Source organism: Mus musculus, chromosome 13 (genome assembly GCF_000001635.26).
Source record: "Mus musculus strain C57BL/6J chromosome 13, GRCm38.p6 C57BL/6J".
NCBI classification, from domain to species: Eukaryota; Metazoa; Chordata; class Mammalia; order Rodentia; family Muridae; genus Mus; species Mus musculus.
Genome location: NC_000079.6, coordinates 46,417,207 through 46,659,642, shown reverse-complemented (window position 1 = coordinate 46,659,642; position 242,436 = coordinate 46,417,207). Strand labels below are relative to the sequence as shown.

Genomic DNA, 242,436 nt, shown 5'->3' with positions numbered 1-242,436 from the left:
GGTAGAAGGAGTTTCCATTGCTATTAAATTGGAATTGTGGTCAGGTTTTCTTCTTTGGATAATTATTTAAAAGATGAACTAAACTTCTACACAGTGTGCTGGAGAAATAGCTCAGTGGTTAACGGCACGTGCTGCTCTTGCAGAGGATTGGAGTTCAGTTCCCAGCATCCTTGTTCGGTGTCTCATGATCACCTGTAATTCAAGCTCTAAGGGGAACCTGGTGCCCTCTACTGGTTTCCACAGAGACCTACACATATGTGCACATATGTATGTGCACACACGCACATAAAAATTTTCAAAATATTTAATTAACATGTATGAATGCTGTATCTCCAAGTACACCAGCATGCCAGAAGAGGGCGTCAGATCCCATTACAGATGGTTGTGAGTCACCATGTGGCTGCTGGGATTTGAACTCAGGACTTCTAGAAGAGCAGTCAGTGCCCTTAACCACTGAGCCATCTCTCCAGCCCCCACATAACAATTTTTAAAAGGCTACATTACTGAGATTATTTTGGCTAATCTTTTCTTTCCTGCTTTGTTGTCCTTCAGGAAGAGCCCAAGGCCTGTGTGCTATTTGCAAACTGCAATTTTACATCACTTTGGGTGTAGAGTTTTAGCTCTGTAAGATACTAAAAATCTAGGTTCATTGAAATGGTTATGCTTGCTTGTCACCTTTACAGCTGGATTAGCTAAAACCCAAGTGACTGGACACATCTGTGAGGGACTTTTTTCTGAGTTAAATCATCTGACATAGGGAGTCCTACTTCTAATCCTGGTCTTTGAGTTGGGAAGATCGCAACTCACCCGCAGCTTGCAGTCTGTATAAAGGGCATGGGAGGAGGAAGCTTGCTTTCTTTGCCTGCTTGCTCTGGCTCTCACTAGCATGTTCCCTGCTTCCCTGGGGTTAGAGACTACTTCTACGGGATTCCAGTGTATACTGAAGAATGGCTGAGACATCCAGCCTTGTGGACTGAACAACTGCTGGATGCTTGGACTTTCCTCTGGTAGACAGTCATTGTTGAACTAGCTGGACCTTCTTCTGTTCCTCTAGAGAACCCTAACTAATATATTCATTCTCTAGACTTTCAGCATTTCTTTCAAACAATCTTGTTAAGGGCACCATTTCAATTTAATATGTAAAGTATATATAAGACATAAAAATATTTAATATTTTGTGCATATTAATTCTGTCCTATTTTAAAGAATGCTTTTTTTTTGCATTTCCAAGCAGTGTTGCTTAATATGTTTTTATGGAAAAGAGGAATTCAATACCGTGGTAGTTAAGAGCCCAAGATGGTCTCTAACTCCTGATGCTAGAAATGTATGGTGTGTATGATCCTCTCTCCTTCCTGGAGTGTGATGGGCACTTCTGTGATCAGGTTCTATTGTATGGCACAGGTAAAAGGACCTACATAGACTACTAAGTGCCCAAATCCACCTACTTTACATCAATCAAAAGATGAATTATCCTGCGTGACCCTGACCAGATTGGGTAAAACATTTACAAGAGAATTTAATGCAATCACCATAAATGTTGTTTCCCTGTATGTTTGAGTCTGTGACTCTTGCCTTCTTATGATTCATATCTACTACCTCTTTACTCATTCTGTTTGTCTGTTTGTTTGTTTGTTTGATGTTTAATTGTGAGCCAGGGTCTCTGTTATATAGGCCCTGCTGTCCTGGAACTCACTACATAGACCAGGCTGGCCTTGAACTTGTAGAGATCCACCTGCCTCTGGTAGGATTGAAGGCCTGTGCCACCACATAGTGCTCTTTCTCTAGACTCATTCTTTCAACACTGAGATACTTTGTTTTAAGGGTTTTGTTGTGTTTTGAGAAAAGCTCAAATTGGTCTTATTTCCCATCACTGTGTAGCTGAGATGGCTTAGAACTCCCCCCCCCTTTTTTAAATCTTTTCTTCTTCTTTTTTTCTTTTGTAATTATTTTATTTATTTACATTTAAAATGTTGTTCCCCTTCCTGGTCCCCTCTCCACTAAACCCCCACCTCCTCCGCCCTCCCTTTTGCCTCTAAGAGGGTGTTCTCCAACCTACCCACCCACCCACGCACTCCCTCCCACCTCACCCCTCTAGCATCCCCCTTCTCTGGGGCATCAAGCCTCCACAGGACCAAGGGCCCCCTTCACACTGATGCCAGACATATGTAGCATGTGGGGTGGGGGAGAGTGTACAGACTGACCCATGCATGCTCTTTGCTTGGTGGCTTAGTCCCAGGGAGCTCTGAGGGGTCCGGATTAGTTGATGCTGTTGTTCTTCCTGTGGGGTTGCAGTCCCCTTCGGCTCCTTCTGTCCTTCTCCTAACTCTTCCATTGGGGTCCCTGGGCTCAGTCCAATGGTTGGCTAGAAGTATCTGCATCTATCTCAGTCAGGTGCTGGCAGAGCCTCTCAAAGGACAGCTCCTGTCTGCACACACAATATGGCTTTCGCAATAGTGTCTGCATGGGATGGATCCCAAGGTAGATGCCCCCATCTCTTGAGCCCTAGGATTGTGTGCATGGCCCACCCATGCCCAGCCAATACTTTGTTTAACCTGAGGCACTTAAAAACAAAATGTGTGTATTGTTGACTCAAGATTTTTTTGTGTGATATAATTTATTATATTTATACTTACTGTTGTATCATAACAATTTTTCATCTTGTTCTATGATTTATGTGTATTCTTTATCTTGTATTTTACATTGATATATATTTTAAATTTCATTATAAAAAATTGTAAAAATATTGCACACTAAAATTAATCAGACCCAAAGACTATGCAAATCAATGAACTTCTGTACAATGAGAGAACCATTCAGTCGGATGCTGCAGAGCCTCACACTGCGTTTTTATGTGATGCCTCAGTGTTTCATATACATATATATATTTTGTAATATATATATTGTATTTTGATATTACAATATAATTACAACATCTCTTTCCTTATCTACCCTTTAAAACCAACTGTGTGTGTGTATCCATATCCCCACTCTCCTTTAAGTCCATGGTCTTTTTTTCATTGTTATTGTATGCATATATTTATATACATATATATTCATAAACACAACCTGCTCGTTCTGTATAATGTTGCTTGTATGTATGTTTTCAGGGTTGACCATATGGTACTGGAGAGTCAATTGGCTTTGTTCTCTGGGGAAAGGCTATCTCTCCATTTCCCAGTATTCCTCAGTTGCCTATGGTGTGTGTGTGTGTGTGTGTGTGTGTGTGTGTGTGTGTGTGTGTATGTCTGTGTGTGTGTATGTGTGTGTGTGTGTGTGTATGTGCATGTGTATATGTGTATTGTGTATGTATATGTGTGTGTATGTGGCTTGAAGGTCTTTCCCTGTCCATGTTGGCACATCCATTAGTATCATTCTTGGTCTCAGAAAACATTATGGAAAGGCAGAATGACTTTAAGAGCTAGAGGATCAGGGAGTTTGCTGTGAAGTCATGTATCTTAGTACCATCAGAAGCTACACCCATAAACAGCCGTGTAGTCTCACCACCATGACTACACATTAGATCATATACCTTCACTACTGAATATAATTTCTATGTCCTTATCTACTACTAAGACCACAGAATCTATGAAAGAGTTAAAGCTGGAGAAACAATTGCTTTATCTCCTCTTTTTTAGGGATATGAAAGATATGTCTTTTTGTTTTATCTCTTCTGATGTTTTAGAAAGTATGCATCTAAAATATTTTTAGAATTTAAAAATTTGTCTTCCTAAAGATTTTTTTGGGTGTGGTTGTGTTGTGTGGTTGGTGAACATGCATGTGTTTATGTGTGTCTCATGGGGACAACATCTCTCATGCATGTAGAGGCAAGAGGCTGACATTGGTTGTCTTCTTCCGATTTTATTTATCAAGGCAGGGTCTCTTACTGAACCTGGAACTCATGGAGTCTAGCTGGCCAAAGAAGCCATCTTACCCTCTGGACCCCTTGTCTCTGTCTCCAGAGTTCTGGGATTATAGGCAGGCCACCACTCCCACCTGACTTTTATCTGGTTGCTGGGATCTGAACTACTAATTGTCTGTAAGTCTACGTCTAGGGGCAGGGCCACCTTGGCCTGTCACCTGGTGTCACTGTGCTGCTGTTGTTTAGATGGCCATACTGTTGAGAGTTCATGGATGCAGCTTCCCCGCCATATCCAGGAAACTCTCTCAGCAGACATCTTGGTCCTCTGGCTCTTACTCTCTTCCCATCCCTTCTTCTCTGATGTTCCCTGAGTCTTGGGTATAGGGGTTGTGTTACACATGTGACAGTTGTAGTTGGGCACTCTGGGGTGTTATCATTAGTTGAGACCATTTCTCTCAAGCAATGTGGAGCTCACTGATTGGCTAGTTTGGCTGGCTTGTGCTCTTCCAGTCTTTTGCTTCCCCAGGGATTATGGGCCTGTCCTGTCACATCCAGACTTTAAAAAAAAATTATTTATTTATTTATTTATTTATTTATTTATTTAATGTAGGTTTTGGGGGAGCTGAACTCTGGTCCTCATGCTTGCATAGTAAGCGCTTTATTCATTGGGTCACCTCCCAGTGCTGATTTGTTTTAAAGGGTTACATCTTTCTTGGAAGTTGCTACAGGCATTAGTTAGATGGACTTACCTCTGGCAGCTCCCATATGAAAATGAGGTCCCATGACCTTTGTGGCATCTTCTCTCCAATGAACACAAGAATTGTGCTTACTTTCTTAATGGATTAATGAGCTGTGAGCCTACTTCTTAATTGATGTCAAGCTATTGGAACTGTCTCTGTCTCGCAGGACACTGAATCCTTTCTGAGGAAAGTAGACACACACTTCTGTGAACTGTAGAGGAGGTTAATTTAATTAGAGGAAGTAGCTGTCTAGCCAGTTGGTAAAAGCAGCATGCAGAATGTAGGCCATATTGCTGGCATAATTATTTCAGATGCTACCAAGTGAGAGAGCCTTTTTGATAACTCGTGAACGAGACTTTAGTTGCCAACAACAGGAGCTCATTCCTTTTGCATTCACCAGATGCAGTGCCCATCACATTTGGTCTTCATTTCTTCCCATGGCTGCAACACGGACGGAGCTCAAGAAAAAGCTGACCCTGACCTAGAGCCTCAGCAGGTGTATGGGTTACTTAGCTTTTCAAGTATGGCTTCCTGTAGATCTATATGTGTAGCTTCCTTCTGACCCAATGTATCAAATAAGTACTAGCATTTATCTATCCCTGCACTATGGATTTTATTCTCCTTCCTCTTTCCCTTCTTCCTCTTGTCTGACATTATGTCTGTCTGTATATGCATGTGTGTGTGTGTGTACACAGAAACATGTGTAAGACAGAGGACAGCTTTCAGAAATTTATGGATTATTTTTCCCCTTCCCACTGTGGGTTCCAAAGATTAAACGTGGATCCTTAGGTCTGTGCAAGTGTTTTCCCCCTCCAAATTATGCAGCCCGCCCTTTCTCTGCTATTTTGAGGCAAGATCTGCCATTGTAGCCCAGGCTGGCCTCAACCTCAGCATTTTCCTACCTCAACACCTTAGTGCAGGGGTGTTTTCTCTGAAGTCTTTGTTCTGCAGCTGTTGTAAATAGTTCTTACAATGCCTCTCATTCCTGCAGTGATGCCACGGAGAGAGGCCTTTAACCTCTCCGCAAAAGAAGACCGATTTATTGAAACTTGACTGCAGAAAGCAGTCATGTTCCTGGTACTGAGAGTCTGCATCTCTGCCCCACCCCCATCCCCATTCTGGCTTTGTGTCACAACTTTGAAACTTGCTCAAAATGTGGGAGGCAGGACAGCTGCAGGCAGGATGGGCTGCAAGAGGGCACATGTTGTTAGTGTCAGCCCTGCAGGGTGAGGCACTTTGCTTATTGTGTGTGCACATGGCTGTGCCCCATTGGAACAACGAGCAAGAAAGGGCCATCAGTCTTTGCAAGCAAATCTTGAGCTTCCTAATCAACTCTACACAATTGTTATATTCATAGACAGACTTCCCTAGCAGGCTTATTGACTTTCCAGTAAAACTCATCAATTGTAAGGTTATCATTAAAAACATTTTAAAAAGACATGGTTTCTGCTTAGTTGCCAGAATGAATTATTGCTGTCAGGGAATTACCATCTGATTTTATTTATCATTCATTCATTCATTCATTCATTCATTCATTCATAGATGAGGTCTCATGTGTCCAGGCTAGCTGCAAACTTGCTAAGTAGCCAAGGATAGCTTTGAACTTGATCCTCCTAGCCTTTGCTCCTAAGCTCAGCCGCCTTGTCTGTTTGATGTTCTTTGAACCCAGGGCTTCATGCCCAGGAGTCAAGCACTCTATCAACAGAGCTACCTTCCCAGCATCAGCTGATTTTCTTTAAAGATTTTTTTTCTGTAATGTTGGCAAATGGAATCTAAAAATTGGCATTATGCTTTAATAAGGGATGCATCTTTCATTTGGTTCTGTCAAAATGAGACATCACTTTTAAAATGATTGCTGATGGTCCTAAAAGATGTTTTTTGCTTGATTGTTGTTTCGAGACTTGGTCTTCTGTAGCCCTGGATGGCCTTGAACTCGCTTTGGAGATGGTCGTGACCTTGAAAGCCTGATTCTCCTGCTTCCACCTTCCAAGTGCTGGGATTCTAGGCTTGTGTCACTATACCCTGCTTCTAAAATGCAACGTACTAGAAGAAAGAAAGTGGACTTAGACCCCAAACATCTAAAGTTGCAGCTTTAGGCAAAAACTTATCTTTGACTATGAAACCAGACTTTGTGCTAGAGCGAAACCTGAACACAAACTCTTTGCGGCAAACATTACCCTTTGTTCTCTGCATATTCTGCGCCAGGTTACTAAACAAACAGAGGAACAAAAACCATCTGGGGCAATCGGGGTGAACATCGGTGGGGTGATTCGAGCTGGTTTCTCATCTACAGGCAGAGCAGACTGCAGCTGCCTTACACACAGAAATACTGAAATGTGCTCAATAGGGCTGACATAAAACCAGCCTGTCTCCATTGCAGGAATAAAAGCCCTTAAAATGGCTGTCAAAACTGCCTCTGTACCTACAGTGGTACAGACAGTACCCACATTTTAAAATAAGTTCTTTGTAATGAGCAGGTTTAATGAGGTTCTATTTAGCTCAAGAAATAATTCCTAGGGCGTTGGTGTCAGAGAGGACACCAGATCTGCATATCTGTTAGCTGACATTTCCAATTCTACCCACAAAGACATCCTGAAAACACGTGTCTAAGATGGAACCCTGAGCCAGCCACGACGGCACATGCCTGTAACATCAGCATCCCCGAGGCTGTGGTGAGAGATTTATGGTGATTTAAAGGCTAGCATGGGCTACCTAGCAAGTTACAGTTCATCATGGGCTACAAAGACCATCTTAAAAAAGAAAACTGAACTATGGTCTCCTCCATTTTCTCTTTCTATCCAAATGTCCTATCACGGGAAACAGGTAACTATAAATCTATGCCAGGAAGTCCAAGAGGCCCGTTGTGGCTTCAGTGTGCAATGCCCCTGACAGATTCATATGTTTGAACGCTTGGTCTCTGGCAGCAGATGCTGCTTTTGAAGGTTATGGAATCTCTTTAGGAGGTGGAGCCTTGCTAGGGGATGTGGGTCGCTGGCCTTGAGATTTGACAGCCAGGCTCCACTTCCTGTCTCGCCCTCTGCAATGTGCCCAGCTACTGTCAGGGGGTTGGTCCGGTGTTGCTAATGTATTCAAATGCTAAATTCTGTATCCCCAAGACTTGGCTGCCCCAAGACCAGTGAATTCCCTTGTACATCAGCCATTGTTGAGTAAATTTCGCTCCCCAATTTAAAATTATTGGTTAAATATAACTGGTGATAGCCAATTACTGAGGAGGACAGAGGTAGGCAGGGCTTGGGTGACCAGGCTGGGGGGTCACAGGTAGGGATCTCAAGAAGAAAGGGGGAGAGGGAGGCTCTTGGGAGGAGGAAGGAGAGAAGAGGCAGTCTGCATTAGATATGATGGGACAGTAGCAAATGCTCGAGTGAAATGGATCCTAAGGACAGGTTGGTAGAGCAGAAATAACTCAGGAAGACACAAAAAGCAAGTATTGGGGGGGGGGGGACGACACGGCACAGCTGGGGAAGTAGACAGTTTAGCATAAAAAAAGACAGATTAGGGGTAACTCCCCCCAGTAATTGCGTAAAGCTACATAAGTCATAGTCTGAGACGTATTCATTTGAAAGCTAAGACAGGGATAGGTATAAATTTATTTTACAAGCTACCTCATGTTCCTGCTACCATGCCTTCCCCACTGAGGTGGACTGTATCCCTTAAAACTGTAAGCCAAAATAAATCCATCCTTTTTTGCAATTGCTCTTATTAGGTATTTAAACAGAGCAAGTGACTGAGACAGGGCCTTAAGCTTGGCAGGTAGCTGAAGAACACCGGATTTCGTGTGGGAAATGTGTGTGACTTCAGCCATACTGAGAAGTTGGGAAAAGTGGCTGGAAAATAACCTATAGACAACGAGAATCAGGAACTGGGGAGATGGGTTCAGATGCGGGTAGGTTTGAGTGTCACCATGCAGACAATGAACTGAAGGGAGACAAATGATCACCGAGGAACTAAAGAGGAGGAGTGGCAGGTAGAGGATGCAGAGGTACTTGTTACACACCAAGGGAGTTTAACCAGGAAAAGGCCGTGTCTGGAGCTTCACTGATGATCGGGAAGGAACCAGTGGAATGTGATGCCAGTCAGGTGTCAGGTACTTCACAGAGATGCCAGACTAAGGGAACTACAGTCGTTACAGCGAGCTGCTGCAGCCTTTGCCTGACCTGCTGTTGCTTCTCTCTGTACAAGGGGCTGATGTCCCTGGACCCCAGCATCTGCCTCGTTGAAAATGGGTGAGGCAGAGTCATGGTTTCTAAGAAGCTGATGTAAACATTTCCAATCAATGAAGGGGATAAATAAGCCACATGGTCTGTATTCCCTGCCATTCCCACAGGCATTCGTAAGGGAAGACTCTGAGAAGGGATTGAGGTGGCTGCGGGCAGTGTTATCTAGGAGAGGATTTACAGCAAAGACTGCCTTTGGGATTTCATTTTCATCCAAAAATACTAAAGAGACATGGGAGCCCGTGGCACTTGACTTTCTGCAGCTTATTTTCTTTCCTTCTAGTTCTATTTTTTATTTTATTTTATTTTAAAAAAAGATTTATTTATTTTATTTATGTGAGTACACTGTTGCTGTCTTCAGACACACCAGAAGAGGGTGTCAGATCCCATTACAGATGGTTGTGAGCCACCATGTGTTTGCTGGGAATTGAACTCAGGACCTCTGGAAGAGCAGTCAGTGCTTTTAACCGCTGAGCCACCTCTCCAGCCCCCTTACCAGGTTTTTAATATTGACAACAAAAAAAAGCTCTAGTTTTATTTTTTAATTAAAAAAAAAAAAAAAAACAACCCTGGTTACATAAGGCCACTATAATGCAAATATGTAATATAATGTGATGGCAATTTTCATTTTGACTATTAAAGTACAACTGAATGTGTATGTGCGTGATCGAGTGCGCAGGTGCACCACATGCATGCAGGTACCCAGGAGGATGTTAGATTCCTTGGAACTGGAGTTACAGGAGGTTATGAGCTGTCAGGTGGGTGATGGACTTGAACATGGGTGGGTTCTCTACAAGAACGGCCGAGCTCCTAACTGCTGCCATGTCTCCAGCTCCATTTTGACTTTTATTTTTTTTAAATTTAAAGTTTTTAAAAAAAACTTGTGTGTGTGTGTGTGTGTGTGTGTGTGTGTGCGCGTGTGCGCACTGGCATGTGCATTCATGATGTGATGATGTGTATGTACAGGTCAGAGGACGTCTTGTGTAGGTCACTTCTCTCCTTCCACCACGTGGTTCCTGGAGATCACACTCAAGTTGTCAGGCTCGGCATTAAGTACCTCCAATAGTGTCTCACTTTGTATCTCTGGCTGACCGCAAACAAATCAACAAGTAGCAAGCGAAAGATAAAACAGGGCAAAACAAATGCAAAACCAAAATGAGAATTCATCTCAGTATTTAAACAATTTGGTTTTACTTAGTATAACTTTACTGTTCAAAAAATTATACTTACTAAAGCCACCACATAGTTCATAAGGACAGAACTTTTATAGCAAAACTTTGATACACAAACATCAGTGATATGAAGACTGTATGGATATAGAAGCTATTAGAAAACTGAAAAAATGATAGCCAGCGGGGTCTTCGTAGGCACAATCTAGATGCTCCCACTGGTTCCAAAAGCTTAGCGCTATGCTTCGTTACACAGGACCCAAAAAGCTGCAGAGTTCTCGGCCACGTGCAGAGAAGAGACACGAAGAGTGTTGTTGCTTGCCTGGAAGTCTGTGTACTATCAAGACTAGAAAACCCAACCAGAGCCAAACAACTGATTCCAGAAGCAATAGTCAGGCTCTTGGGCATTTTTGTCTTTGAGGCTGGTTAGCACTGGTTAGCCTGGCCAGTGGAAAAGGGACTCATCTCTAATAAGCATTAGAGACCTGTATGGGGTTGTCTGATACTATGGGTGACTTCAAAACTGCAACGCAAAGGCCGAGCTATCCTTCAAACCAGACCATGAGGTATTACAAAGCAAAAACTGAGGACTGAGTCCCTACCACACCCCACCCCTCCCTGCCACCACCCTTTGTCTTAGGATATGCAGGCAAATTAGAACTTTTAAAGTGACTCACGAGAAAGATGGAGTTAGGATTTCTTTTGTTTTTCAGTAACTATAAAGGGTATATTGTGTTTCCTTAGATGTTTTCTCTTTGTGTATATGTGTGTGTAAAAGCATGGATTGAAGAATTCATTCATGCTGACAGGATGTCCACGCTGATAAAGGGGAGCACGTAAAAATTAAAAAATAGAGCCTTATTCTTTAGGGCACAAGACTATTTTAAAGTTGTCTAAAAGGTAAAAACATACATAGGTTCTCTAAGGCTTCATTTTTTTTTTTCAACTAGCAATTAAACTGAAAGGAAGAAATAGGCAGGGCTTTTCCTTATCAGTTACGGAGTTGGTGGTGTGATGGGAACAGAATTCTTTTCCCTTTAACTGCCGTGTTTACTAGTTATCACGTGGAAGTAAAATCACACACAAATCATGATCAAATGTTAAATATTTCAAAACGCCCATAAAAGCCTGCCAGAAAAGATACTGTTTTCCATGGCACAGAACTGCAGGATTCGGACACGGACACGGGCGTCGGGGCTATGGTAAAATCTAGCTCCTATTAGCTGCTTGCTTCTGTTCGCTAGAGGAGACTCAGGGAAGGCTATTTCTTGGATGTCAGGCCATGATCTCTGCAGGTTCGGTGACCAGCTTGGAGCCATCCCATATTGTCTTGAACTGCTCGGGAATGGGGAATTCTCTCTGGAAGAAGTTGAGAAAGACAGTTAATTACATGGTACACTCCTGCAGACACATTGAAGGATCATGTGTGTCATGCAATGGGCGAAAGAAATTGTATCAGATCCCAATCTGCATCATAGAGAGGGCAGAGTCACAGGTGGACAGACATGGTCTGTGACTTCACGATGGGATCATCCGATCATTGGTATTTATGAAGAACCAGGCTTGCTTTTTGAGACAGACCTCAAGTACCCAGGCTAGCTTTGAACTCATTTTGTACTTGACCGACACTGATCTCAAACCTCCGATCCTTCTGCCTCTACCTTCTGAGTTTTGGGATTATACACACAACCTGTCTGCTGACTGCAACCTGTAGAGAGCTGGTAAGCAACCTGCCAAGCTGATGTGGCCATTCTCTTGAAAGCGACTTGCTGAGTCTCATTTGCTGCCTCTTCCTGCCCTGCTCGGCCCAGTTAGACTTAGAATTCTCCATGTGTTAGTTTCCATGTAATAACGATGAGCAGATCTCCTGTACTTCAGAATCTCAAAAAGGAGATTTCTCAATCTTACTCAACACTGACACGCATGGACATCTAATGTGGTTCCTCCAGAAACTGCTCCACTTGGGGGAGGATGTAAAGGAAGCGCCAGATGAATTCCTCGGGCTAGGATTTCTAAATGGAGGATTCAATGGGCTGATGGTATGAGGACTTACTTGGGAGCCTGCTAAGAATCAAGATTCTGGGGCTGGGGAGCTAGATGGATGGCTCAGTAGACAAGGTGCTTGTCTGTCCAAGCAGGAGGGCCTGAGTTTGAATCCCCCAAACCCATACATAAACCATGCCTGCAATTTCAGCCCTTCTATGATAAAATGGAGGGATGAGAGAATAACCCCTAGAAGCTTAGGCAGTGGTGAACAAGAAACCTTGTCTCAAATAAGGTGGAGGATGGCTAGGACTGACACCAGAGGTTTTCCTCAGAACTCCATGTGTGTCACGGCATGAATGTACTCCCCCATAGCATATACAAAGAACCTGGATTCTGGGCCCCATTGTGAGGCTCCTCAATCCAACCCTAGGTTATTATTATTATTTTTTTAGAGTTTTGAGCTCTTTCTATTGAGCTTCTTAGTAGACCCTTATGTTAAAAGGAGCATTATAGGGCTGGCGAGATGGCTCAGCGGTTAAGAACACTGACTGTTCTTCTGAAGGTCCTGAGTTCAAATCCCAGCAACCACATGGTGGCTCACAACCATCTGTAATGAGATCTGATGCCCTCTTCTGGTGTGTCTGAAGTCAGCTACAGTGTACTTAGATATAATAAATAAATTTCTAGGCTGAAGTGGGTGGGACGGACCGGAACGAGAAACCTTTATTCCCACATGATGGCTCACAACCATCAGTACAGCTACAGTGCATTCATATACATAAAAATAAATAAATAAATAAATAAATAAATAAATAATTTTTTTTTTAAAAAAAGAGGAGCATTCTATTTTGGCTCCCTCCCTTGCCTGCCTGTTACGTTGTCTTCAAATGAAGCTCCCGAGATGGCAGCTGATGGGCACCTCTCTAAGAATGCTAACATGAATACACCACAAAGCCTTTTCTGGGCAGGCTTTTGGGAGGTACTCACATAATCGTCATCCTGAGGGACCAGGACATTCATCTCGGACGACTTCGCGCTCACGATCTCACAGTCTAGTGCATCTTCACTGAGGTACAGGTGGCATCCTTCTGTCTTATTAATGGAGATTGTTGGTACTCTCCCCATTACCTAAGGGGAAAAAATGGGACTGAAGCAAAGAACTAAAAATGGCCATGTTCCCAAGCAGGTACTTCTGGAGTTACTCCTGAGTTTAGCTTTGGACTTATGGGGTAGCATGCTCTCTGTGTCTGTCTGTCTTCCTTTCTCTCCCCCACTCCCCTCTCTGTGTGTATCTCTGTGTCTACGTGCAGGGCAAGTGTCATCTGAGGACACAGTGAAAGGACTATACAAGGGGGGTGGGGAATCCTAAGTAGGCAGGATTTCCCTTTCTTGAGATGAAATTAAGGGATTAATTTGGAGGCAGCAGCTAAAATGTTCAGAAAAGCCCTGCAACCCGTTAGTGAATCTGAAGCGCCTCTCTGATTTCACGATAAGAGAAACAGGATTCATTTGCTTAAAATTTAAGTTTTGACAGTTATCTCTGAGACTGGGGCTAGAACAAATATCCATACAGACACTGAACAATAAGATTAATTTCGAAGAGAAGCCAAGTAGATTGTTCCCAAACTTCAGAGCGAACAAGAAACTCTCCAATTCTTCTCATGGAAGCCATTTGCCGGGTAAGAGGCAGAAGGTGAAGTTCAGATGAGATGGGTGTCTGGGTGTTTCAGAACGTACTCATTTCAGGAGCTCAGACTCAGGATGCTGACCCAGATAATCGGAACCCTTGAGCAAGAGGAGGCAGCGCTTTGTACTGCTTACAAGTATCTAAGTCCCGTAAAAACTCAGATCAGTTTTAAGTTTCTCTTCTAACAATCAGTTTTCAACCCTTCCCACAATGTCCACAGGGATCTAGCATTCTCCCAAAGACTTCATAACTACTCTAGAAGTTTCCTTCTTGTAATGGTAATTAAAGCAATAAAGACATCTCTCCTTTCAACCTGAAGAAAAGGCTTAGTTTGCAAACCAAAGGAACACTTTCTGTCTGGGGTGCAGGTGCCCAAAAGAATTCCTTGTGGGGCGTCTAGCCGGTCACTGGGCTTCTCCCCGCTTTGCTCCATAGAAACTGGAGACTGAGTTGGAATTGAAGCCCAGAGCAAGAGAAAGGTCCAGCTGAGTCGTTCAAGGTCAGGCAGGTACAGGCAGGGCTCTGCCTGAGTTAAATAGTATATATACAGAAGAGAGAGAGAGAGAGAGAGAGAGAGAGAGAGAATGTGTGTCTGTGTCTCTGTGTGTACATGCATGTATGTGCTTGTTTTAAAAATGTGCTTAGACATGTTTTCATGACTTCTAAATTTCTTTATGTTGTAATGATGAAAAGAGTTTACATGCCGGCCTGAAGCCCACAGATACCACCAGCCTAGCTAAGGAAAGCGAGATGCTGCCAGCGACTCCTAGAGGCTTGGTTTATGGATATTATTTCTCAGTAATAATTTGAAAAATTTCCACTGATGATGGTTGTCTGTCTTCCCCAATCTTTATGTATACACGAACCACCCATTTTTGAGAGTACAGTTGGATGCCATTTCACAAACGTACAGAGATGTGCAATCAGGACCACAAGCTGCTTCTAGAATAGTTCCACTATTCTAAAAATATCACTAATGGCCACTTACAGTCGGTCCCCATCTCAGCCCCAGGCAGGTAAGTGATTTCTGCTTCAGTTGTGCCCTGGCCCCTTTCAGACAATTTACTAGGCACTTTAACTAGGTAATGGCACTCTCTTGGTTTGAGCACTCAGAAATTCACTAAGTGTTCCATCAAACGTTTCTCTTGTCTCCGAATTGGTCCTTGTAGCTCCTTCCACAGGCAACCAGTAGTTCACCCTTCCTGAGGTAACTGTTCACAGTGCACAGTTCACATCCTTAAAAATGTAACAAGATACTTCAGGCATGGAAACATACAAAGAATAATAGATACATACACTTTCTACAACAACTTTATTAGTGTGGCATTCCAGCTAATTCCCTTTTGGTTTGTTTGAAAGTTCCCTTCCTTCCTTCCTTCCTTCCTTCCTTCCTTCCTTCCTTCCTTCCTTCCTTCCTTCCTCCCTCCCTCCCTCCCTCCCTCCCTCCCTCCCTCCCTCCCTTCCCTTCTAATAGGGTCTCAGGTAACCTAGGTTGGCCTTGAACTCACTTTGGGACCAAAGATGGCTTTGAACTGCTGATCCTTCTCCTGTCTCTACCGCCCCAGGGCTTTGGTCACAGGTGTACACGGTTACACCCAGCTTTACTGTGCTTGTTTGTTTTTGAGACTTGGTTTCACTTTGCAGCCCTGACTAGCCTGGAACTTGCTGTACAGAGCAAGCTGGCCTCTAAGCGCACAGAGTCCTCCTGAGTGCTGCGATTATAGGTGTGTAGCACACACTCAACCGCTGTTTCCCCAACTCCTGAGAACTAAGATCTCACTGTCACGGAAGTCCCCTGGGTACTTCCACCCCACTGTCCCTCACTTCCCCCTTCTTCCCTCCTCCTTGTAAGTAACGACTCTCCTGGCTTTTGTTGTTTGTCCTTGTTTTTAAGACTTGTTTGGAGAGGCTGGAGAGATGGCTCAGCAGTTAAGAGCACTGACTGCTCTTCCTGAGTTCAAATCCCAGCAACCACATGGTGGCTCACAACCATCTGTAATGAGATCTGATCCCCTCTTCTGGAGTGTCTGAAGACAGTTACAGTGTATTTATATATAATAAACAAATCTTAAAAACAATTTTGTTTGTTTGTTGCTTATGATCTATCTATTAGGTGAAGTGCCCAAGAGAACGCCTTGGCATGTCATAAGTGGACTTCACATATGAATTGGTTTGCACACTCTATATTTTTTAATAAATGGATCTATTACATAGCATGATCCTATAACTTAGCCTTTCAGCTCAATGCCCTTTAAACAAAATTTACCTGTTTTTAAAAATCCACCTCTTTTAAAAAAATGCTGGTAACAATAGCTTGTTCTTTTTAACTGTTGAATAGTGTTGTAGTTGGTGGACACTTATAGTCCAGTTGGTGGACACTTACATATTTTTTTCTCTCTCTTGCTACTACCATGCCACCACGATACATGCGTTCTATGTTTCCCTATCTGTGACCAGAGCTTTACCATACGCACAGAAGCGCATACTGGCTCAGACTGTGGATGTGGCATATATACTTGGTGCCTATTGTCCTGAAGTGAGTGTACCAAGTTCACGCTGTCACTCGGGCGTAGCAGGGAGCCCAGTGTGGTACTTCCATGACCGCTTGCACACCTGACATTAGCACGCACTCAGCCCTGCCCTTATAGATCCTTTACAGGTCAGATTCGGTGGATGCGGCTCTGCACAGATCAAGGACATTCTGAATGCAAAAGAGATGAGCCTGGACAAGAATCTGAGACTGTGGTATTCATTTACACCCCTCCTTCTGTCACGCTATCATATCTTCCTATGTGTGTGCCAGCCAGTTCACTCTTTTATGTCTCTGAAGTGTTAATATTCTCTCTGGCTTTTCTATTAGAGCATGGGTCTCAGTTTTCAGTCTGTGTTAGCTAGTGTCTTTACATATTCTAGATGCAAATCCTTTTTATTATCTACATTGCAAGTATCTTTCCTTAATCCATATCTGGTCTTTCAGCTTTGCATATCATATCTTCTGTTGAATATATATTATGAAAGTTGTGGTATGTGTGTGTGTGTGTGTGTGTGTGTGTGTGTTCAGGCACAGTACTGGGGGTTACACCTTGGACCTCACCCATGCTATGTGAACACTTCACCACTGAACTCAATCCCCAGTCTAGAATTTTAACTTTAATGGGGTTAGATTAACCACTAGTTTTCTTTATGGTTTGAGGTTTTGAATCACATGAACCATGAAACTGAAGGCTCCCCACCCCCCACCCCACCCCGTATGTTGTTCTAAATGTTTGAAAGTATTTAATTTGGAACCTTACTTTTAAGTATGGCATGAAGTGGGGATTCATTGGTTGTTTTATTTTTAATTTTTTCCTTTAACTAAAAATTTTAATTTGTATTGGTGTTTTTGGCCTGCATGTGTGTTGTAGACCATGTGTGTGCGCTACCTGTGGTGGCCACAAGAGGGCGGCAGATCCTGAGACTAGACTTAGAGATGGTTGGGAAATAAAACCAGAACGCTGGGAACCACACCTAGGTCCTCTGCAAGAGCAGCCAGTGCACCTAACTGCCGAGCCATCCTCTCCAGCTCCTTGGTGTTGTTTTCCCACATAAATAACCAACTGTTCTCAAATCCATTTCAGTGTATACACCCATCTACATCATGGTTGCTACTCTGCTTTTTCGGTTTGTTTGTTTTTATGGTTTTTTTTTTTGGGGGGGGCGTCTTTTTCAAATATCTCCAACCATGTGTCACCTTAGGATGACCCAATTCACCTTGTTCATCTACTTTCAAATGATTTTGTCTAGTCTTTCAAAGACTTTATTTTTTGAGTTCAGTGTATCACCTGTGTCTGGGTGTGGGTTAGTGCACGTGAGTCACGGACCAGGTAGAGTTTACAAGAGCATGCCAGATGCTTGGGAGCTGGAGTTACAGAGCTGGGGACAGCTTAGTTTGGTGCTTAGGAGGAGCCAAATTCAGATCCTCCTAATCACTCTCTTGGCTTCAAAGTGAATTTCAAGCTACTCTTCTTCCTCCTCTTCTTCCTTCTTCTTCAATAAAAAATGCTGAAATATTTGAGTTTTGCTGGACTTACTTACAGACTAAAGAGACAGAAATGGTACTGGTGTCTCTTTTGTGCATTAATTCACAACTATTCTGTGTGCTTTATAAATACCTTTCATCTGTTTTGTTGATTTATTACTTGGTCTCCTTCATTTTGTTTCTATTCTGAATCTTATCCTGTGTTACATTTCCTAACACGTATTTGTGGTGTCAGGCGATGATGAATTTTTTCTGTTGATAGTATACCTATCTAGCTGTCTTGCTGTATAGTTTATTGGCCTTTATATAAAACAGTCATTTTGCCATCATATAAAGACACTTTTATCTCTTCCTTTTCAATTTTATTTATTTTAGTTATTTTTCTTATCTTATTGCAGGACTTAGGATCTTTAATACATGACATTATTGAATAGAAATAAGGACAGGAAGAAACCTCTTGCTTTGGTGTCAATGGCAGTTCTTCTAAATGACATGTGCCATTTGCGGTAGGATTTCCAAGAGATATTCTTTATTTGGTTATAGCATTACCTCCCCTTTCCTGGGAATATCAGATATGTATGTGTAGAGCTGGCATTCCTATCCAGGATTCAGGATCCCCAATCAGGGCTGTTTCCACACAGTGGGCATAAACAGAAACCAACGTCTTAAAATGACAAGGTAAATAGACAAATGTAATATATACAATTAAGTGAGTTCTAATTAAACGTGTGAATGGAGAGAAACCCAGGAAAGAGAAAGATTTACATAACTGAAGTCTAATTTTGTCAATTACCACACAGAAACACCAGATTGTAAAGGGTAATTAACACTCGGCAAATAGCAGAACAAATGAGAGGAGTTGGACTTGGCCCAAAGTCAGAAGTCCTTTGGATCTTTGTATGTTGTAAAAGCCGACTTGACAAAATCAAAATGACAGACTTTTTCTTGTTTCTGAAAATTCAATTCTGATCCTACTTAGTCTCTGGCCTTTTTTTTTTTTTCTTCTTTTTTTCTGATAATCTCATTGATTCTGTCTACCACCCCCCTTCTCCCTCAGAGCCATTCTTCTCCATGGGGGGGGGGGATTCGCTTTAGCATGGGGGATGTTACTCTCCTAGGACAGCCTCTCAACAGACTTTTTTTCCCCATGTAGTAGCTGATTCATCTACTCGTGTGCTCAGCAACATTTACCAGGCGCCTACAGTGTTCAACGTAGGTCTTTAGAACTGTGAACAGTGAATAGCTGGCTTTGCTTTCCTTTTTAGTGCTGGACAGAACCCAGAGTCTTATGAGTGCCTGCACTGGGCCACTGAGCTGTGTCCTTAGCTCGGTAGCTGTCCTTGAGATCAAGAGGTTAAGGGTGGTGGTGGCACACGCCTTTAATCCCAGCACTTGGGAGGCAGAGGCAAGAGGATTTCTGAGTTCGAGGCCAGCCTGGTCTACAAAGTGAGTTCCAGGACAGCCAGGGCTACACAGAGAAACCTTGTCTCGAAAAAAAAAAAAAAAAAAACAAAACCAAAACCAAAAAAAAAAAAAAAAAAAGAAGAAGAAGACAAGAGATCAAGAGAGTAAGACAGTGCAGTACAAAATGGTGGGGGTGGGGAGGGGGAGAAAAAAAAAAAAACAAGACCAACTAACGGTGACTGAGACTAAAGACTGGGCTTCCCCAGAGAGGCGATGATGAAGTTGTGTTTAGAAAGATCAGGAATGTGATGTTTTCTGGGTGGACATAAGGAACGAGTCCCTTCCTCTGTCCCCTGCAGGAAGATGAACAGTTCATGCAGAGCCACGGCCAGGGCAGAGCATGGTCCCTAGAGGCTGCTCACCTGGATCTGAATGTCCTTGGAGTTGATCACTTCCACAATGCCCACCACATGATCAAACACCAGGCCAAACTTCTTGCAGTTATCTAAAAGAGGAGAACGAAGCTCTGGTAAACGCACGGGGCAGGTTTCTGCATCACAGCTCAGCGCAGCAAGCACACAGCCTAAGCTTTGCCTACCGACAGTGATGGAGTTCACTTTTCCCTTTATCTGAAGAGTGGATTTGTCACATTTGAAAATGTAAGCCACTTGTTTCAGCTCGGTCTCGGAGATGACAAGGTCATTCCTGTCCTCTTGGTATTCCTAAAGGTAAAACAGACATGGGCATTAAACATGAATAGAAAGATGGGTCGAACCAACTGACTGCTGACCTTGCTAGGGGCTTCAACAGAATTGTTGCCATTCAGTAGGTTGTCTTCTGGAACATTCTCCTTACGGAGAAACCTCCAGGCCTTAATGTCGATTGTAATCAGAGGACTGTGAGTGAACCACTTGGAAGTGGACATCAGTTTGCTGAGTGTCAATGTTAACAGCCCTGCTAGAGGGCAGGGCTGGAGCAGGGATGTGGTTGCTATGTATGCTTGGTTGCTATGTGGATGCTGGCAGTCCATTTGATGCTGCATCAGGCCCTGCTGTGGTCATCAGGAGATGGGGCTGCTCCAGTGTCTTCTCAGGCTTTGGCAGCTTTTCCAGGGACTTTGCTCCTTAATCTTTAAGAGAGCTCCCTGATTCAGTAGAGGACTCCATCTACCATCCATATCCAAAGCACGCCTGGCATGCTTATATAATTAACCCTTAGAATGCTGGGTGGCAGTGGTGGCTTCAGGCTATGAACTATCAGCCCAGAGTCCCAGGAGTACTGGTTGAGGGCTTCTTCCTCACCCTGATCCCCAGTCCTCCCTTAAAAGTTTGCAAATCAGTAGTCACGCTCACAGGAAGGAAACACGCTGGCAGTGGCTAGGGGCTGGAGGGCTGGAGGAAATGGAGCCACTGTCTAACAGGTTGAGTTCTGCAAGATAAAGAATATCCTGCAGTGAATGCCAGGGATGGAAACCCAACAGTATAAACACCCAGCAGCACCACAGGGATGTGCACTTAAAGATGCTTTCTTGAGATTTGGTCTTTTGCTATGTGCTGTAAGCTAAATACAAGGCCTGGTTGCCCAGGGATGAGAAAAGCCACACATAGACCCAAGTGATACTATGTAACCTTGTCCAACCCCCCCCCCCCCCCACCCCAAGTTATCCCTCATTGGTGAACAAAGATGTGTACAGCCTATAGCCGGACAGGAGATAGGCAGGGTTTTTGGTTCCAGGGCTTGGGGTCTGAGGAAGCAGATCACACCAGGGAGAGAGAAGTAGGTGGAGAGAGGAGAAGTCGCCATGGGTAAGTGAGTTATGAAAACATGGTCATGAGGCCTGGCCAGCTGGAGTTGAGAGCAGCCCACGGGGAACACAGCAAGTTTTCACTCTGGGTCTTCTGTGGGAAGTAGACACGATAGCATAGAGGGTGGATATCTGCCCAGCTCCCGTGCTGAATAAGGCTTATTATAAATATAAAGGTTGTGTATCTTTTATCTGGTGACCGAATGATCCAAGGCATGGTAGAAACCCCAATTTGAGATGAAATAGTTACCGAAACAGTAGTTACTGGTGAATGTTATGTGCATTTTTACCACAGTTAAAAAATAGTTTTAAACAAGGTGGTGGTGGTTCACACCTTTATTCCCAGCACTCGGGAGGCAGAGTCAGACAGATCTTTGAGGACAGCCTGATCTATGGAACAAGTTCAAGGACATCCAGGGTGACACAGAGAAACACTGTCTCAAAAAAACCTAACCAAACCAAACCAAAAGTAGTTCTACAAAGTAGAAGGAAAGACTCCATAGCAGCTACTTTAAAAAAAAAAAAAAAAAAAAAAAAAAAAAGAATGCAAGACTGTAGACGTGCCTGGTTTCTCATTTTGGCATCTTTTTTTTTTTTTTTTTTTTTTTTTTTTTTGCATCTTACGTTTCACTTGGAAGTTCCCATGTCTTTTGGAAGAGGTCTGAGGTGTTTAGAAGATGGTTTTAGTGAGGCGAATCATGTCACAGGATTATACTTACCACTCTCCACTTCTTCCCTTCCAGCTCCAACACTGGAGTATGTTTCTGAGGAGAATTCGATTTTGGAGATGTGGGGCTCGGCGTGTGAGTTTTGGTTGGAGAGCGAATCTGTCCTTGAGCCCTCAGGCTGGGATTCTTGTATGTCTTCTTGTCATCTGTGACATGCCGGAGCCCTAGGAAGGCAGGGCAGTTTTAATTGTCAACTTACCCTAAGGAAGGATGCTCTGGGGAGAGAATCTCAATAAGAAAGTGTCTAAGTCAGGTTGGCCTGTGGCCATGTCTGTGGGGGATTGTCTTGACTGGTATGAGAACAGCTTGAAAATGGGCGGCACCCTTCCCTGGTTGTGGGCCTTGGAGTATATAAGAGTAGGGAAAGCTAGCTGAACACTATGCATGCGTGTGTTCACCTTCTCTCTGCTCTTGACTGTGATGTGACTAGTTGCTTCGGGTGCCTGCCTTGACTTCCCCACAAGGATGGACTGTAACCTGGGATTGGAAGCCCTTCTCCCTTGAAGTCACTGTTGTCACAGCAACAGAGAAGAAACTAAAACAGATGGTGGCACAGCGTAGGTACAATCATCCCATCTTATGAAGAAGGAAATAAGTGCCCACCATATAAAGTACAGGAGAACTTTTGGTGAGGTGTGTAAGAACTATTGTTTCAGGTCCATATACGGAGACTGAATCCTGTGTAAGTTTAGACTGAAAGAAACGCCGTGTGTGTGTGTGTGTGTGTGTGTGTGTGTGTGTGTGTGTGTGTGTGTGTTTAAAGAGCATTATTTTTAGGATATAAATGTCCCTCTAGGCCCATGGAAAACTTGGTCTCTAGATCAAGACACTCCTCTGCGGGGTTGGAGAACCTTTAGATTCGATCACAAGTTTAAGGTGAATCCTCGCTGGAAGAAGTTAAGTCACTGGTTGCAGGTCCTGAAATACCATAGCCTGGCCAACACTTCCTGTCCACTTCCTGTCTGCTTCCTGTTTTACCAAGAAGTGAGAAGATGAAGGGTCAACTCAGCTGGGTTTGCAACCACCTAGGAGACACAACTCTGGGCGTGTCTGTGAGAGAATTTGCGTAGATTCATCACTGAGCAGAGAAGCCTCTCCCCAAATAGGGATGACCCATGCAATGGGCTGAGGCCTCAGCCTGAAGTAAAGGGAGAGCATGAACTGGGTACCAGTGTTCATGCCCCCTGCTTCTTGACCCACTATGATAGGAGCAAGCAGTCCTGTGCTGCCGGCCACCACCATGACTTTCCCTATCGATGGATGGACAGTGTCCTCTCAAACTGTGAGCCAAGACAGATCATTCCTTGAGTTGCTTTTATGAGGAATTTTGTCACAGTCATAAGAAAAATAATGAACACGGCAAAGAACCCTGTTTTTAAAGAGATGACACCCCTACTGTGCAAAAAGCAATCAAAAAAACCCCTACAATTCCTCAAGCCATCTAAGCCCCTAAAGACTGCCTGGTTGACACACAGCTAAATCATTAATTAAGTATGGTTTAGAATGCTATGCCACCCCCAGAAAGTATTTTTTTTTCCAGAGTTTGAAATCAGCTTTAGAGTTAGAAGCCCATCCCTTTACTTCGAAAGTGAGTTTCAGAGCGATGAGCAGCACAGGTCTGAGCCAGGAATAAATGTGAAGGTTTGAGTTCTTAGCTTCCAGCCCCATGTGGAGCAACCTCTATAGCCTCAATCTTACTAAATGTGCAAAACAAAAATACCCACAATAGACCTTTTTGGCCACATGACTATATTGTCTAGCATGAGTATACTTTTGATCCTGATAAATGTTAAACATTTGTATTCAAATAACCAACTACTTGCCATATGAAGATAAAGGTAGTCCAATGGTAGACCTTCCAAGAGGTAGGATAGGTACTATTTGCCATTTTTATGTCATTTGCCCTTGATGACTTGGTTTTGGAGATTGGTGGGGAAGCCCTGGGGCCAAGGAGGCACCAACCATTGGTCAGCTGAGCACCTGGAATCTCAGAGTTCTTACTGGTCTGTGTTGCAGCCCAATGAAGCCTATGTTCCTGGAGCTGGAGAGCACCCGGGCTCTCACCTCAAGAGGCAGCTCCTTCTCCCTGTATCCTAAGGATGGTGGTGGAATGGCATACATTTCCCTGAGGCTGTGGAGAATCCATATGCCTAGAGTCAAAGGGAGAGGGAGTCGGTTGGTTTCCAGGATTTGTTTTCTTACCTTTAGTGATGGCTTCTCCTTGATTGAGCTGGGCAAATAAAGCTGAGCGAGAAGGGGAGGGCTCCTCCTTTTTATCCTCATTCTCAAAGGGTGGAGGTGGCCCAGGAGGAGGTGGTGGTGGAGGTGGTGGCGGGAGACCAGGCCCAGAGGAGAGGATGGAAAACGCTGACGCTGTGGATGCCACAGGACCCTGTGGGAGACAGAAGATGGGAGCTTTGCTGAGACCAGAGCTCTGGCTGGGATTGTCAGGGGTTCAAGACTCTCCAACAGGGTCCCGGAGGCATAGCCATGCATCGAGAGCCTTTTGGAAGGTCCTGGATCAGGGGGTGTGTTCTTGGGAACACACAGTCTGTTGGGTGGGTCCTGCATGTTTAGAAATCTCACTGCAAAGTCATCAGCATACAAATATCCACAGGCCCATGTTCATGTCCAAGGCTCTGGATAAGAATGAAACCCAGGGCTGGAGAGATGGCTCAGTGGGTAAGAGCACTGACTGCTCTTTCAGCTTCTGTCAGCTAATGTAAGTAAGTTTCCTTGAATCTGGAGTTGTAGTCAATTGTGAACTGCTTGACATGGGCGATAGGAATCAAACTCAGGTCCTCTGGGAGAGCAGGGAGTCTCTCTTAAGCATTGAGACCTCTCTTCTTCATATTAATATTTATAAGCACCGACATATAGCTATATACCTATGAAAAGGAATTAAAAGCCAATTAAATTTTAAAGCGGCAGACCTAAGGGGAGTGGGACATTCCAGGCATTTTGCTACTGAGAGTCTGCGGCAGGGGAATGACTAGTTTCAGACAATCCTGGGCTTTTCATATCGAGGTAAGTTTGGTCTGCCCAGTAAGACCCTGTCTCAAAATATGATGTAATAGGAAACTAAGAAACTGGGGGAGATAGAGTAGTTTGTGTGTTTTCCGTACCAAACACAAGGATTGAAACCTTATATAAGTGCCAAATGCTAATGAGCACAGCATAATCTTATTTTCATAAACAACTCGGTATGATGAGATGTCAAAGTCAGGAAGTTTTAATCTGCAGTTGTCTTTTAAAACAGCTATTTTCAAGCACTTACATAATCTCTATTCAGCACAGAATCGCTGTGAATAGAAAAGACTCTTCTCTTATTCAGAATGTGTATCTCTGAGCCTCTGAGAGGCGGAAGTCTCCTCTCCCGGAGCTACAGTTTACTGCACTTTTGTTCTTTGTTTTTTGTTTTTGTTTTTGTTTTTCCTAAGGAGGAGCATCCTGACTCCTTCAGGATTCTGGGGTCAAGCAGAAATGGTTTCATAGTTCTTGAGACTAATCAATTTTTTTTTTCTCCCCGGGATCCTAAATGATTTCTGTCATGTTACTGAGATGAAATTTGGGGGACCTGCTCAAACTCATAGAGGACACACAGCATAAGCTTTGCATGTCAGGCCGTATCCCAGGCCTCAGTGACAGACACACTGAGAGCCACAGAATACTAGGCTTCCTCATAACCACATCATTATCCACACAGCCACAGAGGGGCAGTCCCCTCCCCCATCATCCGAGACACTTCTGCTTTGCAGGCACTCTGTTTTGTGGCTTCCGTATTTTAGGAACAGGCTGGGAGATGTCGCAGCAATGGACAAACCATATCCCATCTTCTGGGGACTTTGACATATTCAGTAGGTGACAGCCGACAGAGAGGGTTTACAGAGATAAATGTGGAAAATAAAATCTCCCACACAAAGGCGCCTGGAGCCTGTGAAATGCTGCCCTGGACGTGCCCTTCGGAGGTCCAGCCACATTTGTACAACATTCGCTGGGTACCAGGCTCCGGTTTCCAAGGTTACTTTCCAATTAGCATTCCGGGGCTTTTGCCGAACAGTGGACTTGAAACCAAACTGATTAGACCTTCCCTGAATTGAATCTCTTCGGGCTGCCCCCGCACGCAGCGGAGGAGCTAAGCTTTCCTGCCTTCTTTTTTTCTGTACCTGTTACAGACCTCTGTGGCTTGGCACCTAGTGGGCAGCAGCCAGCAAGATGGATCCCACCCGAAACCCAGTGAAAGAGGGAGGAAGGCCCTGGGATGGGGGTGGGGGTGGGGGTTGAGGAAGGATTCTCTGGTGCCAAATGTTTTCATTGGTTTAGTACTGACGGACTGCTCAGGCAGGATTTAGCTCTAGATTTATTGGAACACATGAAATACCTACGAATCTGTTAAAATTTCCCAAGTCGAGGCTTTGTGGCAGAAATACTAACTGGAGAATGCAAGCAGGGTGGGCTGCATACTCCTCTGTGTGTGTGTGTGTGTGTGTGTGTATTTTGCCCACACACCCCCACTTGGCGCTTGCAGTGTGGGCATAAGTGTGGGAATAGTCGTCCTGTCCTGTGGGCTGAGATGAACCTTTAAATAGGATGATGTCACTTGGGCTGTACGGAAATTCCTCTGAGAGAAAAGAAAGAGACCCCAGAAAAGCTGTTTGCATTTAGCAAGAAGTCAGCAGCCAATGCCAGGGGCACAGTTCTAGCCTGTATCTGCTGATTTTAAAGCTGCCTTTGCAGAAATCCATTATCTATATTCAGATTTTTATTTTTTCAGAGACCCGTCATCTGACTTAATATATTTGTATTAATTCTTTGAGAATTTTATACATGCTTACAAAGTATTTTGATCATATTTATTTCCCCCTACCCCCAACTCCTTTTCCTAACTCCCTCTAGGTTCACCATTTTCCTTTCCACCCCACCCCCAACTCCCTGTGTACCACATCGGCTTGGAAATCACAATCTAGCCAAAGATGACCTTGAACTCCTGACCTATCTGCCTCCACCTTCCGTGATCTGGGATTGCAGGTGTTTACTACCAGGCTCAGATACATTAACAAAAGAAGTTGTGATTGTTCATTTATGCAGGTGCCCATGCATCTCATGAGGCTTGTGCAGGGGTCAGAGGACAACTTACAGGAGTCGTCTCTTTCCTTCTTCCCTGGGAATGGAACCCTGGTTGATCAGGCTTGGTGTTGAGCCATCTTACTTACCCGATCTGGGTTTTGTTTATTTAAAGTCACTGGTACACAGGAAGTTGGGGGTGGGGTGGAAAGGAAAATGGTGAATCTAGAGGGAGTTAGGAAAAGGAGTTGGGGGTAGGGGGAAATAAATATGATCAAAATACTTTGTAAGCATATATGAAATTCTCAAAGAATTAATACAAATATTATATTAAGTCAGATGACGGGTCAAATGAAAGACTAGATGGATTACCTTGTTAAATAGCAGTTTCCCTGGATCTCCACTTAGAATACATGTGATGGAAGCACGGAGAGAAATATAACATCTTTGACTTTTTTCCCTTTTTGAGACACAGTCTTGCTAATGTAGCTCAGGCTAGCCCCATGCACCTGTTCCTATCTCAGTCCTCCCTGTGCAAGGATCATTAATGTGCGTCATTATGCCTGGCTTGATTTAGTTTTAGTCTCTGCTGCTCCACATTGGCCTCTCACACCCGAACCTGGTTGTTGTTGTATGAATGTCTGGAATGGTCTTCGTGTGGTGGGGAGATTGGGCCTCTTGGCTTTGGTACTGGAGCCCTCAGCATCAACTCGGCCTTCACAATGGCTCTGCCATGCCTTGGTTCTCCATTGTAGAATCTGGCCTCTTGCTCAGTTACTTCTGTACTCACCGACTACAGGAGCAACTCACGTGTGCCCAGATCCTGGTTCCTGACGGAATGAGTGCTCAAGTGTCCTGGGAGGGGGTGTGTGTCTCAGTGTCCTAGGGACTAGAGACTGGAAGTCAGTGATCCTCAGCAAGCTACCTTTGAAAGGTAGACATATCAGGAGAGGTAGCTGATATGTTGGGGTATCCAGACTGAGTGGGAACTGTCACCAGGGCCCGGTGCCTTGGGTGCCCATTGACAACAGTAGGACCTGAGGCTGTAGGCAATGCAGGGCAGTAGAGTTCAGAGGACAGGGCGCTAGAGCAAAGTGGATTTTGCCTTCTTCAGGATTTGAGTTGGGCCTGTGCAGACACATGGCAGAGCTTGCCACAGGGCGAGTTTGTCTGGAGGGATCTCTAAAGAGGTAAGTCCTGCCTTGGGAAGCTGGGGGTGGGGGGGTTGGCACTGAAGAGGGTTCCCTTCTCTGCTGGGTGCTGCTTCGGTCTTGAGAAACTGCCAGACCGGCACAAGGACTCCCCTCATTCCGTGAGTGGAAGCTTTGGGATTAGATCTGTGTGAAGCACCAGGCTGATGAGAGGTAGGGTCTACTTGCAAACTTGGGGTCTTTTTCAAATGTTCTTCCTTCCTCCCTCGCTTCCTCTACACCCATCTCTCGTGTGTCTGTGAGTGGACAGATGCAGGCTCTGTTCTTCAGGAGCCTCCATTAGGCCAAAGAACAACTTTTCGGGAGTCAGTTCTGTCCTTCCATAGAGTGGGTCACAGAGGTGAAACTCAGGTCATCTGGGTGGGTGGCAGGTGCCTTCACTCACTGAGCAGGTTTGCCAACCCTACCCTCTCATGGCTTTTAAAAAACAAAATAACAAAACAAAATAAAATAAAACCAAACCATGGGCCCTGCGTGCTGAAGCTCAGATTTACCAGCCGAATCACTGCCCCAGCACAAAGAAAGCTTTTCTTAATAAATTCTTTTATAATATGTGTGACTTGAACAATATCTTTCATTTTATAGCCATGGGGCGTAGAATCAGACATCTCAGCACTCAGCACCCAGGGAGGTGAGGTCATGTGACTGGGATGAGGTCACCTAGCCCGGGGACGCTGAGAGCTGAAGGTGGCCATCTCAGTGCAGGAGCTCTGTGGGAGGCAGACTTCACCTTACCAAAGCAGCAGTGACCGGTCCAGCCAGATATAAACACTTAAGCCTTTCTGAGGCTGGGGAGATGAGTCTCTGAAGTGTCTTAGAGTCTTCAAGCTGGGCACAGTTAAAGAAGAGCATCTATAAAAGTCGTGTAACAATGGCTCGCCACTTAAACAATTAAAAAGAAAAGCAGAACACTTGTGATTTCCAATGGCTCTGTTCCCGGTGCAAAAGTTCACTTGTGTTGCAAGAACACGGCACAAAAATCCCAAATGAGGCTTTTAAGGCCTATTAAGATTAATTCTGAGAGCAGATGTTTGATTATGGACTTTTTTCTTTTCTTTTCTTTTTCTTTTTTTTTTTTCCTGGCAAAAAGACGTCTAAAAGAAAGTTAATGTTCTACAAATCTCTCTAAATTAATGTCACTGTCCCAGGAACAGCTGTCTCTCCCATTTTTAAAGCCGTGAACTGTAGGCAGAAAACCAAGAGACATTCTCAGTGGCACATGGGCATTTGCAAGTTTGGGGTAATCTTCAGTTACGTGCACTACGTCACATACGCCACAGCCTACATTACGCACACCACAGGTCCAGCTGTACCCGTTGGTTTGTTTTGTTTGATGGCCGCTCCCCAGAACAGTTAGGACTCATTTCTTCAGAAGTCAGACTTTAGTTTTTGGTGTTTCTGAGACAGGGTCTTGAATTTACTATGTAGCCCAGGCTGGCCTCAATACTCCCAGTGATCTTCCCTCAGCCTCCTGGGTGCTGTGATTACAGGTATGAGCCACCAGGATAGCCTCTTAGAATTTAGAGTTTTACTAGAGAGGGAAATTACTGAAGATATTAAGTGGAGTCTTACTATTTTTCAATGGTGGCCATTCTATATAATTAATTGCATGTTTCTTCCTCCTAACGCTACTTCTTAAGTAGCCAAGTCATTCCGATATAGTGTAAACTTACTTCTAAATATGCCATAAAAATGATTTCAGTTATCTAGATTTTTGTGTTTGTAGAAAGAAAAGCCAGGAGGACTAGCCAGTGTGGGGCCATGGAGCCAGACATAGGGTTGCAGTGACTTAAGAGCACACCACTGGGGGGCTTTGCAAGTTTCCTAGTCCTGAAAAGAAGAGATCGAGGGGATTTAAGCAAAGAAGAAATATATACAGACAGCATTAACCTCCAGCTTTGAGGATAGGTCAGGCGACCAGTATCTTGGTTGGTATTTTTACCATCATTTAAAGAGCAGGGACCAAGAACACAAAATTATCATGTGATTCTTTCTTGGAACAGGTGGATTATGTTGCTTACACCAGGGCCTTTGCCGAGACTTCTCTTCTATAAAACTAGCTTAGCGACGGTAATATTTTGAGCCACCTGTCCTTAAAGTATTTGTGGAGATGGGAGATAAGGCCACAGGAATGGAGCAGCTGACACTCAGCAGTATTTATGGGTCTTGTTCCTCTCCTCCCTCCTTCAGGGACACACACACACAGTTGGTTCCCTTGTTTCTGGGCAGAATCTCTCTGGTTGTCCTTTGTTGAACCGTCTTGACCTGTTAATCACTAATAAAGCCCGCCACTAACCAGTCTCCAGGTAGCAGTGACAGCTCATGCGTGCCTGGTCATACCCTCAGATGGTCACAAGTTCCCAGGCCCTGTCACTCACAGTTTGGATACCACAGGAACTCATGATGTTTTACAGCTAACATTTTATATAAAGCACTGTCCATTACCTTTTCAGAAGACAAAGAACCCCCGAATGGCCTGGTATGATATAATACATGAAACATAAGAGCAATAAATGTCATTTCCATAATAGGAGACACTGACTAAAGAAAGAGCAAAAGCCTCTCTCCTCTCTTCTCTCTCTCTCTCTCTCTCTCTCCCCTGCACCCCACCCCCGTCTCTCTCTTCCCATAGGTCCATGAAGATCAGCTGGCCTCGAACTCACTATGTAGCCAAGGATGACTAGATTTCGATCCTCCTGTTCCTAGCGCCCAAGTGCTGGGATCACTGCCGGGGATTGGCATAGGCTTCGAGCATACTGGGCCAGCACTCTACCACCCCAGCCCTTAACCAGTCTTTCAACCTCAAATTAATGTAGGGTTCTTTTGTTTGTTTGTTTGTTTGTTTGTTTGTTTGAAACAGGGACGGATGTAGTCTAGGCTGACCTGAAATTCACTGTACACCTTAAATGTCAGATCCCCCTGCTTGTGGCTCTGTGGTACTGGGTTCACAGATGTACACCACCACTCCCGGAAGTTCACCCCTCCTGAGACATGTTCTTGTTGTGTGGCTGGCTGGCCATGAGACTCGATGTAGAACTGGCTGTCAGTGACCCTTCTGCCTCTGTCTCTCAACTGCTAGGATCTCAGGTGTGTGCCACTGTGATTGGCTACACACACACACACACACACACACACATACACACACACAATTTCTGCATCTTGATCAATGGCAGTCAGATCAACATGTTTCCAAACATAAAGAACATCCTTGTGAACCGGCAGATTTTACATCGACACTAATGTCACAGTTCCATTACAATTATAACAAAGAAAGATGATTGTGGAGATTTGGCTCAGTGGGTAAGCGTGCTTTTTCTTCGAGACACGAGGACCTGTGTTTGGATTTCCAGCACCCACATAAAAGATGGGTTATTGTTATGTGTGCCTGTAACCCCAGCACTGGGGAGCAGAGACAGGCTAGTCAGCCTAGCTAAGATGGTGAGCCTGGTCCAGTGAAAGAGAGCCAGGTGGAATAGAGACCCCTGTCTCAAGGCAATGAAGAAAGAGTTGTGGTGGGGGGTGGCGGGGACACTGGACGTTCTGCTTAGGCCTCCACATATTTGCAGGCAGGTGCACACCCCCATACACTCAGATGCATGCACACCACACACACAGATAAGAAAATAATGAAATAAAACAGATACATCTCTGCATAGCAACGGAAGGATGCACATCCTAGCAACGCAAGTGCAAGCCGGCTCGGACTCATGGCTCCGGGCTGAATTCTTTCTACCACTTGTTAGGATTTTGAGACTTCTGCCAAGGAAAAGAAAGCTCCCGGGACCCGTTCCAAGAAAACAGAATTGTTAATAATACCACAGAGAAGTGCTACATAATATTTTAAGGACATGCTTATTAATAACGTTTGGAAAGCCAATTTAAAGGCTGTTTTCTCTTTATTAAGGGATATTGAACACGATGGAGGTTTCTGATTCCCACAAAGTCCTATAATACTTATATGCAGTTGCTATAAAAAGGTGGGTGCACAGCTATGACATGACATGGGGCCTCGTTTGGATTAGTTCTTTTCAAAGTCACGGCTCCGAACAGTCTTATCTCAAGATGTGAAAGGGAAGGTCATTGAGAACCCAAATCTTGGGGTGAGGATGTGGCTCGATCTGAAGAATGCCTACTTGACAAAAAGAAGCCCTGGTTTGATCCCCAGCACTGCACTGGCATTTGGGAGTTGGAGGCTGGAAGATCGGAAGTTCAAGGCCATCACTTGGCTACAAAGGGAGTTTGAATCCAGCTTAGGCTACATGAGACCATGCCTCAGAAATAAAACAGAACCATAAAGATGACCATAGCCCCGCACCCATATCTCAGTGCTTCACCCTAGCCTCTGAGTTTGCTCTTCTCTATCTCAGGATGGTTATCCGCTGGTGGATCTTGTATAGTGCCCCTTTGGTGACGTAGACAAATCAGGGAGTTGCAACTGATGAGAATAAACAAAACCAAGTCACTTCAGAGACAGAGTAAATGCCTCACACCGGCCGGTAAAATTAGATCTGTGCTTCACGTCTTAATTCGAGTGTCTAGATGAGTCCTTCCAAAATTGATTTTTATTCGACATGCCCAAGGTAGGATTTTTTGATAAAAGTGGACCAGGGCATCCCAGCAGAGACAGTAAGTGGGGCACGGTCTCGTTCACGGGTGCGGGCTAGGCATTTGAGAGAAACCATCTTGTTAAGTGGCTGTGGTTATGAGGCTGACCTTGCTCTGCAGCTGAAACCTACACCAAATCTGGACTCTCCAAGTCGTCTTTTCTTCTTGACTGCCGGCATCAGCAACACGAAAATACAGTTTCTCATAAAAGAAGGGAAAATAAAATTTCCGTGGGAAAGCTTCCCAGAGTTAAAGATAGCCACATCTACTCATCAAAGAGAGCACGCTGGAGAGCCAACGGCTGTATAAATAAATGCCAAGAGCGACTCACGCTTTGACTCAGCTGGACAGTGACTTCATTGGGCTGGTTGAGGCTTACTTTGTCACGGAACTCAAGGTTTTTTGTTTTTCAGTTGGATTTTAGGATCCTAAAGAGATGACTGTGCTGCCTTGAAAGACCAGCACTTTGGAAACAACAGTCATGAAGACAAAGGCAAGCTAAGGGCTGCTAGAGAGATCACTAATGTTGTATAGGTATTTTTACATTTTAAATGAAAATACCCAACAGTGTCATCTTTTGAGCTTAAGAGTTGAGGTGTTGGTAATGCAGAGTAATATGTGCTGATACAGGGTAACCTGGGCTAACACAGGGTAACCTGGGCAAACACAGGGCAACATGGACTTCAATTCCAACCACTGAGCCGATCCCCAGGGGTTGCAATTCACTTAGTTTGAATGACAGGTTTGGTAGACAGGGGCCAGGGATCAGCTCTGTGCATTATTTCATGAAGTGTTGTATCACATGTACAGGATAACCCATATCTTCCCTCTTTTCTTAAGAAAACCCTTTTTTTTTTCTTAACATGATATCAGACTCAATATCAGTTCATGTCATCTAAAGATGAGAGGCAGCAGGTGGCCAGGGCAGGACAGGGGACTGTCACTGAGCAGTGTAAAAATGCGTTGTCCACTCTCATCACTGTCTTGGCATAGAAATAAAGACATACATTCACAGGGCCCATTGATACTGGACACAACCTATAGTTAATGACTGTAGCTGGTCAGGTGGAAGTGGGCAGGGGCATCATCTATGTCTAAAGCCCTGGGGGCAATCGCTGGGGACCCTTGGGTGCCTCTTCTGTGAGCTCATAGCCTCAGGGCAGAAAAGACACTTCTGTGCCTCCAGACAGGCCTCTACCTCTCCACCCTGCCTCTCCATGGCTTAGTTTAGAAGGCTTCACTTCTGTGAACTGGAAGACTCTTCCAGATCCCTCAGGGTTCAGCTCCAATCTTTTCATAGGTTTTTTTTGGAGTAGAGCATGTGCGTGTGTGTTACATGTTCACATGGGTGTACAAGCATGTGTTTGTGCATGCACATGGGTGTATGTGCTAGAGGAGCCAGCGGTCAGCTTCAGCTGATATTCCTTAGGGGTCATTTACCTTAGTGTTTTGAGACAGGGTCTCTCACTGGGGCTTGGGGCTTCCAATTACACTAGGCTGGCCAGCGAGCCCCAGGGGTCTGCTTGTTCCCCTCTCCTCAGAGCTGTCATTATAAGTGTCACACCTGGCTTTTCACATGGGTGCAAGTCCTTATGCTTATAGAGCATGCCCTTTAGCGACAACCATCCTGCAGCCCCTTCTGGAGCTCTTCTGGGAGGACAGTTCCTGTTCCCCTGGACAGAGACTCCCCAGAACACTGGTACAATAATTCGCATCACACCACAGATATTTGCTGGTGAATCTGGGTTTGGCTTGGCCAATTCCAGAACTCAGGGGGTACTTTCTTATTCATCTTACTGCTGTCTGCCAGTCACGGGGCCCAGGACCTGGGATCCAGAAGGTGTCTCATCAACTGATATCATTTACTGATATAAACATAAGTATCACGGCGGAAGTACAGATCTTTAGATGCTTCTGCAGAGAGGTTGGGACACGGCATGGTGGCCCATGGAGTAGAATTATTTATTTACTTTAAGTATATGAACACACTATAGCTGTCTTCAGACACACCAGAAGAGGGTGTCAGATCCCATTACAGATGGTTGTAAGCCACCATGTGATTGCTGGGAATTGTACTCAGGACCTCTGGAAGAGCAGCCAGTGCTCTCAACCGCTGAGCCATCTCTCCACTCTCATGGAGAAGTCCCCCACCCCCCAAGTCCAAATAGATAGAGCTTTCCAATCTCGGACTTCCAGTCTCCAAAACTCTGAACTAAAGAATATGTTTTATTTATAAAGGACCCAACGTGGAGTGTTTTGTTATAGCAACAGAAAAGGAGCCCACAAGTATGCTCATATCTCCTGTGGAGAACACTTTTGCCCGGCCACACCCTTAAATCACAACTGTCTCATAGTCTTGTCCTGTGTGAAAGAATAAATGACAAGAATCCTCAATTACACTGTGTCTGTCGATGCTATAAATGAAGGAAACAAAGTAACAATAATGAAATCATCTGGGGATGGAGAGAGAGCTCAGCAATCAGGAGCACTGGCTGCTCTCCCAGAGGACCCAGCACCTACACAGCAGCTTACGGCTGTCTGTAGCTCCAGTTTCAGGAGGTCTGACACTGACTGTCACACAGACACACGAGCAGGCAAAACAGCAGTGCACATAGATAAAAATGAATTTACTTTTGAGACAGGGTCTGGCTATGTTGCTTAGGATGGTCTCATGCTTGTAACAATCCTCTGGGTTTAGCCTCCTGAGTGTCCAGATTACAGGTATGTGCTACTCTGCCCACCTCAAACATGGGATTCTAACTGAATATGTTATTAAAGTAGTCCCCAGGATGTAGTTTAAATAAGTTAGGAATGAGAATTAACTCCTGACTCCTCAAACTTCAGAGACTTTGAGTTCTTGGTTGTAAAAATTTTCAAGTAAACAGAATAATCTCAACTATTAAATCAGACAGTTTTAAAAGCTACTACTATTTTGATTTATGGAGAGAGACAAATACTCTAAAATATTTATACTTTCTTATCAACAAACACCAAAGCCCAAAGGTATTTATGAGACAATAGAAACAGTTATAAACACACATCTCAAAGTGCCATAGTTTTGTTAATTCTACATGAGGCTATCCTACTGTTCTGGATGTACGTACAGTCTACTGAAGATACATCATGGGTTAAAATAGATCTATACTGACATTGACCTTAAAACCTTCAGGCAGACCCTGAATCTCTGAGCAGTCATCTGTTGGTTTAGACAATTGGTTTGCAGATAATCAGGAGGAGCTCATTATGCGAAAACCCGATTCCTTAGTTCTTCAAGGTTGTGTCTACTCTTCCCCCCTCACTTTGTGAAGCCCCTCCCCGAAAGTCACTAGTAACAAGTGATGTGTTACACTAGCAGTTCTGGATGCTGTAACAAGTGATGTGTTACACTAGCAGTTCTGGATGCCGTAACAAGTGATGTGTTATACTAGCAGTTCTGGATGCCGTAACAAGTGACACTAGCAGTTCTGGATGCTGTTACTTACCTTAGCATCCCCAGCGATAAAGTGCCTGGCTAACAGAACTTAAGGGAGAAAAGCTTTCCTTTGTCACTCAGTTTAAAGGGATCACAGTCCATTGTGGCCAGAAGATATGGCTGTGGGATTGGTTTGAAACTGTGCTAGGTGAGAGCTAGCTTACATGCAGGTGGATCAGGAAGTAGAGCGAGGGAGATGCCTATGTTCGGTTCAGGTTCTCCTCTCCCCCTTTTTATTCAGTTCTGAGACTCCAGCCCACTGGATAGATTTGTCTACATCCAGGCAGGGTTAGCCTCCTCACTTAATCTTCCCTGGGAAAGATCGGATGGACACAACAGAGGTGTGCCTCACCGATGCCCTAGCCTTTCTTTCTTTAATCGAATTAACAAATGGAAGCCACAGTCTATGGACCATACTAGCCAGAACCTCCTAATCTCATTGGAAATTAACCAATATTCTGGACGCTGACAGCCTTTTCAAGGTCTTTCCCAGGCCACCACTCACATTGGTGGCCAGGCCATCCTTCTTACAGCTGTAAGACACCTCTCCCCACTCTATCTTTTCATTGTCTCCTTGATAGATCCTTTAAGGAATGGCGGGCCTCGGGTTTTTATCCCTGCCATGCTTTGTCTATCTCTTCCTCTCTTGAGACGATTTATAGCATGTGTGCCAGGCTTTCCCTTCTTTCTGAGATGCCTCACGGGCTCCTCAAACACAGTCGAGCAGCAGGCATTTTCCTCCTTTCCTGCTTCTTCCTAGGCTGCTCCTAGCAATGATACCCTGGTTCTATTGCTTTCCCTAAAAATCTAGGTTGGAAATTTTGTGACTAGACTTGAGTTCTCCTCTACCTTCCCTCCCCAAACCATCACCACCTTTGCCCCCATTTATGCCTCCTCTGCTCTGTTTCTTCTTTAGGTCACACATTGATCACGAGCCTCCTAAGCTGTACTGGGTTCCCTGGGCTCTTCCCTCTCTCATGTATCAAATACAATTCAAAGCACTTTCTCCAGCTTGTAACTTTCTGCTTAGCAACCTATAGTGAAAGTAACAAGCCTTGTGGCTACCTATGACCCAACCTTCTGAGCATAACTACAAAGTTGCCTTCACCAGCTCTGCAAAACTACTAGCCTTTACAGTTTGCCTGGAAAAGCTGTGTAGGCAAACGGGATGTACACACACTGAACTCTTTGCCTGGAATCACCCTTTCCTTCCTTCCTTCCTTCCTTCCTTCCTTCCTTCCTTCCTTCCTTCCTTTCCTCTTCTTTTCTTTTCTTTCCTCTTCTTTTCTTTTCTTTTCTCCTCCTCCTCCCCCTCCTCCTCCTCCTCCTCCCCCTCCTCTCTGTCTCTGTCTCTCTCTCTGTCTCTCTCTCTGAGGGAGAGTTTCTCTGTGTATCCCTGGCTGCCATGAAACTTACTCTATAGACCATGATGGCTTCAAACTCACATAGATTCACCTGCCTCTGCCTCCTGAGTGCTGGGGGTTAAAGGCATGCACCACCTCTTATTCACATCCTTCCAAGTGTCAGCCTCGTGGCCTTTCCTGACCATCCAGGAGTCTAATTATTTTCCAGTATGGCCTACATTACTGCATTCATTTGTGTACCATAATGATCTTGGGGGTGGGGAGGTTGCTCAGTTGGTAGAGCGCTTGCCCAGCAGTTACAAAGTGAATGGTTCAATTGCAGTTTTGCATAAACGGGGTGGAACAGTGCATGGCTGTAATCCCAGCACTCAAGAGGTGGAGGCAAGACGATTAGAAACTCAAGGTCATCCTTGATTTTACAGGGGCTCCAAGGACAGTCTGGAATACAGGAAACCCTGTCTCAGAAACGAACAACCAAACTACTACACTAACAAAAAACTATCTCCCTATAATAACTTCTTTTGGTCAGTGGAAACATACGAGGGCTTGGCCTTTGAATCTGCAGCACACAGAGAAACCATCTAGGGAGTCCTGTTAACTGGAGGTTGTGTTTCAGGAGGGTATAGGTGGGACCAGGGATTCTGAGGTTTCTGTTTAGCAAGGGTTTGGGTTGCTGTTGGCACAAAATCACACTGCCTATTGGATGCCAGGCACCTCTCTGTCTTCCTTGTTTACATAAGCCTTGCTCTCTGGACTTATCCCTCAAAGGGCTCTCACCCTGGCCCAGCATTCTGTGTTGCTTTGCATGATCTTGCTGGAGAGGAGTTTCCACTGAATTTAAGCATTCCCTCCAGAGGGAAAGGGAGATCAGGGAGACTCTGGGCACAAGCAAGAGATCACAAGTCTGAGAATGTGGAGACTTGCAAGATCCTAGAAGGCTCATCCTGTGGGACCGTGAAAGGCAGCCTGTGTTCTGGTTGAGCGAAGCTCACTCCGGAGATCCAGTAGAAAACTCTACAAGGGACAGAACAGTGAGCCACGCTCCCAGACACAGGCACCTGACACCACAGAGGCCCCAGCTCCATAATCCTGTGACTATCAGTCATGTAGACTGTCCCAAGCTCCTGGTATTCTGGCTAGACTCCACCCCCACAATTAACCTGGCAATAGCCGGCTATGCTCCTCCCCACAGCTACCTTGCAACAACCAGGTAGCCCAGCCCACTGTAAAAGGGGCTGCTTGGCTCCTTCTCTCTTTCTTAAGCTCTTGTTCTCCTACTTTCACCTTTCGCTCCCCTTCTCCCCCTCCTTTCCCCTTCTCTCCATGTAGCCATGGCCTGCTTCTCCTTCTCTACCTTCTCTCTGTCTCTGTCTCTCTCTGCCTTTCTACAATAAGGCTCTAAAACCATGGACCGTCTCTGCTTATCAAGACCCACCTTGCTTGAATGATGGAATAGGCCTTCCCCTGAAGAGCTGAGTCAAGAAGGTCTCCCAGTGTTTTCAGCCACTAGACTGGACTAAGGGCTCTCACCCGTGAGGAAACCAGCCAGGTCCCCCTCTCCCCCTGCCACCTTTCTCCCTTCGGCTCTGGGGTTGAGAGAGCTGCTCCTGGGGCCTCTACCCATTCTCAGCTCTTCTGCAGTGTCCAGCGACATCCTGTGATGCCCAAGTGCTGGAACCTGTCATCCCTGGCCTTCGTGAGGCCCAGGGACCCTGGACTGCTCCCCCCGCCTCCCTGCAGACTGGACTTCAGTGGCTTCCCACAGCCAGACGCCCACCCAGGCTGCGTGGAGAGTGCATGGCAGTCCCCCACATCTGCCCACCCAGAGCCTTGGAGCTTCTACTTTACAGATAGCCGCAGTCACTTTCTGAAGCTATAGTAAGCACAACTGCACAAAAAAGCAGGGATGTGTCTACAAGTTCCACACCAGAGTGTGTTCAAGCTCAGCCTCTTAATCGATCTTTTTCGTGGAATTCCTGGAAAAATCTGCACAGTTCACAGGGAAAGTTTAGTTCCTGTGTCATTACGAGATGAGGACCAGGCTTCGGTCTCCCAGCAGCAGGCATCTGGTTTGAGGTTTTTTGCTTGTGGTTCTTACAAATCTGTGTAACTGCAGGGTGGGCAGATCACTGGTGCTTCTCCCAGGCTTGTGCCAAAAGATCAATTTAATTAGCAAAGTGTCTCTGGACCTTAGCCCGGAAGAAACAACATCCGTCAATATGAAAAAGACTCCGGAAGAAAGGAACTAACTGAAAACTCAAGTCCTTTCTGGTTTGGACTGCTGCTAGGTCCATGCTGGCTTCAAGTTGAAGAAGAGCCCAGAGAAATGACAAGACTCTGTGGACCGAAGTCAGTGTAATAAGAGACACAGACAGACGACTTCACAGCTGCACGCTCCGAAGCGCCAAACACTTCCGCCCCCACCCACCCCAGCACATTGTACACACACTCACTGCCTCCCCTGTTGCTGTCTCAAACAATCCCTGCCCTCAGAGTTCCGCATTTGTTGGTGACAAGTGGACAGGCGGGGCAGCAGCTGCCGGCACAGCTGCGCTAGGAAGACCAAGGTTAGGAGGCAGCAACTGGAAGATAGAGTCGCAGCTGCTCTCTTGGAGGTGGGGTGGGTATTTGTTAGCACAAGGCACCACTGGAGGCCTCTAGGGTCCTTAGTAATGTGCTAAAAGACCCAGAGTGGAAAATGTCAAAATCCAACTTGGAAATGGGGGAAAAAAACCAACAATTACTCAAGACCCTTGAGGTGTTGCCTATCCGTAGCTTTATAAAGTCTAGGCAGCACTGCAGTGGACTGTCTGCAAAGATGCAATGGGCTGGTGGGATGGCTCAGTGGGTAAAGGAACTTGCCATGCAAATCTGATGACTTGTGTTGAATCCCTGAACCCATGGTGGCAGAGAACTGACTTCCCAGAGTTGTCCTCTGACCTCCATACCTCCCTCCCTCTCTCCCTCCCTCCTTCTCTCTCTCTCTCTCTCTCTCTCTCTCTCTCTCTCTCTCTCTCACACACACACACACACACACACACAGATTTGTTTTTGCATACTTGTGATCAGTAGATAAACAGACAAAGGGATTGTGTGTGGTTTTTTTTTTTTTGTTTGTTTGTTTCCAAGGGCCATTTTGATCAGATGATTCTAATTGTCCCTCTTTTCAAGAATTGCGATTCTGCCTTATCTACGAACATTCATTTTGTTGGTATGTCACTAGAAGAGCAATCTGGGAGAAATTAGTTTGGCTTGGACAATAGATTGTACTTGGGATCTTAAATAGTTTTTAGAAATGTAAAGTTGGAATTGAATTTTCAAATTCAAAACTACAACTTTCATACTATGTTTTATTGTATATGTATGAGAGTTTCGCTCTCATAGATGTCTGTGCACCGTATGAATATGTGTTGCCCGAGGAGTCAGAAGAGGGTGGCAGACCCTTCTGGATCTGCAGTTGTGGACAGTTGAGAGCCGTCCATAGACAAGAAACTTCATGCATTTCTAAATGGTTTTAAGAAGGAGGGTGACTGTGGATGGGTGAATGTCTTGTAGACTGATCGGAATTCTTTTACATCTGCTTCAAATGAAGGGCTGTTTTGTTATAAATTATGGAGATGTGGGTGATGGGAATTGAACCTGGGTCATCTATGAGAACACTAAGTGCTCTTAATCACTGACCAATCTCTCTAGCCTTATAATGTACTTTTTAACCCTTCTCCTTCAAATTTTAGACAAGGAGGACAAAAATCAGGAAAAACTATGGGTTTAAGCATACGTCTGGCCACTTTTCAAAAGACTGTACATGTGTGGTGCAGAATAAAAACTTTCCTATTGTAACTACTTCATATTTTTAGTACCGGTCACAGCTGGGTCACAACTATCCTTTCGTTGACTGAAGAAGGAGCATTGGGTGGGGTGTGGCTGGGCGCTAGAGCACGTGTGCACTTACTGTTTCCAATAGGACTTTCCCATGACTTAAACCATGTGCTCAGTAAACAATAGCTGTTATTAATATGACAATATGTGAGGCCCAATTTGCTCCAGGGATGGCTTGTACTTCATGTAAATGTATAACACGTGTTTTATGTCATTACTTCTTAAAATGTGGGACATGATGTAGTTGTAGATTGTGAAACTGATTTTGTGAGTTTCATTGAGAGCTGTATATCAAAAGTGTCGTGAAGGAAAAGCTATTGGAACACATCGTGTATGGAGAGAAAAACGACGTTTGTGAGACTTGGTTGTATGCTTTAGTGTGTGTCTGTAAAATATATGTCCTCTTGAGTTGCAATAAAAAGTTACTGGCACAAAGCGAACATTCTCCTCTACCCCTTGATATGAGGGAATGAGCCCAGACTTCATACATGCTAGGCAAGTGCGTCTCCGCCCAGCTACACCTCCAGGTTCTAGAAGCACTTATTTTGAAATGAACTCAATAAAGTGAGCATTCACTCTAGAACAAAGAAAAGCACTTACGTATTTTTCTATCATTAATAATCAGATCTTCTCTTTTACATTCATAGAAATGATCGCCAAACTTTATATATGTCAGTAAGGGTATTCAAACTATTTAGAAGAATTTTTTTTATCCATTTTTTTTAAATGAGCCTCATTTGATAATTAGCATCTGTTGACATTGTTTTCCACAAGTGGATTGCCGTCCCTCTTATATTAGTCCGTCAGAAAACAATAATGGCTCTGAGGATTCCTAACCCTCGTCTTACTGTTCGCCAGTGGTGGCTTATCCCTATGGCCAAGATGTGACACTCGCCCTTTGGGATACACAAATTTATAACATAACGGTCCTTCATTTGAAACAGATGTGGATGAGTTCTAATCAGTCCACAAGATATTCACCCCATCCACACCCCCCCTTCTTAAAACCATTTAGACAAGCATGAAATTTCTTGCCTACATCATTATGCTGTGCAGCGTAAGAGTCGAAGTAGAAAATGTAAAGAAATGTCAGGCTGGAGGGGGGTCATTGCTAACATTTCGTCCCTGATGGGAAACGCTTGGAGGAACCCCACGCGTTGTTCAAAACTCAAAAATCACAATCACCACAGCACAGAGCCGGCTGCCCTCAGCCCTTGCCCATCGATCCCCGAGTGCTGGAACACAGCAGGCAGTGGGACGTTGACCTTTGGACAGAATTCACAAAGGTCTCACTTCAGTTTTTCCCCAGTTAAACAGATGGCTATTTAAAGGTAATATTCATTTCTAATGGAAGGGACTTCCCACCAGAAGCCAGTACAGAGACTCCAGGAGGTAAGGAAGGTCCCAAGAGTCCTAGAATACACACTATGTATACTTGATACCATCGGCTGAGCATGAGCTCCGAGCTCTAAGTCAGGAACCTGGCGGAACACAGAGGAGTCTTTCTAAGCGCCTGTGAACACAGAAACCACAACAGCACCTGCTAAGGACAAAACAAGCACAGCGGAGAATCCCCACCCTGGGGGCGGGGCTGGTGAAGGGCAACAGATGTCTTGCAAAGCTGCCGCTTGAGTTGAGGTGAGGGGAAGATGTGGGGTGCCTACCTCTGGAAAACTAAGGTTATAAGCACAATATCCATCCAGGACGTTGCGACAGAGGCAAAAGCAGTATGTGTACATCCAATTCAGAAACAGCTATTTCTTGTGGCTTTTATCTAAGCTAGTGGTTGTACCCCTTAATACAGTCCTTCATATAGTGATGACCCCAACCTTGAAATTATTTTTGTTGCTACTTCATAACTGTAATTTTGCTACAGCTATGAGTTTTGGTGTATCTGATGTGCAGATGGTCTTAAGCAACCCCCCGTGAAAGCGTTGGAGAAGCACTGGTCTAAGTGTCCTGTGTGCTCAGGATGGTTCAGGATGGTTCAGGCAGCCAATGACTGCTGCAGTCTTCAGTGGGTCTGGAAGGAGCTGAAGCAAGGCTGAAGAGGTCAGGGCTATTGTAGTCTCCCATATGGAAGTTACACTGGGAACGCACACAAGTGGAGGTTTACTCCATTGCTAAGGCACAGCCAAAGCACTAGGATTGGGCTGGAGATGCGGCTTGGTGGGTGCAGCGCTTGTCCAACACCCATGAGACCATGAACTCGGCTCCCAGTGTCATATGAACGGGGAGTTGTGGCAAATGCCTGCAATTCAAGCACTTGGAAAGTAGGGGCAGGTAAAAGTTTAAGGTCATTTAAGGTTACCCAGGCCAGCCTGGAAGGTAGGAGATACTGTCTCAACCCTCCCCTGACTACAGGCAAACATACCACATCCAAACAAGGCAAACACACCACGATAAGAGAGATTGTTCATTAAACTTTGCTATATCAAAAGGAAATATTCTGAACTTTAAGTTGGTATTTTATTTACAACTCTACCCCCAAACCTTGTGTTCCCTCTAATTCCCATCCCTTAACGCCATCTTGGTGCCTGTAAACCCTTGAGCCTGAGTTGAGCCCTCTATGGTCAGCAGTGGGCTGCTGTCCATGTGGTCACCACCTGGGCAAATCTTAGCAGCTGTGGGATCTGCTGTGACAGCTTTCCATTCATTTTCTTATGAGCATACCATTAATTATATAAAATAATAGGTTTCGTTATGACATTTTCCTAAGTTTAGATGTTTATCACACAGTTCAAAAATAGGAGGGAGTTGTATTTGTGGGACTAGCTTATTTCCTTTAACATGGTGACCTATGGTTCCATCTATTTTTCCTTCAAATGATATGATCTCGTCCTTTATGGCTGAATAAAAAGTACTCCCTTTGCATCCTTATTGTAGGTAGGCTAACCATTTCCTGCTCTGCAGGCGGTCAACAGAGTCTCCTAAAGGAAAGGCTGTTTCCACAAAGCTTTTAGTCCTATCTTGCGAAACTTTCTATGGCCACCCGGGATACACATCTTCACAAGTGTCCTTGTGGCCTCTGATACGCAGGTCAGAGAGGGCGTGGTACTTACTGTTTTGCTCCAAGTGAGGCCTGTGGTGTGGTGTTCCCTGATGTAGGCTTGCAGCTCGCTCCAGATGTTGAGGTAGGACCTCACCCAATCCACGTGGCGCAGATCGCTTCGTCACAGAGAGCGGAGGAGAGGAGAGTTAGGATGGAAACTACAGTTTTTATACTTTGTTATCTGGCAGCCAGAGCTCCGGAGGAGTCCTGGAGCCAAAGGGGAGCACTGAGAATGTGGGTAACCCTGAGTGCTCCCGAGGGAGGAGGGGGGATGGCCAGTGCTCCCAACTTTGGGTCTAGACAGACAGACACACAGAGAAGGGGACCTGGCCACGTGGTGCTGACAGAGGGAGTGTGCCATACCTAGTGATGGTGACTACAGAGAACAGACCATTCCTTCTGACCTCCTTCTCATACAAAAATAAAGAACAGCATATTTCTAGGAGCGAGAATGGCATAGAAAAAGAAGAATAAAAGGGAATAAAATCATTTAGCCTGTTTCCTAGTAATCCAGCAGGTATTTGGTTTAAGAAGTATGGTTGGCCGGAGACCTCTACTCATAGAGACGGTCACGAATGACAGGGAAGTTGGTATTGGGAGAAAAATGTTTTCTTGTTAGCAGCTAAGATCCCATATTTCTAAGGTGACTCTCGATGAGGTAATAATCAGATGCTCTTGACAATGTGGACTTTGATCATGAGGTTTTGTTTTACTGAATGAAGAGATCACGGAAAGTTTTTTTTTTTTTTTTTTTTTTTTTTTTTGGTTTTTCAAGACAGGGTTTCTCTGTGTAGCCCTGGCTGTCCTGGAACTCACTCTGTAGACCAGGCTGGCCTCAAACTCAGAAATCCACCTGCCTCTGCCTCCGGAGTGCTGGGATTAAAGGCGTGTGCCACCACGCCCGGCAAGGTTTTCTTAATAGGATTAACACCAGTGATCTCGAGAGACGTTAGAACAGGCAAATGGCTGCATTTCTTTCCTAAAATATACTGTTATTATTATTATTATTATTCTTTGAGAATTTTATATTTAGTTATTCATCCCCCTTTGCTGCACTTCTTTGGGCAATTTCTGTCCCCATAATTTTCCTTTTCCCCATTCTGAAGGAAGCAGCAGTAGTCAGAAAATGAGAAAACACTGAGTCTTGAGTTGACAAAAGCCTAATGATCTACTTAGGCCATCTGAAGAGAACCACAGGAGGAAAGCTGTGACTGAGCCTGTTGACAGCCGTGGCTTTTCTGCATACCTACTGCTTTCCTCGCAATGTTCTGAGTGTCAGTGCCATGCCCAGAGCCTGCTGTAGTAAGCCACACCCAGCCATGGAGAAAGGGAGCAGGCAGATGGCCGTGGTTTGGCTGGGACATGACCCTCAGAGTCAGATGTTTGCAGACTTGGTCCCAAGCCCCCGACGTTGTTTTGGGAGGTTGTGCAACCTTTGAGAGGAGGAGACCTTTTGTAGGATGTTGGTCACTGTAGGGTGGGCCTTCTAGTGTATATAGCCTAGCCCTTCCTGTCCTGTCTTTGCTTCCTGACCTGCCCAAGTGTGAGCAATCTTTCACTGTCTCAGTGGCCAAGCCAGCCCTAGGGTCATGCTGCTGTATTTCCTGAGCCACGAGCTAAAATGGACCTCTCCTCTAGGTTCTACCTCTGTCAGGTCCTTGTCCTATCAGTGAGGAAGGAACTCATGCAGGGATTGGACTCTGATCACTCTGTCGTCTTGATCCATTGGCTCGATGACTGGAATCTATGAGGTTGTGCTTCACTCTCATAACTAAAATCCCCCAAGTAAGTGTCGCTTCCTGGATCTGCCTCATTAATGCCTTGTACCATAGTGTTTTGTGAGGCTCTCTGCGTGTGTCCTGGACACAGGAGACAGCCATCAAAGAGGGAGGCTCACTTCAAAAGAAATTAGTGCTTGTGTTTACATACATGCTCTACCTATGCAGATGTGTCTCATCTATGTCTCTCTCTCTCTCTCTCTCTCTCTGTGTGTGTGTACTTACACAACACACAGACATGGCAACTCACACACACTAGAGGTATTAGATTGTGCACTTGACATCGCTTCTGAAAATTCTAGCAACCAATGAGGGCCAGTTCTCTATAGGCAAATGTGGGTTTTTCTTTTAGCCTATTATTTTGAAGTATTATTTTGATCCGGAGAAAGTTCCAGGGGGAAACTGTAGGAAGGAATAACGCATGGTGTCCTTTACTTGGAGTTAGTCTCTAGGAGAATAGCTGAGCAGGATCCAAACAAATCGGCGCTGAGAACCTCCCTCCACTTCCATTAGCTCTGGAAGCTGTGACATCACACCTTGGGCAAAGCAAAGACAACCAGCTCACTCTGTACGTCTAGAAAAGGAGCCACCGCCAGCAAAGCTAGCTGTCAGGGAAGCAGAGGAGCAGAGTCCTTGGCCTACAGCCCTTCTGTCCCAACCACAGGCAGACTGCTTTCAGCTCTTTCTCCTACGTATCTGCCACATGGGTAAAACAGAGGAGGCTCGGTGGGAAACTTGGGGGACCTACCTACAGATGGAAGTTGGGGTGTGAGGCTCCCTATGATTATCAGCTCACCAGAATAGGATGTTCAAGGGGGGCTGGGACCCAGGTGAGCCCACCTACACCTCTCGTGACATTTCTCTGGCTTATTATATATTTTTTAGGCACTCTGATGAGGAAGTGCATGGTGATGCTGACTGGCATTTTATATTTAACATTGATAGTTGAGGGCAAGTGGCAAAGGCTGGGCTGGGCTGGTTGGCATGATCTTGTAATTACAGCTGGAAAAGGAGGCTGAGGCTGAGGCTGGAGAATCACACTGAAGACCTGCCCAGACTACAGAGTAAGTGCAAGGCCAGCCTGGGCAACTTGGTGAGGATGTCTCAAAATGAAGGAAAGTGAAAAGAGGGCTGGGATGCAGTTTAGTGGGGATGTGTTTGTCTAGCACACGGTTCAACTCCTAGCTCTGTAACAAACAACCTCCAAGTGGGCAAAGACTGGACTTGTTCTGTATAGATGCAAGGAAGAGGGGAAGCCCAAACCCTTTGGTGATGACAGCACCTTAGGAGACTACACAGACAGTGAGTAGATACTTAGGGCTGGACAGACAAGGAGCAGCAACAGGTGAGTGAGTGTAGGTCTCATCAGGGGAGGAGGTGAAAGATTGTAAAATTAATTGTTGGGATAAATATGTGAAATAATAACATACTACAATTCCCTATACCTCACATGTAGTGTATATAAGTATATATGTATGTATGTATATATATTAAATATGGATTCAAAAAATAGCTTGGTGTAGTGGCATATGCTTGCATTTCAGTGGGCTGAGGCAGGAGGATCATGAGTTTGAGGTTGGCCACTGGGCTCCATAGCGAGATCTTGTCTCAAAACAGACAGACAGACAGACAGACAGACAGACAGACAGACAAGAAAAAGAAAAAAAGTCCCCTGGGAGACACCCCCCTCAAAAATCCCACTTGAAGAAAAGCAATGCAAATTTTGTATGCTACCCTCTTAGTCAATAGGCTAGATCATGGAAGGTATTGGTATATGCTATACCTTTTTTCTCTACATTCTATGTAAAGTGTATCTTCTGGTTCTGATATTCAGATCTGCATCAGTAAAGTCACTGAGATGATAATTTAGAAAATCCAGGTCCTCTGATTTCCTTCCATGTGAGCAGTCTGGAATAAGGAAGAAATGTCCCTAGGAGGCCTTGCGGGCTTGTCAACTGATGGCTACTTCTGCTGGTTCCACTTGAGAGCTCAGAGGGGGACTTATTAGAGGTCAGAGCCAGACAGTGGAAGACCACTGCTCATATTTTTGTCCCAATCCTTCTAGTTACCAGGGATTGGCCACATCACACTTAGCCAGCTGTGATCCCACTGGAGGGTGAGGGCTCGTGGGACAATCTATAAATAGCTTAAGAGACATTTTTCTAGATCCCTTCTCAGCCTGGCTATCTCCATTTGATTGTATTTTCCTTCTAACCTCAGATCAGTCTCTCTAGGATCCATTATCTGGGCTGCAGGACACCAGATCTTTCCAGGCTGGTCCTCCAAACAAAAGTCTGCCCTTTCAACAGCTGCTGAGGGTTATTGAGACGACAGCTGTCTGTCCTCCAGCTTCTGTTTCAGCTCAGTTTCTGGTTTCGTGCCCCCTTTGCCTATCTCATGGTCTCCTCAGTCTTGGTGTTGGCCTCCTCCATTCCCTCTGTCCAGTCTCTCACTACCTCTACTTTGATCAGTGGAAATTCCCACTGGGTTTGGAGGCACTTGGGAGAATAACCATGAGTTCGAGGCCAGCCCAGAATACATCAAGAGACTCTGTCTCAAAACATGAAACAAAAAAACCAACCAAACAAAACAAGTTCCATCATATTGGTTCAGTCTTTAAGTACAGGAATTCAAAATGTAGTGATGTGGTTGTGTGGGGACAGCTTATTCACTGAAAGAAAACTGGGGCAGCTTTCTTTATAAAATGTGTGTGTCCGCCAGGAGTCTGTGTCCCCTTCTCCATGTGGCTTTCCCTATAAAAGTAGGATTTTAAAACTTATTTTTTTTAAAAAATGTATTAAAAAAATGAAAAAGTTTTTATTTATGCTTGTATGTGTGTCCCCCTATGTGACTATGTGTGGGGGCCTGTAGGTGTCTGCAGAGGACAGATGAAGGTGTTGGCTCCCCTGGAGCTGAAGTTGTGACTTGCATGGTACCCCAAATCTGGCGCTCTGGAAGAGCAAAAACCAGTGAGCAATGTCTCCACTCCCTTATTTTTGGTTGTCTTATTGCATTTATTCATTTAATTTGTGTGCGTATATGCATTGGTATGCACTCTGAGGTGTGCTTGTGGAAGTCACAGGACACCTTCAGAGGCCATTCTCTCCTCATCTATGCGAGCTGAAGGAATTCTAACCAGGCCATCGAGGTGTGGTGGCAAGAAGATAGCTGAGCCATCTCAACAGCCTTTTTATTTTTTTCAAGACAAGGTCTCATGTGGCCCCGGGCAGATCTTAAATTTTCTATGGAACAAAAATGACCTTGAATTCCTGATCTTCATCCTCCTGACTCCCAAGTGCCGGGTCCACAGGCTCTCAGCTCAAAGATGGATTTCTAATCTCAAGGTTACTCGGTGTACCATCGAAGAGTCTAGTGACTAAGTCTATTAAGCCTCAGGAGCAAATGTCTGGGAACCCAGCTGGGAGAGGGAATACATACCTGTGCTTGTAGTCTTTCAGGACCCTGTTTGTGTAAAAGGTGGCAGCGTCGTTCATCTCCTTGACATAAGGACCAGGTTTGGGGGACTGAGAAAACAGGCCCATCACCCAAGCATAGAAGGAAAAAAAATTAGGATAAGAAAGAGAACACCTCGAAGAAGCCGAAGAAAAGCAACAGAGGGATGGGCGAGAGTCGGACGGAGGCGGTGGGTGTTTTTTAAAGGCTGCAGGAACACTTTCCCGACTCAGAGTAGAAAGCATGGGGCTTACACAGGATAAGAAAAAGCTGAAGCATCCACCCTGGAAGGAGCCTTCCTTCAGTGGACCGAACTACGGAGGGAGGAACGTGATGGTGGCCCCAGAAGCCCCTGAAACTGGCGAGGGGGTGCGCGGCATTCGGTCGTAACTCACCACGGCTATCCAGCCCAGGGCGGCGATGCTTTCACTGACTGCCGAGAGGTGGTTGAACATGTTGCTTCCCCGGTTTCTCTCTCGGAAAGTCTGTATTTCTTGAATCTTCTCCGATATGGGCTTCAGAAGGACAGCAACTTCATTCTGCGGGCAAACGTTGGATCGGTTACTGTGAGCAGACAGAAGCCTCTGGGCACTGGGCACGCTGGCCTGAGAGGGCCACCCAGGGATTGCCACGGTCAGGGGTCTGAAAGGAACACGTGCCCCATCTTGCAGGATGGTTTTCTTTTCTTTTTTTTTTTTTTTTTAAAGATTTATTTATTTTGTATGTTAGTGTGAGTACACTCGGTGTCTTCAGACACATCAGAGGAGGGCATCAGACTACATTATGGATGGTTGCGAACCACCATGTGGTTGCTGGGAATTGAACTCAGGACCTCTGAAAGAGCAGTTAGTTCTCTTAACTGCTGAGCCATCTCTCCAGCCCCCTGGTTTTCTTTATTATATTAATGAAAGATTTCCTTCCTTCCCTCCATCTTTTCCTTTCTCTTGCTCTTTTTCTTGTATTCATTCCCCCATTCTCTGTCTCCCCCCCCTTCTCTTGTTCTTTCTTTCTTGGCACTATAAGGGATTGAATTTAAATCTTCATGGCGTGCTAAGCAAGTATGCTTGTGTAAAAGTGACTTTAATTTTCCTATTGTTAATTGTGGTCTCCTGAGATTACTGCCTCAGTCTCTAACCTACACCTAGTCCTGGAAGCTTCTAGCCTTCGTACGATCTTATCTAGGTGTAGAATGTTTTCAGCCTCTGAGACTTACTGCTGAGAAAGCTCACCCATTCCTAGTTCTTTCTGAGCTCTGACTAGTTGGTTCAATTCAGCTGTTGTGGCTCAAACGCCTCTCCAGGCTGACTGACTCAATCTGGCTTCTCTGGGTCTCTCCTGAATTGCTCTACTTGACAATATGTTCTAACCTTTTTGGCTCCTTCTCATTCTCTGGCTTGTTCTATCTTCATTTGTGTCTAGCTTGTTCTCTCTTCAACAAAGAGTCTTTGTAAAGGTGCCTCCTCTTCTCTCTTTCCCGCTGCTGCTCTCTCTTAAGTAGCTTCCTTTTCCTCTCTCTTCTCCTGAGAGTTGAGCGTATCTCATTCTGTCAAATCTTTCTCTGATTCGTCACTTTGTCTGCCTATCAGTTAAGACACCACTTTCAAGCATGGGTGCTTCCTTTTACAAACTAACTTTACCTTCACTGTTTGGGCTAAAGGTATGTGCTAAGGGTGAGCTGCACCACAACTAGAATCAGGTTTTTCTTAGTAAACAACATAATCTTGGGGTTCCCAGTGTGATCAAATATCCCGCAACACTAGTGAGCTAAGCCCCAGCCCCTATGTTATGTTGATACAGTCTTCTGTATCTCTGGGTACTACTGTTGTGGGTTCAACCAACTGTGGACTGAAAACACTATGATAAACAGTTTGGGTGACAGAAAGACCTGGCTTAAAGCAAGAAAAGCAGTAGCAACAATAACAACCAAGCTGGACATGGCAGATCATTCTTGTAACCCCAGGGGCAGCAGACCATTGGAGATGAAATTATTCTCAGCCAGAGAGGCTCCTGCGGTCTACTTTTGTTTATAAACCCTTTGCTATATCTAAGTGAGATGCTATATGTAGGGGCTTTGGAGTTAGAAAGACCTTGTTTAACATCTGTTCTCTGCCACTTAGCATCCATGGGGCCTTAAGCAAACCATCTTGGGTTTCATTTGGCACAAATAAAAGGTACCCCCCCCCCCCCAGCCTCTGGGTTATAGGAGATGCTACATTTTAAACCTCTGGTCCTTGGAAGCTACACAATCATTTCGAGTGATGGTTATGATAGTCATGTACCAGTTCATACCAGAGTGATGGTAGTTATGTTCCGTGTTGCTGTGATTAAATACTTGTCAAGAAGCAAATTAGGGGAGGAAGGTGCACTGGACCTACCATAGGCAAGACTAGCCTCAAACTTTTAGAAATTCTCCTGCCTCTGTCTCTTGATGACTGGGATTGCAGGTGTGCACCGTCATCACAGGGTTGGAACTTTAATCCTTAGAAAGAAATATTTCTCTTCAGGGACTCTTCTCAGTCCAGAATCAATGACCAGATCAAAGGGGCGATTCTGGTTTTCCCAAAAGCCAGTGATCTTCAGTTGGGGCAAAGTCATACAAAAGCCCCCTGCTTAGCTCTCAGCACTTGGCTAAATTATAATATGTTTGATGAAATGACATCTTTGAGAAAGGCCAGGATATCTAAATTGCTGGTGGGATCTGGCCTCTTGCTCCAAAAAGAGAAAGGACCAGAAACTGCATATTTACAACATTGGAGAGATTTATTAAGACCAGCTTTGTTTATCTCTAGCATCCCAAGAACAAACTCTGAAGTCGGAGGAGATGCAGAATTCTGGAAGATATTTTATATTGGTTATCTGATGGGACCATCATAAATATTAGGAAAGTTGCCGTTTGCCTTAATTTGGCAATTGTGTGAAGAATTTTCATCAGTTAAAAGAGTTGGGAGAAGAAATAACAACTCCTATTTCTACTAATGCTAACAAACACTTCGGCCTTCCTTCTGTGCCAATAGATTCGAGTGCACTGTAAAGTGTTTTATTACCTCCACTTCATCCTGAACTTCCACAGCTGAAGGAATACCAGAGTGGACAGTGTGATTTCCACCAAGGCTTAGTGTACAGATGTCAGTGGAAGGGCAGGGTGGGAGGACCTTGGCCATCCTTCTACCTATCCTTCTATCTGCTTAGGTATTAAGTATCTGTTAGGAATATTCAGTAAACACAGGTTGAGTTGCATTGATGTCAGTTAAGCTTACAAAAGTGCTTCCCACTAGAGAAAGGAATTGTGAGTGTGTATGCATGTGCGCATGCATGTATGCTGATAGGAACTGAACACAGAGCCTTGCACAAACTAGGCAACTAGCCTACCACCTGAGCTGAATCTTCAGAAAGGAGATGTTTTAAAAGGTATCCTATGTTGTTGTTATTGTTGTTGTTGTTATTATTATTATTATTGCTGTGTGTTTACATGGGTGTTATGTATGCATGTATATGCATGTTGGAGTATGTGTGGGAATTCTTGTGTAGGTACATGTGTGTATGTATGTATAAAGGCCTGGAATCACTATATCTTCCTTGATTGCGCCCCCACTTTATTGATTAATGCAGGCTCTCTCACGGAACTCAGAGCTCACCAGTTTTGGCAAGTGTAGGCCTGCCTTGTCCCAGAGCCCCTGGTCTTGGCTTTGTGAGTGTTGAGACCACAGGCAGTCCTTCAGCCTGCCCAGATTTTGATGTGGGTCTTGGGGGTCCAAACTCGGGTCCTCACCTCTCATCCACTGCACCATCTCCTGAGCCCTGTGTCCTCCCCCCCCCCCCACTCCCGTGTTTGCTTTCTTAGAGTATTACGGTGATGGTCTCAAGACACAGCTGTAGGGGGTGGAGGGATACCTCCATAAAGTGCTGCACAGGCTTGGGGCTGATGGGTTGGGACTCCAGCATCCATATTTTTAACAAGCTGTGTGTGGCTGCACCTGCCTGTCATTGTGGTGCTGGATGGCAGCGGGAAGAGGATGGGAGAGAAAGAGGATGGAGCTTACCCATTGCTTAACCAGTCTCAGCCATCAGTGAGCTCCGGGCCCACTGAGAGACCTTGCCTCAACCAGTAATCGAGGAAGACACTCTTTGTTACACATGTACCCACACACACATACACACATGCACCCACACATGTAAATACACACATGCACCCACACATGCACACACATGCACACACACTCTCACAGCAGCTAGTGTACTTTGGAATGACTTCATTTTTTTTTTTTTTTTCTGAAACAAAACAACCAAACCCCACGTTTCCTTTGGGTTTCAGTTTTCTAAGACTATTTCCCAAAAGGAAATACATTTTCAAGTTGTGAAGACAAGCCCCCAAATCTCTTTTGCCACAGGTATCTGTGGAGATGACAGCCACACATGCTCCTATGGAGAGGGAAGAGGCACGTCGCGTTTTCTGCAAACGTTTCCCAGGCTGTCTTAGCCGGACTGTGCTCGGGAGAATAACTCAGGGTGTCTTGACGGCCCTTGCAACTGTTCTGAACTTGAAGAACGGAGTTCTGCTATCAGCTCTATCTCCATTTAGCTCCAGAAGGAACTGGATTGTTTTGAAGAAAGTCAAATGGAAGAGTTTCATCTGTAAGCTTTGGAGAAACTTTACCCAAAAAGGCAAAGTGGATTCTCTCTCGGGCAGATCAGAGATGAGACAAACTTTGACCTGGAAGACAGGCACAGAGCAGCAATGGAACTGGCCAGTTATTTCTAGAATCAGGGGTTCTTTTTTTAAGAAAAATTAAAAGTGCATTTTTTAATTTACTAATTTTGTGTGAACTTCAAAAGACAGTTTGTGGGAGTTGATTTGGTACTGGAGATCAAACACAGGTCATCAGACTCGGTGGTAGGGTCCTTTCCCTCTGAGCCATCTTGCCAGCCTTCAGAACACAGGGTTCTTTGTAAACATTATTTATCTCTTATTTTTAGTGTGTATGTGTGTGAGGTTATATGCTCATGTACATGCAGAATTCTGCAGGGCAGAAGAGGGCATCAGATTCTCTGGAGTTACAGACAGTTATGGGCCACCATGTAGGTGCTGGGAATTGAACCCAGGTCCTCTGGAAGAACAGCCAGTGTGTTTAAGCTATCTCTCCAGATCCTAGAATGCAGCATTCCTGTGTAGTTTTATGTCACCTAGAAAATGGTTAAGTCATTTTGCAAAAAGATTTCTTTTTCTGATCCTGAAATTAATATTTGCTTATAAGAATCACTGGGAAATATGGAGGAGAAACACAAATAAACACAGAATATTCTAATTCCACCATGGAGAAAAATCTCTGTATGTGGAAGCATTATAAATATGTTCAAAAATAAAAATAATTGTCTTTAAACAATGGCTGCTCAGTTTGCTAGGATTCCTTGCCTTGGAGAATAAAGAATGTCTTCACCCCATGTCTGCAAGGGTGTCACTAACTGTTTTTAGTGATTATAGAAACAAGGCAAAATAAAAAGAAGTTGGGAGGTGGATGTATTGGGAAAATATGGGGTGAGTTGGAGGAGTAAGATGGAGATGAGTTTATTTCATTGCACACATGCATACAATTCTCAAGAATAAAGAAAAAGTTTTAAAAAGATTGTAAGAGCCAGAGGACCAGGGAGCTTGCTGTGAGATTGTCTCCTGGTAACATCAGACACTCCACCCATAAAGTCTCACCCACATAGCCAAACATTGCACAAACATAAGCTGGCAAGGATGACACCAATGGACATGCCACACTGAACAGGGAAGAACCCTCCAGGCCTCAAGCCTACACGAAGAACCACAGGCAACTGAGGAAACCTGGGAAGGGAGAGGTAGTTCTCCCCAGTGAAGGAAGAGGTGGTCCTCCCCAGTGAAGGGAGAGGTGGTCCTCCCCAGGGAAGGGAGAGGTGGTCCTCCCCAGTGAAGGGAGAGGTGGTCCTCCCCAGGGAAGGGAGAGGTGGTCCTCCCCAGTGAAGGGAGAGGTGGTCCTCCCCAGGGATGGGAGAGGTGGTCCTCCCCAGGTATGGGAGAGGTGGTCCTCCCCAGGAAAGGGAAAGGTGATCCTCTCCAGGAAGGGAGAGGTGATCTTCCCCAGGGAAGGGAGAGGTGGTCCTCCCCAGGGAAGGGAGAGGTGGTCCTCCCCAGGGAAGGGAGAGGTGGACTTTCCCAGGGAAGGGAGAGGTGATCCTCCCCAGGGAAGGGAGAGGTGGTCCTCTCCAGGAAAGGGAGAAGTGGTCCTCCCCAGGGAAGGGAGAGGTGGTTCTCCCCAGGGAAGGAAGAAGTGATCCTCCCAAGGGAAGGGCACAGCAATTATTTGTCCAGTGTTAAAAGGTCAGCCCTGAAAACACACATAAGTAACATAAGGTCTGAATGGGTTATATTTAGGAATATATACATATATACATATATGTATATGCATGCAATGATAGTGAAAAATAGAGGCCATGGATTTGAAGGGGGTGAGTAGTAGTATTTGGGAGGGTTTGGAGGGAAGGAAGAGAAAGAAGAAATGTAATTATATTATATTCTCAAAAAATTTAAAAAATTTTTTGATTTTAAGAGTTCAAGCCATTCAATCAAACCATCATGTATATTAACAAACAAAACCCCACCAATGAATATACTTTTGGTTTAATTGTATTGGGCAACTTTCCCTTGCTCTGACAAAATGCCCGAGGGAAAACAGCTTAAAAAGAAGGAAGTCTTATTTGGCTCAGAATTTCAGAGGTTTAAGTCCACAGCTAGCTGGTTGTACCACCTCTGATGCAAGTCAGAACTTCACTGGGGAGGCTGGGCGGGAAGACATATTAGAACGAACACCTTAGGGCACTGGGGAAGATTTAACCCTGAAAAATCACAAGGGAAAGACCGGTTTCACAATTTTGAGCCAAATTTGAAGCAAGCTTTAATTCAATACTGTCCAGGATGATGACCTCTGAACAGGTTCATTTTTGGGTTCCTAGAACATGGAGGTGAGTTACATTTTGCAGAGGCTTAAAAAGGCAAAACCATTCAGGCCACTGTATTTCCAATCAGGTCCAATCAGAGGCAAGCAAGCATCCCGACATATTTCCTGCCTGAGTACATCCTCCCTACACGTCATCAAGCATATCCGTACAGCCGGGTCAAACAAACGTGACTAGGTGAGTGAAAACATACACAATTGCCTTGAGCATTTCAGGAAGTATCTGTCCTTGGGCAAGTGGGGCTACAGAAGTTTGGTGAGCAGGGAGCGAGGCAACATCGCATGCAATACACTCTTCATTGGCATGCTTTCAAAGACCTACTTCCTGTAACTACGCCCCGCTTCAGAAGGTTTCTATCACTTCCCTCAAGTACCACCAGCCAGGGATCAAGTGTTTAACACAAGAACCTTTCTCGAGATATGCTAGAACAAATTGTAACATAGGTACTGTGAGAACTCCATTGTTGTAGAAACGATGGTTTCAGACAAAGGTAGCGCTGTTACGGCTTAGGAATTGAAGCAAAATTTGGAGGCTGGGGATGTAGTTTGGTTGAATGGAGTGCTTGCTTGTATGCATGTTCCTCTGGGCATGGTAGCATGTAGCTCTGGGCATGGTAGCATGTAGCTCCGGGCATGGTGGCGGGTACCTGTAATCCCAGTATTCTGGAGGAAGACGCAGAAGGATAAGAAGTTCAAGATTGCACTGGAGTTAAGAGTTAAGTTCAGCAGTTAAGAGTGTATTCTGCTCTTGCAGAGGACCTGAGTTCAGCTTCCAGCACACATGTCAAGTGTCTCACAACCTCCTATGACTCCTGGGAATCTGACATCTCTAGTGCCTATGAGCACCTACATTCAAAGGGCTTGTGTGGCAAGCTACCTCCCCAAACCTGTGGATCTTTTAGTGATTGGATCCAACTGCACTTAAACATCTAAAAATTATTTTATAGCAAGCAAATAGGACCAAGTATGAACCACTATTGCTTTGACTTTGTACTAATGTTTAGTTCTTATTTTCTGAGTACCACAACTGTACCTGATATTATAATTGTCATTATATCAAACAAGAACATATTTCTTAGAATTTAAAAGATACAGGTTGCATAGATAACTGTTGTAGAATCACTAAGTACTGAAGGGGACTGGGTGCTACTCTGCCCATGGAGCTAAGTCAGCATTGGTCATGCCCTGGGCTCGGTCCCAGCACTGCATAAACAGGTGTGGTACACATTTCACAATCCTAGCACTGGGTTAGGTGGAGGTAGAGCCATAGGTTCAGGGTTATCATCAGCTACATAGTTGGAGGCCAGCCTGAGCACTTGTCTCAAAATAGCAAAACCAAAGCAAACCAAACCACTGAAGAATCCCAAAGACTCCCCCCACTAGGGCAGTCTCTGCTGGTGGCCAAGAGGCTCTGTAGGGTCTGCCCACCGGTCAGACTCAGAATGCTTTAACTTTTCTGCTTTCTTTTGGATGCTAGTCTGAGCCTGAGTTCTGAGGTACTCTGGGTTTCTCCACTCTTTCTCAGTTGCTCCCTCCCTCCCTCCCTTCCTCCCTCCCTCCCTCCCTCTTGGCTGACCGCCATGATGATTAACTGAAATGCCTTGCCTATCCCCACTTTCTTCTCTATTCTCCCCACTTGCTGGCAGCTGCCAAGATTTAGTTTTCCTTCTTTGGGATTTTTCTTTTCAACTCTATTAGGATTATCCTCCAGTTTCTCTTTGAAAAACAAAAGGTTAAAGGTTTAAATTTAATGACTTAAGTCTACCAGGAGTGCTATATGTAGTTGTATCATCCTGATGTCTGGAGAGATTTTCTTCTTCTTTTTTTAGTTTTTAAAAAGCTGTAATATTTTAAATGTATGTGTGTGTGTGTGCCTACATGTGTTTATGTGCATGCATCATGCGTGTGCAGCCAGAGGGTGTTGTACCCTCTGGAATTGAAGTTATAGGCAGTTGTGACCCCCTGATGTAGCTGCTGAGAATTGAACCTAAGTCCTCTGCACAAGCAGCGAGCACTCTGCTGAGACATCTCTCCAGCTCCCAGGGAGAAGCTTGTAACACCCACACTCTTGTACCTAATTGTTCCATGAAAAGCTTTAGTGGTCCATTCTATTCATCAGCATATTTTATTTCAGTAACAGCTTTTGCTTTGGTTTATAAAGCAACTTTCCTAGCCACCAGAAATAAAAAGCATACAGAACGATGGTGATGGGGTCACATGAAGTCATTCCTCACTGGCTTTTGCTGCAGAGCCCCTGGAAATGAGAGGTCAGGAGCCAGCGACAAAGCACCATTAAGATACAAGACCTCGGGGCTGGCATTGAAATTTGATGTTAACTTGTTCCATTTTTCGTACCATGATTGAACCTTTGGTTACAAATTGGCATTTTCAATGTGAAGTATTTTCTATGAAAATGTTCTGCAGTTTCTCTGTCAACCTTCCGAGGTTTGGTGGCTCATTACTGTCATCTCAGTGATTAGAAGACAGAGAGAGACAGGAGGATCAGAAGTTGAAGACTAGCCTTAGCTATGTAGCTATTTTAGGGCTGGCCTTAGTTACTCAGTGAGTTCGAAGCCAGTCTAGGTACATGAGATCCTGACTTAAAAACAAACAAACAAACAAACAAACAACTACAAAAACCAAAAATGAAATGAAACAAACAAACAAAACAACAACTACAAAAACCAAAAATGAAACAAACAAACAAACAAACAACTACAAAAACCAAAAATGAAATGAAACAAACAAAACAACAACTACAAAAACAAAAAATGAAACAAACAAAAAACCAAAATAACCAACAGAACCAAACAAATTGAAGCAAACGACCAGAAAGCACAGTTCTACTGACATGACAGGAGGGCCATATTTTTTTCTAAGTGCTCAATGCCAGAAAATTTTCAGATAGGTAGCTATCTGATAGAAACAGGCGAGCTCAATGGCTACATAAACATTAAACACAGTCACCTACAGTGGTTTGAGTCCCCACTCTATCTCCTGAGTCTTGAAACGACACTGAGGGTCAGAGGTCAATCAATACCTCCCCCAAGCCCCCCCAAACCAAAAACCAACCAACCAAACAAACAAACAAATAAACAAAACAACCAACACAGAGCCTTTACACTAACTGCTTCTTCAGATTAAGACAAATACTTTCTGAGATGTGGTTGCTTATATTTCCGTCAGAATCTGTATAGTTCATATCAGAGCAGAATCCTAGGGCTCTCAGATCTTGGACTGTTCTGGTAGGCACTGTGAGAGCAGTGTGTACATAAAGGTGACTAGAGTCAAGGGGAGCAGGTCTTTTCCATCCCCACCCCAGGGTGCTGGCTAACAAGAGCATAAGACGCACATGAAATCTGGTGACTCCTTCCCACACTGGGACTTGACAAAATGGGTTCCTGGCAAAGGCTGGGTTCATGGCAGAGACACGGGGTGAGTAGATTATTTGGGTTCCAAGAAGAAAGCAGGGAGCTCGCACTTAGCAATGACAAATGAGGCTATTTGGATTCAGTGTTGTGAGAACACAGGAGGGGATGAGCTTAAAAAAAAAAAAACAACGCAAACTTAACCTGGTTATGCATCATGAACCCAAAAGAGACGGGAGGCCAAGAAGATGCTCACCCTCCATCTCCCTGTTTTTTCGATTTATTGGATTGGTCGAGCTGAGAGAGCATCAATTGCTATGCTCTCCGGGACATACCATCTGGCTGCCGACAGGGATGGATTTTATAATCACCTATACTTTTACTTTATGAGGTTGCGCACACTGGAGCTGAGAGGCACCAGGGCTTTCCACAGGACTTTGCCAAGTGGAGAAAAGTGCTAAAGCAATTTCAGTTCAATCAGTTTTATAAAACCAAAGGAAGCCTACAGCAACCGCAAATGAGTTCTTCCAATGAGGAGACATATAAGACTTTGGACAGGAGTCTAGTTTTTTTTTTTGCCAACATCTGATGAGTTCTGGCTGAATGCCATACATCAAGTGATGGCTTGCCCACCAGTTGCCTTGACTTTCTAATGCTACATCTCAGGGTCCCATCTGCAAGATCACCTGCATCTGCAAGAAGCTGCTTTTCTCTCCCTCTGATTAAGTGACTGTGATGAAAATATGGGCAGATCTCTCCTTAGAGACTCATTCAGAGTGAAGCTGAGATCACAGCAAGCTGTGATAACCCAAGCAGTGCAAGGCATTTCAGCAATGTCTTAGTTTAGGAGTCTCAGAACACCCCAAGGGCCAGATTAACCATCAATCTAGCCATCAATCTCTAGTGTCAATCATCCTTCATCACAAATCCACTTTCACTGTGAGGGTTAGCAGGTCATCACACGGCTCCATTGTTTTTCTCGAGGGTAGAACACACCAGCCTTATAAACACTGACTGTGTTTATATATAACTATAAGGCTGGGCATCCTGGTCCATGGAGCCGGAAGGAGGGTCGCTGGGTATGATGTCTGTCTCTTGACTCTCAGTCCATCTCATGTAGGGCTGCTAAAGCTTATCACTCTGCTCCACTTGTGTCTTTGCCCATGGAATTTACTTCATCCCCCTGCTTCCCTCCAGGGTTTCTATGGAACAGAGCTACAGGAGCCTGTGGATGGCTACAGGAGCCACAGAGATCTGTCGGTTGCTCACCCTGTTTTTGCTCATCCGCCTCCTCTCTGGGAATTTTCTGTCATTACCATGGAGACGCCTTTAGGGAACTGAATGGGGTTAAAGAAGCCTCCCCACTCTCTAACACCCTCCCCTACACACAGAGTGGACGCAGGGTTATTTTCTTTGAATTGTTATGTTTTTAACCACACACACAAGCAAAATAGTTTCAGTGATTTTTGACTTAAGAACACTAATCAGAATTTATTTAAAAGGAAAAACACCATCAATTCCAAATGTCTGCATATTTCCCATCTGGCATATGTTTATAGTTTTATATGAAATTATGGTAATTGAAGTGGTTGTATCACATTTGAGTATTTGCTTTGAATGATATCTATCTCATTCTTTGGCGACTGTTTTCAAGATCTCTCTTCATGTGGGAGTATAGGCAGAGCCTTTTTCCTTGTGTTATGAGTCTGTCCCCTACTCCCATCTCTGCTGCTATTATTTGGGAAAACCTTCCTGTGCCAATTCCAACCATCCCATCAATGGCAGTACCATTATGAAGCAACAGCATTCTCTGTACCTATAGAGCAAACTGAGAACCAATGGCTGTAGCAGTCCGAGGCTGGGAAGCTGTGATGATTAATTGTAGTTATCTACTTGATGAGATCTAGAATCACTTGGGAGACATGCCTCTGGGCATCTCTGTGGGGATTATCTTTATTAGGTTAGTTGGGGTACAAAGACCTGCCCACAGTGGGCAGTACCATTCCCTAGGATAGGATCTCTGACTGTGTGAAAAGGAGAAAGTGAGTTGAGCAGTGTATCCACTTATTGCTCTCTGCTACATAACTGTGGGTGGAATATGACCAGGGGCTTCAAACCCCGCTGCTGTGGCTTCCTTGCTGTGATGGACTGTAACCTCCAACTGTGAGCCAGAATAAACTCTCCATCTCTTAAGTTGTTTTTGCCAGGGCATTTTTTTTTTTTTATCACAGCAAAAGAAAAGTTTTTTTTTTCAGGATATTTTATTACAGCAAAAGAAAAAAAAATAAAGACAGGTCTCCTTGGAAAAATCCAAGGAGATCTGGCTAACTAAAATCCTGTGTTTTTCTTAATTTATCATTACCTTATTCCATAGGTCACATGACTCTAAATCTTGTGTGTGTGTGTGTGTGTTTAAGATCTCCCTCTGTCTCTGTCTCTCTTTCTCTCTGTGTGTTGTATATGAATGTACATGTTTGTGTGTGTGTATACATGTGCTCATGTACACATAGAGGCCAGGGTTTGTTGTTCATCATCCTACATTGAGCTCCACCTTGTATTTTGATACAGAGCCCATCACTGAGCCTGGAGTTCATAGATTCAATTAGACTGGCTGGCGAGTGGGCTCCTGAAAGCTGCCTTCCTCCACCTCCCCAGTGATGGGGTTACAGGCATGGGCCATCACTCCTAGCCTTAGATACTGGTGCTGGGGTTAGGGAAAGCCCAGGTGCTCATGCTTATACAATAGGCACTTGATAAATTGGGTCATCTGTACTGGCTGGTTCTTTGTGTCAACTTGACACAAGTCGGCGTTATCACAGAGAAAGGAGCCTCTCTTGAGGAAATGCCTCCATGAGATCCAGCTGTAAGGCATTTTCTCAGTTTAGTGATCAAGGGGGGAAGGCCCATTGTGGGTGGTGCCATCTCTGGAATGGTAGTCTTGGGTTCTATAAGAGAGCAAGCCGAGCAAGCTAGGGGAAGCAATAAGTAACATCCCTCCATGGCCTCTGCATCAGCTCCTGCTTCCTGACCTGCTTGAGTTCCAATCCTGACTTCCTTTGATGATGAACAGCAGTGTGGAAAGTGTAAGCTGAATAAACCCTTTCCTCTCCAACTTGCTTCTTGGTCATGATGTTTGTGCAGGAATAGAAACCCTAAGACAGTCATCTCTACATTCTGCCTTTTAAAGTTTTTATTAGCATGTTCTGATTATGCATGATAGGTCTCGTTATGACATCATATATATGGTATACTTTGATCATACTCTTCCCCCATTACCCTTTCTCATCCCCTTCCTGCTGCTGCCCCTTTATCTGACTAAATAATGGACTCTGTTTTAATTAGCTTTAACTGTCACCTTGACATAGTTTAGAGTCACGTGAGGGACTGCCCAGAACAGATTGTTCTGTGGGCATACCTGTGAGGGATTTCTTTTATTGTTGATTGATGTAGGTGGGCCTAGCTCACTATAGGTGGCACCATTCCCTTGGAAGGTAGTTTTGGACTGTAGGAGAAAGCCAGCTAAGCATGGGCCTGGACACTAAGCAACATTTTGCCATGGCTTCTGTGTCAAGTTTCTGCCATGACATCTCTCAATGACGGATTATAACCTGGAAATGTGAGCCAAATAACAGACTGTTACCTCCCCCAGGTTGCTTTTGGTCAGAGTGTTTTATCACAGCAACAGAATGAAAGCAGGGCAGACTGCCCCATCCCTGAGGCAGGTAACTTGGTGTGGTCCACCCATACACATCTAGAAAGTTCTGTCATTTTTTACTATTTGTCTCTTATCTTACTCAGTAAGTAGACAGGGAGCCCCCGTGTGTGTGGCCTCTGCCCAGTTAAATTGACTTACAGTATTAGCCATCACAGAGGGAGACAAAGAGCCGCAGTCATAATAACTCAATTATATACAGCACCTTAGGTATTAAAAGCCACAGGAGTCAGAAGTGGTGCAGTGGTAAGTTCAGAAATATACATGGGATGGGGGTGGGAGTGGGGTGAGTGTAGCTCAGTTTCTAGAGTGCTGGCCTAGCATGTGCAAAGCCCCTGGTTTCCATACTCAGCACTAGGGTGTAATGATGCTGAAATTCCAGCACTCGGGAGGTGGAGGCAGAAGGATCAGAAGTTCAAGGTCATTCTCAGTTATATAATGAACTAGAAGGAAGAAAGCCTGGAGAGGCCTGGAGAGGAGAGGAGGGGAAGAGAGGAGATGGAAGGGGAGGGTAAGGAATGGGAGTGAATGGGGGGGGGAGAGAAGGTGAGAACATCAGAAGGGAGGGAAGGGAGGAGGAGAGTAGAGGGGAAAGGGAGGCAGGGAGGGAGACAGAGAGAGGGAAGGGGGAGAGGAAAGTGGTGGTGGTGGTGGGATTCAATTGTTTAAAATAGGGTGGATTTCAGCTTACACCAAGGATGTAGAACTGACCACGTGGGTGCCTGTGGGAGGAGCTACCGGTCAGAGGAACTAGCCACTGTGGAGAATCTAAGGCTGGAGGTAATGTTTTCTTCTGTTCCAGGAATAGTAAGCAAGTAGTGTGTCTGGCATGAAAGTGGGGGAAAGTGGCAGTGGGGGAGTGTAAGGTCCGAGACACAGGCAGGGAGCAGAGGGGAATCTGCGGACTGTTGAAAGAACACCCGGAACAAAAGGGAATCGCCAGGGTTTGCAGCCGAACGACATGGATGACTTTCTTTCCCAAGAATTCTGCACGCTGTCTGAAGACTAGATTGTGGGGGGCAAGGGAAGCAGAAAGACTGTCTCGGAGATCACTGCAATTCTTGGGGCCAGAGTGAGCGCAGTGAAGAGCTGAGCAGCAGGGTCCGGTTCGGATAGGAAACCAGAATAAATGAGTAGAGAGCGACTCCCCATCTCTCTGACCAAGCAACGAAGAAGAGGGTACTGTCACCACTGACCGGGAAGACAGAGTTTTTGCAGATGGATGAGATAGAGACACGCCATCTACCCTAACCAGAATCATATTTGACAAAATATCTGGTTACCCTGTGGACCAGTCAAGTTGAGATGCAAAGTTCACCCCAGCAAAAGGGCAAAATACATAAGTAAGCCATTTATTGCATTAAGATGTTAGGCACAGAGGCACAATTCACTAACAACATTTGCAATGGCTGTTAGTATCGTCCATGTCTCCTCCATCCCAGCTTACTCTACTCAGTCCCCTTCTGGTCTTTGCTGTTATTATTGTATTTTTATGTTTATATATCTCCTTTTTATGTTTGAGAATACACTCCCACCACTTTCCCCTCCCAACCTCATGTGCCCATTTTTTCCCCATTTTTTTTTTTAATCTACAGAGTCCACTTAGAGTTAGCTGTATGTGCATGGGTGTAAGACCCGGGCAGGATCCTGGACAAGGACTCACATCAGTGAGGAAAATTGACATCCCCTCCCCCAGCAACCTTAGCCTGGGGTGGGACTCCATGAGCCCCTCCTCAGTCAGGCCTGGCATCATTTTGGTGGCTTGATCCTGTGCAAGTTCTATGTACACAGCTGTGAGTTCATCACTTGTGCCGCTGAGCTGTCTGGCAAACGCTGTTTAGCTGTAGATGTTCCCTTCCTCTGGCTCATACAGTCTTTGCCCCCTCTCTTCTGTGATGATCCCTGTGCCTTGCGGTGGGGAAGGGATGCGGTACAGATGTCCACGTCTAGAGCTGGACACTCTACAGTCTCTTGTTTTCTGCATGAGACCATTAGTAGGGCTCAGTATTTGCCACCAGATGCTGCACAGAGAAGTGTCTCCGATGAGGTCCTTTGCTTGGGCTCTGTGATGGTTTGTATATGCTTGGCCAAGGGAGTGGCACTATTAGAAGGCATGGCCCTGTTGGAGTAGGTGTGTCACTGTGGGTATAGGCTATAAGACCCTCATTCTAGCTGCCTGGAAGCCAGTCTTCTCCTAGCAGCCTTCAGATGAAGATGTAGAACTCTCAGCTCCTCCAGCACCATGCTTACCTGGATGCTGCCATGCTCCCACCTTGATGATAATGGACTGAACCTCTGAACCTGTAAGCCAGCCCTAATTAAATGTTGTCCTTTATAAGACTTGTCATGGTCTTGGTGTCTGTTTACAGCAGTAAAACCCTAACTAAGATAGAAGTTGGTACCAGGGACTGGGTTATTGCTGTGATAGCCAAGCATATACAAACCATCACAGGCACAACTAGAATTTTTAATTCAGTACACACAAGGCATAAATTGTTCTATGTTCCTCCCTCTATTCAACAGAGTTCCACTGTTATTCAGTTCCGTGTATCTATGTATTAACTATTCCAGTGCTTACTACAATTCAGGTCCATGTTAGTCCAATAGACGTAGAAGTGGCTCTGTGTTCCTGTGGTCAGTGTAATTTAGCTCCAATCCCGGAGTGTATAAACTTCCTGTTCCTCACATGCAAGGGTGGCAATTTTGGGCACCATCCATCATGGGTAGGCTCTGTGACACTTCTCTCCTGGCTCTGGATTGTGCTCAGTCACCCCGTCTGGCCAGCAGCAAAACTTGGTGGGATCAATAGCCCGAGTTTATGGGTACAATGTGTGGCTGGTGGTAAATTTGTTTTTATTAAATTCCCAGGTCAGTTATTCATTATCTCCTGAAACTAGCCCGCTGACACAGAGATTAAATCTTTGAACTTGGCTTCAGCTGCACTGTATTTTAAGTACTTGACAGAGGTGCAGTACTTAAGATGGTTGGCTTGTTGGGCCAGCCTTGTTATTTGAGCAGCGGCTTGGGACACAGCTTACATTTTTTAATAGTAAACACAGCGTCCTGTAGCAAATGACAGAATGGACGGATGAATGAGCAGAAACTAATGCCTTTGTGATGAATATAAATGAAGCTCCTAGAAAGTCAGATATGATCTAGGGAGCAGAGATAAAACAGCCATTGTAAGAAAACCAAGTTTCCTTTCCCAGCAGACTAATCAGGCGCACGTTGCTTCTTGGGAAGGGTGGGACTTTGTGCTCATTTCTCCTTGTCAGTGATGTGGAGGAGTTTGGAGAGGAGAAAAATGATTGAAATATACTGTATGAAAAAAATTAAATAAAAATAAACAAGCCATCTAAAGAAGGCAACACTTTTTACTTCATTTCTATGTACATTTTTAAGCATTCACGAGTGTTTTGGTTTCATTTCTACAGCTGTGATAAAATACCCCAAAGGACCTGTAACGTGGCAGGTCATAGGCTCGAGAGGATAACCTATTACTATAACTCCACTAAATGGTATTTAACCAACTCCCAATGGCTCATTATTCTACCCACAGAGGAGCACCTCTCTCGGCCCTCATCAGAGAAGTTTCTTTTTGCAGTAGATGGTGATTAACACAGAGACCCATGGTTGCTAAAGGTACATAGAACAGGAGACCAGAGAGTTGCTTCACCCTCTTCCTCCCTGGACATTTAGAGGCACCATCAGAGGCCAAGAGTGCTAGCTCATCATGCAAACTGTAAACAGAACTAAGGCAAATCGGGGCTATCTAGAGATGTCCCACCACAATCAACACCGCTTCCCTCACAGAAAGGTATTCAGTCTCAAAGCGGCTTTGTAGTTGACTACTGCTTTCACTCTTTCTCAGCAGGGGAAACTGAGGTTTAGGTAGATTTACCATTTCCTTTCCTTCCCTTCCTCTCTCCTACCCGTCTTCCTTCCATCTCCTGGGATCAAATCTAGGGTCTTGCCCATGCTGGGCAAAAGCGTTTCATTTTAAAGATGGACTGTTGCCTGCAATATGCATATTTTTCTTAAACAGAGCATAAAACTCATCAAAGCACTATGCATCATCACATCGACTACAACTCTCATAATCCTGCCTCTGAGCTCCACACAGAGGAACGTGACAGTCACCATGGTGCTCTAGTCTTGAGCCATAGAGTGTGGGGGACTGTGTGTGTTGGGGGGCGGATAAGGACACTGGTCTAGAGGGAGAGTCAGGCAGGACAACCCAAATGGGCACCATGTGTTTATTCTTAAGGATGAGAAGGAATCCGAGGGTGGGAAAGGTTCTCCAGGCTGAGAGGACCACAGAAGCTTCCTAAATGGCCAGGGTTGAGAAGCCCCTGGGGCCCGAGGGACGAGGCTGTTAAACTAGACAGGAATGTGATCTTGGGGATCCCTGATTGTGTCACCAGGAACTATGGCGTCACCCAGGAGCCCTATGTGGGTGGGGTAGAAGTTTAGGGTAACCCAAGTGAACAGGAAGGGGACATTCAGGGACAGCTCCAAGTCAGAGGCAAAGACCAGTCAAAGAGGTTTGACTGAGGCAAGCAACGAAAGCAATGGCAAGGATAAGGAGGAGAAGGGACGGACCCAGGGGCATGTAAGGGACAAGGGACAGCATCCTGTATGCATGGCAGTGATGGACTCTGTTCCTTTTCTGCTGTGTCTTCAGCATACAGAGAAGAATCCTAAGCACATATACAAAAGGGCAACAGGAAATGGATTCAGCAGGTTATGTATATCCATAAGTACAGTGTGTGTGTGTGTGTGTGAGCCATAATAAAGAAAAACAGGCCGATAATTTGATAGGGAGTTGGGGGGACCTGGGAGGAACTGGAAGGGGAAAAGGGATGGATGGAAATGATGTAAATAAATACTGTGCTCATGTATGAAATTCTCAAAACAAGTTTAAGTAAAAAAAGAGACTATGAGAAAAAGAATGGTATGTGGCAGCTGAAGAGACGACTCAGCAGTTAAGAGTGCTTACTAAGCAGTAATGAGGACTAGCTTTCAGATTCTAGCAAGCAGGCATCTGGCCCATGCCTCTCACCCAGCTCTGAGGGGCCTCTGAGGTGGGAGAATCTCTGGGGTTTCCTGGCTTTCAGCATGTCAGAGAGAATAGGTTCAGAGAGAGACCCAGCCTCAGAGGGATAGGCAGACAGTGTTAGATCGACACCCTCGAGGTCCTTCCTGCTCTCCACACTTGCACAGGTAAGCACGTACATATATGCATGTGTGCATGCGCGCGCACACACACACACACACACACACACACACACACACACACACACACACTCAAATTAATGTAGAAGATGCAAGAATACTATAAAAATGGGAACGGAACACCAGGCTAACGCGTACAGCACAGTAGAGAATTCCAAGGCACCTTGTTTGGAGGCTGCTATCGAACATGGCAACAGCCATTTGCTGCTGCTGCCAGGAGCCAAAGAGAGATTGTGTGCATACTCATCGGCAACAGCTCAGAGACCTGTAGTTACCATCATATAGCATGAGAACACAAAGCATGCTGGGAAGTCCACAGGAGTGTAATGCAGTTTGGGGGGCACCTTTTCTCAGTCTTTTGTATTCAGACAAATGTATCACCATGCTTTGTTCTTATTCCTCCCCTCCCCCACTACCCTCCCTCAGTCCCCCCCTGCTTTCTCCTTTCTCCCTCCCTCCAGATAGTCCTCCCTCTTCTGCTTTGTGTGTGTTGGGGGGAAGAAACATATGTGTGTATGCGTACATATGTGTCTGTGCCCATTTGTCAGCCAGAGACTGGTGCAGGCTGCCTTAGTCATTCCCTGCCTTGTCTATTCATTTTTATGAGTGTGTACATGTGGTATAGGTGTATGCATGTTTCCATAGGTGGGTACACTGGTGTGGGGAACATGTGCATATGTGTGGAGACCAGAGGTTAGGGTATGAACCGGAAACAGTGTAGCTGGATTCTGTGGCAGTTCTTTTTCATTTTTGGAGACATATTGGTTCCATTGTGGCTGTAACAGTTGACACAACCCACCAGCATCAACTTCCATTTCTTCGAACTGCTATCTCAGACCTGGGTCTTAAGGAGTGTGGTGGGGCTTGAGGAGAGTTTTAGCTCCTCCGACTCTCAGGTCTCAGGCAATGGTTTTTGGTTGCTTGGTAAGGAACAAGAGGAGTGTTTTTATGATGTCTTTCATCATACTTAAATATAAAAATGTTACCGACTTGATCCCTGAAAATATTCAAATTGAACTGTTCAACTGGAGCTTAAAGGACAAAAGGTTTTAAGGTTCCATGTCCTGTTGCTTTGTGCAGTTCTTCTAGCTTCTTGGCTTTTAGAATATGTTTGGCTACACACATAGGAAATTGTGTATGAGGGCTTTTAGGGTTTAGAACTTGAATGCCAAGTGTCCTCTTGCTCACACATTGAACGCAGCTTATCTTTCCCCACGCCCTTACCCCTGGGGGTGTTACCATGCCATGGACTTCGCCCCCCTTCTTCTCCCCTTCGCACCCTTCCTCAGACCCTGCCTGAGATATGAAGGCTCTTTGAAGTATCTGTTTTCTGACCATGAAGGGAAAGAACATTCAGAATACAGAAAGGGGGTCGGTGGGGAAGCCTGGCGGACATTTCCATGGTCTTTTTTAGATGACTTTACTCATAATTACTAAACCCTTTCATCATCAACGAGCCCTTCCTTATCCAGTATCTGAGAGCAAGAGGGGGTTACAGGGGAGCAAGATGCGTGGGTGAGAGGCTGGCACTCATACCACAGCCAAGGGTTCCATCATGGGTCCCAGGACGGTGAGGCTAGGTCATTGTACCTACTGTGTTCCTGGCCCTCAGAGCCAGGTCTCTTGTGCCGGTGTGCCATCAGCGTTAGTGACTTTTCTCATCCTTTGTGACCAAATACTTGAGAAGAATCAATGTAATGGAGAAAGAAGCTATTTTGGGTTCAGTTTGAGGCAATATAGCTCCTCCCGGGAGGGAAAGCACAGTTGTAAGAGGGGGTGGAAGCTGGCTAATCAGTCCACAGTCAGGAAGCAGAGAGAGGACAGAAGGGGAGTAAAGCTGAGCTATAGGGCCTCAAGGCCTACCCCGAGGTTGCTCAGGTACCCCAGCAAGGCTCTCCCTCCTAAAGTTCCACAACAAACCAAAACAGTTCAAGGGCATGTGCCTGTGGGGGACAGTTTTATATTCAAACCCCCACAGTCACCAAGGCTGCCCAGGGAAAGTGGGTGGCATTTGTAACCAGATGCCCATGTTCTAAGCTAGAAAAAGCCCTCTGGATCCCTGTCAGTCTCTGGGCACTTCTGTAATTAACTATCTGTGGACTGTGACCTCATCTGTCTGGGAAGTATAACATCACTACCTAGCATGATGCTACGTCATGGCGATAAGAGAATTTTGCGATCTCTGTTCCTCTTAAATATTCACATAAGATGCCTCCGCCTCCCCCCTGCATTTCTATCAGGACTGGAGTAGGGGTTGGGGAGGCAAAAACAACAACAACAAAAAGCCCTGTCCCCAGGACTGAGAATCTGTTACTATTTCTATTTTCTGATCTGCTCTCTTGGACAGGTATAGAGAGAAATTGGACAATACCATCTGAGTTTTGCATTTTGGATTCATTTCAGCGCCTGCCCATAGTATACTCATAAAGAATGATTTCCAACGACAGAAGGGGAAAATGACATCTTCAGTTGGGGACAGTTTGTGGTCAAAGAAGCAACGGGACGTGAATCCTAAGACAATGCACCCACCATCTGTAACCAAAATTGCTCCAGGTGTCCCAGGCATGTGCTGACCGCTCTAGAAGTTATTTTCTCAATGGGGTTCTTATGATAGACACTCCCCCCCCCACCCTCAGTCCTGTGTTCTTTACTTGCACGGACTCAATTCCACACCAACACTGCCTCCAGGATCCACCCCACAACACGGAAGCTCGGGCCCTTTTGTATTCCACCGGAACGTTCAGTTTGTAAGCTATCCAGGGAACCTATTAGGTAGGGATGAAACGGGAGGTGTTTACAAACTGGCAGCGAAACACGATATTTATCCTGTCAGTTGAAATGAGCCTGGCAGATGTAGGTTTTTTTTTTTGTTGTTGTTGTTAAAATTAAAATTGTAAGGCATATCATATTACTCTGGGCGATACCGCCAGATGTACGGCGTTGCTTCTGACAAAGAAACAGCCTGTGGTCCCTTGAGCCAGGCTGTGGCTTCTAACAATTCGGCACAGGCGCACGAGTTACTAGCATTACCTGAGAAGACGCCCCTCCTAGGTCAGACACACAGAACCAGAATTGTCAGGTTTGTGAAACTGACAAGGGTAGAAATTATTGTTATTTTATCTTTCCTTGGCAACAAACATCTTCACTACCAGGGAAGAGCTCTAGGGAACAAAAGTGACATGAGGCAGTCAGCCTTGGGGTGGAAATGACCCCAAACTCACAATCTTCCTGCCTCTCAAGGGCGGGGCCTGGACCACCGCTCCAGGCTAATTTTTTTTAATCTGGATCTGCAACAGTGGCTCTTGTCTTAGACCACTGGACGACGATCCAAACACACAGTCTGGGTACACACCCTCTTTTCCTCCGTGTTCTTTACAGTTTCTCACTGGATGGTCACAACTCCCGGGAGGAGACGGAGGACAGAATCTGTGCGGCTGTTTTCCTGAGCAAGTGCCTTTATTTCTTCCGTTTTCAGGATGCTCTTGTATAAAGGTTAAGACTATGAACCTTTTCCATATTATTGATCAGAGAGTTGGCAGCCCTCGCTCTGAAGTTAATATTGCCAATAAGCCTCTAAGAGACTTTTCTGGTGGAACTTCCTGAGGGCTTTGTGGTCCAAGGGGCTGGAAGGGACGTATGAATGAATGCATTATATCAGAGGGTCCTGAGTTCCATGATGGTATGGGTACACATTCTCTCATAGTCCCCTTTTGCATGGGTTCGTGGCTCTTTTGCACAGGGCCTAAGCCCAATGCTGTCTGGCTATCGTAGCCAATCCCTATCCAGCTGTATCCCCTGTCATTACCTTGTCTGTACCCTGTAGAACTCAGTATATTTCCAGCTGCTCATCAGCAACCTTCACTCTGCATTTACGTGTTCGCTTGTGTGTGATGCATCTTGGCGGGGCGGTGTTGATTATGTTCATGGGGCTGTCAGTCAATACAGGAGGGGAATCAATGCCGAGACAAAGAAAGGGATTAGAAGTAAGCACAGGATCCTATTTGTCCTGGACTGTTGAGAAAGAATGAAACTTGTCAGGGGTAATACTTTCCTGGGTCATCCGCTACAAGATGACGGAAAGACAGAATAGCAACCCGTAACTCACACACCACGACAAGTTTCATTAACAGTAAACCAGTCCCACAAATAAAATGCCATCGTATGACATTTACAGGGAGATGAACAAGTGGCTCCAGGCTACCCACCTGAATGAACAGCGAGTGTCAACAGCTTCCAGACAGATCTGTCACTATGGGGGAATATGTGGTAAGATGATCATGGACACTCTAGAGCAACCGGCACAAATCAGGGTAGCTACACCCACAGACAATAGTGTGGAAATGTTCCCTGATATACTAGTATTGTGGGTTGAATTACTCCTCTGTCCCCAGCTTTATATGTTGGCACCTTCACTGCAGGCATCCCAGGATGTGACCTTGGAAACACAGAGCACTGATATCATCAGTCTGGAGGTGGACTTGCTGGAGGACAGTGGGCCGATGTGCCTATGTGGCTGTGGCTATGGTTTCAATGTTGCCTCTTCTGTAATTCCCACCGAAATGGAACAACATCATGACAGTATTAAAGGTGGGACCTCATCAAAGTTATTAACATAAAGTTATCATGTTCTGTCTTTCCATTAATGCTACTATTCTGGGAGAGGAATCCTTACAGACGGACAAGTTAGGCCTCTGGTACCTTTCTCTTGCCTAAGTAATGCCTTCTACTATGTTATAACCTAGTCAGGAGGCCTGGACATCCCAGTGTTCAGACTCGTGCAGATAGATTGATAGACTATGTTCACTATTCACCCATTCTCAGGCATTTTGCTATAGCAGTACAAATAGATGAAGACCAACTCTACCCTTCCGAAAGGGGAGGTTTGAATCCAGGTGGTGATGTCACACACCTTTAAACCTAGCACTTGGGAGGCAGAGACAGGCAGATCTCTGTGAGTTCAAGGCTAGCTTGGTCTACAGAGTGATTTCCAGGACACTCAGGGCTACATAGAGAAACTCCATCTTGAAAAACCAAAAGGAAAAAAAAGGGACACACATGCGCATGCGTTCAGGGCTACATAGAGAAACTCCATCTTGAAAAACCAAAAGGAAAAAAAAGGGACACACATGCGCGCGCACACACACACACACACACACACACACACACACACACACACACACTAAATAACTTAAAGTCCATACGAACAGCCCCAATTTAATTATAAAAAAGACAGGAAATCCACCGAATACAAAAAAGTCAACAATCTGTTGTTCAAAAGAAGTAAATTCGTACCAAGTCATTTTCGGTAGATGGTTGGGAAAGGTTTGAGGCTTAAATCATGTGTGTGATAACAGAGCAAGGATACTCCAGGTCCTTCCATCTGTAGTTCCCCCTGGTGAATTCTGCCAGGCTTTCGAGGCCAGGCTTAAGAGAAGAGGCCCCTTCCCTGTGACCTGTTCTCCAGCTCCCCTGGCCCCTGCCCCCCTTGGGTCCCTACCAGCTCAGCATTTATGACAAAGCACTCACACACAGAGTACATGGTTTGTTGAGCTCTCCGAGCAGAGGTTTATACACACACACACACACACACACACACACACACACAAAGATGTCATTGACCAAGAGGAGAAAGATGGGTGTTCCTCCCATCCTCCCTTCACACAGCAAAGTGTATGTGTTCAGAGGATTTAGGTTGCCCGGAGAGGGCGGCACGCTAGGCCGGCTGCAAACAGTCAAAGGCAAAGCATTGCCAACATCCCCCTCTGCAATCTGGAAGCTTCTTCCCACAGGCTGTGGGAATCGGCAGCAGGATTAGGGATCAGTGGAGTTTTCTGCTTGTTTGCTTTGTTTTGCGATAGCTGGATAGCTGCTGGGAGCACTGGGGGACGATTGGAGGAGAGGGAGCATGGTGGAGGCTGAGAGCAGACAAAGACCACTCCATGCTGTTTGCCAATGGGAGGGGAGTGCTTTCTGCTCATGTGCTTTATTTCAGTATTGAAATGAACAAGTTCGCCATCGCGGTCATCTCAAGCAACAGAGGAGGCGCCTCATTGTTTTCCTCCTTTGCTCCAGTGCCCTTTCTCTTCTTTTCCCCTCTCTCTACTCTACGCTTTTCTTCTTTTACTTTCTGACTTCCTTTTTCTTTTCTTCGTTCTTTTCTTTCTTCCTACTTTATTTTCTCCTTCCTTTCAGAAAGAGGATCAAAGAATAAATGAAGGGAAAGTTTGGGATGCCAAAGGGCTCCAGGCTGGCACACCATCAGGACACAGGGACTTAATGGCGGAATGGAGGAGAAAGGAGTCAAGGGGTCCTGGGTGTGCTAATACAAGTGGCAGGGAGCTTGGGGTTTCATAACTAGGGAGAGTGAAGGAAGATGAAAACAGAGAGTGGTTGAGGGCTGTATGTGCTTCCAGACCAACAGCATATGAGATGTACATGGGGCACCAGAACTACCGTGGGCACCATCAGCAGGTGGGCAACTAGCCTTGTGGAAACGGATGGAAGGGATCAGGGAGAGACCAGGTTCGCTAGGGCCTTCTCTGATGGTAAGGAAAGAGAGCCTAAAGGGATGTGTGCTCTAAGGAGGACGGGAGATGAAGAAAGAGACTGCTTGGAATAGACCATTTAGAATTGTTTTATTATATAAAGGAAGAAAAAAACTTAAAGAAGTTAGTAGTTCGCTAGAGAAATTCTTCAAGGGGGCTGTAGATATAATTTGACCAGGGGCCCCAACCTCCTGTCCCTATAGCTTTCCTACCACAACAGACATGACTTCCAAACTGTTAGCCCAAGTAAGTCTTTTCTCCCTTAAGTTGCTTTTGCTGAGTATTTTGTCAGAGCAACGAGAAAGGTAAGTAACCCATGTGTTTTGGGCCAGGCTGTAAGCACACTGATCACCGGGCAGACATTCACTGCTCCGGAGTACCAAACCATCGCATTCTCTCACATGGATCCCTCCCTGAGGCTTCAGGGTTTCTGCCCACAGTTACTCATCGTATATGACAACGACTACATTGGTTGAATGTCAGGGAAAACATGTGGGCCAGAAGAGTCAGTGTTGGAGAAACAAAGTTTAGGATAACCTGACTCAAAACACTTAAAAAAAAGAAGAAAAGAAAAGAAAAGAAAACCGTGAAGGCGATGAAGGCGGCTGGCTGACATGTTCCAAGAGTGTGGGCAGCCCTTCAACACTGCTCTCTTAATGATTAACTCCTACACGTCACTCTTCCCGCCTTGGAGGCTGATGGACAAGGACACAAAGAAGCAAACAGGAGCAGAATGGTTCTGAGGTGGATGCAATTGGCTCAAAAAGCCCCCCTCCTTTATGTCTTTCTACACACCATGGCGGTAGACCCAATGTTTGCATGCTTGCCACTACCCTGGCCTGACTCTTTTCCTGTTTAAGCCTTGAGCTATAGAAAATTAGGAAGTCCTGAGTTCAGAGAACCTTCCCAGGGGCTGTCCTAGGAAAGACACCTCAATATTGGAATTCTGTAGTCCCTTTAGAGAAGGCTAATTCCATCTTAGGGACAGCATCAGAGAATTCAGGATGATCTTTTAAAAATGTCTCCCTTTAGGCCAGGAGATGCTGGCCAGAGACAGAAAATAAGTATAAGTGGTCAGCCACAGGGTTGCACACGTGTCGTGCTCATTACTGGTAGGCTGAGGCAGGAGGATCATTTGAGCTCAGGAGTTTGAGATCATCCTGGATAACAGGGTGATCTCAAAAACAGGCCCTTCTTCCCCTCAAAAAGAAAACACGAGAGTTCTAACTTTTGAAGAAAGTTAATTTTAAAGATGCTGATGATCAATGGAATGTTTACAGAAAGTCCTTTGGGAGTGTGTGTGTGTATGTGTGTGTGTTGTGCATGCATGCACATAAATATGATGGTCAGGAGAAGACTTCAGATCCCTCATATCTGAAGTTACAGGTATTTGTGGAACACTTAGCTTGTTATGTGGGTACTGGGTTTGAACTTAGGATCTCATGATTGTGAAGCCAAGCAATATTGACCCTGGAGTCCTCTCTTACCTCCTGAATTGTTACTCATATGTTTCAGATGGGAAACTTCTGATACAGACTTTTTTTCTCTCCTTTTTCAATTGTCGCCGTATGGGCTTTATTCAGCCTGCTCTAGGGCTGAATCAACTGACACCAGGGATTACAGAATGCTCTTGATGAACTCATACGCCTGACCAAGGGAAAGAGAACAAGAAAGGTCTCAGAGATGGGACCTCTGGAGGTCACTGACATGTGACAAGTGGGGAAAGGCAAGAATGACCCTAGAGACCTGGAGGTAGAAATACTGCAGCTTGTGCACATGCATGGAGGAATGGTCCAGAAAGAGTATCCTAACCTCACATTTTTTTTTCCATTTTTATTAGGTATTTAGCTCATTTACATTTCCAATGCTATACCAAAAGTCCCCCATATCCACCCACCCCCACTCCCCTGCCCACCCACTCCCCCTTTTTGGCCCTGGTGTTCCCCTGTACTGGGGCATATAAAGTTTGCAAGTCCAATGGGCCTCTCTTTCCAGTGATGGCCGACTAGGCCATCTTTTGATATATATGCAGCTAGAGTCAAGAGCTCCGGGGTACTGGTTAGTTCATAATGTTGTTCCACCTATAGGGTTGCAGATCCCTTTAGCTCCTTGGCTACTTTCTCTAGCTCCTCCATTGGGAGCCCTATGATCCATCCATTAGCTGATTGTGAGCATCCACTTCTGTGTTTGCTAGGCCCCGGCATAGTCTCACAAGAGACAGCTACATCTGGGTCCTTTCGATAAAATCTTTCTAGTGTATGCAATGGTGTCAGCGTTTGGATGCTGATTATGGGGTGGATCCCTGGATATGGCAGTCTCTACATGGTCCATCCTTTCATCTCAGCTCCAAACTTTGTCTCTGTAACTCCTTCCATGGGTGTTTTGTTCCCAAATCTAAGGAGGGGCATAGTGTCCACACTTCAGTCTTCATTCTTCTTGAGTTTCATGTGTTTAGCAAATTATATCTTATATCTTGGGTATCCTAGGTTTGGGGCTAATATCCACTTATCAGTGAGTACATATTGTGTGAGTTTCTTTGTGAATGTGTTACCTCACTCAGGATGATGCCCTCCAGGTCCATCCATTTGGCTAGGAATTTCATAAATTCATTCTTTTTAATAGCTGAGTAGTACTCCATTGTGTAGATGTACCACATTTTCTGTATCCATTCCTCTGTTGAGGGGCATCTAGGTTCTTTCCAGCTTCTGGCTATTATAAATAAGGCTGCTATGAACATAGTGGAGCATGTGTCCTTCTTACCAGTTGGGGCATCTTCTGGATATATGCCCAGGAGAGGTATTGTTGGATCCTCCGGTAGTACTATGTCCAATTTTCTGAGGAACCGCCAGACTGATTTCCAGAGTGGTTGTACAAGCCTGCACTCCCACCAACAATGGAGGAGTGTTCCTCTTTCTCCACATCCACGCCAGCATCTGCTGTCACCTGAATTTTTGATCTTAGCCATTCTGACTGGTGTGAGGTGGAATCTCAGGGTTGTTTTGATTTGCATTTCCCTGATGATTAAGGATGTTGAACATTTTTTCAGGTGCTTCTCTGCCATTCGGTATTCCTCAGGTGAGAATTCTTTGTTCAGTTCTGAGCCCCATTTTTTAATGGTGTTATTTGATTTTCTGAAGTCCACCTTCTTGAGTTCTTTATATATGTTGGATATTAGTCCCCTATCTGATTTAGGATAGGTAAAGATCCTTTCCCAATCTGTTGGTGGTCTTTTTGTCTTATTGACGGTGTCTTTTGCCTTGCAGAAACTTTGGAGTTTCATTAGGTCCCATTTGTCAATTCTCGATCTTACAGCACAAGCCATTGCTGTTCTGTTCAGGAATTTTTCCCCTGTGCCCATATCTTCAAGGCTTTTCCCCACTTTCTCCTCTATAAGTTTCAGTGTCTCTGGTTTTATGTGAAGTTCCTTGATCTACTTAGATTTGACCTTAGTACAAGGAGATAAGTATGGATCGATTCGCATTCTTCTACATGATAACAACCAGCTGTGCCAGCACCAATTGTTGAAAATGCTGTCTTTCTTCCACTGGATGGTTTTAGCTCCCTTGTCGAAGATCAAGTGACCATAGGTGTGTGGGTTCATTTCTGGGTCTTCAATTCTATTCCATTGGTCTACTTGTCTGTCTCTATACCAGTACCATGCAGTTTTTATCACAATTGCTCTGTAGTAAAGCTTTAGGTCTGGCATGGTGATTCCGCCAGAAGTTCTTTTATCCTTGAGAAGACTTTTTGCTATCCTAGGTTTTTTGTTATTCCAGACAAATTTGCAAATTGCTCCTTCCAATTCGTTGAAGAATTGAGTTGGAATTTTGATGGGGATTGCATTGAATCTGTAGATTGCTTTTGGCAAGATAGCCATTTTTACAATGTTGATCCTGCCAATCCATGAGCATGGGAGATCTTTCCATCTTCTGAGATCTTTCTTAATTTCTTTCTTCAGAGATTTGAAGTTTTTATCATACAGATCTTTCACTTCCTTAGTTAGAGTCACGCCAAGATATTTTATATTATTTGTGACTATTGAGAAGGGTGTTGTTTCCCTAATTTCTTTCTCAGCCTGTTTATTCTTTGTATAGAGAAAGGCCATTGACTTGTTTGAGTTTATTTTATATCCAGCTACTTCACCGAAGCTGTTTATCAGGTTTAGGAGTTCTCTGGTAGAATTTTTAGGGTCACTTATATATACTATCATATCATCTGCAAAAAGTGATATTTTGACTTCCTCTTTTCCAATTTGTATCCCCTTGATCTCCTTTTGTTGTCGAATTGCTCTGGCTAATACTTCAAGTACTATGTTGAAAAGGTAGGGAGAAAGTGGGCAGCCTTGTCTAGTCCCTGATTTTAGTGGGATTGCTTCTAGCTTCTCTCCATTTACTTTGATGTTGGCTACTGGTTTGCTGTAGATTGCTTTTATTATGTTTAGGTATGGGCCTTGAATTCCTGATTTTTCCAAAACTTTTATCATGAATGGGTGTTGGATCTTGTCAAATGCTTTTTCTGCATCTAACGAGATGATCATGTGGTTTTTGTCTTTGAGTTTGTTTATATAATGGATTACATTGATGGATTTTCGTATATTAAACCATCCCTGCATCCCTGGAATAAAACCTACTTGGTCAGGATGGATGATTGCTTTAATGTGTTCTTGGATTCGGTTAGCGAGAATTTTATTGAGGATTTTTGCATCGATATTCATAAGAGAAATTGGTCTGAAGTTCTCTATCTTTGTTGGGTCTTTCTGTGGTTTAGGTATCAGAGTAATAGTGGCTTCATAAAATGAGTTGGGTAGAGTACCTTCTACTTCTATTTTGTGAAATAGTTTGTGCAGAACTGGAATTAGATCTTCTTTGAAGGTCTGATAGAACTCTGCACTAAACCCATCTGGTCCTGGGCTTTTTTTGGTTGGGAGACTATTAATAACTGCTTCTATTTCTTTAGGTGATATGGGACTGTTTAGATGATCAACTTGATCCTGATTCAACTTTGGTACCTGGTATCTGTCCAGAAATCTGTCCATTTCGTCCAGGTTTTCCAGTTTTGTTGAGTATAGCCTTTTGTAGAAGGATCTGATGGTGTTTTGGATTTCTTCAGGATCTGTTGTTATGTCTCCCTTTTCATTTCTGATTTTGTTAATTAGGATTTTGTCCCTGTGCCCTTTAGTGAGTCTAGCTAAGGGTTTATCTATCTTGTTGATTTTCTCAAAGAACCAACTCCTCGTTTGGTTAATTCTTTGAATAGTTCTTCTTGTTTCCACTTGGTTGATTTCACCCCTGAGTTTGATTATTTCCTGCCGTCTACTCCTCTTGGGTGAATTTGCTTCCTTATTTTCTAGGGCTTTTAGATGTGTTGTCAAGCTGCTAGTATGTGCTGTCTCCCGTTTCTTCTTGGAGGCACTCAGAGCTATGAGTTTCCCTCTTAGAAATGCTTTCATTGTGTCCCATAGGTTTGGGTACGTTGTGGCTTCATTTTCATTAAACTCTAAAAAGTCTTTAATTTTTTTCTTTATTCCTTCCTTGACCAAGCTATCATTGAGAAGAGTGTTATTCAGTTTCCACGTGAATGTTGGCTTTCCATTATTTATGTTGTTATTGAAGATCAGTCTTAGGCCATGGTGGTCTGATAGGATACATGGGACAATTTCAATATTTTTGTATTTATTGAGGCCTGTTTTGTGACCAATTATATGGTCAATTTTGGAGAAGGTCCCGTGAGGTGCTGAGAAGAAGATATATCCTTTTGTTTTAGGATAAAATGTTCTGTAGATATCTGTCAGGTCCATTTGTTTCATAACTTCTGTTAGTTTCACTGTGTCCCTGTTTAGTTTCTGTTTCCACGATCTGTCCTTTGAAGAAAGTGGTGTGTTGAAGTCTCCCACTATTATTGTGTGAGGTGCAATGTATGCTTTGAGCTTTACTAAAGTGTCTCTAATGAATGTGGCTGCCCTTGCATTTGGTGCGTAGATATTCAGAATTGAGAGTTCCTCTTGGAGGATTTTACCTTTGATGAGTATGAAGTGTCCCTCCTTGTCTTTTTTGATAACTTTGGGTTGGAAGTCGATTTTATCCGATATTAAAATGGCTACTCCAGCTTGTTTCTTCAGTCCATTTGCTTGGAAAATTGTTTTCCAGCCTTTCACTCTGAGGTAGTGTCTGTCTTTTTCCCTGAGATGGGTTTCCTGTAAGCAGCAGAATGTTGGGTCCTGTTTGTGTAGCCAGTCTGTTAGTCTATGTCTTTTTATTGGGGAATTGAGTCCATTGATATTAAGAGATATTAAGGAAAAGTAATTGTTGCTTCCTTTTATTTTTGTTGTTAGAGTTGGCATTCTGTTCTTGTGGCTGTCTTCTTTTTGGTTTGTTGAATGATTACTTTCTTGGTTGTTCTAGGGCGTGATTTCCGTCCTTGTATTGCTTCTTTTCTGTTATTATCCTTTGAAGGGCTGGATTCGTGGAGAGATATTGTGTGAATTTGTTTTTGTCGTGGAATACTTTGGTTTCTCCATCTATGGTAATTGAGAGTTTGGCCGGGTATAGTAGCCTGGGCTGGCATTTGTGTTCTCTTAGTGTCTGTATAACATCTGTCCAGGCTCTTCTGGCTTTCATAGTCTCTGGTGAAAAGTCTGGTGTAATTCTGATAGGCCTTCCTTTATATGTTACTTGACCTTTCTCCCTTACTGCTTTTAATATTCTATCTTTATTTAGTGCATTTGTTGTTCTGATTATTATGTGTCGGGAGGAATTTCTTTTCTGGTCCAGTCTATTTGGAGTTCTGTAGGCTTCTTGTATGATCATGGGCATCTCTTTTTTTATGTTTGGGAAGTTTTCTTCTATTATTTTGTTGAAGATATTAGCTGGCCCTTTAAGTTGAAAATCTTCATTCTCATCAATTCCTATTATCCGTAGGTTTGGTCTTCTCATTGTGTCCTGGATTACCTGGATGTTTTGAGTTAGGATCCTTTTGCATTTTGTATTTTCTTTGATTGTTGTGTCGATGTTCTCTAAGGAATCTTCTGCACCTGAGATTCTCTCTTCCATTTCTTGTATTCTGTTGCTGATGCTCGCATCTATGGTTCCAGATCTCTTTCCTAGGGTTTCTATCTCCAGCGTTGCCTCGCTTTGGGTTTTCTTTATTGTGTCTACTTCCCCTTTTAGTTCTAGTATGGTTTTGTTCATTTCCATCACCTGTTTGGATGTGTTTTCCTGTTTTTCTTTAATGATTTCTACCTGTTTGGCTGTGTTTTCCTGCTTTTCTTTAAGGGCCTGTAACTCTTTAGCAGTGCTCTCCTGTAATTCTTTAAGTGACTTATGAAAGTCCTTCTTGATGTCCTCTATCATCATCATGAGAAATGTTTTTAAATCTGGGTCTAGATTTTCGGTTGTGTTGGGGTGCCCAGGACTAGGTGGGGTGGGAGTGCTGCGTTCTGATGATGGTGAGTGGTCTTGATTTCTGTTAGTAGGATTCTTACGTTTGCCTTTCGCCATCTGGTAATCTCTGAAGCTAGCTGTTTTAGTTGTCACTGTTAAGAGCTTGTTCTTCAGGTGACTCTGTTAGCCTCTATAAGCAGACCTGGAGGGTAGCACTCTCCTTAGTTTCAGTGGGCAGAGTATTCTCTGCAGGCAAGCTCTCTTCTTGCAGGGCAGGTACCCAGATATCTGGTGTTCGAACCAGACTCCTGGCAGAAGTTGTGTTCCACTCACTAGAGGTCTTAGGATCTCGTGTGGAATCCTGTGTGGGCCCTTGCGGGTGTCAGGCGACTCCGCTGGCAAGGTAGCCCGGGGCTCGAGTGGGGCGGAAGGGGTTTGTGCCCCAGATCAAGCCCGGGTAGCGGGATTCCCTATGTACCGCAGTCTCAGGTTCCGCGCGATTGGATTGGGGCAGGCGCTGTGTTCCACTCACCAGAGGTCTTAGGATCCCGTGGGGAGTCCCGTGTGGGCCCTTGCGGGTGTTGGGCAAGACTCTGCTGGCAAGGTAGCCCGGGGCTCGAGTCGAGCGGAAGGGACTTGTGCCCCAGATCAGGCCCAGGTAGCCTGCTTCCCTATGTACCGCAGTCTCAGGTTCCGCGCGATTGGATTGGGGCAGGCGCTGTGTTCCACTCACCAGAGGTCTTAGGATCCCGTGGGGAGTCCCGTGTGGGCCCTTGTGGGTGTTGGGCAAGACTCTGCTGGCAAGGTAGCCCGGGGCTCGAGTCGAGCGGAAGGGACTTGTGCCCCAGATCAGGCCCGGGTAGCCTGCTTCCCTATGTACAGCAGTCTCAGGTTCCGCGCGATTGGATTGGGGCAGGCGCTGTGTTCCACTCACCAGAGGTCTTAGGATCCCGTGGGGAGTCCCGTGTCTAACCTCACATTTTATGCCAAAGAAAATTAGCACCGGAGCGACAGCAAGGGTCCCATAGCTCCTTAGAAATGACTAAGTTACATGTCCTCATTTAGGGATGGCTCAGACTTTTGTATATGTGTGTGGGAGAGAGTACAAATGAGAGAGTGATCGAGAGACCAGCTCCACACGCCTGGGGGCATGTGCAGTGGTCAGAAGACAACCTCAAGTGTCAGTCCTCAATGGCTACCCTGTTTGAGACGGTGTCTTTCTGTTGTTCTCCTCTGTATACACCTGATTAGCTGGCTCACAAGTTTCTAGGTGTTCTCCTGACTCTACCTTCTATCCTCCGTGGGATTACCAGAGTTATGGATGTTTGCTGCTGTGCCTGGCTTTATGAAGGGTCTTGGGGTTCAACCTAAGATCTTCGACCTTGCTGAGCAAGTCGTTTATCCTTGAAGCCATCTCCCCAGCCCACGACTTTCCATGTGAGAATATGCAGCTACGATATATTAGAACCTCCAAATAGCCAACTTGATTAGTATATTTATAACCATGTCTAGGACTCAGAGCAATCTTCCCTCATTGCAAAGGTTTGATTGTATCTTAGGTTTTATGATGTGGAGTTGGGCTGCTCTGTGCTTTATTTCCAGCTGGTAAAATATAAAGTTTCAAATTATAGCCCTTTCCCAGCGGGCAAAGATAATCCAATTTATGACTTTCCAAGAAGAATCCTGTCCAAATTCAACTCTAGGATACTCGGCCAAAGAAAATGATGGAACCCCCCGTTGTTTGACTCGTTTAAATCCAATTTGTGCGATGTGCTGGCCATTATTCCATATAGAGAGCCCATCTGCACAGCAATGGAATAAACACTGAAGTTCTCTGATGCCATTTCTGTAGTTCAAACTGCACCATTGCCTGCTCGGGAGGTCAGAGATGGGACACTTACAACAATTTCACTGCCACAAGAAAAGCACCATCTTTCACAATTTACATGAAGACTCCTCACAGGGAAGAAACCCCTTAATTGGCACCTTTTCCCCCCTATAGCATTTAAATATCAGGCCAGCTGGATCCCCACAGCCCTTGTGAATTTAATCAGCAATGTGCTTCCCAGAATGTATAGTCTATAATCACCCAGTGCTTGAGCTACATCTGTCACCCAAATCTGCTTGCGATCATTTGTCATCCTTAGCGCTCTTCCTCTAGAAGAGTCATTCCACGGCACCCTCAGAGGCTCTCATTTCATAAGAGGGGACAGTATCGTCATCTTGGAGTTTAAGGGCCTTCCAAACATCACAGGATTGTCCTTCTTATTCTCCCTTACCTAAATTCCTGTGAGCAACATTCTTTCAAGGCTCAAATTATGTGACTATTATGTGGCTACAATTTCGCCAGTTGTACCCCAACTTGTATTTCAAGCCTTACCAAATAAACCTCCAGACATCACTTTTCCTTTGTGTGCGCACGTGTGTGTGTGAGTGTGTGTGTGTGTGTGTGTGTGTGTGTGTTAATGGGCAACTGGATGATACTAAATAAAAATGTCACTTTGCTCCGCTTCCCTGCCTGAGCCACTGTGGCTCATTAACCCAGCTTTTATTCTTTAAACCAATCTAATGTGACCAGGAGCCTGAGTCATCTTTGTATTAAACTCGAACATTGCTAAGACCACAGTGTGTCATAACAACAAAGACACATTAGCTTGAAAGGTACTTGAAGCTCCTAGCATGTCTTGTGGAGGAGAGAAAAAAAATGTGCACAGAACACTTAACTGGGAGATGTTTCCCAAACGACACATGAACAAGTCACTAGTGTGGACACAGGAAGTGTTAACTACCAACCTAGCTGCCCAGGAAGTTCAAGCTACCATAACAGAGCATCAAAAGGCAGATAAGGGGCTGGGGATGTGACTTAGTCCATAAAATGTTTATAGCACCAGAGAACTTGAGTTTGTGTTTTGTAGCTTCTACATAAAGGTGAGGTGTGGATACATAGTATACTATCATCTGTAGCCCTGGGACTGGAGGCAGGGAAGTCAGATTAGCAGAATCAAGGAGCACAAGGGCAATGAGAAACACTGTTTTGAAAAATAAGGTGGAGGGCTAGGGAGATGGCACCATGGATAAAATCCTGCCAGCATGAAGACAGGAGGTGGGATTGCCACTAAGCACATGAGAGTGGCTGGATATGTCCGTGTGTCTGCAATCCTAGTACTCAGAGGGCAGTGATAGGGATAGCCGGACAGCTGGATTCCAAAGTTCAGGTTCAGCAAGAGACCCTGTCTCAGAAAGGAGAGACACGGCAGAGGACATCTGATATCAAACTAGCCTTTGGGGCTTCATGTGCATTTACGCACACATGCTCCCTTATACATGCTAACACACACACACACACACACACACACACACACACACACACACACACACAAACACACAGCACACTCAGTCCATACACAGACTAAATAAGGTGGAGAGGAACTGGGGACGAGAGTTTATGGTAACCTCTGGTTCCCACATGCATGTAAACAAACACATGCATCAACATAAACATACACACAAAGGGCACTAATATGTTCCTTAGTGAATGAGGGTGCTGGTGATGGGGTGTGCACATATGTGTGCACAGGCATGTGCACATGTGCTCTAAGTTTTCAGAGGACAGCTTGCTTGAGTCAGTTCTCTCCTTCCAGGAACAGACCTCAGGTCATCAGGTCCCACAGCAAGCGCCTTTCCTGGCTAAGCTATCTCACCAGTCCAAAACACGGGACTGAATGGACCGTGAAAATCACACTACCAACATCCCTTTCTCACAGAGAACAATAATCGCACAAATGAAATAATAAATGATGTACAAGTGCCAAGGGCACTGACTCTGTCAGAGCAAGCATCCAATAGCTGTTTGTTTAAAAAAAAAAGCTTAGAGAAGAAATTTGCTGGGTTGAAGATTAAAGAGGGCTGGAGTCTGAACAGAGACTTGCAGAGATGGAGAGGAACTGCTTACGGGAGCATCTATCTCAGAAGTGATTCCAGACACCGAGGCATGACTCCCACCGCAAGTAATTCATAAGATCTGTCAAAAGACATTTTTTTCCTCTATTGTTTACAAAAGGGAATAAGTATCAAATCTGGGGGACATTCTCGAGGCATTTGTCACCAGAAACTAAATATTAAGCTATGCTGGGAGAAAAGCCGTGCAGAACAGAAAGGGAAAGAATTAATTAATAGGCTCTCTCTCTCTCTCTCTCTCTCTCTCTCTCTCTCTCTCGCCCCTGTCCACGGTCAAAAATTCTCTCTCAACCGGTTTGAGATGTTCTCTCTCTCTCTCTCTCTCTCTCTCTCTCTCTCTCTCTCTCTCTCTCTCTTCCCCAAACAAATGGGTATGAGGAGCCTCTAGCATCCAAGTCAGGAAATAAGTTAAAAAAAACATGTAAAAGGAATTTTGGTCTCCATTCTCCTGGCACCGTTGAGAACGTATCTGTGAAACTCTCTGGAAGGCAGAGTGCATCTCAATGAGCTTGCTGCATGTACAGCAGTCTGTCTCATTGGGAAGACAATTATATAAAGTTTATTCAGGATGATTTTTTTTTTTTAACTTTAGTACTCAAAGGAGCTGCATTTTCCATTGAGAGCTGACGAAAAGCATGGTATGGGGAAAACTCCGGTGAGACCCTCCCTGGCTGGTATACGTCAACACCGATAGCAAATGGTGGTCTGGTCATGTGATTCATCCCCCAGCACATACAAATATAGAACATGACCATAAATAGTAACGGACTGTGCCCTGGCTAGCTAATTTATGACGGCGGATCCAGATCGGAATGCCAGCTGGAACTCCCTTCTCCTCGTTGGCAGGGTTCACAGACACAGGGTTGTAAGAAGATGGAAGCTCTGTCCAGAGAGGACCACTTCAGTTATGGCTTGCTGAAGCAGGAGCCAAGAAGCAGATCTGAAGAAATGGCTCTTCCAGGGCAGCTAAGCTTTGGTGAATGAGTCAGCAACTTCTTTTTAAAATCTGATTTTTTTGATTCAGGTCTTAAGAGAGTGGTCTTGTAACCTTCCCGATTTATTTATTTATTTATTTATTTATTTATTTTTAAATCGGGTCTACGATGGCCCGCAAGAGGCCATTTCTTTTTTTTTTTTTCTTCTTCTTCTTCTTCTTCAGTAAAGAATGGTAAATAGCTGATAATTATTTTATAAAGAATTCAAAGTTATCTTGACATCAAACAAACAAAAAGGGTAACGAAAAATCATCTTAGTCAAATAAATGCAGTTTTATCCCTTGGTTGGCCTTTATCACCAACTGCGGTCTGAAATTCTAACAAACTTGGAGTGAGATAGTTGAAACAAAGGAAAACCTCTTTCTCCCTGAACCCTTCACCCCTCAGATAATCGCCCAGATCCGCAGTTTGTGCTAATCACCTCACTTCCTTTGGACAGCCGTTCTTTATCTGATTCAGGTCTTACACAAAGGCAGATGAGCTCATGCCGCCTTATCAGATCGAAAACAACAACAAAGCCACCCTGAGTGACAGTTCAGCAGGACAGGATCTTAGCAAATCCTCTCTGCCTCCACAGCCCTGAGCTTCCAAATAGCTATAAAGCTACCAGTCCCAGTCAGCGCTCACAGCTCGTCACCACTTTATGCTGCTAAAGCAAACAGTCTGGGTAGAGACTGTCAGCACCTGCTCGCTTTTGGATCAGCCTCCTCCCCGCATCCTGATAAGCCAGCGATTAGCTTTCCTGTTGGGATTCAGTCCTGCCTGCTTAGCTTCGGGCTGTCAACTCCAGCAGACCCTGATGCTATCACACAACCGACATGTCTCTTTTCCTTCTAGGGCGTTTTAGTCTTCGTTCGCCCGCATCTCTAGCCAATGTGGGCGGCAGCCTTCAATCATGAGCCCCTGTGCAATTGTTTAGGTCCTTTTCACGCCGTGTGCAGCAAAACTAATAGGAAAAGCAAAGTCAACCTTTCCTTTCCTTATTTCTCTGTCTACAACATGGAACACTACCCATAAGGCTATTGGTTACAAAACCCAAGCTGCTAAGCCAGGCACAGTGATGCATGCCTGTAATCCCAGCACTGGGGAGGCCGAGGCAGGAGAATTGCCATGACTTAGAAGTTAAGCTGGTATATATAGTGAGTACCAGGGCAGCCGAGAATACACTGCAAGAAACTTGGTTCAAACGAAACCAAAACCAAATATTACCCAGCCTTCTATCAGGAAGACAAATTTTTGACCTGTTGTATATATATATATTATTTAGCTTTAGTTTGCATGTTTCTACAGAAATTAAAGCATGCGTTACTGCCCTCGGGTGCCTTTGAGTTGGTCACACAGGGAATGCATTCATGAAGTGAGCATCTTGTGTCAATTTGAAAAGGAGCCACTGGTTAGATTCTGAGTAGCTACACCTCAGAGTGGTCCATCCAGGCCACACTATGAAATGAAGACAATTGAGCAGGATAGCGCAGAGAAGATACGGACAGGGTTTTACATTTAAAATTTTTTTCTTACAGTTTTTCTTTTCTTTTTTTTTTTTAAAAAATGTTTTCAAAATAAATGTAAAAATTATGTATTTAGAAGTCCATTAAAATATGGGCTGACAGACAGCTAATTTGGTTAAGTGCCTGACATGTACTACTTCGGCATTATGAAATATTGAGCAATTATGTGACTTCTCATGGCCCCGGTGAACCACGGGCAAATGAGGCTGGACTCAACTACATGGTGTGAAAGGAGCTAGGAAGTGTTTGTATAGAAACAGCTCTACAAGAGTAGCTGGTCTCAGACACACACCCAGGCCCCCTAGCACCCCACCCCTTACCCCCTAACCCCCCAGCCCCCCATTTCCCCACACCCCCATCACCCCACTCCCCTACCCCCTCCCAGCACTCAGGAAGCAGTCAGCTATGGTGCTGTGTACCTGTTGTCACAGTGTTGGGGGCTAGACAGCCTGCCTAGCATGATCACTGAGACATGCCCCCTGTCCCCCCTTCTCCCTTCTCCCCACACACACCAAAAATTATCCTAATTTTATTTACTGTCTGGTCATGGGCCCTGACAGCAGAACTTAATGAAGCTAATCATGGCTAAGTCCTTCAAGAAGACTCAGCAGCTACGCCATGACGCTTTCTGGGCATGAACTTCAGACACACTGCAGAGTTTGGCCTTGTTCAGTCATTTGCTTTTTCCCTTACAATTTCCAGACCTGCCACTAACACCAAGTAATTTACCCCAGACACGCTCTGAGATCAAAGCCACATGACTACTTCGGCATTATGAAATATTGGGCAATTATGTGACTTCTCATGGCCCCGGTGAACCACGGGCAAATGAGGCTGGACTCAACTACATGGTGTGAAAGGAGCTAGGAAGTGTTTGCATCGAAACAGCTCTACGCATGTGCAAATGCAGCAAACACATCCAACTGTTGGATTTTTTTTTAAAAGCTGAGATGGTTAATTTTCATTGTCATCTGGATTTGGAGTCACCTAGGAGCCGCCATGTTAGGAGTATAGGTGAAGGTATTGAAGGATTTAACTGAGAAGGGGAGACCCAGCCTGGCTATGGGTAGCTCTCTCACCCCACATGCCCACTGGCTGACATCCCTTCCTCATCCCACCCCCCACATGACGAACTGCACTCTTAGACTGGGGGCCAAACAAATCCTTCAATCTGTCTTTAAGTTGCTTTTGTTGGGTATTTTGTTAGAAATGAGAAAAGCAACGAAGAGTAAAGCCTTTTTTTTTTCTCCCCCCAAGATGGCTGGGGAAATGCCCTTTTAGCCTAGAAAATTCTTGTAAGTCTTAAAAAAAAAACTGCACTTGTGCTCTGAGAAAGATTTCTCTATAGCCAGATGAAGAGATCTACTCTGGTAGTCTTAGATGCCGGGAAAAGCCGTTAATTCCTCCTTCTATGCATCCCAGTGGATTGAATTTTCTGACTTTGTTTTGCAACTAGGAATAGCCAGTCTAAATGAAGATGACCTAAGATGCTTCCAGCCCAGCCCAGCCCATTAAAATACTCTAGGAAGTAATCCTGTAATCGTCTCACCTAAGTCAGAGCTAAGGATCTAACAGTGGTGGAGGACTCAAGAGAGAAGATGCCCACTCCTTGAATGACCAAAGAATGAACCATAACAAACGCCAGAGTAGACCTTCTCTGAGAAGGAAAGGGTTACTCCGGTAAGCTTTTGAGATATGGTGACTGCTTGCTGAAACGGTTGGACTATACTGACTAACCCTGGGCTCTCTCTAAGTCACCTGACCCTTTCCTGCTTTTTCTCATCGAATCCTCATAACTCTAGGGATTACTCTTCATACCTCAAAGATGAAAAAGCACAGCTTAGAAGCTTTAATTGGCCGTATTGCAGGTGGACTACTTGACAAGTTAGTTTGGCTACAGTGGCTCAGTGGAAACATCTGGTGGATTTAGCCAGGTCAATTCTCCAGTAGCTACTTAGAAAAAGACAGAAGATCCTTACAGCTGAAGAGATGAGAGAGTTTATTATTCTCATATTTGGATTAGTGGAGCTAATGTGTACAAGACCTGGAAGTCAAGTCAGGGTGGGCCAAGTCCAAAGTTTCTGGTCTTGAATACTCTTTCAGATTTTGAGCTGGGATTGGTATTATTTAGGACACCCAGCACCAGAGAAGTGGAGGCAGGAGAATTAAGAGTTCAAGGCAAATGTTGACTACATAGCAAACTCAGAATTAATCTGGCTTCTATGAAACTGTATCAAGAAAATGGACACCCAAGTATAAACACAAGCACACACACACACACACACACACACACACACACACACACACACTCATTTCCTTAATTGATATATAAGAACATAAATATTATACCTAATTTTGGGTAAAATATGATATTTCAACACATATATACATATACACATATACTATATAATGTTTAAATGAAGCAGAATAGATCTACCTCTGCATGCATTTGTCATTGGTTATTAAGTATTTTCAATCCTGGAGATCTGTACCTCTCATGATCCCAAATAATTAGCTGAATCCCCAAGGCTACTGCCTGCAAGGCTTTCTTGCTCTGCTTAAAATGGATGAATATTAACAAATTTGAAGAGTGCTCCAGGCATTGGGAATCTTTATGAAAGGTGAGCTGAGCAGAGGGGGCTCTGAGCCTCCTTTCTCTTCTCAGTTTTCAGTCTGTGCATGCAATGAGATGGAAAGAAGAAATCCTAAATCTCTGTCTATGCAGACGAAGGCACTATTTCAGCTTAACACACAAGTCCAAGGGATGGGGACACAGCTCCATGGTAGAGTGTTTGCCTGGTATGTGCGAGGCCTGTGATCAGTCCTCAGTGCTGGTGATGAGTCCAAGTTCAAGGAAAGACAAGGAGAGAGAAAGTTCAAGGGCTTGACTTTCCTTCTACCCTCCCCCTGGCCCCCGGTCTTTGACAGGACCTCACTACGTAGCTTGTGGTTGGCCTGGAACTCTATGTAGATCATGCTGGCCTCAAACTCACAGAGATCCACCTGCCTCTGCCTCCTGAGTACTGGGATTAAAGGTGTGCCACTCCTGGCCTGGAAGGATCATCTTGGTAGAGTAAAATCTAAAAGGCAGACCTACAGTTTGGCTATAGGTTGTGCACTCCAGAGGTCCTTAGGAAAAGCTCCGTCCCCAGGATGGCAATATTGGGACATGCCATAGACAGTTAGGTGCTCAGGCTTTAGGAGAGGGCCTTAGATCATTGGAAGTATGCCCCGAGAGGGCCTGTGGAACTCTCATTCTCTCAGATTCCCAGTTCAGGATATGGGTGGCTTGCTCAACACATACTCCCATTCGGTACCCTCACTTCAGGTCTGAATCAAGGAGGCCAACCAACCTTGCACTAGAAACTCCCAAATCATGGTCCAAAGTATACAATCTCTTCATTTCTTGAGTTTACTGTAGGATACAGTGTTCACTTCAGAGATGCAAAACTGTCTCTTGGCATTCAGTGACCAGGAATCAACTTTTGTGAAGCTGAAAACTTTAGTTCTCACCCTGTTTATCCATGCACATTAACTCACCCACCCACCCACACACCATTATTGGCAGGTTTTCAGAGCACATGAATACAGGAACTGCTCTGAGGAACATGTGCAATAGCATAGGAACATGTGTGTATGGCACCCACAATGGCTGTGGTCTCTATATTCAAGTTCTTCCCACGCATTCCTGCAGATTAATCAAGGCTAGATGGAGGGGCCTTGGTGGGAGATCTCCCCCACCCCTGCTGCAGAGTTCCCCTAGTGATGTTATTCCAGGGTGGGGGTATGGCACCCTTCCAGGGCACTAGCCGCAATGGTCCACTGCATTGTTAGCTCAGGTTGAAACTCTGTGGTCTCATGTTGGAGGTCATTAAAAATGGTATTTCTTATCTATCCCAGGCAAAAAGAGATGGTGCAAGGTCCCAGATAAAAACATCACTTTCTCCTATTCAACTAACCATTATCTCCAGTTATATTTTGACAGGAAACTATATACATTTGTGCAGTGTATCTTGTGTGTGTGTGCGTGCGCGCGTGCGTGCGTGCGTGCGTGTGTGTGTGTGTGTGTGTGTGTGTGTGTGTGTGTGTGTGAGAAGGGCTTTGGGTGGTGGTATGATTTGGATACAGTTTGAGTGTGTGTGTGTGTGTGTGTGTGTGTGTGTGTGTGTGTGTGTGAGAAGGGCTTTGGGTGGTGGTATGATTTGGATACAGTTTGAGTGTGGCCCCCAAGAGTTCGTGTGTTGGGAGTTTCACACTCAGGGCGAGGGTTGTGGGACTGGTGAGACGTGAGTAGAGGGAAGTAATTGGGTCAACTGGGAGGCTGTCCTCAGAGGGGATTAAGGCAGTTCTCAGGGGATCCTGGTTAATTCTTGCAAGATGACTGCTATAGGGCTGGTAAAGTGCTTGCATTAAGACCTGAACTTTATCCCCAGAGCCCATGTAAGAAGACGCTAGTGGCATGTGCCTTATAATCCCAGCTCTAAAGAGTTGGAGGCAGGTAGATCTTCGGAGCTCACTGCCCAGCCAGTCTAGCCTATTGATGAGTTCTAGGCCAATGAGAGACCCTGTCTAAAAAAAGAGACAAATGAAAAAAAAAAAAAAAAAAAGGAGGGCAGCACCTGAAGAATAATGTATGAGATTGACCTCTGGCTTCCACATGTGCATACACATGCATGTGGTCTCAAACATACATACACACATGCATGTGTATTCAAACACACACATGTGCATATGTACTCAAACACACACACACATGTGCATATGTACTCAAACACACACACATGTGTATATGTATTCAAACATACACACACATGTGCATATGTATTCAAATATACACATGCATATATCTGTACATACACCCAGAATTTATAAAGGAGAAAGCATGGTGTCTCTTGGTCTCGGCCCATTGACTAACCTTGTCAACTCTCCCTTTCAAGCATGTTGTCACCATGATGTCACCTGCCATGATGTGACATTAGCAGTGCCATACTGTTTGGACCTCCAGACTACAAGGTAAATAACCTTGTTTCTTTAGACAGTTCCTTCCTCAGGTATTTTTTTACGTCGCAGAAGACAAAGTCATGGAGCAGAGGAATGACCGGGCCATGTTTAGATCCTGCAGCCCGCCCACTCCTGTTCCACATCAGATTGTTTTTCCAGGTTTATGAAAAACAACAGAAGTAATGTAACATTTGTAGACAAAGCCACCTGTTACAAGGAAGAGTTAAGTGTTCCAATGTGAGGGCTTCTTAGAAAACTTCCCTTGCAAAAAAAATTCCTTCCATCAGGATATCTTTTTACATGAATCGTCACACAAGTTTCTGGATTATGACACTGTCTAGGCCAGGCCATTCTTTTGGACAAAGCTATGTTTTACAAATTATAACCAAGGAAACAAGAACAGCACGTGGTGCTTTATAAGTGCCCTGCAATGCAATCAGTTTTCTGTCACAGGTAGATCAACCAGACAGGTGCTTTTGAGTTTTTAAGGGGGTCATCCTGAAATGGATTCAGCGTGTCAGGGTCAGTCTTGAAAACAAAATGACAGCAATGAAAGCTCAGAGCCAATGGGATGAGCCAAGAGAAAATGATCAGAGCGCTGTGCACACAGGAAGAATCACTGGTATTTTGTGAAGGTGGCTAGTTGTGCCTGCCAGTCTTATGCCTACTTGAAAGGAAAGGATCCATAAGATTCTTAAAGCATTTTCTTAATCTGTGATTGATGCAGGGCCCAGTTCATTGTGTGTGGTGCCACCCCTGAGCTGGTGTTCTGGGTTCTATAAGAAAGCAGGCTTAACAAGCCATGGGGAGCAAGCCAGTAAGCAGCACCCTCCACGGTCTTGGCATGAGCTCCTGCCTCCAGGTTCCTTCCCTGTTTGATTTCCTGTCCTGACTTTCTTAGATGAACGGTGATATGTAAGCCTAATCTAAATAAACCCTTTCCTCCCTAACTTGCTTGCTGGCCATGGTATTTCGTTGTAGCATCAGAAACCCTAACTAAGACAATGGTGAAGTCAAGTTTTATTTTCTATGGGCCATGGTTGAAAAAAAAAAGAAAACTTTAAGATTAGAGAATGTGAGAGAGCTGCTAACACATTTATAAAATGAGAAAAAGAAACTGGAAACTGAGCATCATCTTGCCAATCAGGGCTCTAGAAGAGCCCACTCTCCTGTTTACTCCAATACAGATAGAGGGGGTTGGTGGAATAAGGAGGTACATTTTGGTCTGTGCAAAAGCCTGTTTTAGAGTCTAGCATGAAGGAAATTAGATCAGCCTGAATTCGTTTTTATTGCTGCAGGACAAATCCCCACAAGCTCAGTGGCTTGTCTGGGGCCGCTGCTACCTTTGCAGAGCACGTACCCAGCATACACTAGGCTCTGGGTTCTGTGTCCAACGCCACACACAAAATACTATTACAGCTTCCGAAGGTCTGAGATTGTGGGTGAGGTGTCTCAGGGAGGGGTAAACTTAGTTCCCTGCTCAGAGACTCAAGTGAGCCTCTCACGCTAGGTCATGGGCACTCAGCTTTGCTTTGTGCAGTGGTTGCCTCTGCTAGCAGAATCAGCATACACTCCGAGAGCGTCTCCTGCCCTAAAATACATTCTCCTTCCATGTCCAGAACTCAAACTAAAAAAAAAAAAAAAATCATTTCTGGCTTGGGGAGACGGCTCAGTAAGCGAAGTCCTTGCTATGCACACAAGGACCCTAGGATCTCTGGGACCCGTGTTTAAAAATTAATAAAGACAAAACAAGGTAATTCAGGTGTGGTGATGTGGGAGGCAGAGACAGAACCCTGAGGATCACTAGCTAGCCAGCCTGGATGAACTGGTGAGCCCTAAGCTGATGAGAGACTATATCTTAAAAAACAAAACAAAACAAAACAAAACAAAACAAAACAAAACAAAACAAAACAAAAAACCAGAATCGGTGGCTCATGAGGAATCACACATCATGTTGGCCTTTGGCTCTACACATGTGTCATAGGCACCTAGGCTTCGTAAGAAGCAGACCTCTACTCCTCTAAGTTCCTAAGACTTAGCCTAACAACCTAACTGTGGCTGCATCACTGGGGACCTGGCACATACTTGAGTCCCACGGCGGAGCCTAATCATTCAGGCAGTATCTTCCACCATTAGGTCTCAGAAACCTGGGACAAATGTCTGTGGTGCCTATTCATTTATCAAAGTGGACCTTGGCCAGTTCTCCCAGCATCCTTCAGTGCCTGTGGCTCCTCCAAGCTGTTCTAATCTCGCCTCCTACCCTAAACCTCTCCTTCTCAGGGTTTAGGCTTCCATTCCCCTTCCCGCTAGCCTTGATCCATCTATGTATCCAGCCATTTTGACTTTGCTGGTTTCTTGGCCTCGTGGCCCTGGGTGGACCCTCTTAGTAGGAGGCTTCTCTCTTGCTCTCCCTCCCCATCTGTTCTCTCGTGGCCGGTTTAGTCTGTAGCCATGGTCAGCTTGGACTCTTCGCTCTGCCTGCTTTCTCCCTATCTACATTAAAAATCTCCATATTTTAGGAGTAGTCATGTCTACTATCTTTTATTTCATTTTTTTTTTCACCCACCAGCAAGTTCTCTGGGTGATTAAAAGCAGCTGAAAGTGACAAGCTAAAGGCCCTTAAATGAATTCGGGCTTGAGAGTGCGCTACACACCACAAGTCAGCCTGGACCAGCAGACTCCCCATTAAAATTTGGGACACTTTGGAACTGTGGGTTCCTGGTAAACGCTCCAGACTTAGTGACCTGAAAACACTGTAAGTGTGGCCCAGCTGTGACCTAACAATCCTTTAGGGGATTCTCAGGCACACCAAAGCTTTGAGAAGCCCTGCTGGATGTTGGCAAGAGGGGAAATTATAGCATTATTCTCTCCCCCTTGGAACAAGGAACAAATCATAACACAGAGGGACGGAGAGGCCACAGTTCCTGTGCCATTTTTATGGTGCCTCCTGCCGAGGAGCAACACCTGGCAACACACTGTTTTCCCTGTTGTGACGGTGACCTCCTCAATCTGCCTTTCTGTCAGAGGAAGTTCTGCAATAGTGCATTGGGTTAGGAGAAAAGGGAGTAGAAGAAGGAGTCTGACAGAGAGGCGGGTACCAAAAACCAACCAACCAACCACCCTGTCAATCCTGTTGGGTATCACTGTACCAGGAGTTCAAAGCTCATGGGACATTTCCATGCCTGTCTCCCTTAAAAACCATCTTTCTGCCTTTTTACCAAGAAAGCAACAGAGCAGGAAGGGGAACTGTAGACGCCATACCCAATACACTAGGCCAGTATCCTTGAACACGGATCGTCTTGGAATGCCAAAACCCCGGTGCTTCAGTTTATGTGGGCATATCCCTTGTGCCCTCATCTCTTGTGCTAGAGAGCCATGCCAGGGCTTCACGTATGCTGAATATAAGTTCTACCACCAAGCCACACCCACGCCCTATCCCTTTGCTCCGTAGTTCTGGTCATCATCTGATATTGACAGAGTGAGTTTTTTCCAGTGCGAAGTAGCAAGGCCAATGGGCAAGATTCTTGTTCCAGGCTTAGAGCATCCACAGAGTGCAGCACCGGTCAAAAAAAGTCAGTTCTTCTCCACCTCGGACTCAATGGAAACTACTTTTCAAGGTTAAGGTAAGAGTCCAGAAGCATCAGGCTGTCACTGCCCGGTTTTATCTTTTGCAAGGCTACACCTGAGGAGGAAAGATTGGAGCATGGAATATTTCCAGCTCGCCCAGGTTTTGTGGTAGTTTCTTCTTTTACACAGGAGGGAGAGGCATATTCATATCAGGAGGGGTTCATAGCTCTATTGACAATTTAGAATCACCAGGGGAGCCCTACTACTCAAAGGCAAGGCCATTCTCGGACCAATTAAATAGGAGCTCCTTGGGATATGATCCACACACTGGGACTTGGGGATGGTTCCTCTTCAAGGTCAACTTGATTACATTTGGAATTACCTAGGTGACGCATCTCTGGGTGTGGCTGTGAGAGTGTTTCTAGAGAGATTTAACTGAGGAGGAAGACACTGAATGTGGGCAACACTGTCCTATGGGCTGGGATTCCAGAGAGAATGGAAAAAGAACAAAGGAGAAAGCTAAGTGGCCACCAGTATCCAATTTCTCTTTCTCATCTGGATCCACATGACCATCCGTCCCATGCTCTTACCGCCAAGGCTTCCCTGCCATGATGGGCTGTGAGCCCAAATCAATCCTCCTTAAGTAGCCTCTGTCAACTTTGGTGACAGCAACAAGGAAAGTAAGTAATTACAGGATTTCCAGGTGGCATGAGACCTTCACAAGTTCAAATCAGACAAAAATCCCTGCGTTGAGAAAGGGAGGAGGACACAGCCCTACCCCTCGCCAAGAAGCTACTTGTAACTGTTACCAGTCTGATAATAAATCAACCCAAAGTTGGATCTGAAAAATCAGCGCAAGCATTTTCTTTATCATGAAAATAGGCAAGAACAAGATGCGGCTAGGCATGTGTAAGTTGACCTCTAAAGTGGTGGCATCCATTGTCAAACCATAATATATCAGTAATAAGATACATTACAGGGGCTTTTTGTCATTCAAACAGGTGTGATACACACACACACACACACACACACACACACACACGTGTGCATGTGTGAGTGATATATATGTGTGCATACACACATATGCATGTGTTCATGTACACACACACACACACACACACACACACACACACACACACACTTGTCAGTATATATATTACATTTTGTCACCAAGGCTATCAAGATAGAAGAAATGCCACACCGTACTCTAGATCGAGATGTTTCTAGAAGGAAAGGACTCTTCTGGCTTCTTGTTTGATGCCCCACTCTGCCCACTCCGTGGCCAGGCCTGTTTATTACAAGCTGCTCTTACCTCTTGGGGTTGTTGGTACTGCGAGACCATGAGAAGAAAAGCACGCTGGGCTTGGAAAGCACCGTGCACCATTTCTGCCTGCGGACAGAAAAGAAGGCAGCAGTTTCAATGTTTGGGCTCTGTTTGGAACAAGTATCAAACGTATCGCTCATCCACCCATCCCACCCCAGCTGTGACTATAACCATGAGCATGCGAACATATGTTCACAGGGGAACTTGTAATGTCCAATCACTCTGACATTACTCATACTAGCCAAAATGTGTAGAAACAACCAACTGTCCATCAACCGACTAAGGTTTTTTTTTTTGTTTTGTTTTGTTTTGTTTTTTGTTTTGGTTTTTTTTTTTTTTTTTTTTTTTTTTTTATAAAAACAACTTAGCCACGAGACGGTGCTTTGTGCACCTCTGAAAACAAAGTGCTGTCACAGGCTGCGACACAGGCAAGGCTTCAAAACATTATGCTGAGCGACCAGAGCCAGTTACAAAAGAGCAGGCCGGTGTGATCTCATTTATGAGAAATGCCCAGAATAGGCAGATCTATAGAGTTAGAAAGTAGAATGATGGGTGGGAGGGGCCGAAGGGAGGAGAAGCGGGAGGAAATTGCTGATGGACCACAGAGGGTTGCTTTTGGGGGCTAAGGAAATGTTTTGCAGAGAGGGCTGGGGTTGGGTGGGGTGGGGTGGGGTGGCTCAGTGGGTAAAGAGCTTTCTGTGCAAGCCAGAGAACCTGAGTCAGGCACTCAAAACCCGAGTGAAAAAGCTGGGCATGGGAGGGGATACTTGAAATTCCAGAGGTGGGGAGGCAGAGACAGGCAGATCTCCGAGGCTCACCACCCTGCCTAGCCTACCTGGTGAGCTCCAGGCCAGTGAGAGATCTTGTCTCAAGAAACAAGGTGGATGGCTCTGAGAAACCATACCTGAAATTGACTTCTGGTCTCCATAGGCACCTGCATTATATGAATATCCAACCACATGCTTCCAAGTAATCGTGAGCCCTCCCCCATCCCACCCACCCCACTCCCACACAGGGGTTATTCTCCAATTAGACACAGTTGAAGAGTTTCACATCTTACTGACTATATTAAAACCCACAGAATCCCACTCACTAAAAGTGTGAATCTTAGGATATATGACTTGTATCTCAAGCTGACTACAAGGTTTGACTCATGGGTCTACAGAGCAAGTCAGTTTCAAGATGAGATGCTGCCCCCCCCTTCCTGCCCAAACATTTGGCCATTAAAATTTCCAGACTGCATCTTCCCTCTGTTTCTTTTCTAGGTGTGCCCCAAATCTTTTTCACATGTTCTAGTGGAAGAGACAGTCTTAAGCCATCCGTATGAAGCCAGTAGTTGTGGGTGATGATGAAGATGGATTTGGAAGAGTTTTCAGTGCCATTGGGACCTGGTAAGAGTGGGTTCCCATGTGGGTCCATCCCCAACTAGCAACAAAAAGGCCTGGTATAAGTGGGACTGTCTAGAACATAGTCTTTTTTTTTTTAAATCCTCTATTCATAATTAAATAAATTTAATTAAGAATAGCAAAAATTTTTTAAAATATCTATAGCATCTATAATTAACCTTAGCTACTTAGCATATTATTTCTATTTTAAGAAAAGCCACATCACTGTTTTAGTAAGTTAAAACGGCTAACGTGTGGTGTTGTGTGTGTGTGTGTGTATGTGTGTGCGTGTGCGGTGTATGTGTGTGTGTGGTGTATGTGTGTGCACATGCACATACATGCATGTGTGTGTGAAGGCTGGAGGTCAATGGTGGCAGCCTTTCTCTATTGCTCTCTAGCTCTACTTTTTGAGACAGGATCTCTCACTGAACTTGGTGCAACACCAAATAGGCTGGCTGGCCAAGAGTCTTCAAGGACTTGCCCCTCAGCTTCTAACGTGCACGTCTCCCCTAACAAGGCTAGGGTGCAGGCATGAGCTGCCATCTCTAGCTTTTTAAGTGGTTTCTGGGGACCCAAACCTAGGTCCTGACATTTGCAGGGCAGGCACTTTACTGACCGAACCATCTCCTTTGCCTTAGACCATTTTTCTTTCCTTTTTAAAAATGCAAGACGTTTCAAAGATTGATGTTTTACAAAAATACCAGACAACCTTTACCACCTGGGCTGTCTCCAAGGCCCATTTTCTGAGAGCGTTGCTTTGGATCTGAGCTGAGCTGGGTGATTTTCTTCCTTGAAGGAAATTCGCTTATTCTGGTTTGAAGAGTGACTTATTTCATTGCTGGGGTTTAACAGCTTAACTGAGCCACGTTTGCATTTTGAATTTCCTATATTACATTTCTTAGGATAGATTTGCTTGGTTTTTTTTTCTTTTCTTTTCTAGGAGTTTTCTTACAGTAATATGGCAAGTCTTCTCTTCCATGGGTAAGAGTCTGTACCCAGGGACTCTGACAGCAGTCCTTAGGGATTATACTTGAGTGTCTCTATAGCTTCTGGGTTCTCTCTGTCTTTTTATTTCCTGATCTGTGATCTGAGATCACTGGGATCATATGAATAATTTTTTTTTCTATTGATAATAGATACAGGTTTCGGCGTCTCTCATATGCATGCCATTTCCAGCACATATCCCATCTCTACATTCTTTTTGCCTTTTTGATTTCTTTAACTCAACCCTGCCTTTTCTTTCCTTCTCATGGCTTTGTCAGCAAGTTCTTAAAAGTTCTCAAAAATTTGTTTGATATCTGTCTTAGTTAGGGTTTTTTATTGCTGTGAAGAGACACCGTGACCAAGGCAACTCTTATAAAGAACAACATTTAATTGAGGCTGGCTTACAATTCAGAAATGCAGTCCATTATCATTATGCTGGGAAGCATGGCAGCGTGTAGGTAGATGTGGGGCTGTGATTTGAAGGCAGCCAGGAGGAGAGTCTTGCTCACACTGGCCAGACTTGAGCGCGCGCGCACACACACACACACACAAGACCTCAAAGTCTACCTCCACCATGCCACTCTTCCTCTAACAAGGCTACCCCTCCTCCAATAAGGCCACATCTAATAGTGCCACTTCCCATGGGCCAAGCACATTCAAACCACCACAGTATCTCTGTCAGTGTTTTAGGGCATGTTACCTTTTGATCAAGTCACCATGGGGCATTTGTTTCTGTGCCCTAAATTCATTTTCTTCAAGAGTGCTATAGTTTGGATCTGGGCTGCCTCCCCTCTGCCCATGTGGGAAGGACTGGCTCCTAGTTTGAGGGGATACTGCACAGGAAGCGGGACTTAATGAGAAGCTTTTAGGTGCCTGGTGTCCTCGAAGAGGATTCTGGTACCTCAGTCTCTTATAGCTCCGATTCTATTAGACACACCAGCTAACAGCAATGAAGTCAACTGATTGAGGCCTGTTCAAACCTTTCTCCTATTTAATTTTATGTACTGGGTATCTCCTTAGAGCACCAGACTTTAACATAAAGTGTGAGCCTGTGCCCTTTACTTTGCACATTATGTTTTGTTCTGACACTGTCTGCAGCCACCAAGCTGATTCTTCTGATCTTGCTCATTTCTTTTTGGTATACACTGATACTTAATTTTTTTTTTCATAAAACATAGATGACTGACTCCTTGAGCCTCTGGCAGCCACACTGGAGATAAGTGTTTTCCTTTCTGAGCCACAGTCTGAAAGCAGAATGCTTTAATCCCTGCCTCTTCTTGGAGGTGTGTTATGGCTTAGAAGTGAATTCCTCTCACAGGGGCATGTGTTTGAACACGTGATTCCCAGCTGGTGGTGCTGTCTTTGTGAGGTGGGGATTAGCCAGAAGAAGCGGTTCTTTGTAGGTTGGGCCCTGAGGCTGATAGTTTGTTGAAGCATGGCTTCCTAGTCTGCAGAGATGTGAGCAAGCAGCCTCCTATTCCTACTGCCACAGCTGTGAGCTGTTCCTCTTCCCATGATTTCCCCAGCACAACGGGCTACATCTTCAAACTGCTCGCCAAAATCAACCCCGCTTCTTTACATTGCTTCTTCACTGTATTCTTGGTCACAGCTGTGAGAAAAATAATGCCCAAGTAATGTCTAGGGGCCATGGGAAGGAGATGCCCAGTGGAGGTAGTTGTTAGAGGTTTGCAGTGCTGCTTGTCCTGGGAATTTAGTCCATAATGTAGACTGAGACTCTATCTACTTGGAACATATGCCATTCATATGGAGTGTCCCCCTCAGGTTTTAGGTAATTTTTTTCAGAGCAGACATGAATAAGACACAAAGCTTTTAAAGCTACAGAGTGAAGTAGCCTATGCTTTTTTTTTTCCATTTCATACTATTCTTCCCTGATTTCATTTCTTCTAAGGCAAGTCTTTAAGGGATGGAAAAAGTTAGGACTCAAACTGTTCACTTGTTAATTACTGATATTGTTTTAGATTACGGACGTTTTGATTTGGTTACTATAGAGAGATGTTTTTATTGACAGGGTCTACAACAGCATGGTTTGGAACTCCCTATAGCCCAGGCTAGCCTTAAACTTGCAGCAATCCTCTCTTCCTAAGGGTTGGGATGACAGGTGACTATCGTTGTGTCTGACCTTAGATTTTTTTAAAGTAATTTTATATTCACAATGAAATTAAATACAGATTAGAATTTCCCATCCACTCACCACCCTGCCCCCTGTGTGTGTTTAGTCTCTCCCACTTGAGAGTTCCCTCCCATTTAAAAGATTTCTACCCATCCCCCCATTCCTTTTGGCTTTTTGCTCATTTGTGGAACGGAAGAATACTTTGCCTGAAGGAAACTTCCCTGAAAAGTGCAATTCAGTTTTATGTGGTCTTGAGTCAATACTAATATAAATATTCTTGTTTACTAATTTCCTGTTAGCTTTCTGTCTGTTCAGGGCAGTTTCTATCTCTGCTGAATTGGATTTGACTTCTTGATGTGTAAGGAGGGGCTGGATTTCATACATTAAAAAAAAAACACATCGCTAGGCTAGAAATAGGAAGACTAGGTTAATTTCACTCTAGTGTCAACACGAGGCTCTTTTCTAAGCTAGAAGGGTAAATGCATTAACCAAACTGGTGAGTGGCTGTTACTCTAGCCATTATTTTGACTTCTGATAATTTTTACAGAATACTTTTGGGTTATTATTATTATTATTATTATTATTATTATTATTATTATTATTTCATGACTACTCTCAAGTAAGGTTTTTCTTCCACTAGGAAAATGTTTGAATTCAAATCAATATTAATAGGCCACTTACTTCAAAAAAAAATCACAAATCCCATCTATTGTTAACACAACAGACCACAACTTGTGAATGTTCAATGAAGCCATATTTTCTTAAAGCTATTTTGAAGTTCACCACTGTTCCTTTTCTTTGTCCTGGTCATCTCATTGCTGAGACTAAGTGATTTAAAAATCCCTTCTGTCAGATCTTTCTCAGCAAAGAGTAGAGAATTAAAATTTCACTGGCCTTGAAGCCATTACGAATCGGGAACCCAAAGCTTTGAGCTGAGCTGCTTTTCAAAGTGTATTCGCAGTGCTTCAGAAAGACTTCTGTTGTTGTCCGGTGACCACACGTCTCAAAAGGACTATCGAACGCAACCCTCCTCAGCCTGGGTATAAATAAAATACTTGCACTTGCCTCAGCAATGCTAACACAGAGGTTCTCTCCCCATCTATGACTGGCGGTATACTGACTTCCAGTTGCCATGGGAACAGTGATTCAGGATGGCCCGACTTCAACAGTTGAAATGGCAGCTCAGAGGTGGCATTAACGATATTTCTTGTAGTCATGCCATTAGCCTTGTCCCTAGTAACGAAGACTACAAACCTGTCTGCTGCTAATGAAGCACTTTGACCAGGGAAGATGGGCAATTTCATTAATTAGTCCCTTTCTGCAAAGGGCCTTTTACTCCTCAACGGGGGGGAGGGGGGAGGGGGTGTGTGGTTGGGGTGAGTTTCTGTTTCAGATCTTTGACTTACATGGAAAATGCCTTCCTGGGGAGCTGCATCCTTCTCTCAGCTCCTTGGGCCTTTGAGCATAGTTAGCAAACTCAGATGCAGATTCATCCGGAACTCCATCAGTCTATACATATCTACAAGTTGGGGGTGTTCTGACCCATTTGCTTCCTTCTTCTGGAAAGTTCTACGAGTTCCCCCCACTGTACAGCAGTTTTTCTGAACCTGCTGAGTCTGGAAAGGGGAGCATTTGGCACACTTAGGGTGTTGAACATTTTATGAAAGAGAAAAGCCAATGGTAGGGACTTTGGGGGAATGACAAATCACCATCTGTTTAAAGGTTTTTGCTGACTTTTTGCCTGTTGCATTTGTGAGGGTCATTGGGAGTCCTTGAGGGACCTTTAAAGGAGACAGGCTCTGTGATATTTGATCAGGGGGAACATGTGTATCTATCTGTCTACTCGTATGCATGTGCAGAAAGGGTATGGGCCATTCTGCTCAGGCCAAAGCTGGAAATCTTATTTGAACTCTATACTCATGCGCACTTTGGCATCTGGGGCTCTCAAGACAGGCTAGCAGGACCTTGTTCTGTGATTGCAGAGAGAAGTACAGGAAAATGCATTCCTGTGATCAGTTGAAAGCAAGCCTTGGGGACCGGCAAGCAGACACCAGCTAAACATGACTTATTTTCATCTAATCCTCTTGGGAGAGAGCTGGCACCCTGGGGAAGCCCAGCTGATCTCCAGAGTACTCATCAGAGCTTTGTCGAATTTCTCTGGAAAAGCCCTGGGCTGCAGAGTTCCATGCACATAGCCACAAAACAAAACAAAACAAAACAAAACAAAACAAAACAAAACAAATCCAATCCAAACCAAACCAAACCAAACCAAACCAAACCAAACCAAACCAAACCAAACCAAACCAAACCAAACAAAACCAGGCAAAGCTCAGGGAAAAAGGGAGGGGCAAATCTTGGAAGATGGAAAGCATTTAGCAGGATACTGTGCTGAAGGCATTTCTAGATCCTTCTTTGTCAGGACCAGAAAGGAAAGAAAAGGACTCTCTGACCTCCTTGATCCAGGATGAGTTTCCAGGGTTGTGATGAGATGCTGGGCAGGTCACTGCCATCCCACTGGCCTCCCTAACTCATCTGCCAGTGTTTGGGATACATAATTAGAGATACTGAATCTCAGGGCTACACATGCTTCAGTTCCTTCTACTCTACCCCGAAGACGTCCCTTGCGTTTTAGCCAGTGAAGAGGTAAAGAAGGATCTGACAGATGGATGAGAAATAAGAAAAATGTTGGGGGAGGAGGCAAGGACAAATCCCACCCGTTTCATGATTTTGTTGGACGCAAGCCTTGCAGTCGTGAACTCGAACCCCAGCTCACAAAGCCCCATGACGGGAGACACCGGGTTTGATATGTTGCCAGCCTTGGGAAAGGCTTAAGCCAGTGGTTCCTCGTCTCCAGAGACCACAGAGAGTCAGTCAGTAAGTCTTAGTGCTTAGACTCACTCACAGAGTTCTTAAAAGCAACCAGCAGGTTGCCCCCTGGAGCCAGGTTCTTCCAGTCAAGATACACAGGAAAACCTCTAGCTTCAGTGGCACCCGAAGTATTCTTTCCTGCACATCTGTATTACTTTCATCAGTAGCTGAGCTGGCAAAAGAACTCAGAGGGCATCCACTTTGGAGCTGTGTACTTTATCCCATCCAAGGGGTTCATTTCACTCAGCTCCCGAGGAAGGATAAAGGTGTTTGCCCAGAGTCAGTAGACAATCAGCAACAAAGTTAGAACAAGAATCCCTTCCTCCATCCCTTTCTTCCTTTAAAAGAAAACTTAAAAGATTTATTTATATGAGTACACTGTAGCTGTGTTCAGACACACCAGAAGAAGGCATTGGATCCTATTACAGATTCCTTGTGGTTGCTGGGAATTAAGCTCCTGACTTCTGAAAGAGCAGTTAAAGCTCTTAACCACTGAGCCATCTCTCCAGCCCTGCATCCTTCCTTTTTAATGACAGGGTCTCGCTGTGTTGCCCTGGATGGCCTGGAACTCACTACGTAGACCAGGCTGGCCTCGAACTCACAGAGCTCTGCCTGCCTCTGCTTCCTGAGTACTAGGATTAAAAGTGTGTGCACTACCACATCTGGCTAATGTGAGTAGGTGTGTGTGTGTGTGATGCTTGGGAGCCTAAATCATGCTTTCTCCATGCTTGCGGCACGCACAGAGCATCCCCACACTGAGTCTCTCATAGCCACACCGAAGGTTCTTGTCTCTAAAAAGTTTGGATAGAGCCCAGAATGTTTTCTGCCTCCAATGCCTTGCATAGACACACCTGCATTGACACTAGGACCATAACTCCTTGTCAAATGCTCTCTGTCCCCAGTTCATGAATTGCTTTAAAAAAAAAAAGAGTTTGGGACAAGAAATATGCTCATATGCTCGAAGCCTGCCTTCCACAATGTTTTCATCTCTTAGGGAGAGGGAGAGGGGGAGGGATAGGAAGAAGAAAAGAGAGGGGGAGGGTGAAGAGGGAGAAGAAGGAGGGAGGGGGGAAGAGGGAGAAAGAGGGAGAAGGAGAAAGGGAAGGAGAGGGGGGGAGAGAGAAAGAGAGACACAGACAGACAGACAGACAGACAGACAGACACACACACACACACACACACACACACACACACACACACACACACACACATACACACACACACACACAGATCCAGGGAGGCTAGTGGAGCTCCTAACTTTGTTAGCAAGCGTCAGAGCTAAGTCAAGTCTCTGGACAGTGCTACTGTCCTCTCTTTGGCCTGGTACTAGTTTTTATTGTAACTTTATGTGGACATATCTTCACTGCTTCCTCAATGACAGATGTCCCTAAAGGGTCAAGAACTCTTTCATTTAGGTTTTTTTCCTGCCTTCTTCAGTGAGCCACAGGGACTTGGATACAACAGATGACTTACAGCTACTTTCTGTCATGCTGTGGTTGAGGCTAGTTCATAGAAAATCAAGTCTGGAAGCCAACTTAATGGTGAAGGCTCAAAGAGCAATGGGTGGGGATTATGTCCATCCTCAAAATCAGGGCAGAAATGGACTCCGACATTGTCTTTGGCACCCTGATAACGCTGACATATCAATAACTCGGTAAACTAAGAAGCACTTCCTGTCTGACCTATGAATACACACATTCTTCAAGATGCCCAGAGTGCTTCACACCCTGCATGGATGCTGTCTTGGCTGCTTCTCTCAGCCTGCCAAGTGGCCCCTCCCTCCAGAGGCCCACTACCCTTTTTGAATCTCCAGCCCTAGCCCACTTATCATCAGACACATGATGGTTACTGAAGAACTGACTGGTAAGCAGATGCCCAAAGGAATGGATTGGCATGGGCAGGATGTGAACTGAATAAATTATTAAGTGTTATAACCAGTGGTGCTGACTTACAAAAAGCTGATGGAAAACCTAACAGGTCTCTCTTGTCCTCCCAACTACCGTGACTACTGACAGTTAACATATTTGCCTCCCCTCTCCACTCCTCCTCCTCTTCTTTTATTTGGCGGTGGGAGCAGGGTCTCATGAGGCCCAGAGTGGCTTAAACTCATCACTAGAGGATGCTCTTGAACATCCGATCTTTCTCCTTCCACCTCCTAACTGTGGGATGGAAATCTACCAACTTGGGCCATATCCCCAGCTGCTTTTTAGAACCCGGACAGAACTTATTGGATCTTGTTTTCAGGTGACACTGTGGAACATCCACGCTGACTTCATCTTCTTGGCGTCGGAACATCTGTTTGTGGTAGGTGGAAGGGGGACAGGAGACTGTGAGCGAGATGTGGAGTGTGGTGAACTTGGCGCAGAAGTTATCCAGCAGAAAGATGTGGGTGCCTGTGATGCAGGAGGCTCATGGAGCCTTAGCTAGCGATAAGAAGCACGGTTTTCACTTGGGTTGTTAAAAATAGCCAAGTTCCCTAACGATGTGTTTACCTTCACTACATAAGGTTTTGATTCTCCCTGCTTATTGTTGTCGTATGTATCTGGAGGTAGCTGGAGGTGCTTACAGGGACTGGGCAGAGACTAAGGCAGCACCCTAAATGACCCCTCTACAGCATCACAGCAAAAGATAAACTTAGCAGCACAGAATGTTTCTTCATTGTGACTTTCGGTTCTCATGGACTTTTGCCTACTTCGCATGATAAGCCATCTCTCTTGTCCCCCTGCCAGTAGGAAAGGGCACAACGAAGCCAGAATTACCATCCTCAAAGGAAAAAATACATATTTGCTGCTTCTGGACGTTGCTTAGGGAAAAGTCAGAAGCTAAGACTTAAGAAACCAGATGGGTTTCAGATGGCCAAACCTGCCGTAGTCAAAGAGTGTGCTTGGCCCGATCACATCTATGGCATCTTCACACCTAACTGGATACCTGGGCCCTGCAGTGCGTGGCATGTGTCAGTTCTTCCTACACAATCAGCAGTGAGAATAGTGTGGTTTTATCTTTGAAATGATGTATTTATTTTGTTTTGAATTATGTGTCTATACTTGTGCCTGGGTGTGGGTAAGTGTGCACGAGAGCAGGTACCCGGGGAGGGCAGAAGAAGGCGTGGGCTCTCTTGCAGCTTTACTTACAGGCATTGTGAACTTCCTGACATGGGTGCGGGGGTGGGGGACGGGGGTGGGGCGGCAGCACGTAGATGCTTGCAAGAGCCGTATCAGCACTTACCTGATCTCTCTCTCTCTCTCTCTCTCTCTCTTTCTCTCTCTCTCTCTCCTGTGTGATTATGCCTTATGAGGAGAAAACAGGGTTGCCCAATGAGTGTTTTGTTTGTTTGGTTTTGAGAGAAGGGCTCACGATGTAATTCTGACTGGCCTAGCATTCACTGTGTAGACTAGACCAGGCTGGTCTCAAACCCATAGAGATGTGCCTGCCTGACCCCCAAACGTTGGCATTAAAGGCATACACCACCATGTCCAGAATAATGAATGGTTTTTAAGATTTTGGAAAACTATCCTTGTGAAACCAATAACCCTGAGACTCATGCAAGCTATCTTCAGGTGCTGGGATTGACAAGTGACTCCTTTTCTTCCTATATTCGTTGTCATGCTTTCCCATCTCGGACTGTTGAAAAAGCTATTAGGAAAAGATATAACTGAATAAAATAGAGACTATCTAACTTCACCATCAAAACTAGTTTTTGTGGCTAGGTGTTGTGACATGACACACACCTTTAATCCCAGCACTCAGTACCAGGAAGCACTGTGTGTGGTTCTCGGCCCTAGCTCTCCTACAGCTCACTCTGTAGACCAGGATGGCCTTGAACTCACAGAGATCTGCCTGCTTCTGCCTCCTGAGTGCTGGAACTAAGGGACTGTGCTACCACCACCTGGCTCTAAATCATTTTCTAACTCTTTAGAACAACAAGACCTATATCTCAGCCACGGGCGCCTTTCTGAATTATCCTGTATGTTCATAAAATGGAGCTGAAATTTACAGCCTGACTGGGGAGTTGAGGCGTTAATGTCACACTTTCCACTTACTTAAAAAAGATATTTGGCTATGAGCCATTAAATCATAAAGATGAGTTAATTTAAAGATCCGGCCTGCTCAGATACAACGGAGTCACAGTCATTTGTAGGCTCTGCCTCTGCCAAGCTATATATCAGGAGAGCAATTACTTTCTATTAGGTAATTGTTATAAATGAATATTCTACTGCCTTTACAGTTTGCTGAGTTCCTTCCTTCCAGTTCTGCTCCCAATGGCAGAGAGAGGAGGCACATCTACTGAGAGGGACTGAAGAGTTTTGCTGTCTAGACAGGAAAGCAGAGTAGGTAGAGCGAGAGTGCCAGTGTAAGAATACTGGAGACACTTTATTGAGGAAAAAAAAATAATTCAGGCACTGATAATAAATGTGGGTTATTCTTCATTAATGGGACTGTTGCCTTGGCAACGTCTAGATCACAGAACTGTTCAGATCAGCCCAGGGAACATTTCTAAATGTCTTTTTCTGTATTCATGCCTGAACATTTTCTCTTATCATATCTCAGCTGCATTTCTGGTCTCAGCCTGGGTGACCTCAATATCCTGCCGACCCCACCCCAAATATATCCCATCCAACCCCAAAGGGGCAATTTAAACAGACTTCTTGGTACATGGAATAGATCAAAGGTAGTGCTGATAAAATGGCTTTCTTTTGCAGAAGTGTGATTTACATGAGTGGTTTCTCATTTTCCTCATTATTCAGCAAAATTCGGCAACATATATTTAGGCGACCAACCCCATGAATATTAATGCTCATTCAAATCATGCATTGTTTCCCTAAAATGTTTATTTTCCTAATGCCTAATTATCGCCAAGCAGCCTAGTGCACTTTGAGTCACGTGACAGCATGGGTCAGTTACAACAGTGTGTGGGAGGCGGGGAGAATCTGGCGACCGTGGTAGGGAACATTTGGCATTGGCTTATTATTTCCAGTGACAGGAATGGTCCTTGAGAGGACAAGTATACAATTTTAAAGTCATCTTTGTGAACGGGTACCCATTGCAATTTTGTCAAATGTCACAAAAGCACAGGGCCACAGTGGGGTTGGCAAGGAGCAAAGGGTGTGTAGTTTAAGAGGGTCCCTATCCCTCAGGTCATATCTTAGGCATGGTGCACATGTCTCAACCTCGTTAGGGCTTTGCACTCTTAAACACACGTTAATGTGCCCATACAGGATTGTGACTCTTCAAATCACTTGCGGCATAATCATGCAACAAAATATTATAATGTTATATAACAAATGATAGTATAGGCATGCACTGATATGTCCATATGACTCGTCTCCATGTACTGACATGGAAAGCGGTTTGGCCTATGTTAAATAAGCATAGAAAAGTCTGAACCGGCAACAGAAACCAGCAAAGAAAGAGTTAAAATCGGTTGATTGTTTCCTGGGAACAGCTAAAGAAAGAAAACACCATTATGTTTCAAGCCATTAGCTTTCTTGACAGCCAGGAATATTGTTACCAGTTTGTGTTCCAAACAGAACCAGGTTCCCAAATTGACATCATTTTCAAATTCAATTGTTGTGTAGTTTGGACCCTCTCCAAATTCTCTCCCTTGTTTTCCTAACACTTAAGGAATCCAGATACTTTATCAACATCTTAAAACCAATCCTTTTGACATAGGAAGTAACCAACAGTTTCATGGTTGATGGCTCTTGGGGCCACACAAGTAAGAGACAGCAGCTAGGCTGCTTTAAGACCACAAAGGAAAGTCAGGGGCAATAAAACACTTCGTCTAGAATGCCCTATGGCTCTAAGCATTATCCTTTCACTTTGTGTTGTTTAAACCATATTATCTGGCTGTCTCTTTCTGCCTGTCTATCTATCCATCCATCTGTCTATATCTGTCTCCCTCCCTCCCTCCCTCCCTCCCTCCCTCCCTCCCTCTCCCTCCCTCTCCCTCTCTCTCTCTCTCTCTCTCTCTCTCTCTCTCTCTCTCTCTCTCTCTCTCTCTTTCTGTGCATGCACATATGTTTACGCAGGTGCATATGCATATGTGTGCACACATGGAAGCCGAAGGTCATCTTCAGGTGTCATTTCTCAGCCTCTGCCCAGTTTGCATTTTGAGACAAGGTCTCTCACTATGACTCAGGACTCTGATTAGGCTAGGCTGTCTGGCCAGCAAGCCCCAGGGACCTGCCTGTCTCCACTTCCCCTGCTCTAGGATTACAAGTGCCTATCACAGTACTTGGCTTTTTATATGTGTGTGTGTGTGTGGAGGGGGGGGGGATGAGGGGTATCAAAATCATGCTTGCTAGATGAGCATTCAACCAACCGAGCCATCGCCCTAGCCCCCCTTAAGTCACATTCTTACCCACCATCTCATAGATGTCCTTAAATAGCAAATAAGTTATGAAGGATTAAGCCTGTGGCTGCTTATAGAGAAGGGGAAGGGCCTTTATGATGACCGAAGAGCTCAGTAGGAAGATGTGGGTGGGAAACCACGAACTTCAGATTCACACAGCCTGAGCCCCATGGTCACAGCAGGGTACCCAACCTCCTGAGAGTCCTTGGTTTATCTTAAAAGCCACCTACCCTAGGAGATCCTTCCTCCCAAGGATCTCGTTAAATAATGTTTGTCAATCGCACTGCACAGTGACCAGACACACTTCAGGACTCAACAAAAGCTAGATCCCTTTACAGTCATCTGTCTTACTAACACAGAAAAGCAAATGCAAGACAGGGAGATAAAGTTGATATCCAGTGGCTAGAACATGTAGGGAGGCACCTGATACTATTCACTCACCAACCAGGTCCACCAGCATTGGATTTCAGATCCCACCATACATACTTGACTGTGAAAAGCCCCTTGTGGGGCTAGAGAGATGGCTCAGAGGGTGTATGATGTCAATGTACAGGTGTGCCTGGTGGGTGATGGCACTGTACCTGTGTACATCTGTTCCTGATGTGTGGTGCTATAGCACATGCGTACATGTGTGCCTGGTATGTGCTGCTGCTCAACATGTGTGTCTGGTGTTTGATGCTGCTGCACATGTGTACCTGTGTGCCTGGTGTGTGATGCTGGTGCACATGTGTACATGTTAAGAGCACTGGCTATTCTTCCAGAGAGGCCAGGTTCAATTCCCAGCAATCATGTGGCAGATCTCAGCTATTTGTAACTCCAGTTCTAGGGAATCCGACGCCGTTTTACAGATAAACAACATGCAGGCAAAACACCAAGGCACATGAAATAGAAATAAATAAAAAATGTTTAAAATTGAATAAGAGAGAAAAAAAACAATACTGGGGGAAAAAAAGAAAGAAAGGAAGGAAAAAGAAAAGTCCTTTGCCATAAAGACAGCTGGCCAGTTCCACAGATAACCCAGGCACAGGGCAGTCTGCAGCCCAGCAATGTGTGCTGGGTGAGGAAACCTTCCTGGTGCAAAGTAAAGTTTCTCTTTACTTTGTATTGCTGTTGGTGGCCTTAGTAAATAGCCCCTCAAGTGGTATACTGACTCCAGTTTTTTTTTTTCAATCCAGTTTGAAAACTAACTAGTCCTTTCTTCCTCTAGTGATAGCAGTCCCGAAGGTTTGTTATAAAATGTCTTTGTAAAGACATGGACATTCAGAAAGCAAAGGATTTTGGGAATCCTACCTCCAAAGAATGCTTACTGTTGGCGGGCCAGAGTCTAGCCTCCTGGACTTTATTCTTAATGAGGTAAATCTTTCTTCGAGCATAGATCACCTCCCACCCATACTCTTTTTAATCCCACTCTCAAAATCTCGTCCCTTGTCTCTCTTGTCCCTCTTGGGAGTTCCAAGATTCCCCTTACAATGGTTGCCAGGCATCAGAGATGGCGACTCTGCCCTCACAAAGAGAAGGGAGAGCCCAGTCTGGTAGTGAAAGCCGGAGAGAGCCTAGGCTCGCATTCAGCAGAAAGCAGTCAGACTCTCCACAGAACACTACCCCGCCCCCCCCCCCCCCCCCGCATCTTTGCCTTTCTCTAATTAAGTGAATAATCCCCTGGGTATCAGCATTCATAACAAATGGCCATTTTTCACTCAATGTTATTGTCGTTTAACCGAAAACACCGTAGGAGATTTCTTCCTAGCATTTTGTCATACCCAAAGTGCTGTTGGAAAATGGGGTTTTTCCTTTTAATCACCCATCACAGGAGCATTTGTAAAACTTAAAATATCTCATCAGAAGAAAAAAAAAAACTTAAGAAGACCAGACAAATAAAATCTCAGTTTTTTGTTTGTTTTGTTTTGTTTTGTTTTGTTTTCCTATTACTAAATCCAGGACACTTCAAATCACCCCATTTGGTTGCTGTAGAAGTCTTCAGCATCCTCCAGCTCTGGTACCCACCTAAAAGCTCAACGCCATCTGCACAATGCTTACAGGGTAGCCCCGCCTCTGGCCTGGCACACACCATCCGTGGCTTCCATGAGGGAGTGTGACAAATGACTCCTGAGTTGTCTAAGACATCCGTATTTGGATGTGTTGAGACAATCTACTGGGTTTTTCCATTCTCTCCTAGATGTTTACCATGATAGAAATACACACGCAGCGATGGTCTCATGAAGCCAGGGAGATTTGATTATTGGAAATACACAGGGAACCCCTAGCTAAAAATTTAATTTTGTAACATTTGCTTCCGGGCTCCAGTGTTTGCTTTTGTCTAATAGCTATGCTTTTGAACACTGATTGCGTGTGTGTGTATCTGTATGTGCGTGTGTGATTATCATGCCAAACCCCAGGCCAAACCGAGAAACCAAACAAAATTTGATTTCTTTTTATAACTCTGACCTTCAGTTGGAAATACTTACAGTCAGGGTCACAGAAGTATCTTGTCTCCGACTGAGCTCAGCTGGTTGCCAGTGATTACCTCCCAAAACTGGCAGTAAATTGGTGGATTTACTCCTTCCTTAAGAATTCTTGTCTTGCTTTCTTAAGCTGCCTAAGAGCCAGTTTTTCAACTGTTCCCTATCTACAGCCACAAAACAAAACAGGAGCAAAGAGATAGAGGGAGCTAGCTAAAAGATTGTCAGAGTGTTGATAAATTCAGTGTGTGTGTACGTGTGTATATGTGTGTGTGCCTGTGTAGAGTATAGGTGTGTGTGTGTATGTTAAACTTCTACAGAGATACAAAAATCTAACTCTCTCTCTTTCTCTTTCTCTGTTTCTCTCTCTCTCTCAATACTTTATTGCTAATTTATGCCTTAAAAATCTGGCCTTGGTCATTTATTTCTGACTGCTAGTCTAGACTCGGCTTAATTCAAATCATCAGCTCCAGCAAATCAACTCATCCGCTGATTAAATTACATATCAATAATTTGATTCATTCACCTAGATATTAATTTTTATGCTATTGTTTGGCAAACGCTTGTTACTCATTTCTTGTGGCCATAGTTCTGGAAACTGAGAGGTTGGGAGAAAACTATTTGTTTCTTGAATCTTGCAATAACCCCTAGCATTCAGCCAGTGGGCCTGAACAATCTCTAACTAAAGTAGCTAAAACTCAAGTATTCGTCAAGAGGCCTAATGGCTCCGGTCTGCACTCCCAGCGCTTAGGGGGCCAAGGCAGGAGATTTGTCATGAGTTTAAGGCCAGCCTGTGTTACAGAGTAAGGCCCATCCTCAAAGAGTTTAGTGAAAGGGAACACATTTACCCATGGACCACACATGAGAGAGAAATTCTTAGTTCATTGAACATCCTGTTCAATGAGTAAGGTATTATATATGTGATGTTTTAAAAGGATTTGACTTACACTATGTTAAAAACATATTTATACATAAAACGTATTTATGAATACACATGTGAACTGTCAGGTTTTAAAAACAATCCAATTTTTTGTTAACCTACTATTTAATTACAACTAGAAAGGGAAAAATATAGTGAAGATGAGAGGCAAAGTTTGTCATTGCTATGTGCACGGTAACAGATCGGCAGACACTTCTCTTAAAATCAAAGATTCATGGACTGGGCACCCACGTGTTTGACAGACACTGTGTGTCTTGTAGGTACCAAATATGGCATTATGAGGAATTTTTTTGAGAACGGTGTGTATATTTCATGTAGACATAACAAGATCGTCTAAATAAAATTAGAATATAAAGAACTCTGCATTTTAGGACAGAGCATGAAGCCATAATGTCCTCCCGTGATTGTATCATTCTGAAATCCAGACAGAACAAAGCAGGGACTCTGGCTTGGCAGAACTCTGTAGAGTGCGTGCCCAGCATACACAAAGCCGGGTTCAATGCCCAGCACTCAATAAACCAGGGAGGGGCATACACCCACAATCCCAGCACTCAGGAGGTGGAGGCAGGGGGTTAAAATGTTTGAGATTAAAGAATAAAAAGGTTCAAGGCAACCCTCGGCTGTCAACTGAGTCTCAGGCTAAGTTAGGGAACGTGAAACCTGGTTTCACACACAAAAGAAGCCAACCCAAAATAAACCAAAAACACACACACACACACAAACAAACAAACAAAAAAACCCAAACAAAACCCCCAAAGCAAATGTTCCCATTATTGGCATTGTTGTAGAAATATGGGGAAAGAGAAGAGAGGAGGATGAGACATAAAAGGGACAGCAAGGGACAGGACACTTAGTTTGTGGTATTTGGCAGTGTGACTTAACTTCTGATAGAAAATAACCCAGGGAGAGGCTATGTTTGAGGAGAAAATTCTAGGAAAATGATGTGGCCGGGCAGTGGTAGCTCACACCTTTGATCCCAGTACTCAGGAGGCAGGGGCAGCTGGAGCTCTGTGAGTTCAAGGCTAGCCTGGTCTACAGAGCTAGTTCCAGGGTAGCCAAGGCTCACAGAGAGGCTTTTTTGTTTTGTTTTTTTAAGATTTTTTTTTTCCATTTGTGTGTGTATGGGTACACTGTAGCTGTCTTCAGACATACCAGAAGAGGGCCTCAGATCCCATTACAGATGGTTGTGAGCCACCATGTGGTTGCTGAAAATTGAACTCAGGACATCTGGAAGAACAGTCAGTGCTCTTAACCACTAAGCCATCTCTCCAGCCTAGGACTTTCTTTTTATAAAGATGTTAAAAATTCATTGTGAGGTCTCACTGTGTAAATAAGGACATCTGCTTCTAATGTACACTGTACATTGTGTATACTCTCTCTACACTCTCTCCCTCTTCTGCCCCTGCGCTGTCCCTCCCCCTCCCACTAGTTCCTTTTATTCTCCCAGACAGTTCAGCTTCTACACATATGCACGCATGATTTTATGTATCTCCATAAAGCTAGGGACCACAAATGTGAGAAAACACATTCATTTTTCACAAAACTGCCTTGATTTATCAATTATGTTTACAGTTGCATCCATTTTCTTGCCAATTACTTCCTTCTTTATGACTGCAATAAATCTACCCCACCCCCCTCTGTTTCCATCCGCTACATTTTCTTGTCCATTCCTCCGTTCTTGTACACCCTTGTTGCTTCCCTAGCTCAACCACTGCAGATAATGTTGCGATAAACTTCCGACCTGGACTGAACTATGCATACATGCTGTTCTTTTACATAGTGATTCCATTTATCCAGGACTCATTCATTAGTCTACTTTCTTCCCAGATTCAACTCAAGAGGTATCAACTCTCTCTCTCCTCTCTCTTTCTCTCTCTCTCTCTCAGACACACACACACACACACACACACACACACACACACACACACACACACACACACACCCCGCCTGGACCTGTTCTGAATCCATCCCTGTATATGCTGGCTGCTCTGTTTGCTTAAGCCAATGAACTCAAAGAGGATTGGGAAAGCCAGGGCCATAACTCTCTCCTAGGACTCCTAGTGGCATCCATCATTATATGAGGGCCCAAAGCTGCAGAGATTTCAGAACCTGATCTAAGCACCTCACCCCATTCCCCAACCCGCTGTGAAAAAGACACATGGCCAGTTTGGAAGTGCAACCTGTTTCCGACCCTCCCTCCCTGCCCGTGACTTTCCACCTACTGAATTGCCAGCTCTGCAGAGAGCAGATTTCCCCTCAGATTCTGCAGTTCTGGTGAGGACTCAGCTTGGCTTGGTTTACTCAACCAAAGAATTCAATTGCACCCAAACAATCCTTTACTAACAGCAGTCCTGCCTGCCGGGCTGAGTTCATTGTGAAGGCTCTTCCTCTCCCAACATAGTTCAGCAGAATAGGCCAAAAGGGTTGTGAATGGAGTAAAAGAACCAGGGCTCACCACAGTCCCTACACATTAGTACGACTTTTTAGTTTGAAAATCAGAAAATTTAGTTAAGACGTAAAATAGAAAAAAAAAATGTTATTGCTACTTTAAAGTTAATTTGAAGACATCTCCTCCCAAAATGACAATTTACCAGGCAGTAGTTGCTCATGCCTTTAATTCCTGAACTTGGAAGGCAGAGGCAGGTGGATCTCTGAGTTCAAGGCCAGCCTGGTCTACACAGAGAATTCCAGAACAGCCAGGGCTACCCAGAGAAATCCGGACTCAAACAAACAAACAAACAAACAAACAAACAAACGGAAGTAACACAGTTCAAATCTGTAGGCTACACCTTAACTCAATGCTAAAAAATACCATTTTTTATTTGAACAGGAGATTTGATGTAAGAATAAATGGTATGTTTAAACTGCCCTGAACATAAAGAAGGGATTTAAAATGACTTAAGTATTTAATACTATGGTAATGGTAAAGCTCCAAAGTCTACATCTTCCCAGCCCCTTTCCAGGTCTTGCTAGTTAGCCCAGTCCAGCATTGAATTCTGGACCTTCCTGCCTCAGTATCCCAAGCTCTTCGAGTCCCACTTGGCTGCAATCTTCAGGCTGGGTACAATGTGGAAGCCCAGACTGCATACTTTATGATAAACAAGGTAGCTCTCCTATGATTCCCAAAGCTTCCTGTATCCCTTTGTCAAACATTTGGAAGGCAACACAGAGCAATTAGTCCCCTGAAATACAAGACTGGCTCAGAATTAGGAGCTATGTAAATATCAACCATCATGTTAAACATCTACAGAGAAAAGTCATATGCTTGTCTCCATCCAGGGATGCTCAAGCCAACCTTTGACCCGATTTTAATACTATTGTCGCTTAGACAGAGAAGGCATGGATTTGGACACTAACAATGATTATACTGGGTCTTGGCGAGATGGTTCAGTGGGCAAAGGGGTCTGCTGCTAAGACAGATGGCCTGAACTCGATCCCTGGAACTCAGGTGGTGGAAGGAAGAAAAACCTACACTGTAAGTTGTCCTCTGACCTCCTCACTCTTGCACGCCCCCACCCGCATAAATAAACAAGTCCATGTTAAAAAGTGATTATTCAGAGGTGAGGACTTACCTAACATGCATGAGCCCTGCCCAGACTCAACATCCAGCATTAAAGATAAGCCGGCATCACAAATGCACACACAGCCTCCTTACACGTACACAGTTTTTGGAAGAGCCAAATCGATAAAAAAACAAACCGCAGCAACTGCCAGGGAGGAAATGAAGGGAGAAGATATTTTTATGTCTCAGGAGAGAGGCTGGTGCGAATGGGAACCAGTCTATTCCAGCCATTGTAGAGATCAGTATGGCGGATCTTCCTCAGAAGATTAACAGTGGAGCTCCGTATAAGGCAGCTATCCGCCCCCTGCATAGGTGAGCGGCCCCAAAGAAACCCACCGCAGAGATAATTGGGATGGGTCACAAGAGCCAAGCCAGAACTGGCCTGGGTGCTCATCAGCAGATGAAAGGCTAAGAAAACATGACGTCATGCACACAGTAGGACTTCATTCAGCCATCATGAAGGACGAAATTACTCTGTTTGCAGGAAGATGAATGTAACTGGAACTCATACTAAATAAGTCAAAATCAGGAAGGGCAAATATTGTGTGTTTTCTCTCTATTTGTGGGTCTTAGATTATTCTAGAAGATAAAATCATTCATACACAAGTCATCAAAGTAGAAGCAAAATTGGGGGAATGGAGAGGATAAACAGGAAGTGGGGGGAAGGGGAATGACTGAGTGGATGTGGTCAAAGCATACTCCACGTGTGAATAAAATACCTTACGAAATGCATTACTGTGTACAATTAATACATGTCATTAAGAAGATAAGCCAATATCAACATCTATTACCACTATGTCAAAGTTCTGGGAAAGAAAACTGCATGGAAGGCATAAAACTAAGGCTGGAGAGATGGCTCTGTGCCGTTCCAAACCTCACGGCCCGAGTTTGATCCTCCCCTGAACCCACATGGCAGAAAGAGAGAGCTGCCCCACAAGCTATCTTCTCATTCTACGTGTGTACTCTGGTACCTGGACACCCCAACCCCCAGACGGGACACTCTTTCCCACTAGACTAGACCCTCCCCTCAGATACTTTCTGCTGCTTCAGTTGGCATCAAAGATCACAAGGGCAGGGCGACACAGAAGAGCCAAGGTCAAGGACACTCAGTGCTATCCTAGCCTGCTTCTCAGCTAGAACTGGGAACGAAGCCTTGATTTATTCTCCAGGGCTCTGACCCCTCTGCTCAAGCCTCTGCCCTGGAATATACCCCCGCTCCCAACATGGAGGAGTTTAGTTTCCCTTACAAGAACTTTTAGGAGACTCACTCAGACCTTTGTAGCAGGGCAGAAATGTGCCTTAACACATAGCTTTTCCTAAAATTATATTAATTTAATGTATTATTCATTTCTTCAGTGTGTGTGTGCATGTGTGTGCGCACGCGCGCGCGCATGTGTGTGTGCATGTGTGCTCATGTGCTTGTACTACACAAGTGTGGAACTCAGTGGACCGTTAAGAGTCAGTTCTTCCTTTCCACATGCGGGTCCCGGGGATTGAACTCAGGCCCTTAAGCTTGTCTGCAAATGCTTTTGCTCACGGCCCCATCATCTCACGGCCCCTCCCACATAGAAGCTTTTGCTGACGGAATAATAAATACATTATTTATTCAAAAAGCTAAATTAAACTCGATTACTAAAAATGAAGAAGAAAAGCACTCAGGGGATAGTTTAGCAAAAACCCCATTGCCCACGCTCCTGTAAACAATGCTAATTAAATTAACTGCCACCAAAGCGAGAGGGGGAGGGAGGGAGAAAAGGGGGGTGGTGCACTAGTTGAGAAGAAATGGACTCAGCAGGAGTGGGAGAAGCCGAGAGAGCCAGGGATGGATATGGTGAAGACACTCTCAGTGTTAGCATTTCTTCTAGGCTCTGCCCCACAGTTACCTGGCAACAGCCAGGTATGCCTGACTCACTATAAAGGGGGCTGCTTGCCCTCTCCTCTCTCTTTAGCTCTCTTACTCTCTTACCCTCTCTGCTCCTTCTCTCCCCATTCCCCCCTTCCACCTATTCAAGGCCAGCCTCCTCTCCTCGTTCTGTGTCTCTGTCTCTACTACCTCCTCAACTCCCCTTCCATGTCCTAAATTAACTATTCAATACTATACTGTCATGTGTGGCTGGTACCTCGGGGGAAGGAATGCCTCAGGATGGGCCTGTAGAGACATGCCCTTCTGCACCATACCGTCCCTGTATCAAACACATCCCTGACTTTTTTCTTTTTTCTTCTGTAAAACACAACAATATGCACACGTGTAAAATGTCATATTGTAACCTATTGCGTGTACCCGAAAGTTACCACAGTACACCTTTTCTTTACCAGGACCTGATTTGCTATTCCAGCAGGGTATCTAATGGCAGCTTACTTTTCATAGACAGACAAGTTGGTCCTGGTGGTTAGGATGCCTGCTGGCACTTCCAGGGTGTTTTGGTTCTAAGTCCAGTTTCTTATTGGTCAGCCCCTGGACTCTAAGTGTAATCTAAAACCCGCACTCTCAACAAGACATGGAAAGAATTTGTCTAAAAACTTCCTTAAGTGAAAAATCTGCCCACTGTATTTGTAACTTTTGCTAAGAACAACTTCAGGAAGGAAGGACTGGTTTCATCTCACGTTTTCCGAGGATGCTGCCCATCAGAGCAGGGAGCCATGATGGCCCGTGTGTGAAGTGGCTGCTCACACGGTGTCTGCAGTCAGGAGATGGGGGTGCGGGGAGATTAAGGCTGGTGCTTAGCTAACCCTTTTAAAACTCAGTCTAGAACTTCAGTCCCTGGGACGATGCTGCTTCCCTGTCCAAGTGAACTTTCCTCTAAACTCTGTCAGAGATGATGCAAAATATGTGTCTTTATGGTGATCCTACATCCAGCCGATGTGACAACAAGAATTAGCCACCACACTACCTAAGGCTAGCAAGTCAACGGAACATGGGCTGCATGGCAAAGCTTGTGACTGGAGGCCAAGTACGTCCTCAGCGAAGAGTTAAAAAGTCTTTCTCCGTATTTTTGGGAAGAAATGATAATGGATAGGTGTGAGAGTGCCTGAATTCTGTATCTCAGGAGCCCGCAGCATGATAATGACTGTGTTGGACTGGATTGTGTGACAGAGACAAAGTGGGGGAACCCAGAGGTCTTCATTCCCTCAGTCATTTCTGCTCTGAGGTGATGCATAAAAGCCATAACGCAGGAGGACTTCTGCCCCTCCACCACCCTGCACCCTCCCTGTAGTCTCCCACCTTGTTCCTCGTGAGGAGAAAGGTCATGGGAGCCACAGCTGCCCAAAAAGTCAAAGCAGGTATCAGCTAAGGTGACAGATGGGCACTCGGGGGGCGGGGAGGGCATTAAGATTCCCAGCTGTGAAACCCAGTCTTTGCTGTCCTTTAACACACCCCATGTTACTTATTTTCACTAGGGTAGAGAGTCTTCTCTATAGAAAATAGATGGAAGGGAGGAAAAGAGAGAGAGAGAGAGAGAGAGAGAGAGAGAGAGAGAGAGAGAGAGAGACACAGAGAGACAGAGAGAGACAGAGAGAGGGAGAGGGAGAGGGAGAAGAGAAAGAGGGGCAGAGAGAAAGAGAGGGTAATGGGGGAGAGGAAGAGGGGGAGAGAGAGAGAGAGGGAAGAGAGATGTATAGGGGGTAGGAGGAAAAGGGAAAGGTGGGAGGGAGAAGGAAACTCAGAATAAGGGAGAAAGAAAGACAGGAAAGAAGGAGGGAAAGGCAAAAATAACAGTAAAAGCGATGGATGGATGGAGGGCAAAGGAAGAGGGAGAGAGAAAGGGAAAGAGACGGACAAGGGAAAGAGGGATAAAAGAAGATATAACTGGAATGATATCAAAATGTTTTCTTATCTGAAAGTTAGAGCTGTCATTAGCAACAGTAGGAACAAAGAGGCTGGCTTCACAGACTGTGGGAACCCCCGAGTCAGAATTCCTGACCAGATCACGTTTTGATATTTGCCATTTGGTCAAACTGATTTATGACTGCTAAAACACTCTGTGTGTGGTAACCTTACTAAAGTCAAGTGCTTCAGTTAATTACAACAACAGGCAGGAAACTGGGAAAACCGGAAGTCAACTAGAAGGCCAACATGGCTGAAGGAGATGGTGAAGGTGAGGGATGCCACTCTGCCAGGATCGCCACTACTCAGAATGGCTTGAAAGGAGCAACCACTGTAGAGTTGACTTAACTCTACAGTTAAGTCTTAGGGACTCTCAGGGTGTGGTTGTAGTCAGGAGAGACATCAAAAGTGAGGCCTGTGGGTATGTACCTGTAATCCTAGCACTTGGGAGGTAGAGGTGGGGTGGAAAGTTCAAGGTCAGGATCAACCACAAAGTAAATTTGAGGCCAACCTGGGCCACATGACACTCTGTCTCAACCCCTCCCCCCAACCAACAAGTGAGGGTGTCTATTAATTGCCTAAGTGTGCCTATCTGTTATGAGGTCAGGGAAGACAAAGACGTAGCTCAGATTTGTATCCACAGCATATGTAGCCTAGTTCTAATTTTAGTGTCTTTTCGTTTAAATTGTGATTCCCTTATGAAACAATGAATAGGAGTGCTTTCTTTTAAATCCACTCTAATCAAGATAAGGAAATGAACATTCCCCACCCCAAGAAATGTTCAGGAAGAACTCGGGATTTCCAGCTGCTACTGGCAGCTGCTTTGGGACTGTCAAGTCACTCAGCAACTGGCCAGAGACTAGTTCCTGTAAACTGGGGGTTTGTTTGCTTGATGAGACAAGGTCACAAGGTCTCAAGTAGCCCATGCTGTCCTCAAGCACTCACCTCTGCTATACCTCCCACCCACTCCACCCCCACTCTTGTGTAGAACCTCTGGCCTCCACCTCCAAAGTGCTGGGGACTGTAGGCATGTATAACCACATTAGGTTTGTTTATACGGTGCTTGCTAGACAAGCACTCTACCAACTGAGCTATGTTTCTGGCTTTTCATTTAGAAAAACAACACAACACACAACAAGTATCACACCAGTCCATTGTTAATGGGCCATGGCTTCCAAGACCTTGTTGATGATATATGAGAACCGTTTTTAGAGAGCCTTTTCCTTCCAGGGCAACCGCCATGTTTACCCTAAAGATCTATTGTAAAATTACGCATTGTTTATTCTTCTAAAGGAGGCACAGGCTGTGTCATTGTTCTTGGGTTGGAGAGTAATTTAAATAAGCCCCCTGGTTTCTGTTGCCTACAAGGAGGCTTAGCCAGATCTAATCTTTTCTAAACCTGTTCTGTTCTTGGGCTCAGCAGAACGTCCTAATTGTCAACATTAATCCCCCCTCCCTTTTGTGGTCTACTCTGTCAATAGACTATTGAGTGTTCGGGTAAATTACAGCCCGCCCAGCAGCCAGCAAGAGGACACAGAAGTTAAATCGTTGGCCTGCCTGTGCCTACTCATTCTTAATATCTGTGAAATAGCTGTTAAGCTGGGAGGGAGGGGGGTGAAATGATGCGTGTGGTATATCCGTCTCAGATTTCTGTACTGTACAATCAGGTATGTGGGGGTTTCTTTTTCTAGGCAACAGGTGTGTTTTTGGAACAAAGTTCGACACCCTTCCCTCCCTCCTCTCCCCCCCAACCCCCACTTTTTGGCTTGCAACAGAGGTGGCAGCTGCAGGCTTAACTCCAATGACACAGGGCTCTGGGAGGGCACAGACCTAAACTGCTTGTTCACTTTATTAAAGCGACAGGCAGATGGATGCTGGGTGTCTGTGCTTTTCTTTGTGTTACAGAGTCAGGGACTGCGTTTTCAGATGGCGAGCCTCTCTCTCTTTTATTGCTCTCTTTCCCTATATTTTCTTGTCTTTCCTCTCCTCCTTTCTTTTCTCTCTCTTGCTTTCTCCCTTCCTCTTTTTTTTTTCTTTTCCCTCTGGATCCCTCCTCCTCTTTTGTTCCGTTTCAGATTTCAGTTTTCCTTCTCTTAACACAAACACGACACGTGTAAATCATTCCGTATTCGTTATCGAGAACATATTTTCATTAGAGTCGCACTGCTTATAAGCTGACAAGTGAGGAGGGAAAAGCATTTCATTTAAATCCAAATACATCTATACCTCTCTTTATTCTAAAAGGAATGTAAAGGAGCTCTTTACTATGCAAACAGAAGGCTCTGCACTAGGGTGTACATTTTTGGAAAAACTCTAAGCTCCCATACTTATTTCTAAGCCTTGTTGTTCTCTGGTTAGAGCTTCTATCTAGGGTTTTGTGAGATGTTAGTAGTCAGAGTTCTGTCCTACCCCAGAAACGTACTGTCAACATCAACTGAAGGTCACAGATCTGGAATCACTGTGAGAGCATCATGCAAGAATGTCTTCTTCACATTGGGGTACCACTCCTTTATGTATTTAGCTTTCAGGTAAACTGTGTATGGTAAATATGAGAAATTCAACACGAGTTTGCTGTATGTGAACTTTCAGAGAGAAAAAGACAACCAGAACTAAAAGGGTCAGTGAGTGTTTCAAGAGAAGTATTTAATAACAGTGGAGGACATCTTTGGCAGACGAGTACCCTGTGATGTGATTGGTTGACCAGTTATTTAATTGCAGTCTTGGATCCACTGGGATGGAAAGTCACCAGATCCCTTTGTGAGACCACTGCTGGGTGTCGAATATGCTATCAACAGAGACGGAGCAAAGATGGAACCCTTTCCAATTATCTTCTAACCTCAAACAACTTTATCCAAGCATCAGATTTTCTGTAAACCTACGCTGAAACTGTCTTTTCCAGGATGTAAATAATGACTAACTGCCGGGGTAGAAATCTGTCGGTAGCTAGCAGACCAGAGTACACATCCTTCAAGATCTATTTCAATCCAGAAATTCCCAGATTCTATACTTTTCCCTTTCTCCCAGATTTAACGGAAAAGAAGTTATGAGAAGATAAGACATAAGAAAATTTGCATCTCTCTCATTCTCTCTCTCTCTCTCTCTGTCTGTTGGTCAGTCTTGAATCGAGAATGGGGATCACGAGGGATAGAAGAGATATTAAGATTGAGAAGAGATGGCAATGTAATATTTGTGACACGAAAGAAGAAAGTAGGGACGGTCGGAGGAAGGGAGCCAGCCAGAGAGGACAGGGGTCATGGAGGAGGACATCAGGGAAGGGGGACAAAGAAGAACACAGTCTAGTGGTGCAGGGGGATAGAAATGTCACCATGAGGAATGTACTCTGCATGATTATGTAAAATCACATGAAGAAAATGGGTCGTCGAGATTGCTCAGCCAGGAAAGAGTTGGCCCCACCAAGGGCATGTTTGATCCTTAGCACCCGTGTAAGAAGCCAGCCATGGTACACAGCTGTGATCCCAGTGCTGGGGAAGGTAGAGACAGGATGATCTCTGAGGCTCACTAGCTGGCCATCCATCCTAGCCACTCAGTGAGTATCAGGCCCCGGTGAGGGACCCTGCTTTACACACACGGTGGATTTCACCCAAAGAAAGACATCTGGGGTCGACTCTTACATGCTTGCACACACACACCTTCATGTGTAGCCACACACTTACAAACATCCACACACACAGTAATATACCAGCAAAAACCACACTACCATCTTAACCATCTTTATGTAAACACTCGTGTTGTCGTGAGACTTCTGGGTTTTGTTGTCGTAGAGCTGAGGCTTCACAGATACTCAACGAGATTTCTCATTGCCTCCCACTCCTGCCTCTGGTGATTGCTATTCTCGGTCTCTATGAATTTTGCATCTTTAGATGTGTCACATAGGAGAAGTCACAAAATGCACGCACCCCTGTCCGTGTCAGTTTTATTTTCCTTAGCACAGTGTCAGACAACACATTTCCTCGATGCATTTGTCTGTCTGTAGATGCTCCAGTTGCTTCTACCTCTTGGCTGCCGAGACTCATGCTGTTCAGAATACCACTCTGAAAGTCTGTCCTCATTGCTTTTGGGTGCATGTTGGGGTGTGTGACCTCATGTTTACAATGCTGTCATTGTTCCTGTACCTGCCAAGCCATTTTCTCTTACAGATGCACCATTTTACATGCCTGCCAACAGAATGCCACGCCCAAGCCAACACTCTCCATTTTCTGGGGTTTTCTGATGATATTTGCATCCTAACCGGTGTTCAGTAATAGCCTCAGTCTCACCCTGAGGAAGAATGGTGCTGCCTGGTGCCAGAGTCAATTCTGTTGGAGGGTCTTCCTTAGAGTGAAGGGAATTGACCCTAATCCCTCTGTTGGGTGCCCTGGTAGCTTCCTGACACACCAAGGACACAATCAAGTCCTCTGCAGTGACCAGCGGGTCCTATCCAGCTCTAGTTCCAAGCTACCGCACTTCCTAACTCACCTCTCCAGTGGCCTTCTGCTCTGCTGAGAACAGCTGGTTCACAACCTCTGGGCCTTTGCTCTAACCCTGCCTGTCTCTCTCATCTCTGAGGCAACCAGGTCTTGAGGAACCAGTATTAGCATTGGAATACAAACAGTACCAGGCAGACCCATTAGGAAGATCTCTGCTCAAAAGTCACCTCCTGCGCTACAGCTCCTACACCAACAGCCCTGATTCTAGCACTCTCCACATCACTGTCTATTTCCTTATTTTTTGGTAGTACCTATAATACTGCAGTTGGTTATGTAGTTATGTATATCTTTTATTTCCCCAAAATAAAGATAAAGGTAAAATTCTGAGGCAGGGGTGGGGCAGAACTCTCTTGTCTCACTCATCTCTGAATTCCTGGTACCTTCTGATGCTTTAATTAGTAGACACTTGAAGGACAGATAAATACATGTATAAATGAAAGGAGAAATAAATAACATCATGAAGCCATTAGGGTTGCCCGAGGGACAAGAAGCACTCACGTGAGTCTCTACGTCACCAGCAAGGACTCGGCTGTTCTTTAAGAACTCGGCCACCATACTGTTTATCAGTTTGTCAAAAGCTTCCACGGACGGTGCCACACCTGTGGAAGAGAACGGCTTGGTTACTCCCCAGTGGTTTTTGTGGAAAGCCGAGGCTGGCTTGCCACAGGTCACATGGAGGCTGGATACCATCACTGTTACCTCTCACTTATCCAGTCACTCATTCCTCCGCTCACCCCACATTTACGATGGCTCCGGAAAATCCCCTTGGCCCAGTCTCCTTCCTTGTCTGTAAAGACTTTGATCAGCACCATTCGTTCTATTCTCTCCACCCTGATGGTTCTCTTGCTTATCAGCTCAACTGGATTTGGAACTACCGAATGGACACACCTCTATGTACATAGTTCACAGGGACTTTGGTTGGAGTTTTAATAAACTGCAAGAATAGATTTCTCAATATTGGGGGGGGTCACGGTTTTAGTAACGGAGTTACAGAGAGGTTTAATCTTGGAGGAATGTGGGGGGTTGGGGTGGTGGTGGGGGGCAGCAGCTTACGAGCAGGAGTCCTGGGCTGAATGGGGAGACAGTAAGCCGGAGTGCCAGCATTTATCTCTGCTTGCTGTCTGAGGCTGCCAGTGACCCACTGCCTCCTGCAGTGGGAGTTTCTCAGTAAGACTTTCTGGCTTAATGGCCCATGTGTCTCAAACTATGAGCTCCCCCCCACCAAGCCCTTCCCCTCCTTTAAGTTGGTTGTTATCAGGCATTTTGTGACACCTCTGAGAAAAGTAACAAATGCCTTCCAAGCCCATCAGTGAAGCACCTCACCACGGTACAGAGCAGGGACCAGAAGTGCAGATAGAGCAGGCGAGAGCCTGAACTACAGAGCAAACCACAGGCAGATCTCAACTAGAACTGACCCAGGCTCCCCAGAGTCGCTGCCTCTTCCTCTGTAGCTCTTCCAGGTACAACAGCAACCTATAGAGTTGCCCAGAGTCCCCAGGAATTCAGAGGACAGCGAACTCTGAGCAAGAAGGGGTTTCAGGGCAAACCCATTTTCTTCCTCCTTCATTTCCAAGGGAGAGGACGGATGGGCAGGAAGAGAACGAGCATCATTCTGGATCGATCTCTACAGGGCTTGAGCAGCAGCCAATGTGCTGTGCACGTGGAGGGCGCATCCGACGCAGCCGTCCAACTAGCGCACTCTGTTCCCTAATCTGCATTTTAATTTGCTAACTAAAAACAAACAGACAAACAACAACAAAACAAAACAAACCCAAAACCTAAAACCTTAGCTTTCCTCCCCTAATATTAAGAAATTTGTCCTTGCAGTTTTTTTTTAAACTCAAACCAAAGCTCCTTTCTTTCATCAAATACTTCATCCCTGCTCACAAAACTGAGAGAGAAGACTTCCTTCTCTTTTTATTCCAATTATCCATTTCTACAGCCCCAAGGAGGGGTCAGAGTGTGTTGAGGGCAGTGATTGACAGCTCCCCACACTTGAGGCCAAACACCTCAGCAGCCTGTCGAAGGGAGTTATCCTGTATCAGCTAGAGTAGAGCTTCACCTTCTATGATACAACAGGGCACAAGCCCCGAGATTCTGTGTACGTTCATCTGAGAACGGACAGACCTGAGGGAGGTGTGAGAGGTTTCTGTTGAGCATTTAAAGTGAAAAAAAAAAAAAAAAGAGTCCAGAAACGTGATGGAAGCTGCTGCCTAGCGAAAGGCAAAAATGATGAAAGAGAATATTTTTTCCCAGTTCCCTTTCATCCCGGACTCTGTTCACACCTCCTCCGGGCAGCCTTTAATGATCTACTCTTCCCTTAGACTGTATCCTTTGAGCGTCTCTTAATCAAAGCATCCTCCACTCTGAATGGTAACGTAGGCAGAGCCAAGATGCTGGAGGAATCGGACTGTGTATAATTCATCTGAGGTCTCCTGCACCCAGGACCATGTTCATCACGGGGCAGGGCTGCAAGATTCCTTCCGCTGTGGAGCTGAACTTGCCCGAGATTGTCAGGAAAGCAAGATAGAAAAACAAAGCAAAGCAAAACAAAACAAAACAACCCTCAAAACTTATAGAGAGGTTCTTGATTTCTAGATGATATGTATTTGTAATGGCCTGTGTTCTTTCTCAAATTTCCCTTTCAAGTATAAAAGACATAGCTTTATTTAATACAGAATACAATATAGTAATGTAGTATTTAGCTATCTAGTCTATAGTACTATATTTAGTATATATATAAATATATACATATAGTACTATTACTATATATAGTATTAGTGTGTATATTTAGGGGGTACTCAATTGGCTAATTAGTAAGTATTTCACACACACCTCGTGCCTCAGTCTCCCACGTGCTGGGATTATGGGTGAATACTACCACATCTGGCTAAGAAGCTGCTCTGGGATTTAGAATCATCAAAGCTGACTGCGAAGAGAAAATGGCATTTCTCCAGATTAAATGAAATGTTTTAAGAATGGGGACCTTCCTGGTATCTCCCTAATTATCCCACTTGCTAATAATTCCACTTCAATTCAAATGAATTGCGGGCTAATCTTTTCAGGAGACCTTCGCTTTAGTGAGTGACTGGAAACAATTAGAAAACATTTGTTTAAATATCAAATAATAAAATTTTTGTGTCCTCCAGTTTTATTTAGCCTTCCCCCCCCTCATGGCACGTCTTTCTTTTTGTGTGTATATGTACATGTCCCATATGTGCATGCGTGTGAACAGCTTTGCTCATATGTGGGTGTGCACGCCTGTGCTTTTGCACTTAGAGGTCTGAGGATGGTGTGAGGGAGCTTCCCTGGCCACTGTCCACCTTAGGTATTGAGGCAAGATCTCGCGCTGAACCCAAAGCTCAGATTCCCTGCCTCTGTGCACAGTGCTGGGGTTACAGGCCTGGCTTCTAAATGCGTTCTCAGGGACCAAACCCCATCTTTCAGCCTTCATGGCAAGCTCTTTACCCATTGAGCCATCTTTCCAACTCTCTCTCTCTAAGTAAAGAAAACATTTGGTTTTGTCTGCTACCTTTTTGACTGTGTGAGGTTTAAATAATTGGCTTTTCCTGTTCATTTAGATACCTATTATCTCCTGGAATTTAACTTTAATTTATGCATTTATAGGCTTCTTACTGGAGGACAGAGACCTTAAGGAAATGTCTGCAGCCACTTACTGTCCAGCACATAATGAGACCAAGTTGCTGGAGACAGAGGAAAGACATTGCCATAGAAATGAGGTTTATGAGGTCCAGGCACCAATGGAAGGGCTTAAGAAGGAACCGCGGGTGCATCTTAGATTGTCTGTAAGAGAGACTCTGGCCCATCTTTGTTTTTATCATGTTCAGAGGGAAGACAGAGCCAGTACATTTCAAGTTCACACAGTATTTTCTGTTCTGTGGCGTGTAATAGGGCACACAGGTCCCCAAACACCCCATGTTCCAGAAGCAGCAAGGCACATCTTTCCTGGGGAAAGAGGTGTTGATGTGGTCTCTTGCCCAAGGCTTTTCCCAGCTCCCCAAAGCCTGGCAGCATTTAAAACAGGTCAGAGAGGCTGTGCGTGTGCACACAGGTCAGGAATAGAACTGCATAGTCAACACAGATCACCATGTGAAATTTTAATTTTAGATGAGCAACGAATAGATGTTTAAGGCAATTACGTACCATGCAGCACAGCTCATGCAAAAGTTGGGAAATTCGGAATTTCCATTTTGGAAGTTCTTTGTAGATAGCTTAAAATAGCTTAAAGTTTGCCATATGGATCACCTGCTATTTACTGTTGGATTTCTTTTGTCTTTTCTTTTCTTTTCTTTTCTTTTCTTTTCTTTTCTTTTCTTTTCTTTTCTTTTCTTTTCTTTCTCCCCTCCCTTCTTCCTCTCCTCCTCTCCTCTCCTCTCCTCTCCTCTCCTCTCCTCTCCTCTCCTCTCCTCTCCTCTCCTCTCCTCTCCTCTCCTCCCCTCCCCTCCCCTCCCCTCCCCTCCTCCCCTCCCCTCCCCTCCCCTTCCCTCCCCTCTCCTCTCCTTTCCTTTCCTTTCCTTTTCTGTCAGAGTTTTTTGTTTTGTTTTTTGTTTTGTTTTTTTTATTTTAATCTCATGTAACCCAGGCTGACCTCAAGTTAGATATTGTGGTCGTTTGAATAGGTATGGACCCCATAGATTCGTGTGTTTGAAAGCTTAGCCAAAAGGAGTGGCACTATTAGGAGCTGTGGTCTTATTGGAGGCGGTGTGGTTTTGTTGGAGGAAGTGTGTCACTGTGTAGGCTTTGAGGTCTCCTATGCTCAGGTTCTACCCAATGTGGAATCTGGTCTCCTCTTGGCTGCCTTCAAATCAAGAAGTAGAACTCTTGGCTCCTCCAGCACCATGTCTGTCTGGACACTTTGATGTTCCTTGCTTCCTTCCATGATGATAATGAACTAAACCTCTGAAACTCTAAGCCAGCCCCCAATTAAATGCTTTCCTTTTTAAGAGTTGTCTTGGTCATGGTGTTTCTTCACACACACACAAAAAAAAAAAAACCAAAAAGAAAAAAAAAAAACGAACAAACAAACAAACAAAAAATCCAAACTAAGACAGATCTGTACTTGAAGCTAGCCTTGAACTCCTGATTGCCATCTCTATCTTCTGAGTGTTGGGATTAAGGCATGCATCAGCCACTCCTGGCTTAAAAGAAAATTATTAGCTTTTAATTTTTGATCCTACAAATTTTGAAAAAAAAAAATCTTTTTTTAAAAATGTATGCGTGTGTGTGTGTGTGTGTGCATAATGTGTGTGTAGGATACCTATGCAACAGTACACAGACGGCAATCCGAGGGTGACTCTGTGGAGCCGGGTCTCCCTTTCCACCTTTACGTGGGTTCTGGGGATCAAACTCAGGTCACCAGGTTTGTGTGGCAGGCACCTTTACCCACAGAGTCATCTCTCCAACCCAAAAGCTCTTTTCAAAAAAGCACCCTGGGTTCCGCCCTCAGCACTTGTACACCCCGCCCCCCACCAGAGGCCTACTAGTTAGGGATGCTCAGAGGTCAGATTACATGCTCTGGTCATGACTGTGCTCCCTCACTGGCTTAACCTGGGACAAGCTTCAGTTCAAGTTGCAGTGGTCAAATGCAGTGACTCAGCCTTGGAGTGAAAACCTACATAATCCCTTTCAGTGCCTTCTAATGGAGCACACTTGTCCTGGCTTTGATAATTCCTTCAACGATACGGTTACACATTAAAACAGAACAACACCTCTTTGGTTGTGGACTGCATTCTTGGGAGGCACAGATGCCGATCGTTTTTTGTGGACTATGGCTTGCAGCTTCTAAAATTTGCTTTCGGAAGCTGGTTCATAAAACCTGCCTGTCTTTGTGGGAGAAAGAAAACGAATCCCTTCATGTTCTTTCCCCAAGGCTGCTTGCCTCTGGTTAAGGTGGTGCTCACACCCAGAGGAAGGAGAAGGGGTTTGAAGGAAGTGGGAGTCAGATTTTGGAAAACCTGTTGAAGGCAGGGCTAAGTGAACTGCACAAAGACCAGTAATGACATCAGGTGGTGGCCCTACCTCCATTGACACCATTCACTTCCCCGCAGCCTCTGGGAGGTCCGTCTAACCCTGCAGACAGCTGCTCCAGCCGGATGACTGCACGTTCCAGCCTCTCCATCAGTCCCGCCATGTCTGTCATTCTAGAAAGACACAGACGGAGATTATGTGAGCATCCCGGAGAGGCAGCAAACTGACACCATCCCACTGAATGGTAGGTAGACGAGAAGATAAACATCACAGGAAGAGACTCCATCACCTCCCGCCATGAGAATGCCTGAAACGGAACATTCTCAGTTCAGGGTTTGGTTTGTGATTTGCTTTCTTTGCTTGTTTGTTGAGCGAAGACCTCTCTATGTAGCCCTGGATGTTCTGGAACTCACTATGTAGAGCAAATTGACCTCAAACTCACAGAGATCCACCTGCCTCTGTCTCCTCAGTGTTAGGACTAAAGGCATACGCTTTTTATTACACCATACCTGGAATGACTTTTTAAAAAAAATATATACTACAAAATCTTGGATGCAAACATTACCTAGTTTTCCATTATTCTCTGCTTTGGGGAATAATTCCCATTACTCCAATGTTGCTGCCTGATGCCGATTTTGTTCAGCACTCACCTAAAGGCCACAAACACATAACCCCAAATTAATATCACCAAGGCATATGAGGCTAAGTGGTGGGAACACGTTTCAATTAGTTATAGTCACCATGTTAAAGCATGATTACCCAGGGCAACTCTAAACCCACTGGAAATCCTTGTTCACCTCACTGTATGAAATTGTGAGTTTCTAGAATTGTGTATTGTCCAGCAGGCAGGGAGATACCATCCCCTCTGGGTATTATTTATTACCAGTTTGCTATCAGTGTTTCTGTGGTGAAATTATCTTCCGTTATAATGATTCTGAGTTACGGAGGTTTTCATTTAAAATATTAAAGGTGGTTACTCTCCTTGTGGAGGCTGCTGGTTACATCTAGGCACATGTTAGTATTGGCCCGGCTGGCTTTTGGAGGCTGGGTCTTAAGTTATCCATTACTCAGGCTGGAATAGAGATGGAAGCTGATCGAGGCATTGGGGATGAAGAAGGGAATCACACCCCCATCATTTTCTGTTTCCAAACACATATTTAACCAAGTGTGTAGGTCCCGTGACTAGTCCTGGACCTTACACAGTCCTCTGTGAACTGAATTCAGTTAACTTATTACTATCTGAGAGCTGTATCTCACTTATTTATGACTACCTTCGGTGGAAATCAGTCTGCGACCACAGAGAGAATAAAGCATGCCGGCTTTAGCCAGAGCCTATGGTTTCTTCCACTCTTAGGAACTTTCCCAAGCATCGTTGTGAGCAAGGGAGGGATGGCATGCTTCCGAAAATCATGGACACAGCTGCCCTGGAGCAAGGATGAGCTGTGTCACCTTGGGATGTGTGAATATTTCAAGAGTTTCCCTGGAAGCCAGGAGAATGTGCGTCTCTGCATTTCTCAGTTTAAATACGATGATCAGGTCACCACAGTTTCCAAACGCAAGCTTAACATCATCTAACCACACGCCTGGCTTTGTACTTCAGCAACTAAATATCAGTAGTCAGAGATGGACGCAGAACTCGTGGTCTATTTTGGAAACCCATCGCTCTGGAAGCTGCCGCCGGCAGCGCTCTCAAAATATGGAACAGGACTCTCTGCACGGCTGAATCCAGCATCTAATCCCAAGGGGTTGCAAAATTAGAAGTTGCTCAGCTATTCTTTTCCTCTTCACGTCAGAGCTTCTGATTCCACTGCAGTTGAAGGGGGTGGGGGTGGGGTGGGAAGGAGGGAAGGATTTAATTGAATCCTTTACATAATCTTCTTTCAGGGGAACTGGGTATCTCTTAGGTGGGCGAGGGCCGTTTGAGAAATGATGAAAGACCCTCCGATCTTTTATTAGCGGTCCATCTGTTCACTTATCTAGGTTCCCTGTTGGTCAACTTGCCAAACATTACTGCCACGGACCAAGTCTCTGATAGCAGGGATATGTATCTGTTTTGTTAGCCAGCTTCCCAAACCACCTCTGGCTCTCCTCCATCAGGACAAGCTGTTTTGGGAGAGCCTGTTAAATTTCACACTTGGGATTGCCTTCCCAGCCTGGGGCTTTTAATCAGACTCCTCAACTGGTTCCAATCTCAAGCTATCTAACAGTGAGTGTCACACACGTTGAGAGACAGCAGGACTCAGCCTATCAATCTGCGGGGCGAGGCAGATTGCTGTGGAATGCCACTCAGATGCCACTTCATGTAAAGTCAGAAAGTCTTGTCACAGCTTCAAATGAGACCAAAACAGGTCACTTAGAGGAGGCTGGAAGGATACCTATAGGTTGAAAATTTAGGAGCACTCTGTAAGAGACAAAAGAAGGGAGACACTGGGATCCACATTAGCTTGTCCAGGGTGACTGATGGGGTCTGAGGTAGCCATGTATGTCTACTCAAACTTTCTAAGTCTTTCCACATTTGACCTCAGCTGCTGTGCAGACTTTCAAGACTAAGCACAGCCAGAGATTCTCCGCATTCCAGCCCATTTGCCTTGGCATTTCAAAACACACTTAGCCAACTTTTGACAGGAGCTGGGCATGAAGAAGGAGGCTGAGGAGAGGCAGAGGGTTGCCACGGCAGATGGGAACACGAGGGTCTGGTGAGGAATGGGTCTGAGCAAAGGAGACAGATGGAAGCGTTTGGACAGGAGGCCAGTGGAACAGGGTGAGGGGGCAAGTTAGCTGTGACAGATAGTCTAAGAATCAGAGAGTTAGCTGTGACAGAGAGTCTAAGAATCAGAGGTAGAACAGGAGGCCAGATTAACAACTGAAGACTCAAGAGTCTGGGTCAGATGGTGTAGCTCAAACATGGCTCTCCAAAATTCTAGCCGCCCTGTCCCTGTGGAGGGCACCCTATAGGTGAGTCCCTACTGCCTATTGCTCATCAGACCGGAGGAAAATGTGGTCACATTCTTATATTTTACACCTTTAAAGTTTTAAAAATTAAATTAATTACTATTTATGGTTGTTTTGCCTGCGTGCATGTTTATGTACCATGTGCATGCCTGATGCCCACAGAGGCTGGAAGAGGACACTGAATCCCCTAGAACCGGAGTTACAGACAATCGTGAGTTGCCATGGAAGTGCTGAGACTCGGACTCAAGCCCTCTGGAGCGGCAGCCAGTGCTCTTAACCATTGAGCTGACTTTCCATCCTCTTGAAGGTTTGTTTTAAGAAACTGTGTTTGAGGGTAATTTATTTCTTAAAACCAAACCAAACAAATAAAACGAAGCCTCAATAGGTAGGCCTGGTTGGCCTGGGAGTCCTCATGTAGACCGGGCTGGTCTTCAATTAGCCTTGTAGCCAAGGCTAGCTTTGATCAGCTGATGCTCCACCTCCTGAAGTTATTACAAATACACACCACTTTGCCCATACTTGATATTGATCTTCATTCCTTGTCTATAAATGAAGTTTTAGAGACTCTATTGAGTATCTTTTATAATGGGAAACTCATCTTAATGCATTATTGCTTTTCTTATTTAAAACTCCCCCTTTGTTGTTTATTTTTTCCATTCCATATGGTTTTTTTTTTCTCTTTTAGATGATATAGCTAGCACACATATCATCTAAAAGACACGGTATGGGAACTCAGTATTAAGTCATGATTGAGTCAGGATGGTTAGCATTTCTATCCCCTTGTACACAGTAATGGTGTGTGTGTGTGTGTGTAGTGTGTGTGTGTGTGTGTGTGTGTGTGTGTGTGTGTGTGTGTGTACGTGTTTGTGTCTTCAAGCTTCCTTCTTGGTTCTTTATGAATTGCATAACAGGTTGTGGTACTGTACAGTTCCTGAATTACAGAACATTGGCCCTTACTGTTCCTCATTCATGTCCATACCCATTATGCCAGCACTTCCTTTCCCTCCCCCACACTCTCTAGCTTCTAATCACCAACACTCAGCTCTCTCCTTCTTGGAGGTTAATATTTTTAACTCCCACAAGGGTCTGGGAGCATGGGGGTTCATCTTGGGGTATCTGGATGACTTCACTTGATATTTCTTCCTATTTCATCCATTTAGGCACAGGCGATGGGACTTTATTCCTTTAATAGCTGAGTGATATTCTTAGAGTGCATGCCTACTCCTTACGTCCTTTACTCAGTCACCTGTAAATATGTGTCTCTGCTGACTCCATATGTCGCCACGTTTTTCCTTTTGTAGAGTTTAACTTTTGCCTTTATCAGAAGGGTATCTTGTGATGTATATACTGATCTTGTGATGTATATACTGCATATTGTTCAGAGCATGTTAGACTTATCCACGTCTTCAAATACTCATTTCATCATGGCAGAAACACTATTTTTTTTCTTCCACCTTTCTGCAAAACTTAGTATGCAATTCTTAGAAAACCACAACAGTTTCCTGTTTATATCTTTTCATCTGGAGGGATGATCATTTTCAATCACCCTTGCCAATTTTTTTTTTTTTTTGGACAATTACCTCTTCATCTCCAAGTAATATGATTTCATTTACGTCTTGTCTGTTTTTTTCCATTTTAAGGCGTGATCCATTGAGTCCCACCAGGGCACACCTGTATGTTAAATGGTCTCATTATTTAATCCAGGCTTGCCTCACACTCAAACGTAGTCCAAGATGGCTTTGGATTCTCAATCTTCTTGTCTCTCTGCTTCCCCAGTTCTGGGATTACAGGTGTGTATTAGCCGTTCAAGCCTACACAGTTCCCTGTATCTTGTCTTTTTAATGTCGCGCTGCCACAGTTCTCGGAGAGTCACATTTGGCTCCTCAGGGCCACTCTGATTCTCTGCTGGCCCTTCTGGTTTCCTAACGCTACTGTTAACAGCGTCTTGGTTTTTCTTTTTCTTTTTCCCCCTCTTTTATTTTCTCACCCTATCCTTTTCTTCCCTTTCCTTTTTTGTCTCTTTGTCTTTTGAGACAAGAGTCTTGTTATATAGCCCAGGCTAGCCTCAAACTTCCAGTTCTCCTTCTTAGTTTCCTGAGAACTGAGTTTATAGGTGTGCCACCACACCTGGTCTAGCTCTTGGCTTTGTAGGAGCTGTAAAATGACCCATCTTTCCCCTTCTCTTCTAGTGATGTGAGTCTCCACTCAGCAGAGCCCAGAACAATAGACAGTTTCCTTGTTTTTCTTCCACTGTGGGTCCTTCTCTCATCTGAACAGTTGTTCTGTAGCCAGGCTGTTTGTCTGTAACCTGGCATCTGGTGTCACCTTCTATGATGTTCCCTCCTATCTTCCTATGCCCTGTCGTATCTTTGTCTCTGAGTTTATAAATAATAAATTAAAAAAAGACCTGGGGTTCAAATATTTCCCATAATCCATGTGTGCTCTCCCGTAGACTTTATTCCAACAATAAAGAGACCTAGAATAAAGACATACTTCCTATAACCAGTGTGTGCTCTCCTTTCGACCGTATTGTAACAACAAAGAGACCCAGAATAAAGAACTATTTCCTGCAGCCAGTATGTGCTCTCCCATAGACTGTATGGCAACAACAGAGACCCAGAATAAAGAAACATTTTCTTAGGAGAAAAGATCAGAACAGCTGTTTTCTCTCACTAATCCGTGTGAAAAACCCATTCCCAAAGTACTGATACCCTGTTCCTCACATGGTCGGATTTTATGCCCACAGTGCAGTCTATGTGTAAAACACCTAAAGAGAATGCATTTCTGTGGTTTTTCCATTTCAAATTCCCATAAAAGGAGAGGTCTACACACTTATGGGCATTTCACAAAGTTTGTGTTCATGTTCAGCTGGGAAACACAGAGGGATCTTTAGCTTCGAGTCACGGACCACTTTTGGTCCTCTGGCTCTTGTTAGCTGGGGCACTGTGATGGTTAATCTTTACAGTGACTTGGATGGATTTGGAATCATCTAGAAGATACAAGTCTTGCTGTGTCTGAGCAGTGAAGGCTCACTCTCACATGGCTGAGTCTTGAACTGAATAAAAAGGAAAAAGTACGCTGAACATCAGAGGTCCTCTGCCCCTGCTTCCTGACCCATCCACATGTGAGCAGCTGCCTCCCACTCCTGCTGCCACGCCTCCCCGACCATGGTGAACTGTCCTCGCTCAAACCGAGAGCCAAAATAAGGCCTTCTACCTAAGCGCTTTCTACCAGTTATTTTATAGCAGCAGTGAGGAAAGTAACTAAAAAAGGAGCCCTGGGGAATGTGCTTAACTTTGCTTTACTATGTCACTACCCAATTATAGGCATGATAGAGACACCCAGACCGTGAAACACAGACAGATGAACAGGCTAACCAAGGGTAGTGGGACAGTCCATAGCTTAGCACTAAGAGTTACAATATGTGTTACAATGTGTTACAAGAGTTACAATGTGTGTTACAATGTGTTACAAGAGTTACAATATGTGTTACAATGTGTTACAAGAGTTACAATGTGTGTTACAATGTGTTACAAGAGTTACAATATGTGTTACAATGTGTTACAAGAGTTACAATGTGTGTTACAATGTGTTACAAGAGTTACAATGTGTGTTACAATGTGTTACAAGAGTTACAATATGTGTTACAATGTGTTACAAGAGTTACAATGTGTGTTACAATGTGTTACAAGAGTTACAATGTGTGTTACAATGTGTTACAAGAGTTACAATATGTGTTACAATGTGTTACAAGAGTTACAATGTGGGGGGTGTTAAGGGATCACTGAGAACCTATGGTGAATAGAAGAGATTTAAAAAAATATTTTATTTTTTCCTGTCTCTTTACCTATTCTTTTAATATTTCTCCCATACAAGTCTAAACAAGATCCGATCCTGCTTAGCTCTGAGAGCACACAAGATCAGGCATCTTCAAAATGGTATGGCTGTAGACTTCTTCCAATATTAAAAAAAAGCTTCAGATTTATTTCCTTTATTTTATATAGATAAACCTTTGGTCTGCATGTATGTATGGGCACTGTGTGCACCCAATGCCCACGTGAGTGAGAAGAGGGCATCAGACTTTCTGAAACTGGAGTTACAGATGGCTGTCAACCATCATGTGGGTGCTGGGAATTGAACTCGTGATCTCTAGAAAAGCAGCAATTTCTCTAAACTGCTGAGCCATCTTTCTAGCCCCTTCTTCCGACATTTCTATCCAAGATTTTCTCTAATGAGTATTGATTACTATAAAGTGAGAGGCTGGCCATGTAATTAGATTTTTAATCATATTTTCCTCCTAAATTCTTTTTTACAGTGACTCTTTAACATTTAAGTAGTCCCTCATAGGCGCTAGGGATATGGCTCTGTAGGTAAAACACTGAATTAACTCCTCAGAGCCTACGTAAAAAAATCCAGGTGTGTTGGGTGGTATGCACGTGTAATCTCAGTTCTAGCGAGTTGGGGCCAGGCTGATACCTGGGATTCACTGGCTAAATAGTCCTATGTGGAAAGTTCCAGGCCAATGAGAGACTTTGTCTCAACAACAACAACAACAAAATTAGTGTGTGACATCTGAGGAATGGCACCAGAGATTGTCCCCTGACATCCAAATGTTCCTGCACAAGTGTGTATCTAGACACAGGAACACACACACACACACACACACACACAGAGGAACACACACACACACACACAGAGAGAGGAACACACACACACAGGAACACACAGAGGAACTCACACATAGACATAATCACACGTAGGACCACACACAGACATACATACACACACACACACAGGAACACACACACAGGAGCACACACAAACATACACACACATACACATAGGAACACACACACAGGAACACACACAAACACACAGCACAAAGAATTCAAGCAAGGATAATCTTGGATAAGAACCCTCCATCTTCCCCACAGTTCACCCAAACCTTCTCCTGCTCAGTGGAGGAGAGCCTGCTGAGCCTTCTCCTCACTAATTCCCCCCGTGCTAAGGACAGCTGTCACAGTTGCTCTGAACACTGGTACCCCACAGCAACATGCAAATGGTGTGAGCCCAGAATAACAGCCTATGTGTCCAGTTCACTTCCTTAGCATCTGTAAGACACCCTGTCCAGTGAACACAGTCCTTATGCTGTCTTTCCCCTTGGCACATGTCCACCCTGCCTCCCAAGGGCCTGGGAAGCATGCTTTGCCCGAGCTGAAGCTGAGCTCATTTTCCTCCATCCCACGGAGTCCAGCACGGTGCCATACACCTAGAGAAGTCTATAAATATTTTTGATTGACTAATGAATTGGCTTCCACTCACTGCTCTGTGCTTGCTGCCTACTCTCTGGCACCATCCCACATCAGGCTGTAGGCCAGATTTTTCACAGGAGAAATTTCCATTTAAAAGTGGGTGCTAGATTAGTCTTTCCTGTGTGGAACCACAGTGGCTTCCATGAAGAAACACGTATGTTTGCTCTCACCGAAGGCAAGCCCTGCATCTTCCATGGCTCTTTTTTTCCCCTTTAGGGTATCAACAACAACAACAACAGCAACAAAATACATATATTTCATGTTGTTCAAAGAGTTTTGTAAAATTGTCACAGCAAGTTCATAAAAAGAGTAAAGAAGAAAGTGACTTTGGTAGTGTTTTCGTGTTCATAGAAGAGAGTGAGGTCTTTAGGGTCTCCTGAAAGCCAGTTCAATGTTCCTATTCCTAGGTCAAAGATGGAGAAGCAACCGTGGTGAGTCTTTAGTGATTCTCTCTCACACACACACCCTGTGTGTGTATGTGTGTGTGAATGACCAGGTGTGTGTGTGTGTGTATGACCAGGGGTGTGTGTGTGTGTGTGTGTGTGTGTGTGTGTGTGTGTGTGTGTGTATGTGTATATGACTAGGTGTGTGTGTGTGTATGTGTGTGTGTATAATCAGGTATGTAGGTGTGTGTGTGTGTGTGTATGACCAGGTGTGTGTGTGTGTCTATGTGTGTGTGTATAATCAGGTGTGTAGGTGTGTATGTGTGTGTGTGAATGTGGGAGCCAGGGGTCAACCTCAGGTGCCACTCCTCAGGAAATGTACCCCTGACACCTTTGGGCGTGTTGCATGTGTGTGTGTGTGGTTGTGAACACTGGTCGTTTAGGAAGGCAGAGGAAGTGGCCGGGTGGCCTGCTCTATCGCTCTTATTCCCTTGAGACAGGTTATCTCATTGAAGCTGGGGCTAGGCTGGAAGCCAGCAAGTTGCAGGAATGCCTGTCTCCGCCCTCCCCAGTGCTGAGGCTATAGATGTGCACGGCCACGCCCATCTTTCAACACCAGTGCTTGGGATTTGAAGAAAGTCCTTGAAGTGTGCACAGCAAGCACTCTGGCTCAACAAGCCACTCTCACAGCCTCCACACTAAATTTTTGAGACAGGGTCTCTAGCTGTAGCTCATGGGTCCCATCTGCCTTCACCTCCCCAGCACCGGGGTAGATTACGAACACGTGCCACCCAGCCCAGCTCTTCCTCCTGGGATCTGAGAATTGAAGTTGGGGCTTACACCTGCACAGCAAGCACCTTACAGGCTGTGTCCTCTCCCCAGCCCCTTGGTGATTCCTCGAAGCACATTCAAACCCATGGATTTCTGTGCTCACGAACCTAAGATTAAACAGGAAATAGACACAAAGCCGTAGGAAGATGAAGACTTCCTCTGCATATATAAAATCCCACTTGACTAGTTTCTCTACAAGTATACCAAAATTTAAAAACAGCTGGTCAACCATCAGGCCATTCTGTCTTAGCTTAATTCTCTTAGGCAAGGGTGCATTAACACATTTCTTTCCTTCCAATCACCGAGGGACGTAATCTTGTGATTCATTGTTAATTCGTCGTTGGTTGTATTTACTCATTCATGCTTGATGGGCCCATTAAACACGTTAGCTTGGTTTGGTTTGTTTCCAGTCCCCTGCTAGGCACTGTGGTCATATCCAGAAAGCCAAGTCTGAAATATTTTCTGTGGTGAGCAGTATTAAGAGGGGACAAAAGTCATGTTCGGGAAGGCAGGGGTCACCAAGAGACGACGGTCATGCTAGCAAGGAGCTCGCTCACCTTTGCATTTTTCCCTTCCTCGTCTATGGAGTGTCTGGAAACTGCTTTTCACCAAACAGCAAACGTCAGTCACCACTTAGCCTGGGTCTCAAATGTCATGTAAAAATTTACATAGGAGGCTTGGTTCCCCAGCCCACAGTCCGACTGGGAGGTGGAAATTTCAAGAGGCGGGGCTGAGTGGAAGGAAGTTGAAGGGATACGGGTCACCACCCGTTCTTGTCTCTTTTCTTGTTGGTATCTACCACTTGTTCCTGCATTGAGCATCATTTTATCACATTCTGGAAGCAGGAGAGTCAAATGATCACATGATCCAAAACAAGCCTTTCTTCTTAAAAGCCACAGGCATTTTAAGACAGTGACGTAAAACTGACGCACAATGACGTAAAGCTAACGCACAAAGCTGCCCTTTTCTGTCTTCAAAGAAGTTTCAGGTGTTATAAGCAAAATAACAAAGATTAGAGAGTTATGTGAGTGGGGGAGAGGGCACTCTAAAGCTTTTATAAAACTATAGAAAAGATTCCTGAGATCTTGAGTAACCTAGGAATCCATCTGCTGCCTCTGCTAAGGTCCCATTGGTGAGGGAGAGGTAGACTTTTCAGTGAGACTTTTCCAATGCTACACCTGTCTCCTATAGTATCCCCTCAAGGTCTAGAGAGATTCCCCCACCCCCAGCACCACGGAGATAGCTCGGCCCTATTTGGGTGCGAGTCATCCTATTCTCCATCCTTCTTGTACTGCTGCTGCCATGCTCCGAGGGTCCTGTCCTGGCACCGCTGGTCTCATCTCCCAACCAAGTCTCCCAGGGCCCTTTATCCCCCTTAGGGTACGGACTTCCTGTTTTCACCACCAATGCTGAGCAGAGCACAGGAAGGCAGGGCACCTACGGAGATTATCTCGCCAGTTCACATTTCTTCCTTGAGACAGGTTCAGTCCCCCAAACCAACGCCCATTGGCTTTACAAAGTAAGCCATTCTTTGAACTGGGACCTCTGGCTCTAAGACGCTAAGTTCTGTCATGTGATATTGAGTGGGGTTGGGGGTGGGGGAAGCATCACAGGGGTCAGAGAATCCTTGAGATATGGCCACTTCAGCGGCAACCCACCTACCTATGGGAATCTGGTGGACAATTAACTTGAGTCTCAATTTCCCAATTTCCAGTGAACGAATCTAACTCTTCACCACTCACTGCCTGAGAACATGGCATGGGAATGCATTTTGAGCTGTCTTCTGCACTGGCAATTACGTTCATCTCACTGCTCTGTCCTGAGGATAGCCCAGACTTGGGAAACTATACTGCAGCAGGATGAACGGATAAAACTTCCAAGAGAAATCCAGTATTTCTGGCAGAAGAACAAGAGATTACAGGGAAGAGCCACATAGAGTAGAGAGATGAAGGGAATACCCTGATTCTGGAACATTCCAGCCTCTCCCTTGAGTTGTATATGTGTGGGGCAAACCCAAAGACCCTGAGTACTGAACTATTACCAACCTCTGTCAGAGTCCAAGACTAACTCCCAAATAGTGCACACATGGGATACAGGGATTTGAAACTAGAAGTAATGTTAGGACCACGACACACTGCATGCAACACAGAACTAAGCTGGTTGGCTGGTGGCGCCAAGCAAAACCAATGAGGCAGCATTTTCCAAGGGACCCAGGGTCTCACAAAGCAAAGCCCAAATGTCCAAGATTCAAATCAAAACAGTTTGGCATGCAAAGGACTAGAGAAACACAACCAGCCCTGAGAAAGGACAACCTGCAAATGTCCACCAGCCATGAGTGACAGAGGTGACACAGACATTGGAATTCCCAGAGACCTTTGTAGAAGCTGCTTTAACTGTGCTTGAGATGAAGCTAATATCCCTGAAATAGCTGGAAACCAGGAGTTCTTAATAGAGTAATGAGAACTAAAAGGAAAATCTAGAACTATAAACATACACACACACACACACACACACAAACCTACAATAACAAAAGACAGAAGTCCATTGGGTAAGCTTCAAGGCAGGATGGAGATGGCTGAGGAAGGTACCTTTAACTTGAAGATACAGATCCTGTTTAATCTGAAGAACAGAAGGAACAAAACATGGAGTTTGAGAGGTCTGTTGGATGACACTAAGGGTCTAATACTAGTGTTAATGGAACCCCATGAGAGGAGAAAGAGGCTGAAGTAGAAAGCCTAGTTTTTGAAACAATAGCATCCAGGCCTGGTGGCTCACACATGTAATTATAGAGTTGGAAGGCAAGCTGAAGCAGGAGGATAGCCATTATTATGAGGCTACTTTAGATTACATAGTGAGTTCCAACCCAGCCTGGACTGCAGAGTCTCAAGAGGGAAAAAAAAAAAGAAGAAGAAAGAAAAGAGGAGAAAGATACAATCACTAAATATATCACAAAGTTAGAATGAGAGACATAAATTTATAGTTACACACACACACACACACACACACAGGAGTCCCTCCAGAGATAAGAAAAATAAAGATAAGTGAGAATAAACAATTGCAGAGGGAGTAAAGGTAGGAGGGAAGGAAGGAAGGAAGAAAAGAAGGAAGGAAGGAAGGAAGGAAAGAAGGAAGGAAGGAAGGAAGGAAGGAAGAAAAGGAAGGAAGGAAGAAGGAAGGAAGGAAGGAAAGAAGGAAGAAAAGAAGGAAGGAAGGAAGAAAAGAAGGAAGGAAGGAAGGAAGAAAAGAAGGAAGGAAGGAAGGAAGGAAGAAAAGAAGGAAGGAAGGAAGGAAGAAGAGAAGGAAGGAAGGAAGGAAGAAAAGAAGGAAGGAAGGAAGAAGAGAAGGAAGGAAGGAAGGAAGGAAGAAAAGAAGGAAGGAAGGAAGGAAGAAAAGAAGGAAGGAAGGAAGGAAGGAAGGAAGGAAGGGTGGGTGGGTGACTATGATAACCTCTCTTTGAGAGGCGTAAGAAGCACCAAGACTGTCAGTTGTTACACATCTCCCTTAAATCAGCGGTTCAAGGAGTTAATCAGCACAAGGTCCAGCCACAGTGAAAAGTGTTCTCATAGTAACACAGCTGACGGAACCACTATTAATGAACAACACATGAACAAGCTCCTCTCCAGCCGTCACAAACTTCCATTTGTGACCACAAAACTTCATCTTTCTCCTCAAACTTAGGTTTCAGTTCTGTTTGTCCTACCGGGGATTCTTTACATTTTATATATGTTCTGTTTTAATGTCTCCTACTGGGTACCCAACCATGATTTGCTGTATCAAAAATAATGGCATGAAGAAAGGAGAGATGGCTTAGTGGTTCAGAGCACTGGATGCTCTTCTGGAGGACCGGGGTTCGAGTCCCAGCACCACATAGCAGCTCACAAACATTTGCAACTCCAATCCCAGAGGATCTACTGCTCTCTTCTGGCCTCTCTGGACACTGCATGCAGATGGAGCAGGCAAAATACCCACACACGTAAAGTGAAATAATAATATTTAAAAAAGCTATGTAAGCTTAAATGCTTACTAAATGGTCAAATTATTTTTAAAAACTTCTTCTGACATCATTGTTGCTATTTGTGTGATATCATTGTCCCTAGTATGTGATATCACTGTTGCTGTTATATGACATCATTGTCCCTAGTATGTGATATCACTGTTGCTATTATATGACATCATTGTTCCTAGTATGTGACATCATTGTTGCTATTATATGACATCATTGCCCCTAATATGTGACATTTTTATAATTCCTATAATCAAACTTCTCAAAAAAAAAAAAAAAACAAACCAAAACAAAACAAAACCCACAAACACTACAGATTTTGGCACATGTTTGGTAAATATAATCCAAAAGTATTTCTTTTTGGAAATCCACCTCTTTTGATCAGCTTTATTATCTAATTATTTTATGACTGTGTATAAGTACACCTATTATTAAAGTGAGGAACTCAGAGCAGCAATTTTGGTTGTTTGTTTTTCCATCAATGTAATACTTAAGTAAAGAGGTGGGAACAGATGAGAAATGCTGTTACGGAAATGTCACTCAAAACCTCCCAGGAGACAAGCAAAGCATGGCAGGGTGGTAAAACATTAAAAGGATTTGAATCATCAGTGTCAGGATAAATAGGGACGTATACATCTAGTGAGTACTGTCACTATTCTTCCTTCTGGGTTTTTTCAGCTGCTTCTTATTTTTTTTAACATTAGGTTATTTTATATCTTTGTAGATGCAGAAATCAAACTTGCAAAAGAAAAGCTAGTAGAACAATTGCAACAATATAATTATTGATTGGTTGATTATTATTGGCCAAAACCAAATCCAGCACTTTTCCCCTGGGGAGTTCCAGTGGCCTCCCCTGCCTATGGAAGATGGGAGTTTTACATTATGAAATACATACACTCTTGTATTATAAATCACATCTTTTAAGATCTGGAAGATCTTTCTGGGTATTTAATAAGCCTAGAAGTGTTCAGTATTATTTGTGTGATAGTCCCTATTCTATTCTTCTCCAATTCACCCTTTGGCATCACTGTACAACTGGCTAGGTTGAAGATTTGCATCTGTCTTACTTAACTGGTTTCCTTTTTTACACCAGCCGATCAGGTGTGCAAGCCACAGCATATTTGTGGGACACAGGACAACTTGAGGGAGTTGGTTCTCCCTTGCCACGTGGATTCCAAATGTGAAACTGAGGTCCTCAGACTTGGCGGTAAACACCTTTATTCACCAGTGAGCCACCCTGTCTACATTGTTTTTGGAGAAAGACCGAGAGCACACATGATGCATCCGAGGACCCCCATCTCAGACTGAGAATCACTCCATGTCCCCATCCATAAACCTAAGCAAACGTCCCCAAATGCAGCTCCTGTCCTCTTCCCGCCTACTAGGTTTCCACATCCCCAAACAGAAATAGTTACTAAAATGACTCAGAAATAGAACTCCTACTAAGAGGAGAAGAGGATTATGGGAAATAAGATGAGCCGGTGCAACTGTCTCCATCACAGGCCCACCAGCACGAAGATTCATCTTGGGAAAAAGTACATATGGACGATGATGAGAATTCTGATGTTTATTCTCTTAGAACACCCATGCTTGGGAGCTTAAGGAAGGTTGCTCTGCATGTGGTCCAGGTGCACAGTTTGAGGACTGCTAAAATAAGAAGCATAAAGACCAGTTTCCCTCTACAGTGTTGACATGATTTGTACTTATAAAGTCCAAACTGAAAGAAACTGAATTTCTCACTAGAGCTCCGTCAGGATGCAGGGCCTTTGGGAGGTGATTATGTTGCAAGGTGTGTGCATTGCAGGGATGGCGGGGGGCACACTCATCACCAAAGGGTGTAGGGGGATCCTCATGACCAGAGGGTAGGGGCATGCTCATGATGGATGGATATTTTTATGAGTTTGGTTTCAGTCTTGGGGGATGAAGTCTTACAAGGCTAGTCACCATGGGAGTAGGCTGTTAGGAAACCAGGCTACCTCATATGCTTAGCCACAGCTCTGACCACTTCTATATTATTCACTGACACAGCATGAAGTCCTTTCGAGCTGTGACCACCTGTTCTCAAAGTTCCCTGCAACAAGGTCTAGGAGCCAAAACAATTTCTTTTCTTCATTACTTTCTCAGCCTCAGGTATTTTGTAACAGTGGCAACAAAATGCACTAAGAAACACTTCCAAATCTACACTATCTGAGGGTCTTTCGCTTTCGCAAACCTCTTTAAACATTTTTAATTACTAAAGAAGTTTAACTAGCTCATCACTCTCTCTCCCTTTAGAAAGACAGTGGAGGAATCTGAGTCCTATTGAAGAGGTCATTCTGAAGTTAGAAAGTGAAGAGATGTCCACAGCAGAAACTCTGGGAAGCCCTCAGGTATCTGTCACTTCCCAAAGGCTCCATTCCAAATACTAGCAACTGTAGGATAAGCAACTCAGCATATGAATTTTCCAGGACAAAGACAATGGCTTCCAAACTGATGCTGCAATGGAGCCTGGTGCAGAGAAGATGCCCATTCAACTCAGTTTTGGAGCATCCGCTTGGCCTGCTCAGTGGCGACTACTGAGTGCGTCAGTCTGATGGGGTGTGGTGGCATCATCTAGAAGACAAATCTCCTGATATGTCTCTGAGGGAGTTTTCTAGATTGGGTTAACTGAGGAAGAAAGGCTCACCCTCAGTGTGCTTGGTACCACCGAGGAGGCTGGGGTCTTAGAGTGACTAAAAGAACGCCTGCTGAGCACACACATTAATCTCTCCCTGCTCCCTAGTTGTGCGAGCAGTGTGTCCATCTCTTCCCAAGATCCTGTCTTCACCACACTAGGCTGAGCCCTTAAACTGGGATCCAAGTAAAACCCTTTCTTAAGTTGTGTTATTTGGTTAATTTGTTGCAGAGGTTTACAACTACCGGAGTCTTGTGTTTGTATTTGGAAGTAGAGAAAAAAATACCACCCCCCCCAAAAAAAACCCAACCAACCAAAAAAACCAACAGCTAATTTTCTTGAAGTGGCCCAGCCTGACTGATTCTTGTTGCTAAATTGTGAAAAGGAGTTTATCTCATAAGAACCAGAGACTCTACTGTGAATAGAAACCAAACAGAAAACAAGATAGGGAATTGGGACGCCATCCCAAGTATAGATCCTTTGCAAGGAGCTCACGAAGCTGAGATAACAGCTTCTATGCAGTGGGTGTTCCCTCTTGACCTGGTGACAGCCTACCCTGTCAGTCACAGCGGAGAAAGTAAATCTCCAGTGAATCCCAGAATTTCTCTGGATTCCCACATGTTATCACACAAAGCAATGTTTTTTTTTTGTTTGTTTGTTTGTTTGTTTTTTCTCCTCATTAAAAGATAATCCCATAGTTTGCTTACAGTGTGGATTTTAAATTCTGAGCAGCTGGAGGCCGACAGGAGCCTCAATATTTCCTTGACTTATCCAGCCACCAGGCAGGGGTGAAAATTTAAAAACCAAGGCCACCCCCTCTTTCTCCACTTGTTTGAGAGGTCAGCATGAAGCCAGGACTGTTAGACAGACCTCTAGTTTGTAGCTAGCATAGCTGAACACTGTTCATAAGAAGCAAAGGCTCTTCTAGGCTCTGCAAAGCCCATGTCTCTTCTTATGCAAGGCTGAATATTAAAAGGTGTGTGTGTGTGTGTGTGTGTGTGTGTGTGTGTGTGTGTGTGTGTGTGTATAGGGGGGAAAAACCCTGTCAAATAATTTCTTAATGAAAGAAGCCATGCTTTTCCCAAGTAAGAAATCGATTTATAGAGAAAAATGTAAAGCAAGACTCCCCTAGGCATAAACCTCACACAACGAAAGGCCAGGCTCATGGGACTGCACTCACTTGGTGCACTTTATGTGCTGAGATGTCTCCTCACCACCGTTTGTGAGCCGCAGTGTTTAATGCTTCCGTACTTCAGAAAACAGGTCTTACGACTAGCCTTTAAATAGATTGAAAGTCAGGATCTTGGAACTCAGGGTATTAGCTTGGGCTGGAGGAATGAATGAGCTGAGCACACGTGTCAGTGGTACGTCACTAAAATTTATAGCACAGGGATGGCTGGGGAGATCACTTGGTTCACAAAGTGCACATCTTGGAAACATGAGAAGCCAACCCAAGCATGTCCAGAACCTATGTCAAAATCCCAAACACTTTTTATCTCAGAGTTGGCAAGACAGAGCCAGGTGGGTCCCTGAGGCCATCTGACCAGTCACCCTAGCCTAGTGGCCAGTGAGAGACCAAACAATAGAGGAATGTCTCAAACAATAGAGGAATGCTGTTTAAAAACACTATCTCAGTCTTCTGTTTGTCTTCCATATTTGCACACATATGTGAATGTTGGGGGTTAGTCTGGTGCTGTGTATACAAATGCTAACTTCTGAACCCCAAGATCTGGTTGCCTCCAGACAAGCAAATTCCCACATATATTGGCCTTTGTTGAGTAAACCTTGCTCTCCTATTTGAAGCTATTTGCTGGATAAAAGTGGCTACAGCCAATTACTAGGGAGAATAGAGTAGACGGGACTTTGGTTATTGGGCTAGGAGTCATAGGTGGGGACCACAAGAAGGAGAGAGAGGAGGAAGAAGAATGAAGAAGACAGAGAGAACAGGAGGTTTCCATTAGACACAATGGACCAGGAGCATGTGGCCAAGTGAAATGGCCCCAAGGACAGACTGACAGAGCAAAAATAACCCGGATGAAACTCAGACTGCAAGTACTTGGAGCTCAGCTGGGAAGTAGCCAGTCTAGCATTGGAAAAATAGATTAGGGGTAATTCACCCAGGACTTGTGCTAAAGCTGAATAAATAAATCTTAGTCCCATTCATTCATTTGGAAGCTAGCTGGGGATAGAGATAAATATTTTACACTACATTTGAACATGTACCTCTTATACACATGCACACACACACACTCACACACACGTATACTGTCACTCTTAAGACACATGGAAACGGTCTCCAAAACAGCATTCTTGGTAAAGGGAAACCATGGGAAACAGCCTGTGGACTGGAGAAAGACCATAGGGATTTAAAAACATTTGTCAAAGATCCTAATGTGACTTCATGTGACAATACAGGTTGTTCTTAAAGTTGTAATGGTGAGTTTTAAGAAAAGGAGATTTAGTGGGCTATGGCAGGCAGCACATACCTGCAAAGCCAGTACCTGAGAGACAGAGGCAGGAGGACCACAAGTTCGAGGCCAGTCTCAACTGCATAGGGAGTGCAAGGCTACCCTAGGGTACGTGAGATGCTGTCTCAAAACCAAACAAACAAGAACAAAACAACCAGCCAACCAATGAACAAACAAAAAGCGATGCAGAAGAAAAATATGAGACTATGTATAAAGACTCAAAAGATCTATACAAGAGTTGTTTAGGATCTCATGCATGCTGTAAAATTATTTTATGCTTAGATCAGGCGATGATTAACCCAAAATTCAAGGTTGTGGGGGAAACTGGGTAGCAAACTAGGACAGAGAATGAGCTAGAGCAACTCAGCTATTTGATAGCACTTATAGATGTGTGCAACTATCACCAATCTTAGAACCTTTCATCAGCTCATAAAGAATTCAGGGGCCGTGGAGGAAAAACCTGTTAGGAACAAATATCCCTGGGGTTGTCGGAGCTGCTGTGAAACAGAGTCCTCTGGAGGTGACAAGATGGCTCTACTCATGTCCTCCTAGCAGCCGTGGATGTAGAACAAGTTCAAAGCAGTCTTCATTCTAGCATGGTGGGGGCTGGGCACTCAGGAGCCCCTATTCCTCACTGAGAAGCCATTGACAGTGGATGGCTCCGAGGGGGAGGGAAAGAAAGTCGGTTTCCTTAAGACAGGAATGAAAGGTGAATGTGGTAAAAAAAATACTTTGTAAACATATATGAAAAATTTTAAAAGTAATAAAAATATTGTATTTAAAAATACACTAAAAGCCGGTGGTGATGGCCCACAGTTTTTATCCCAGCATGGGAGGCAGAGGTAGGTGGGTCTCTGAGTACAAGGCTAGCCTGGTCTACAGAGCAAGTTCTGGGACAGCCAGGGCTACACAGAGAAACCTTGTTTCAAAGAAACTAATCAAGTAGAAGAAAGACACTCCAGAGTCTTTTCGCAGCCCCCCTGCCCCATCCTAGCCAATAATAACTGATCTGTTCATAAAGATTTCTTAGAAACAGTGCTCCAGGAGTGGTTTCCTGCATTATGTGGTCTTTTTCATTACGTGGCTTCTTTCACTTAGCAGGATGCTCTCAAGGTTCATAGTATGGCACCCCTTTCTGTAGACACACCTATGTGCACACAGAGGTCAGAGGTCAATGTCAGATGTCTTCCTCAGTCACTCTCCTGTATCTGCTTCCCCACTGCTGGGAACCCATGCACAAGCCACTGCACAGGGTTTGTAGGTGGGTGCTGAGGCTCAGACTCAGGTTTTCATGACTGAGCCACAAGCACTGAGCCAGCTCTGCCTTCCTTTTTAATAATACACCATTGCACAGATGGACCACATTTTCCTACCCATCAGTAGATGGGTTTCCTCCCCTACCTCCCTAGTGTTTCCATCTCTTAGCTGTTAGCATTGTTAGCACCAGCGAGGCTCGGTGTATATAGTTTTTATGGTCCCTCTTTAAATTTCATTTTTGGAGGCAGGACTGAGATTTGAACCCCAGGCCTTGTGCACGGTGCACAAATGCTCTTCCGATGAGCTACACTGCCAGTCCCGTGGATAGGTGTCTTTTTGCCATGGTTGTCTTCACCTTTCTCTTGAATGTAGACTTAAACAGTGGAATTGCGAGGTCACTGAAGGAACCGGGATTTTTTCAAATTAAACACATCATTTTATATCCCCATCGGCAGCGTTTGAGGGCTGCAATTCCTCCACATGCTCACCAGCACTTGGGATGATCTGATTTTTTAATTACAGTCACACTAGTCAGTCTGGCATGAGATCTCACTGTGGTTTTGATTTGCAATTACCTGATGGAATAAGGATGTCGGGCATTAGCCAGGCAGTGGTGGCACACGCCTTTAATCCCAGCACTTGGGAGGCAGCCTGGTCTACACAGAGAAACCCTGTCTTGAAAAACAAAAAACAAAAAAGCAAAAAAGGATGTTGGGCATTTTTTTTTTTTTTTTGAGACAGGGTTTCTCTGCCCTGGCTGTCCTAGAACTCACTTTGTAGACCAAGGTGGCCTCGAACTCAGAAATCCGCCTGCCTCTGCCTCCCGAGTGCTGGGATTAAAGGTGTGCGCCACCACGCCCAGCATGGCATTTTTTCTTTTCCACAGCTTTAATGGCCATTCATCTGTCCTCCTTGGCACACTTTGATATTAGACCATCTTTTATTAACAAATTAGAAAGGCTGTTTATATATTGTGGACCTGAATCTCTTATCATATATTTGATCTTATGTATATACATGTGTGTGTGTGTGTGTGTGTGTGTGTATACACATTATATTTTGAGAGTTACCTATTTACAACTCTTTTGTTCTCATGCCCGCATCTACACTTGGCAGTAAGTTCATGGTCGCTCCCTTAAATCTGATGCTCATAACTTATCTAGGCTCAGCATATTCTGATGTATAATACAAAATTGATGAATCAAGACTAAAACTAAACCTTGGGATAAAGATATATGTTAGGAGATATTCAAAAGGAAATAAAACACCACTGTGTCAAAAGTAAGTTAATGTTGTTCTTGTGAGTATTTAATTTCTGGGCATAATTCAAGCAGTTGGAGAATCTAGCCGTCTGAGACTCTAGCCCAAGGTGGGAAGATGCTCTCTACTTTCAGGAGGAAAAAAAAAATCAAACAAACAAACCCCTAAACTACTTCTCTTCTGTTTCCTTCAACCTTCTTCCTGTAAACTAAGTGTGTATGTGCACATATGCCTGTGTTTGTATGTGTATGTGTGTGCTTGTATGCATGTATGTGTTTGTGGTGTGTGTATGTCTGTATGGTGTGTGAGTGGATATGCTCGCATGTATGTGAGTGCAAGTGTGTGTGTGAGTGTGTGTGATAGAGGAGAAAAATTGCTACTGGTGAAAATCAACTAAATTTCAAATTTCATATCTGTTAACACAATGAAACTCGCCGGTACAGTCCTCTCCATATTCTCCTCGTCCTCGTTCGATTTACAATAGCCAAGCTGAGTAGTTACTAAGTCGACCTTGAGGGCTGCAGAGCCCCTATTTACCATCTAGCTCTTTAGCCAGGAAGTTAGGGAACCCCACACTCCCGTCATTCCAACAAGCTAAACAATGTCTTGTGGAAAACCCCACTTCCGGCTTGCAGAACTGGTTGGTCACTATCATTTCTCACAGTCAGCTTCTTTTTTTTCCTCTTTGTCTTTGAGTCTCACTTGAGCCTAACTTTATTAAGGATTTTCAGATTCGAGGATCCGTGGAGAAATAAGTCTTTTCTTAAGAAAAAAAAAAAAAAGGTACAGTCTTGTCAAGATACCGTGCTCTGACTGCAAGTGATCGAATTAATTCTTTCCACCAGCTTTCTGTACCAGCTTTCAGTCCCTAACCACGCAGAACCACCCCGAACCCCTCCCTGCCCTCAGCAGGCTTGTATTCTAACAAAACCCCAGCAAATCGAAGTCACTCCAAAGGTGAGACAGACACCACTGTTACTTTCCACAAAGTGGTCCCAGCTACGTCAGCAAGACTTCTGAGACACCTTCGTTAGGTGTGGCAGTGCCTACCAGTAATCCAGCACTCAGAAGCCGGAAGCAGGAGGATTGTGAGTTTGAAGTCAACCTGGGCTAATGGCGAGTTCCTGGCTAGTCTGGGTACAGAGTAAGTCCGCCTCTCGGAAGCAGAGGAGCACACCTGTAATCTCAGCTCGGAAGCAGAATGATTGCTAACAGTTTGAGGTCAGCCTGGGGTTCCATGGCAAAGCTCTGTCTACCAACAAACCAAGCAGCCAAACGAACAGGCAGTGCTCTCTCTGCAAGCAATTCTGATAAACTCCCCCCCCCCTTTTTTTCTTTTTTCTTTTTCTTTTTCTTTTTCTTTTTTTTTTTTTTTTCCGTTTGTTTCTGCCTTCTCCTGATTACTCAGGCCAAGACGCAAGTCTTGGCTGTACAAAGTTCACCTCCACTTGGTAAACTTTTTAGACCTAATTCTAAATACAAGTCCTAAAAGCACAAACTCACATAAAGAACGCCTGGATTCCGACATGACTTAATGCACAGCCTCTGTGGTGTTGATGAGAATAAATAGTCTCATGTGCATGGCGGGCCATCCGCCTAAAGATGACGACAAGATTGCTGATGTCACAAACAACCCCCTATGGGACAGTCAGAGAGCTGCTGAGGGGTACCATTTTCAGAGCGGTCCCTTCAAAGCATCAGTTGCGTGTGCATTTTTTAGAAGTGACTCATGGCCTCAAGTCAGATTCTGCAGAGAAGCCAGGTCCCTTCCTTTCCTTCCAGCACCTTCGGATTGAGGTGGCACTGGCGAGGTCTAATTCAATGACACCCACCCGGGAACCCTCAGAAAGCTCAAAGCAGAGCAGTGGAGACCCCTTGAAGTTAGACCGGCCTAGGGTGCGGTGGTTGTCGGCGGGCAGGCCATAGGTGGCCCTCCAGCCCGAAACTCGCGGTCCTCAGCGCCAGGCGAGCAGCTGGAGCGCTGGGCTGAGCTGACCCAGATGAGGACTGCCCCAGTGTCAGATCCCCGCATCACAGATCCTCACATCTCCGGTCCTCACTTCCCTTGTCCTCACATCTGGGTGGCCTCAGATCCCTGAGTCTGCTTCGCCTTTCTTCCCCGCGCCCTGGCCATCTCCCACCCTACCAGGGGCGCGCAACTTGAGAGCGCCGGCCTTGGGTGCCGGGTGTCCAGGCAAGCCCCCCATTCTCCTCGCCGCCCCCCCCCCCCCCGTCCCCCTCCGCGTTCCAGCCTGACCTGCTGTAGAGCTCAGGTCCTGGCTTCGGTGATGCAAAGCCGGCTCCGGCCACTTGCGCCCTCCTCCCGCAGGCCCGGTGCTGCCTCCGCCTCCCCCCTGCACGGGAGCCCGAGTCGGTCACGCTGCTCTCGGGGAGAGTCGCCCGCAGCTTCCGGCAGCTCCAAATACAGACGGGCGCGGGAGGGGCCGGGAGCACCCAGCCGAGGGCGGGGGTGGCAAGGAAGGGAGCAGAGAGGAGACACAGATGGGCCGTGGGAGAAGAGAGATAGGAGGGCAGAGGCGATCGCCGGTGCAAGCAGGAAATGCCTTCGCCTCCTCCTGCGGGTTTGCAAAGAGCTCTGAAAAGGTCTGGCGGTCCCTGAAGGGGGTTGGGGGTGGGTAGGGCTGCATAGTGACCCGCACAAAGAGAGGGAGAATGGAGCACCTCGAATATCCTCCAACTCAAAGAAAAGGATAAAGGAGAGCAAATGCATGTATCTCTTCAGATAGATTGTAGATCTGGGGCAAGTAACTTATATACAGAAACTTTAAAAAGTCATCTGATTATTTAGAAACGAGTAGAATCCTTGGCCGGCCTACTCCAGCAACTGTTTTACTTGTAGACACTGCCCCTTATTTTATATATGTATGGTCTATGCTGACGAAACTGGAAGCGTTTCTCTCTGGTTAGCATAATTAGACAGAGAGGATCGATTTTCGATTTTCATCTGAGTCTGGAATACTGGACACAAAGCTCTTCACTGAATGAATGATTGTCAAGGGGAAAAGCTGCAGACGAAGGGAGGGGGAGAGAGAAATGTAATAGCTTATGTTCTTTTGTTTAAAATTTGAGAAAGTGTCTCCCTACAAAGCCCTAGCTGCCCTGGGACTTGCTGTAGAACAGGTTGTTCTTGAACTCACAGACATCCTCCTGCCTCTGCTTCCAGAGTGCTGGGATTAATGGACAGATCCACTATGCCTGGCCCTACAGATATTCAAAAAGCAAACTCTCAAAATTGTGTAGTAAAGGGGATTCTGGTAAAGCCAATGTTCCCTGTTGTCTTAGGGTTTTATTGCAGAGAACAGACACCATGACCACAGCAACTCTTTTTTTTTTCTTTTTCTTTTTCTTTTTCTTTTTCTTTTTCTTTTTCTTTTTCTTTTTCTCTTTCTTTTTCTTTTTCTTTTCTTTCGTTTTTTTTTTTTCCCTTCGATACAGGGTTTCTCTGTGTAGCCCTGGCTGTCCTGGAACTCACTCTGCAGACCAGGCTGGCCTCGAACTCAGAAATCCACCTGCCTCTGCCTCCCAAGTGCTGGGATTAAAGGCGTGTGCCACCACGGCCCAGCGACCACAGCAACTCTTATAAAATAAAATATTTAGTTGGGGTTGGGTATTAGTCAGAAGTTCAGTCCATTATCATCATAGCATGAAGCCTGTGGCACGCAGGTAGACATGGTGCTGGAGAAGCAGCTGAAAGTTCTACATCTTGATCTCCAGACAGCAAGAGGAGACTGCATACCACACTGGATATAGCCTGAGCATATAACACCTGAAAGCCAACCTCCACAGTGACTCCATCAGCAAGGCCACACCCACTCTAAGAAAGCCACACCTCCTAATCATGCCACTCCCTTATGGGCCTAATGGAGCCAGTTACATACAAACTACCACAACTGTCGATGTTAAAAATCACATTTAACTCAGCTCTTGGTGTTGTCAAAAGCCCACAACTGTGGAGCCATGCCTAGCAGGCACCTCTTGACTCTCTTTTGTCTGGAGTAAATGGAGACCTGCTTATTATTTGTGCTGACACATGTGCTTTGAATGAACACATATACTGGGCTTTTGAGACAAGGATACAGGCCAGGCTGGCGTAAAACTCTAAGTCCCTAAACTCACAGCAATCCTTCTGCTTCCACCTCCTAAATGCTGAGACTACAGGCATGCATCATACCTTCGATGCACCAGCGTCCACAGTTATCCACAACTTAATCCAACACTTCTTGCTACTTAACCCAGCTGTCCTTCTGTGTCTGGGGAACGGGTCCCAGGGCCTGCTGCAGATATCAAGATATGAAGATGTGTAAGACTGCTCTATAAAAGGCCATGGCATGTGTGGTCACAAACTTCTGCAACCTTCTTGCACTCTGATCGCATCCAGATGGCTTTACAGTTTTTACAATATTACATATTGGGATATGTTATAAATGCCATGTAAATGGTGCATTGCAATGTCTTGTTTGTGTGTGGTGGTCAAAGAGAAGAACGAATGAAGCATGTTCAGTGTGTTCAGCCCTATTCTAACGTCTGTTCTTCTTTACATAGGACAAAAGTTTTGAATGAACTTTTTTTCTGTGAATCTCAACGTAGTAGCTGACTCCAGCACCTTGAAACTCAGCCTGGAGGAGGGAAGATGTCTCAGTTGGCAAAGTGCTAACCTTGCAAGCTTGGTGAACCAAGCATGCTCTTCAGACCCCATATACAATGTGCACACTTCTAATATGGTTCTAATCCCAGGGCTGGGAAGGCAGAGACATGCAGATCCCTGGAGTCTGCTGGCCCACCAGACTAGCCTACTTGTACAACCTCGGACCAGTGAGAGATGCCTTGTCTCAGAGCATGAATAGCTCCTGAGGAACAAAGCTCATGGGTGTCCTCTGACCTCCATAGCAACCATATGCACAAACATCTGCTCTCTCTCTCTCTCTCTCTCTCTCTCTCTCTCTCTCTCTCTCTCTCTCACACACACACACACACACACACACACACACACACACACACACACATCTAGGCTTCTGTAGTTTCTAGGGTCTCCTGAGGTCTTGTCTTAGTCTTCTGTGTGCTGTAAAGGAGCGCCTGAAACCGGGTGCTTTGACAACATGCCCATTTGATGGTTTATAAACGATAGAAATGTATTTCTTGTGGTTCTGGAGGTGGGGGACTGTAAGACCCAGCAGACTAGTATTTGGCTTCCAGGCTGGCAGGCACCCTTGCTCACATAGTGGAGAGCAGATAGGGCAGGCAAAAAGGGGATAGATAAATGGTGTGCCCTCTCATGGTTGAGGAGCAAAAGAGATGAGTGTTCCTCATAGACTGTTATTGTTGTTGTTTTTAATAAAAATGTTACTACTAGATTTATTTATTTATTTTGTGCGGTATGTACTTGCATGCATGTGTCATAGCACATATATGGAGGTCAGAAGACAACTGTAGGAGGTTTTTTTTTTTTTTAATTCATCACACGGGGCCTAGGGATAGAGAGGGTGACAGATTCAGCACCAAGCACCTTTGTGTATTGAGCTACACACCTCCTGCCAATCTCTTTGTGAGAGCACTGATCCCAGCCCAGAGGGCCAAGGCACTCAGGATTCCCCCTCTTCAATGTCTCTGATGCTTTAATAGTCTGGCCTCTGGTATTTTGGAAGGTATGAGCATTTGACTCTGGCGGGTTACGTGTGTAGGGCTGGTTTGTAGGTTGCTAACCACTGTTGAACTTGCTTGGTGAGAATTTCTCCCCTCCTAGGGGTGTGTTAAATGGAGAGCAAGTGAGTCTTTTTAAATACTCTCAGCTAAGGAGCAGTCGTGATGGCCCATGGAGACAGAGAGGGCCCCTGGATTCCAGAGTGTTCCTTCAGAAGAATCTATTCTAGGTGACCAGGTCTCTCTGTGATTCCTGTCCCATCTTCATGGCTACTAAGACCACTGAGACTGGACCACTGGCCATAAGTGTTTGATCACAATCTCTTTTGCTTCACTGGCAGGGGCTCTCCCTGGCAAATAAAAACATGCAACGAACACGGTGTTCTTCCCCATGGCTTTTCCTGGTCCTCAAGGAGGCCAAGAAAATGACGTTGTCTCTCCAGTAACATGCCTGCCTTTTCTAGAGCCGAAAGACCGAAAGAGCATGTTGCCAATGTACTGCAGGGCTTCATGGTGTTATTTTAACAAATTCCCAGTGGAAAATTACCAGTAGGCATTTATACCAGCAGATGCCTTGAGAACATTTGTTCTACAAATAGTTGATTTGTACTGGGTACTCCTCACGTCTCGGGTACCCAGAATGCAGCATTGTAAGCAAGATAAACACCAGTGCCATTGACTTCCATCTCTACAGCTTCCACATCCCAGAATCCAACCAACCTCAGATTTACAATATCTGAAAATAAAAAGAATATAGGGGACATATACAATTTTTATTCTTGTCATTAATCTTTAAGCAGCCCATTAGGGCTATTTCTGTGATTTTTTTTCATTAACTAGGTACAAGAAGCAATCAAATCACAATAGAGGACAGTCTAAGTTATAAGCAAACATGACATCATTTTATAGTTAGGAATTGAACATCAAGGGCGAGGGTGTGTGCAAAGGCCCTGGGATACCAAGAGAGAACTGTAATTGGTAAGATGTATTAAGCCATTAATGAATAGTTAGACAATCTCCTATTCTAAGTATTTTATATTCATCAACTCAGCAACCTCATGACTTGGGTTCTGTTATTATCCTTGATTTATAAGTGAAGAACTCATTACAAAGATTTAGCTCTTTGCTCAAGATCACAGAACATTATTGCCTGTGATTTGGACCTAGGAGCCTGGCTGGAATTTCTTCTAATCATTCTGTTTACAGGAATAAGAAAGAATGAAAGCTACAGTTTATCATGTCTCCAATGGTCACTACAAAATTAGATACCTCAGCAGCTATGACTAATTTTGCATCTGTGTCATCAGTGAGTTAGGGTGGGGAAGACAGCCTTGTTGATAAAATGCTTGGCTTGCAAGCTTGATGATCTGAAGTGAAGCCTTGGAATCCACGTAAAAGGGTTAGGTGTAGTGACTCTGCTTGCAATTCCAGGCTGTGGAGGCAGAGACAGGCAGATCCTTGGGGGCTTGCTGGCCAGCCAGCTTAGCCTATTTATTAAGATCCAGGCCAATGAGAGACTTAATCTCAAAAAGAAAGAAAGGAAGAGAGAATAAGAAAAGGAAAAGAAAGGAAAAGGAAGGAAGAAAGGAAGAAAGGAAGAAATAAAGAAAGAAAGAAAGAAAGAAAGAAAGGAAGGAAGGAAGAAAGAAAAAGGAAGGAAGGAAGGAAGGAAGGAAGGAAGGGAAAGAGAAAGAAAGAGAGAAAGAAAGATAGAAAGGAAGAAGGAGGAAGGAAGGAAAGAAGGAAAGAATAAACTGGAAAATATCTCTTAAGGAATGAGTTTGTCCTCTGGCCTTCACACCCACACACACACACATAGACATTTGAAAGCACACACACACACACACACACACACACACACACACACACACACACACACCACCTTTCCAACACTTTAAAATCTAGAACTAAAATTGCCACATCTCTCTTTTATTGAGCTGATGTAGCATCCATGTGAGATTAGTTCTAAGACTCTGGACAATACTCAGATCCTTGAGTATATAAAACCACATCATATTTGCATGTTAATTACCCCTCTTGTATACTTTAGTGATCTCTAGATTACTTCATACAGTAACGAAAGCTGTAAAAATTTCTATACTATGTTGTTTATAGTAAAATGCTGGAAGGGGGACATGTCTGCTCCTACTCAGTACAGATGAATTTAAACTATAATTTTGAAACACAAAACTATAGTTTTCACGCAAAAATAAAGTGGTGGTTTGAATGAGAGTGGCCCTCATATGCTCTTATGTTTGAATACTTGGCCCCACCCCCACCAGTTGGTGGAATTGTTTGGGAAGGATTAGAGGTGTGGCCTTGTTGGAGAAGGTGTGTCACTGTGGGTGGGTTTTGAGATTTCATAAGCCCATGTCAGGTTCTCTCTCTCTCTCTCTCTCTCTCTCTCTCTCTCTCTCTCTCTCTCTCTCTTTCTTGCTGCTGCTGCTGCTTGTAATCAGGATGTAAGTTCTTAACTACTGCTCCAGTGCTGTGTCTGCCTGCCTGCTCCCATGCTTCCAGGCGTGTTGGTTATAGACTCACCCATTGAACTATAAGTAAGCCCTCAGTTAAGTGCTTTGCTTTTTCAGTTACCTTGATCATGGTGTCTTTTCACAGCAATTGAACAATAACTAGGACAGAAGTAGAACAGAAGGATGCAGATACAGAGGGGTCAACTCTATACATGAGGATCAGCAACACAGAGGAAATGGTAGTGAAGGTAGGGAGAGTCCCCTGGAATTCATGAGTATAGACAGGAGGTACTGAGCAAGGGGGAACGAAGTCTCACCTTACTGGTATAAAACCCACGTTCCCTCAGCAAATGTTAACAGCTCTGATGGTGGAGAATTCTTCTCAAGGAGGGAAACTGGGTAGCTCAGCTTTTGCATCCTGGTCCTTTTCCTGCCTGATGAAAGAGGGGTATTGGGAATCTATGATAAAGAAATTGTGTGTGTGTGTGTGTATGTGTGAGTGAGTGTGTGTGTATGTGTGTATGTGTGTGTGTTTGTATGTGTGTTTGTATGAGAGAGAGAGAGAGAGAGAGAGAGAGAGAGAGAGAGAGAGAGAGAGAGTCTTTTAAAGATGACCAGATTTTCCTTAACCTCTTGACCTAAAGGAATGCCCCACCTCAGTCTCCCAGCTAGTGGCTGTGGTCCACGGTATGATGCTAGGTGTAGGCTGAGACCTCACTCAACAGAGCAGCTATGATGTACAGCGGAGCTTGCTGAAGTCATGTCATTTGCACGTCACATCTCACACCCAGTGTCCTTCACCACCATCTGCATATGCACTCTCCTTGGCTCCAGACCACTCACTGACTAGATATGTCACATGAAATGCTTGGGTGCCACAGGACGCCATCCTCCATTTCCAGTGTGACAATTCTGTGTCATCACATTGATGGTTCTATCCACCCACAAATAATTGGAGTCCGGGAAGGTGAGGGTGGGGAAGAGAGATGGATGGACTAGAAACAGAAGTCATTGGGGGTAGACTTCCTCAGGTTCCATGTATGCTAAAATGACAGTTTCCATTTATCTTGGGGGCAGGGATTCTGAGCATGGGACCTCTGGCTAGGTTTCAAAGAATACTATTTAGAAACCAGGCATGGAGCTGCATACTCATAGAACCAGAATTCAGGATGCAGAGATATGGGGGATTATCACAAGTTACAGGCCAAGAAGGACTCCAAAGTAAGATCTTATCTCAAAAAAAAAAAAAAAAAAAAGGAAAGGAAAGGAAGTTTTAAACATGTACGTAGTCATTATAAATGCATGCACAGTGTAATTGTCAGTCATATTAGAATGACTGGTAGATGTGTCAGCACAGACATGACTTTTTTTTTAAATGTTGGAAACATTCAAAATTATTTTCACTAGCTATTTTGGAGTAGTACTTCAAGTAATTGCTGCCCATAATTGTGTCTCTAAACTGTGGACAGTTAGAAAATATCATCCCTATTCCAGTGTATTTGTCTGTCTCTAGCCATCCTCTTCCTGCTCTGTCTCTGTCTGTCTGTCTGTCTGTCTGTCTGTCTGTCCGTCTATCATTTCATCCATTCATCTATGAAATCAACATACCTAATTTTGAGTCAAGGTCTTGCTATATTGGGCAGAGCAGCCTTGTACTCACAATCTTCATTCCTTGGCCTCCTGTGTGCTGAGATTTAAGGCCCCAGCCCCCAAGCTCAGCTTGTGAATCGGTTTTAACAGACTGTGAACTCCATACACTCCATGTTCTAGACATACACACGACAGCCCTTCTTTACAAACCCATAGCTGTCTTTTGGATTCCAGGGACTCATTAGAGCCCCACCTAAACAATTTTAGTTCATGGCTATCTCTTCTTTCTTTGGACGCCTTTGAAATGTACAGTCTATTCATCCAATTAAAAAGAAATGACTCTCAATTAAAAAAAATATTTTCCCTTTTGAAGTTCCTAATGTTGATATTAAAAAGCTGGAATCCATATGTCAGATTCATTTTATGTCATCACTCAATGGGAAGGAAAGGATGGTGCCAGCCATGTGATGATTTTTTTCTTCTTCTTGTAATATGTTCATGAATATTCTCCATCCACCCATTAGCCTTGTGCCTGGGTACTAGGGACACTGCCCTGGGATACTGGGACAGACATTGCAAGGCACTAAACCTTCAGTAAATGTTTTCAGGAGTCGCTTAATGAAACGAATCCAGCTTTAAAGTCAGGGCTTAGAGAAGTGAACAAGTCTTTGGTTTTTGCTTCTTTCTAAAACCACACAAGAAATAAGTTATTGCTTAGTTACTATAAACCCAATTTCTGAAGAAGCAATATGGTGATTGCTCTTTTTGTGGTGGCTTGGATAAGAATGGCTCTCATAGGCTCATAGATTTGAATACATGGTCACCAGGAAGCTATACTATTAGGAGGTGTGGCCTTGTGGGAGGAAGTGTGTCACTGGGGATGGGCTTTGAGGTTTCAAATGCTCAAGCCAGGCCCAGTGTCTTTCTTCCTGCTTCCTGCTGATCCCGATGTACAACTCTGAGCTACTTCTCCAGCACCATGTCTGCTTGAGTGCTACTATGCTTCTCGCCATGATGATACTGAACTAAACTTCTGAATGCAAGCCAGCCCCAGTCAAATGCTTTCTTTTTATAGGAGTTGTCATGGTCATGGCATCTCTTCACCACAATAGAACACTGACTAAGATACTCTTCAAAAGAGAATTCTTCAGAGCTGATGTGATGGCTCAGTGGAAAAGAATTCTTGGCTTGCCCAAGCTTGATGGCTCAAGTTTGGTTCCTGGAACCCATAGTGTGAGGAGAGAACCGTTCCTACAACTCCTCCTCTGATTTCTACTTGTGCACCACGGCAGGATCATGCCCACATTTAAACACACACACTACATCCATACAGTCACATACACTAACATAGGAAATTCTAAAAATCCACCCAAGAAAAACGTATTTTAAAACTGTATTTTATCTAACAGGATGCAAGAGAGCTGTAAGCCAACGGAATGTAGAATGAGAGCAGAAAATCCACCATTATGATACTTGATCCTGTATTCTCAGTGTAGATAGACCTAAGAAAGTGAATGTCACCAAGAGTAGTGGTTAGACATGAGGTTGTTAGTCAGATGGCTAGATTATTTATTTTTAATTTGAATGTGATATGATAAGAGTAGTGGCAATATAGATTACATCCATCTTCCATCCTAATCAAACATACAAAAAAAAGTCCCTGTGTACTTGATATGGTTTGAATGTGAAATGGCCCCACCCATGCTTGTGTGCTTGACCATATGATCTGCAACGTGTGGTGCTGTTTGGAAGAAGTCGTGGAACCATTGGGAAGTGCATCTGCCTGGAAGGAATGGATCTCTGGGGAGCAGGCCTTGAGGTTTGCATTGCAGGCCCACTTTCTGTCCCATCTACACTTGCAGAGCTGTGAGTAAGCAATCCTCTCGTCGCATAGTCATGGCTATATCCATTGTCATGCTGCCATATGGTCCCCACCACGATGGACTGCATATCCTCAAACCACGAGCTGGATGGACTAAACGTCTCCACCTCTCTATTGGTTTTTGCCAGGTATGTGGTCATACATCACAAGAACAGTAATGAATACAGTGTTTTTATGTCTTTTCTGTGAGTATTTTTATATGTATTATTTTCATGTACATTAAAAGCAAGATGAGAATGTATAGTTTAAATGGGGGGATTATGTCTCAGTTTTTGAAATTGTGTAGGGCTGGGGAGATGACCCAGTGGTTAAGAGCATGTATTGCTCTTCCAGACCACCCAGATGGGCTTTCCAGCACCAATGTGGTAGCTCACAACCACTTGTTAATTTTAGTTTCAGGGCCTCTGACACCCTCTCCTGGCTGATACGGACACTGTACACACATGGTACACATTTATACATGCAGGCAAGATAACCATATGCACAAAGACCCCCTCAGAGCTTCCAAAGGCCAGACCAACAACCAAAGAGTACACGTGGAGGGACCCATGGCTCCAGCTGCATAAATAGCAAAGGATGGCCTTGTAGGGCATCAATGGGAGGAGAGACCCTTGGCCCTGTGAAGGCTCAAGGCCACAGTGTAGGGGAATGCTAGGGCAGTGAGGAGGGAGTGGATGGATGGGTGGGTGGATGAGCACCCTCATAGAAGCAGGGGGAGGGGTGATAGGATAGGGGCTTTGTGGAGAGGGAACTGGGAAGGGGGATAACATTTGAAATGTAAATAAATAAAATAACCAATAAAAAAGTACTTTAAAGATTATGCTTATAAAGTGGAGTCTTCTTGTTGATATCAGTTAGCTGTGGAAGAGGTAAATATTTATACTGCAGCTGCAGCAGCTAGAGATGGAGAAGAAAGACTATGTAGGAACCCAGAGAGGCATGGCTATGGCTTAGCCAATACAAACACCCCCTTTTGAAGTGAAATGAATTCCACAGAATCCACCTATGTGTAACATAGAAGGCTTATGTGTATCATAGTTGCAGTCAATGCTGGCTAGCTGGGCTACTGTGACACAGACTAGCCAGAGAACACTCTGGATAATATGTATTGTTTAACAGGTGTGTCTGTCCAGGCTCCTGACACTACAATTCGATGTTGCCACCTCCAAACTCATGCTTGAGACCTACACAATGAAGTTATGAAAACATTCATGAAATAGCTTATAAGGTCTTAAGTTTTAGGATTTTGCCTTGAACCACATTCGTAGCATGTGGCCCCGAGAGCTGAGGTCAGACAAGTCCGGTAGAAGAAATTACAGTTGTTTCCCCAACTACTTTAAACAAATAGATCATAGGTCAGTGGTTAACTATGAAACAAATATTATATTGATGTATTTTTTCTTCACATATACTAAGCACAGGTATACTTATGTGTATGTACTTACTTTGATATGCATAATTATAAAACAATTAACTTCCTGGAAGTTCTTAGATGGTCATCTTTAGAATGGAAAATTCCCAGGTCATCCCTCCATCCATCGGGTATTTTCCTAGTCAGGACACTTGCAGACCTTGTTACAAAGAACACCTCTAGCTATCCACATTTCTTTCTGACTTAGTTCAACAGTCATGAACAAGAGGGGGGGGGGGGGTTAACGTCATTCTCCTGGCCAGACCTCAGACCTGCAAAACAGTGCTCTAGGTTTTTATGGATTTCCCAGTTTCTAGAAACAGTGCCATCCCAATTAAGTACTTTGTAATGATCCCTAAAACCAACAATAAGGCTGATTTAAAACCTGATCCTTTCTAACACCCCCCAGGGGCTGGTGATTGGATCCAGCTGTGTCCCACCAACTGCGAGGACTCTCTGGCTTGCTCTGTTGGCTTTTCATCTACAGAAAAGGAAGGGTTCTGAGGCAGCCACCTTGCCCATTTCTGGTCAGAGCAGACAGCGTTTGTCCCTCCCCCTCTCCCCCACATTTCCCATCCAGATTAACTTCATCATCCTGTGTATAAAGGAGAAAATAACTTGCCAGCTGTCTCTGGCTTCCTTAGCTGCCAACACAAGAACCTGATCGCACAGGGGGATGGAGATTCCTGAGTTAAGGACAGCTTTAACTGTAGGAGTGATCTGACATACAGCACACAGACTTTCGTGGTGGTGGTCAGGGGGTCCCTTGGTTTTTCTCTCTAAGGTACCCCAAATATGTCCAAAGTGACACTGAAGATTCTGCTTGTAGACGCTAAAACTGCTGAACTTACAGACACAGAAGGGAGAATGGCAGATGCAGGGGGCAGAGAGCAGGAATGAGCGCATGGAGAGAGGGATACTGGGAAGGAGCAGAGTTATTAGGAGCTAGGCATGGAGGCACACACCTGTAATCTCAGCAATCTGGAGTTCGGAGGCAGGAGGATTGCAAGCTCAGAGCCAGCATGGGTCACATAATTAGACCCTGTCTGAATCAAGCAAATAAAAAGGCTTCTGTTAGATTGGAAGTGCTAGTTCAGGGGCTGGATTAAGTAGGATGGCAATGAGAGAGTGTAATAATATGCTACTTGAAAATCACTGAGGGAGTATGTCTGCATATTCTCACCATAGATTATCATGAGAGTGTGAGGTGATGGGTATATTAATGAACTCAATTCAACCACGGCACAATGGAAAGATCTATCCATCTACGTATCTATGTATCTATCTATCCATCTATGTATCTATCTACCTACCTACCTATCTATCATCTGTCTATCTATCTATCTATCTATCTATCTATCTATCTATCTATCTACCTACCTACCTATATATCATCTGTCTATCATCTATCATTGATATCTATCTATCATATCTGTCAATCATCTAATCTAACTATATCTATCATCTATTCATCATCTAATCTATCTATATCTACCACCCATCTATCTTCTCTTATCATCTTACATTTTATTTGTTTTCCAGTGATCTATTTAAAAGTATCATTTCACACTCTAATTACATAATTTTTTGTAAAGAAACTGTATCTTAATAAAGATGAGAGAGGAAAAGAGAAAAGTTTTATTGCTTTGACATCTGCACTCCTGTACTTTTGACTGATATTTCAGTGGCACTAGGCCAGCAGCACTCGGGGTTTATATGCTGGAGAGCATGTGTGCTTCCTTGTGTACCACTGCAGAAGTCCTGTGGATGTTTCTGGTACGGTAATAGTAGAATGAATGTAGGGGAAGGTGCAGTTCCAGTGGAATCTGGAACCTTGATTTGCACTGAAGTTCTGCCAGTGCTTGTAATTTGGGGGTGGGGGTGATGTGGGGAGATGATCAGGGTTTTACGTAGCTCAGCCTGGCCTTGAACTTTCTGTATAGCTGAAGATGATCTTGGCCTTCTGATGATTCTGCTTCCAGCTCTTACAAGTATGTAAGGTTACACAGTGGGTAAGGTTACTCAGTGGGTAAAGTGCTTGCTAAATGTGGTGGTTTGAATATGCTTGGCCCAAGGAATAGCACTCTTAGGAGGTGTGGCCTTGTTGGAGGAAGTGTGTCATCGTGGGGGCTCAGCTTTGAGACCATCCTTCTAGCTGCCTGGAAGGCAGTCTTCTCTTGACTACCCTTGGATCAAGATGTAGAACTCTAGCTCCTTCTCTAGTACTGTGTCTGTCTGGACGCTGCCAGGCTTCCTTCCATGATGATAATGGACTGAACCTTTGACACTGTAAGCCAGCTCCAATTAAATGTTGTTCCTTATAAGAGTTGCCTTGGACATGGTGCCTGTTCACAGCAGTGGAAACCCCAACTCAGACACAGAATAAGCACAAGGACTTGAGTTTAGATTGAGGGGTGGCACACACCTTCAACCCCAATGCTAAAAGGAGGAAGGGAGACAGGAGGACTCATTGGCCAACGAGTTCAGCAGAAATGACAAGTTCTAGGTTTAGTGAGAGACCCTGTCTCAAAAAATAAGGTGGAAACCAACACAGGACACCTGAAGTCTCCTGCTGGCTTCCCACAGGCACATATACACATGTATACAACCCCACAAGTTCATCCATGTACATTCATGTATGCAAACCACACAAATAATAACAGCAAAAGATATTTCTTGAAAACCCATATCTTGAAATACAATGTCTGATGTTTTTCATTCATACTTCCATAATGGAGGAAGGATCCTAGCACCCCATGTCTTCTCTGTGCAGGTATTTTGCATGCATTCTGATAGAGAGCTGATAAAGATTGCAGTGGCAAGTAACTGTAATTCTAGAAGCAACCAGTGTCAGGAAGTAGCTGTCATGCAGAATGCTTTGTCACTCTCTTGCTTTCTTCACCCAGTGTGCTAAAAATAGCATCACAGGCCCTTCATTTATTTTGATTCTATTCCAGATCTTCATTGAGAGATTTTCATCCCCTCCCACCCACTCACTCACCCACCCACCCACCCAAAGACAGAAAGCTGGCCACAAATGAGAGCAAATTCTGACACAGATTTGAATTTCCAGGACTCTTCACAACACAAGCAAGGGCTTTGTGGACTCCCACGGAGTGGCCCCAAAATAGACAATTTTCCACGGTCCACTGGAAAACTGGCATTTATCAGCGAGGGGAGTTTATCTGTTACATAAGGGTACATTCTGGAAACAGTTCTTCAACAATCTGCCCAAATACAGCATTAGTGCCTCAGACCCCAGCTTGTTCCTTTTCGCTGGAGGAGGGGCAGTCAGTCTGTGTGCCGGAACCTGCGTGGTCACAGGTGAGACACCAAGGTTTGGTTGATGTGTCTGAAGACCTGTACCAGGCACAGACCACCCACTCTCCCAGTTCTCGGCTTTGGAAGCAAGCAGAAGGCAAATTTCATTTTGTGTGTGTGTGTGTAAGCCAATCTTGTTTAACCATTTTTAGCCACGCCATGTAGAGAGGTCCAAGAGAATGGGGGCTTCTAGCTGTCTCATGGCCTTTCTGTTGCATGGTAATAGATGCCATGACAGAAAGCATTTAGGAGAGGGACAGGTTATATTCACAAGTCATAGTCTATTATCGGGGAAGTCAGGGCAGGAACTCAAGTAGAAACATGAAAGCAGGAACCACTGAAGCATGCTGCTGGCTGGCTCTTCTCTTCCTTGCTCACTCATAGCCTCATGCTCAGTTGGTTTTCTTATGCAGCCCAGAAGCACCTGATGGTGCTGCCCACAGTGGCCCTCCTGCCTCAATTAATTCTCCAGGTAACTTCCTATTGATATGCCCACAGTAGGCATTTCCTCAGTTGAGGCTTTTCATCTCAGGATTCTAAGCTGTGTTGAGTCAACAAAGCTAACAAGGACACTATCCAAATTGACTAGAAAGGTTCAGGCACTGTCCCCAGTATCATTCCACAATCTGTCCCTTAGAGCAGAAGCCCTCTGCATGTAGTCTCATGTAGTGAAGACAAAAGAAGGTAGCAATCTGAAGGGAAAAGGATGACCTCGGGGCACTTTTCTGACAGCGAGTTCTAGAACTGGTTTTGTAGGATTCCATTCATACGAAGTGTGAAGAGTAGTCTAATCTATAAAGGCAGATGGTTAAGTTGGTGCTTGCTGGGGTCTGGGGAAAGAAGGCAACTGTGAGTGCTTAGTTACAGGTACTGTGATGCCTCGTCTCCATTGCCAACCTGACTAGGTTTGGAACCACATAGGTGACATTCCTCTGGGTGGATCTGTGAGAGTATTCTCTGAGGAGATTTCTGATACACCCTGAAGATGGGTGATGCCATTTCATGGACTGGAACCTATGTCTGGATAAATAGGGGGAAAGAGGAAGCCAGATGAACACTAACGATCCATCTCTCACTCTTTCCCAAGGGCTGACTTGATCTATGTTGCTCCTGCCAACTCAAACTACTGCAGAAACCCTGTGGCTCCCCAGCCATGGTGAACTAACTCTAAAATTGTGAGCCAAAAGAAATCCTTTATCCTTTAAGCTGATTTTTGTCAGCCTTTGATCTGAGTCAGGAAAAGTAAGTCACACGGGGTCTGGGGTCTCTTTGGGGGCTGAGAAGATGTTCTAGCGTTAAAAGTGGTGGTGCTTGAATGATGGCGGGTATACTGAAGGCAATTGAGTTGTTTCTTTTTCCTGTGTGCACTCATATTCATGTACATGTTGTGTCTCTGTGTGTGCACATACGTGTGGGTGTTTGTGCACATGTGGGCGGAAGCCAGAGATTGATGTCATGTGTCTTCCTAAATCACACTCTACCTTATTTTTTAAAGACAGGGCATCTTACTGAACCTCGAGCTCACTGGTTTGGCTAGACTAGCCCCAGAGAACCTCCTGTCTCTGCCTCCCCAAGACTGGGATTGCAGGCTGCCACCATGGCACCCAGCTTTTTGCATGGGTACTGAGGATGGAATTTAACTGGCACTGGTGAAATGATTGAGCTGGTAAGGTTGCTTGCTACCAGGCCTGATAATCCCAGTGCATTTCAAAGTGGAAGGAGAAACATACATGCACACCACACACACACACACACACACACACACACACACACACACAAGCAACACACATACACATACACCCCACACATAACACATAACACACACACACACATACAACACACACACACCCCACACATACATACACCCCCCACATACCACATACCACACACACACACATACACCACACATACACCCCCCACATACACATACACCACACATATACACGCCCCACAAACATATACACACATACATACCACACCCCACACACACACCACACATAGACCACACACACATACATCCACCACATACAACACCTCCATGAGTCACACAAACCACATATACTCACCATACACACAGACCACACACACACACACAAATAAGTAAATGCCAATTTTAGGTTCATCTGAAGGAAACAACAACAACAACAACATGGTATGAAAAAAATTCTATCCCTTCTGAGCCAGTGGACATTTAATCTGTTTTTTTTTTTTTAAGTTTATTATATTTTCCAGTTTCTACAAATGCCTGTGCTGGGAGTTACTAAGAATATGTCCATGTGGTGTTCAGTTAAGTATCTGACATGACCGGGTATGGCATGTATATGCTAGTCATGTGACTCATGGTTATTGCACAGACAAAAGGAAACTTCTTTTCTGTGGTGCCTGACCAACGACTTCCACTCCCCACCTGAGGACTTCACTCTAAGAGTGGAAATGGCCGTCAAGGCTGGCTTTGGTTTTCTTTCTTTCTTTCTTTCTTTCTTTCTTTCTTTCTTTCTTTCTTTCTTTCTTTCTTTCTTTCTTTCTTTCTTTCTTCCTTCCTTCCTTCCTTTCTTCCTTTCTTTCTTTCTTTCTTTCTTTCTTTCTTTCTTTCTTTCTTTCTTTCTGTAAAGAAGCAACTGGCAACATTGCTGGTGTCTAGGATACAGTTTTTAAAAACTGAAGTTAAAACCAGTGCTTTGATCTCACTGGTGTATATACAGCTTCACAGAACTTTATAACGAAAGCAATTAGAATTTCTTATGTTTTGATGTACACACCATTAACTCTGGTTTTAATCATCTGATGTGAGTAGCTGAGTGTGTTCTTGTGGGACCATCGCTACTAAGGGGCTGTGTACAGTACTTGTCCTTGTGTGCCTGGTTTCTTTCACTTAGCACAATGCCTGGTTTAGTCCACACTGGAGCACGCGTCAGTTCTCTTTCCATCCTTCAGTGCCTGGTGTGTTTCACTTGTGTGTTTTCTTGAAAATGACTCAATTTATTGTTTATGCTGGAATAATACTCAAGTGGCTACGTATTTTCTTATTAGTACTTATAGTGCTTGGCTCGCAGGCGGATTCATCTCTTGGTGACTGTTGAGAGTGCTTTAATAAACATGGCTACAAATATATCCTTTGTATACTGACCTCATTTCCTTCCAATAAATATCCAGCAGTGGTATATCTTAATCATAAGATAGGTCCAATTTTAGTTCTATTTGTGTGTATATGTGTGTGCTTGCTCATGTATGTGTGTGTGTGTGCTTGCGCACGTGTGCATATGCCTATATGCATTTGCACGCAAGTGGAAGTAGAAGGTAACTTTAGATGTCATTTTCACACCTGTTCCCCATCTGAGACAGGCTCTCTCACCAGAGCTCACTGACTTGGCTAGTCTGGCTGGCCGAGGAGCCCCAAGAAGCTGCCTGTCTCTGCCTCTCTGGCACTGGGATGACAAGTGTTTGCTGCCACACCAGGCTTCTTTTGTGGGTGCTGAGTCTTAGAGCTCAGTCCCTCGTGTTTTTAGGACAAGCACTGCTCCAATAAATGAGCTCCCTCCCCGGGCTCCCTGCTTTTACTTTTCTTGAATAGTTACCTTACTGCTTTCCAGAATGGCTATAATAATTCATGTGTAAGGGTTCTTTCTCCACAGCAATGGTTGTTTATTTAATACACATTGTGACCTGAGCAAGGTGGGACCTCAGGGTAACTTTGGTTGGCATTTTCCTGAAGATGAAGATATGGAGCCTTTTCCATCTATTTATTGGCCACTTAGACTGTGTGTGTGTGTGTGTGTGTGTGACAAGTTTGAGCTCAGGTTATTCGACAGTATTTAGTTGGCTTGTTTTCTGCTTCATCTTCTTCTTGTTCTTGTTTTTTAAATTTTTGAGGTTTGTTTTTTTTTTTTTTCCTATATCCTTGACATTAGTGCCCGATGAGCCGCAGGACTTGCTTCTGTTCCATGGGTTGTCTGTTTGCTGGTTCACTTGGCTGTATGATGAAGCCTTTTCTAACATTGCGAAGTATCGTTCGTTAGTCCTTGCTTTTGTGTCTCTGGCTACTAGAATCCTGTCTAGTAGAGCGTCGCCTGCCAGTGACTGGAAGTGTCCCTTCTATGGTTTTTCCTAGCAGCCCTTACATCTTGGATCTCACGCATCAAGGTGTCTGAGCCATTTTGGATTGCTCTGTGTACAGCCTGAGAGACAGGTCTAGTTTCACTCTCTATGAACATTTTCCCAGAACTCTGTCTGACCACTTGTTAAAGAGCACGTCTTTTCTCCAACATGCGTTTTGAAACCTTTGCAAGAAAATAGCAGGTGTCTGTGGCTGCATCCTTTATTCCACACCACTGATTTGCACACCAGCTTCTATGCCCACACCATATTGACACAATGACTTTGTCATTTTGAACAAGGGCATGCCAACGCTCCCAGCATTTCTCTTCCGCTTAGAATCACTTTCCCAACTTGAAGCTTCTGTGGATTCATGTGGATTTTAGGTTGACTTTCCCATCTCTGCTAAGAACGGCATTGGTCTTTTTATGGGGAATTCTTGCAAGTCACCCTTGGTAGTGTGTCCATTTTAATCATTTTCTCCTCCAACTCCATGAAGATGAGATGTCTTCCCATTTCTAATGCCCTTACCAATTTTTTTTGGCCAGTGTTTCACAAATTTCGCTGTACAGGTCTTTGACTTCCTTGGTTAGGTTCGCTCTAGTGAATTTTATCTCATGGCGCATTCATTGATGAGAGACACCAAAGGTACTGCGTCTTGTGTCTTGCTACGTTGCTGCCTTGATCGGTTCTAAGATTCTTTTGTTGGAGTCTTGGGTTTTCTAGGTATAAAAATCACATCGTGTGCAAACAGGGATCAGTTAACTTCCTCTTCCTCTGTTTGTATTCCTTTCATTTATTTACTCTTCTTTCCCTCAATGCTCTGTCATCAACACGCTCTGTTGAATAAGAGTGGTCAGAAGCAGCCCCCCTGACTTGTTCCTGACTTTAGAGCAGGTATCTTTCGCTCCCCCACCACCCTGTTATGCTCTTCTGTGTGGGCCTGTCATATATAGTTTTAATTATGATGGCATGGGATCTTCCCATACCTGAATAACTCTGGATCATGGGATTCTTCATATAATGGGATGTTAAGAATTTTATCCAAAGCTTTTTAATCTCTTGATCTTGATCTATTCAGTCATTTTGGTTCAATCACTGCATTAACATTTATTGACTTGCATTTATTGAGCCATTTTTTGTATCCTTGGATCCCTCCATTCTGTTAATCTCTGGAACAAAAACAATTTGGTCATAGTGTAAGATTGTTTTTCAACGTATTGTTGGCTTCAATTTGTATGTATTTTATTGAAGACTTGTGTATACCAAGGATGTTAGCCTGTAATTGTCTTTTATTCTTATCTCCCTGTCAGGGTTTTGTACAGTGATGCCGGCTTCATATAATGGCCTTGGAAGGATCCCCCACTGTCTATTTTATAGACAAGATTGCAGAGCACCACCATCACTCAGAGCTTCTCAGACGCCTGTGGGAATCCAGCAATGGGTTTCTCCCATCCTGGGCGTTTTCCTCCTCCTCCTCCTTTCCCTTCCTTTTAAAGGAGGTGCTTTATTATTGGCTCAGTTTTATTGCCTTGCTATTGGTCTACTTAGGGCTTATAAATTCCTGTTGGCTCATTGTAGGCCATTTATGCCCAGAAGTCGGTTCATTTCCTGGCAGGTTTTCCTGTAAAGTAGCACATGTTTTTCAAAATATTCCCTAATAATATGGATTTTGGTGATATCTTTTGTAATATCTCACACTTTCTTCTCTAATTTTACTTTTTTGGGGGTTTCTTTTTCTCTGGGGTAGTTAAGGTGTCTCAGTTTTGTTTATCTTTTCAAAAATGAACTCTGTCTCTTTGATGCTTTGAGATGATCATTCTAGCCTATCAGGGGTGTGCATGACCAACACTGCTTTTCAATTATAACTATGTATAATTATATATACAAATAATGGATTTTTTATATATAATATATATTATTTTACTGTATATATAGTGTAGTAGACAATATATATGTGTGTGTGTATATATACACACACACACTGCTTGACTATATATAAAAATATATAGTATATATAACTATGCATAATTGTAACTATATATAATTTCAATAAAATTATGTAAGTTTTTGAATTGTAGACTTACAAATGCTGAAAGACAAGTCAGTAAAATATTTACTGTAGTAAATAACTTTGAACACTTATAAAAAACATTTGGTTTTTAAATGTCTTTTTCCTTGGTTTTACATTTTCCTTATAAGATTACTTAAAATGTTATGGAAGCCTACTCTTCCAATTTCATATGATTTAAAATATTTTAGAGAGGCAGAAAGGAGAGAAACAATTTGGAGAATGTATACATTACTTTAAAGAAATTCCTGAGTTGATTTCAAATTCGTGGAACAATGTAATTACATAACGCTTTAATAGCGTGATCCAGTGTAGTGATGGATACGTCATTTTCTCCTTCTGGGAGACTTTGAAGCTCTTAGTATTTTAAAATTTAACTCTGTCTTGGAGAAGTGAGTGAGCTATCGCATGTGTGCCAAAGAATATCCTCAGTAATTTTACAAACTAGAAAAAGGGAAGTGAGCCCTCAGCAAAACACTGTTCAGCTATGCTACAGTGCAAACCATTCACATTGTGGGTACTGGGAAAGCGTCAGGCTTGGTGGCAAGCTGTTTGCCTGCTGAGCCATGTCCCAAGTTCAGGGGCCAGCTATATTTCAAGTGCTCAGCAGATATGTGGCTAAGGGTATAAAGCAACTTTAGAATTCTATACTTCTTGCACTTATGATAGCAGAACATTTGTATCCATGAAATTACATTGTGTGCTGCTTAGATACATTTCAGCATAATAGTTGTCAAGGTCCTCCAGGTGGGTACAGACTGAACGGCAGTGAACAATGGAGTGGCCATCTATCTCAGTGTCTATTATTGGAAGTCTGACAGCCCTAGAGTTGTTAAATATGTTGTAATGTCAATTCCCTGAACCCCCAGCCCTTGGCAAGACTAACTGTTATTCACTTAACAATAAACATTGTTGCCACCATATCCAAAGGAGGTACTTGAGGTTTACCGTACATAGAAGAAAATGTCTAACTCCCATCCTGTCTTTTCCTTTTCCAAACTTATGGTGCAAGTCGTGATTATTAATTTCTCCCGTATCCGTTAGCTGAGGAGACACAACATGAGGATGTTGCACTGATCGAGGTCCCGTGAAGTGCCATGGCTGGCATTCAAGACAACATGGCTTACAAGGATGGATTTCTGTAAAATTCACAGGAATCAAACGGCTGTCTCCTTCAATTCTCCTCTGTGATAAAATGGTCTCTGTCTGAGAGGTGATATAAGGTGTTTGTATCCAGTTTTCAGTTAGAGTCAAAGGAAGTTGATTTAGGGAGACATTAGATTTATGCTTAGAAGGATTTAATTACAGCATTTATGGTATTTTCTGCTTAAGTGGATTATTGGTGGGTGTTCTGACATGGGAATAGATCCCAGGAACACTCCCTCTGTCCACTGTGGAGAGTCACCTACCTCACGACACAGGTGAGGTGTAGGGCCATCAGTTGTGTCACTAAGTGGATGTGACACATTTTACATGTCACTAGAGAAACATATATAACAGAGGATAAATAAAGGTTTAAGTAGATAAAGTCAAATATAGTTTGGAAAACTATTCCATGTCTCAATAATGTAAACTTGTAAATGGAGAACTGAGCCTTGCTGACTTCGGATTAAAAGTAAAATTTCCTTCTAATATCAACATGTTCAATGACATAGTAAACAGAACTATAATGTTATTTTTGTAAGGAACTGTAAACAATAATGATATTCACTAAGAATTTCTGTCTTACGGAAAACAAACCAGCAACAATGTCAATGAGAACAATATACCCTGTACAACATTTGAAGACTTGAACTGTTTTATCTTGCCTTGACTATGTTATACAGATTGTGACTACTGGGAAATTTTCTTGTATGGACCAATTATCCAACAACATTTCCATCTTTGTACTTCAATAAATTGTCTTGTTTCGCAGCTCCTCATCTGGAGTTCCTATTATCTGTCTTTTTTCTTGGGTTTCGCTCACCTGGTTGTTTTGCTAGAGATGCCTCAAAGTTGACTCTAAAACCCAGGTGTCTTGTATAAAGTCTTAGAGATGCTGAAGATGGTATTATCTCCCAGAAAAGACAAATCTTTAATTTTCATGGCATATATCACCTTTGACTTCACAGGAAAGATCCAGAAAGTACATAGTTTAGCAAGAGGATGTAACACACACACACACACGTGCGAACAATACATCAAAGACTGTTTCTCATGAATGTTAACTGATGATTTTGCTCAGAACTCAACTGGTCTACTGGCTGGTTTTGTGTGTCAGCTTGACACAAGCTGGAGTTACCAGGAGAAAGGAGCTTCAGGTGAGGAAATGCCTCCATGAGATCCAGCTGTGGGGCATTTTCTCAATTAGTGATCAAGGCGGGGAGGGCCCATTGCGGGTGGTGCCATCCTTGGGCTGGTAGACCCGGGTTCTATAAGAGAGCAGGCTGAGCAAGCCAGGGGAAACAAGCCAGTAAGTAACATCCCTCCATGGCCTCTGCATCAGCTCCTGGTTCCTGACCTGCTTAGTCACAGTTCTGACTTCCTTTGGTGATGAACAGCAGTGTGGAAGTATAAGCTGAATAAACCCTTTCCTGCCCAACTTGCTTCTCAGTCATGATGTTTATGCAGGAACAGAAGTGCTGACTAAGACAACTGGTATTCTAGACAGAGAAGTTCTTTGAAGATACACATATTGTTTATGTTTCTAAAGACAAACTGTTTATTTTCATTTTACAATAAAGTAGAATGTAAAAATACATACAAACAAATTAAGAGAAGTGAAAATTTATTTTTCACCTTTTTCACAGTTATAATATTATGTTATAAATATTGCAAATACTGGGAAATTTTCTTGTGTGGACCAATTATCCAATATATGTTGTTGAATATATTGCTATTAGAAGAAAATTTTACTTTTAATCAGAAATCAGCAAGACTCAGTTTTCCATTTACAAATGAATTAGTTCATAGACAGATCAGTATGCAGAAAATAGTTGTGATTCACATACGTGCAATAAAAATTCCAAAATGAAGAAGACAATAATTTATAATATGAATAATGATCTACTTAAAAGTACATTTATTATAAAAAATCAAACTCTTATCACTGAAGGGGGGAAACATTGAAGAAAAACTGAAGTTTTAAATAAATGGAGAGATGTCATAGTCTCAGACAGAAAAGGCCACAGTTTCTAGGATGATGATTCTCCTCAAATGGATCTGTAGACTTACCACAACTCCTACCTTATCCTAGGATAGTATTTTACAGAAGTTAATGAGTCATTCCTAAAATGTATATGGGAGCACCAAGTCCTGAGTTCTATGAAGTTCTATGAAGGATTTATTTCAGCTGACGTCATGACTAATTCTAAAGCGCAGTATATAATCAGGACACTGTGGTATTGACTTAGGATAACCTTATAGATTAGAGTCATTGAAATGTTTACTCTTCAATGTCAGCTTGGTGGGATTTAGACTGCCTTAGAGACACATGTCTTGGTGTGTCTGTGATGACATTTGCAGAGAGGTTTAACTGGGCGAAGTCAGCCTAGACCCCTGTGCCACTATTGCATGGGCAGGGGTCCCAGCCTTAAACGAAGGGAAAGGAGAGCCCTTGTAGAAATCTTTAGGTTTCCTGATCCACTCGCATATAAACAGACCACCTTGTGCTTCTGCCATAGCTCAGGCTGCTCCTCCCATCATGCCTTCTCACCTTGACAGACTGTTCCCTCAAAGCACAAATTAAGAGAAATCCTCCCTCCATTAGCTTGCTTCTTGGGGTACAGTGATGGACAAAGTATACCCCCAGCTAGTGAACATTTGAGAGGTTGAGGTACTTTGCTGCAGTTGGCCGCTCTACCACCACAGGCAAATGCGGCCAGGACAACATATAAACACAAGGCTGTGTTTAATTAAACTTTATTTACAAGAAATGCACTAAGCTGAATTTGGCTGGGGGAGCATACACGAGCCCAACTATAGATCAAAGAAAAAGAGTTGAAACTCCACAGACCCTCACATTTACAGTATATCCATTTTCAACAAAAGTGTCAAGGCATGCAGAGGGAACTTTTTCAAATAAGAATAATCAAGCCAATGGATAATGAATAAGGAAACAAACTTGGTATTTTTCCTTTGCTCTGGAAAGAGAGTGCAAAAGGGACCATGGATTACAAAAAACCAAAACCCAGCAAAACTCTAAAAAAAAAAGTGTGAGTGAATGTTCTCATCTATGTTTTAGTGAGGGACTTTGTGAGACACACCACCAGAAGCACACACAACAGGACTAAAACTGTTTGCTAAGTGGAACTTAATCAAAATTTATAATTTGTACGAAAATTGAGATCCAGAAAACAAAAGCTAAATTAGAGACCAAGAGCAATATTTTGAAATCATTTCTTTCTACTTACGGGCATGTATATGGACTCTTCAAAGAATGCTTAGTAAAAAAAAATAATAATAAGATCCGTTAATTTAAATTGGACAAGACGCAAATAGATATTTTTCTAAAGAAAATATGAATGACTAAAAATTATTTGTGAAAGGACTCAATGTTAGCTATCAAGGAGATGTAAATTAGAGCCTTAATAAGATCTAGTGTACACTTTCTAAGTATGGTTATGATAAGATTTTAAAAATACCTGTGGCAAGGGAGTGGAAAAGATAACATTCACACCCTCCTAGTGGGATTGTAAAGTGGCCCGGTCCCTTTGGAAAATGGTTTGTCAATTTTTGTAAAAGCCAGATGTAATTCAAGCACGTGATCTTTCTATGCTTCTAGATGCCAAGCTAAGAGAAACAAAAGGCGGCTCGCATCAGGACAGATAAATAAATGGTTGTGTCAATATTCTTTGCAAAAGCTTTGGCCTTTGTGGTATTATTGACAAGCAAGACCACAGTATTCGGCTTTAATTCGTGCTCTACAGCATAGATAAACCTCAAAAGTCAGGTGCAAACGAGTTTATATTGTGTGGTTGCTCTTATGGGGGAACGGTTCGCTGTGACTGTCAGTTGGGTTGAGGTCAGGAAGGCTTAGCAAATCAGTAAAGGACACTCTCTGGGTGTGTCTGTGAGGGTGACTTTGGAGGTGACTGGCATGTAGGACAGTAACTACAGGGGACACATTCATCCTGAATGTGGGGGCACCAGCATGGGGTGGCAGCCCAGATGGAACATGAGCCCATATCAAAACAGAGCTTTCGAGGATGTGCCAGCTTCAGCCTTCTCAAGTGGACATGTCAGTTACTACCACTGTCCCCTGTAGATCTCAGCCTCTGGCTTCCTCAGCTTCTCAGTGTGAACTCACGTCATCCTTCTCCAGGGAGCTTTCAGGCCCTGGGCCTCAGACTGCTGCTGAGCCATGGCTTCCTTTGTTTGAGGCTTCCAGTTTCTTCAATTGAGCAGCTACATAGCTGTCTGTCCAACCTGCAGACCACAACTGTGGAACTGTGTTGCCTTTGATCATGGGAACCAATCTTTCAAATTTCCTCTTGTAATAATCCTGGTGGTTCTGTTTCTCTAGAGCGCTCTGGCTGGTATAGATGATACATCCAGAAAGGGCATGCATGTTCAGAGAAAGAGTGCTGACAGACAGCTGATCAGGGTCAGGCGTGGGGACAAGGTGGGGACAGAAAATTCAACTAAAGGGAAAAGTGATCACAGAGTACAATAAATGTACTACAAGTCAGGGTGTTGTCTATTCAGTGCTAGGTAGATCTTATACACTACATGCCAACTATTAATAGGCTGGTTGTTTTTCTATGTGAGAGGGTCGGAGATACAAGCAGTAGTCAGTGGTCTGACGTGTATTTGGGATTCACTCAATTTCTTCCACTTTCCAGTTTCTCCTTCTAACAGTGCCGACCCTCATCTCCAAGTGACTTGTTCTGTGATCTAGCCCAGCATTGACCAAGTCATGAATGTCACATTCAACTCACAGAAAAGTGCAGAAGTAGCAAGAGGCAGGAAAACACCTCTTGTAAGCCCTGCATTAAGCTACAACTTATGTCGAATGGGATAGACTTTTAAACATGAGCTTTTCCAGGCCACCCAGGAGAGAGGTGATTAATTTCCAGGAAGAGAAGAAAGGGTGCCAGGAATGTGTACTTGGAGGGCTCTGTGTGGGTGCTGGGATACCCAACAAGAGCTCTTCTGGTTTTTTCCTCTGAAGGATGAACAGGTGCCATTCTGTGAAATATCAGCTTACATGCATCAATAGTTTACGGAAAGAAAGGTATTTCTGAAGTTTGAATGATTCTAAAGATTCAAAATTACCTTTTGTTTTTACAGTCACATAGTTTTGTCATTCAAATTTCTTCATAATAGGGAAAGAAACCAGATTAAGTTTCATAATGATGAGGACACATCTGTAGTTCCAGCACACAGGTAGAGGCAGAAGACTCACGAGTTTGAGGCCAGCCCAGGTTGTTTACTGAGACCCTGTCTCAATAAGGCAAATATACAAATATTCATCCCAAAGAAGTTGGTGCCGGGGATATGTGGGAATCTTGTGCAAGAAGGCTGTCATGGGTAACAACAAAGTAGCTGTCACAAAACAAAATACGGTCCTCCACTGGGGCCTGGAGCAGAGACAAGTGTCTATAGCTGTGTTGTCTGTTGCCTAGAAGTGGGTGTCAGGGTGGCTGAGTGGTCTAATGTGCCAGACTCAGTAGGTGCACCTATTTGTCGCTTAGTGGTGAGGATTGTGTTTCTGGAACATCATCAAAACCTACTGCCTGTGTATGCAGAAATTGTAGAGAACATTCTAGACCTGAAATGGTAGCCACCCAATCGCTGTGCTAGGGGCCCTGCAATAAATAACAAGGGCAGACATAGGAAGAAGTGTGAGGCATTCTCTTCACCTCTACTAGCGTGAGAGTCTGTAGAAGATCCCATCTACTGCAGACCCGCAATTCAATGTCATCTTCAACTAGTGAGCTCGAGGAACCATGCCTTACAAGGCAGGGGAAGGGGGAAATGTCTATTGTCTATTTTTGCCTATAATGGAAAGATACTGTTGTTCTTTGTAAGATTAATCAGATGAATGAAACTATTTCTTAAAGAAATATTATCTTACCTAGCTTTTCAAACATTAAAAAATCACAAGCAAATGTATGTGTTTCAGGGTCCTTGAACGGCTCTCTAAAACCTCACCTCTGATGTTCTCCTACTTCATGTCGCAACAGGTAGATACGCAGTTGTTGAGAATTCATAGTCTCACAAAAGGTACAATATTAGCCTGACTAGGCAAGATGCTCCCACTGGTATAATACTGGCATGCCTGTTATTGGGACCACTTTCTGATTGGATTGAGGGCTACTTCATGAGGAGGGAACGCAAGTCTGATATTGGAAACCTGTGGCTGGAAGGATCATTGCACCTAAAAGGGAACTTACCACTGCTGTTTTGTTGATATTGCAGATAGAACAACCTATTTGATTGCTAGATGAGCTTAGCTTCTTTCCCTGTAATTTGCTCCTGTGAAACTGCTCCTACTTTATATCTTGAGGCCTCTTCTTTCAACTGGTGCCCAACCTTCCTCCCCTGCATTTTCCCCTGTGATTCAATAATTAAAAGATGCTTCCTTAAAGACGTGTAAATGACACAGTTTTAAATAGTCCTCCCACATGTCAGTTGCACTGTTGCGAATGATTGATATTGGTTAAAATTACTTTATTCTGTACAGAACACAAGGAAGTGCTAATTAGCTAAAGTCCCTGTCTCATCAATGAGATTTTTATTAAATCACACTTTTTTTTTTAACATCTTCCAATTGTATAGCTGGAGTTTCTAACTTAAAGGATCCAACTGGCACTTATTCTAAGTGATTTTCATTGTGGCTTCGGTCCAGTGTTCCCCGTAGCTAGGAATTTTTCTGAATGCACCATTTTTGTCATCCAAATAATTAGCTATTTTTCATATTATTTGAAAATTTAATACATTGTCTTTTTTTTTTTTTTTAAGGAGAGACCTGAACAGAGCCCTTCTGCACTCCACGAAACACCTGCCTTCCTTTTCAGGACTTCCATTTCGGTACAGCTGGAAATAGCCTTGCTGAATTAAGAGGCACACGATTTTAAAATCCAAGGACATTTTCTTCAATTTGTACTTCACAAGTATGTGGGATAATTCTCTAGAGCCCCTGCTCTTCAAACAAACAGAACTGGCATCTTCTGTGAACTCGAAAGGGCGGAACGGTCCCAGGCTCCATCTAGACTCATTGAATGAGACTTTGCTGTTGAATCAGCTTCCCCAGTGACACATAATTCTTAAATTTGATAAACAGCCTTCTCTATAGTTCTTTGCCTGCTCAAATGGGGGCATTCGTAAACTTTAAATATTGTGTTGTTTATTTCTCTTTATTTAAAGAGCATCGGTACACTATTACTTTAATACCATTTTTCCAGAATATTTCCTTAATCACCCTTAAGTGCAGAGGGTGATAATTTATAGCATTTACCTTTATGAATGTGAAAATATTTTTCACTGTACTAATATTTATCATATCTTTCATTTTCCAAGATTCCTTTGAGGCATCTGAAGGTGTTTTGGAAAGTTCCTGCGCTGGTCCTTCTGTTTCCTGGGACATAAGTTATCTGGGCTGGGAGATATATATTTATTGAACAGACCTCTAGGTGATCCTGCAGACCCGTGGTTCTCATCCTCTGGGTCATGACCTCCTTGGTGTGTGGGGGGAGTGGAATGACCCTTTCCCTGGGGGCTCTTAAGACCATCGGGAAACACAGACATTTAAATTAAAGTTCATAACAGTAGCAAAATTACAGTTATGAAATTGCAATGAAGATAACTTTGTGGTTGGGGGTCACCACCACACTAGGAACTGGCTTAAAGGGCTGCAGCATTAGGAAGGTTGAGAACTACTCCTGTAGACCAAAAGGATATTTGAGATGTCCATATTCTACTTTTGTACACAGCTGCTTGCAGGGAGAATCTAGCAGATGACTATAGATCCCACACTTTAATTTTGTTGGTTGTTTCCTCCGTTGAGGCTGCCCCTTCTGTCTTGTGCTGAGATCCATGTATCAAAGCAAAGAGCCTTCCTGTTCTGGCTGGAGGTGTAGGGAGGAACCCAGAGCTGTGATTGCTCCCCGCTTAGTGCCTATCTGACCCTGAATATGCCATCTTTTGAGTCAATCTTTGATGTTTTGTGCCACTTATGAATGTTTATTCATCACCCCTCAGAGATTACATTTTCCATAGGTCAGTTTGCTTACCCCTCAGAGCATCTCTCTCCTGTGCTTACATGGCCATTTTCCAGAATGGAAATTTGAGAATCAAATAAACAATGGAAAATGGTGAAAAATGCCTCAACTCTCTTTTTTTGTTGTTATTGAATTTGAAATTATGAGGGAATTTTACCTGAGAGATTTAGAAGTTGAGCGGGGCTCGGGGGAATAACCACATTTCCATATGCCGTCCCTGCAGAGAGCCTACGGGCTTTTTATGATCACAAAAGAAAGTAATGGCTTGAGTAGTTTTATAAATTACTTGAATTGGAATGTTTAATAGCACTTGGATAAATTGTTAAAGGTAATGTAATAAAAAGCGTGGTACTGGCTGGTTTTGTATGTCAACTTGACACAAGCTAGAGTTATCACAGAGAAAGGAGCCTCCCTTGAGGAAATGCCTCCATGAGATCCACCTGTAAGGCATTTTCTCAATTAGTGATCAAGGGTGGGAGGGCCCCTTGTGGGTGGTGCTATGCATGGCTGGGTTCTATAAGAAAGCAAGCTAAACAAGCTAGGGGAAGCAAGCCAGTAAGAAACATCCCTCCATGGCCTCTGCATTAGCTCCTGCCTCCAGGTTCCTACCCTGTGTGAGTTCCTGTCCTGACTTCCTTTGGTGATGAACAGCAATGTGGAAGTGTAAGCTGAATAAACCCTTTGCTCCCCAACTTACTTCTTGTTCATGATGTTTTGTGCAGGAATAGAAACCCTGACTAAGACAAACTGGTACTAGAAATGGGGTATTCCTGTGACAACCTGACCGTGTTTTGGGGAGGGTTGTGGGAGGACTTTGGGACTTTGAGCTAGAAGAGCCATTGGGATGTTAACAGCTCTGTGGGATGTTCTGTAGGAGCTTATGTAGAAGATAATGTTGAGAACAGTGCAAATGATGGACACCTGGCTTGTGAAATTTCAGAGGGAAGATGAAAGACTCTTAACAGGGCTGTTGCTGTTTTGATTGTGAAGATTCTGTGGTTTTGGTCAGCTGGGGCTGAAGAATCAGCTGTGATTAACAAGATATCACAACTACTAAGATGAAACTTTTGCATTATTGGGGCAATTGGTGCTGGTTAACTGGAGCTAAGAAATTAGCAGTGATTAAGAAGAGACCAGCATCACTAAGGTGAAATCTTCTGGGAAGTGAGAATACAGAGAAGCTGTGTTTCAGAGGCAGCTATGGTTTTACCTCGTGTTGGCAGCCATACTTGGTAATGTGTAAGAGTCACCCAGGTGGCACTGGTTTTGGTACATGAAGGGGGGTAGCAGTGATGCTTGGCACTGTGAGAGGCCAGAAGAAACCATTGGTGAAGGTGCAGCCTCAGTGGCAGTTGAGGGCCCAGGATTGAAGGGGTCATGCAGGAAAGTTGAGGCTGAGCACCATGAAAAGAGACTATGAGTGGTTATTTGTGAAAGTACAGTCCAGTTGCAGTGGAAGACAGCAGTGTTTTGGAGATGCCAGTGCCATGAGATGACCACCAAGAACAGCAGCAGCAGTAGAGCACAGGCAGCTGGAGCCTAGAAGACCAGCTGTGTGCTACAAAGGGCAGAGCTGGAGAAGTGACCCAAGCCCTTGGAGGAACTCAGAAGATGGTGAGTGGATCCCAGACATTGGATGGTTAGTTTGATTTTGCTTTTGATTGTGACTGTGCCCTGATATTTTTCCCTCTTGAAGTAAGAAAGTATTTTAGTGGAGCTACAGTTAAAAGACTTTGAATTAAAAATAAAAAATAAAAATAAAAATAAATTTCAAAAGAGATTGGATATTTTAAAGAGATTGAGATTTTAATATGTAAGAATTTGTAAAGACCGTGGGACTTTTAATGTTATTTAGATCTTAAGAATGAATAAAAAATTAAGGGTTGAGGCTTAATAGTGATGTGTTTGTGTGTCAAGTTGACAAGGGGTCAGTTGTACTGGCTAGTTTTGTGTGTCACCTTGACACAAGCTGAGTAATCACAGAGAAAGGAGCTTCCCTTGAGGAAATGCCTCCATGAGATCCAGCTCTAAGGCATTTTCTCAATTAGTGATCTAGAGTCGGAGGGCCCATTGTGGGTTGTGCCATTCCTGGGCTGGTAGACATGGGTTCTATAAGAAAGCAGGCTGATCAAGCCAGGGAAAGAAAGACAGTAAGCAGTACCCCTCCATGGCCTCTATATCAATTCTTGCCTCCAAGTTCCTGTCCGGTGTGAGTTCCTGTCCTTATTTCCTTTGGTGATGAATAGCAATGTGGAAGTGTAAGCTGAGTAAACCCTTTCCTTCCCACCTTGCTTCTGTGCATGGATACAAACCCTGATTAAGACAAAGGGTAAAATCTTGGTTTTTCATTTATGTACAAAAGAACTAAGAAATTGAGACAATCCAAGCAATGATTCCAAGTAACTGCTAGGGAATTTCACTCATCAGCTAGTAAGGGAAGCAGTATTATTTTATAACTGTTCCAAGGAGAATTTCCAGAGAGGAAGCATGTGTTGGCCACGATAGAAATTCATAAGAAGGTGCAAAACTGGCTATTTCTCAAGAATGAAGAGAGAAGTTAAATGTCATTCCAGCAGACAGAACTTATCTGCAGATCTATTGCTAAATTTGTTATGGAATCTGTTATTCCTCAACCTAGAGAATTGTAAAAGAACCCAAAGGCAATGGAAAGTATCCCTCAAACCACATAATGCAGAAGGAGGAGACATAAGTAAAGCGGCTATTTCATTGAAGATACCAAGTGGCCTTTGGTCTGGTTCAATGTCTTCTACAGTGGTTTTTCCTTATAGATGATATAAAGCCAAGATGAAGGCACACACTTCTCTGGAATTAGTACTTGGATTGTCTCAACGTCTTAGTTCTTTCGTCTGGTGCAGAGGTCACTTTAGGAGATTAAACTTCATTCATTCTGCATAGAACAAACAACACACACATCTCTTTTGGGTGATAGGAGCATAGGTGTACCATGGCCACTGAGCTTAAATCTGTTTCAGAAGGTGTGCCTTCTGTGGGAGGTTTGATGATGCATACTGGATGGGAGGGTGACTAACATCCATGAGTGGGTGTTGTGAGATAGAAGCAGGGGTGCTGGTTAATCTTGAGTGCCAACTAGGGTATCTAGAAGACATATGTCTGGGGCATGTCTATGAAGGCATCTCCAGAGAGATTTAATGGACAAGGGTGGTCCTATCCTACTTGTGGGTTGTACCATCCCTAGGGCTTAGCTTTCAGACTGAAGGAAGAGGAGAAAAAAAGCAATGGGTACCAGCATTCATCTCTCTCGGCTTCCTGACTGAGGATGCAATGTAACCTTCAGCTTCACACTCCTGCCTTCACGCCTCCGGAAATAGTGGCCTTTCCTCAGGTCAACAAGTTAGTTTGTATCTTTCCTCAGAAGCCATTGATTCCTTTCATTTCCTCTTTTGAAACAATGTATATACCTTGCCTTGAACTTCTTTCATTCCTTTCTCCCCCTTTTTATCATGAGGCTCCAAAGTCCTCTCTACCACAGCTAACAACCATGAAGGAACTGTTCAAGGGAGCTTTCACACTCAGATCAAAGCCATTACCCCACCCCCACCCCCCCACCCCCACCCCCACCCCCCACCCCCCGGTGATTCACACCCTATGACTTTCAGACATATATACCATTGCTAACAAACCAGCCAGGGCTTCAACTGCCTTGAAGGTCAGGGTTCAAATTAGAGCAGAGAGCTCCTTAGCACTAAATGTGCTAAAAGGGACCTGGTAGCCATAGTTCACATTTGGTGCTTGGCAGGGAGAGGGCAGGGCCAAGACACGTGCAAGGTTCTTCACAAGTCTCTGAAATCAATTAGAATCACCAAGGGCAACTTGCAGAAGGATTCTTAAGAAATACAAAAATCATCATCACAGAAATAATGGACCCAGGGAAAAGAATTGAATGTGCTTTGGCTTTTAAGCTGTTCTGAGATATAAAACTGCTTGTCTTCTGTCTGGGGAGCTGCAGCTTTAGCTCCTGTTGTCTTTGATTTTTGTTTTGTTTTTAAAGCAAGATTTCTTGAGACAAAGTCTTCCTTTAAAAGCATGCTTAAATTATGTTAACCACTAATTTAAAACCATGTGCTACATGGAGCTTTGTTCAAAACGGTAGGAAGTCTGAGCTGCCATTCCACGGGGTTTAAAAGCCACAACTCTCAGAGATATCACCTTCATTTCCTCTCCTGTTTGATTAAAGTGCTGTCCCATGTGCAGGGCAGGGAGCTGATGGCGTTTGCGGGAGGATGCGGATGTCTCCCTCCCAGCAAGCTGTGCGCACTTTATAAGGATGGGCTCGGAGGTGCCCAGGCATGTGTGTGCATGCGAGATGAGAGGGTGTTCATGCTTTTCCTTAGATGCCTTTGTGTTTGAGATAGGGGGGGTCTCTCATTGGCCTGGAACTTCACCAAATGTGCTAGGTTAGCTGGCTGGTGAGCTCATAGTAAACAAAGCCCAGAACCATGCCTAGGTGACTATCCACAGATGTCCCCATGGAGAACTGGGAGCTCAAGTGGCATCCTTTGTAGTAGACATTCCTACTGAAAATTTTAATCTGCTTCCTGCCACTTTTCCAATTAACTATCTGGGTAATTGTGCTTTTGTTAGGGTCAGAAAAGGATAATCGAGGAAGACAAAAGACATGCCTTCATTTTTATCTTCCAAGTAGGGACTCTGAAGTATCTTTCTCAGTAGACACAACTTCTGTGGGGTTTTTTGTTTGTTTGTTTGTTTTTGTCTTGTTTTGTTTGGGGGGGGGGAGAAAAGGCAGAGCAGAGAGCTCCTTGGCTCGTATCATCTCTACAGTATAAATGGGACTGGTACACACGCAGTAAAACTGTTACACACAGCTATGACATCAGGTATGCTCCATCCCTCTGCAGCTTCTGTGTATCATTGACAAAGGTGGTCAATGTAAGAAACTTAAGTAGGAGAAGGAAACCAGGTATCGCAGTGAATCAAGAAATCACGGAGGACTAAAGGATTCTTTCTAAACTCTTGGACCAGTTGCTTTGGATGTAACGCCTATTGACTCACTGAGTCACACAATCACCATGATTCAGCACTCCTTAGACTTTAAGCTGCTATGGCTGGGACTATACCAGAAAGGAAATTGCTGGGTATTATAGAAAGTAAAAGGTTGGAGGCTAGGCCTCAGCTGCAGTGACCATGGCTTTAGAGGTGCCAGGAGTAGGGGGAAAAATGTGTACCTGGTTGAAATCAGAGTTGATTCTGGCCCTGACTATTAAATGCTTGCTGTGGGAGTTCCCATCCCTGACTCTCATTTTCCTGCTCTGCAAAAGGAGGCTAGTATTTGTACACACAACGGTTAGCTTTACATATCAACTTGACACAACATGGAATGACTTGGGTGGGAAGGAAGTTGGGGAATTAGCTAGATCAGGTTGCCCTATGTGCATGTCTGTGGGGGATTGTCTTGATTGACAGTTGATGTAAGAGGGGCCAGCCCACTGTGGGGTACACCATTCCCTGGCACTGGGCTCTGAGATGGAGTAGAGAGGACTAGCTGAGTGCTAAGTATGCATGAAGAATTTCTCTCTGCTCTTGACTCTGGATATTATTTTCTGCACCTGCCTTGATATTTCTATGATCATGGACTATAATGTGGAATTGGAAGCCAAATAAGCTCTTTTTTCCTCAAAGCTGCTTTTGGTCAGGATATTTTATCACAATGACAGAAGTGAAATGGGTACAGGAACACTTCGTAAACAACATGTTTTGCTGTGTATATATACACATACGTGAAATATATATTTACTATATATGTAAGTATATGCAGTTATTTAAGCCTAAGGTAGCATCAGACATACAAGCTCCCCAAGAGTCTTTGTTGGAGAATCCATTTAAATGAGGCAACATTGAGGTTGTCAATATATCCTAATTTTCCCTCTGGTTCTCACTTGGTAAGCTTTTTCTTGGTGTGTTCCCTGGGACAGTAGAGGATAGGGGATATATTCAAGGATTAGCAACTGCTTTGGTGAGTATAGCCAAGTTACTGATCAATGGTTCTCTGTCAGCCTGTGATTGGGTTCCAGGAGTTTACCTTTGAACTCTGTCCTTTTTTTTTTTTTTTTAACCAATTAAGTCATTTTGTCCTTTATTTGGGTGAAAGTATTAACAGTACAGGTGCCGGAGAGATGGTTCAGGTCCAATGACCAGGAAAAATGGTCAAAGAACATTTGCTGCCTTTGTAGAGAACCTGCATTTGGTTCCTGACTCATGGCTGCTCACATCCACCTATGTAACTGCAGTTTCAAGGAATATATGATGTCCACTTTTGGCTTCCACAGGTATCTGATCACAATGTGGTACACATATACACGCTTACACAAACACACACACACACACACACACACAGAATAAATAAATAAATAAATGAAATAAATAACATGGTTTGTTGGACGTTTACCTAACATCAGGCTGAAAGGAAAGAGGTGCTGCAGGATCGGGAGGTTTTGAGTGATTTACATGAGAGATGGGATGCGATTTATTTGGCAGAATAAACTGAACTTCTTACCCTTGAATCACAAAAATCTTAAAACAACCACTGTGGCGGCTTAGTCACTGAAGTTCCATCTTTAATGGACACAATGCAGGTCAGTTTCAGAGGGTCTCCTTGTCAGTCAGCTCTCCCTGTGATGAAGTGTGTTAACGGAGCCTGGTACCCTTTTGGGTTAACACACCCTTCTTATCTGCACTGCCATTCTGCTCTCTCCCCTGGCTAAAAAAAAAACCAACATGCAAAGCTTCATTGGACTTTAAGGCTGACTGGTGAGGATGGCAGAGGGACTCAACCCTCTGTGTGAATGTGAATGAAGACAGTAGGAACTATCATTGGAAGGGGGAACCTAGTGACGGGGTGTTGCTAGGTTGTCATACTCAAAGATGAGATTAGATCTGTGAGGCACCAGCAGGTCTACTATGAGTGATGGGGGAAGTTTATAGAGAGATGTTCAGGATGCCACGAGAAAGAAGGCTAGGGGAAACCAATGAGCAAACTGGGGTAGTTTTTTTTTTTTTTTTTTAATCAGAAAAACAAAGCATGTCCTTTCAAAACAAATCATAAAGCAAAAATGATTCAACAGCATTGATATTTTCAAGCCATGCCATCTGTTAAAAATCAATCGAGTACACTGTGGGGAAAAAGGACTGAACTTAGTAGTTCACTAAATTTAGCTCAGATAGAGTTGTTATCAATACCACCACTGTGAAGCTATAGAGAAGATGGCCCTTAGATTAAAACAGCATTTCAGGTCCCTTTCACATCCGAGAGCCTATTACTTTATAAACACAAAACCCATCGATTCTTCTGTCTCGGCAGCTCAGCTACTGACCTTGGTTCTAAGCCTCCCTTGAAGATGAGAATGCTCGCCTGTTCGCTGGAGCCTGGGATTCTGTCAGGCTCCATCCACAGGTAGTTAACTAGAATGGAAAGCTGAGGAGGTTGCTAAGCAACTCAGATTTGGATAAATATACCTTCCTTTCCCAGTGTACCAGATGAGTAGGTAAACACACACTCCTTTGACTGCCTTAAATCTTACCCTGTGGGTCCACTTACAGAAATGAACAAAAGAAATCAGGCAGATAGTTAGGTAATTTAGACAAATTTTTTAGCAGATAATCTGATAATTTAAAAGCCCCAAGTGTTTAACTTCTGAGTCATTTCCCCCAATTCTCCATTTTAGTATAAGAGTAAGATGACGTCTCAGCCATATACCATTAATCCTTACCAAAGTGGGGTGCAGTGTAGCATGAGAGAGAGAAGGGAGGAAGGAGGAGGGAGGAGAGAAAAGGGAGGAGAGAGGAAGATGAGTATGAAGAGGAGAGGATGAAGAGGAAGATGAAGAGGAGAGAGGGAGGGAGAGAGTCGGGGAAGAGGGAGAGCGGGGAACCAATAGTATTTGTGGTGAGTGAGGCAATATACCTTCTATAATTTAATCACTCCTGCCCTAGAGTTGATTTGTGTGTTGGGATGTCTGCTTTTGGGTCTTGGAACATAGTCATTCGTCGCTAGTAGGACAAAGAGGTCAGCTCCTGACAGTGGTGGCACGATCGTTTCTCCTAACCAGGCTCTGAACTCTTTGAGGACATTTGTTTTTATTTCTTATGCTGTCTAAAAGGCAAATAGAGCAGGCATATTGTTGTATCGTGATGCAGACCAAACATGTCCGATCAAGATACTGGAGATGGTACAAATGAAGTCTCTTAAAGCACTTATCATTACTGTGACACTTTATTTTATTACATTTCTTTATGTTTGTGTGTTTTATTTACAATCTCTCTTTGTCTCTGTCTCTTTGTCTCTCTGTGTCTCTGTCTCTGTCTGTCTGTCTATCTCTCTCTCTCTCTCTCTCTCTGTGTGTGTGTGTGTGTGTGTGTGTGTGTGTGTATGCAATACACAGGTACCATGATGACCGTGGAGGAGGAGGGCATTCAGGCGCAAGCAGGAACCAGTTTTCTCCTTTCACCATGTCGGTCTGGGGACCAAACTTAGGTCTGCAGGCTTGGTGGGAGTGCCTTTACCCACAGAGCCATCCTGCTTGCTTTTGGGACACTTTAAATCTTAAGCCAAGAAAAGCACTTTCTATGAAACAAGGTTAAAACTTTGATATTCTTTAACCTAATTTTAATGAACCATATTCAACTCAAAAATATTTTCTGGCAGTTCAAGGGCATGCCTGTGTTTAAAAAGATGGCAAAGTGTCAAAGCATGGCTCAGATGCTAACATTTTTTCACTTTCCCGTGGATGTGACATCTCCCCGTGACAAACATCTCCACCTGACTCAGTCCAGTCACCACCAAACCACAGTCGTTTCTTCAGTCTGATGGATGCAAAACTATTTCCTGCCCTATGAAAACAATAGTGTTTGGGGCAGTAAGCCAGCTCAATGGGTAAAATTGGTTGCCACAGAAGCCTGGCAAGCTTAGATCAGCTGCATCCACAGAGCCCACACAAAGTGGGGATCCACATTTTGATTCCGGTGCTGAGGGTTGAACCAGGGCCTTGCACATGCTAAGTATGCTCCATCCCCATCTATATCCCCAGCCCACTCAGTTTGTTGTTTCTCCCCTCCTCCTCTCTCTTGAATAGGCAGAGGAGATGTGTGCAAATCCAGCCCTTTCCACTGCCTTTCCCTCTCATATAGATTCCTAATATTGTCATTGAAGAGTGGGACTCCCCCTTAGTTTCTTCTGGATTTCTAGCACCTAGCATGGCACCGGACACCCAGCAGAGGCACAGAATAAAGGACAGGGAAGAAGCCCACTGGCCTATTCACCGGAAGCCATGCCGGAGAGCTGGGATCAGGAGAGTGAATTTGCTCCTCTGTGCTTTGCATCTCTGTGGGGAACACCAATCAGGTTGAGCCGTGCGTTCCTATGGCATCTTCTCCGTGGAGGTCAGTTCTGTTCTACCAGAGTAGAACGTGGAGTTTCCATCCTACTAGAGCACTTAGTTCTATATCGCCCATAGCACACGGAAGGGCTTCATTGCTCACGTTGGGAGGTGTTCTTTACAGTTTCTACCTGTGACATCTTTTCACCTGAGGAGTCTACATCTATTTGACCAGACAGGTGTACAAAGCAGGTACAGAACAAAAAAACCAACCCCCCCAAACCTCCCCCCAAAAGAAGTAAAACATGTATTGATATCAAGCCATAAAAAAGTTGAATTCTAAACCATTCTATAATATACTAATACAGTTTATGGAAAACTATAGTAAATTTGCCTACTGATAAGCTACCTGGATGACTTTTCTAGTTCTACATAAAGAATTTAAACCCTGAACTAATATTTGGTGGTGTAAGAGGTAGATGGTAGTTGTCATTTTTCCGAGTTGACTGACGTTTCATGGTAGTGGTCAAGGCTGCAGTGGCTATTTTGCATGAATACAGACTACAAAATGGCAAAGGTAATGCTAAGGGCTGTTTCAGACAATGTGGGAAATCCTGTCCTAAATCCCAAGCCAAAATCCATCCAACATTCTTATTTTTTCATGAAGCTTAGACACAAAGCTTAAGACCAACCATTTTAGCACCATTTAGTGCAAAGATGTCCCAACTGGATACTTAATGCGAAGGATCCACAATAGGAAGATATTAAAGGCCTTCCCCCATGTCTTTTCTCCAAATTAAGCCATTTTGCTTCTGTAAGAGCAGAAAGCTGACCGTATACTAAAATCTCTGCAGTTCCTAATGTAACAGTCTGGGGGCTGATCTGAGGTACTTTTGCCAGTATTTCTGGGTGTTGCACATTGTGGGGGTGTGTAAATGTGTTATGTTCAGAACCTAGGGCTGCAGCCAAGCCAGGAAAGTAAGGATGGTTGCTGCCAGGAGCGTCTCAGATCCATTACAAATTTAGATATCTGGACTTTTGGAAGCCTTTACTGTCTCCAGTTTTCCTATGACATTCTCATTTGGTTTCGTTAACCCCCAAACTTGTGGCCTGTAGTTTAAGCTCAACCTCATAGGCCTCACCAGAAGTTAAGAAAGCACACACACACACACACACACACACACACACACACACACACACACACACAAAAGGAAAAGGAAAAAGGAAAAGGAAAAGATAAAGAGCCAGGGCTTCAGCCAGCCCACCATGTCTAGTGTTTGTAGCCAACCAACTCAACCAATCAGGCACCCAAAACATACAGGGGAATATGTGGGTCCCGAATATATATATATTTCCCTTTCCTCTTTAAATTTCCTAAGTGGCTCCTTAGAAAATGATATAGGCTTTACATCTTATCACGGTCACGAATGACCTAGAGATAATTTGAAATATAAAGGAAGTCGTGGGCAGGTTGTAGGCTAATACTCATTTTATGGAAGGGATTTGAGCATGTGGGGGCTTTGATGTTGGGTGTGGGGCTGGGAGCAGTTCTTGATAGACTCCGACAACTCTTTTTACTAAAATGTGGTTCAGGCTAGCCCAAGTATATACTGACAAATGGATAATTTGTCTCTGTAATATGTAACAGAAAGGAGGTCCTTTACGATGCTAAAGGATTCTGCTAACGTAGAGAGGAGAGGAAGTGTTAACTTTTAGACTTAAAGAACATACAGGTTTTTCTTAGGAAGACACGGTGTCTGGATCAACTGCAAAGTGCAATACTAAGATGTTGGTATTTCAATTGGAAGGCTTTTTTTTTTTTTAATCCAGTGATATTTTTTATTTTTCATTTAATACGTTGTCTTAGTAACTACTGTGCCAAGATGCTCAATGCTTGGAACATAATTCCTAGCTTTACCAAGACAGGAGAAAAATAGAAAAAGATGGAACCTTAAAATACCTTAGCCAATTAACTCTGGATTATTTCTGACTTCGGGAGTAGTCAGTCATTTGACTGAAGTCGCTAAAGACGATAAAGAACACACAGAATCTTCCTCTTTCCGTCTGGATTTTCATGACTTCAGAATCTCCAGTGTTTGGAGGTTTCGTCAGATCTGCTTTATCTGTAGATCCAAGGTGTCAAGAATGGATAGACGTAAGGGTCAGCTTAACGGAAGATGTCACAATGAGGCAAACACCAAAGTGATGGAGTTCATGACTCAAGGCACAAATTCCCATAATCTAAGGGCAATCTGCGAGATAGGAAGTAAACGGGAGATGGAGCCGATCCGCTCTTGTTCACTGATGCACAGTGCAAGATCCGAACAAGCTCATGGCCAACTTCAAAGGCTTTGTTTAAAATCCCCATTAAATCCTTTAAATCTCCTCTTAAATGGCAGGTCCTCTTGGCAGGTCTAGCTTGTTGCTCACTACACAATATTCCAGCCTGCTTTTACATGTGTGTGCATAAACACGTGGATATGCATGCCCGGGGGTGTTTGTGACATGCATGTGTGATTCATGTGTGTGTGCTCAACCTCATAAGCAGGTCTTTAGGTGCTGGCCTTTTTTTTTTTTTCTTCTTCTTTTTGAAATTTTTCTGTTTTGAGACAATGCCCTTCCCTGGGATCTAGAGCTTCTTATTAGGCTAGGCTGACTGGCTAGAAAGCTCTAGGGACACTCCTGTCACTGCTTCCCATCGATGGGATGACAAAGGACCACACTCAGGTATTTATATGGGTGCTAGAGTTGAACTTCGGTCCTTTTGCTTTCATGGCAGGGACTGTACTTGCCCAGGCATCCCCCCCCCCCAGCTCTGACATAGCCCTTCCCGCACCCACCATTATAAAAAGTTTATAGGACCAAAAATTTTATTTTTAAGTGCTTTTTGGCCTACTGAGTGGTAATATAATGTGTTGGGGCCTGTGAGAAATTGGGATTCTGCTGAGAAACTTCGAGTGGAAACTTGCTCTCTACAGAACAGACGAGATGCTCATGGAGGTCTTTCTCTTGCTCCCATTCCTGCCTTGATTGACGCCTGGGGTGTTAACAGCCACTTGGTCACCAAAGGCTAAGAAACTATCAGTGCTACCTATGACTTATGACTGATGTCAGTCTGCCCCGATCAGATCACTACACCTATTTTATTGTTATTTATATGATGTACATATGCATGTGTAGGGTTAACAACACACACACACACCATACAAAGAAAATTATAAGTACAACCGAGTGCAAAAGTCTCATAATATTCGATGTGTGTCCTTGGCTGCATGCAGCTGTAGAGCTTTGTGTTGGGTGTTCCTGATAGTCAATAAACAGAGCAATACCCTCCCCCTACTACCCTTCCCCCCACCCCCCAAAGAAGAAATCTGGCTGGAGATTCCAAGGCATTTTTCTCTCCTCATTCTGTGTGAAGTACTGGGGCCTGGATCAGTGTTCAAAAGTTTCCCCCTGTTCTAACACCCCGTGATACCATCTTTGTCTCGCAAAACTGCGAGCGTCACCACACCAAGTATTATGCTTGTTTTCATTTTCCAAACCCGTATTATGTTGCCAGTGGCAGAGAGGCAGCCATTCTATTAAGTATGGTTTAATTAAATCCTTCTCTACAGGCCTATAAACGAAGCGTGAAGAGTGTGGCCTAAAGTACCAGGGGAAAACATGATGGGAAAAAATCTCAGTTCAAGCTCATAAAGCTGACAGTGGGAATGGTACTTCTTAGGAGAAAAATGACACACAAGCATGGAATCAGAGCCACTCCAGGGACGTTAGCAATGGCTGCATGTCTGGTTCTGGACCCATCGGGGACGCCAGCAAAGCTTGATGATTTCAGTGATGCAGTGATGCTGTGCCAGACAAGAGAACGACACAGACAACATAGCCTAAGAGAGGAAGGAAAAAGCAATAGGCAAGCTATATTTTGAAGGATGACTAGGGATTTCCCAAGGGTGGGTCTATGAGGGTGAGATAATGAGATGGTCAGATCCTGATGAGGGAACGGAATCAATCACATTTTAGGACCCAGAGCTTTGGTGTTGGGGGGCACAGAATCACATTCTAGGAACTGGAGCTTCGGCGTATATGCCGGCATGTGGGCTCATGAGGGCAGGGCTGGGGAAGAGGCTGAAGAACCAAGGAAGTGTCAGTTGTAAAGGGTGGCATAACCCTGCTGTAGGGAAGGGTAGACGCACACTGGCCACAGATCTGACCCAGTTGAGTTCCAGAGTGAAAACCATGGAGTATGGATTTTGTGACACCATCAAGACCGTGTGGATTAGCTACTTGTTGTTATGATCAAATTTACCTAATGTCTTAGTCAGGGTTTTTATTCCTGCACAAACATCATGACCAAGAAGCAGTTTGGGGAGGAAAGGGTTTAATTCGGCTTACACTTCCATAGTGCTGTTCATCACCAAAGGAAGTCAGGACTGGAACTCAAGCAGGTCAGGAAGCAGGAGCTGATGCAGAAGCCATGGAGGGATGTTCCTTACTGGCTTGCTCAGCCTGCTCTCTTATAGACCCCAAGACTACCAACCCAGAGATGGTTCCACCCACAAGCGGCCTTTCCCCCTTGATCACTAACTGAGAAAATGCCTTACAGTTGGATCTCATGGAGGCATTTCCTCAACTGAAGCTCCTTTCTCTGTGATAACTCCAGCTGTGTCAAGTTGACACAAAACTAGCCAGTACACCTAATAAGAAGCAATGTAAGGGAAGGGGGAGATTTATTCTGGCCTGTTGTGTGGTAGGGAAGGATGGGGAATAGCTTTGGGTAGGGGGAGCACGGGGACAGCTGGTGAGGTAGTTCATTACATGCATGGCAGCTCTGTGACTTGACATCCACAAGGTGGATGCAGCTTATAGAGTGTTTAGATAGGACTTACAGCAGTCCGACAGAAGGCATCAATCAGAAGGCAGGGGTTCGGCAGATCCAGGGGCAAAAGATGAGTGTGAGAACTAAGGCATGGTCAGGGACAGAAAGGAACAGGTCATAGTAGGGATGTCAAGATGTGGTCAGCTGGGTGGAGGTGTGTAGGGGTTGACAGAAGAAGAGTGACCTGCCTGGGAAGGGAGGTGTGACGGGGCCACAGGTAGAGGTTCAGTTTGGTAATGACACATTTGTAAGGTCACTCTGGGTCTGGCTGAGAATGAACCGTGGAATTCAAGATGAAGATAAGCCTGCAATTTCACGTATGGCAGCTCATCAGCACTTAGTGGGGAAACTCTTCCCAATTTAGAACTGTCTTTATAGACCTGTTTCCCTCGGTTGGCACATGCCACGTGTTGTAGTTCCAAATTACTCCAACCTGGAGTTAACAGTTTTAAGCCAACTTTCTGTTACCAACGTTATAAATTTTTAATCATACCCAATAACTTAAAAACCAATAATCTATAGTCAAGACATGCAGAACATATTTATATATTTAAAACCAGTTAGATACCTCTGCTTCTCTAGATTGTTAGCATAACTCTAAACACGTACAAAAAACACATTTTACCATTATGTTGTCCTACAAGGTTCATTTATTGCTGGCTCAAATCCTTACTTTCCTTTGTGCGTGCGTTCAACTCCCGTCCTTCACTGTACCCAGGTTACTGGAGCTCCAATGTTGAGGCGCCATCTGACCAAGTCCGCTCAGTCAGTCAACAGGTCCATTTTAATTTCATCAGTGGGTTAACTCTTAAGTCCTTCAAAACCACCCTCTCTTTTACTTAACAAGTATTTAGTGATTCCTCTGTAATAGATAGCTATTCAACACAGTTTTAAAGAGTCCAAATGATAAGACTGTTCAAAGGTGGAATAAACGGGAAATAGTCTACTTTTAGTGGCATGGAAACTCCCCTTTTGCCGGCTAGCTTTCAATAGTGCTGAAAGATAAGGAGCGAGGTAAGGAACTACCCCCTTGCTGGGTAAGGAGCTCCGGTGCCATAGTGACATGAAAGTTAAAGGAGTAACCAACTGTTTTCTGAATAGAAAGAACTGGTACCTGGTACTGTAAACCTGGTTAAAAGCTCATGGCTAGAGATGTCACAGGCCTAGTGGGGAACCCGATACTGTTGTGTTGCTTCATGAGCACGTTGCCAAGCTGCCTGCAAGTATTTATCCTTAGACCCTCAGATTAATGCTGCTCTCAGCTTTGGGCAGAGAAGTTACTACAGTGGGTTGTAATAAATCAGTAGATTAATTAATTGTAATAAAAATTAGAAGTCGGGCAGGGTGGTATATACCTGTAATCCCTTCATTCAACAGGCTGAGGCAGGAGGATCAGTTGTTCAAGACCAACCTGGGCAAATGAGGTTCTGTCTCAAAACACCAACAAAATGAACAACAGCACGTGGTCAGGCATCATTACACTTAGTGACTAAACCCCATGTCTGCCTGGTTGGTCACTGCAGAATGTGTTTGCTAACTTATTCATCCAGTAACTGTGAGCTGAGCACCTCCTGGGTCCCTGGCTCAATTCTAGGTACCAGGAGACAGGGGTGAAATGAAAGGCACCGGCTTGGCTCTCAGCCGTTACATCCCCACCGAGGCAAGTCAGATAACAGGGAATAACCAGAACATACCAGTGTGACCTCAAAGGGACATACAAGCCGTGCAATGACTCTTGGGATGAGGAGTGACAAGAGGCACCTGTGAGCATGCTGAGTCTCATAAAAAAGAGATCATGAAGTTGGAAAGGTGAGGGTAGATCTGGAAAGTGTTGGGGAGTGGGGGTGAATATAAGCAAAATACAAGGTAAGCAGGTATGAAACTCTCTAATAATAAAGATATTATGCCACTGAAGGATTGTGTTTAATGTTTTAAGGTGAAATGTCAAAAGTTAGTTGGTCAAAGGACAAGTTGAGGGTGTATGGAATACTGAATATACTGGTTTCTAAGCACCCTATACATTTTCAAGAAAACATTTAGTTTGTGTGTGTGTGTGTGTGTGTGTGTGTGTGTGTGTGTGTGTGTGTGTGTGTGTATGAGTATCTTTAGAATCCAGAAGAGAGCATCAGATTCCCTGGAGCTGGAGTTACAGGCAGTAACTAGCAGCCTGCTGTGGGTGCTAGGGAATGAACTCGGGTCCTATGTGAGATTAGCAAGTCCCAGTCCCTGACAGGGGGAATTTTAAGCAGAGGCCTGATGTAGTCAAACTTACAGTTTTAAATGTGTATTCTGGAAACTTCAATGACAAAACGATAGACAAGAGTCATTATTGACTCTCCTATTGCAACAAGTGACACTTGTGGAGGATTTTGAAGTTTGAACATTTTAAGGATCCTGCCAACAAATAAGGACAAAGAAGGTGCCACAATGAAAAAATTACCTACGATATCTATCTTTATCTAGATAGATATAGTATATATCAATATATATTTTGCAGCTGGCTTTACCTAAGGGGATTTTTCTCAGCTGATACTCAGGGTAAAGAATGTCTCTTAAAAGAAACATTGAAACTACCACACAGGAAGAAAAAGCCAGCATTCACACACAGCATTGGTGGGGATTTAAAATGATACAACCAGTTTTGAAGATTGTCTGGCTGATTCTTACAGAACTGATAGTAATTCCCCTGTTATGAGCCATCAATTCTACTCTCAACGCCCAGGAATAACAAAAGTGATGTCTAAGAGGCTTCTCTAAAACAACCTAAAGCTGGAAGCAGCCAAAACGTTCATCAACACAGAACGGACGAACAAATCGTGCTGTTTGTATGCAGAACGCTAGCCAGCGACAAAGCAGGATGTACTATCGAGATGTTCAAAGAACACAGATAAACCTGACAAGCAACCAGACAACAAAAACAGTCACCGGGAGAGGAAGAAGCCTCACACAAAAGACCAAAGTGGTATAATTGTATCTAATATGAAAATTTATAACTGAACACCTAATAGAAAAGTGGGGAGGGTGGGGGGGGACAAAACAGCTGAGGGTCACAGCCTTGGAGATGGAGCTGGGGCTGACTCTGAGGACTTAAGAGTGTTCTCTGGTTATGTTAATGTTCAGTTTTCCAACAGAATGAAAACGCTTCGGGCTTGTGCAGTTCATTGTGTTTACATTTTATATTCCCCAAAGAAGGAGCCAGCAGTAAGCCAATGCTCACTCAGTGGGCAAGCACAGCTGAGACTCTTAGATGCTGTGTCTATCTTCAAATGCCTTAGAAAACATGATGGGAGAAGAAGGATGGTGAAGCTGAAGGCCGAGAAAGTGAGTTTAGTAAGAGGAATGCCATGATGAAATAGCAGGAGAAGAAATGAGAGAGCAAAAATGTAGTTTGACTTTGATGGCTGGTAGAAGGTTAAAAAAAAAATTAAAAATCCCTATTTCCTTAAAGAATTTCCTTAAAGGTTGGGAGAACTACCGGGATGGCACAAACGCAAGGAGAATGTTGATTCAAGCAGGGCTCAGACATGTTATTAGATCAAGGATCTTCAAAGAGCAACAAAGAGCAGAGAGAAGAAACTAAGGGCCCAGAGTTGGAGGCAGTGGTGGTGGAGGAGGCTGAGGTGAAGGAGGAGGCTGCAGAAACACACACAAGAGGCTTTGGACGTTTGGATGGTCAGGCGAGGGATGTGTGATGTTTGTCAGAAATGGGCGAGGCTGGAAGGAACCCAGATGCCCCTCAACAGAGGAATGGATACAGAAAATGTGGTACATCTACACAATGGAGTACTACTCAGCTATTAAAAAGAATGAATTTATGAAATTCCTAGCCAAATGGATGGACCTGGAGGGCATCATCCTGAGTGAGGTAACACATTCACAAAGGAACTCACACAATATGTACTCACTGATAAGTGGATATTAGCCCAAAACCTAGGATATCCACGATATAAGATACAATTTCCTAAACACATGAAACTCAAGAAAAATGAAGACTGAAGTGTGGACACTATGCCCCTCCTTAGATTTGGGAACAAAACACCCTTGGAAGGAGGTACAGAGACAAAGTTTGGAGCTGAGATAAAAAGATGGACCATGTAGAGACTGCCATATCCGGGGATCCATCCCATAATCAGCTTCCAAATGCTGACACCATTGCATACACTAGCAAGATTATGCTGAAAGGACCCTGATATAGCTGTCTCTTGTCAGAGTATGCCTGGGCCTAGCAAACATAGAAGTGGATGCTCACAGTCGGCTATTGGATGGATCACATGGCCCCCAATGAAGGAGCTAGAGAAAGTACCCAAGAAGCTAAAGGGATCTGTAACCCTATAGGTGGAACAACATTATGAACTAACCAGTACCCCGGAGCTCTTGACTCTAGCTGCATATGTATCAAAAGATGGCCTAGGCGGCCATCACTGGAAAGAGAGGCCCATTGGACACGCAAACTTTATATGCCCCAGTACAGGGGAACACCAGGGCCAAAAAAGGGGAGTGGGTGGGTAGGGGAGTGGGGGTGGGTGGCTATGGGGGACTTTTGGTATAGCATTGGAAATGTAAATGAGCTAAATACCTAATAAAAAATGGAAAAAAAAAAAAAAGAAATGGGCGAGGCTGGTGGTTAGGAGCAAGGAGCGGGAGTTTATCAAAGCTGCTTACCCAGACTAGATAAACGATACCCAGAGATTAAAAGTTAAATGAAAATTTAAACTCCTTAAGTGCACTGATCAGAAGAAATGGGTGTATTAATTATATGTAACATCTTTATATTTGTCAGTGTGGTAGTTTGAGTGATAATGTACCTCACGGGCTTAGATGTGTGAATACTTGGTCCCTAACTGAGGAATGTAGGTGTGGGCCTACAGGAAGAAGTGTATCACTTGGGGGCAGACCTGAAGGCTTCAAAGCCATGTGCTATTCTCAGTTGCTCTCTCTGCTTCCTGCTTGTGGTTCAAGATGTGGGTACTCAGCATCCTGCCTCCAGCATCCCGCCTCCAGCATCCCACCTCCAGCATCCCACCTCCAGCATCCCACCTCCAGCATCCTGCCTCCAGCTTGCTGCCCCACTTCCCCCTTTAGTGGACTCTTATCCTGTTAGAACCATAAGTCAAATGAGCTTTCAGTAAGTGGCATTGGTGAACGTGATTTTTTTTTTTATAACAGCAATGAAAAAGTAGCTAATACAGTCTACTTTCCATTGCCATAATAAAATGCCTGAGGCTAAATCCTTGCTTCTTTTAAAGGCTTGTCTAGTTTACATCTCTGTAGGCTGAAAGTCTGAGCACCATGGTACCAACTGGGGCACCTCCTGTCCCGGCTGTACCCCAACACAGGGCTGACATTGTGGCTGGAGGGCATATGTAGAGACAGGGCCAGAGAGACTGGGGCCAGTCCAACACATCAACAACAACTATTTCTTGAGAAAGGACCAGAGTCCCATGAGAATCACTTTAGTTCTTGCAGAGACAATATCTTCAATGACCTCTTCATTTTCTGCTAGGCTTCACCTCTTAAAGGTCCCACCTTCCTGTTAACATCATTACACTGAGGACCAAACTTTCAGCACATGACCCACTGAGGATCAAACCATACTCAACCTGATCTGTCTGTTCCTCTCTCCAGTAGGCTCTTCTGAGCTTCTTAAACAGAAAATCCTAGTGTCTTAGAGAAGTCAAAAAATACACTGATACGGGTGTGAGAAGTCATCTTGTGGACAAAGGAGTTGGCAGACATGTTGAAGTTAGGACCTAGGGGTTACATCCTGTAATTCCATTATGTGGTTACTCAAATCACTGCATGATAGATTCTGTGGATTTTCCCATTTCTTCTCCTCCCTGTCCAAGAAGAGAGTGAAAACAATCCTAAGCATTGGCATTGTGTTGAAAGCTACAGTGCTTTATGTTAGGGGCCATTCGCTTTAGGAAGACTTAGAGTCTCACTGCCTTTCTTGTAACTCCTACCCCCCACACAGGGTCTCATGCTAAACCTATCTTCCTTGAAATATAAAATTCTAGGGTCAAGGAAAGGCTTCCACAAGATAATAAATGCATTTTTTAAAGTAGGTGATAAAGGCGATGGAGAAGAGTAAAGTAGGGACAGGGACTGAGAGAGGGAGAGTGGGGAACGGGCCGCATGGACTTGCTGTCCTGAGGCGTTACTACTGTAAAGAACATTGTATGGGAACAAGAGCGTGACCTACTCTGGACATACAGACATTTGGGAAGCAGGGAGATCATTTTAGGTACAGGAACTGTGTGTGCAGAGGACTTGGGCAGAAAGGTGCTTTTTATGTTCAGGGAAGAGAGTGAAACTGATGTGTTTATAAAAAGAGAAAGAGGGGAAAATGTTTTGATGGATGTGTGGGGAGGTATGAGGGATGGGGGAAGGGAGAAGGGGGTACCTAGGCGAGCCCATTCCTGAGGGGCCAGCCACATAACAGTATAGTATAGATAGAGTTTATTCAGGGCATGGGGAGGGGAGTTAAGAGGGTAGTAGAGAGAGAGAGAGAGAGAGAGAGAGAGAGAGAGAGAGAGAGAGAAAGAGAGACAGAGAGAGACAGAGAGAGACAGGGTGAGACAGAGAGAGACAGAGAAGAGAAGTAGAGGCTGGCCATGAGCACGTGGAGAGAGAGGGGAAAGGGAATGGGGAGAGAGTGTGAATAGGAAGGCAGGAGCAAAAGTAAGAGAGAGAGGAGGGGGCAAGCAGCCAATTTTATAGTGAATCAGGCCTACCTGGCTGTTGCCTGGTAACTGCGGAGCAGATCTTAGACAAAATGTTAGAGTAGGAACAGCAACAGGGAGGTGGCAGGGGCGAGGTCAGGGAGGTGGCTGGGTGAAGTCAGGGAGGTGGCAGGAGCAAGGCCAGGAAGGTGGCAGTGATGAGGTGAGGGAGGTGGCAGGGGTGAGGTGAGGGAGGCAGCAGGGGTGAGGTGAGGGAGGTGGCAGGGAGCAGCTAGCACACACCCAGAACCTTTATGTTTGTCCCTCTCAGCTAATAGCTTCACTCTACAGGGGAAATTGAAGCCAACACAGATCCTCTGTGCCCAGCACATGTGGCACTCAGGCAGTGGCTGCCTCTACAGTTTGGTCCTCACCTCTTCCCACATCCTAGCCTCTTCAGATGTATTCTCCACCCTCCTGACCCTCCATCAGTGACACTGTCCTGCTGTCGTCGCTCACCCTTCTGCACCATACATTTGTTCTTTATTTTTGCTAAGCCAAACCATAGCCAGTATTATTAATAACGCTCTCCATAAACAACCATTGTCACCCGAGGCAGTCCATGGGCAGACGATCATTAATTGCACACAAGAACTTCCATCGTCCCTTCCTGGATGAACAACCAAATTCAGAAAGCCGCTATGTAAGCCAACAACGTTCTCAGGAGGCACTGTGCATAGGGAAAGTTTAGAATGAGGGTTGACATTGCATGTATTCATTCACAGACCCTGACTATCAGGAAATGAATGTGGCAACTGAAGACCTACAGTCTCCTAGAAGAGGAACTGTGCTGACTGGGAATCACCTTCCTAATGACGTCACTGCAAAACCCAGGCTTGACCCCACTGGAAGACAAAACAATTGGGGGGGGGGGGTCAGGTCCCAGCAGGTTTCTACTTTTAAGGAAGTGAAGTCTGTGTTGATGTTGGGAGGCGGGGCTCAACAATGAATTTTGAGTATTCCAGTAAGACAAGGGGATTCGTGCCAAGACGTCCAGGTGTGTCAATATCGGGCAAGCCTCCTGGGATTCAAGAGTCTTTGAAAACTACCAGGGGGAGGGACCGCCCCACCTCAATCCATCTTGGGAGACATTTGGTCAGTGACAAATCCCACCCCACCCTCCCAGTGTGCTGGGGTCATCTGGGAAAACGGAATCTTAGTTTAGAGAATATCCATCAAATTGGACTGTTTTTAAACCTGGGGGTATTTTCTTGATTGGGCCACCCTTGGGTGGATGGTCCTGGACCATATATAGAAGCAGGGGAGCAAGCCATTGGGAACAAAGCAGGAAGCAGCCTTCCTCCACAGCTGGGCTCTAGATCCTGCCTCGATGGAGTCCATGCCACGCCTTCTCTCCACAATGGACCATGATGAGGACATTTAAGACAAATCAACCCTTTCCTCCCCGTGTAGCCTTTAGTCACGGTCTTTATCCTAGCAATTGAAAGCAGACCAGGACACCTTCCAAACAACCAAGAGTTCTGTGTGCTTGCAACATAGTTTTTTCCTTAATAAAAGAAAATTTTGCATTTTTATATAAATTATATATAGTAAGACAGTATTCCAGACTGTATAGTCATCAGAAGCATGTAGTTATAAAAAACACACACCCTTCACTTGGCATCTATAGCAACTTCTGCTTTCTGTGCCTGTTTGTTTGGCATCTTCTGAGGGCCAGCCCACTAACTTTCCCCCTTTCCCCTCTGGGTCTTTTGTTTCTTTTCTTTCCGGCTTGGCCTCTGACAGTGGATAATCTGTTCTATCAGGCAGTCTCAGATCTCCGTGGCTCATCCTTCACTTTGGCTTTACCTCCTCCAGTCTTCATTTTGGGCACGGCAATGTGACGTCATAGGCCCTGTGTACAGGCACGTACTGGGGTATGGCTTTGGTTGGTCCAGGATTGCTCTCTCCTCTGTCTCTTCCTCATCTTCTTCTTTCTTCTCCTTTCCTTCCTCCTTCTCTTCTACCCTGCTCCTATTCTCTTTTTGCTATAAAGTTGGTAATCTTTTATCTTTTAAAAATCAATTAATCAAAGGATTAATTTGAGATAAGGTCTCACATGTCCCAGAATGGCCTTGAACTTTCTATGTAGCCGAGGATGGCTTGGAACTCCTGATCCTCTTGCCTTTACCTTCGGAGTACTGGCATTGCAGGCCTCTGCTAGTAATACCTAGTTTATGAAATGGTCGGGCAGAACCAGGGTTTTGTGCATGCTGAGCAGGTAACCTCCCAGCTGAACTATACTTCCAGCTTAATAATCTTTTCTCTGAAGATGGCTTTCTTTAGCTTCTTCCTCTCTTCACCCGAACAGGACATTTTCCTTTATCTGTCTTGTCTATATTTGCCACCTCTCTCTCTCTCTCTCTCTCTCTCTCTCTCTCTCTCTCTCTCTCTCTCTCTCTCTCTCTCTCATCATTTTCACTTCTGAACCTCCAAAAGGCAGACACAACAGTTGTCAAGCCTCACATTGTTGCCGTGCTTGACATAGTTGGTAAGTCCAGGAGGCCGTTTCTTCCTTTGACCTCTAATTTTTCCTTAGCAGCTTGCCTGAGTCTGTTTGAACTGTTATAACAAAACACCAGCAACTGGGCTCTTACAAACAACAGAAGTGGGTCACTCATGGGTCTAGAGGTCAAAGTCCAAGGTCAAGATACAAATGTGTTCAGTGTCTAGCCAGGGCCGGATAGGAAGCACAGTTACTTTCTGAGGTCTCTTCTGAGAGCACTCTTCTTCCCTAGAGTTTCTTCTATTTTACTATTCAGTTCCAATGGAAGAGCTCAGCCCTCAGTGCCTTTACAGTGTTGTTAGTACACAGGTGATCTTGTCCAAGACCCTGGCTTTAAGCACACCTTAGTCTATGTCTCAGACATGGTTTGCTGTCCACAACCCTTAAATCTCAATGACTTGGAACAATGGTTTTTTTTTTCCCCCTCTCTCCTGCTTTATAATGTCCATCATGAATCACCAAGAGTATCTACTGATTGTGGTCACTCAGGGGCTCAGGACACCCACACCACCACCCCCTCAATAAGAAATTGGGACGCGGTGATTTTCAGGACATGTAGCTAATACAAGTCCCATGGCTATCCCCATTTTCACAGAAGCAGGAAGTATGCCTTATGATAAGAAGTGAGCCAGAGGCATTGCATCGAACTGCTCAGTTATTTTCAATAGCTTTTCAGTTTGGTCCCAGGCTCAGGAATCTTTGCTAAACTGCAGATCATCATCACCTATCTGCCAGCCGCCTTCTTCCAGATTCTTTAAAATCACTATATCCAAAGCAAAACTGTGAACTTATTTCTCATGCTTCCCTCTGTCCAGATGGTCTGTGGCCTACTTTAGTGTCATCCTGATGAGGCATCTGCTACTTGGGCCACAGACTTGGAGGCATCTCTGAGTTTTGACTGTTCTCAATCCCTATAGCATATCTATGTGAAAATCCCAATGGCACCTTAATTGAACTAGGTAGGGAGTATGCCCCCTTTTAATTATTTATCATGGGTACTCCAGTCTACAAACTCCTACTGTCTCTTGCATTGGGGACTGGCACACCTTGCTAGTTGTCTTCCTTTTCTACCTGCCTGTAATCTCTCCATCCTCTGAAACATCATCATACCATGATCCCCTTGGGCTCACAGCCTGCTGATATCCTCCTATCTCATAGCCAGGTATGGTTGTTCGTTTCTGTTGCTGTGATTAAAAACTAACTTGGCAGAAAGCCACTTACATGAGAAAGAGGGGGTTGCTTGAGCTTCCAATTCCAGGATACAGTCCCTCATGTGGCCAACTCAAAGCAGGAGCTTCAAACAGCTGGTCACATACACCTACAGTCAGTAGCAAAGAGAAATGGGTCCATGTGCACTTGGTTATTTGCTTGTGTTCAGCTCAGCTTCTTTAATCTTGTACGGCTCAGGTCCCCCTGCCTAGGAGTGGCACTGTCCACAGTGAGCCATGTTTTTCTATATACATGAGAATGAGACTCTCCCCCAGGTAATTTCTAGGTCATGTCCTGTAGAGAAAGCTGCCGATCACACTGGTTAACCCAGAATGCCATCACAGGCTGTCCGATGCTGCAAGTTCTCCCACACCCCACCCCAGCCCCATGTCAGTCTATACTCCCCCTTCCTTTCTCCAGTCTGGCTCAACCTCTGGCGCAGCAGTCATCCTCCTGCCTCAAGAGTCCTCACACAAGTACTTCCCTGTCTCTGAAAAAATTCTTTGCTCTAGTGTTCATGAAACTTGCTTTCTTAGCTTCCTTTTCTATTTAAATGTCATTAGAGAGACAGAGATGAGGCCAGCCTCCTTTTCTGCCCTTGGCCACTGTCCCTTTTCCTGCTATATTCAGGGTTACTTCTGTTTAACCACCATGAAAAACATACTTATCTTTAAGGAGGGATGTTTCCTCTCCTCCTCAAATGTTAGCTCCAAGAGTACCAAATGTGTATGATTTCCTAGTTCTGTGCTCCCAATAACTAGAATATATTACACACTCAGTAAATACTTGCTGGGCCAATAGTTAAGAAAAACAATGATCCAAGACACCTAACATGAGGTAAGGGAGATGGTTCAGTAGGTAGAGTGCTTGCTCAGCAAGCATGAGAACCTGAGTTTGGAAACGCAGCATCTTCTTCAAGAGATGGGTATGGTAGCTTGTACCTGTAACCCTGCTCTGGGCAGATGGAGACAGTTAGATTCCCAAGGCCTTATTGACCAGCCAGTCTGGCAAAACTGATGATCTCCAAGATCATTAAGAAAAAAAAAAAAAACAGGCTAGCAAAAAAGGAAGACATCTGCCCCACCACATGTGACTGTGGGTGGGGGCACATACACACACAAGTGCACACACATACTCATATACCACATAACCCAGCATGTATGCAATGTTTCATACATGGCTTACTTTGATTTTGGAGTCTCCACACTTTGTGAGATGTTATAAACACCTTCCGATGAGAAGAGATGTGAGTCCCCAAGGCCCCACGGGGGACAGATACACGGTGAAGTGCAGACTCAGTTGCAAATCCTTCTGCCTCCAGGTCTGCTCCTGTCGTCGGCAGACTCTAATGACTTTGCCCTGCCACGGGTTTGGCAAACTCTCTAGTGAGCAATCTATTAATGCAGCCTTAAATTAGATCCTACAAATCAGGAGGGATTAATAATTAAATGCTACCATAAAGAAAACTAGACAGACCTGGAAGATGGTAAGCTCCAAATGGGGTAGAAAATATATTTGGGGATTGTCTTAGTTTTTAGTCTTTCATCTTGGATGTAAAACCACCCAGATGAACATTGGCTGTACTTAAATAGTAATATATATATATATATATATATATATATATATATATATATATATATATATATTCATACATACATATATTATATATATTATATATATCAGTGTGCCATCATAATTCAGTGCCCTTGACCAGTTCTAAGGGGGAAAATACCTCCAGGCAAGAGTGTTGCTGACCAGACTCTGACCCCGAGGAAATTGGCACCCCTGAGGGTACTACTATATTGAGGTGCTTCTGCTCTAAGCTGTCTGGTGGCGTAACTGGAAAGTTCAGAGAGTGCTGTGTCATTCTGAGTGTATCCCGTTTCCGTGGAACAAGAGCACCGCCGACTTCATCTTCTCCAAACAGCAGCATCTCTTATTCATGGGGTTCTTTCTCTGTGGGGCCATTGATTATTGATGTGTCTCACTGTTAGGTAAGGGCTCCTGTCACCCTAGACAAATACTACCCAGTGTTTCAGCCTCACTTGGGTGGGCACAGCTGTCCCTTTGGCAACTCTCAAGTGCACTCATTCAAGGCAACCTGGGGATGGTTGTGTCCAAGCAACTCCTCAAAGGGAGAGACTTTTCTATGGCTGGATGAATAGTGGAGGGATCAGGTGATCTAGGGAAAGGAAGAAAGGGACATGGAAGAGGCTGTCATTGGGACGATTGGCTTGGATTTGGAAGATTGCTTAGTGGAAAGGGAGACTCACAGGACCTCTCTCTCAGGGGTCATGTGATGGCTAAGCAACTGCTGGCTGGGGGACTCTTTGGTGATAGAGACACGTTCTGGAGATGTGACCTCCTGACAATCACTTATGCTTCTGTGAGCCACCATAAACCTGTTTAACAAAGGAGAAGGAGAACAGCAGTGAACAACACAGCAGCAGCCCGACTGTCAGCAGGAGTCTCTCAGCTCAGATAGGCCTTACTGGGTTGATATTTCCCACTTCAGGTTTAGAATGAGTTAACCATACAACATTCTCCTATTGATTTCCCCTTATATTGTGGGGAACTGCTTCTGTGTGGCTGAAGTCATTCTTTGAGATAATAATTATCTTAATAGCAGGCTATTAATGCAAAGGTATTTTAATAAATTTGTTCAAATTTCTTGTGTAATATTGGCCAACCTCAGCATTATTTCCAAAGACACCTGTATAGTCTTTAAGTCTGCCTCCTCTCTCTCTCTCTCTCTCTCTCTCTCTCTCTCTCTCTCTCCTCCCCTCCCTCCCTCCCTCCCTCCCTCCCTCCCTCCCTCCCTCCCTCCCTCCCTTCCTTCCTTCCTTCCTTCCTTCCTTCCTTCCTTCCTTCCTTCCTTTTCTTTCTTTCAGTTTCTGGGACAGGGTCTAGCCACATAACCCAAGCTGACCTCAAACCCATGATTGTCCTGCCTCAGCTTCCCAATGGCTAGAGATGCAGGTATGCACTGCCTTATTTAGCTCATCTTTGGACATTTTCTTAAGTGGGAAGTAAGGGGTGACCATGGCTAAGCCAAAGCCCATGTGTGTCTAGCAGTGTGCATCCCTGACAGTTGTCCCTCTGCTTGTAGGGGCCCTTAAGTCTCTATTTAGAAGCTTGTAACCTCCCTCAATACTAAGATCATACCTTAAGGAAAAAGAAGAAACCTCATTCAGTACTCAGAACTCAGTACATTAAGAAAACCTGGGAAACCTCATAAAATCACCTTGTGAGAATTACCTGGAAGAACGACAGTCGTACCGATTGAAGACGGTTAGAGTTCACGAGAAGTAGTTAGTAATGAATTTTCTTGTCAGAACATAGAGTCCAATATGACATTTCTCTCTAGTCTCCAGCCTTTCACGTTGGGACCCAGTGGAGTTTCCTTCTGAGGGAGGGGAGCAGAAACTCAGGCCCGCTCAGTCATACTCTATTTCTAAGGGCAGCCATGTCTTATTGGAGATAGATATTCAGTGCCTCATCCAGACATCTCGGAGCCTTGGTGTGGATCTCAGCCTTGTAGAAACGCAGGGGTTGATTCATGGAGCATAGGAGCATACATTGACCCTACATTGATATTCATTCTTATTTTTATTTTTGGTAGTTTTGAGGCTCATTTTCATAATGCATCGTTGTAGCGGCTCTGTCCCTTCCCTCCTGGTTGGTCCCAGCTGAAACACTTGACTCTGAGAGACCCCAGAGACAGTCACTGTGCCCAAAGTGGCAGCTGGGAAAGATTAGGGAAAAAAATCCCTGCAGATAAAGGGAGCCAGTGCTGAACAGTAAGGGAGACAGTTGGGAGATTTAAAGGACATGGCCCCTCAGCAGCTGAGAGGATAGCAGTCGCCAGGGAGATACTACTCGGGAGATAAGCAGCTGTGTGCTAGCTGAAGAAATGTGCCAAAGGGGATAAGAGAAGCAACTGGTATGCAAGTGTGCACGAGCAAGACTCTAGAAGCGCCTGGAATCCAATGTGCGTGTTGGGGAAACAGCACACTCGTGGCTCTTCAAGCTGCCTTTCTTCCTACATCCCTCTATTAGAACGGCAGCAGGTGGGCTCTGAATGATGCTGGTCTTGAACCACACACCTCGGCTACTCTGCTCTGCATTGCGATCCAATGTTACTGTCATCCAGGAGGGTGAGCTTCTCTAAGGGCTTCCCTTCCTTTACAGCTTTTGGCGTCCAGTTCCACCCGTACCCACTTTCGTTTCTGTGTTCTTGTATACGTACATGTGTGCAAATGCATGTGAATATCTGCGTGTGCATATGTGAAGGCCAGGAGCCCAGCTCGAGTGTCGTTGCTCAAGGTCAAAAATCATATCTACTGATGTTTTTGAGACCGGGTCTCTCATTGGCCTCTTAGGCTAGGCAGGCCGCCATCCATCAAGCCCCAGAGATGCTTCAATCTCCCCATTGCTGGGATTACAAGTGCAGGAGACCATACCTGGCTCCTTTTCTGTGGGCTCTGCAGATTGAGTTCAGACACTTGTGGAGCAAGTACTTTATACCAGCCGAGCTGTCACCCCAGGCTGATATGTATTTATCTTTATTTTACTCTTGCTAGAACCTTCGACTCTACAGATGTTTATCATCATTAATCACGGCAGTGGCATATTTCTGCCCCAATTCACAATAGATTGAGGTCATCGTGACTGAATAGTTATCGTAATAAATAGTACTGTCAGGAAGCAGCCGTTGCCGAAGAAACTAAAGAGAAATGTAACGTTCTACGATTTTTATGAAGTGTTTTAATCGCGTATAGAACTTGCCTTAGGCTCTTCAAATTCTGTTTTGAACCCAGTACTGAAGGCTCATTTATCAAGCTCTCTGTAGAATTTCTGACACGGTTTCCACGGACACAAGAAAAGCTTATGGAGACGAGCCAGCAGCTGGTCGTTTTCTGGGCTGTCACTCTTGGTGGTTCTGCTGTCTCTGGTTCACACTAACCTTTCTTTAAAATGAAGGTGATGTACAGAGCCTGCTGTGCAGTATAATACCCTTAGTGCATTCAGTGTCTGTCGCAAAGGAACACTCAGCAAGTGGTTATCCTCAATCCAGATACATCTGGTTCGACAGAGGAACAGTGGTCAAGACAGCACCCAACTTGACATCGATTATAGCCAGCATTTCTTCTACGACACCTACATGTGACATAAAATGGCTGTAGAAGGATAGGGGAAACCCTCAACCCAGTGTCTAGCAGAGAGGTGTCATGCTCACAGTTCCCTTACACCCACAATTACTCTCTGAGTCCTCCTGGGACTTCAGACTCACCCTCTCCTTCCCAATCACTCTTTCACACTCTTCCAGTAACTGCCACCATGCTGCCAGCCATTGGTTAACACTGTCAACTGTGATAGATGATGGAACACGAGAAGTGTTTTAAAATTATTATTGGGGAAGAAAGGTTGTTTTTATTTTTAAATATGGTCCCCAAATGAGAAGCAGGAACCAAAAGTAAAATTAGAGGTCAATAAAACCTGGCTGCAGTTGTGACTGAGGCTGATTCATTTGAGCAAAGCTGTGGGCTTCTTACTGCCCTCTGGAGTCTTTTGTCTCTATCGCCTATGCTTCAAATCCATGCAGGAAATTTCTTTCCATGAAGTCAGTGCTTGCCTGACTGGGATAGAAGGTAGAGCTGAAAGCTCTGGGGAACCACACTAGAAGCTCGTAGGACTTGTTAGAGAGATGGGCAGGACACAGCATATGAGCTGGTGTGCACATGGTATTGCTGTCAGCTACCCTGTGACATCATGGTGACAAATACCAGAGGAAAACAATTTTGAAGGGAAAGGGATTTGCTTTGGCTTACGGTTTGGGGTATCTCAGTCCATAGTTGATTGGCTCCACCGCTTTGGATGTCAGACATGCCATGGTGTTGGGAACACGTGGAGGAGGAGATTGCTGACATCACAGCAACCAGGAAGCTGAGAGAGCGGTACAGGAAATGGTGAACGGAGTGACCCACAGAGGCCCACACCTTTTGACTACATGCTATTCTGTCTAGTTTAGCCTCCCACTTGTTCACTAATTCTGAAACAACCAGTGATCAGTGCACTGATTGGCTCAGTCTGAGTCCTCATGATGAAATCATTTCGTCTAAAGCCCATCAGCTGGCCACCAAGCCTACTGCACATGGCCTTTTGGGGACTGTCTTAGTCAGGGTTTCTATTCCTGCACAAACATCATGACCAAGAAGCAAGTTGGGGAGGAAAGGGTTTATTCGGCTTACACTTCCATGCTGCTGTTCATCACCGAAGGAAGTCAGGACTGGAACTCAAGCAGGTCAGGGAGCAGGAGCTGATGCAGAGGCCATGGAGGGATGTTCTTTACTGGCTTGCCTCACCTGGCTTGCTCAGCCTGCTTTCTTATAGAACCAAGACTACCAGCCCTGAGATGGTCCCACCCACAAGGGGCCTTTCCCCCTTGATCACTAATTGAGAAAATGCCTTACAATTGCATCTCCTGGAGGCATTTCCTCAACTGAAGCTCCTTTCTCTGTGATAACTCCAGCTGTGTCAAGTTGACACAAAACTAGCCAGTACAATTGACCCCTTGTCAACTTGACACACAAAAACATCACTAGTAAGCCTCAACCCTTACAATCTTATTCATCCCCATTCTAAATAACTTTAAAAGTCCCACAGTCTTTACATATTCTTAAATTTTCAATCTCTTTAAAATATCCATCTCTTTTAAAATTCAAAGTCTTTTTACAATTAAAAGTCTCTTAACTGTGGGCTCCACTAAAACAGTTTCTTCCTTCAAGAGGGAAAATATCAGGGCACAGTCACAATCAAAAGCAAAAGTCAATCTCCAACTGTCCAATGTCTGGGATCCAACTCACAATCTTCTGGGCTCCTCCAAGGGCTTGGGTCACTTCTCCAGCCAGGCCCTTTGTAGCACACGCGTCATCCTCTAGGCTCCAGATGCCTGTACTCCACTGCTGCTGCTGTTCTTGGTGGTCATCTCATGGTACTGGCATCTCCAAAACACTGCATGACCCCTTCAGTCCTGGGCCATCAATTGCAAATGAGGCTGGACTTTCACCAATGGCCTTCCATGGCCTCTCACAGTGCCAAGCCTCAGCTGTTCTGCTCAACTCCTTCATGCCTTCAAAACCAGTACCACCTGGGTGACTCTTACACATTACCAAGTCCAGCCACAGCACAAGGTACAACTTTGGCTATATCTGGAACACAGCCACTGTGCTCTCAGAAAACACTTCCCAGAAGATGTCACCTCAATGATGCTGGTCTCTTCTTAATCACCGCTAATTTCTTAGCTCCAGCTAACCAGCATCAATAGTCCCAGTAATGCAAAGCTTTTGCTTCAGTAGTTCTGGTATCTTGTTAATCACAGCTGATTCTTCAGCCCCAGCTAACCAGAACTACAGAATCTTCACAATCAAAACAGAAATGGCCCTGAAAAGAGTCTTTAATTTTCCCTCTGAAATTTCACAAGCCAGGCCTCCATCTTCTGCACTGTTCTCAACATTATCTTCCAAGCTCCTACACAACATCCCACAGAGCTCTTAACAACAAATGGATCTTCAAGACCAAAGTTCCAAAGTCCTTCCACAGACCTCCCCAAAACATGGTCAGGTTGTCACAGGAATACCCCACTCTGCTGGTACCAATTTGTCTTAGTCAGGGTTTCTATTCCTGCACAAACATCATGACCAAGAAGCAAGTTGGGGAGGAAAGGGTTTATTCGGCTTACACTTCCATGCTGCTGTTCATCACCGAAGGAAGTCAGGACTGGAACTCAAGCAGGTCAGGGAGCAGGAGCTGATGCAGAGGCCATGGAGGGATGTTCTTTACTGGCTTGCCTCACCTGGCTTGCTCAGCCTGCTTTCTTATAGAACCAAGACTACCAGCCCTGAGATGGTCCCACCCACAAGGGGCCTTTCCCCCTTGATCACTAATTGAGAAAATGCCTTACAATTGCATCTCCTGGAGGCATTTCCTCAACTGAAGCTCCTTTCTCTGTGATAACTCCAGCTGTGTCAAGTTGACACAAAACTAGCCAGTACAGGGACTATGTGGAGCTAAGCCACATATTGAAATCTGGGTTCTGAGAAATCCTGACACCATAATTTTTGGAAGGCTGCTCACTGCTGTTTTTATACTCTTTTTTTTTTTTAAACCTGAGTCACGGGACAGGTTTGCTTTCAGCTGTTATGAGGTTTAAACACAAGGGCCCCAGACATAGTGGATGAGTGGAGTCCCATTCTTACAACTTGTCCATGACTTCTCCATAGGCCTGTCATCAATAGGACACCATTGATATAGAGACCCAGAGTGTACAAATACAGACATCAAGAGCCACAAATGACCTATTTTTGTACATATGTTTTAATGTGTTTGGGCCTCTGTGTGTGTGCATGTTTGTGCATGCACAGGTATATATCTGTATACCATAACTGCCTGTTTCTAAAGCTTCCAGTGAAAACAAATATATCCAATTTAAAAAAAATGCCTAGCCTTTTGCAAACACAGTTAGCTAAATATATCATATGATGCAGAAATCCTACTTCTGGGTATATAGCCAAAGGAAATGAAGCCAACATGGTGAAGAGACATTTGCATTCCATGTTGACTGGGGTACAAATTCATACTAGCAAAGATCTGTATCAACCTAGATGTCTGTCAGCAAATGAACAGGTAAAATGCTGCACACAGACAGACAGGAATATGATTCGGCCTTCGAAGAGGAATTCTGTCCTATTTGACAACAGGATGACTGTTGAGGACACATATCAGAAACCAAAAGCCAGACAGAGACAGACACACGATAGGTATTTCCTGATCTCACTTACACAAGGATACTAAGAAATCCCAGTTCAACTGAGAAGAGAAGACAATGGCGGTGATCAGAGGCTGTGTGTATGCATGTGCGCATGTGCCATGAACCACAAAAGGGGATGTGGTGGGGCAGATGCAAATCCAAGAGTACAAAGCCTTCGACCAGAGGGAAGAAGTCCTGGGAATCAGTCCCAGAACTTAACTCTTTTTCTGCTCTCAATCTCTTTTTGTTTGATAAAACTTTACATGACCTCAGGTAGATAGATGCATAAGGTTGGTACGAGGCTCCCACAGGTACTGACAGTAAATTATAAAGAGATTGATAATGAAATCTTTCTGTGGTATACAGAGAAGTTCACCACTCTTGAAAAATGAAAGCAAAATTTGCTCGCTAATGAGATAGATGCTTGTTTCTACTTATGTAACAATTAAATCTTGGCTAATGTCCCAGCTGCAGGACACAGAGCATCTTCAGTGCTTCCGGGGATTGATGGATAGTCTGAATTTGGGATTGTCAATGCTGAGAGCTTTGCTTCTGACAAATACATAGCACAACATGGCACAAAGTGTATTTAAGGTTACTTCAGAAATTGTTGGAAATCCTGTCCTGATCCCAGGCCAAAATTCACTCAGTTTTAATGAAATCCAAGTCAGAAATTCAAGCAGTGTGTGTGTGTGTGAGTGTATGTGTGTGGGGGTGTATGTATGTGTGAGAGAGAGAGAGAGTGTATATGTGTATGTATGTGAGTGTGGGTGAGTGTGGGTGTGAGTATATGTGTGAGTGTGTGTATATGTGTGTGTGTGTGTATGTGTGTGAATGAGTGCGTATGTGTTGTTTTCATATGTGTAGATGCAGGCTTGTGTATCCCACCATGAATATGTGGAGGTCAGAAGAAAGTCTTGGGTATTTGCCATTACTAGTTTGAAGATGGGGTCTTTTTGTTGTCAAATTGCTTTCTTCTCTCTCTCTCTCTTTTGAGACAGTGTCTCTCCATGTAACTCCGACAGGCCTGGAGCTCACTATGTAGCCCAGTCTGCCTCAAACTCACAGAGAGTCTCCTGCCTCTGCCCTCTGAGTACTGAAATTAAAGGTAAGCCTCACCAGGACCTGCTTTCAAATACAAACTTTGAAGGTCAAACATTGAAGCCCAATCCTATCCAGAGATGTACTAATTTGACACTTGCAGATAAGTAATCAAAAGAGAAAAACATTGAGGGGCTTTGTTCCCCACAATTAAGCTGCTAGGCTTCTATGAGAGCAGGAAGCTTTGTGTGCACAGTAAAAGCACTGGCATGCGCAGTCTGCAGCTGAGGTGTTTGAGCAGTGTTTGCTGGTAGTGTGTGCTTGGCATGGGCAGCGTGAAGCAAGCAAAGCAAGACCAGGGTGAGGCCATAGGATGCAGCATGGGGAACTCTGCCAGAGACACCTCAGGTCCATTGTGCAGTTGAGTTTGAATTAAGTTTTCAGAGTTGGGTGTTTAGAAGCCTTTTGCTTTGACAGGGTTTTTTTCCATTTCTCTTTCTAAACCTTCTAGCTTAAAATAAGCTAGAAGTGGTGGCTCAATTGTACTTGCTGTGCTGAGGCAGTGGAGACAGGAGAATGGCTGACTGGTGTTTGCTGGCCAACTAGTGTAGCCTACTTGGTGAGTTCCAGGACAGTGAGAGATTCTGTCTCAAAAAAGAAAAGTAGGAAAAGAAAAAAGAAAAGAAAAGAAAAGAAAGGAGGGGAATGGAGGGGGAGGGGGGAGGAGGGAAGGAAAGAGGAAGGGAGGGAAGGAGAGGGGAAGGGAGGAAAGGGGAGGGAAAGGGAAGAGGAGGAGAGGGGAAGAGAGAGAAGGGAGGGGAGGGTGGAGGGAGGGGAAGGGAAGGTGTTGCCTTAGGGACAACACATGAGATTGTCCTCTGGCCTCTACACAGCCATGCACACATCTGCACATACATTTGTTTCCACACACCACCTACAAAATGTCAAGTTTAAAAAAATTAAACTAACTGCTTTCTTTCTCAAATGCCTTTAATGAAAACTCAGAAAGAATCCATGCACCTGGTTGCTGTGCTTTAGCGATGCCGTGAGTTGCCTTTAGATCAAGGACCTTGGCCCCTCGAGGAATGACCAGCTCATGAGGTGCTCTTTACACAGCACCTCAGGGTATCCCTCAGTTCACGTTGCCCAGCCTACACCACACACTTCATTTCAGTCCCCTTCGCCTAGTTTTAGCAGATGCATCTAATCATAGTTAACTCCCTTTTCATTACTTATTTTATCTTTAAAGTCTCCTGTATCCCAGACTGGCCTGGAATTTGCTATGTAATCAAGGATGACCTTGCATTTCAGACCCTACCACCTCCATGTTGCCTCACTGTCATTTCTGGTTTATTCTGTGCTGGGTATTAAACCTAGGACCTACCTCCTGCCTACTCGGGAAACTCTCTACCCACTGAGCTGCATCCCCGGTCTCCATCCTTTTCTTTGCATCTTTCCTCTAATTGCAAAGTAAAATAGCTTAGAGTAAAGTGATGGCTCAGCACCTTAGAGCACTGCTTACTCTTGCAGAGGCCTAGGTTCAATTCCCAGTACCTGCACAGTGTCTCACTATCATTGGTAATTCTAGTGCCAGGGGGATCTGACAACCTCTTCTGACTTCCTTGGGCATCAGGCATGCATGCGAGTTGTGCAGATACATACATGTAGGCAAACATTCATACACACAAAATAAGTAAATCTCAGAACATTGAAATTAAAGTTCCCATAAATGGATGCAGAAGGGAAGATGTGTGCGCACCCCAAGATTCTCCGAGCAGCATCCCCTGAGGCATCTTCTGCCTCACCTGAGGCATCTACAGGGGCAGGTGGCAGAGCCAGGGCATTTGAGAAGTGAATAAGTTTATCTTTGGGAGACACTGACAGAGGAACACTGAACTGTCAGAGCCAAGGTGTGTGTTTCTATTTGGCACACCATGCTTTTGCGTTTAATAATCTCCTCTTGGAAGTCAGATTCTGATGTGTAGCATTCTGGGAACACACTCTCTGGATAATTAAATGAAAAGAAACCAGGCTTTGTATCCAGTCCATGCTACAATAGAATAGGAATTACTTCTTCCATGGGTGCAAAAGTAGATGATATGTATTCTCCTCTCTAACCTAAAGCACATTAATAGCTTAGTGGGACATGCTGGTTATAAAAAGGCAATGGCATTTGTCTTCTAGGAGGCAAGTGACAGGAGAGGCAAGAGCTCTGTAGATGTCATCTTTGAGGATGCTGTTGGGTAAGAAGGGTCAAAGACTATGCAAGGGGGCAGGCAGCGTGACTTTATATCAAATCCTATCATTTTTCTTATCTAAAAATACCAAAGGCTGTACATGCATGGCCTTGTTTCTTTCTTCTTATGATTTACAACTGAGACTTTGAAGAAAGCCTGAAATTTAGGGGCTACGATAGGACACAGGGGCTTTCCATGCATTGCCCTAAGTTCAATCCCCGAAGCCCACGGAAGGTGGAAGGAAAGAGCTGATTTCATAGAGAGCTGCCTTCTGATCTCCATATATGAACCATGGCACAGGAACCTAGACACACACACACACACACACACACCAGGAGCACATGCACACTAATAATTCATAACTGATTATTATAATTTTTAAACTTGAAAATTTCAATAGATCTATGGAAAAAGCTCAATGTCAACAATTATCAGGAAAATGCAAATCAGAACCACAGTGACGTCATCTCCTCTCAGTTAACACTGTCACCATGAGAGGGGGAGAAAGAGAGAGAGAGAGAGAGAGAGAGAGAGAGAGAGAGAGAGAGAGAGAGAGAGAGGAAGGAGAAGGAGAAGAGGAGGAGGAGGAAGCTAGAACTATATTGAAATGGTAGAGTGCTTGCCCTGCATGAAGACTGTATGTTCAAATCCCAGCACTGCAAATGAATAAGTAGATAAAAATGTTGGGTAGAGAATAAAGAGTACTCTAATATACTGTAGTTGGTGGGGACATGAATTATCCCAATCCACAGGATGAAGGATCCTTACAGTTAAAGTGAGAACTACTGAAAACCCTAGTCAAGCTATTACTTCATTTGCCAAAGGAAACTGGATACCCGTCTTACAGTAGAGACATTCACATTTCTGGTTATAACAGCAATGTGCAAGAACATATGTGAAGTCACATTGAATCAACTGCGATCATGATATACAGACATATATATGAACACGATGCCTCTGTGTGTTTTTGTGAGTGCTATCTGTCTTGCCAGTGTATGAAACCCTGTCATTCACAAGAACCAGGAGGATGCTAAGTGAAGTAAGCCAGGCATCAAAGGACAAATAAAATGTAGTGTCATGCACACAGGGAATTAGATTGATGTTACATTAATAGAGGGGAAAATGGTGGCTGGGGAAGGCTCTGTTGATTAGCTAGAGGTTAGGATAGCGAGAGGTTGGACAAGAGATACAAAGTTATATTTACACAGGGGGAACGAATTGCACAGTAGGGTGATTAAAGTTAATAACGTATATTTCAAAATAGCCTAAGCTATTCAGTGACGTACATTCAAAATAGCCTGAGAGAACTTCAAATATTTCCACCATGGCAAACGATAATTATTTGGAGATGATAGATATGTTCATCACCTTGATCCCAATTATAAAACTATATACTCATGTGACAACAAAAAAAATCCTATTTACCTCACAAATATGTACAATTATTATGCCAATTAAAAATAGCAGAACTTTCAAGGAGCTTGTCATGTAAGTGATTGCACAAAAATCACTATTGAGCTAAAAAATCCCACTCAGAACCAACACCCAAAATGAATCTCTTTTGTAACAAAGTGCTCAAGCAGAAACAAAGTTAGCATCTCCATGGAAACCGCCTGGAACTCTTGAAGGAGACACGAAGACAAAAGTAAGCTTGAGAACGCATTTATTTATTTATTTATTTGTTCCTCTTCACCTCTGCCCCTTCCAAGCCTCGGGATGTCATCTTAATGAGTGTATTTTTTTTTTTTAAGACTCCAAAGGAATTAAGAAGAACAACATTTGACAGGAGCGAGGAAAGGACTAAATATAGAACCTCTGTGAGAGAAATGTATTCTGTAATCTTTTCATCCACTCCTCTTTCCCCTTCCCCTGTCTGGTAAGCTAGCTTTCTCTCTCTCCCCCTCGCCCTCTCCCTCTCTTTCTCCCCTCCTCCCCCTCCCTCCTCCTCCCCCTCCCTCTCTGTTACCTTTGTGTCGCTGTTACTGTACAGTTTGCCTATTGGATTATTTGGTTATTGTGTGATTGGGATGAGATGAAGATAACAGCATGAGGCACAACTTTGTCTTCCTTAGAAGGGTTTGTGTAACCAGACGTCTGAAGCCAGTTACCAAATTAATATCGTAAGATCAGCTCATTAGGGCCGGAGAGGACGCTTAGTGGGCTGAGTGCTTGCCCAGCAGGCACAAAGACCTGGGGATCATCTCCAGTACTGCACAAAAGGAGATGTGGCGGTGCACACCCACCTGCAACTCAACTCTCAGGCGGTGGAGGCAGGAGGACCTGCAATTCATAACCATCCTTGGCTAGATGAGTTTATGACTAGGTTGAGCTACAGGAGACCCTGTCTCAAAAACACAACAGAAAACACAAAATAATAACAGCAACGGAAAAAAAAAACCCTTCAAACTATACTGTCTCAGTCCAATTTTCACTTGCCCAATACTGCAATGTTTGTAAAATGCTCTCTTATCAGTCTACCACATTAGTCCATCTTCTCTTGCCTATACCACAATACCCCAGGCTGGGTATGTTATAAAGAGATGAGGTTTTGCTCATGGTTCTGGTCTGATATGAAGACAGCCCATATTGTGCTGGCTTTCTTGCTGGCACCCTTGAAGCATTGCCGAGTGTGTCCTGTGGTCAGAGGAAGGGAGATCACAAGACTTAAGCAAAGTGGTTTTCAGAGCAGACCCACTTTTGAGATAAGTCGTTAACCCATCAATCCACAAATCCATGAGTGGATAATTCTGTTGGTGAACGCAGAGCCTTATTCTCTTGAGGATCATACCTGGACTTGCCTCTTCACATCTCACAGTAAGAGGTGAATCTCAACATGAGTTGCAGGAGAGACAAGTCGAGAGACAAGTTGTAGTCTTCATCATCTCATCTTCTCATGTTATGAGAAGCAGAACGATTATGGTAGGCACCACTGACTCAGGACACCAGTGTATCAACCCACTGGTAGGCAGTGAAGCCAGGACTCACTCCAGATCACAGATCTGACTCATTCACCGTCCTCTCGAATACCAGTAGCTTTCCAGATCATTGCAGACATTACATCATGGTATTTCTTTCCTTTTACTATACATTAATTTTTTCATTCTTTTTTAGAAATTGTGCATTAGTATTACAAAATACCAATCTTTCTGTCTCTCTGTCTCTGTCTCTCTCTTTCTCTCTGATTATTATACATCAGGGAATATTCTAAGGAAATGTACAGCCTAGTTAAAACAGGTGGATTTTTGGCTTTCCTGAGTCTGGCTACTTTTAATAAGCTTTCCGTGGAACTGTCTGACCCATTTTAAATCATAAATCAAATATTACTTCAAGTTCAGCAATAGATGACTTGTTGAGGACCAAAGTGACCTTTCATAAATCTGAAAAATTAAAATGTTCACTAGGACATTAAGTGGCTCAGAAACAATTCTACTGGTCATTGATAATACCTCAGGGTACATTTCCACCTCCCAAGGGGGGAGACACTGCTGTCTCCATTTTCAATTGGAGTTGGAACCTGTGATGGTTCCAAGTTGGAGGATGGCTATAAAGTGTGATATACTGTTTATACATTTTGTTGTCAGTTCTACTAAAAAATAAAGTTCAAGATACAAATATGGAAGACATTAGGAACAAGAGTTCAACAAACTATCCACAGTAAAAAGAAAATAACATAAACTCCTTAAGATCATTAGTAGACAGTTACCCCCTTGACGTTTTAACACATATTGCTCATTGGCTTCTGAGTGGATACTTTATTAGACATTATTGCATTGTTGTTAAAGGGTAAGACATTTCTGTTTGGGTAGCCACCACTATAGTGCATTGAAGCAATTTTCCCCGTGAGTCTATTCCCTCACTATCGTTGGCTTTGCACTGAGGGACACTTTTGACTATTAGAGTCCGGCATTTCTGTTCCAATAGACTATATGAGAAGTTTGGAAATATCACCAACAAAGGGGGTTAGCTACTAAATGTAATTTGGGACCTGGTGATATAGACCTCTAGGGAGGCTAAGGTGGGAAGATCCCAAGTTAAAGCTACTCCAGAGGGTGAGCTCATGGCTAGCCAGGGCTTTTCAGTGAGGCCTCATCTAGGACAGGGGATGGACCTCTGTTGGATTCAGCCCCTAGGACCACATCTATCAACTGTAGTGGTGTACGCCTGTAATCCCAATACTCAGGAGTCAAAGATTGGTGGCCATAGGTTCAAGGTCATTTTCTTTTTCATAGCAGTTTTGAGGTCTGCCCTGGTATACAAGAGATCCAGTTGAAGGTCAAAAAGGGGGGTGGGAGTATTGTTCAGTGGTAGAGCACTTGCCTAGGCAAGGTTAAGGCCCCAGGTTCAATCTTAGCATCACAAAGCAATAAATAAGAGCATTTGGATGTATTGACATTTCTAGGAAATATGGAGGCTAGCTCCAGCCTCTTGGCTTCCCCAATGCCAGCAGCACTGTCCTGACCTAGGCCGAGGCCGCTTTAACCCATTCTCAGTGGTATAAACGGTCCTTCAGGATTCAGTTTAGGGCGATGATCTATTTGCTACACATAAGTCGGGTATCTAGGGAGATATACTTTAGAGGTCAAAGAGTACATCCTCTGAGAGATTTTTACATCCACAGAACAAGTTTTCCATTGAGGAATGGTTAACCAAAGTAGTTAAGAAGAAAAAGGGCTGGGGGCTGGGGGCTGGGAGCTGGGGGCTGGGAACGTAGCTCAGTTGGTAGAGTGCTTGTCCCATGTTTGGGAAACCCTGGGTTTGGTGCTGCATGCCTGTACCTCCATCACTCAGGAGGCGTGAGGATCAAAAATCAAGGTTATCCTTAGCTACGTGGCGAGTACAGTCAGCCTCTCTCAAAAGGAGAAACTAATTCCGGCAGCATTAGAAATAACTGATGCAACAGCAGTTTTTAAAAATTATATTTAATACAAGTGAATAGATGAGAAGATCTGAAACATTATAAAGCGAAATACACAACAAATAAATAATTTGCACAGGAGAGCCACGCCCTCCTTTGCGGACCACTGCCCGGCACAGGAATACTTAAATCCAGTGACAATGGAGAGAGTCCATAAAAATTATCCATTGTAGGAAGTTCTTCAAGTATAAAAGTCCAATACAGTGTAAAATAGTATTCATTTTAGTTTAAGAGTAAAAATTGCAAGTATCTCACTTTCAGAAGGAAAAATATAAAGCCGTCTTTTAAAACTACATACACTACACGAGGAAAGCGGGGATGCCATGAGTCCCCGGTACATGAGATCCACAGGGGGAAAGCAATTGAGGAAGCACAGAACCAGCGATGTAGCTTGTTTAAAAAAAAAAAAAAAGTAAAACAACTCAAGACTAAAATAAACTCAAATATGTTTAGGCAAGAGTACCCACCCGAACAGTGCACATATGAATTTAAATAAATCCAAAGCCAACGTCTTTAGTTGAATAGGTTAATATTTAATATGCTACATCTAGACCTACTGAATAACTTATGCCATGAGATGAATACATAATTTTACAGTGTCACTTCTAAAGTTCCTTCCTTTAGAGTGCAGCATAGTAAAACTTAAAAATAAATATCTTAAATAGGATTATTATTAAGGCACATTATAAAGTACAAGATCATCAACTGTCGGAGAACTGTAATGTCAAGAACCTTGCTGTCTTAGGTACTGTAGTCACTAATAAATAGTTTTAAATAGGACTCTGAAATAGATACGAAAAACGTGTCAAATTATTTTAAAGGGGGAGGGGTGGGGCAGGAGGAAAAGAAAGGTCCTTCAGACAGTCCCGAAGGGGCGAGCATCTGCAACTTCTGCCTGCCTTTACCCATAATCCTCTAGTCTATGTAATAAATAGAAAGACAAGTGGTGTGGTGAAAGCCTGACCCGCAGATGAAATCATCCCCAAGTGACAGGGAATGGGGAGAGGAGTTATAATGGGACAAGCTCCTCCCACGAGTACAAGTGATGGACTCTTTCTTGAACAGTGTGTGCTGTTGATTGTCTGAGCGGCTGGTGCAGTATCAATGGCTCCACAACCCCACTCGTCCACAGGACAGATGAGAAAATAGCTTTGGTACCTGTCCACCACCGTCCCCGCCGTCACACCCCGAAACTGATTGTTCGATGCCCATCTTCTGAGATAGCACAAACACACTACCTCCTGCCTCAACAAAGTTCTGCAGGCCTGCCGTTACTGCAACGAAGGACAACCAGCGCTTTTCTGTCTTGTTTTCTTTTCTTTTCTTTTTAAATCTACTTTTACGCGTAATTCAAGCTACATATTGCTCACTCCGTATTCCCTGGTTCAACTAGATTCACATAGCATTTTCTAACTTGGAAAAGGCAGTTTGCTTCCCTGATACTATAAAAAAAGAGCAAAAAATAAAAATCCCCATACAAAAGTGAAGTCCCATTGGTACCCCTGCCATCATCTCCTAGTGGCTATTCTGTGTAACTCGGGCTCTTTGGGATTGACTTCAAAAACTGTTTCTCGCCCTCCCTTTCTCCCCTTATCACCTGTAGCACTACCGGGAGTATGGTAAAAAGTAACACCTCTGCTTCACACTAGCCTTGCCTTCTCCCTTTAAAGCCGGCAGGTCAACTGTTAACTTTCTCATTAGCTACTAAAAAACTGGGAGATCAGGAGGAAAAGAGAAACCCTTTTGACTTTGATCAGACAGCTGGTCTACTGCATTCGGTCTGTCTGCAGCTGTTGAGGCTGGTACTGGCCAAAGGCGGCTGCGGCTGCAGCAGCTGCAGCCGCAGCAGCAGCTGTCCCGGGCGCAGCGGCGGTGATGGGCTGTTGGACAGCATAGCTGTAGCCCCCAGTGGTTACATAGCCTGCAGCAGCTGGGGATGCTGCATAGGGGTACTGGTCATAGGCAGCGGCCGCTGCGGCGGCGGCTGCGGCAGCGGAGTACTGAGCGTAGGCGGCTCCAGTGTAATCAATGTACGGTGTGGTGGAAGCCGCGGCTGCTGTGGGCTGCACATGGGGAATGACCACTCCAGGCTGCACAAAAGCCTGCGGGTAGACGTAGTGGGCGGGGATCCTGTGAAGAGACAAGAAACAAAGTCAGGCCTCACTCATCTCTTGTGGGAACTCTTCGCTCAGAGATGGAGACAAACTCAAAATTTAGTGGTTGCTATCAACATAGGGTTGCCATAATATCTACTCTTTAGCCGTCCGTTTGATGCTCCCTTGAGAGAATTCATCAACAACAACAAAAAGAAAAGAAAATGGAATGACATTCTCCCCATTAGAATTTTCACTCTGATGTCCAACCCTGCAGTAGGCGAGTATGCCACGTTTGGAAAATGGATCATGATTAGCCAGGGCTGGGCCTAGAAGACAGATTTAACAGGGTCTTCATGAATTCTGAAAAACTCGTCTAATTCATCTAAGAAAGATATGTCTAGCAAATAGAAAAATCCATGCTGTGAATATAGGGCTCCGAAGGTGGTCGGAGACAGAATGGTTTTGTGGGGGCCGTGGTGACCTGGCCAGTCAAGGGAGAATAGACTCCAGTGTTCTTTATCATGGCAACCCTATTTGAAATCGCTAGGCAGACTCGGCACACATTAATCTCTCTGCAACCTCAGTCACCCTGATTAAAAAAAATCATAATTACGAAAGAAGCAGGCGACAAAATAAAATAATAAAATAAAACCTCAAACCAGGAGCTTCAAGGTTGACAAGTGTGGTAAGCACGGCAGACACACTCCTCACACGACAGTAGTGCGGTTCACTCGGTTCACAAAAGGCTGTTGTGAGAAGCTACCCAAGTGCTATTAACAGTCCCCCACACAGAGCTTCTCAAAGAGTGTGTGGCACACTTCTGATCTCTCTCTGATTCTTCTCTCCCCCAATAAGGACAGATCAGTCAATTGAACCTTTTTGACTATCAGGCAGCTGAGGCCCAGCCGGCTTGTTTGTCTCTATGTAAGGCAGACAGAAAGGGTTGGGGTTTGGTGAACTTGATGGAAAAACTAGGGACAGGAAAAAACACAACCAAATGTCTCAGAACTTAATAGAGACTCAAAAAGGTACGCATCGTAAGGCAGCCCTTGTTCTGCATGCCCACTAACTCTTATGTTAGCCTCTGTGTTGACTTGCTAACCTATCTGCTTTCAATCCGTTTATATAGTTTAGTTATATGGTTATGGGTCACCCTGAAAAGAGCCAAGAACATATAACAAAATCGAGCATCATTTTAATTGCTGCAGTCACATCTCACAGACAGGCCAGACCTGAGGCCCTTTCTTAAAAGTTGGTTAATAATAATAATAAAAATCCCAAGAGTTTACAACCATAGGGTGGCAACTGCAGATGCCCCTCTTGCGGTCCCTTCCTGCCCATTTTCAAAGTCCTACCTCGACTATCTGACTTATTTTTATCCTTCTTTAAATGAATCTCCCTCACAACACCCTATCTTTTCTAAAAATAGAACACAAGCATGCTATCTTGCTGTCAACAAGACCAACGTATTAGTGTCACAAGCACAAATAACCGTCTTCAAATTTTAAAGAACACAAAACATCACGTTCAGTTCTTCAAAAATGCAAGATTGATTTTTTTCTTCCTTTCTTTTCTTTCTTTCTTCTCTCTCTCTCTCTCTCTCTCTCTCTCTCTCTCTCTCTCTCTCTCTCTCCCTCCCTCCCCCCACCTCTCTCTTTGTCTCCAGAATTCTATGGAATCACTCTTAAGAATGTCCATGGAAAAGATGAATTTATCAGAGAGGGTGGTAAACTGTCTTCCCTGAGATAAAAATATATTTGATTTTACTAGAATTGTAGCTCTTTCCCAGTGCCAGCAGAAACCATGTCACCAAGTGTTTCTGAGGACACTCAGAGATGTTCTCAACTGCATGTCAGAAACCAGGCACTGTGCGTGGTCATGCACACATTCAGAACTCTGTGACACATCAAGTGACTAGCTTACCCTTGGTGACAGGTGTGGCTGTTGTAAAGCACTGCCCCCAAAGCCAATGGGTCCACAATGTGCAGACACAGCTAAGAGAGCCTCCTCTCCTGCCAGTTTACATGTGGTGACGGGCAGCAGAGGCTGCAGCTGGGCTATTTTTGATCCTGTCATGCGACATGGGTTTCCAGCGGATAAAATGTCTTTATAAGGCCAAAGTGAAACATCTATCAGCTACAAAGGCCAGCTAGTCTGAACCTCACTGATACAGAGACATTAACCCTTCGGGCCTACAGTGTTCTAAGGACATCACGTTGGTTGACAGGTTTGTATTTTCAAATAATAGAGTAGCTCAAAGGAGGTTTAATCTACACACACCCCTGTCCCAGAAACACAGGATAAAGAGAGAGATGGGAGGAATGTATTAAAGCAGAGAAAGTATTGCTTCAAGAGTTACCGTGTCTGTATTTGTTAATGTCTACTTCTGATTGGGCAGAGCCACTCAATGAGAACATAATTTATTTTTCTGGAAGACCAGATTCCTACACGAAGGCTGGCAAGGGTGAGGAAGATGTCTGAAAGGCAAATGAAGACCTGGGGGCTTTAAAAGATCATGGAAAAAGGGAGCCCACAGGACCCCAGAGAGTCATGTTCCACAGGACCCTGGAGAGACTCTCATGTCTCAGTTCAGGGAGAAGGCAGCAGATGGTTGAAGGGTATTTTGAGAGTTCTTTTAGTAGTCTAATAAACTCAGTAAGACAGTCTGGGAATGCCCCTCCTACTAAAATTCTACCAACCTTCAGCCTGCTAATTCACTGTAGAATGCTCAAACCAAGAAGCTAAAAGTTCACGAGCCAAGTTAACACCCTGGGTTATTAAAGAAAACTGACTACATTTCTTCCTATTTCCATTCCCTATATATAGGGTGCTATAATCATGTATATATATGTATATACATATGCATAATATTATATGTGTGTATAATGATAGATGCAATAAAAGGCCCAAAATGATAAGATTTAAGAAATGGTTTGTATGGTTTGTGTGATATTAGGGATCACTCTTATGGGCAAGTGGATGAAATGAAGAGCTGGTCAAGAGTCATCTATATATAGATGTTAGGTCTCCCTAACATCTCTCTTTGATTTCCTTGCTTCCTTGCTTCCTTCCTTCCTTCCTTCGGCAAGGTCTCTTTATGTAGTCCAGGCTGACTTCAAATTTATGGTCATCCTGTTTCAACCTCCAGAGTTCTCATTTCCCACCATACCAGGCTAGTCTTTATGACTTTCAAAGCAATAACATAATGTGTTAGCTCTTCCAGTCTATTGGGCTGACTCTTGACCAGTTCTTCATTTCATCCACTTGCCCATAAGAGTGATCCCTAATATCACACAAACCATACAAACCATTTCTTAAATCTTATCATTTTGGGCCTTTTGTTGCATCTATCATTATACACACACACACACACACATATAATATTATGTATATGTATATACATATATATACATGATTATAGCTCTATCTATCTATCTATCTATCTATCTATCTATCTATCTATCTATCTACCAATCAATCTATGTAAAACCTTTCTTGGACCCAGTCAGCCGGGCATCTTACTGTTTCCTCTACATGCCACCGATCACCAGATTCCACGTTAGCACATGACATCCATTCTTCACCCAGAATGCCAACTCTCCCCCAGTCTCTACGTCCCTATCTATGTCCCCTATCCATCCACCCTAGATCTAGCTCTTGGTACACACAAACCTTTGGAAGTCTACTTCTCCTCTTTATCTCATGCTGTTCCTCTGTGAAAGAGGATGACGTTTGTCCAGCCCAGAGAGGCTGTACATGAAAGTTCTCCATGAGAGGAGCCTCCAGTGGGCAGTACAGTAGATGCTTAATAACACAGTACCCTATCCACACCCTCCTCCTAAGATCTAGCTCATCTTCTTCATGAAGGCTTCCTTAAGACCACTCATCTGCTGTCTCTCTCCTTCTGTCTGATGCCCTACCCAGCACTGGTTATTTTATTAGTAGGCGATGAGACGGGGACATTATGCCTTTTCTGGCTATAGCTTAACATCAAGGAATGGACACAGCTTCCAAGGTGAGGCAGACCATGACTCTGAACTTGGATTCATATTCTAGCCCGGCCAGAGGTTTTGTGATCAGTGGGGGAGCTAATTAACCTGTCTGCACTTGTTTTGTTTAATTCTCAAGAATGGTCCTTAACAGTGTCGTTTTCTAATGCTCATGGTAAGGATTAAATGTCACAATTCACGTGTCTCTCTTATCTGTTCTGTGCATGCGGTACAGCGGATCATCTGTAGCATACAGCTAGATGCTGAAATGGGGACTCAGTCGACGCTTTAAGTGTATCATTAGCTTTGTATAAACTCATCCTTAAATCTCTACTCAACAAAGCTGTGGCACCTCCTTTCCAGAGCTGTGATGAGAAAACACTTCTTTCAAATAGAGACCATTTCCTTAGAAGCTGATGTTCACCAAGCCCACAAGATCGTCCATATCTGCCCTCTGCTAAATCAGAAGTCTTTTCAACTAATGTGTTTGTCTTGAAAGACCTGAGGTAACCCGGGGGACATTTAAGGACTGCAGAAAACGAATAGTCTTCTCACTAGCCTTTCAAACAAGTACAACGTTAAAAAATTCTCAAGCTTGCTTCCAGGAAAGTCTAAAATAAGAACACACGGCATTCATACACAGTTTAGGGTGACCAGGTGTGATTTGTTGGTTACAGACTAAGAACCACTCAAAAACGAAAAGAGAAACCTTACTTGGTCTAACCTGGAATGCTATCTGTTTCGAATCTCAAGTTCAACTTGAATCTCAAGTTCAAACAATTTATGCACGCAGTAACAATCACCATCCATCATAAAGACAGTTAATATCAGAAGAGATGAAAAACAAAAGGTTGCTATAAAAACACACTTGATTTAAAAGTCTCACGAAATACATATCACCCCGGTGGTTCTCCCCTTCTCTGGGTTACTTTCTTTATCAAGGATCCTGGAGGGCTACCACAGCCAGGCCAGATATAGCCAGCGCTGTAGTTTGTCTGCATACTGAGCCTCTCTGCTGAGCCTCCTTGCTTGTTCATCTCATCACACACCATTCAGATACACCCGGCGGTCTCATCTACTTCAAATCTACCCTCCTCCTCACTGGTTTGTTCCGGTCTCCCAATCCACGTGCTTTCATCATCTGAATGATGCCAAGCTACTTCTCAATGAGTGATTCTTGGCTGCTCTGACAGCTTCTTGCTTCCCTCAGATGAAGACACATCTCCCCCCCACACCCCTTTATTTTTTATAACAAAGTAATGGACACATCAGAACAGTGGTTAATTGATTTGGTTTTATACTCTTTCAAGATGACGCCTGGGAGGTCAGGATTAAGCCCACGATCACACCTACAGATGTATGTTTTCTTCCATAGTCTCAAGTTGACTGATAGGCCACACTGGTGAAGTAACAGCAGTGGGAGAGGGGAGGGGATGAAGGGAGGAGAGGAATGGAGAAGAGGAAGGAGGGATGGAGGGAATGTGGCCCAATCAACTCATCCCGTGTCCTTGCCTAAGTTGGCTTGGAAGGGGCTTTGGTACAGAGCTATACTTAACCGTGGTAGCTTTTTAAAAAGCTGCAGATGTCTCTAAGAATGAATTACTAATAGATTAAAAGAACAAGAGGATACTAAGAAGATGTCCATAAGAATATGGCTTGCTTCATCTAAGTCAACTTACTACTTATTTTCGTTGTTGTTGTCTTTAGCGTCTATTAGGAGGGGCTTACAGTAGGTATCTATCTGTGAAGACACATTCTAGCCTTCTAGGTGATACACAAAGATCTTTATGTACTAAGCTGGCTAACAATAAAATTCTTTAACAAACATGGATATTCAAAAAAAGAACTAGAGTTACAACAATATCAATCAGGTGGATGATGGAAGAAACAGACTCTAATGTCCAGGATAAATGGGTGGTGGCTTTCCTCCTGTGTCCTGTTTAATGTAATGGAACTGGGGACTTAAGGGGCTGGTAATAACAGGACCCAGAGAAAACAGAGATGTGAGCAGGCTGTTGACCTGTTAGGTCCACAAGGTGGGAGTTAGTACTGTGCTATTCAAAACAAAAAATCCAAACAGAATTAAGGGGGCGGGGGAGCCCCAACTGGTGAGTGTTAATAAAATCTGAATAGAGCTCATGAAACTTCATCAGAAGACCTGGCGGTAGACAGACATTGCGGAAAGAAAAGCCCCGTTCCCAGAAAACAGACTTACAACATGCAAGCAGTGAATCTGTATATTCTTACAGAAAGAAATCACACGATTTAGCACTCACTACAAAAAAAAAATGTTAAGTGGAAGTCACAGGCTAATAGCTTAAAAGCAGGAGAAGGGGGAAAAAGACCCTTTGCTTCCCATAACAAGGTCAAAAGGTCAACACTGCTTATCACCGCCACCACCAAACTCAAACGGCAAAGAGCCCCTTCCCCAGGAAAGAGAAGACACTACAGCTCTGTTCAATTAAGTCAAAGCACACAGTTTAGCTATCAACACCACTTCATGACTGTAATAAATAAAAATAAAGCACACGGAAGGCTATCAAGTATAGTGAAAAAAAATAAAATAAAAAATAAAGACAGCACCACCAACATCCATGCATGGTTAATCACCATCTGAGCTTGTGTGTCTGAGTCTACTGGTTACAGAGTTTAACTCCAAACAGAACTAGTCCACCTCTCATCACCGCATCCTTCTGATCAGTTAGCTTAACTGTATACGAGCCCTGTCAGGTTAGAAAGAGATAAATCACATTGAGTCAAGCCAACAGCAGGAATGGTGAATGGGACACATGTCTTGTGCACACGTCGTACCTGGTATTTTTGGTTTTGATTTTTTTGTTTGTTTTTGTTTTGTTTTGTTTAATCAATCATAAGCCCAACATTTGGCTGGTTTGGAGACTGCATACTTGGTCGGATAACTTGACTCATCTAAAAATATTTATAGTATCAGCATTAAAAAATACATAAGCATATATAAATATGCAAAACCCGGAATGTTCTGCCATGTGTCGACCTTGTCTGTTCATAACAAAAAGGCAGGGAGACAAATGGTAACCATGTTGTGATCTGGGAGGGCTTGGTAAATTGACTTACCCGAAAGGTCTCTGGATAAGGGCTGGGTGAAGCTGTTGAACGCCAAAGGCAAAACCTAGCAATAAAACACACCACAATTCCTGTTTGTGCACAGTTAGGGACATAGTATTCCTACAAAGGAACTACAGTCACAATTTGTGATTTAAAAAGAACCACTCCTATGAAACTGTTCTTTATATATGGAAAATAGATATGCTTTATAAATGTTATCATTCATCCTAAGTAAACATTTGAATAGACTAAGATTGGAAAACTTAAAAAAAAAACTCTGCAAAGTTTACTTAACAGACATAAAAAAAGATTTGAAAATATTTAGAGAGAGACCCAAAAACAACAATGAAGTTAAATTCACAAATATTCCTACAGTTCCAACCCACAAGCAAAAAAAGAAGAAAAAGAAGAAGGAGGAAGAGGAGGAGAAGAGAAAGAAAAAAGTCTTTGCAATTTGGAACATAATGGCATGCCTTGAAAAGTTTTCCATTTTACAGTTTATAGTATTAAAATTGTATAAAAACAAAATTCCCCATCGCTCTTTTGAGACTCGTACGTGCACAATTCTTACAGTTTTACGGAGAAGATGTTTTAGAAAGACAGAGTTTTGAATGTTCGTGGGTAATTTCTCCACGTATTTCCTTTCTGACAATTGGGCTCCTGAACAGAAATGTCAACCTCTCTCTCTCTCTAAACTTCTGCAGCCAAGGCTGAGTGAAGGGTACATGATTTCGGCAACAGAGCTGCTTGCCTAAAGGATCGGAGTCATTAGCTCAACCCTCAGGTGAATTATTTTCAGTAAAGGAAAATAACACTCCCAAATAATACAACAGATTTTCACACAGACCTAGCAATATTGTAAACTAACAGCTATGGGGATTTTTTAAAAATAAATTATTTCTCATCTCCAAGTAAAAAATCATTAAAGACAAAGCAAAACAAAACAAACAAAAAAATCCCAAAATTGTAAACTGTGGAGGTGAAATCTTCCTATGTGGCTGCTAGTACTCTGTGACTTTATGTGAAAATATGTGCTATGTCCATCTTGGTTCAGGATTCAGATCATGCATTCTCTGAGCACAGCGTAACTGGCCTAGAGCACACTAAGAAAGAAGGCTCATTGGCCGGCCAGAGGTGACAAGGCCCACGTAGTATACCCTTTTATCCACAAGTGGCTAGTAAAAACTGGATAACTGAAAGCAGACAAAAAAACATCTATCATTGTATAGGAAAACACACCAATTAACTTTTGAGTGCAAGCTATCTGGACCCTAAGATCTATTTTTGAACATCTCAAGTACCCAGAGGCGTACTTACAATGTTCATGTATCTTTAATGCCTTGGTGGAACAACCAGCTCAAGTTCTACCAAACCGAGCTACAGGGTCTCAGGAAGCTGGCTTTTCTGGGCTGGGGGTGGCAGTGGAATCTGTCTACAGATGGGTGGAGAGTTGGGGAGGAGGGAGAGGGAGGGGGAGGGGGAGGGGGAGGGGGAGGGGGAGGAGGGTGTTGCTCACCTGGCTGCATGATTCTTGGTTTTGCTCCCAAGTATGCCAGATTCACATTGGCCTTCCTACCATCGATGATGGGGTTGGGATCCTTGCAGGCCCTTTCAGCGGCAGCCCTGTCAGCCATGGTGACCTTAGCAACATACACAGACAGACACACAGAGCCCTCAGTTAACCCCTGAAGGAAAAGGATTCAAGCCACCGAGCTGGCTGGCTTTCTTTTCTTATTTGGGAGGGGTTGGGAACATTAACTCTCCATTCTCTGCCTTAAAAAAAAAAAAAAAAAGCAGAAAGAAGAAAGGAAGGAAGGATCTCCCCCGCCCCCCACCCAAAGTCCTAAGGGTGCTAATGTGGGGCCTAACAGAGATTGGGAGCCACCATTCTGAATTCGCGCGGAGATTTACCTTTTACATTCCCACCGGGGCCCCAGAGGTACTGTGGGCTTTAAACAAAGTCCAGCCCCAAACCAGCTGGTTACTCCCCAGCGACAATAGCGATTGCCCTGCTCCTGGGCTCTCAGCTCTTTGGGCTGCTGAATTCGCCCCTTTAAATCTCCAGGAAGCTTAATGTGCTGTTTCAGTTAGGCAAACACCCAGAGGTGCAGCTTTTTCTTTTCCTTTTAGAATCTACCTTTGCAATTTAAAAGATAGTGATGTAAAGTGTGTGTGTGTGTATGTGTGTGTGTGTGAGTGTGTGTGTGTGTGTGTGTGTGTGTGTGTGTGTGTGTGTGTTAGCTCTAGCCCTCCCTGGGCCTAAACAACACACACACACACACACACACACACACACACACACACACACACTGTTTTTTTTTTTTTTTCTTTTTTAAACAAAGCACCAGCTCACTTAACAACCAGCCTCCAACCTGGGAATCCACAGTGAGGGGCTCTGCTTCCTCCCTCCCAACTCTCCACATCTCCCATCTCTCCTTCCCAGGCTCTCGGGGCCACCGAAAGAGCATGGCCTCAGGTCCTCTCTGTACCCCACGAGGCAGCCACGGCCCTTCGTTTCTCCAAGCCCCATCGCACTTAAAGTTTCAGCTTAGCTCCGAGTGAACGGGCGTCCCGCGAGGTCCCACTGTGCCCCTTATCCTAATCTCTGCCTCCCCAGGGCCTGGGGCCACTTGCTCCCTGCTGGCCTGATCGCTTTGGCCAGGACCTCTCTTAGTTGCTCCCCACCCACCCTGAGTCCTTCTTCCACGTAACTTACAAATCCGTAGCCCCGGGACTTGCCGGTCTGCCGGTCTGTGATGACCACCGCTTCCTCGATGTCTCCGAAGACCTCAAAGTACTTGCGCAGGCTGGCGTCGGTGGTGTGGTAGGGCAGCCCTCCCACGAAGATCTTGGTGTACGTCGTGTCCTTCTGGGTGGTGTGCATCTTCGCGCCCGCCCCGCGGCTCGGGCTCCGGCTGCGGCTGCGGCTGCGCCTGGTCCTCGGGCTCCGCGTCTCCCGCAGCGCGCGGCGGCCGCCGGGGGCCGAGGGCGCGCGCGGGGGCGAGGGGGCGGCGTGGGCGCTGGGCGCGCGGCTTCCCAAGTGGCCCACTGTCCCCGACACTCGCCCAGGCGCTCTGCTCCAGTCCCCGCGTCCGGTCACTGTCCAGACCTTCCGGATCGTCCGGGTAACCAGCTCCGTAGCCGCGGACTGTGGGAGCCTTTTGCACTCACGCCGCGTGAAAGTAAAAATAAAATAAAAATATTTTTTTTCTTAAATGCAGAGAGGGTGGTGGTCTCCAAGTCCAGAAGAGGTAGATGGTTCTTTCTCAAAAAATCGAGTGGCTTAGTGGGATGGGGGTTGGCTCAGAGGCTACCGTGTCCCGGGGGCGCGGAGGTGGCAGCTGGGGGCGCGGTGCTGGGCCCGGCTCGGTCTGGGAACCGTCCCTTCTGCTTAGTAGCTGCCACACCAGTGCGGACGGAGGACCGCTCTCCAACCCTCTATTCCTTTTTCCCCAGCGGCCCTGGGGGTCGACGCCCGGCTGGGGAGGGGGCGGGCCGGACGCCTGCGATTGGCCGGGACAGCACCTGGGGCGCCCGGCGCCGCCGCCCCCCAGCTGTTGGGAACAGCTGCTTCTCTCCCCGCGCGCGGGCGCTGGGTCGCCTGGCTGGGGCTCTGGCGCTGTTGCTGGGGCAGAGTTGGAAACGGCTGGAGGCGGCCTGGCTCTGTTGTTGCCTGCTCCTACTGGTCAAAGTCGCAAAGACCCCTGGCGATTCCCGCAGGGACCCAGAGTGAGCTGATTGACGCTCCGAAGCAGACCACGCTAGCTTCTTGCTAGGCCTCGCTGGCACGACCAGTTGACTTGAGAGTCCCCCGGGGCCTGGGGTGGTTTGTACAGAGGCCAGTCCCCTCCCAAACACCTGGGACCAAGGAGATCTGTCTCTAGCGTCTGAACCGTGAGAAGAACTCTCAAGTTTTCTTAGCCCCCAAAAGCTGGTGCTGTGGGTAACCAAGAGGAAGAGCCCCAGGGATGTTATGTGGTGGGGTGAATAATAATAATAGCCCCTAGCATTTGGGAATGCTTGAGAAAAACTTTGGCTTTAATGGCTCACAGCTAGCAAAGGGTGTCTGTATTCATCTGGCCCTGCTGACTACTGCAGAGGACCATGAATTAGTACTGTACCTCCCACGATCATCAAATTTGTGCTTCCTGCCTAACTTAGTTATTCAGGAAGATGGGTACAATGTCTGTCTCAACACAAGTCGCTCCCACCTCCGCCTTTTTTTTTCCCCACTAAGCAAAGAATCTATTTCCTTCTATTTGAATTGCAGAACGGTTAGTGAATTGACCTCATTTATTTATCCGGATATAATTGTAAAAAGTATGATTTCTTTTAAAAGGGTGGGGGCTGTTACATAACGATGGATTTCTACCAGCAATTCTGGAAGCATAGATAGAATACACTAAACGTAGTATATGTTTATTAATTTAAGCCAGCTCGTTGGCAGTTCTTATGCTCAATAGGGCTTTAAATTAATGACGCTTTGAAATCAGCCCATCATATTTAAGGTTTAGATTAAAATACCCCTCCCCCTTATTTTGAGACAGGGTATTGTGTATCCCAGGCTGTCCTTGAACTTCCGGTGTATCATAAAGATTACTTTGAATTTGAACTTCTGATTCTTCTGTCTCAGAGTCCTGAATGCTGGGACTGCGGGCATGTGCCCCTTCTCTGGGTTTATGGGAAGCTTTGGGAAGGAGCACAGGGC

The 242,436-nt window shown here is 44.3% G+C and overlaps 2 protein-coding genes and 2 long non-coding RNA genes across 8 annotated transcripts, besides 1 other annotated feature; 2 read left to right on the top strand and 2 right to left on the bottom strand.

Annotated features, from left to right (window-relative positions):
• Positions 1–9,361: 9,361 nt before the first annotated feature.
• On the bottom strand, positions 9,362–157,740 carry Cap2 (CAP, adenylate cyclase-associated protein, 2 (yeast)). Of its 3 annotated transcripts, none has more exons than NM_026056.4 (13): positions 157,432–157,740; positions 134,107–134,228; positions 128,566–128,666; positions 99,062–99,139; positions 49,904–50,047; positions 49,494–49,579; positions 44,288–44,393; positions 23,833–24,022; positions 21,622–21,794; positions 19,697–19,820; positions 19,521–19,603; positions 12,977–13,117; positions 9,362–11,362 (listed from the first exon to the last, which is right to left on the bottom strand). In NM_026056.4, exons 2-13 carry the CDS (start codon positions 134,225–134,227, stop codon positions 11,279–11,281), a joined length of 1,431 nt encoding a protein of 476 aa, NP_080332.1. In that variant the 5' UTR covers position 134,228; positions 157,432–157,740; the 3' UTR covers positions 9,362–11,278. The 3 variants fall into 3 exon arrangements, with proteins under 3 accessions (NP_080332.1, XP_006517009.1, XP_030103239.1); XM_006516946.2 differs by lacking the exon at positions 157,432–157,740 and adding an exon at positions 156,678–156,768 and having other exon boundaries at positions 9,997–11,362; XM_030247379.1 differs by lacking the exon at positions 157,432–157,740 and adding an exon at positions 134,621–134,700 and having other exon boundaries at positions 9,997–11,362.
• Positions 85,294–88,323: an enhancer, noted in NCBI's record as "VISTA enhancer mm132". NCBI's record gives its function as "enhancer in: somite[6/7] | midbrain (mesencephalon)[6/7] | branchial arch[5/7] | eye[6/7] | heart[7/7]" and the evidence as "EXISTENCE:transgenic organism evidence [ECO:0001131][PMID:17130149]".
• On the top strand, positions 157,693–160,546 carry LOC115488182. The gene is made up of 2 exons (XR_003950691.1): positions 157,693–157,778; positions 158,910–160,546. It is a non-coding gene; the product is annotated as an uncharacterized LOC115488182 (long non-coding RNA).
• Positions 160,547–163,181: 2,635 nt separating this feature from the next.
• On the top strand, positions 163,182–186,094 carry Gm35110. Of its 2 annotated transcripts, XR_873351.2 has the most exons (4): positions 163,182–163,551; positions 166,756–166,903; positions 184,776–184,836; positions 185,615–186,094. It is a non-coding gene; the product is annotated as a predicted gene, 35110 (long non-coding RNA). The 2 variants fall into 2 exon arrangements; XR_382311.2 differs by lacking the exon at positions 163,182–163,551 and having other exon boundaries at positions 165,834–166,903.
• Positions 186,095–228,543: 42,449 nt separating this feature from the next.
• Rbm24 (RNA binding motif protein 24) lies at positions 228,544–241,541 on the bottom strand. Of its 2 annotated transcripts, XR_382235.3 has the most exons (5): positions 240,445–241,541; positions 239,245–239,368; positions 237,738–237,792; positions 237,255–237,367; positions 228,544–230,689 (listed from the first exon to the last, which is right to left on the bottom strand). XR_382235.3 is itself a non-coding variant. In NM_001081425.1 (4 exons), exons 1-4 carry the CDS (start codon positions 240,610–240,612, stop codon positions 230,326–230,328), a joined length of 711 nt encoding a protein of 236 aa, NP_001074894.1. In that variant the 5' UTR covers positions 240,613–241,343; the 3' UTR covers positions 228,544–230,325. The 2 variants fall into 2 exon arrangements, 1 of the variants encoding a protein (NP_001074894.1); NM_001081425.1 differs by lacking the exon at positions 237,255–237,367 and having other exon boundaries at positions 240,445–241,343.
• Positions 241,542–242,436: the final 895 nt, after the last annotated feature.

Coding starts and splice junctions, on each gene's coding strand:
- Cap2 (XM_006516946.2), bottom strand. CDS start 156,766: ATGGCCCGCCATGCACATGAGACTATTTATTCTCATCAACACCACAGA. Junction 50,048..99,061: donor AGTACCAACAACCCCAAGAG/GTAAGAGCAGCT, acceptor GTTTGCCCGCAG/AATGAAGTTGCTGTCCTTCT. Junction 49,580..49,903: donor CCCTGGGCTGGATAGCCGTG/GTGAGTTACGAC, acceptor CTGTTTTCTCAG/TCCCCCAAACCTGGTCCTTA.
- Rbm24 (NM_001081425.1), bottom strand. CDS start 240,612: ATGCACACCACCCAGAAGGACACGACGTACACCAAGATCTTCGTGGGA. Junction 239,369..240,444: donor AGTCCCGGGGCTACGGATTT/GTAAGTTACGTG, acceptor TATGTTGCTAAG/GTCACCATGGCTGACAGGGC. Junction 230,690..237,737: donor CTTATCCAGAGACCTTTCGG/GTAAGTCAATTT, acceptor GTCTCTTCACAG/GATCCCCGCCCACTACGTCT.